Genomic DNA, 288,358 nt, shown 5'->3' with positions numbered 1-288,358 from the left:
TAATAATAAGCAAAAATAAAGAAAGGCAGAAATATTTTTTTTAAAGGAAAGTAAAATAGGAGGACAGGAGGAAAATGCGTGGACAAGGCAGAGGGTTTTCTTATTTTCATCTTTTCAGTCGCTCTGGAATATTCTTGCATCCTTATTGCTCACAAAATTCTTTGTAGACAAGAATTGTATTGATACTCTCAGTTCTCAGCTTCAATCAGCCCTATTCTGCCTTTAATGTTGCTTCCACAGTATCAGAAAAGATCTCAGCAAGCTGAGTGATACAACCAGATCATGAACCCTCAGCAAATGTTTGCATGCCTTTTAGCCATCCTGCAACCAGCTAGTACTTGAGTCAAGCATTTTTGCCACATTCTGCTGGGAATCACAAGGAAATGTTTTCTTTGCTTAATATCATCTCATGAGATGTGCAGTGAGACAAGACATGCGACAGGCTATTGTGCAATTGCAGCCTTACACCAGGATTATTCAGGGCACAGCACAGGAAAAAAGCCTATTTTTTCACTGCAGTGAGAGCTCACACACAGCAGAGATGGGGACAAAACTGCACAGAAGTTAAATCTTTTGTTTCATTGCTGCTTTCCTCAAGTGGATTGCATCAACAGCATCTCTGCTTGGTCACTGTGAAAAGTGCTGTTACAGAAATTTGCCACTCATTTTACTTTAAAGATTGATCTTAGCATTTGTTTTCCATCACAAACAGTTTGAAACTCTCCCCATTCCTTGAACCAAATCTTTATGTAGTTTCTGGTAGAATTAGGTGCCCCTAGGAGCCATTTTTAACAAACAGATCCAGACTGGAAGTACTTGGTGAAGTACAGCCTGGAAGTACCTTTCCACTCCTTCACTTGGTTTTAGACAGTAACCAGCCTGTTCCTCTTCCCTTTGTACCAAGTAGCTCTTGACAAGGAAGAGCTGGTCCTTTGGTGGAGTACAGGGTCTCTGCTTTCTCCAGAAGTCTGGAGATACCAGCAGGTCCTCAAAGGGCATCTGCCACTAGGGCTTCTCTTGAGACCACTCAGGGTTTATGAGACAACACTGCTCCCTTTGCTTCTTACCAGCTGGCCAGGAGTAGGTGAGGGCACAACTCAGATCTAGGTCACTTATGTTCACAGAGATTTGGTTGCAAATATTAAGAGGGATCCTGCACAGAATTTGTACAGTCCCATACAAACTGAGCTGTCAGAGACACCAGCCTGCTCTGAGCTAACAAGGCCTGACAGTCAGTGTGCTCCTCCACAGCATGGCCATGGCTGCAGGACGTCCTCCAGGAGAAAGTACATCACCACCAGCCCTGCACGAGCAACTCTTCAGGCTGCACAGGCACAGCTGGGGAGGAAGGCAGGGTCTCTGAAGGTCTGCTGTCAGAGCTTCACCAGTAATAGCAAATCTCATGATTGTCAGCACATGGGCTTTTGTGTTACAAACACAAATGAGTTTCAAGTTTTTAGCATCATGGTTCTAAAACACATACGTCCCTGCAATAAAATTGTCTAGCTCTAGCACACTAGAAAAATGCTAGGTATAGGTTTACTACTAATAAAAATGCTCTTTTCTGCCAAAAGAAAGATCAGATGTGATGCAAATGGTAAAAGGGGCTTTTGGACAGAAAGGGAGGAGATTTTTTCACTTCTGTCCTTTAAAAAACAAAAACAGGAAAAAAGATAGTCCTAGCTTACTTTCCTTATGTGTTATAGAATCATCTTGTCTTTTTGTCTTTGGGCATAAGTACAAGGCGACTGCCTCACTATACTTGTATATTGTAATTTAAAATTAATTGCATTGTTGATAGTGACTGGAAAAAACCCTCCATCCATTAGAAATATCCTCCAAAGAAAATGCATGTGTGCCTAAAAAAATAGAGATGACTTCTGTAAATAAAAACAACATTCAATTAGTTATGAGAGTCCCATCGCATATGATAAGGAGAAGGCAACTCAGAGGCCACATTGATATTTGATATGTGGTACACCATGCTCTGACTTTAAAAGTAGGCCAGATATGAGAAAAGAAAGAAGCATCTGTTATCAATCCTTGGGAAAAAATCCCAATAAAATTAATTCCAGAATATTTGTCCTACCAAGGTGCTGGACAACTTCAGCTTCCATGGAAAGCTCCCATGTCTTTACTAGCCACTCCCTAGCTGCTGTCAGTTATTTATTGTTGGTCCTACCTCAGAGGCATGAGGACATCTTATTCATCAAAGCTGTCCAGATTTTGCATGCCAGTATAAATCCTGTTTCTCAGTTATGCTAAGTAGGTACTATGTGTCATTTGACCTAAACCAAGGCAGAAAATTGCATTCCTATAAATCACTGTTTGGGAAAAGCATTATTAAAGGTGAAATCATAGTATCTAGCATTGGATACTTAGCAGAATGGCACTAAAATAAGAAACATGAAGTGAGAATGATTACTTAAAGCTGCCTATTAGCTTGGAACATATGGTATTGTCAGCAAGACTCATCTTTACTTTCCCTATCAAGACACCAGTTTTTTTGCCAGTGTCACTCAAGGTGCCTTCAAGCACATAGGTGTGTATTTTGGCATTATATAACTGCATTTGATGCTGTATCTGAGAAAACCCACTCCACTTAAATATCTTGTACACAACCATGACAGACATGTTGATCAATCAAAGCTGCTGCCAGGTGGTAAGAGAGCTCAGAAGGGTAATTAACCAAAACTGAAAGTTAGTAGAAACGCCAACATCTGTCGTGCAGAATAATTCCATTTGGTGGCATCAGTGTGATTACATTCTGTCTCAGATTTTTATTATTTTCTGTATAAGCTTCTGTAGAGAATACTTTCTAGAACTCCTGATGGAGAATCAAGTTAATAAGCTGTGATCATGGGAATTTTTTTAATTAGCTATTAGTTGTTAGGTTCTTTGCCCCATGTTAGGGAAGGAGTCAGCAGTGCAGAGGACATTGTTCTCTGAGGAACTCAAGGCAAATGGAAGAAGGAAGAGTGCCTCTGAGGGTAGGCTCTACTCACCCTGCAGCTTTGAGGATCCAAGAGCTGTAGGAGTCATAGCTGTGAAGCAAATGCTCTCTGAATCACAGTTACTCAACAGAGGCAGCGCATGGTGCACCCTGTCTGTAACACTCTGGTAGGCTGAAACATACCCTGAGGACCAAAATCTCTCTCAGAAAAGGAATCAAAATATTTGTATTAAAAGAAGTAAGGTGACTTCAAAATTCTCAAATGGTCTACAGCAAAATTACCTGCACTTCATTTTAACCCAATGTGGTGGCAACTAAAAGGGATAGTGGCAGACTTGATTAAAACAAATAGGCACAAATATTAGTGACCTAAATACATATCTGAATGTGCCTCTGACTGGGGACATTTACAAAAAAACATATGTCTGAGAGGAATGCTCACAGAGAGGAATGTTACTGTAGCTAATTAATTGGATAATAATTCAGAAGTCCTACTGCCTCCTATTCCTGATATTAAGATAATTTCCTATATGAAGTGGGAGAGGCACAAAAGCTTCCCAAAGTTTTCAAAAGTGCTTGTGAAATTTTGGAAACAAAATTACAGGATTCTTGGAGTTGGAGTCCAGAGCCAGGTTCAGCAGGAGGCACTCCACACTGATTTTCATGAGACCTGGACTCACACAAAAATGCAGGAGACATCAGTACCCACCTAAACCATCTAAACTGCTCTTCCAATACATTTGTACAAGCACTTCCAAGATCCAGCTGATTCCTCATGCTTGGATTGCACTGTGCTGTGCAATCACATAAAGCTTTTATTGCACTCTATATGCATCTTGTAAATATATTACTCAACCAAGCTTAGACATGACTTTGTCATGATGACTTTGTCATCAAATGACTGTCATTTCATTGCAGCCTCTTTGTCACTCTCAATCCTTCTGTACTTCATTCTCACACTTTTTTAAAAAAAAGAGTCCCTGCTTGATCAGTTCTTGCAATATAAAAAGCAATCTACACTGCAACGTTTTCTGTAGCTGCACATCCTACTTTGAAAGGCAATTCTGAGGCAAGGATCTTGTTCTTTGTTTTTGTCAAACACACACAAGTGCTTTTAAAAGTGACCTGGAGCTTATATCAGTTTCAGGACTAGGAAGAAAATTACAGGGGCAAATAACAGCTTCTGGGATTGAACCTGGCAGAGAAGTTCAAATGAGGTTAAATGTGATTTAATGTCTCACTAAGCCCCGGTGTGAAGAAAATGGAAACTGCACTGGCAACAAGGAACAAGAAAGCTGAGTTATCCGATATTTGCATTCTTTCTTACTTCCTGTGAGCACACAACTCCTTATTTGAGGAAAACACTTCCCTCACTAATTGCCTTTGTAGTACTTTCAGCAGGGAAAAATAGAAATAAAAGCACTAGGCAGTTTTATCTCCCTGCAAATCTGCAGAAAAATCCTCAGTCTACAATTACATGCAACTCCACTGGATAGCACAAGCGTGATCATACTGGGTCAGAGCAAAGGTCCATCAGCTCAGAGTCCTGCCTCCCACAGTGATCAAAAGCAGACTCGTGAGAAGATTACAAAAATCTCCAGAACAAGCATATGATGGCATTTCCCACTGATGTTCTCACGGCCTCCTCAGGCATTTCCTCAGCCAGACACGATTGCTGAATGTTTAATCTTGGTAGATCCACTACCCTGTGCAGGTTGCAGGCTCCCTCCGAGTCCTATGAACTTTTACCACCTGCCACACAACGCAGCAAGAAATCCCACAGCCTAATTACAGGCTATGTTCAAGAAACACCTTGCTATTGTTATTGTTGTTGTTGTTGAGAGCTGGTTATCTGCTCTTCACCTCTGCACCTTAGACTGGAAAAGGCTGTGAGCAAACGCTCCTTGTTTATCCCTTCACCTTGACTGACAATTTTACAAGGCTCCCAGTTCTACCTCTTGTTCCACCCAGCAACCTTTCACCATCCATGTGGCTCCTTTGGGAACCTTTCAGAGGTCTCTCTCCTTCCTCAGGTGGGACCAGAACTGTGTAGGCTTGTCAACACAGATTCATCGAGTGGTGGTGCTCCTATTTTTTTTTTTTGTTTTTACCTAAAGGGAATCAACTGATTTTCTTTCTATCAAATTATTTTCTTTCTATCACCACTAAGCTGAAGTTTTGACAGAATTATCTGTTGTAATTCTGAGATTTTGGTATTGCATGGTGAATGCATTGACATGTAATGATCAAGTCAGAGGCTGTAATTTTATATATTGGGATTGGTTTCTATCCCCCCGGGGCATCATTTTACCAACACACTGAACTCTTCCTTTGAAAGAAACTTCAACTTTTTGAAGTATACCTTCTTGTTTTAATAATCTGTTTAATCCTGCTGTTAAGCAACACCAGCATCCTCTCACCCTTTCTTAAGGCTTTCTTCACAGGTGGTATGCATTTCTTGAATGCTTCCAGTATGTCCCCAAAGGGTCTCCAAGCCATCTGCAAGGACTGAATTCCCCCAGCTAAGCCTTCTGATTTTTTTTGAGCAAGTATTCTCCTTCTTAGGTAGTCTCTTATTTTGAAGTTGGTATAAGCAGATAAGTTCTCTATCTGCTTATGAAGCATACTTTGATAGAGAAGATTATAAAATTGGACATAGATCCCACAGAAAAACAAAAATATTAACTCATAAATAAACCTCTGTGGCAGCCACCAACATCCCTGATGTAATAAACTATGAATCAGAACATAAAGGTGATATAATGCTCAGGTAATAGGACACCTGTACTCAACAGGATGTGTAGATTTCCCTCAGTGAGGCATGTAAGGATCTTCAGCACTTTTAATTAATTAATTAATTAAATTAATAAAATTAATGCTTTTAAGTGAAAGAAATATGTCTACACTTACAAGACACATATCATGATCTTGGAACAAACACCATGGACAAAATTTAAATTCAGCTTTCCTACATTTTTTCTTTCTTTGTGAACATCTGAAAAAAGCACCTCTTTATCAAAAAAGGTGCCAGTCCCATCCCCAACAAGTTGTAATTCCTACCATAACTGATTCCTGATTGCTGCATCAAACTGTAGAAAAACCACTTCTCTGTAAATGGCTAACAGCTGGGATACTCTGCTGAAATCCAGTGGATTCTGGAAGCTGTAAGAATTTTCTGTGTGTCTTGAAGTTCAGTCCCTGCAATCTCAAGAAGAGTAAATTTATCAGGTAAGGTGTCAGAAACTGCAGATAAAAATATGTCAGTTTTGTAAACTCATTATCCTTCCAGAGGTTTTGTACTTCAGGACTTTCTCAATTTTTCATTCTCCTCTGTGATGCAAAAGAATCTGTTTAGAACCCTCTCAACATTAGAAAAACAGGTTTTAAGAATAGAGGTTGTGGCAGGTAGAGAATTATGCAGATGCAGTAAAGTCAGGGAGGAAAAGGCATAGTAATGGAAAGTTGCACACAACTCAAAAGAATGGTTCTTTCATTGGCCTTTCCCATTAAAAAGTTAAATATAAAATCCAAGCAAGGATGGTGGTAAATTCTCCTGACTATCATGTTAAGATTAGGTTTGTCAGACACAAGCAGAATCATGTCCAGAGATGGCATTTTGCTTACTCCAAAGACCTAAACTAGATACTGCTTGATTAGGGAAGAGAAGGACAACATTTCCAGCAGTTTTTTAATGAAATACTATTGCAGCTCAATCCTGCAAGCTGCAGAATATTTTCCTACTGAGGCTCTGAAGTTTTTTATTCCCTGTAAGCTTAGGAAAAACTTCTCAAAGCAATGGGTCTCTGCAAGTCATTATCCTTAGAAGAGCACCCGCTCTTACTTGGTGCTCGCAGGAAGTGCGCGCACAGGGCTTGACGGCCTCCCAAGACAGCCCTGGCAGAAGTGATTTAACTCAGAACTACCTGTTACAGAAACCCAATGTTCTCTCTGTCAGACTGAAGGGCCTGCCATCATTCAGGGAACTTAAATTCTCTGATTTGGAGGAGAGGGAAATTATTCCTCAGCAGCAGCAACCAGAACGATCTCTTGGTTATGAGCAATGGAGTAAAACTCTGTACAAAATGTGTTACAGAGACAGCAGAGCACTGCCCATATTTTCTGTTTTAAAAGTGTAGTAGCTAGACACACATTAGATGTATTCCTCCTACATCTGGTTATGTGGTTTCTCACTGATCATTGAGCTCAGCCTTTTTGATTGTTTCAAAGCTCATTACACATGCTAATTTACGTGAGCTTTCTCAGTCACATACAAATGAAGTTACTGATATGCACTCGATTGCACAATGAGCACACACCACAGAACAGGAAGGGCTTTTTGTCAGAGAACATAAACCCACTTCAAACATCAAACATTCATAAGCACAGTAGTAAAATAAAAGCTGTAACAAGTATTTATGATTCACTGACTCCTTTCTTCCTTCCAAAATGAAAATTCAGGAAGATAAATTCAGAACTCATAATAAAAATCTTACTCACGTAAAAAAGAAAAACACATAAAGGATAAAATCTGGAGATATTAAAAGACCAAGCTGATCTTTTATATATTTTAAGCAATTATTGAGGAATTAATTGTTTTTATCAAATTGTTGTGATAAATTTTTCATTTTGTAACAGATGCCAGGACAAAAGGAAAGCTGTGCAGAGAAACTTTTTACTCCTGTGAGCAGCACCAAATGTACAGCTATATGAAGAGGGGCATTTCCTAGTGACAGGAAAACAGTCCAGACACGCAGCACTCACACCCACAGAGAAGATGGTGTGCATAAAATGCCATGTTTTGAAATTCCAGCTCATTATACTGTGAGAATACTTCAGGGGCTGAAAAGCAAAAGGCCAAAAGAGCACTTCAGTACTTGGGACAGGATTATCTGACGTGACCTTGGTTTCCTAATTATCATACATCAAGTTTAATTGGGCTCCTGCAATCTCAGGCACCTCCAAAGGGACTTTCATCTCACTCACAATGAACACCTTTTGGCTGAAGGTGTCTTACTTCATCAGAGTGTCCTGCAGAGGTGTCCAGTGACAGCAGAGGTACCAAACCAGTGGTGAGGTGTGGTAGTTACACACCATCTCCCTGCTAACTGCTAAAGGAAAGGCAGGCAAATCCCAGCCCTGCAGTTGCTTGACTTGAATAGCAAGCCAAAGCTCTTAGGGAAACCAGTCCTATCTGTCTCCATGCAGGATGACACACACCTCAGCTGTTTCACCCTCTGGAAAGGAAAGGAAATGACACATTTACTGTAGCAACCCCAGCCTGCCATTTCAAATCTTCTGGTGAAGAGAAAGTCGTCATAGGCTGATCAGATGGTTTAACAGGTGCTTGCTAAAGGTGGAAGAACAATTATTGGACCATGTTTTCTATTCCCTGCAGGAGCAGACCCCCCAGGCCTGGCGAGTGCATTGCTTTTCTGTGAGATCATGGCAGATCTGTGATGCTGTGGACATGCTCTGGAAACAAAACAGCCTTCCACACGTAAAACTCAGAAGGATACAGAAAATAAAAAGGATGAAATTTCATCTTGACTTTATTCTTCACTTGACATCAATGTCCTCATTTTCCCCCTTTCTCACTATCAGCATTTTACACTCTTTTGCACCTGGAACCATCTGATTAAGCACTCAGTATGGGTCACTTTCCAATCCCCCTGGTCATGCCCCAGGCTGGGGTTAGGGGATCTGGATTTAAGACACAAAAGCAGTCTGGGTAATTTCCTAATTGAGCAAAAGCCAGCATATATGAAACCACATGGTAAAACACATCCACCATTTCTAGGCTCAGGTGGGGAACTCTGAGAGCAGCCTGCAGACAAGACAAAGGCACAAATAAAACCTTTCAGATGACTGCCCCTAAGTAAACCCACCAAAGTAGCAAATACTTTTGCTTCTTGGGCCACAGCTGCCCCCAGAGACCAAATAAGAACCTTGCTGGGATGGAATTGGGGATTCCAGGGCAAATTCAGCCATGGGGTTTTGTTGAGGCTCTGGGTATCACTCCCAGCTGTTCACCATTCCATCTAGTGTCACAGCTTCTGGTTAAGAAACTGCTTCTGGTTAAGAAACAGCTTGTCTTACAACTACTTTCTTCAGTGTTTACCTTTACTGAAACAGACACAGCCAGCCTTCCCCCATAGTCCTTTCCCCCAGCTCCCACATGGCAGGGCCAAGCAGGTACCACATCCCTCCTGTTCCCTGCCTTACATATTTCTGCAGAGATAAGTCAAGAGGTCAAAAAGGGCCTAGCCTAAAATTTCAGTGTGCACAGGGACAGAGAAAATACTATACAATCTGGTAGGCTGGAAAAAATTTAGAAACTCAGAAATATCTGGCTTGGGTTTGGTTAATTACACGTGACATTTAACCTAAAGGACCCTTAGTTTCCATTTACTTTCATTTCTACCTAAAAATCAAGAGGACCAAAGCTTTGTCCCTCCCTTTGTTCCCTCTGCATGGCAGCCTGACCCTGATATTGCCTTTTTCCCAACCTGGAAATGAAACTCAAGATGCTTTTAGTAAGGAGGCAATGTAAGAGCGGATCTTTATTTTAATGCCTTCAGGGGCAGTTATGAAGAGAGGTTCCACAAAAGCCCCTCCTGCAGGGATGAGCACATTTTTATAGGTTGCATGAAATTAACATAATAGATTAAAAGTACCAATTAGAAGGATAAGTGCTGGTGCAATTCCCCCCAGGTCAAGCCCCTTCTCTGGAGTCCCCCCTTTGGCACCAGCCGTCCTTTGTCCATTAAATGTATCTTGTAGAGTTGTTCTCAGCCTTGGCTCCCAGGAGGAGCCAAGACAGCACTGGGGCCTTGTACCCTGTGGCACTTGGAGTTCTGGAATGTATTTTGTCTTTCTGCCTCGGGAAAGGCCATGGAAAATTACTGGGGAAACGAACCACTAATACAATAGGCTACAAAGCTATAAATATATGTGCAAAGAATACAGAGGAAATACAAGAGGAAAAAAAAGAAAAAAAACCCCAAACAGCATCACTGGGACCAGCCATGGCCAGTGAGCTGTGCAAAGCAGCAGCCCCCTGCCCAGCCCCGCTGTTCTGTGACACTGCTTTGGGGTTTTTGTACTTTAGCCTGACGCCCTGTGTCCACCAGGACCCCCAGCTACTTCTGCTTCTGCCACTGATACAACTCAATTCGTGGCCCCCAGGAGTCTGCTCACCTCTGCTGCTCCAGCTGCCGCTCTGAGGTTCCTGCTACAGTCTCTTTAACCCCGTGGAGTGGCACTGAACGCGGCTGCTCCCCAGGAGTTTGCGAAGGGCGGCTCGTTCCCTTTCTCCCCTGTGACTGAGCCGCCATTACCGCCCGGCGTGAGGCGGCGGCGCTCGGCCCACGGCGCCCCCTGCAGGCCCGGGGGAATCATTGCAGCCGTGCTGCCCGGCCGGGAGCCAGCAGCGCCCCTGCTGGCCGCGAGCGGAACTGCAGCGGCGGGGACGCAGCCGCTGGGGCTGGGGCTGGGGTTGTGGCTCTGTGTGTGCTGCTGCTGCTTGTTCCCTTCTTACACACACACACACTAGGAAAGGACTGGTATTCCTTCTCCTATATGTTCAGCTGAAATTCGTAATTGTAATAATTTGGAGGAAAGGGGGCCATATGGTCCATTTCAGGACTGTTCCCACTTTCCTTGGCAGACACCTGTCTTTTAAACCAAGACAGGAGAGAGAAATGTTGGGCTAGCGCCATGCTACCCTTGGTGTGCCTCTTATAGTTCCAGTCTCCCTGAAGGTCTAAGCTTTATGGATTTTTAAACTCTAGCCCTAAGTGGAGCCCTTTGCTAAAGGCCGAGGTGCTTGGCAGCTGGGTGGTTCCACGGAGCAAGGTGTGAAGGGAAAAACACTGGGGCAGTGCCATGCTGACCTTGGCATGCCTTTTGTAGTTCTAGTGTCCCTGGAGCTCTAAGTTTTGTGGTTTTTTCAACCCTTCCCCTAAGCGTAACCCCAACCCTAAGTGAAGCAGCAAAACCAGCCTTTTGCTGAGGCTGAGGTGGTCATTACGTGGCTGGTGCCAAGGATTGCCAGCACAAGGTGTAGAGGGAACAATGTTGGGGCAGTGTTATGCTCTTTCACAGCAGGCAATCTGCTAAATGTGCTGGATCCAAAAATCCAGCTGTTTCCCTCCTTCAAATCCCCACCCATCTCCTTTCACAGATGAGAGCTCTCTAATTCCCTCTCTGTGCTCTGTGCTGACCTTTGTGTCATGCCACCAAGTGTTTAAAATGCTGCTTGATTAAAGCAATAAACTGCAGCAAGGGATATGGCTTGCTAGTGCCTCCTCCATTTCCAAGAGCACAACGATTGTCTGCCTTGGCACTCAGAAGCTCTTAGCAAAGCCACCATCACATACCAAGGAGAGCAGGGATAGGAGCTGGACAGAGCTTCTTGGTCTATTTGATGAGCAATGGTAGACATGTCCTTACCACTGACCAAATGTTTTATGTGCTTGACCCCTTAGTTTCTTTCCCTTGCTTTTAGTTTTGTGTTACTATAAACTTGGAGAGACTGAACTGTGTGGTAAGGCAGGACCAGCAAAGAAGAGACAGACAATCCTGACCCACTTGTAGGTCAAGTGGGGCTCAGGCAATGAGCTGAGACTTTAACCACATTCTGCATGGATGGGGGACAGGAGCAGGGGAAGACAAAGGAAAGTCAAAGTCCTTGGTCCTTGGTCAGCAAATGCAAATACAGTAATTTTGAGAGAGAATGTGTGAAATATCCCTGTCTCAGTGATTCTAGTGCAGGTGTGCTGTGCCCAGCCATGAAAGCCACAGTCAGACAGGCATGAAGAGGAGGTTTTGATAAGTGAAGTTCAGCAGGGGCCCTTGGGGGCTGTCAGGAGGGGAGGTCTGGCAGACGGGAGTGACTCTGGAGGCTCTGCAATGTCACCTCTGTCATGTGGCCCCAGGTGTGGGTCCTGGGAGAGCCCAGACAGTGAAACCTGGCCCTGCCCAGAGAGTTTGTAGCATAGCCCTAGGCATACAGTCACCCACAAATAACATCAACCTTGACATTCTCCAGGAAAATTCTGTATTTTAGAGAAGCATGGCAAGATAATTCCTTTGGCTTAGTCTGCTACTTTTTGCTAGCAAGTTGCTGTATAAAGTGCATAGAGATAAAGTAAAAGCTAAGTATTAAACTTGATTCTAGCTTCAAAAGCTTCTGGAAAGCCCCAAATTCCACATGATCCATGATGTGCAGAAGAAAATTAATGAGGAGATGACTCTAGTGGCATCTGAAAGAGCCAGAGTAGCTCTCCCCTCTGGTCAGGAAAATTAGGATGCCCTGTCTGGAGAATATGGGAGCTCAATAAATTTTCTTGGGAAAAGTAGCCTTGCTGCATAAAGGCAGCAAAGCCTTGTCATGTTTGTCAATGCATTTGCTCTCAGCTCCCCACTGGAGTTTGCAGGCAGGCTGAATTGGACTGATAGAAAATGACTTCTCCTTTGTGTTGGAGTGTTAATATTTTAGGCCTAGCAGAGCAATTTAAATGTCAGAATTTTTAGTATTTTAGGTATGTCATGTTAGTACAATTACTGCACACATGTGGGCCATTTGAGTATTCATGGACACAAATAGTAAAACAAAGAAAAAGAGGAAATAAAAGGTATGAAAAATGTGACCTACTGTCACTCCTTGTGGTTGCAGGAGGCAATCATTAGTGTACATAAATGCTCAGTTCCAAACAAAAGCCATATTCTTTTCTCAATATTTACAGAGAACTCCAATATACAACTGTGGGCCAGGTCATTATTGACAGAACAGGTCTGTAATGAAATTGCATTTTGGCTTTGAAACCAGAATGAATTTGATATTGCTGCTCAACACAGGCTTTGCAATCTGTTTGCAATGACATTTACTTTTTGCTGTAAACGTTTTAGGAAAGCTGAGAAGCACTAAGCTATAAAGCATACCCAGTGTCAAATCCCAGGGATTACTGAAAGATCGATATCTTGTGACAGTGATACCCACTGATGTGTGGTTTTATTCCGGATTTTTTTGTTTGCTTGTTTTGTTTTCTCTCTCTGTCCCCGCAGAGCTCTGGAAACACAAGGTAAAGCAAGAAAATGTCTCAGTTGTATACCCACAGATAGCTGAAACAGTTGTTCAGAGGTCAATGGATAACCACCAAGAATCAGATACAGAGGTAAATACTCTGCATTTCTAGCTAAGCGACAGCTAAATCATGTTTGCAGCTTTATTTCTTAAAGCTCTTGTCAATCAGTGACCTAAAAGAGAAACACATTTCCTAAGATTATGAGCTTAGATGTAGATTATGTTGGTTTGTAATAGCAGCATTGGCAGCAAACTTATTCAGTGCCCAGCTGCCTTCTGACAGGTTTATTTCAGCTCTCAGGACTGTAATAATGTGAGGATGAGTTAGGGCTGGAGGCTTATAGGCAACTGCAATGCAGGGTTGCAGGACTTTATTCAGAGAGTCAGTAGTGGGAACTCTTCTTCCCGAGTCATTGCTAAATCAGGGGTTAGTCATGATGTTAGGAAACAGAATTTGTTTATTTCAGGGAAATCTGAAAAAAAAATTATGAAAATATAACCACTTCTGGTAAAAAGCACAAACCACATTTTTCAGCGAGAGGAGGGATGTTGGGGCCCAGCTGCAATCCAGGCAGTTTCTCTGCTGGTGATTTAATTTCTTTACTGAAAATTCTGTTTTAGCTTTAATTGGAAAAAACAACATTATACAGTTGCAGCTAGAACCTGTCAAAAAAAATGACAAATCTGTTTTCCATTAGTTCAGTGAAACTGTAGGTAGGGCACAAATTTTTACATTGAACAATTTGATTTTGCTTCATTTTGGTATTGCAGAAGCACTTTATTTACAATAAAGTGACCATATTTCATTTTGAGGCATGTTGTATATAGCAACCCTTGTGACTCAGGCCACCCACAGAGTTTCTTATTTTGTTTGACTGGGTTATTTTTAAAAAAGTCATTTACAGCAGTGTTTCACTGAACTGGGCTGTGGCATCACAGCCAGAGAGTGCAGCAACTTTGATCCCCATTCCATGATTTACGAAAATATTCTTTAGCAGCAGCATCATTTACTTTACCAAAATGAAGAAGTATGTTTAGAGCATTGATTTGAGAGCAGGAGAAGGTGGTTTCTCCGGGTGGGAGGCAGTTGCTAAGTAAAAATTAAAGCCAAGCTGTGTGGCTGGGAAGTTGTTGCAGGGGAGCTGGGCTACACAAGCACAGTCACTGTGCATCTCCCTGCTTTGCTGCAGGAGCTGCACGCAGCGGAAGGAGGTGGCAGCCCAAGTGACACAGCTCTGACACAAACTGGGGATGGTGCTCCATTGAGTGGCAGCACTCAGTGGTCCCAGCTGGGACAGTCCCACTGCACAGATACGTGGTGACAGCCTTTGAGAAGGAAGGCACGGAGACTCTGGGGCTGTTGCTCAGTCATGCCAGAAGGACATGATGAAATTATCACCAGCTATCTTTGGCAAAACAAAGATAACCTGGAGGCAGAGGTAGTGGCCTGCTGCTCTATGGCTAATGTGCACAATGGATTTTACTCTGGTAATCTTGTAACTTGAACTTCTACTCCTGGGTCTCTTTTTTCACAAGGCATTTTCCCAGAGCAGTTCAGTTTTATGCACTGACTGAGTCAGAAAGCAGAAATGGGTCAGGCACTGCAGGGTCAGTGTGAGACATTCTGCAATATGGCTGCAGAACCAACTGCTCTGGAGCTGTAAGCTGGACTCTGCAGCTTCAGTTGTGTGTTTTAGGATAGCTACTATGTGTGGGTGGAATTTTGAAAAGAAGTAAACCCAGCCAATAAATCAGAAATGCTGTCTCGTGGAATCGTGACAGCCATGTCATCTGTTAGCTGACTTGGAGGCAGGGCTCCATTTACACAAACTCCACTGCTACAGGCATGCCAGCTTCTACAGAAACTTGCAGGAGGGACAAGACTGCTTGGGTTTCAAGGATGTTTTCACAGCAGAGTTAGAACACCTGCACTTTTAATTTCGTTCCTGGGCTCCTATTCTAATCTGGCCTCATTACTGACTACATGATTTCAATTCTTCTCTGAGATTCTTATCAGGGTTTTGGGCTTTTTTTTTTTGCTGCATTTTCTTATGCTTTTCCTTTCTGTTTTTTTTTTCTCCTATGTCCTTTTCTGTACACTGTTTGTTTGGCAACATTCCTTCTTGCCTGATTTACTGTCCTGTTCCATATGTTTGAAAAGGCTGAACTTAGAGAGAAATGAGAAATGCGTGTGAGGTTTCAGCTGGATGGAAAGATACAGGAGGAGTCATTTGGACTTTCCTGTAGCCTGTGGGCGGTGGAGTCTCCCCCCACTCCTCCCACTTTGCCAGCCCTCCACCACCAAATTTGAGTCACCTGTGTTGTACTCAAAGGAAGTGGCCCAAGGTCACAGGACTCTGCTTCAGCCTCAGAAGAGACATCCCCCTCCCAGTTCCACTCCTCTCTACCCTAAAGCAATCAGCAGAGGCCACTGCAGGGCTTAAGAGCAAGCTCAGATGCTCCAAGAAGCTGTTAGAAGCCACAAGAAATGTTCAGGCATGATCAGCTAAAATGGGATGGCAGATAGTTGAAAAACTAAAAGGTATCTAAAGAACATATATGAACCTCGTGGGTTGATCTGTTTTCTCCAGTAGAGTCTTAGGATTCAACAGGCTTTTTGCTGATTTTGGAAAAAAAGAAATTCAAATAGAGGTAAGCTAGTGCTGCTCTGAATAAAGATCACCAGAATTTTTAAGGAGGACTAGATCTTTTAGTAATGTTCATTGTAATATAGAACAACAGCAACAAAAACAACCAAACAAATAAAACCAACCAAAAAACCCAAATAAAATCAAACAAAAAAACCCCCAACCAACCAAAGAAAAAACCTGCAGAATATTTCAGCAAGAACCCAGTACAGCTATTAGCATTTACTGCTTAGGTCTGGCATGCAGAGGTGCCAGGCAACCTTGAAAGCAGACTGTGCTGTTGGCTGAGCCCACAGTCTGCAGTTGTGCCTCTTTCTTATCTGAGGAGCATAATATGCTAGGAATGACTTCTAGCTTCCCTGCATTGTGCTAATCTTCCTGAGAGTGCTGTTCAGTGGTATGAGAATGACCAAACATTTATACCTAGCAATGACTTACCTATGTGAAATTTCAGTACTGCCATTTCAATCTGTTTAAATTCTATCACATACCTTCCTACTTGTGCTAATCTCTGTGCCCTTTCTGAGGGCAGCTTGATTGCAAAATATCAACAAATGGAACACACAATTGTTTTTATCATATATTAAATGATCTGTATGTACAAGCTTATCATAAAGAGCATATTTGTTCTGGTAAATGCATTACCTCACAGCTTGCTGAAAGAAGCTTGGTCACAGTTATTCTGACTTTCTCTCTGGAGGCAGGGGACATTATGCTATGGGAGGCCAGGCTTACTGATGTAGCAGAACCAGGCACAGGACCTTCTCCAAAAATTGGATTTCCTAATTCTACTCCCGTCTTTCTGCTCCTCTGTCTTTGGCACTCATTTCATTCTGTCAGTTCTCAAACGTACCAGTGAGAAGATCTTTCTTTCCTGATGACCAGAAACAGACATTTTAAGATTATATATGAAACTTACACATTTCACAGAACCACAGAATTACAGAACAGGTGAGGCTGGAAAGAACCACAATGGGTCATCTGGTCCAACCTCCCAGCTCAAGCAGTTGTCACCTTCAAATATTGGTCATGAACTTCCTACTGCTTCCAGGGTGTTGATGTTTCTATTCAAAAAACAGAGAAAAACAAAATGGATTATTTCATATCATCAAAGGATTATTTTCACCAAGCCACTCACTTAGGAAAATATTTTTGCTCTAAATAAACAGGTATCACAGAGCATATTCTGAGCTCCGGATTGTTCACTCCTAGGCTATTGTATTTGCTCATCTCTAGCTTTGCTCATTCACTTTCCCTGCTGTGATAGATTGTGGGGCCGTGCCATGGGATGATTATGGAAATCACTGCTCTCAGAGCCCAGCTCAGTGACTGAGAAAAAGGAAATCTTGGTCTCAAAAAGCAGGTTAGTAAAGTAAAGGATGAATACGAATCTCTAGTGCAGAACCTTTTTGTGACTTGTGTCCATCTAAAAGTACAAAATAAGAGGGGGTACTCAATCAGTGTTTCAGTTCTGCTGTATAACTCACCACAAGTGTAGCACTCAAAGGAATAAATTGCTGCAGCGTACCAGGTGGATGAATGTGTGAATCATTTGTCTCCTGCTGCTAGAAGCATCTTGTAAAAATGTCTGGTGGAAAAATAATGTACCTTCTCTGAGAGAGATGTATTCTCGAAGGAACAGGTACCACATTACAGAGAGTGATGGGAGCTCTTTTTAGTTACAGCAGAGGGAATATTTTGGATATACCTCCGTTTGTAATATTCTGCATTATTTTTCTTGGAAACTTGATGTCTGCTGCATAATTGTATTGCTCACTCTAACAAAGCCTTTGTTTTCAAGTAGTGCACTGATTTCTTTGTGACTGCATATGTTATTACTTTGCAAAAATAAGACATCCCAATGTAGTCTATAAAAGCTGACCTAATTGGAACCATAGAGCATCTACCTGTGTCATATCCTTGGACTTTTGTTTTGATGGTACACAAGCCCATTAATGTCAATAGTGACTCTAGGAATATTGTGATTACTTTTGCAGTCCTAAGAGTGAATCCAGTTTTCACCAGAGAGTCTGATTTTTCACCATGGTGCTGATACTTCCATTAAATACATATATCCCAGTACTGCCAACAGATTGCCTGCAAATGACACAATTAAAATTCCACTTTTTTAGTGCCTGGAGGCAAGAAGAATATCGCTCTGTCTTCCTGATACATTGATTCTAGGAAAATAGTAAAGAAGAAAGACCATCTGGTTGTAGTTGAGAGACTTTTGAAATCTTCTGAACGTCGCTTTCCCATATGTGCACACTCCATCTCTTACAGGTTTGTAATTGCAGGAAAGTCGGATGTCTATTGCCTTAGCACTGAGCAACGAGTGCTTGAAATCAGCAGTGAAGTGAGAAGGGACGAGTCAACAGCATGATTGATCTGAAGGAAAAGCTTGGCTCCACTGAAAATAATGGTGACTTGAAAGAATATTTTTCTAAAGCAAGGAAATCCATCTGTGTGTCAGTAAACAAAGACAAGGATAATGTGCTGGTTGAGCTCGCTGCTGCTGTTACTGCATTCTGCTTGGGACATGGGCTGGGTGAAGAGCTGGAGGTGATCCATTACTGGACTCTGTTAATTTGTGACTTCCTGTGTGTGTTTATGCTCCAAGTGCAAAAATGTTGCACTTAGAATGTGAATAACTACATATATTTGAATTGGATTGGGTCCTAACTTAAAAACTCTGCTTTTGAACTGTTCTGAATGAAACCGCCACCATGTTTTCTACACAGGTGAACATCAGAGAGGTTGAACTTGGATCTGAGGAAGTATAAATGTGAACACACATTCAGTCATAATGTCAATGCTTTCATGTACTGCCATTGTCCCTTTTCTGGGCAGGGAAAGAGTCTGTGGTGTTTCAGTGACACAGACAAATGTGTTGATAGAAGTTTATCTTCCTCTTGTGCAGGCCGGTCACATAAAAGAATGGGGGTTGAATTCTTTTTCACACTAATGGTTGTTTAGAATAAAAAATATATTCAGCTTTGTCTTTTGAAAAAGAGCCCCCAAAACTGATCTTCTGGGAATTATAAACTAAAGCCTGAAAAGTTATTTCCAAGCTGCAACTTCCAGATCAATTTCTTTTATAGTCAAACATATTCCTCCTCAGCAGAGTTCAATTTGTGCTGAAATTATGGTAGTAAGTCAGTGAATACAAATGAGATCAAATGGCTAATGGCAATATACTTCTATCCAAAGCAAATATGTCTGCAGCTCTCCCAAGCAGAGAAGCTTGCAAAGCAGGGCATAACAGCAATGCCATCAGGGTGAGAAGGGCCTTCAGCACCCCAAATGCACCTGGGAGGTGGGCACAGCCAGAAGTAAACCAGGAATCAGTGGCAATGGAAGAGAAGGCTGCAGGGAGACCTTGGTGTCCCCGCTTGGAAGGGACAGTGTGCAGATGCAGTGGACATGAGGAGTGCAGTCAGAGGGCTGTGTTTGAGCAGAGCCAGGGGAGCTTGGTGGGCTGCTGCACACCACGGCCAGGGCTGCTTGCAGGGTGCTTGAGAAGGATCAGCAGGGAAGAAGAGGAGTGAGGATTGTGTTCTGTGTGAGGGGTTCATTCCCTGCACAAAGCTTGTGAGGGAGAGTGGAGAGGCACTACTGCCAGCCTAGGAGTCAAGGTCAGAGGAGGGAGGAATGTTAGAGAAGATTAATGATGATGGTGCTGGGGAGTCTGTGACAGTCTGCCTGGTCAAGAGAACAAATTAGATGGATTTGTCTATAGAGGGACAGGGACAAGTGGTTTCAATTTGATATCTTGGAGTTCATCTGGAAATGTACTGGAAGGGGAAAACAGCATTGTGAAAGCTGAGGCAGTTCCTGGGTCCATTACTGATAATATCTTAAGGGCAAATGCTGGAGGAGCCAACTCTGGTAAATCCCTACTTCTGCTGCTCACAAACAAGGAAAACCATGTGAGGCTGTATTGACTGTGAAATGATTTCAGGATCAGGAGAAAGGTTGCACAATTATGCTGCAGACTTAGGACTTGGGGCTTCAGGAGAATGGACTGTGACTTATTTAGGGAATTGATAGGCAGATTCCCTGAAAAACTGCCAAGAGAGGAAAAGTGCAGAGGAAAACTGGTTGATTTTTAAATAAAACTGAGAAGTTTCATAACCAGCTACCCTGTTATGCAAGAAGACCAGGGAGTTTAGCAGAAATTTGGCCTTGCTTGCCTTAGCAAGGAGCTTCTTGAGGAACTGAAATATAAAAAGGGAGATTGTAAATAGAAACATGGGCAGGTCACAGAGCTGGAGTATTGGAGTTCAGACCCAAAGTGGTGAAATTAAGAAGGCCAAAGCCGAGCTGCAGATAAAATTAACACGGGGCACAAAGGCTAAGAAGATAAGTGGGCACTGAATGGTAGACCCTGTCTGCAGAGACACTTCTGCCAGGAGGGCCAGAACCTCCAGCAGTCCTCCAGCAGCTCTGTAAGAGTTTTCAGCAGGAAATAGTAGAATCATAGAATGTTAAGGGGTTGGAAGGGACCTTGAACACCATCTAGTCCCAGTCCCCCCTGCCATGGGCAGGGACACCCTCCACTAGACCAGGCTGCTCAAGGCCTTATCCAGCCTGGCCTTGAGCACTGCCAGGGATGGGGCATCCACAGCTTCTCTGGGCAAGTCTGTTTGGAACACCGCAGAAGAAAACCTGGTGATTATAATTTTCATGAATCCACTAATTTTGTTTTTCACTGAGGACACTGTAATTAGGGTCGACCAAGTATATGAATATAGCGTGAACCTGAATCTCCATTTGGCATAATTAGTGTTCATAACCATTAAGAGGGCTTCATTTTGGAGGGGTTCATGGTTGCTTTTTGGAATTAAATTTCTTCAATTTTTTCCCATTCACATTTCCTGTTTCCCCGGAGATGCAATAATAGAAATTTATTGCCAAGGCTGCACTGCTTTATACTGCAAAGTTTGAGCATTTGAAAGTTAAAAAGTGATATAAAGAGTTTCATACTTTTGCAATTGTATTTACTTCCAAACCACCTTGCTTCCTGGGGAAATAATCCTTTTGGGTCTACTCTTAACAATGTCTTCTTTAGCAGGAACAGCTGCAACTTGTGCAGGATGAAAATACCAGGCTTAGCAAGCTGGTGTGTAAGCTAAAGGCTCTGAAATGTTGGAACAAAAACCCCTAAGAAGGTACAGCTCTCTGCTAAGCTCAGAAATGCTGAGAAGATACTTCCTTACCATTTCATCTGTTACCATGTCTAATTTTTTGCAAAACTCATAGTCAGGTTGGAGGGGACCATGGAATGATGGTGAACCTATAGGAGATCTTGGTAACTGCAGATTTTAGGTAGAAATTCTAAATTTTTCCCCACTGTCTTATGGTTATAATGGTGGTCTTCAAATGGAATGAATGTGAAACAAATCTCTGATGCTTGCTTGAAGCAACTGTTTAGGAAGTATGTGTAGCCTACAGTATTCCTAATTCTGTCATTGACTCAGAAGATGAATTGTGACACTGCATCACAATTTACTATTTCTTAAGTGACCAGAAGGTATGAAGGGGAAGACAGGCAGACATGAAGTGAAAATGAACTGGATTGTTGTTATGGAAGTGGTGGCATTTGTTTTCTTTGTTAAATTGGTATCTGCTTAAATGAAGCAGAACCCAGCATGAGGTTTATAATTTTAATTAAAGAAATACAAGATTAAGGACAAAAATTACTACATTAAACTGAAGATGGATGAAAAGCAAAGAGCCTCAGTGCTGTAAATGAAGATGATTAGGATTGGAAAACAGGTTATTGATTGTTATAGTGGAAATTAGCTGCACATGTCAAACTAAGGAAAGCAGAATGGATCATATTTGTTAACTTTAAAAGGGTGAAAAAATGGGGTTTTTGTTCTTGTAATTTTAAACCCTAATAAAATGGATGTGCATAGACTTAGTTCAGCTGTATCAGGGAGATGCTAAATCATCAGAATATTTTACTAAATAGTTCAGTCAAAAACTGAATTCTTGTAAATTGGTGTATTTAAATAAAAAATGAGAGCCATATTCACAGGATTTAAAAGGAAAGTCTGAAACTGAGAAAAATTATTGGGAGAATTTGGCTTTTTTAAAATTAGCAACTAGCTCACCTCACCCTGGCAGAGCTTTCTTGTGTTTGAGTTTGGAATGGTAACGAAAATCTCAGAATTTGTATTTCACTGTCCCCCACTCCAAGTGCAGAAGATCCTGGACCCTTCTTTTTCCCGTTCAGATGGCTGGGAAAGGAGAGAGGGCTGCTGAATCTGTGCCTGACATAGTAAGTTGTATATATACACACATTTATGTTTGTGTTTAAAAGAAACAAAAGGACCTTGCCTGGAAGGAAAACAAGCTTCCTCACACTCATTTTTGCTTTAGAGACAATGAAGGGATAAACAGATTAGTAGATGGACAAGTCCTTCTAATGCGTGAGAGATCAAGTTTTTCATTTCTCTGAGCTTATTTGCACACAAGAATTTGAATTGCTGAAATGTAAATATAAGTACAGATGTGCAGTTGTACCCATAGGAAACATCATCCTACATTTTCCCCTTTAGGGGACCCCTCTTGTCCATCTTCTTCCCATCTCTGCTTTATCAAAGGTCCAGCTTTTGTTAGAGGATAGGAACAATTCAATCCCAGTTTACTCAAAACTTTCTGAGAGATTTACCTTTACCAACTCACTTCTCTAAAAAAGAGAGAAAATTACTGCTCTCATATTGTTTCTGTTGTGTGCTTTCTATTTACAGAAAGCTCTTCAACACAAAAAAGAGTGTCTGAATGCTGCTTTGTCTGAGAGGCAGCTCATGTCTGTAAGGAAAGCTCTTGCAAAATCTCAAGCAGACACTGTCAAGTTAAAGAAATGGCTGTGTAAACTGGTGTCTGAATTCTCCTCTCCATCTCACTTGCTTTAATGAGCAATTTGCCTGCTGTTATTCTGTGAGAGAAATTGATTAAAAACTAACTACACAATACAGTTACTGGAGCTGGATGTGCATTTTATGGCATTGAAACAATGCATTTGTCTGGGGTTCTCACCATCCCAGGCAGAGAAAACTAAGGAAAAAAACTGTAGCATCTTGGAAGAAGTTTGAGTCACATACCAAAATGACACCTACAGGCATTACATTTACATCTGTCATCAGCAGGGCTGGATGTATGTTTTAGTCGTGCAAAACACACTACTAATATTTTATTCCACAGATTTAAAAAAAAAATACAGGTCTTGAGGTTATTAGTATTCTACCCAATCATTAGATTTCAAGGGAACATACGGGACATTGCCATTAAAACCAGAATAAATTAATTACATGGTTTTTGGTTGGGTTTTTTTCAATCTGAACACCATCATGGATATATCACTATGCCAGCAAGCTGCCTTTCACTTCTACATGTGGCTGCAGACGCTGAAATGCCCCATTCCTCAAAGCCAGACTGAAAAGCACACCCTTCATTTGCAATATACTTAATGCTAGGCAACATTTCTGTAAAGAAAATAAGCCTTGTCAAACCAACCTCATTTCATTCCGCTGATAAAATTACCAGTTAGATAGATAAACATTATGCTTGAAATGTAATATATATTTGGAAGGGCTGTGTGGGTTAGCCGCACATAAATTTTGTATTTTAAATTTCAGCATTACACCATATCAATAAAAATGCTAAATGGATTGAGAGCTAGATTTTTTTTGACATATAAAAATGCAGCATTTTCATTTAATTTAGTTGGTTTCTGATGGCTTTCTACAAGGGTTGGTAGCAGAGCTATCAGTATACATTTTTGTCAGTGTCTTGGAAATAAATATAAAATTATAGATTATAAAAATAACCAATGACATATTTGGGGAGGCATGTTAGTGAATTTGATAAGGCACATACAGTGAATAATGATGTGAGCAGAGCAGGAGGACACAATCACTCAGGTAACTCAGTAACTTGGTGCTTCCTCTGAGAGGTATTTCAGTGCTTAGATGAAGAATGAGAAGAAAGCAGGACTTGTGCAGAGCTGCGTGACTGCAAGCCTGGACAGGACAGGGAATTTAACAGACAGGTGACTGGAAAAGATGGATGCTGCAACCTCTTAGTTTATAGAAGGGAGAGCAGTGCAGATATAGTGAAAAAGAGTTTGTAGCTCTCTGTACAACATGGAAATACTGCTGCCAGTTCCAGAGTGTACTAGGTAAAACAGATGAGAAAAATAATGAGGGAGTACTACAGCGAAGAGTTCCAAAAATTATTTGAGGGCTGCAGGAAATGCTTTCTAGCAGAGGGCTCAATCTGTTTTGCTCATCTGAAGGAAGAGTGACATGCCTACAATCTACAGATAATTATGTTGAGAGAGAAGATCAGACATTAAAAAGTACTTAGGGAAAGGTGAAGCTTCAAAGTTGAAGCCAGAAAAATTGAAAAAGGGGAAATTAGAAACAATGTTTTCAAAATGTGATTAAGCAATGACAATATGGCTAACGGAGTATCATAGAAAACAAATGTCTTCTTGGGAAACATGGATTAGCCAAACCAACTTACTCATTTCAGTACTCATTTCAGGGTAAAAAAAGGGAAAGGTGATATTAAAAATTCACATCTGGTAGATCGATTGTGCCATTCTGAGCTTATCAGGCTATGAAAGTCCAAACTCAGTAAGGCTGAGAGAGCTCCCCAGTGAAAAATGTTTGGGTTGTGACTGCTTTAAATTCTACATGCTTAGATTTTTCACCAGAATGAAATTAATAAATTTGTTTTCTTCACTGACGAGCTGTCCATTTACTTCCAGAAGACCCACTTCATCCATCATCTTTCTATCAGCAGTTTTTTGTTAGTTTTGTTTTCTTTTGGTTTCTTAACATCAGCTTCTGATTCTTTCCTTTTTTTGGTTAGTTTTGTTTTCTTTTGGTTTCTTAACATCAGCTTCTGATTCTTTCCTTTCTTTCTAATTCCTTTTTCACCATTATGATGATGGAATTTACCAACAGCAAGCTTCCAGCGTTGCCTGTACAGGAGGGTTTATCCTGATATGGGTGGCTTGTGATACCATTGCATTTGATTGAAGTGCAGATTCTAACATGTAGCCATACTGTCTGCCTCTACAAACTATGTACAAACACTAATGTTTGAAAAACCTGTGCGCATTTTTTCCCCTCTTTCCTTTTTTGTACATTGTTTTAAAAACAAGTTTCTGGTGCAGAACTGAGGCTGGTTGCAGAAAGCAAATTACAACAGAATGAGGAAACTGGAAGCAACTGAACTTTTTATTTGCAATTGAATGAGTTCTCCACATGAATGTTGTTTTGAGGCTTCTCTCTCTAACAAGCAATGATATAAATACAGCATTCTGTTTCTAACTCACCCTACCCTTCCCTTTTTCTCCCCATTTTCACAACCCAGATTTTATTTTGGATTTAGGTCTGAATGGGTTTTTTAGTTATTAGAATAATTCAGATTTGTTTACCAACTATTCATTATGTTCAGTACCAATGAAGACAATGTGGGACTGGGTCTCTCTTCATTCAGCTCAGCTGGGCATGACTGAGAGAGTTCAGAAGTGTTTGGACAATGCTCTTGGGCACAAAGTGTGACTCTTGGGGATGGTGCTGTGCAGAGACAGAAGTTGGACTCAAGGAAACTGACGGGTCCCTTCTGACTCTGCTAATCAATATTTTATGATTCAATGGTTGTCTTTCTGCCACTTCTGAGGACCATCCTGTTGACCCCGGGTCAGTATCCTTGCTCTAGAAAATGAGCAGTATTCTCCATACTTAAGAGTTAACCTGCCTAAGAATTTGTGTGAGGTGCTGGTGCAGAGGGAATGGGTGTGCAGTGTCAGACAGAACATGCTGGCAGCCCTGGGCAGACTGAGGGTGGTGTAGCTGAAGGAGGAGCTGGCTGGGTTTGGTGGATCTGGGGGTCTTGGATGTGCCCCAGCCCTCTGCCATAATGGTCATTCTCATCACCAGGCTAAACAAGGAACTTTGGAGCCTCGCTTGGACACTGCCTCCCTGCTGGGGCCATGTTCCTGGTCTGCAGTGCCTGGGACATTTTCCAGGCAGGGCTGTGACACCAGTGCTGCAGAGCTGACAGACTGCTGTCCTTTGGCTTTATCTGCTCTGCACTGGACATGAACTCTCTGCCCTTACCAATGTTTCACATCGTCTCACACTGTCACACATTACAACACTGTTCCCCAAACTCTGGACTGCCAAATTAATGTACTGGGAAGGGAACTGCTTTAATCCAGCCAGACCTCAAAAATGGCATTATTTTTCATCAAACTGATGCCATTGTACTGAACTGATGTATTGTGTCTAAATCTTAGTGCATATTTGCTAATCATTGACTTAGCGTAGCTGAAATCAGATCCACTTTTAAGATTGTCTCCATGTGAAAGGTGCTGTAGAGCTTTAACTGCCTCAATTTAAAAACTGTTTTGGCCAAGTAAATACAATCCCTGTGTTTAGCACAATCTCTGTGTTTAGCTGGTAGAGTAGGCTCTTGGCAGTGAAATGTGCAATGCTTCTTTTGTAGTATAGCCTGCAGAAAAAAAAATACTGTTTGGAAACTATTTGATTGCACTTTAACTAGAAGAATCCATCTACTGACAATTTTGCTGCCTCAAAAGCCTCTTTACCCTTGCTTTCTTGGTCTATTGAGAAAAAAGCTTTCTAAGTGTATCTGAATGTTTCTCCCCTAAACTGAGCGAAATATATTCTGTCTTCAATCTTTTTCAGCATCAAGGTGAAAGCATGAATTGTTTGTTTTCCAGAGTCAGGATGACAAATGCCATTCTGCTGGAAATAATTTCTCAGGCTTCTGGCATGTTTTCTAAACAAAATCATATGAGAGACTTTTACACAGCCACAGCAGTTGGTGCAGACACATGAGGCCACTGATTTCATAGGTGTCTACCTTTGATGGGGCCCTGAACTGTTTTGCTTTGTTTAAAAAATAACCCTTCAAGAGATCAGAGATGTCAACAGCTGTATCAGCCTTTGAGGAGAGCAGAACAGAAAAGGGTAATTGCAGTGCTCATGCTTTTATTGCCACACAACAGTCCTAGCACCTAAGTGGTCATTAGCACTAACAAACCTCAAATATAAATTTACTTAGCAAATTACAATCTATGTGAGAGGTGAGGGAAGAGGTGCTGTTTTTTTCCACACACCTTTGCCCTGAAAATCGATGTAGGGCCTTGTCTAATTAGGGTTACCTGCAGAGTACAGTGAGAAAGAGGCCTCTTTATTGCTTTTATCTTCCTCCAGCAATGCCTGAAACCCAGATGTCCTATTAAACAATAAGAATGCCAATTTGCACTATTCATGCTGTACTTTGCATTCAGAGGGATTATAGGTATGTTTAGCAAAGCTGTAATTATGGATTATTTCAACCAGAGAGAACTCATTCACTTGAGTGCATAAGGCAACATCTTTCCCTTTCAATGTAGGCCCCTGCTTTGAGGCAGAGCTATCAGATGATGGGTTTTTGTTGCTGCCATTAATCCTTTTACCACCTTTAAGACACAGAGTCAGCTAACCCAAGAGTGCAGTTGAAAATGGGAGACAGGTTGATGAACTGCAATGTCAAGCTGACGATCTGGAAGCTGTGGTACCCCAGAGGAATGTGACTGCAGGTAAAATCAGGCTGTGAGTTATGTGTCCATGTCTCTGAACACCTCTTTAACCTTTGAAGGAATGGCCAGCTTAAACCAAACATAAAAGAGGCGACAGCTTGCTCTGTAAGGAAAGCATTTAGGTAGAGGAGAAAGACCAAAACCACCCTTCAGGAAAAGTCAGAAAACTCAAAAGCCATATCTATGCTTTCTGACACCACAGCTGCTGAAGCAGCACAACACACCCATTAATAACTTTAAACCATAACTTGTGTTGTCTTTTGCTTTGTAGGAATATCATGGGAAATAAAGAGAGCTGCATTTAGTGGGGGAGGCAGTTGGAAGACAAAGGATCCCAAGTGGTAGGAAATCAGGCTTCAGCAGTGGTGCTGTTCTTGGAACAGCTTACTTAGAAACCATGTGGGGCAGTCAAACAGTTCTGCACCCTTGCAATTCAGTTAGATACATGTCTATGACTGCAGGAGTTTTTTAGAGGCATTCAAGACAGCAGTGAGAGCATTCTAGCCCTTGACTGAATTAACCTGGAATTTATACCTTTCAATAGAAATCTTTCTTCTCAGCTGTTTATTATGTATCTTTTAAAGATAATGCTTATGTAATTCATGCAGTTTTTAAAGCTTTTTAAGGGATTTCTGCCCCTACCTGTCTGAAGTTTCTGCTTTTTTTCTGTGTTATTAAAATCCTACTGTCAGTCTGACAAATGCATGCAGAAAAATTGATGGACAATACCCAAATTCCTAGTAAGTTAAATACACAGAAAAAACCTCCAACGATCTTTCAAGGTCCATTTCTATGCTATAAAGAGGATAAAGTACAACAAATTTAATTACAGTTTTCTCCTGCAGGAAAATGTTAGCTGTTCCTGCTGCAGGAAACTGAGAAATGCTCATTAGCACACTGCTGAAGACAAGACACAAAGCAAATCTGGGAAAATCAAGAAATGGGAGATACCTTTACTTAATGCACAAATATACTTGGCTTCTCTGGCTTTAAGCCAATCAAGCTCAGGGGAAAAGTTGGTGCAAAACTTGTAAGTCACACTGATGTCACTGAGGACAAGAAGAGCAGCTGTGAGAGGAGATTTTTTCTCCTGCAGTGAGTTACTATTGTTAAGGATGATGCAGAGCTGGAAAAATTGTCTGAGGAGCTTGGATCTCTCTGTGCTCAACACAGGAGTGCCATCAAACTCTAGGCACATAGCCTGAAACGCATCAAAACCCCGCAATGTATTGTAGCTACCTTTTCACCTGTGATATTTTGATTCCTATGTCTCATATTTAATTGATACTGTGACGTTTTGATTTATTTCTATTTCAAAAAGGTAGAAGGAAGTTTGCCCAGCTGTTGTCCCACAGTAAAAACAGTAAAATAAGAAATTTTCCAGATAATAAGCCAAGATTGAATGGCTATTTTTTTAAGCATTAACACTAGTACTTCTGATAAGGTAATCCAGGCTTGCATCATGTAAAGGTTTGTCTTTTCTGTTAAATTGATTGCACTGTGCTACTGAGCTGACTTCAGAGCTGTAGTACTTGGCCAGATCTATCTATATAGGGATGACAGCTCTTATGTGCAATAGCTGTGTTGTGACAGTAAAGGCAAAGGTGTTTTTGAAACACATCATGTCAACTTCAGGAACTGCCCAGGGACTAAAACTTCAGCCAGCTGGTAAGAATAATCTACAGATTAGCAGTCTGAGCTGGTATTTTCTCCAGTCCTTTTCCTTTCACATCTTCCTCTTGTTGTCCTCTGGTGCCTCTGCTCTTCTTCCTGGGCTCATGTGATGTTTGTGTAGGCAGCCCTCTCAAGCCCCTGCTGCAGAATGTGTGGACACCTGAGGCATCTGGCCAGACTGGCTCAGTGTGCACTCTGCCCAGCTGCTCTCCTGCTGCTTCAGCAGAAGGCCAGAAGGCCAGAGTCCCCTGGGCCTGCACCCTGAAATAATGCCAGAAGCAGCTAACCACAGCTAACATCTTGGATCATATCTGAGAAGTGTCTCAATTAATATATTAAGTGCAGGATTACAGACACACTGCAAGAACACCCTCATCTTTTAGCTAAAGTTAGTGGGAGATGCTAACACAGGGTGAGGAGCAGTACAATCACATCACATTGCACACAGATGTTAATCAGGGCTAAATCACATCAAAGATGACAGCCAACAAAGCCTTTGAGTCAGTGGGGATTTTTCTTGGTAGCTGAAGAGTTGGTACTAAGGGGCTGCATCTCTGTTTTTCAGAAATTAAATTGAAGACTGGAATTCACTAGGGAATTTTGTGTCACTGGGAACAGATCTCCACCTTTTAACATATTTCCATACCTTTTAATCTTGGCTTTCAACAGGACCAGAAAAGACACAGTTGTGGGGAAAACGGTCTCATAAAATAAAGTAGATTTGTGACAGCAGGAATCTTCTGCTCCACTGAGATATCTCTTGCTGCAGCAATGAATGCTGATACATTCATTACTATGAATTGAAAAGGTATGTGATGAGCTGTAAAAATTGCAGAAAACTTCAAGTTTTGTGAGTAGTTGCAACTATTTGTAAATTTTTTTTTTCTTACCTTCTGTCAAGATCATCCATGAATTGGTTTTTGCAGACTAAGCAATATGTTATTCAAATACACTATGCTGAATGTTCACAGCTTGGCGTTTTTTTTTTTTCTTTTCCCCTCCACCCTAACACTTTTCTTAGAGGACAGAAAAAACAGCTTTTGCATTTACTCACGCTCTACTTTAACTCTGTGTGAGTAACTCTTCAGGTTTTGCAGCTCAGGTACAAGCTGTCAGCATTATCAGCAATATCCTTTTAATTTTGACCCAAGAAGCAGCAATGACAAAAGAGGAAACACTCTAAGACCAAAGACAGTAAGTAATGATGGCATTGATAATCAGCTGATGTGGTTGCAGAATGAGCAGATTTTTTGCTAGTCTGCAAGCTGTGATTTGTATGCAGACCCAGGCAGGTTTCATGTGGACAGTAAGTCAAAGCCCTTTGAAGATTTATCTTCAAGAGCAAGGTGACAATATGCATTGTTAATAAATGGGGAAAAGAAGTTCCAAAAACTGACTAAGAAAAGGGAGCAGGAAGGAGGTATTTGGTTAGCAATGGTCTAAGAGGTAATTTTTTTGAGTACTGTACCATGATTAATGACACTTTTTATATGTTACTTATGCTTCCAGGTGCCTAGCAGATGGAAGGAGAGAACAGCACATAGGATGTTACTACACCTAAATGAAAAGTCTCTTCCTGCTGTCATCACGTAGCTACAGCAACAAAGGCTGGCCCAGAAGTAAACCTAAATGTATTTTATAATCATTCCATTTTAGAAAATGCCACTGAACTGACATTGAAGTAAGAGAAGAAAAACCCAGACATAAATCAAAGAGAGGCAGTAATACTGCAGTGCTGTGCACATGTACTTCAATGCATCTGGATGCAGTGCTCAATGCCAGCTCCAGTCACTCAGTCTGCTAATCCATTTTAGGCACTGGGTGATACAGAACTCCCTCCTGAGCAGGAGCAGCACTTCATGTCCTCCCTTCACAGACAGTGCAGCACAGTACAGAAAGGCAAGGACATCAGCTGAAACTAAAAGGCTTCCTTTGATTATGGTAGCCTTGGAACCTGGTGGTGCAAAACACAGCTTGGTGCTTACAGAAAAACATTGATGGTCTGGTGTTTTTTTGTTTTTTTTTAAACTGCTTTCCTATTGCAACCCTTGCTTACCACATCCCGCCCAATGCAGTGCTCTCACCCCAGAGGCTGCTGCTGCACACCAAACCTTTCATGTCTGTTTAAGATGACTCATCAAAAGTGTTGCCTTGACCTGCCCCAGCACCTTCTCTGCTCTTCACCTAGAAAGGGGAAGAAGTGCAGCTCCTTCCACAATGCTACACTACCAAAAAGAAAACAGAAACTGTTCATAAGTATATCTGTATTTATCTTGCATTGAAAAAAACTTGCTTTTATAGCCTAGCCAATAAAGGACTCAGAGTATCTTCCAGAGATGCATCAAATTGTATTGCAGCTTCTGATCAGTGACAATACTAATCTATGTGTCTTGGCATCATCCACATGCCTGGATGCTTGTGAACACAAACAATCAAACACTTAAGCACTATTTCATAAGTAACTAAGACCTAGAATTAAATTCAGGCAAAACTTAACAGCATTGCATTGGTTAAACACTGATTAAAAGACCCCAAAGTTGCATTAGAAATGCTGCAGTATGTAGGGATACAGGATTCCTAGAATAGGGCTGAACTTCCTTCACCATTACTGAAGCAAGTTTTAATTCATGCAGGCTTGCTGCTACATTGAAACAAGTAACTTTATTCCCAGAATGCTGTGGAATCAGCTATCAAATAACATCAGTTCTTTTTAAGGTATGCAATAAATGAAGGACAAGGTGAGTGATAACTATCCAAGGTCAGCTGTCACTAGAGAAGCCATCAAATGTGATTTTAGCACACTCCAGAAACCAAATGCCAATTTGGAAGAAGAGCAATAGCATCAGTATGAAGCACTTACATGCCACTGCAGTAGCAAAAAGGGAAGGGCTGTCTTCAGTAATCACAGCTTGTTAAAACACCTGAAGTATTACTCAATATAGCAAAATTCAAGAACTATTTTAGAAAAAATATTATACCTACTGGAGATAGTCTTTAAAGAGCAGCAGTAACACAGACTGGCACTATAGGAATAAACCAATGTACACAGACTTTCAGTGGTGCATTGTAACAAAAACTGAATTCAGCCCTTAACTGCGTGCAGCAGATGGATGATTTTCTGGAAGGCATAGAAATGTTAATAACATCAGGAAGCTCTAGGTTTCCTTCATTCCCATACAGCCTTTCCAGAAGAACTGCAGCTACATTTTTTGCAATTTCTCATCCTATACAACTGAGTCATGTCAGTACACATTCATACTTGATACACTACCCACATAAGCATCAAGGTCATGATGTGAAACTGAGGTTTCTTCCCCCAGAGCTGGTTATCACTTCAGTCAGTCAGCAAGCACAGAACTGCACACCCTCTGTTCTCTTGCTCAAGCATACTGATAAATTCCCTGGCATGTGGGGACTGAGGGAACTGGCAGATGAAGCTGCTGTCCATCATATTTGAGAAGTCATGGTAGTAAGGTTTAGTTCCCACTGACTGGAAAAGAGGAAATATAATCCCATTTTTAAAAACAAAAAGAAAAAAGGCCCAAGGAACTACAGGCTGGTCAGTGTCACCTTGGTGCCTGGCAAGAAGATGGAGCAAATCCTCCCAGAATCTGTGCTAAGGCACACAGAAAATAAAGAGGCAATTGGTGACAGCCAACACAGCCTCATTAAGGACAAATCATGCCAGACCAATCTGGTGCCTTTCCACAATGGGGTTTACAGCATTGGTGGTGAAGGAAGAGTGACAAACATCACTTACCTTTACCTACCTGTGCAAAGTATTTGACATTGTCCTGCATGACATCCTTGTCTCTAAAGTGGAGAGACATGGATTTGACAGACAGACCACTGGGTGGATAAGGAACTGGCTGGATGACCACACTCAGAGCTGCAGTCAATGGCTCCATGTCCAAGGGGAGACCAGTGTAAGCGGTGTCCTCAGGACTTGGTACTGGGACCAGGCTTTGTTTAACATCCTTGTTGGTGACAGGGACATTGGGATCAAGGGCAGCCTCAGCAAGTGTGCCAATGACACCAAGCTGAGTGGTGCAGTGGCCACACTGGAGGGAAGAGATGTCATCCAGAGGGACCTTGGCAGGTTTGAGAGGTGGGACTGTGCAAACCTTGTCATGTTCAACAAGGCCAAGTGCAAGGTCCTGCATCTGGGTCAGTACAATCACAAAAATACAGCTGGGCAGTGCATGGACTGAGAGCAGCCCTGAGCAGAAGGACTTGGATGTTTTGGTCAATGAGCTGGCAATGTGCACTCACATCCCTGAACGACAACTGTGTCCTGGGGTGCATCAAGGGAAGTGTGATCAGCAGGTCATGGAAGGTGATTCTTGCTCTCCACGCTGCTCTTGTGAGAACCCACCTTGAGTACTGCATCCTGCAGACCTGCAGGAGTGAGTCTAGAGGTTGCCCAGAGCAGCTGTAGATATCCCATCCCTGGATATGTTAAAGCTTCATCCAACCTGGCCTTGGAGCAACCTGGTCCAGTGGAAGGTGCTCCTGCCCAGGGCAGGAGAATTGAAACCAGATGATCCTCAAAGTGCCTGCCAACAGCAACCACTCCATAGTTCTATGCAATCAGAAAAGAAATAAGGCTCAGAGCAAGAGCTTTTTCATGAAAATTCTAACAGCCTCTGTGCAAACACAGACACCAGCCCCTCTTCCACCTGACATCCAGTATTACAAACTTTACTTAGAAAGAGGAGTATTAAGCCTCACAGGTTGTTACAGGTGTAACAGTGCATACATTGCTCCTCTTTGGCTCCAAGCAGAAAACAAGAGTTAAGTTAACATGGAAAAACATGACCTGAATAAAAATTCTTTTTGAGATAATTCTAAATCTGAATCAGTACTGTTAAATACAAAGTTAATGCTGTTTTGAGGGGAACTAAGTCTTCAAACCTTGCACTCTTCCTCCTTCCCTCAGTATTTCTCAATTCCCATGGGAAACACCTCATGTCCCAGTCACCAAGCAGACATTCCTCTTGGGGACTGCTCACATTAAAGAAAGTTCACAGGTAAAATTCCATTCAACAGATTTTATTTATCAATTTGGTTTTGCGATTACAACTGCTTCAGTTTTCTTCCACTGAAGACAAGATACAAACTTTTACAGCAACACTTGCAGAGAACATTCTTAAGGTAACAGCTTGATATTTGCACAAGTTGGCTTCAAGAAAAAGCCAGATAACTTGAAGAGTCACTACGATTCAGTGCCTAAAACCGATTTAGGGGCAAGTACAACTACAGATCTATGAGCTACCTTCCACTTCAAAACACAAGGCCAAGAAAAACTGCAAGTTGTTACTTCAGGTTTTTTTGCTAGTACACAGCACACATCAGCTGATACTGCATTTCACAAAGGAGTAATCACTTTCGACAGTGAGGCAGCCAAGCACATGGTGAAGATGTATAACCCAGCCTCCCCTCCCCCCAAACAACTAAAAGGGAAACAATTCAAGCCACAACTCTGAACTGTGGAATTACACCTTGCAGGCGAGGCTAATGAGCAAGAGGTGTGTAGTGCAGGCCTTCCAGAAATACAGCACAAACTTGAGTTTTTCAGAGAGGCATTTCTACATGCCAGAGATCCTGGGTTTCCTAAAGTCTTGGAAAATAGCAATTGCTGGCACCACAACAAATTTAGTAACTAAGGCAAGGTATCCATTCTACCCTTTAAACAAAATTTGAGGCAAACAAGTAAGCAATTTTAAGGCACTTTAAACATTATTTTTAGTTTGCTTTACCAGCATACTTTATCAGCAACCTAAATCAGGATTAGCAAAGCTGATGAATAAGCATTTCAGCAACATTTTACAGAGCAACTTCTTTGTGGCAATGTTTTCCATGCTATGAAGTGTAGGACTTTTCTGCAAGTTTGCCAAAAGAGCCCTTTGAGGACAAAAGTTGTATACTAGGTATAGTTTGCTTTGTTGAGCTGAAGGCAAACCATCATATTTCAAAAGAGTATTTTGTTCACTTCAAAGCACAGAACACAAGCTCATGGATTTTTTTTAACAAATACATGTAGTAAAATAGTTCTTAGGGAAAGGACAGATTTAAGTGATTTCACAATAAGGCCAAGGATATACCATCTAACTCACACACATACTGTTGCTGAAAACTGGCTGCTCACTGCTGTTTTCATAAACCTGAGCTGATTGTCTTATTTTTGTTTAGAAAACCAAAAGCTAATGAACTCAAGATACAGTACTGGTGAGTAACCTCTGCACTCTGTAGCAATTTGAGTTTTCTATGCAGCACAATAGAAACAATGCCATTCAAACTAGAAGAACACAAGAAAGCAACACTGTACACCTCAAGTTTCCAACTGAAATGCACTTAATTTGCTTCATAATTCAAGTCCCACTGCCGTGACTATTATCTGCTATCAATGCTATTTTTGTATTGGGTGCCAAATTCCAGTCAAGTCAGAGCTAGTAAGACAGTACTACAGATTATCCCAAAACTGATGATCAGGGGATATCATCAGAAGCTATGCATCATGTGCTACCTCCACCACTTGATTTTATCTCTACTTCCATTTCTCCTGTGGGTTTATTTTCACAGGTGCTCAAGTCAGCCTGCGTTGGAGATGACGTACCTTTGATACTCAGATCACGTGGCTGACCCAGCCAAGGGAAAAAAAACCAAAAAACCCTGAACTATTTGGCTGAATAGATTTCCTTAACCAGTTCACTGCAGGTGACACGAACCTGAAGCCACGAAGGGGAGAAGGGATAGAAAAAAAAGGTGTAGCCTGTGGTCCCAGGATTACAGCAATCCTGACTAGGATCAAATCAGCAGATCCTCTGAACGACTGAACTGCTCCCTCAGCAAGCAGACATACAGGAGGGTAATAAAGAAAAAAAAAACAACAACCCAAGCTCCTGAAATTAATTGCAATGAATTTTAAGAACCGTTTGAATAACAAAAACATCAGGATTTCCCAAACATCAGTATTTCAAGTATACATGTGAGTTGCTGCCTTTTTATACAGGGAGTGAACTGAATTATATCACTAGTTTTATGGTTGGTCTTTGCAGGCCAGAACAAAAGGCAAGCAAGCCAAAGCTTCAGTTTGTGGCTGAACATCGCTGTACCGTACTCCTCACTCTAAAACAACATCACTAAGGGACAGTTGTTCTAGGGAAATTTACCTTTAAACTGGAATGCTCAAGTCACAGGTATTCTATATTCCTATGTAAAGTAAATAATTAAAAGTTTTATTTATCTTTGATATAGCTGGGACATGCTTACAGCCTACTGAAATTTAGTCTTTTAAGGCACTAATATTTATTCCCCCATTAGAAGGATTATTCCTACATCCACCCTCAACATTAATTGGAAATGGCATAGGAATTCTGTTTGGAATGAAGTATTTCATGAGGCAACTTTTATTCTTGTGGGAAAAAAAAAAGGATATGCTATTCTGTTAAGACATTATCTAATTCTACATTTTTGCCCATCTTCCTAGCAACACACTGTAAGAGCCATAAGCTACTACAAATGGTATTTCACTCCCTGAAATCAGTCACCAATAATTCACATCTTGATAAAACTGAAGGGATACTGTATCAGATGTTGTTTATATTAGCCTTCAGTATAAGTAATTTTAAGATTGTCTACTGGACAGTGTTGTCACTGAATAAGAATCTCTGAACATTCTACATTTGGCGTATCAAGAAAAGTCCCACATCAGCAGCCACTAAAGGAAAATAAAACAGCCATTAGAACCCATGCAGCATATTGCAAGTAATCCTGTTGAAGAGATTCATATCACTTCTTGCCAAGTATAATGTTGCAAAAATATTCATTTGAAGTCTTCTTTTAGAGATTTAAAGGATATTATGAACTGCTGTCTTCCACGAGCAACAGAAAATATTTTGGTTCAGTGAACTACAGGTGTTGTGCTACTAGTCCATTACCAAGGGGCAGGTCCTAAAGCGTGTGGTAATTTCGGTCTTTAGATCTGCAGAATTTGTACAGAAAGAAAATAACAGCCTGCAGACCCAGAACAAGGACAATTCCACCAATGAAACTCGCAGCATCAAACGTAGATTTGCGTGGAACAGGTACAGGAGTCTCAGTAGTATTTGAACCTGTTAAACACCAAATTAGAAACTGTAAGTGCACAATGCTCACAACGGCTCTACAGATTTTAGTGCTGGATTCTTTCTATTAGGATTGGTCAAAAAATCAAAATGCCAATAAGAAAACAAAAAATAATCAAAAGTGAAGCCATGCCAGCATCTGAATTTAGATTACTGGTACTGAAATTCTGATTAAATGTTGTTTGTTCAAGGCTAGAGCTATTTATAGACAAACTGCTCGGGACCTCAAAACTGAGCAATACCCAGCTGGACTTGATTTGTACTTCAAAAAACCAAAGCCTTCCTCCTCTACATAGAATATATTATTGATATGCCCACATTCAAGACATATTTTCCAGTCGTTGCTCCTTACTCCAGTTTTATTTTTTTCTTAAATTTAAGATAAATTGTTATCTTCCATCTACTGTACTTCACCCCAAGAGTTAGGCTTAAAAAAACAGCTGAAGTCACAAATACAAAGCTGGAAATAACAGCCATCTGTTGATGGGTAGTTTTAAAGAGCTTTGCTTTGTGAGACTTTTTCATGACATGGCAGATTTAGGACTGACTTGGAAATAAAATACTTCAGCTTAATCCCATCACCGTAGAGCAATTTCCTTTAACAAAAACAAAAAACAAGCATCCCATTATTATGCTGCAAAAGCAAAGCATCACCTCCCAAAGACAGGGGAGTTAACAAGGGACTTCCAAACACACTATTAAAATCATCCAGCTAATCTCATTTGACCAACATGTTTCTGACTTTTTATATCTCACCAATTACCTGTATTTCTCAGGCTATATAACCTTGCTACTTGCATAGATCACCTTAACAAAATTAATCTTGCCATAAAATTAGAAGTGACAATACCAGATACACCAATACTACTTTAATGGTGTCACTTGGTGAGTCTTTCAAGATAACCCTTTGAGAGCCGATTTCTGAGTAATTCCAGCTTTGATTATGGCAGGTGTAGAGTTACCTGCAGTCGTGGTTGTCGAGGTGGCTGGAGTCACGGTGGTTTTCGGTGGAGGAGCATGAGTAGTTGCATTGGTGACGTTGGCTGTTTGAGAGAAGACAGTACATACACACCATAAACTCCTCGGCAAAGTTTGCGAGCACTGACGTTCCTATACAAATGATTTTTCCTGTTTTGCTTTAACAAGGATAACCTTTGCCCTCAGTCTGCATCTCACACAATTTAGGTGGTGAACTGCATGGCATTAAGCCAAGGTTCTGCAACAAGGATTATTTTCAAACTTGCATACTACTGTTACCCAAATGCTTCAAGGTTCTCCACAGATCAGTGATTCTTTGTTCGGACAAAATGACTTTTTTTTCAAGCACCCCTATAAATGCTGGTATTTGAACAACAATCAAGAGATCTGCTTCAAGACAAGTGAGAATCTGCATCAAGGCAAAAGACTTTCATTAAACTTTCATTAGACTCAGTTAGTATTAATTGTATTTTAAAAGTACCTAATCTAATATCTCTAGGCAGGAGATACACACGCTTTCTTCTCCTGTCCTCAAAACACTAAGTGTGAATGCCATGACTGGAATAAAATCACCCACCTAAAATGAACCTGTCTCCTAAAAACTTTCATAATCAAGCCACATAAGCTGGGTCCCTGACCTCTCCCCCTCCCATAATGATTACTATTACTAAAAATTTATGAGTATTCCACTATGTGCCTGGGACAAGTGTCAACATCTGTGGGTTTACTCAAAGCTAACCATCCTACTGTGGATGTAGGATGTTGGAACATCAGGCTGTTCTGAGCCTAATCAAGCACCAACTTGTTACCTCCCAGCACCCTTGATCAGCAAGTTTTTAAAGATTAGGTGACTTTTTATAAAAGAGATGGCAGAGATGTAGAGAGATGGCAGAGAAATTTTTGGAAAAAAAAACAACCCAAAACAAAAAAAACCACACCAACAAAACAAAAAAAAAAAAAACCAACCAAACAAAAAAACCTCAAACTCCTTAGAATTCATAATTCGCAAGTTTTTAAAGATTAGGTGACTTTTTATAAAAGAGATGGCAGAGATGTAGAGAGATGGCAGAGAAATTTTTGGAAAAAAAAACAACCCAAAACAAAAAAAACCACACCAACAAAACAAAAAAAAAACCAACAAAACAAAAAAAACCCCAAACAAAAAACCTCTAACTCCTTAGAATTCATAATTCATGGCAATTACTAATTCAACTGCCACTGAGCCAATTTTCAACACAGAAAATGCTTCCTGCCAACACAACTAAGAGTTTTCTAAAATCCGCTTCTTCCAAACCTTGGAACCTTTTATGCATTCTGCACATCAGATTTTTAGTAGCCAAGCTACTACAGTGACCTTTGGAAGAAGCCCATCTTTTGTGTTATTCACCAGTTCCTAGTTTCCTGCCATTGTGAGTTCAGTGCCTCTGTATTACCTATAGGAGTATGAGGTGTGGTGGGAGAACTGGCTGTGGTAGCGTTGGAAGACGCCGTGGTCGCGTTGGAAGATGCTGTGGTGGCGTTGGAAGACGCCGTGGTGGCATTGGTGGGTGTTACAGTGGCATTGGAAGTAGGTGCTACAGTGACATTGGATGCAGTAACACTGGTAGGAGGAGAAACTGTGGTACCTATGAAAAAATAAAGTTACATTAGAGAGATTAATGACAGTACTGAACTAAAAAACAACCCAACAAAACAACATCAGCAGGCATAGCTTTAGGAATTTCATACGGCACTGAGTTCTACTGTAGTTTCAGTTTGAAATTACAGAGCTTTTGAATCCACCATACTAACATCAAAAGTTGCATGAGTAAATATGTTAAATATGTGAAAAATCTTGTCACAGGCAGCCCAATCGAGCCAGCGTTCAACTGGCAACTCCAGATTCCTCAGAGCAAACCAGAGTGAGAAGAACCCTACTGTCCAAACAGAAACTGTGCGTGCTTTACACAGGAGAGCACTGGGTATAGAGCACTGCTGTGACTGAGCCTGAGCTTTAGGTAAAGCAGCCAGCTATAAATGCAGTAGAAAGCAATCAAGGTATGGGAAATAAAGACAAGACCTGGAGAAATGCATGCACACATGCATAAAAAGGAGAGCAGAAAAAAAGTCAATGTATTTGTATTTGATCACAGCAGAAGCCAGCAATCTAACCAGTCCAGCTGCTTTTTTATGCCAATCTCAGGTCAAACACTGTTACCTTAAAAACACAACGACACATCCACTAACTGGATCAAGTAAGATCTTCCCATAATCTACAGTTTTACCACATAGGTTTTAATTGAGACTTACTCACACAGCCATCATACTCAGCAAACCCACATACAACCCACAACTCCTTCTGCTGCATGCTCTCCAGCACATTTCACATCATATCCACCCACTCCAGGCACCTAGGGATGACCTTTCACTTTTCTCCACGAAAGGAATGCTGCTATCCACAGATCTTTGGCAGGCAGCACGCTCATTTACCTCTCAAATAACAACTACAAGTACATTAACTAACTTCAGTATTCTGACAATCTGAAGTAAGCCTGAATCCACAGGGCCTTTCTCTTGGTTGTGGCAGGATCAGGTCAGAAAGGCTGGCACTATTTCTTTCCTTTCACACAAGGAGATATGAAAAGACCTTTGTGGGTTTGCATCAGTGAGGTGTGCAAGAGCTGCCCTATTCCCTTCAGGAAGGCAGCACTCACAGCATTTCAAGAGCTTTATTACTGTTTCTCGATAACAGATTCCAGGGGGGGAAAAAAAACAGTCAATTATGATGGAGATACATCTGAGGAACGATCACAGCACACACAGAGGCCTCTGACAAATGAGTAACCTTCAACTTTGCAGATTCCTCACTAGTATGTGGAAAATTTAGCACAGCACATCTGTTAAGACAGGCAGACAGCTGGTAGAGCCAACTCATACCAGGTACACTAGGACTTCTAATTTAGTCTCAAGAACAGCCTTCCTGGACTAACATGGGAAAGATCAGATTTGCAAGAGTAAAGGATGAGGAGATGTTTTTCTCAACGAGCTGTTAATTTCAGAGTCTGTGGCAGGGTCTCAGACGTTATTCCAATGGCACCTCCTGCTGTGAAAGGCTCTGTGGGGTCTTTTACATGGGATACCAGCAAGTTCCCCAACTCTCCCTATCAGCAAAAGCCTGCTCTTCACTGAAGGAAAAAAAAAAAAAGGCTCTAATACCACGAACTCAGCTTTTCAGCCCAGCCAAGATGACGTTTGCTCCCAAGATAAACCCGCTGTACTGGCTCTCGCACAGGGTAAACTCGGATACTCCCCTCACGCTGCAGGAGGAAACCAGGAACCACTGGATGGGTCTGGCCAGCCGGCCCAACAGTGCCCTCTCCCGTCCCGGCGCAGCGGCTGCCAAGCCCCGGCGGAGCGGCCCCGGCTACCGGAGATCCCGGAGGGGTGGAGCAGCCAGCGCCGCTGCGGAGCGCGGCCAGGCAACAGCGAAGCGCCTCCAGACAAAACTTTTTGTTTTGTCTGGTTTTGTTGCCGTCCCCGCGTTTTGGGGCTCGCGTCACGTTTCGCGGTCCAACACTGCGGCCAGCAGCCCCCAGGGCCCGGGCAGCGGGGCAAACCCGCGGGCGAGTAGCGGGGCTCACACCGGGATAAGGAACACGCGGCAGCGGGGCCAGGAGGACGCGGCTGCGCCCAGGCACCGCCGCTCCCAGACCCGTTCCGAGGTTCTGAGCCGCACGGTTCCCCGGCACCAGCTCCCTCCTCCAAGGGGGGACAGCACAGGACAACGGGTCCCAGACCGGCACAAGCAGGAGAGCGGCTCCAAAGCCCGGCGGGCGGCGGCCGGGGGAGCGCAGGGCGGGCCCGGGGGTTCCCGAGGCTTCCGAGGCTCCGGCGGCCGGAGAGCCCAGGCGGACAGCGCGCGGGGCTCGGGGCGCGCCTCGCTGCCCACAGCGGCGGGCGGGGCGGGGCTGCCCCGTCAGCAGCTCCGCGGGGAGAGGAGGGGGAGGGCACGGGTCACTCACCGTTCGCCGCCGCTGCCACCGCGGCCAGCCCGCCGAGGCAGCACGCCACGGAAACGACGGCGAGCGGGAACGTAAATGTGGTAAGCGTCCGGCCCATGGTGGCGATGCGGTGGAACGAGGGGGCTGCGGCTCCCGCTCCTGCTCGGCACTTCCTTTCCTTCCCTTCGCTTCCCTGCCGCGCTCCGCTCCCGCTGCCGCCGCGCGCCGCCGCCCCGCCTCACGTCACGGGAGCGCCCCGAGCTGGCCCCGCCCCCTGCCCGCGCTGTGGTTCCGCCCGCCTGCCTCCTGCCCCCCCCATCGGGCGGGTAATGGAACGGTCCGCGGCGCGGCAGCGCGGGCGCTGCTCCCCCACGTGACCCCGCCGCTCCCCCGGGAGGCGGCTTTTCCCGCGCGTCACGTGCCGTGACGTCACCACAGCGGTCCCGCCCCCCTCCCCGCTGGGTGCGCTCATTGGCCGGGGGCGAGGCGGGGGGCGGGGCCGGGGCGCGCGGGCTGGCGTTTCCCGCGCGCGGCCGGTGCCGGTGCCGTGCTGGGCGGCGGGGAGGGCGCTGCTCCCAGCGGCCCGCGCCCGCTGCTGCTGACCCCTTCCCACGCCGCTCCCCCATTTCTGCCGTGACTAAACAGCGAATTGTGTTTAAGTTGCGCTTAAATTGCACTTAATGCCTCCTGCCCCCCCCATCGGGCGGGTAATGGAACGGTCCGCGGCGCGGCAGCGCGGGCGCTGCTCCCCCACGTGACCCCGCCGCTCCCCCGGGAGGCGGCTTTTCCCGCGCGTCACGTGCCGTGACGTCACCACAGCGGTCCCGCCCCCCTCCCCGCTGGGTGCGCTCATTGGCCGGGGGCGAGGCGGGGGGCGGGGCCGGGGCGCGCGGGCCGGCGTTTCCCGCGCGCGGCCGGTGCCGGTGCCGTGCTGGGCGGCGGGGAGGGCGCTGCTCCCAGCGGCCCGCGCCCGCTGCTGCTGACCCCTTCCCACGCCGCTCCCCCATTTCTGCCGTGACTAAACAGCAAATTGTGCTTAAATTTTACTTAAATTGTGCTTAAATGGTAGTAAAAGCGAGCCGCACGCGGGCCGTAGCAGTCTGCGCGCGGCACTTGCAAAGTGCTGCCCAGCTGTGCTCGCAGCAGCGCTGGTGCCGCCGCAGGAGGAAGCTGCCCGCTCCGCGGGAGGCTGTGTAGGTCCAGGATGCAATGGTTGCAGCAGCAGAAGGGAAACGTGGCACAAGTTAACCCTTATCTTTACAGCCGCGCTGTTGAGAGCACCTGGAGAAGGATCCTTGGTCATCCCACCTCTTCTCTTCGTGGACTTGGCAGCGTCAGGTTTGCAGGTGGACTCGAAGAAAGGATGTATCCAACCCAAGTGATTCTAAGAATCAGGGATTCCCCCAGACTGCTGGGTGGAGTTCCCCATATGCCTATCAGATTTTCTGTGTCCTTTGTTTCTCCCTAAGGCAGCTTGAGTCTCTATAGATCATCATCAGTGCACTGTCTGCAAATAGAAGTTTATTTGTGTAAATCTGCCTCAGTGCCAACACAGGTGAATGTTGGGAAACCAAGGCAAACATTGATGTGTGCTTGTATTCAAGGAGTGCTAAGCTAGAGCTATAAAGCAAATTTTATTATGCTCAAAGGACAAACGGAAGAGAAGAGTTACAATCAGGACAATTCCCCCTTGGTTCTCCAGGTGCAAGCTGGACTTTGGCAGTAAAGAGGAAACTGCCCAATAAATCCCTACCTTAATCTTCCCATTTTACTTTCTTTCCTGAAGGTGTTATATTGCCAAGAGACCAACACAGGTGCAGAAATTTTAAGTCACTGTGCTAGCTGTGGAGGGCCTGTAGGGCTGCTGAATACATCATTTGGGTACAGAGCTTTCTGACGAGGTTCTGTGCTGTCATACATTGGGGTGCTTTCTGCCAGCAGGCAGGATGGCTGAGGCTTTGCCTTCCTGCAAAGAAGCACCAGGGAGAAGACATTAAGAAAAAAAGTCTGCAAATAAACAAAAGAGAATCAATTTTGTGATACGAACTGGAACTTGTAACAGCTGCATTGAAATGACCATTAAAACGTTGTATATAAATGTTGGTAACACCAGAATTTAGTTCTGAAAAGTCAGTCACACACTGACTAGTTATCTCTCATTTGCCATTTTGACTGGAGTGGTAGTGTAAAATAATTTAGTTATTTCTACAGTATGACAAAAGTTTCTGGCCTTGTAATAAGAAATACTTTTCACAAGCATTATTAAAATACGATATTTCTGTTCCACTCTGAATAAACAGTGTAAGTTGAGGAGCAGCATAAGTAAAAATTGCAATGTAACCAAAACTGCAGGGAGCATGGAATAAGGGAGTTTTTATGGATTCCATCATCCCTCCTGGCCATACCTGTAGAGATTTTTATGTCCTTCTGGGACAAGGGTCTTCTGCTTGCATCAGGGCTTGATTCAGAGGGTCTGTTGAGATTTCACTAGACACAATGTATTATTTGAACTCAGGTTTTCTTTTTTGCAGGTCTCGTGGGTTATAATGTTAAATATATCTTCAGCAGGTATCACTGTTTTATGAGGGATTGCAGTGGCAGTTCTGTTGATGTGCTGAACACACAAAGTGTAATGGTTGCTTCAATCTGCATTTCATCAGGAGTGCATACTGAAAATTTCTTCTTTTGAGAAAGTAATAGGACAGTTAAGTTAAATAAGATAAAAGACAATACTCTAATCAGTGTTCATGTGTATGGAAAAAGTGGGAGAAAATGAAGTACATAAAAAAATAGAACTAAGATTACCAGCAAGGGCAAGAACATCTCCACAAGTGAGTGAAAACATGTTTATCATTCTGGGGGCTGGTGGGAATCCAGGGAAAAAATAAATGTGGTTTGTCTGTTTTTTCTTGTAGTCAGCATCTTGGGACTTTGTTGCAGCATACAGTCAGCAGGATCATGGCAGTCTGGGTTGTTGTTGTTGGATTTAAAACACCACATTCATCACTGGATTCAGTCCTCATTGCACTCTTATATACTTAGTGGTTAGTAAGGCATTTACCTCTGCTTTGAATCTGTAAAGAATTCCAAGCACTGCATTACTGGAAAATTATGTAAAATCCTTGACAAAATGGGCAAAACCTAAGAGTCTGCAGATGCCCATTTTAGGGAAGCACATTTGAAAAATGGCAAATGCCCCGGATTTGGAGCAGATTGTGTTCTATCAGTTGCTGCTTGGCAAGATGTGATAATGGATTGAAGAGATTCCATGGGAGTGTGTAGTAGTTTGGGATGACAGCAGTAAGTGAAAAATAAAATTTAGTAGATAAACTGAAGGGAATATATATTTCCTTCAGTTTGTAAACATTGGTTCTCATTTCCATATTGTCATTTCAAGTGCACAGAAAGAGAAGTGCATGTTAAATCTAAATATGTAGGCGGTGTTTTAGCAGGGGAAATACAGCATCTAAGGAGGTTTAGAGGTCTTTGTTAGCATTACATAAGGATGCATTATTGTATCCTGGTGCCATTCACCAGAATGGTGAATTGTTCAGAAATAATGTGTTGAGCTTTGTAACCTTTGTTTGTCCTTGCATCCTGGGGCAGGTATGGCAGTGAGTCCTGCTGTAGGGATGTGTCCAGCCAGGCCTGGATACGGCCCCAGGCACATCCAGGGGGTGCATGCCGTGCTGAATGGCATCAGGGGTGTATTTAAGGTGCCTGTGTGTCTGTCCCCAGCAGGAATTCTGGGTGAGGACATTGGCACCTGCACTGTACCAGCTGCTTGCCTGAGGCAGGCAAGGTGCAGCTGTGTTTGGTACACAGGAATTCTCTGTTACAGGCACTCAGCCCCACCAGGTGGGGTGGAAAGGCTGCTTTTAACATAAGGAACGAATAAAATAATAGAGTGGTTAGTGATAATAAAATAATGTTAAAAACATTTTCTTAACTCTTTTAGAGATAGAGATACAGGCTGATGCTTTTAGCCTAAGGCAAACCAGAGACATGTCTTGAGAAGAAGAATAGAAGGCAACAGGTAGAGGTAAGATGGAGTGGAAAGAATAAACTTTTCACCTGTGCAGCTGCAGCCAACCAGAGAATGAGGACAGGCTGATTTAGGTGACCAAAGGAAAATAAAGCTAACGTTTAGATGGAGTTCTTGCAGCAATCCATCCATTTACTGTATTTTTAACGCGCATTTTTTAGTTGGTGATAGTGTAATACAGTGGTGGGCTTTGGCCTCTGTCAGGGCAGCAACATATTCCCTAGGAGCTTAGCTGTGTCCTCAAAGCTGGCTGATAAAAATGCCTTGGTCAGTCTGGGAGTTTTTCAAGTGAAGGAACTTCAGGAGGGTCTCCACAACTTTTTCTCAGTAGCTGTTTTTGTTCTGAGGCTCTTATATCTGCCCCCTGCCTGGGATGTGGGCTGTCTGTGCCTGGCCTTGGGTCCCACTCACCTGTGCTCTTGCTGTGCCCTGGACCAGTGCTTCTTCCCACACAGCAACTGAGGCACAGGCACAATCAGGCTCTGTTGCTCTGGCCACCCATTACTGCCTCTTAACATCCTAAATCTTATCAGAATTACAGTATCAAGATTTTTTCTATGAAAAAGTTATTTGTAAAATCATTCCACTAACCCATTTCTTTGTGCAATAGCTGTATTACATCATTCTGATCCATTTGATGTGCTGCATAGTTGATATTATCAGTAAAGTTCTTTCAAAACCAGTCTCTCCGAGTACCTTTTTTTCCTCCCTGGACTGATAGCAAGAATTTTTTGTCTGACTTACAGCTGGGGGTCAACAGTGAATTAGTGAAGGGTATCCCAAGCAATAAAGCATGTGAAGGGCAATAGCAGAGAGCTGTAGCCATGACAGTCTAAAAAGGAAGGTGAGGATGGTCTGTAGGAAGGTGGAATATGTTGTCAGAGGTCTGTCTGGTACCATGAAAATGAACACAAACTTCAGAGATCCCAGGGCTTCCCCAGATCCAGGTGGAGTACCTACACAGCTGAGGAGCCATGCTAACAATTTCTGCTGGCTTTAGCAGCCCTCCTGGATCAGATTCAGAAACCCTCTGGCCTCAGATTAGGTTACTTGTAGGTAATGACTTTGGCCTCCAACTTTTGTCTCATCAGTGCTTGAATAAGTCGGGGAGAATGATTGGAGCCAACTGTTTGTGCTGTATTAACACAACGTCCTTGTGTGTTTAACATATAAACCTGTGCAAAGAAAACTGGTGTGTAGTCTGAGGGCTTCTTTCATCACTTTTCATTTAAAGCAGTGTCTAAGAGAGTGTTTTGCTGGAGTAAGAAGCTCATAAACTTAAAAGAAAACCCAATAAAGCACCACTTGAAAGATACCAGTTTTTCTTACAGCGGTGACACATGACATAAATGAAACACTGTAATCCAGTAAGATAATAGTTTTCTCAGAATGCATGTTGCTGCCAGCTGTTCTCTGTAGAAAGGAGTTTTTTTATATAGTTGCTGGGAAGGGAACTTCTCCAAATTCAGCAGCTGACAATGAAAGTCTTAACCTTCCCATTTGCCAACTGCCCCTGAATTTCCTGACTTTGTGGAGACCCTGTGGCTTGCCTCTGGGCTTGCATGTCCTCTGGATGCTTGTGCATGCTGTTTCTCAGGTATGGCACTCTGAGAAGCAGCACTGTATTCCTATGGCTTGACCAGAGATGTAAGTTGTAGCAGAAAATATGTCACGAAACATCATTTTGGATTAAGATGAATATTCCATTTCTGTTTCATTGTTCATAGCCTTGGAGTCCAATTTGCAGGCACTGGGGAACCAGGCTTGAAAGATGCACTTGTTTCTTTAGGTGACCTCTTAATACTGGATGAAAGATTTTACCATGCTTTCTTCTGGCAGAGTGTCCTGCCATGACCAATGCAAATACAGTAATTATGGTTTGCCTGAAGAATTGTTGTGTCTGAAATTCAAAATATTTCCTGGTTGTACCCTTCTCTTCTCGTTATAACTTTTTTCATGTGGTGTGACTTCAGCCAGCTGTCCCCTGCCCAGTTCCCATGCATTGTTGTCCTAGATCCTGTCTGTATGACATCCAGCTGGACATGCAGCCATCATCCTTGTCACAAGGTCTGTGACTTCTGGCACAGGATCAGCTTGCTGGTACTTGATGTGATGAGGCATTTGCCTGCCCTCAGAGTCCCTGAACACTGACTTCTGCCAGAGAATGAGTTTCTGGGCTCTGACATCTGCTCAGATCAGGTCATTTGGACTCAATTCACATGCTATGTTCTGCTTTGATCTCTTGTGGAACACTGGAGGCACTGGGGTGGCAGCCACAGAGCAGACCTGCCATGGGTGGCCAAATCAACAGCAAATAAAAAAAATCAATTAACTGGCCTCCTAACATTGTCCTCTGATAGTCTTCAGAACTAAAATTGCTTTCCCGACTTTAAACATCTGAATATAATTTAAAATTCTTGCAAGAAATAAGAGCCACTAACCTCTGTCTCAATACTGAGTATGCAAAACCATATCTTTTCATAGCAGTAGTCTCTGTTACTTACAAAAAGTCATTTGTCAGGAAATGTGGGGTTTTATGAAGAAAATATCACAGTCTATTTTAATATTTAACCCAGAACTATGAAGTGAAAAAATTATTCTCTAGGCAGATTGATTTGAAATGTTCCTACAGAAGATTTAATTACTACATAATAATCTGTGTATAGTTTGCAGAATGCTTTAGAAAATGGAAGGATGAAATGTGTTACAGGCTTCTTAGCTAGCTGCAGATATACAAAGGTATTTTAGGTTAAATAATCTTCTTGTTTTGTTGCATCACTGAAGAAAAACCTGAATTCCCTTGCTAAAATTAATATGATCTTCATTCTCAGAGCCTCTGGAATGAAGTGTTCCTACAGAAGATTTAATTACTACATAATAATCTGTGTATAGTTTGCAGAATGCTTTAGAAAATGGAAGGATGAAATGTGTTACAGGCTTCTTAGCTAGCTGCAGATATACAAAGGTATTTTAGGTTAAATAATCTTCTTGTTTTGTAGCATTACTGAAGAAAAACCTTGCTAAAATTAACATGATCTTCATTCTCAGAGCCTCTGGAGATCACTCTGGGTCTATGCCCTCCTCAGGCATTCAGTTAAACATTTGCTGATTTGCTAAATTTGTTCCCATTTAGCAAGTAAACTTAAGGTCATTACTTTTCATTAAATCTGTGCACTTAAGCTCGGACAAAATCAGGTCTCTCCAGATACTTCCCTAGTTCAGGCTTCCCCATCTCACCCTGGTGCTGCTGTGTGAGGTTTAGCAGCTCATGCAGTGAGCCCAGCAGCAAAGGGCACCCAGCACAGCACTCTTGGCAGCGCTGGGAATAGGGGTGGGAGAGCTGCACTCTGATGGAGTTCAGCTTGCCCTGGCACAGCAGGGCTGGTTTAGCCTCGTGTTTGCATCCCAGCTCCACAAATGAGTGCTCTTTCCTTTGAACCTCCAGTGCACTTGGTTATGGCCTCTCTTTCCAGCCTGCATTTTGATCTTAGACACACCTTCCCTTCTTTTAATTCTCCCCTGGACCCATCCGTGCACCAGCTCTGCACTGTGTGTCAGAGAGATCTTGCATGCAAGAAATCACTGACACTGGCAGTCATTTTGGATTCTATATTTACATCCAAATATAACCTTAACAGTCTTTCAATATCTTTATAAACAATATTTTTCTCTGTTCCAGTGGCAGTAGTCACTTTTTTTTTTTAAATTGAGACCATCTGCTATAAATAATTACTTAAATCTTCTGCCTGCTTTAGCATTTCCTGGTTTTAGCCTCATGCAGCCCAACCTGATTTCAAGGACATTACTTTTAGTTTGTAGCAGTCAGAGCAGGATCAAATGTTTGGCCTTCACTGAGGCCACAGTCCTACAAACATATTTTTTCTTGTTTTTTGTCTGAGATGTCATTTTATCATATCAGTGCTTGTAACTATATAAGCATATTAATACTATTTCCCATAAATTTTAGGTGCACTGAGATATGTTAATAGGTCTTTTTCTCTTCTCCTGTAAAAATACTTTTTGACACCTTGTGAACATTTCTTTATAAGCCAAAAAAAAAGTTTCCAAGCAATTCATATGTGCAAGATGACATGGTTTTATTTTTGCTGTAAGTGAAAGTCATCATGGTCTGTAAAAAGCTGAGTGGGAAATAATGCTCTGCCTTACAGCAGGCAGGAAAACCATCTGGGAATCATGACTTGAAGGTCCCACAGTTAATTATCTTGCAGGCTGCTGTAGGCCTTTTGTTATATGTAGGTACAGCCTCCAGTGTTTGGAGGATCTCCATGTCCTTGACCACTTGCCCGCAGGAGGGGAAGGTGCCCATGGGATCCATGTCCATCCAAAGCCAAGCTCTGCAGCCTCTGTCTTGTGTGGGGCCATTAAAACCCAGGCACCTGTTTCCCATTGACAGGCTGCTCTCACTACGCTCTTTAGAAAGTTCTTCTTCACAATGAGTGCTGTCAGTTTTTGATTAAGTAGCCTCCAGTTGGCATTTTAGGAGAGGTGAAAATACTATGGCTTTATGCAGCTACATTTATTTAAAGAAGCAAGTGCTGTTCCATGTGCCCCAGCTACAAATGGCCAGTACCTTTGAGATGAAGTCAGGAGACACTGAGTAGTGACAGTATTAGAAGTGACTCCCTGTGAAATATCCTTCATTTCCTTCCTTTGCAGCACTAATCTGAGCCCTGAAAACAGTCCAACATTTTGTGATCTCTGTGATTTTCAGGCTGTCCTTCTCCCACGCTGTGGGAGGACAAGCTGTGCCTCCTGCAGGTGCCGGTACAGCCATGGATGCCAGCAGAGCTCCATAAAGCTTTGGTGTCCCACCCCGCCCCACCCCTTCCAGCAGAGTGGTACCAAGCAAGGAGGATGCTGCAGGCATCCCTTGTCCAAGTGGGGACATCAGAAAATCTGAACAGAGCAGAGCCTGGAAAGTACTTGGCTGTCCTTGTTGTACACTGTGGCTTCTTTTTGATTCCTCAGGATTAAATTCCCATTCAGATCTAGGAGGGCCTGGCTATAAGGTCATGGATACTACACCTTTCAGAATGCACAGAGCCGGTGACAAGGCAGCAATTTGAAGTGAATGTTGCTGGTTATGAATATATCCAGCTTTTGGTTTGTTCTCTGTAGGTTTGAAAGTTATGCTATTTTGCTACTGTTACAGATGCTGTCTTTCTGCGTGGTGTGGTAACATGGAAACTACACTATGAATTGTTCTCTCTGTGTTAATACTTAAATATTTTGTTCTCTTCCATCAAGCAAACTGCTCAAAGCAATATTCTTGTTTATTACATTCCTGAAAATCTAAAAAATTTAAGAGGCTTGTCCTTTATGTTGACCTACTGAGAACAAACTTACAGTCTGCATTTGCTAAAACCATGTTTTTCAGCTTGTGAGGGCAGAGCAGAGCCTGGAGGTTTTGTGAAACACCTCCCTGTCTGTCAGGGCCCACCTTGAGCTGACACAGCTCTGCAGCCACGAGTTTGTAACCTGTGGTCCTGGAGATGCCCTGGCAGCTTTCTTGGTTTTGCCATAGGGTTTTCTTGCTTGAGTAACATATTTCTTGTCTGGGTAGGGAGCTGGCTGGAAGGTGATGTGGAACTGTAAACTGTTCCTGTGGTGACTCTTGTTGGCCATCCTGAGGATTCCTCTTCCTTTGTGATGGATGGAGAAGCTTTCATCCAGGGAAGAAGTTGGGGGATGAAGGGCTGCAGTTGTGGTGCTCCCTTTGCTGCTATTCACTGTACGAGTCCCTTTCACCAGCTCCCTCAAGCTCCCTTTCCTTCTTTCACACTCACCTTTTTCCTTTCCCTCAGAGCTTTCACTGAGTCTTATGCCAGCAAAGCCTGGTTTAAATCCATCTTTTAGCCAGTAAAGAAGCTAATGAAAATGTACCCATAAAAAAGCACTCTGGATCTCTGTTGTTGGTCTGTAATGACTCTCACCAGAGTAGCTCAAGATACTGATCATGGCAATCCCCTATGGCTATTGTGATTACTGGCACCAGACAAGGAAGGTAGGAGGCAGAGGGGGTGCTCAGCTCTGCCTCCCCCCATGCCACTGCCAGTGGCAGAGGACAAGGCTCCTGTGAGCACAGTCAGGGCTGTGAGGGTGGGACATGGCTGGCTGGGGTGGGATACACAGCTGCTCCCAGCCCTTGGCAACTTGCACAGGAGGGCGAGCAGGATACTTCTTTATCTAAACAAAATGACAGAGCTGAATAAATGAAGGGCAGATACTGAGTTAAGGAGGCCAGACTGCTCCCAAAGTAGAAGATTTTTTCCAGGGTGAGGAGAGGAAGCAGGCAATGGGAGTGAGAGCTGTGAGGAGGTGAAGAGGATCCTCCACTCTGGCTGGGAAAGGATTTGTGAGAGAGAGAAGAAATGACTCTCAAGAGTGTTGACTGGGGAGAAGCAAGCATTAGGTGTGCTTGGGTTTGGGGGATTATGGCAAGGACTTGACTTCCTTTTCTGTAGAGAGGAGCCTGGTTTTGGGATGGGGAGCAGGGGATCCACTGATCCTGTCATCTTCCATCACCATCTGACCCGATCACACTGAGCAGTCAAGAGCCCCATCAAGCTCTCAACAAGCTTTAAGGAAAGTGAAGAAATATTTAGATTTTATTTTTCTCCGTTTTTTTTTTTTTTATTATTCTTGCTTTGTTTGAGATCCTTTCTCAGAAAATGATTCATAAAAACAGTAGTTACATTTTAACTGAACAGTTACTCTGACTGCTGCCTTGTGGCTTGCAAAATTACTCCAGCAGACTAATTTTGGAGTGGGATGTTTTGTCCTTTGACACGATGCTCCCGTACGAGCAGTTCTGTGCAATTGCCTCAGTCCTTTCATCTCATTACAGTAAAGTGACGTTGTGTCCCATTAATTCAGCAGGTGCTGGTTGCAGTGCCCAGACACGTGCCAAGCATGGAGTCTCCCAGAACATTATTGGCTGACAGAGGCATCTCCCACCCTTTTCAGATATCAAAGTTATTTGTCCTCTGCCCTCAGGGTAAAGTTGGTTTGCAGGAAGTATCGGGAAAGCAATCTAAGCCTTAAAATAGAAAGGCATACACAAGGGAACACCTTTCTTAAGGGTGGAAAGCAACTTCTAATTAAATAGGGGGAGAGCAAGTAGCAGTCTCCTCCTTTAATGCACCAACACATGGACTATGTGCAATATGGGTAACAAAACTCTTGCAGGGACACATTCAAGGTTGACTGATTCCCAATGAAATCCACCTTAAAATTACTGAACCAGTTTTTGGTATATTGTCCCCTTCCCACACAACATGGCAGCTTCTTTCCTGAGTAGCATAGGGAAAGCACAAGCTCTGCTTGGAGGAAGATGATGGAGCTGGAGTCAAACAGTGCATGTGAGCTCCCACAACTCTCCTGTGCGCAGAGGTGCCTGCGTACATGCAAACTTGTTTCTACCTGATGTGTAAATCAAGTAAATCTATGGGTCATTAAAAATGACAATTTTTACCCAAACAGAAGGTGCAGAAGGTGCAAGATGGGCTCTAGCACAAATACATTGGATAACATTGTTGGAAAAGAGGATTAAGTTTAAGTCCTTGATGCAAGATGGACTCTAGCACAAATACATTGGATAACATTGTTGGAAAAGAGGATTCATAAAAGTTTAAGTCCTTGGTGACACCCACCTTGGAAACAATTCAACAGCCAGTCCTGGTTTTTTCCAATACCAGTTCATGTTATGTTCTCAGAGCTATGTACGCCCTGGGAGCCTGGGCTTGCTCCTGTTCCAGGAGCTCCAGCATCAAAGAAGTGACTTTTGCCTTTTTCTTTCCACTCCAGGAAGCTCATAGCATTTAGTGCCTTAAATCCCACACACCAGGCTTTCACCTCCAGCAGCTTTCCTGCCTGCCAGTGCTACTACATTTTGTTCCATCCAACCTGGGACCTTGAGGTGAGAGCAGATTCTCCTCACAGGCAGACTCTTCAGCACCTTGGGAAAGAAACTTTTCAGCTGCACTTAGCATTTCTGATCTCAGTGTTGGCTGCTGCCCAGCCTGCTCAAATGGTTTGCACCATTGCCAGTGGGAAAGCTTTTATATAAGGGAACATAAATAATTTTCAAAAGTGCTTTAACTGTCATAAAGTGTCTTAATGGGTAGCATTTAATCTAAACAGAAAATCCCAAATGCCTATGTCAATTATATGGGTTGTTTTTCTTAAAGTTAGAAGTCAGAATGTTCTTTTTTTATTTACATTTTATTACTTTATGCCAGTATGAGGGAACATTTTCTGTTAAATTTAGGTCATGTTTGTAATCTCTCGACTTTCAGGGTTTTATATGAGATTCAGAACTCCCCTTCCACCCACAGAGTTGAGGCTGCTGGCAGCAATGCCTAATGCTTGCTCAAGCCTGAGAAGCTGCCTGAGGTCCAGGAAATCTAGAGTTAAAGCTGACTTACTTCAGTTACTTTAAAAGCATTTAAACAAGTGGTAGGGGTGCCTGGAGATCTGTAGCTAATCTACTTCTGCATTTCTAGGGTCCTGTCCACAAAGATGAGTATTTCAAGTTTGTAGTAGGCAGTGGGTGACCATCAGCCCTCATTTAGGCAAGGACAAGGGGCTGGTGGAGCTGAGCCTCAGGTAGGGAACATAAGAGGACAGAGACAAGGTGCCAGATCAAAAAGTGTTTTCACTAAAGCAGTCTGCTTGTGCTAATACAAGCAGATTATAATTCTGACTGAAAACCAAATCTTTTTGCTTTAGGGAGATGAAAAGCAGTTCCCAGGTTATGTGAATAAGACCAGATCAACAACTTGATTTTTGTGGAAATTCACCATTTGCACAGATAGCTGGGGAGACATACCTTCAAAAGTAGGACCATAAACTGACTCTCCTTCATCTCCCTTTCCAGTTATGGTATCTGCAGGGTAGATAAAATAATCATCAGAGACCATGGTTATCACAGGCATTTGTCACAGGGCTCTCAGTGAGCAGCTCAGCTGAGGTCAGAGATGTGGGTTGCCCATCACCCTGGGGGAACAACCGCTTCCATCTCTGTTTCACTGCTGAAATTTTGACAGACCTTTGGGCAGAGCCCTGCTTCCATTCCAGAAGACAATCTCTCTATTAATTATTTCCTGCAGTGTGTTTAATTGCTATGCTCTGAGAAGGTCCAGCATCTCCTGCTGGGAGAGCTATGGCAGTGGCAGCACTGAGCCACGGAAGGAGTGCCCCAAAGAAGGGCATCTGTCAGAGGGAGTGAGGTCAGAAGAAAGAAGGATGAAAATGCAGCTGTGATTTTATGGTAAGTTAAGGCCACTAACTTGTCTAAGAAAGGAGAATTGATAAGAGTGAAATTCGTGCTCAGCTGAACGAGGCACTAAGGAAAACTGATCTTTTCTTTTTTTCTTTTTTTTTTTAACGTCTGGTTTTGCTACATTGTTTAGACATTGTCCAGTTATCACTAGTCCTCTACCGTAGCAAACTTAATATTAGATTGCTTTTATGGACAACGTAGCTTTTATTAATTTGCTTCAAGCCCCCACCACTCCCTGCAGCTTCCAAACTTGCACTGGGGCTGAAGCCCAAGGGGTCACCTCTGCCTTAAACTTGGTCACATGGAAACCCAGGTGCTGGAGCAGCCCCACCACCATCACTGCCACAGGCATCCACCGTGGGGCTGTGGCAGTCTGGCCACCCTGAGTTTGAGTCTGTCAACAGGGCCCAGTTCCACGGCAACACCAGACACCAGCCCACACCCTACCCTGCATTTCCATGCACTTCCCAAGCCTAATGTAAACAGTTTTCAACCCTGTGGGAGGTTAGAAAATGCTCCAATTTCTGTTTTCCCCTGAAGGAACGAAATCCAGGGTACACAGGAAGCATGTGGCAGAGCAGAGGACTGAAGCCAGCTCTTTCCAGAGCTCTTGATAGATGCTGTCAGTAATACTTAAAGGATGAAGAGACTCTTGCTAATAGTAATTGCCCAGCAAAAAGTGGTAAGTAAAAGCAAACATGAGAGAACTGTTTCCCCACTCCACTACCAGCCACCAGTGAGCCTCTGCTCAAAGATTTCCTGGTATCTCTGTGTTTAATTCCCCCGGCAGCCCTTTTCCATTTGAATTTCTTTGCTTTTCAGGGAAATGTGAAAGTCTGGCATCCACAAATTTCTGTGGCAATGAGATTTACAGCTTAATTACACCCTGTGTAAAGTGTGTGCCTCCTTTTGACGCAAAAACTCCTACCCACAGCTGTATTTGCTGGGCACTGCTGAGACATCATTCCCGCCGGCAGCGCGTGCACGGAGCAGTTCCAGAGGGCTCGCGGCTCCCACAGCAAAGCTTTGTGCCACCATGGCAGCTTTGCTCTCTTCTGGCACGTGCAGCATGTGCAAAAGCTGCTTTGTGGGACAGCTGCAGGTTCAGCTCAGGCTGCCATCAGCACAGCGAGGTCAGGTCACTTTTCATCTCCAAACTTGCACATGCCAAAGTCCTGCTGCAGATGAGATGGTTGTGATTTTCAAGCAGAACAAACCTATGTTAAATTTTAAAAAAATCCAAACAAACTGATTTCTCACTCTCCCCCCAACTGTATATCCCAATGGCTTTATAAAGTGATACAATTTTACATAACCACAGAGTGAGAATCACAAAGCCTCTGAGCTAAATGTTGCTAAATTACAGTGTCTATAAAAAACCCAGACTGAGAAAGAAATCACAGGTTGCAGATGGGCCTCCTCCAGGTAGCCCTGAAGTCTCTCTGGTCTGGCTCAGTGGTAGTTTCCTACAGTGAAACACTCAATGCATTTTTAAGAGTTTTGTTGGGATTTGCAGCATTGCTGAATTTGAAGAGCTCCATCCTCACAATATTAGAGCCTGAAGAAGATCAGATTCTCAATGTTTAGCTACCACAGCTATTCCCTTGCCTGAAAGATCCATGCACAAGGTATTATAATTTTATGTGATGATGTTCTCCTGCTGAAAAAATGCAGAAAAATGAGGCAGACAAAACATTTTGGACAAGGAAACATTAAAATGGTAAGACAGGGCAGTTTTAATTCACAGCCAAGTCCTGGTGGCAGCAGGTGAGCTGAGGTGTGACAGCAGGTAACTGCAAGCAGCACATGCAAATGCAGGGATGTTTTGCAGGCTGTGACTGAGTGATGCAAAGGAAAGCCCTTTCCTTCCCCCTCTCAAAGGTCGGCAGCACAGCTGCTGGAGCCTCTGTAGGCTGTAAGCTAAGCAGAATCTAATTTTGGTAGCCAGACCATATGGCTTTTGCTATAGCCAAAAAAAGTCTATAGCAGCCTTATGTAAAGCCCAGAGCAGAAACAGCGTACCCAGAGTCAAATATAAAATCAGCTTCAGAAAACACTGTCTTGGCTATCTATTCTTCCCTACATCCATATTTTTACCTTGATACAGATTAATACAACTGAAGTTGGACTGGCCAGGAGCCAGATCTCTTTTCTCCTTTTTGCAGCACAGCATTTAAGGATTAAACCCAGAGCAATCCACTACATATAATTTTTTAAAAATCCTGAGATTGATGTATTCATTTTGTCAATGTGCTTGAATTTACACACAAGAAATTCTGTTATTGAAATTTAATTCTGCACATACATAGGACTGGCTCCTATTAATCCTTTTTCTTTGAAAAAAATTACTTTTTTTTTTAACTGATAATTTCTAGACATTTTTACTGTCATTGTGGGCAAGAAACATAATAGTCACCTGACAGTCAAAATAAAAAAGAAAAGCAATGATAAGCCTAACAAGCATAAGAGGACTATTTTTCTGAAAATTTATGTTAGGTTTCTTCTACAAAGAGAGCATGCCAAGAACCACCAATTACTTGTTGTCTCAATCTACTCTGCTTTTTATTTCTCCACTTCTTTTCTCACCACTTGGTGATTCAGGTGCATTAAATTCTATTCAGCAGGTTACCAATTATGAAAATGACATTTATTAAAATTCTGAACTGGGTGACTAATATTAATTTTAGACTCTATTTATTACCTCTTTATGACAACATGCTATTGTTCTGCAGGCCTGTTTGTAGTACTCAGATGAGGATAAATGTTCTGTGGGTGGCAATAGTTAGATGTGAATTAGCTTGCCAGCTGTGGCAGATGTGCTGTGCTGCATTCAGTTCAGAGAGGAAAACAATTACCACAAAGGAAAATATGGAAAGCACACGAGGTTGTGCAGCACCTTTAAACAACGATCCTGAAAGCCTTTCAAAGGTTGTGCAGCAATGCTCTTGGAAACTTGAAGTCCTTTGAAAAATGCATACATACCCTGTCACAAGACCCAAGAGTTTTGCTTCTGTGTGATTCTTAGAGGGTTTTCTTGGTCCAAACTTCTCCACCTGGTGCAGCTGCAGCTGTTTCAGTTCCTTCCAGTCCAAAATAGCATGTAAAAAAAAAAGAGAAACAGAAGAGAAAGCAGACAAAATTAATTTAAAAAATTATATATAAGCACATACACATGTATTTGAGAGATTCCTACATGGTGGTACTAAAGCAGAGCTGCTAGGGGGTCACTGAGAGACATCTTGGTGAAGGGCAAGTAAAATCAGAGAATCATGCAATGGGTCAGGTTGGAAGGAGCCACAGTGGTCATCTGGTCCAACCTCCCCGCTCAAGCAGGGTCATCCCAGAACACGGGGCACAGGATTGTGTCCAGACAGTTCTCTCTCCAGTGAGGGATACTCCACAATGTCTCTGGGCAGTATGTTGCAGCACATCCAGTCCCTCACACAGGGAAATTCTTCCTCATGTCAGAAAAATTTGCAGAACAAGGTAGGAAGTTTGCTAACTAAAGCAAAAGTCTGCTTCCTGCTATTCCAAAGACACTTTCAATTAGGCAGGATTAAAATATTAGCCAAAAATGACCAGTAAGCATACTACAGTGAGATGCTGAGAATATGCCTGGATGGGTCTTTCCATTTGGAAGAATTGCTTGGGACAGATAGGATCAGTAGTCCCTCTTGTGGAAAACCATTTATTGTTCACCATGTTTTACAGAGGATCTGAAAAGGGACAGAACATAGAGAACTGTTGTAGCTCCTGGGACTGCAACTCTGCAAGAAGCAGACTCTTTATTTAGTCTCTAATGACTAAGTAAAAGAGGTCCTGAAATCATAGCTCTGGAGAGGACGCATTACTTCTTCCTTCTCTGCTCTCAGTGAGAACCTGCAGTGCAGAAGGACTGGAAAAAGGCCTGCAAGGATGGACTCCTGCCCATGTGAAGATAAGCATGCCCAGGAAGGAGCCTTGGCTGCTCTGCCCGCCGGGGCACGCCTGCTGTGCAAACCGGCCTCCTCCCAGGCACTCCCCGCTCAGACTCCTTCTCTGGGATAACCACACTCACACAGGGAGCCAGGAAACGTACCCAGGGGCTGTGCTCACACAGGCACAGGGTCTGGGATTAGGAATGAATCCCATACTAGCTTCCACAGTTAATGTGAATTAGGAAAAGACTATAAAACCCCACATCCAAGCACAGCAGGATAGGCATTAGCAAACACCAACCATGACCTTCACCACGATGACTAACCAGCTACAACACTGAAATGAGTTTTTCAAACAAAGAAATGCAAGCAAAACTCTTTCCTCAACAACTGGCAAGATCGATGCCAGGCTCAATATGCTTAATTTTAACCAGTGAATAGGCATTCAGTTGGAAAGAGTTTGTGATGAGGCAGAGTGCTCTCCTTTCCCTCTTAGATGCCAAGAGAAAATTGCTGTACAATCCCTAGTAGCACTTTCGTTTCCTACTGGCAGGGTAATTTGCTTTTACAGCCCATATGAAATAAATACTCTGATATTCATTTATCAAAACCCAAGATGCTGGACTGGAAAGCCAAGCAGGGGAATTACACACACAACAGGAAAATACAGGCTCCAGGGTGTTTGCTTTACCTCTCAGGGATTTGTTTCAAATTGCACCTGGAGAACCAACCAAAGTCTCCAGAAAAAGCCAAAATCTGATAAACTTGCATTTGGGGGGAAAAAAAAAGTGAGATCCTATTAGAGTTCAACTACACTGGATAACTTACAAATTGAGCAGAGGTAACACACAATGGTGTTAACTGCTTACAAACCCAGATCTTTCTGTAGTCCTCTTACTGCCCTGCATTTACGTCTAAAACCTTAATCTCATTTTAACATAGAAAGCAGCGAGACGGATTTGTTAGGATTAGTCTATGTGAGAAAAAGAGAAATTAAGGTGTTTACTGGCTAAGGAGTTAAGATATTTAGAGAGCTGTTCTGAAACATAGTTTCTAAGGGATGCATTTTTTTCCTAAATCATTATTAGTGGCAGCTGGACTGAAAAACAAAGCTGAAGTGGTTTCCTTTCTAATTCAAAGCAATCCTAGACTTCAGCTGAAGCCTTAAAAATGCACACACAGAAAAAGGATTAATTTTCATCTTTTAACAGAAAGGCATTCACTAGAAAGAAAGCAAATGGTGTCCAAAAAGCAACATTTGTTGATATGAGAAGCCACGCCAGCTTCTTGAGTGCAAGCTACAATATGTGCTGACAGCTTAAGCAATGCAGGGTGCAAGATTAGTCATTGCCCTGCTATTCACAGCAGCTCGTTTCTTCACTGGTAATCTGCAGAAAAGCAAAACAAAGTTCCAAACACCAAACTTCAGGTTTTTTAGTTACAGGGAAAGCACTGAGAAATCAGTATGTGGAAGTGTCCCGTGTTTAACTGCAGCATGGAACTGAAGCCTGCAAGGATAACTGTATAATGAACAAAACAAAGTTCAAAGAAGAAAAATATTGAACAGTTCCTTTTCTGATAGCCTCAGAATTTAGCTTGTAATTTGTTTTTAAGCATTTCAGGATTCGCAGATACATGGCAGACAATGAATTCTGTGCAGCTTCCTGTAAACTTATGACCACAAAGTAGTCTGGCTGCACTGTACAATGTTTTAGATAAAAGCAGAAGTTTTAGGATTAAACTGCCAGAATGTTTACTATAAGCTTATACAATTAATCAGCAAGATTGTCATAAGTGTTGTAACAGGCTTTACTGTATTTATTTATCTGCTCTTAGAACACCTAGGCTTCTCAGGCAGAACTGCAGAATATGCTGGTGCACTTTGGTGGCAGAATGGATGCAAATTTTATTTCTCCATTCTGAGAGGAAGTGTGAAAAGCCTAAACACCTTTGCTGTGGGATGTTACTTTTTGGATTTGGTTTTTTATTTTTGGGTGGGTTTTTTTTTGCATTGATTTATTCCCACTGTCTACCCTTATCATGATTTATTTATATAAAAGTGATCCAGTATTTTGATGACATGGAGATACTTAGCCAAACTTCTGCAGCATGCAGTCAGGAGCAGGCCAAGTAGTCTGGACTTGGAACAAAGGATTTTATAAAAAATGTGAATAATTTTGCTTTTAAATTCACCACGTTTTTTAGAATTTTTTGTTTGTTGTAACATAAAACATCCATGTAAATCACAAGTATGACATTTTAAAGCTGAAGTGACAATTGAGTATGTTCTTTTAAGTAACAGTGTCATTTTATCTGGATTTTAACACACCAGTGGCATTTTATCTGGATTTTAGCACACTAGTGCAAAGCTGGTACCAGTAGTCAAACCTGAAAACAGAAAGCATGTATTTTGGCAAGGTATTTTATTACGATGTCAAATCTTTTTTGTTAGCAGTCAGTCATTGAAAACAATCTGTACACATCTAATTTAGTCACCAAAAATAGCTGTACAACTTTAAGTGATGTGTAATGTAAAGATTTATGTAATTTGTTACGCTCTGAAGTGATGCTTTTCATTGTTTGAATTCTCACATAAGCAATTACCAGTCGTAACATATATTAAAGTAAGATTACGTTCTTCTCTCAAAAGTACAAAAAATAACACTTTAAATATACAGTGGCTCCTAAGCTTAGACAGAATCCTGTCAGGAAGAGGGTTCTGCACTTCAACAGACAGTGCTTTCAACATCAAGAGCTCTTCAAAGTGCTTGGCAGAGTGTGTGAACACTATCCCCACTTGCTAGATGATGGAAATAAGGCACAGAGGTCAACTACCTTGCCCACAGTCACACAGAGAATGAGTGGCAGAACTAACAGAGCAGAATCGGTGGGGTTTCAGTTCTCCAGTGTAACCATCACATCTCATTGCCACTATTCAAGTGCAATGGCTTAAATGTTTCTGAGGAGCAAGATGTGTACAGCACACAGTAAACAGGAGGGAAGATTTGGGGCTAGTTAAAGGCTGCAAGTTTCAACCCAAACCAAATGAATTTGGTAGTCAGTAACTCATAATGCACTTCAGGGAATGATTACACAGAGAATTATACATTAACCTGCAGAGAGAAAGCTCATTAAACATAAGAAATATGGTGTTAGCTTTGCAAAAAGTACTGGTTGTCTTAAGCTTGACAGTAACTCAGGTATAATGCTAAGTTTGACAGAGAACTGGTAATTTGTGATCTGCAGATGTCCTAAACATTGTTCTCCTACCAGCCAGGTGAACCTCTCTGAAGAGTCACTCAGAAATGCAAATAAGGGCTAAATATCTCCTCAGGAGGCAGAGATGTGTATGAGGCACAAAACCCCACTTTAATTGCTTGTGAGATACTTGTGAGGACTAAGTCTGGTAAAGAAATACCAGTCCAGAAAAACAAAGTAGTCTAAAACAAATATGATTAAGGAAATTGAGTCACTCATCCAAAATCATCAAGAAATGCATCTTTGGATAGCTTATGTTGCAAAAACCCCATATGTGACATGTGTAATCTCTGCTTGGATGAGAAGCACTTTCTGGCCTAGCTCTCTGCTTACAAGCATTTTAGAAAGCCTGATCTTGGACAGGATGCTCATGAGATGACTCATTTACTGACAGAGGCTGCTGCTGGGATTCAGAAACAAGTACACTTTGATTCTGTTCTTCACTGGCTTGATGGGAAGGAACCGTATTGTGGCTAGAGTGAGACTGCTGACTTGATTCCTGAGCCAGCTGCACGTGCTGGGCTGGATGTGAAGATCCCGCCAAGTGGATTTGTTCATTTTGTCCTTGATGAGCATGGAGATGTTCTAGCGCTTCCTTGGAAAGAGTGATGACATGCATTTGTTCAGGTTGGGCAGCCTCTATTTGGTTTGCAATCACATTGATGCTTTGAATTTGTTCTGCTTGCTCCTGCTGAGCTGAAAGCAACAAGTTTTGCAGCTGCTGCGGCGGCTGCGCAAGGAGCGCGAGGTTCGCAGCCTGCTCTGTGGCCATGCCGGGGGCATTTTCTGCAGTCACAATACTGATGCCTTGATTGTGGCTGGGCATGAAGTTGATGTTGTGTACTGCATCTGTAACCAGCAGCTGAATTTCCTGCCCTCCCGAGGTGGCAAGTTGGTACTGCTGCAGCTGGAGAATGTTTCTCACTTCTTCCGGATGAGCGTTGGTGCTCGGGGCAGCGCTGGCTTCCTGAAACTGCTTTTCCTTGCTGTGAATTTTCAAGTGAGACTTCAGGTTGTCCAGACGAGCAAACTGCAAACTACATTCTGGGCAGGCAAAAGGCTTTTTGCCTGTGTGTAAAATACAATGTCTTCTCTTAGCACTGGAGTCAGAGAAGGATTTTCCACATATATCACAAGAATATGGCTTTTCTCCTCTGAAAAAGGAAAGAATGTGATCTCGTTAAAATATTCACTTTGACAATGCTGCTTTCTGAAACTTATTCTGTAATAAAATACTTAAATGATTACATTGTTTTTCTAAATTTTAAGTACTTAAAGGGCAGTGTTAAAAACATCCTCTATTTGACCTCCTGATTATCTCTATTTGACTTCACAAACTGTTATATACTCAGAGTTACAGAGGTAACTGCCTTCCTCTCATAAAACCAGAGGTACAAGCTCCATGCTGCAAGATCTTGACAAGAATGCAACAACTTTGCACAATTCTAAGCACTGACCATTTTAAGAACATTCATTAACAGTGGAGGCTTAAAACCAAAAAGAAGTTTCCAAATCCTAACCTGCTGCCTGCGTTAAAAGGACAGGAAATTTTACTGGAAATGTTTTCTTAGACAACAGCTCTCCAGTGATTTAAAATCTAACATGTCCTTATGCAATGTATTGCACTGACAGGGGTAAAAGACAACTAATGCTGTCAAAGAGACAGGATAGCTCACAGGGCAACAGGACAACCTTGATACACCATGGCTACTGTTCTGCTCTCAAACAAAACCTACAGCAAAATTTTCACAAAAATAGTATACCAGTAAGTACATTGTCAGTGAACAGACACGAAACACCAAAGAAGACTAACAATATCTTGGCACATGAGCATTTAGGACTTCAGTACTTTCCACTACCAATTTTTTCCTTACATAGATTAAACAAAAATGTTACGTTTTTAACAATCATTCAAAATGCAAACAAGTCCTGACCGTTCTATAGTGAAACAAGCACTACTTCTTGTTATAAGAATAGAAGTTACATTTTAAAAGAACGTAATGAAAGTAAGACATACTTTACCTGTGAATTCTAATGTGAGTCTGAAGCGAACTTTTAGCTGTAAATGATTTGCCACAAATCTCACAAGTGAAGGGCTTCTCACCTATCAAAAAGAAATGTGACTTCACTTTTGAAATATCACTTTTCATCAGTTCATTAAAAACATTTTGTATTTTACCATACACAGGATCAAGTGGACACTGTTGGCTCCTCACGCTTCTGGCATGGTTCAGCAGATATCCAAAACTGAATGAACTCACTATTCAAAATGAGGGTATGACATTTCTAGCATTTCTACCCTTTGAAGATGAAGAATTAGGTGATCCAAGCCCCCAAAGCAACAAAAAGCTGTACCTATGGCACAGATGTGAGTGTTCCACATGGAACAGAAATGCTCTGAAAAAGGCTGTCCCTGAACCCTGGCATTAATGCCATGTTCACATGCAGCACCATCCAGGTGAGTAAGCCCAAACTTCCAAAGCTGGAAAATTAATCCATTATCTTAACAACTTGCCTGGCTTTCTATAAGGCTCCATCACACTAGGCCTATGATATTCTGGAAACACCAGTTAGAAAAAATATTAAATTACCGTGAGTTAAATAAAATGTGAGTTTGTTCGGGGATTTTTTGTTTATTTGTTGGGATTTTTTTTAGTGCATTTGGAATTTTGATGTATAATTGAGCAGAAGCAGGGAGGCCAAATTAAATTATAAGGTTCACAAGAAACAGATACTACCCAACCAAAGCAAATCCTAATTCACACCATAACAAATCCTTGTAGCACTGAGGTTCTTTAAGACACCAGACACAAGAATCCAGATCACCACTGTGGTAATTCACACCATCAAAGCACACCAAACCCAGGGATTGGGCAGCAGCCAGTTTCCAAGGAAGCTTCTCATTTAGCACAGAACTGCAATGCTTACCAGCTTTCATGTGGCTTTGGAGGGCATGGATAAAGGATGAGAGAACAAGAAACATTTGTCAGAAGGGACCTCTGATCACCCAGTCCCAGCTTGCTAATGAAAACAGAAGTAATTTCTCCAGTATACTGTATTATTATGACACAGTGTAACCAAACTGCAGCCAAAGGAGAATAGTTGTATCTATGTTAACACCTGTCCCCCAAATGCCTTGGAATTTTACTTTGCTTTTGAGATGGGACAGATTAATTATTATTTCTACATAATTAATACAGGTATCTTGCCTGTCTTTTCTTAGTAGCAAAATATATTGCAAGGCAGTTTCTGCTAAAAATCAGCTTAGCTCATATATTTTTGCAACTTACCTTGCTAGTAAGCTTCCTCTTCTCATTCCCCACCCCAAACTCATTTCCCACTACATTTAGAGAGCTCTATGAGCTTCAGATACAAAACTCTTGCATGTGTCAACACTGAGTTCTCCTCAATACAAAATTATGTAAGTATCACATGCTAGCACTATTCTGGATAACTAAAAGCTCCCAGAAGCACAAGTTTCGACCTCAGCATATCCCAGAAAATTCAAATCTTTTTCACTTAGAAAAGACAAGGAAATGAATGAGATAAAGTATGCTTGAGAATGAGTTATGTATTACAACTGCAAGCAACACACTTAAGAATAATTTGATTTTGTGAGGAAACAATTGCCACTGTTTCTAGTTACTTTAAAAGACAAAATTATTTGCATGTCACCTTATGAACTTACTCTTCAAAGGGAAGTATTTGATGAAGTTTATGCCTTGTTATTATGAGAGGATAGATCAACATTTTTATCTCTGTTATCCAGTGATTCATTACCAGCCTGCCCTCTAAATCTCTTAAAACATCCTCTGACGCACTTGCATTAAATCATCCCTCCCATCCCATCTCCTCTCAATATCTGGTTTATTACGGCACAGTAAAAGCTAAATGGAAATAATTATTTTCCTGGTCACAGCACTTTTCATAAGCACCCATCCTCACAGACAGAGGTATCCAACTCATTTAGGACACACACTTTCTGTTGCTTGTCAGCTCACTGCAAGCCCAATACATACTCGACACAACTCTCCCAACAAACTGAATTCTCAGTTCAGGATTCTATGATGGGACAGCTACTGGCATTTCTGCAGCAGGTTTTACAAAACTGGGGAAAAAAGCCCTCTTCCTGTAATAGGCACTGCTTCTGTGCTGCTGTAACACAAGCTTTTTTGTGCTCCTGCATTCTTGATGTCAAATCTCTTTATTAGCAACACAGGCATCATTATGTACAAGTAGAGCAGAAGTTCATTCCACAGAGACAAGTGTAATTTGCCTAAAATAGTTTTGTCCATGTAACTTCAAGAAAAAACAAACCACAAACCCCACAAAACCCAAGGTACAACATTACCTGTGTGTGTTCTTAGATGTTTCTTTAGCTGAGCTGCATCCATGAATTTACGACGACACTGGTTACATTCCGGCAGTGAACGGCCTTGTCGTAATAACAAAAAAAGTGTCAGTGCATAAGTGATCCCCTGTATCTCTTCAGTGATCTTTGTTAAAGCACTTTCCTGTAAAATAACCACTTTGATATAATATAGAGAGAAAACAAAAGGTGATTCACTGCCTTCTCCCTATCTTAACTGTCACACTCCTATTTCTCAATTTAGTATTACCACAAGAAAAGAGGGGACTGGACACCTGTTCCTGCCCAAAACCACCTTCTCTTGAAGTTTTCTAAATTCTGATTATCTCCACCACTTCCTCTGTGTGTATCTCCATCCCGTTCTAGAAGTGAGAAGAACACTTCCTAAAGCTTGTATGCCCTTAGTAGTCCAAAGCAGTGGGCAACTACAGTGCAATTTGCACACCAGGCAGCAGACACAATTGTTTATACAACTCCCAGCTTCTATGTAGCAAGGGCAGCAGGGCTAAAATAACCAAGCTGTATGTCAGATACAGTGTAACTAATATTTAATCATCATAAGAGCCCTTCTCAATTAAACACTTTTCTACACATTGCATTTACTATACACCATTATGTCTTTTTCACCCTATCCACTGTTATACCTATCCAAGATAGGACACATCAAGGTAGCAGAGACTAAATCTATAACTGAGGAAGAACTTTCAGCCTAAGTGAATCTTTAGAAAGACAAATCAACATGGACTGTAAGCCAGGTCCTCAACCCAAACTTGTTATACCTGTGTGTAGTCGATAGTGGCTCTTGAGCTGTCTCTTTTGGCTGAAGTATTTCCCACACTGATCGCAGGTAAAAGCCTTCTGCCCTGTAGAGAAAATCACTTATTATAATGTAAGCCATGTCCAAAGCAAGCATAAGGAAATAAATAAAACACAGAAGTCAGCTGTGAGGAGCCAATTCAGTTTTGATTTGCCTCAATAGTGGTTGTCAGAGACACATGGGACAAGGGTTGTACATGTGCCACGTCCAGGAAGGACCTAGGAAAAGACGGAGGAAAGCCTTGTCTCTGGGGAGACTTCTCCTGGCAACCAGTTCATGTCTCGCATGGGACAGGCAGTCAGCAGGGGAACACTGAAGACACTGCACCCCAGAGACACTCTCCAGTCAGATGGCAAAAGGTCTCTGCCAATGGACTGCACTGGGATATTGGACTGGGCCAGTGGTCTCCCGCCAGCAGGCGGACTTTGGGAGGAGCAGGCCATGAAATGTAACTGTGTCACAAGCACCGAGGGTTTTCAAACTTGCTTTTTGAGTTGGGTTTTTGGCATGGGGCCTTTTTGAGACTGTGCTTTTGCGGCTTGGTGATTCAAGGGGCTTTTTGAAACTTGCTTTTCAGTCAGGGCTTCTTGAGTTTTATGCTTTTTCCCCGGCCCTAGCCTGCCTTTTGGCTCTCATGCCCTCGCTGGCTCTTGCTCACCCTCAGTCTATCCCGCCTCCCTGTGTCCCTGACCAACAGCCTGCCTGCTTCGTCCCAGCGTCCAACCCCACCCACCCACCTGCCAGCCCACTGCTGTGATCCTTGCCACAACAGTGCCCAGGGTTCTGGCCCAGGGCTCTGGACCTCCTGCCCGAGCACCCCTCACCTTGTGTCTGGCCACCTGTTACCGAAGGAGCCGTGCCCAGCATGCAGTGTGCACACCCCCCACCTCATGGACAAGGATGGCACTCCCCGACCTCCAGTGGTAAAGCCCTCTTTTTCTCCCTGTTTCCCCTCTCTCTCATCCCATTCCTTTCCCATTTTTCTTCCTCTTGTTCTGTCCTTTCTAGTTCTCTTTAGTAGGATAACTTCTTTTCAGTTTGTTTTTTCATTACCAATAGAAGATTATCAGATACAAAGTTTGTCTCATTTGACATTATTTTGTTCCTGACCATCCATTTTTAAAGAAATCCTCGCAGTTTCCCTCAGTGGAACATGACACCAGCACACATAAAGATGGACCAGAAGTACCTTTCTTTCAGAAAGGCAAATTCTTGCAGCAGAGAGCTACATTTGCCTTGAAGTATTTACCTGAATGTAGGCTCATGTGCTCCAGAAGAGAATGCTTTGTTGTCAGAGCCTTACTGCAAATGGTGCACGTGTACGGCCGCTCCCCGGTGTGCATCCGCTCATGGACTTGAAGAGAATGCTTCTGGGAAAAGCCTTTGCCACACTCACTGCATTTAAAAGGGCGCTCCCCTGAAAGAAAAAGATGATGGCATTTTTAGGCATAGATGCAGAATTTCTCACTAGATATTCTAAGCTGATAGTGAGATGCACTGCAGTGTTGCAGCTACTGAAAAAATTAGTCTCGATTAGTGGTAAAGAGGCAAGTTTCACACAGGAATAAAATAATTCTCTAGCTATTGCCATATAGTTCAGTGCTTAAACAATAAAATTGTTAATTACACTGAAATCTAGGTGAGACATAAAGGTTCTGAGATCTGTTGACAAGAATAAAACAACCAACAGAGAACACACCATAATTTGGACCAACATGCTATTTTGGATATTCTTGCTGTAGTCCACAACCAACACTACAAGAGTCACTTGCATTTGACAACACCCCCCTAACCTAACCCAAAAGCAGCAGTCTGTGAAGGCCTACCTGTATGGCTTCGCTGGTGAATAGCCAAGAAGTGATTGTACTTAAATACTTTGCCACAGTCTTTGCAGCGAGCTTCAGAACCCACGCGTTTTTTTTTTCCATCAGTTCTCTTTGCCAGTCCCTTCTCATCCTCATCCCCAAGAAGTTTATAATCTTTTAGTTTGATTGATCTCCTTATTCTACGTTTGCTGTAACGGCTCTGAGTGCTCTGTATTCCTTCAGATTTGGGATCGTAGTTTTCATCTTTCTCAGCTGATAGATCAACAGCAGCCTCTGAGCCACAAGCAGGTTCAGTTTCTTCTCCATCTTTCCTCACTGAAGCCTGTTCACTGGCAACTGTTTCTTCTACTTCAGTGTTTTTCTTCATATAATTTTGCTCATTTTGCATGGAGTTGTTCTCTCTCAGCTGCCCATCTTCGGCGGAATTTGCTACTGATTCTTCTTCTTCATCTTCTTGGACAACCTTGATTTTCCTTGGTCGCCCCCGTTTTCGCTTTGGTGGATCATCATTTCTCCTGTCACTTGCAACAACAGAGGCCACACTTTCAGCTGGAGCTGGCAATGCACTGCCTGGGCTGCGGCTCTCCAGGTAGTCTGTACAGGCCCATACCAAGTCAGTTACTTTCAGCAGCTCTGCAGTGGCCAGGATTTGTTCTGCGCTTTTCTCACTGGCGCAGAGGCAACCAGTGTAAATAAATTCTAGCAGAACTCCAAAGGTGTCTGCAACCATTCCCTCCAACATGTAAACTGACTGCCCTATTTCACCCTCATTTACAAACATCATTGAGAAGTACTCACTACTGGCAGCCAGCAAAGCTTTATGTGCTCTGAATTGCACATTCTCCACTATCAGAGTAATGTCACAAAGAAAATCCTTTTTCCTTTGTTCTTCAAAATTAGCTAGGATGGTATCTTTGTGAGCTTTGGAGTGGATGATCAGTTTCTCAGAAGGATCAGTTGTTTTTGCCATTTTAATTACGAATATTAAAGGAAGTGCCTAGAAAAACAGAATAGCTTTAGCAAATAATTATATTAACAGTTGGCATTATAAGACCCAAATATAATTTGTTACACCAGTAATAGAGTTCAAGAGTTTCTGAAACAATTCTGAATCCTCTGGGCTTTTGAAAAATCAACACTATTGCTGACATGGAATTTCTTAAAAAAGTATTTTAAAATCCTATGAAAAGGCTACAGTTTTTAGTTTTTTAGATCAGAATTACTGCCTATAACTTCTTTATATCTGATGTAGTGTGAACCTTGTATTATCTAAAAAAAATTGCTACCCTAGCTTCTGAAACTAAAACAATCAGACAGAAACAATTCCTTGGTCACAGCTCCTCAGTACAGCACTGGCTTTGCATGGCAAGGCTTTGGTAGCAGGGCAGTTACAGGGGTGGCTTCTGTGAGAAGCTGTGAGAAACTTCCCCAGTGTCCTACAGAGCCAACACCAGCTGGCTCCAGGATGGACACACTGCTGGCCAAGGCTAAGCCATTCAGCTGATGGTGGTATCACCCCTGGGATAACAGATTTAATAGGGGGGGAAAGAAAAGTGCACAACTGCAGCTGAAGAGAGGAGTGAGAGTATGTGGGAACAGCAGCCCTGCAGACACCAAGGTGAGTGGAGAAGGAGGGGCAGGAGGTGCTCCAGCTGCCAGAGCAGAGATTCCCCCACAGCCCCTGGTGCAGACCATGGGGAGGCAGCTGTGCCCCTGCAGCCCATGGAGGTCCATGGTGGAGCACAGATCCACCTGCAGCCCCTGCAGGATCCCACACACCAGAGCAGGCTGATGCCTGAAAGAGGCTGGAAGCCTGTGCTGGAGCAGGCTCCTGGCAGGACCCATGGCCTCTTGGAGAGAGGAGATCACACTGAAATGGGTCTGCTGGCAGGACTGGTGACCCCATGGAGAACCCAAGCTGGAGCAAACTGTTCCTGAAGGAGTGTGCCTGTGGAAGGGATCCAAGCTGGAGCATTTTGTGAAGAACTGCAGCCCATGGGAAGGACTCAGGCTAAAGTAGTTCATGGAAGAAGGACTGTCTCCTGTGGGAGAGATGCCACAATGGAGCAGGTGAAGAGAGTGAGGAGTCAAAGGAGAATCAAAGACAGTGTGAGACGAACTGACTACAGCCCCATTCTCCATCCCCCTGCACTGCTGGAGGGAGGAGGCAGAGAAAACTGGGACTAAAGCTGAGCCTGGAAAGAAGGGAGAGGTGGAGTGAGCAGTTTAAAGATTTGGGTTTATTTCTCATTATCTGACAGTGATCTCATTGACAATAAAGTAATTTCCTCAAGTCAAGTCTGTTCTGCCTGTGCTGGAAACTGGTGAGTGATCTCTCTCTGTTTTATCTCAACTCATGAGCTTCTATTATATCCTCTGTTCCCGTTCCCCTGAGGAGGGGAGTGACAGGAGGCTCTGGTGGGCACTGGTATCCAGCCAGCACCAACACACCACAATGGAAACAAAAAGGTCAACAGCAGTTTGATCAGTGCAGTTTAGTCAGGGATAAGGTAGGAAATCCTGTAATAAATGAAGCCATGGACTCATCAACGGTCAATTTGACTTGCTAGGCTTCTTCAACAGTAAATTTGCAAAAACTCATAATAAACAAAAAAATCCACCCATTTCAAAAGAAGCCACCAAATATTATAGAAGAGATATGGCCAAAATGTCTTTTTTACAAAGCTCAGCTAAACCAAAGATAATACAAGGGTCATATTAAACACACATAAATCTACATATTTGTATTTAGTTAGTGCAACAGTTTCAATGATCTGAACAAATGCTCCATGAAACAGCAGACACTACCTACACATGATACCTAAACGCTACTGAGATGGTGAAAAAGGGATTCTTTAGCCCTAATCAGCTACCAAATAGTTCACAGTGGAGTCAAATTGTTTTATCTGGGAGCTTTAATTTCCAAAGCATGTGAGCCCAATGTTTGTTGCCGGAGCACCTTAAAGCACAGCTGCAGGTGTGACCCAACCTGCCTTACCGTGCAATACAAGAATTCCTGGACAGCCGATGCCAACTCTGCCCGCAGGCATCCCCTAACGTCCACACGTGCTCCAGACAAGGTAATGGGTGTTTTGTGAGCTCTGATTGCATGAAGGACTTCGATGTTTAACCAGGAGGTGACAGCATTAGCATCCTGACTGCAAAATCCAAACCACGCCACTTCCCTAAATCCCGCTCCCCATTACAGAGCGAGGCTGTACTCCAGCAGAAGGCCCCTCGCTGCCGGCAGTGCGGTCGGAACCACACTCCGGGCCAGCCGCGGAAGGACTCAGGAGCTCCCGGGGGGCAGTGCACGGCGCGGGGCTGGGCCTCCACACGGCCAAGGGCACCGTGCGGGTCGCGCCCCGCGCACCGTGTGAGCCCTTCGGGCCGCCCCTCGAGGGAAGGCCGCTCGTCCCTCGTGGGGCTCGAGCAGGGAGCGGGCGCTGCCCCGCGAGAGCCGCGGCCCGGAGCGCCCGGCCCGGCTGCCGCCCGCCCTGCCCCGGCACTCACCGCTCGCCGCCGCCGCCGCACTTCCGGGCCGGGGCTGGCACCGCGCCTGCGCTGCCGCAATGAGCGCAGGCGGGCGGGACTTGGGCCGCGCAGTCACAGCACAGCCGGGCCGTACTAATCGTCCCGTTCCAGCTGCTGGCCCTGCCCGGGACAGCCCCCAGAATCACACCGTGTACCACAGAGCGTTGCCACATGCTTTTCTTGAACTCTGTCAGGCTTGGTGCTGTGACCACTTCCATGGGGAACCTGTTCCAGTGCCCAACGACCCTCTGGGTGAAAAACATTTTTCTAATATTTAAATAAACCCTCCCCTGGCACAACTTCAGCCATTCCCTCAGGCTCTGTCACTGGGTACCACAGAGAAGAGATCAGTGTCTACCCCTGCTCTTCCACTCGCAAGGGAGCTGCAGACTGCAGTGAGGTGTCCCCTCAGTCTCCAGGCTGAACAGACCAAGTGACCTCAGCTGCTCATCATATGGCTTCCCCTCAAGGGCCTTCACTATTGTCATAGCCTTCCTTTGGACGCTCTCTAGTAGCTTGATATCTCTCAACTTCAGACAAAAGATTTTATTTCTAAGATTTCGTGGTTAAAAAACTGGCTCGAGAATGTGTGATGTTCGCAGGCCATGTTGCAGCCATGCTGGTGCCTGACGGCAGCACTCCATGTGTTAATCAGTGGAAATACAGGGTTCACACAAAAGTGGGGCGGGTGCCTTTCAGGGAAAAAAATGTCTGCAGTCTGTCATCAAAGCCACGGGGCCGATCTCTTGGCTCCTTATACGGGCCCATCATGGCAGTCCCCAGGTAGGGGATGAGTTGGCAGTGCTCCACGAACTGCAACAGCTTCTTCCTGTACATCTGCCGCACTGGCGCTGAGCTCCGGGGGTTGTGTGCTGCAAGAATTTAAGCAGCTTGTTAGTGTCTCCTATAAACTCTGTGAAATTACATTACAGACATTTTCAAAGGGACCAAATCTACCTCTGTTAGCATTACCCATGGTACAAATAAGCACCTTGACTGCTGGTGCCAAGCCAAAAAGATCAGAAAGTTCCTGACTCCATATAGTCATGATAATCAGAAGGATCAGGCTTTTCTAAAAGAAGACATAACAAACATGCCCAGCTGCTGTCAACTTCTCATTTCTCAGACCCTGAGATACTGGTGAAACTGCAGGCAATGACAGATTTGGGTAGTGTGGCACACAGCCTCAAGTGGCACATCCTGGGGACAGCCCAGGTCCTTGGCACAGGTGTTCCATGACCTAAATGCTTTGCCTATAAGGTGGGCTACCTTGTCATACAAGGAAGTCAGGTTTGATAAGCAGGATTGTGACCAACATAGCTTCATGAGAGAAAAGTCCTGCTTATCAAACCTGATTTCCTTGTATGACAAAGTAATAATCCACCTAGTTGACCAAGGGACACCAGTTGATGTAATCTTTTTTAATTTCAGTAAAGATTTCAATACTTTCTTTCACAGCATCCTTCTGGACAAAATGTCAGGCACACAGCTGGATAAACACATCATGCCATGGGGTGAGCAACTGGCTCACCAGTCAGGGATGAAGGGTTATAGGGAATGGGGTGACATCGGACTGGTGACCTGTCACTGATAAGCCCTTACAGGTGTCCAGCTCGAAGGACACTCAATCTCTGTAGTGATACAGGTTTACTACTCTCTTTCCAGGAGTAAATAAATCCCTCTGCATTTTTGGCTGATCACCTGTACTTTCTCAGATACTGAAAGCAATCTAGTGTTGTGAGAGAAGCTGAAGGAGCTTTAGTTCCTTAGCAGGAACTAAACTCTTGCTTCTTGTCCCCTATTAAATGTGAGATTAGAGAATGATGTTAATTGAAGATGAGAAGGTCTAACTTCTCAAAGAAATAAGATGAAATAAATTTCCAGGGCACTACAACTTAAGGCACTTCGAACAATTTTTTTAATCAAGAATGGCGTGACTACTCTGAAGAGATGCACAATAATAAAAGATTCTGTATTTGCAACTAATCACAAAAATCACAAGATGGGTCAGACTGGAAGGGACCACATTGGATCATCTGGGACAACCTCCCTGCTTAAGCAGGGTTATCCCAGAGCACACGGCACAGGATTGTGTTCAGATGGCTCTTGAATATTTCCACTGATGAAGACTCCACAACTTCTCTATGAAATCTGTTCCAGCAGATTTCCAGAACATGAAAGAAGTTCTTCCTCATGTTCAAGTGATTTGCCAGTGTATGGGGATGCTATATCTTAAAGCTGGAAGCAGTCCTACCCAGTGCTAGAAGAAGATAACTGGTTTTCCTGGATTCCTATGGTCAATCTATTTGGCACTGCATGAGAAGAAGATATTTCTGCACTTGCATAACCCTTCTGGTTCATCATCCACTACTAATAATGATTTAATGTTGCAATATATGAGCAAAGCATTCCTAGCATGGGCATCCTTATGTTTGCAAAGCCATGCTAACAATAGAATGAAAACAGCCTTTGTGAATGAAGCAAACTGCAGTATAAAAGCAGTTTGGTGGCTTAGGAATTGTACATTTATGCAGGGGCTTACCATGTGCCTGCCCTGTTCAATAGTCTTCATTAACAAAGCTGTGCTAGCAAAAAAAAAAATCTGTGACAGTTCAAGAAAATTCTGGAGGACTCTGGAAACTACATGAGGAAGCACAGGATGTGAAGAGCTTTGAAAAAATAATTAAGATTGGTATTATCTAAAAGAATAATTAAAATGTAAAATACAAATGCCAGGTGAAGTTCACTCAGTGAACAGGTTGGCTTATAAATGACAAAAGTGGTGGGTTGAAAGAAATGTCAGTCTTGCTCCAGAAATCTCCAGCAGTGCTAGAAACCTGCTCAAAGCTATAGCAGAGCTGCAAACAAGGACATTGAAATTGAAAATGCTGGCAATAATTAAGCTGACTGCAAACTATTAAAGATTATTACATGCATCTCCGGCTGAAAAAACCCAAACAGAAAATATTAAAAAAAATGCAAATATGAACACTAATTGGCTATCTATATGGTATCAGAGGACTTATGCCATTTATACAATTAGTTATTTTTATAGCATGCTATTTTATACACTACCTTTTAGATGGAAGGAGACAAAAAGCAGAGCAGTTTCTTTCACACTTAGGAATGGAAACTTTGGCTTAAGGCTGCCAACTTCATGCAGAGCTTTTATTAGAGAAGTTGCTACTCCCTAAAGAAAGAAAATAGGTTTAAAAGACCATTAAAGAAATCTTGAGCAATGTCTTATCCTGTTGTAACGTAGATATTCGAAGTTGGTGAATAGTAGAAGATAACAAATTAGCATAAAATAGGGAGGGCTGTGACCATGAATAATTTTTTTTATTTATTCATGTGTCAAAGTATATCAAAGTACTCTTAAATTTTTCCAAGTAAGCTTGTGTCTATGCTGGTGTTAAAAGTCAAACCAAAATGTACCCTTACAAGATTTGATAAACAACTAAGTCAGAAAATCTATAATATAATACTGCAGCTTATTATCCCCCTCTGATGGTCTTGTATTTTTTCCATTAAAGCTACAAACATCTGTTAGTTTAAAGGTTTAAAAAATTGCTCTTAATTGTAATGAAAAGATTTTCAATTTAATATAATCTCATTAATAAATATAAGACTCAAATGCATTAAAAATTAAAAATAAAAAAACCCAAAAACTGAGTAGGGTATGCTATATATCACAAAATCATGTTTTAAAATAGAAAAGCAAAAACTGGCCTGTTCAAGGTATCCAGGCAAAGGAAGTGTAGTTAGTAGCATTGGCTCTTTTTTTGGAGGGAGTTTATGGGGAAGCTTCAGATTCCAGTACTTCTCTGGTAACCTAACCAGATATAAAGTAAGCACTTTTAAGATGTATAAACAGTGACATGATTGAAGATTAAAATGCAGTTAGTGTATTACCTCATAAACTTCTGTAGTTTTTCTTCACTTTCAAAAATATATACCTTGTCTTGGTATTTTGCTGCATACTCCATGTCACCAGGCACCAAAGCTTCATATCTGAAGAGATGGAGCAAGAATAATTCATTCACAGAAAACATAAAACATAATTTGCGTGGAGTAAATTCATGAGCTGCTGGTAGCCTTCTGGTAATTTAGCAAGTGTAGCAACTACAAAACAATAGCAATTGGATCATCCAAGTTTCCACTACATGATGGACAGTTACAAGGTTAAAAAGCTGATAGAGTCTCTGCCTCAAAATCTGCTTATTAAGGAACTTCTATAGGGCTTCTTTAGAGCTCCTCCATTTAAACTGCCTATTATATTTGTTCAGGAGATTAAAAAGGGATAAAATAGAATTGGCTGTTATGGTTCTCCTCTGATGATAAATTCTTGCACACTGAGGAAATCTGTGTCACTTTATGGTAGAGCTTTATGGATCTCTACAAAAATCACAATAGCTAGTTTTGCATCTACTAGGGATTTATGAGATTTCTTTTAACCTTGGAAGGCTTCTGATAGAGAGAATTCAAACTATATCTGTCCATCTTCATCGTGAAATACACCAGGCCAACACAGATTCTTGTAGAACCTGTAGCCATCTAAGTTTTAAAAGGTGATTTTGTCTTGATTTCCAAAGCCACAAGTGCAGTGTAGAGAATTGTAATTGCTTTTCCTGTCCAAACCCTGAGCAGCATTAAAAAGTACTTTGAAAATATTTTCTCACTAATGCATTAATATAGGACACATATTATGTAATTCACATAATGAAAAATCTAGTGACATACCTCTGTTTTCCATCTAGGTAAGTGACTGGACAGTATCCCTGCATTTCAGGCTTTACAGGGAACAAGGCCTTCACTTCTGCTGCAGTCAATGTCTTTGGTAGCTTATGTGGTGGTGGGAGAGGGCGAGAGGCCAGTGATGATACATAAAACTCAGGTCTGCTCAAGAATTTCTGTATGGAAAAAAACGTTTTTATAATAAAGCAGCACTGTAGGACTGTTAGCCAAACTCCAGAGGACTGGCTCACACAGTTTAGATACCTATTTTTTCTACAATGCAACAGTGTGTTGGCATTGCTGTTGCTCTTGGGTAATTTCTTTCTCACCCTACTCTCAGCTGTAGTAGTCACCATTCACCCACCATCCATCACTATCTACTGTTGTCATAGGCCACTTTCTAACCCGGTCTCTCCACAACAGATAAAGAAAGGAGGAAGTTATTGTTTTCAAATGAATGTTTGATCTGTGACAAATTGTAAGATGAGCTTTAATGGTGTCTGTGCTGTATTTTGTCTGCCTAGACATTTGATAGCAGAAGTATGCAGAACAAAAGCTTGAATGCTAACAACAGTGGTCTGATTCAAGTTGCATATTACCTATTTCTGTATGGAATCAAAGAATCTAAGCAACAATGTTCCCCCTTCCCATAATCCCCTCCTTTTTGACCTGCTTTTTGATACGCACTTCCAGTTCTTCCTGTGAAGCCATTCTGTAATAGCGGCCCTGAAATTCTGCAGCAAACTCCAGAGAGGGGGTTACAGAGCAGTCAACCAGTTCACCTTTCTCTGCAAGGCTGACAGGACAGTACTGTCCACACTCCCCCAGCTGCTCCTGCAACTCCTTGGGAGTGATACACAAACCAGCAATGCTGCTTGCTTTTCCTGTTAATGAAAACAATTAATGATAATGTTTAATTTATGAGAGACACAGAAACATCAAACAATTCTACTCAGGAATGCTACAGTCTAGAAAGTAATAATTTGAAAATGATATGAAATAATGAGAACTAAACCAGCAATTTGATAATAAAATGAAGTTGTAACTCATTTTACCAATTAATTTTAATAACATTTTATAGCATGTAAGAAATATAATAATTATTAATGGTGTGGGATACTCTGCATGCTTAGCTTATTAGTCTGTTCTTCTTTTTTATGATTTATTGTTTCACTCCTTTGTGTTACTAAGGGACATTTCAGCTATTATTTTATGTCTTTACATTGGTGAAAACGAGTACAAGGTGTGATGAAAGCCTCCCCTTTATTCATCCATATCTTGCAAATGCTACAGTCTGTCTGGAGGAAATACATTCAAAATCTTGAATAAAATATCATCTCAAAACCAAGTTACATAAAATCGTGCCTTTTCAAGTTTGATGTGTAAGATTAAGTGTATTTTAACATTTTTGATTATGACTCCAGTTTGTAAGATGGGTACAGTCACAGAGCTGCAAAAATTAAACCCAAAAGGTGGATAAAGATAAGGAAGTATATATGCCCTTCAGAGGAATTCTAGTTAAATAGTACAGACATGTTTAAAAGGCATATTTAATCCTTACCAGTGCTGACAGACAAAAAGACAAGTGGGAACTGTGCCATTTTAGAATAAAGTGGTCTTCTTCCCAAAGCACAGAAATTAACTCAGATAGCATATTTAAGCTTATTTCTAGATTTTAAATTAGCATCTTCCCTATCCCTCCCTTTTCCTTCACTAACACTAAAGTGAAGCTGCAAGTTAGAGCTCCCCTTGTACCTTTGAGGTACTCTTTGTGATTTACCACCCAGTGTTGCCAGATCTACCATGGACCAAGGACTCTGACTTCCTTTAGCAGACTTCTGTTACCCTGTTCTTGGGAGGATGGCCTCAGACTGCCCTGTAGTTTGCTTTGCCTTCACTCTTTTCAAGAGATCTCTTCAAGATCTCTGCAGATGAGACTGAAGAATTTAAAGGTTTGTATGTGGCCAAGAATTAGCCTCATCCACAGAAAGGTGAAGTTGTCACGTACGTAGTACATTGCAGGTTTTTAAAGAAACACATATTCTGGGAAACTTTGTTTTTCTTTTACCTTCTTGTCTTCTTTCCAGGTATGTCTGGATTTGTTTAACAACCACCTGAACTTTCTCCAGAACGGTCCTCCAGACCCTCCATTTGCTATGATTGGCATCAATCACACACCAGTTCTGATGTTCCTTCATATAGTAAGTTCTAATATCATCAATGTGCTGTTTATAGCAGGAATTTTTAATAGATAGAATCTGTGGGCTGTCATGTTCAGGATAGGGAGGTCTAAAGACAATGAAAAATAACAGTGATTTAAATGTGAGGATTAGATAATTTCGTTGAATTTCTAGAATTCACTGTAAGTTGTAAATTCTAGAATTCACTCTAAGTTATTTTTTACAGAATTTTGCTTATTTGACACTGTAGAACATATTTGAAAAATACAAATTTCTTATTAAGAATACTACCAGCTACATGTGAAAAGCAGTGTACATATGATCAAACAGTCCTGTTCAAAAATGAAGAATAAAACTTTTTATATTTATGTCTCAAATACAACTCAGTAATTATTTTGCAAAGGATTTGGAATGTATCAACACATATTACCTGACATACATTACAAATACACAAGTAAATGGTACCCTAACATTGCACACTTGATTTGTACTTAAGCCTATGAAATATAATTAGTTTGATATTTAAAATTAAGTTTAAAGTAGATACTTTCAAAAACACATCATTGATTTAATTTTTTTGCAATGCAAATTGTCTTTAGTCTTTTAGTAAACAATTTAACATTGTACTGATTACTTGATAAAAAGAAAGAGACAAAAAGAAAAGGACAAAATGAAAGAGGCATGCAATAATGCTCCAAGCTATCTGGAACTTCTTAGAAACACTTCCTCTAATGAGAAACAGGTTCTTACACAATTTAATTTTAAGGTGAATGTTCTGTTTCTGTTCTTTTTCATTCTCTGTCTGCTTATAAACTACTTACTGTTCTTCCTCAAAAACAACAATGGCTCTTTAAACAGAATATTTATCTTCTCAGAAGAACACAGAAGGGAATGAGCTGAATTGAAAAGCTTAGCAGTCCTGAATTCTATACACTACTAAATATGCATTATTTTCATATTTTTAAAAGAACTCTAATTAAGTTTTTAAAAGAGAGATTATTAGATGAAGTATTAATATATTTTATAGTAATAATTGATGAAAAATAAATTTCAGCAGTGGAGAGAAGTAGTACCATTTCTGCTGTACAGTTGCATTAAACCAGTTAAACTAAGCAGTGGGTGCACAGCATTGCACATCTCAGCCATGCAATTGAAAGATCTGGCCAGAGCATGCCCCAAACACCTTACATCCTTACGATTTCTGGTCTATGGAAATCAAAGCATTAGAAAGGAGAGGGACTGGTTCCCATGCTTTTCATATGTGGAGTTCAGAGACAGCTGAGTTATGCTCCAGGTTAGATACAACCTCTGGGTATAGCACTGAGGCACATAAATAGAGATATTACAATATTGTGTAGAAAATAAAAAAAATTCTATCAGGGAGTATCACTACCGGTTTGGTTTTTCCTTATCCAGCAGTGCTCTTCTGAACACTTCCTTTGTATCCATATCTAATTCAAAGATTTTCACTGGAATGATCCTAGTTGATTCCAAGAGATTTACATGTGCTCTTGTTAGAGGATATCCATCCATTACAACTCTGCACACAAACAGAAACAGAAAGATAGTTTTGAAGAAACTCACTAAGAAGTGAGTTTCCAATCAACCAGTAAGTCTATGCATGTTTCTAGTACATTTTCCATGGAGAGAAAAGTCTACACCCAAGCCATGATGTTATCACTGCTCTCACTTAACAGGCACATTCTTCATGCCTAAGAATTTATGACCAAATTAAAAAAATAAAGTAGGCAGAAGAAGAAATAGTAATGAGAAAAGGAAATGTACAAAGGGCAAAAGGTAAGTGGATGGCTGGGACTTATAAAAATTGTGTACTTCAATATTTTGACACATCAATCATTCAGAAACATAATTTTAACTATGAGAACTCTCCATGTGGATTGGGAGGAACAGTTTTTAAAACAGTAAGTAAAATTATTTACTACAGTATTTGAAGAGTTTTTATAATCATATTGAAGAAGAAATGCTTTTCACATATTAGGCAATACTGGAACAAAATATACTGAAATAATATTCCAGGATTTAATGTGAAAGAGAAGCTGAAATAATTCTGATCTCAAGCAGAAATAATTTTCAGAGATTATTGCAAAATTGCCTTTCTCTGTAACAGTTCTCCTTTTTGAGGAGAGAAGTTGAATTTCATGAAATATTAATAATAAAGATTTTAAGTCTGCCCAGTTTCAAAGGTGTTTCAGTGGGGGAGAAAGAGCCTAGGATTACATATGAATGAGGTGAAAAGACTCACTGGTTTCAGTTCCTCCTTAATAACTTCAGTTGTTAAGAAAAACAGAAAAAAACCCAAAACCAACAGCTTGAGTACTGAAACAGCCTGCATGATCAAAGAGAATGAGGTGTGTCCAAGTTGGTTCTGGAGCTGGCGTAAGAGAGACCAAGCTCTCAAAGATCCTAGTTCTCAAAGGATAGATCCTAGGTCTCTCAAAGAGAGATCCTAGTTCTCAAAGAATATAGAAGATATTGCCTTATTGACTGAAAAAAGTAACTGTCATAAAGTATATTACTTTGATGTACTGGAATATATTTACTTGAAAATCGCAGAAAATTATGCTTCAGTCTCATTTTCCAGAGCAATTGTTAAAAATAAATCTCCTTTTGTACAGATTATTTTTTTAATGCAGAAACCACTGATGTGTTTTAGTGAAATTGCTCTGCAGCGGCAACATGGGAATCCATGCCTATGAAGAGACTGACATGTCTTGGAGAAACCCCCAAAACCCCAAGAAAACTCTTACCCGGTGGGATTATCCATGTGATTTAGCAGAGCCACATTTAGAGCCTGGATGGCCAATTCATCAGGCACGGTGAGTCCTTGGAGAAGGTGTGACTGTACCTTAAGTGCCAGCTCGCTCTCTGGCTGGCTGTTGATCACAAACCGGATGGCATCTCCTAGGGACAGGCGCAGGAACCCATAAACACTCGCAAGTCTCTGGGCAACTGCAAAATATTTTGATTTCAAGTCACAACTTTTAAGGTAAGTAACATCACAATCTGGCACATGCACAGGGCATGCTAACACTATTCAATTTAGCACAAACCTCAGCAGATATAGTCAAGATTATTAGAGTAGGTTAGAAAATATGCCTCCATTGCTGTTCCTCTTGCAGAACAGCCCATCAGTTACATCATTTATCCAGGAAATGGGAAATATGCTAAAATTTCATCCTAAATATGAGATAATTTGAACCTGTCTCTTCTTCCTAACATCCTATTTTAATCAATAACTATGGTTTAAAATTAATTTCCTCCTCCTCTAGTAAGGCAGAAACGTGTGGACTGACAGAGTCATGGAGGAAGAAAGAGAGGGGAGAGGGATAGAAATCTGGGGAGTTTTTAATCTAGAAACTTGGAAACAGACTGGGGAGTGGGGAGTTTGGGTTCCTCATCCTTGATCCTAGGACTGTTTCTCCATTTTACATTAGCTTATATTGACTCAAAAAAGTAAGAAACAATTAGAAAATAATAATAAATAATACAAGGGGTATAATTGAGTGGGGAGTTTGGGTTCCTCATCCTTGATCCTAGGACTGTTTCTCCATTTTACATTAGCTTATATTGACTCAAAAAAGTAAGAAACAATTAGAAAATAATAATAAATAATACAAGGGGTATAAATTGTGTAAGTCCAGTTTTTCTAAATGCAAGTCCAGGTCACGAACATCTTAAGGATCTGAGATAGAATTCAGATGGACAATGGACTATCAGACTGTCAAATGAGACACTAGAGAATGTAACTAAAAGAATCTGTGCCCAGCAAGAAAAGCAGGAAGACCAACAATATTAATGGCTTATGTTTTTTTTAATAACAGTAAGGACAGATAAAGCTTCAGTCATTAAGTCCAGTGTAAGTCCAGTGTAAGTCCAGTTTTTCTAAATGCAAGCCCAGGTCACAAACATCTTAAGGATCTGAGATAGAATTCAGATGGACAATGGACTATCAGACTGTCAAATGAGACACTAGAGAATGTAACTAAAAGAATCTGTGCCCAGCAAGAAAAGCAGGAAGACCAACAATATTAATGGCTTATGTTTTTTTTAATAACAGTAAGGACAGATAAAGCTTCAGTCATTAAAAAATGAGTTTTTTAAATAGATAACTGCTCATACCTGTAGTCTTTCCAGATTTTGGAAGTCCCACAATTGCAATCTTTACTGGCACAGATTGCTTAGGTTTTGGCTGACAAATATATTTGATGGGATTTGTCATAAACGTTTCTTTATTTTCTTTACTTGAAAAGAAATAAATATATTGTCGATGGATAACTGGAAAAACTGTGCTTTCCTCCCTTTGCTGTGGCTTGATCACATCTCCTTGGCTTAACTGTGTAATATACAAAATGAGAATCAGTTAATTAGGTTTGACAAAGCCTTTTCTTCCTCCATCCCAGAGAAATGGCTTTATAGGCAGATAGAGGAGTATCAACCATATGACAAAAACTATCAAAGCATCCTAAAATTCACACATATGGACATAATATTTTACTCAAATCTGAGAAACTTCTATACCTACACTTCTTGTTCAAAAAGATGAAAGAAACATTGAAGACAGAAAGAATACCTGCTATTTCCAGTAGGTGGTACCGTAACACTTTATGTCTGTCAAGACAGTGTAGTCAGAGAAGATTAACATAATAGTTTTTCTCATTTTCAAAGAACAAAGAGAATAATTTTATTCCTCAGTGAATTAAACTCACCTGCCTGCCTGCCAACAGAAAATACACTGAGAATACTGTATTCACCAGAAGTCATATGCAAATGAAGAAAACGTAAAAAATATATCAATACTTACATTACGGTTAAGTGAAAACCACAAGATAAGCTAAAAAAGTTCTTGGAAAAATACATGCACTGCTGATGAAATCTTTTCAAACACATCAAACAGCCCACTAAAAAGCCTGCAGTGTTGATGGATCATTGACATGTAAGAGATGCAATTGGCAGAAATAGTCATTGAAGTAATACCAGATTAATTCTTTACACTACTCTTCTCTATGGAAAAACTAAGTCATGTCCCTGTTGCAGCTCTTCTTGGAAGAACTGTCTTAAAGTGTCAATAAAAGAGGCTTTAAAACAAAATGTGGAAATGCAGTATGTAGAAAAAATTGCCCAGACCAGATGGCATTCACCTTACTATTCTAAAGGGACTCGGAAGTAATTCTGAGTAACGTGTAACATTGACCTTCCTTCAACAAAAGAAGGAAGGTGGAAAAAATTACCATTTTTAAAAGAGTTTTTTTTTTTTCTCCAGTGTAGAATCTGGCAAAAATAGACCAGTAAATCTAACTCTGTATTAAGCAAACTGAAATAAATTAAGGGAAAAAAAACAGTAGTTACATGCATATATATCAAACAACGGGGAAGAGCCAACTCAGCTTCTTGTCAAGGAAAATCATACCTCACAAATCTATTACAATTCTTTGAAGGAGTCAGTAAGGTTGGTCTGGTTATTACAGCTAGAGCCGGGGCTGTTCTACTGTGTAGCACTGTCCTGTCAGACTGTGCTTATATCCTTAGGTCCCTATTCCTGCATTAAGTCATTTCAGGGTGCGTGCTCTCAATTTATGGGTTTTCATGAGTCTGTTCTGCTGCATATCTGATTCCATTCCTCACTCAGCTCATAATGTTTATTCTCTGCTTCTCTCATAAGTTGCATAACTACTTCCCCTCCCCCCAGATTTAATCTCAAAGTAACTGGTATATAGTCAATCTGCTGTTCTACTCCAAAACTTACAGTCTGTAATCAATGTTATAATTTCTATTATTATCCTAAAATGCCCTCAAAATGATCCTATTTCCCTTTCATTTTTATCAGCTTGTACATTTTCACTGTCAGCACACCACTCTTATTTTATCCAATAACTTCCTATGACTTCTTTCTTCTAACTGCATTGTACTTTTTGGTTGGCACAAAACACTGTATAGAACAAAGGAATGAAGTGGAGAAATGGAATACAAAAATGTAATAAAATCTGACAGAACAAAGTGCAAGGACTAGGGTGTAGAGACTAACTGCAATTAAACACATAAACTGTGGTTCAGTAGTGGGAAATGATGTAAATGTAGACATATCTACTTCTATTAGTATGTATCTAGATTATTAGATGCCAATTGATGCAGCCATGAAAAAGATTGAAGATTCTGATCCTAAGGTTAAAGAGAGACAAATGTGAAACATTTGTTTCCAAATCTGGAACAGGTGAAGACCCAACATGATGTTTTACAAAAGGGAATAAAATGGTTTGATTAATTGGCATAGTAAGATGAAGGCCAAAGTATGTTTCCTTCATGGCCTTTGTACTTTCTGTATGTTGTTCACAGACTTTTTTTTCAGCTAATCTTCTTTTTAATTTTTATTTACTCACAATCCAATCACCTTTTATTTCTATCAGTAAACCAGAAGAATTACCTGAGAACATTTCATTTCCTACATTGGGGATAGTGATGAGTACTTTCTGACCTCAACTTTCCAGATCTCTAGTAAAATACCATGGGAACAGATTTGTTGCTCTTCAAAAATTTTAAATTTTGACAAGAAAGAATGATTGCTAATTAATTAAGTACATCTAACATTTTTAGCCACTACTAGGTTTGGTGCTCAGTTGTGTGTGTGGCTTCTTACAAATTCATACTCCAAATCCTTTCAGTTTTTTCTCACTACTATTGGAAGGTTTTAAGACCTTTTATGTTGTCCTGTGTTTTGTGTATCATTAAGTTAGGTATTTCTTTTTGGTTCAATGCCACCTTTAGTCATCTTAGCAATGATAGTGTAATAAATTTTACTAAACACTTTTCAGCCTTAAATTAGCTGCAAAACTGAAAAGACCAACACCTTCTATTATTAATGCTTGCTGTATTTTGTGTATATTCAGTCATGTAATTTTGATTCAGTAATGTAGTTTTCATTAAATATTTCGGGTATTAGTTGCTAGTGTCTGATAACATCTTGTTAATGTGAGATACATTTTTAAAGAGTGTCAACTCTTGAAAACATTCTTCAGCTATTTAAAAACATTACCTTGACTGGATCCCACTGACCAAAAGAACTTAGTAATTTATATGAGAAAACTAGCATCTTCTGTGCAAGTGGCAGACTTATTGGGTAACATTTCTCAAAAATGCTCCTGCGGTTTTCCACTAGGGATTTCAGCTTTCTGTATATTTGGTAGCACACAACACGAGGCTTCCGTCCTCCATTGATCTCAACTGGTGGTATTAGGAACTTTTCAAATTCTTCCTGGTTAAGGAAACATAATGAAATATTAGAATCACAAATGCAACCAGATTTTTAATAAAGACTGATGGCAAGATTTTCTGTGAACTATCAAGGATCTCCTAAGCATGTTCTCAATCAACATAAATCAGCAAAGTTTGGTGGGAATTGGTCTTCCTGCCCACTGAAGTTTAAACTTCTATATTAGGTGTCACACTGCTACAATATTGTATTATTATCTGGTTTTGTAAACCTTCTCTCTGGTCACTGGATAGAGCTTCTTCTAAATCATTATTAGTTTCTTTCTGAAGTGACATACTTTGTAGATCATAAACAAACATTCCTGATCTACCCACTGCCTTGGATGTGGCATTAGCATTGCAGGTGTCTGGTGTTAGATGAGGTTACCTTGTCACAGGCAGTTGCACTGATTTCAAGAAAATTGTCAGTAAATCTGGGAATGGTGCCAAACACCTGGCATCTTAACCAAGATTAGATTTTGATTTTTTCTTTACATTTGGTTTCATCACCAACAACTGGGATCTACATTACAAAATAGAGGTGTCTAGTAAGAATTTTGCCTCAAAAATTATTTTGAAATACTGTTCATACATTCACAACTCTCTAGGTTGCTTGCCTGTATCAACTGACCTATCAAAAAAGGAAATGACACCAAGACTGAATAGGTCTACCCAAAAGCTTCCCTTTTTTTTTTCCTACTACATTAGTCATACAAATTATACACTCTTTAAAGTTTATACCATCTCAGTACAGTCTTCATCTTGTTTACATACTTAGATCATGAGTACAGCAGCACAGTTATTTAGGCACTATAATTTTTAAATGTGAAAAATAAATATGGATATTCTTCTTCATGTGATCACATAATTTAACAAAATAAGCAGAGGTATCAGTACCTGCACACTTTGTAATCTTTCTACTTCCATTTCAAACTTCTCTGAAATTTCATTTTGCATGCGCTCAACAGCCTCTTCTTCATTTTCTTCTTCTGGTTCTTCCTCGTCTTCTTCTTCTTCTAAAAACTCTTCTGCAAGTATAGCTTCAATATCTTCTTCCTCCTCCTCCTCAGTAGCGTCATCATTATCCTTATCTGCTAAAGCCTATAAAGAGAAAATATTTTGTTGTTTTGTGTATATGATACAGATATTTTGAAGGAACATATGGTATTCTTGTCTCTTATTAAATTAAAAAAAGCCATTAATTCAACAAAACAACATTTTGGGATATCCTTTATCATATGCAAAAAATCTAGTGAATTCTAGAATCTTATTTCAGAAGAAAATACAGCAGCATAGTGCATACAGTGAAGCATCATACCAGTTCCAAGAGTACTTAAAAAACCTGAAGAGCTACACTGCAGTTTTGAAGAGTGTTTTTTTATACGTGGTATTGTAGTTTGACAGGACTTTGTTATAAACAAGCATGTTTGATGAAAGTGTAGCTGACAGAATATCATGAGCAGTAAGTAGTACATGAATGCATTTATAAATATATTATGTAACTGACTTTGGGCAGAAATCCTGGTACAGTCCTATTCTGGATTAACCATGGATTTGACAGTGTACTTAAAGGCACATGCCTAATTTCAGTTAGTGGGGCTACTCTTATGCTTACAAATGAGATGGTTTAAACACATTCATAAGTATTTTCCTGTATTGAAGCATGTATGGGTAATTACTTTAAAATAGTTTCTAGTCTTCATGAATACATAGTTTCTAAAGCAATTCAAACATAATATAAAATTATTTTTGAAAGCTGAAATTTCTTGTAGTCTGTCATAATTTTACTTTTCTACATCGTCTTGAAGTCTGTGACTAAAAGATCTAGAAAATTCTATTGTATGAATGCAAATGCTTCTTTTTAAATCTATCTTATTAGGTTTTCTTACCTCCTGCTTCTTTTTCTGTTGCTCTGCTAAAAGTTCTTCCCTTCTTCTGGCAATATTCTCATTCTGTTAGCGAAAAAAAGATGTAAAAAGACTGATGATACTTCCTAATAAAAACTTGCTTCCGAAAATTGTTAATGTAACCTAGAATTAACACTTTTCTTTCCACCTTAAATTCTGTTCAAGTTGGTTCTAATGTTAAAAAATACTACCTAGAGTTTGAAATGTTGTAGACCAGATATAACTCTCTACTAGGCAAACAGGTAAGCATAATTTAGAAAAACTAATTTGGCAATTTCTGAGATTGATATTAGAGGAAAAAAAAAGACTTGTGATTCTTATCACACTGAAAATATAGTAATAGGTTTATTGGTAAACTACAGAGTTTCTAGATTTATAGGTGGTTTCTATAGATGGTTTTCACCCATTTGACAAAGGGGTGACTGAGTATGGTAGTGTGGTGCTCCCTTTGACTGTTTAGACATATTAATGGTAGTGTATGAGTCTTGTCCTAAATTCCATTGTCCTAACTTCCTGTGTGTCAGCTGCTCTGTAGTAATTATGCTCAGACCTTTTCTGGTATTATATGTGAAGTATTTTCTCACTTTTGTAGAAAGTGAGGAACCTTGAAAATATTACATGTGCCAATTGTAAATGTCTGCATAGAGGCTTCAGGTTACCTCAACCAGTTTGTAACCTGTTTAAGAGTAGGCACAGATTCATCAGAATGGGACACAGAGGAGCTGCAACAGCACTGAGAATGTGGCTTAGAGTTAACTGCATTCCCGTGCAGAGCATCAGAGTTGGGAACACAGACGCACTCCCCATACAGTAGTGAAGTCAGCCTGTGGGAGATGCTGATAACAGCAAATGCTCGGGGAATCTGGGATGCAGCAATACTACAGTGCATGAACTGTCTGTCTGATTTTTTTATTGCCATATTCACTCCCTCCATTGACTTGCCTTTTTTCCTGCACTTTCCAGGACTGCCATTTATCTGGCAGCACAGCTACTTTTTTTTGGTCTTTGAGATGCCCAAACTCCTGCATGCATTAATTGCATAGAAGAGGAAAGGAGCCCTAAATTATTTTTTGTTCCTTCAGTAAGCCTAGGAATGCTTAGGAATGCTGAATGTGTAAGACTGAAGCCTAGGAATGTTGAATGTATAGGACTATTTCTCCTGGCTCCAATACCTGTCATTCTGTGTGCTCTTCACAGCTTTGGGAGTTTTAGAATCTGAATATAAAAATAGCCTAGGGCTGAAAACTTACCCTTTTTTTTGCTTTTAGTTCCTTCAGCTTCTTTTTATATTCCCTTTTTCTAAGCTGTTTGTCTTTCCATTTTTTCAGACGTGGAGGAAAAAGACGGTTAAAAATGTCACCTTCTTCTACTTGAATATATACTGCAACATCAGGACAGAGTCCTCGCTCTGACAAATAGCTGGCTTCATCTGAAGTACGAGGGAAGCCATCCAGGATAAAGCCTGTGGACCTAATTGGAAAATAACATATTTATTATTACACAGTGTAGTTTAAAGTGCAACACAGTGAACATGTAATTATTTTGAAAAAAAAACCACAAATCCTCCCATATTAAATGCATATAATAGGAGCACAATTTAAAAAATACTTTCAGCTAGTGTCTTTTGACAATGTAAAACTGGTATTTTGCTGTGTATTTTGATTAGTGTACTTACAAATTAATTCCTTCTGAGGTTTTAATACTTTTAAATATTTTAAAAGAACTGAAATACCCAAAATTAATTGTGTCCTCAGACTTGCTTGTGTGATTCGAAAAACGGTACATCTGAGGAACTGGTCTCAAAAAATAGAAGGTGCCCCAAACACTTTTCTGGTAACAGCTCTCAAAGAAAGCTTGTGCCTGAAAATTTATGTTTCTTCTGCAGTATAGGATGAGAAATTTGCCATTCAGCATGACTTATATTTCTCTACCTGCATATTTTAAAAACAAGTCAGTTATACCTAGAAAGCTCTATGGCTTATTGGAACTCTTACAATTTTGAATTAGACAAGTAGTTAGGCAAGGATGAATGTTACGTTGATAAGAAACTAATATTTATACCTATTACTTTAGACTTTAATAGGATTCATTGTAAAATTGCAGAAAACCAGACAAGCTAGAAGAAGTGGAAGTGGAGGGAAGAACAGGTAGCCCTGGATGCTGTAGGGAAGAAGAGTACAACACAGTATGGTTTATTAGTGTAATATATTGGATGTGGTATAATACAATACAATATAATTTAATACAATATAATATGACAACATTATGCGTAATGCTGGGTAATTTTCTGTCTTGGTGCATTCATTTTTTTTCTAGAACTGATCTCCCTGTTTTTACATTGTGTAGAGAACCATTGTCCCCTATGTGTAGTCAGGACAAAAATTATATAAAAATATAAAAAGTTTGTGTTTGTATCTATCTTGTAAGACTATGAAAACTACCCAGCTATTTAGGAGATTTAATCCAATTCAGGTGTGCCAAGTACTTTCATCCAATCCTATGTGCAACATATGAAACATGGTCAAAATACCAATTAAAATAATACAACAAAACCAAGACTGACAGGTAGGTCATTACTCATAAAAAGTACAAAAGCATTAAAATAATCTCTGTGATAGTTATTTACAATTGTGGACACAATGGATTACATACTTCCTAAAATTAATTAAAGAAAGAGATAATCTAATTACAGTTACCGGAATGGCTCTTTCTTCCACCAGTCAGGAACAATCTTATCAAGGACTTCTGCAGGCAGTTCTCTATTATCCATGAGATTTGCTTTGATTGCCCGTTCCTCATCAGTTAATTCCACTTCCTTTATGTAAAGAAAGTTCACCAAAAATGAAAAAAAAACCCAAAAGCAAAATAAACTAAAACTAGAAAAAAGTATCTACTGGACACGTTTATTGTATTTTGCTAAGTAGGGTACTTTGTCTTTGCTTGTCTTTGCAAGTCTTCATTTGACTTAAACCTGCAGAAAGAAAACATTATACATTTTAGGCAATGCCCTAAAATTAGGGCAATTGCTGCTGTATGAGTTTTAATGAAACCTAAAATCAAGCAGAACTGTTAAGTATTTAATTATACACATGCTCAATTCAGAGGAACAGAAACTGAAATACGCATAGTATATCCTAATTGCCTACAAGCAGTTTTCCACTTGGCTATACATGTTCCCATGCTGGAAGACTACCTGCACTACATCAGAATGGGGTTTTTTTAGTTTTTGAAAGAAACTATTTTATTTGGATGGATTCCAAAAAAATATGTTGAAGAAGGATATGTAAGGTTATTGAGTAAAGGCAGAAGAACAGATACCAGACAGATAGCATTGTTCTATACAACAGCAGTAGTATTAATGACTAGCCAAATGCAGAGTATTCAAATGCCAAATCAAACTACTAAATTATTGTGGAAAATTATTAGGGCTTTTTCCCAGAATATATAACTCTGTGAGATTGATATGGTTGAGAATGCATTTCTCATAGAATGGCTTCCTGACACAGACTGTGGTAAAAAATATTGAAAAAATGGTATATGCCGATGATTCTGGATTAGTTTACACAATTCATATATCAAGAATCAAAATGTGTCTAGTATCAAAAGGCCACAGGAAAATAAGAATTCCTATGCCTGACATCTATTATGATAATGTAGCCAAAAGAACTTGAGAATATGTTGGAAGTCCCAGCTCTAATATAGTGTGTATGAATAACATTTTCTCTAGTGCCTGACACAGTATATATATTGAAAGATGTTTGTATGACAGAAGATGCCTAAGTAGACTAAGTGGTAGCCAGATTTGCAACACAGAGGCATCTTGAAAGAAATGTGTGAAGTGGGAGGACACAGTAAAACATATGAAAATGTATCACTGACATTACCACTGCTAAAGAGAGGTAGGAATGGTGTTTGTATGAGATAAAAGAGAAGAAGCATGAGATGTATATTCCAGGCAGAAAAAAGAGAACACCCAAGAGAGCAGTGATTTGAAGGACAAGACCTGTCAATGATGTGGCACTAAGACAACCAAGATGATGTCTTTTTGCTGACCTTCCCAGACTGCATGGTATATTTTTGTTTGCCTTTAGTGGTTTTGCTTTGAACATTATAGCTGCCCTTAAGCTTTGACAGATAAACTTCTACTGTCTTGTGCCAAAGTGAAAGAGAATGATACAATGGAATTTAATGAAATTTTGCAGAATTGGAGGGTCAGTGAAAAATAGGATAGTCAGACAGTCCAGTGGTATTCATATTCAGAGAAATGCCTGGGAGCTCTACAGCCTTGGAAACTATCCTCTGGAGTTTTGTGCAGGGACCAGTGAATGGGTTTCTAAACTGAACTGAAATCGTATGAGCTGTGCTTAGGTCACAGCATCAGATTAAGCACCTTAAAAGAAGTATGAGGAAAAAAAAATACTAAGTCAAAGATTGTTTCCAAGCAGATCTAAAGATGACAAGGAAAAAATAATAACAGAAATGCCTTGGTATAAAACATGTATTTATGCCAAAAAAATAAAATTGAGTGAGAGCCAGCCATAACCATCAGTGCCAGGAACACTTGCTATATTTTTGGCTGTGATGACCAAGTTGTAAACTGGATTTTCAAAATAACCCCTTCTTTGATTTTGATGAAAACCTGGATTTTTGTTCTGATATCCATGATTTTGATCTGTACTCTATCTGTGCTGAAGCATTTGCTTCCAATATTATCTGCTCTTGTACTATTTCATTAGAACACTACCTTCCAAATTATCAGGGACCTGCTCTACTTCTCAAGATAGTAGAGTGGCCTTTAATGTACCTTTGGCAGCTATTTCAGCACCTGCAAGTGCACAGCATTGACCTGCATATGTCCAATTTACATAAATTATCCCAAATTTGATCCTATTCTGGTTTTGAGTAGTACCATTTTTTACCCAGGCTTTCCTGTTAAACACAGCACCCTCTAGGCCACAGATTAAACTGTACTTGCAAAGACCATGTTTCAGTGTCAGACTCATATTTTCTAGATTTTTTACTGCTGTAAAAGAGCAGAAATAAAATTAAATTCAGAGCCCTCATTATTTTCCACTTCCATTGGGTGCTCATCTTCCTAATACTGTGCCTGAGTTGTTTCTGTATGCCTCCTGCTCTGTAGCCTGCTGCCTCTCCTGCCTCCTTCCTTAAATCCTGTAGTAGGAAGTGTTTGAAGAGCTTTGATGACTAGTAATTTGAAGGAACTTGGCAGATATCAGGAGCACAAACTAAAAAAAAGGCTCTTCAAATGTGATGCAGAAACACATTTCTTCCTGAATCTTTGAGTGTTGGATAAATCCTTATTTCTTTTGGGTGACAGATAGATTTTCAGTTTTTTACTACACATTTTTGAAAGATTCATATGCTGTGTACCTGTGGTGAGACTTCTCCACATAATGAATGGCTTTTATCATACGCATTGCTATCTAAAGAATTCATTTGCATTAGAACTTTGTGATTTTTTTTCTCCCAACAGATCATTGCCCAATAAAAGAAAATATTCTCCCCAATAAACAGTTATGTTAAACTTTCTTCTTCAGAGAAATTGTATCCTGTAAGAGATAGAGTTTAGAATGTGCATTTATAAGGATTTTAAGGTAGTAGTCAATCTGATTAAGAAAAAGCACTAATTTTCTAAAAATTATAATTCATTAATTATTCTACCAGTATCATGAACATACAGCTATTTGAAACAGTGTTTAAGTTAAGCTACAAGGCATATTTTATGCTACCCAAGAGTTGCTTTATTTTTCTGGTTTGAAACTGCTGCCAATAGGCAAAGAAACACTAAAATCCAAGTTAAGAAACCTATTGCATTAAAAAAATACAAGCTTACCCTGTTACTACTGATGATGATTTCTGATTTTTTATAAGGGATGATCAGATCAAAGAGCTGGTAGAGGCATTCTATTCTTTTGCTCCAAGAGAATGCAAAGAGCACAGCCAGGGAACATTTTTAAAGTCCTGTGCACTTGGAACACATGCACTTGACTTAATCTGCATATTATAAACAGTTAAAGGAAACGATACCTTCCCATTATTATTCTGACCTTGACCCTTTTTTTCCCCTCAGTTGGTCTTCCATTAGGCATTTAGCATCTATCTCTAATATTTAGAAAAAAACTTGTATATAACTCTTGAAAATGTTTTGAGGAATGCTTGTGATATTTATAAAATGTTGTAATGAAATATTACTTCCAAATTTCATCAAGTATTTAATTTAACATAATTTTACAATTTTTACAATTTTATATGAAATTCCTTTTCTGGCCAGAAAATTGTTATTTTGTGTATGAATGTATAAAATATTACCTGTTTGTTTTTTTCTGTTTCAGTTTCAGTTATGGTCTGAGAGAAGTCTTCCAGTTCCTCTGGTATTTTATTGTCATCTTCATGATCTTCATCAAAAGAGGGCCCAACTTTCCTTTTAGTTTTGGGTAAAATCAATTCCTGTAGATATTCTTCAAATTGAATATGGAAAATGCCTAATTTATCTGTTATCTCTCGTGCACAAGTAGTTTTACCTGCTCCATGAATCCCAAGTAAACACACCCGTAAAGGAGGAGCCTGTAGGAAAGAAACAGAATATTCTCTAACATTTTGGAGCACACTCACCCCCTACTGTTTTTCACTTAAAAAATATCATTATTAAGGAATCCATCAGAAACAGTTACATACTTTTGTATTTTAGGATTCCCAGATTTTCTGGTTTTGTTCTAAATAAACTACCTGCTCTCTGGAAACACCAAACAAATTTACTACCCTACTATCAGCAGGTAAAAATGAAACTTCATTAGACAAGTCTGGTAAATCTTCTGTTCATTTGCCCTTTTTCAAGTTACAAAAAACCCCCAATATGTGTCATTTTTTAAACACATTTTAAGATTATTGCAAGCCTTTATAATCTTCCTCTCTTTTCTGCTGTATTTGCATCATTAATTCGATGTATTAATTCAAATTTACATTAAAAATCACTAGGGAAGCCATGGATTTTATTTGCTTCAAGGGCTTGCCTAATATATTGTTACTTAGAAAAAAATCAGCCATAATAAACAAATCTAAATGGAAATATAGAGTAGTTAATCTGCTATTATATGCTTTAAATAAATTTTAAGATTCTCACTTGTAGTGGTTCATTGTGAGCCACATACTCCTCAGGGTTCTTCAAAAATTTATCTTTGTATTCAGAAGTTGAAAAGTAATAAATCTTTTCTTTATATTTAGCTGCATGTTCCTGGAGCCCAGGGTGGAGGACAAAGTTCTCTTTCAGACTGACTGGACAAAAGTGTTTTGTGTCTCCCATATGCCTTTTCTTTTGCTTAATTGTTTCTTCATCCTGAAAATATGAAAATTTTAAAGAACTCTTAGAATTCAGGAGTTTACTTAGATTAAGTAGATCAGATGAAATAATACCAAGTATATCAAGTAACGATTGAATTAGGATGGTATTCTCAGAACATTTTGCATGCCGAAAATAAGTCTATGAAAATACACACTTTTTAGATTCTGAACAATTCATTGTTCAATTCTGAACAATAGATTCAGAAACAAATTGTCCAAGGGAATTACTGAGAAAAGAATTAAATTAAAAATATCAAGAATATCATAGTTAGCCACTGAGGACCAAAATTAAGGTAGAAGTATCTATGATAAAATATTTTCCTACTGTGTTATTGAAACTAATCTGTTTAAATGTAAATCTCTTCAGAAAATACAGTGAGAGCTGGTGTTATGAAGTCAGATTAGTTATCTAGGAAAGTTAATTTCTAAAAAATATATTCAATGCTGCTCTCAGTTTGTGGATATCTTGTACTGTTATATTTGAGGATGGGAATCTTCCAATATAGGATGAAAATAGAAAGGCAAAGCTAGATCTCTAATTTCATTAAAGTGGGTGTGTGAAAATTGTCAATAGCTGAAATGGAACAGGACTCTGCATCTTCTGATGTTTACATGATGGCTCATGGAATCATTGTTAACTGACAGAAGTCAAAGTTCACATTTGTTTTTTTAATAAAACCCCTCCTTGCCATCTGGCAAAACTAACTACAGTCATTCTCTCTATCAGCATGGGGTATTTGAGCTTCTTGCTGTAGTAAAACTACTATTGGCCACAACACAGAAATACAGTGGAAGTGTTCTTGAAGTACATACTAATAATTATTCAGTAAGAAGGCTTCAACTGGATCAAAAAAAACCCATCAGGATCAAGCAAAATCTGTCTTCTTTGAGGTTATGTTCAAACTCAAAATAAAGGAGTTATAATAAAAGCATAAATAGATAAAAACTGGCATGCTTACTTCTTCCTCTTCTTCCCCTTCTTCCCCTTCGTTTTCCTCTTCTTCACCTTCCTCTTCCTCTTCTTCTTCCTCATTTTCTGCTTCAGCAGCCAGATCTTGTTCTTCCTCCTCTAAGTCTTCATCAGAAAATTCCCAGCCATAATATTTAAAAGGTTCTGAAAAGGTTGGGGTTTTTTTTTTTGTTTCAGTAGTTATCCTTTGGCTATACCAGTATATATTCTCTTTGCCCATGAAAGTAAGCACATACATGGAAGAAAATATTGCCAATTGTATCTTGCATTTCTTCTACTCACAGAACAAAATGTTCTCCCTTGATGTGGAAATTAGTATATTGCCTCCTCCAAAAATGGAAATTCTACAGGTTGTTTTTGGTTGAAGTAAAATGTATTTTCAATGAGAACTTGTATTACAAAAGTATTATACAAACATATGCAGATAGTACCATTACTGTTTGCAACATTTTTTTTCCTGTTACTTATTGGGAAGAACAACCACTCAAATTTCAGTTTATTATAGAGCCAGAATGATAGATGTTTTGGTTAATAAAACACTTGATTTGTAGTAATAATAGGAAAAAATGTAGTATTATTTATCCAATGCTCAAAATTCTGCAAGACCACACAAATGAAGAAATTTAATTTGCCAAATAAATATTAATTTTAAAATAAAAAATGTAAAATTCAGTTTTGAAGTCCAGTCTGTGCAGGTGGTTAGGTTAGATTATTACGCACCCTGAAAGTCTCACTAACCCAATGAATATTACACATTAGTGAACCTTCACCGTCTGTCCATTTCTCAAACCAGTATCCTGGCACACACAAATAGAACAAGTAACTGTGGAAATATGCTATCAGAATGTTTAGTGAGCTATTATGCACCTATTTGCATAGCCATATAATATATATATTTCCCCCACTCTTAGATGTCTGAAAGGCTGCTATTATGCTTTTCAGCTGACTCAGAGAACACAGTATGACCCTCTTCATATTAGCAATATCAAACTGAGTATAACCTACTCCCTAATGTGCTTGTCGCTTGAGCTATCCAAAATCCCTCTTGATAGTTCAAGTGATAATAATCACATAAACAATATTACTTACTTTCCATAACCAGCACGGTTTGATTAAGCAGACTTTCTGGTGTTTGCTCAGCAATCTCTAAAACAACCACCTGAACTTGAGATGACTGCTTGATTTCTGATTCCATATTTTCCCAATCATTCATGAAAAGGTCAATCTTCATTTTAAGTGTTTTCATTTCTTCTGTATCTGGAAAACCATCCTCTGCAAACTCAGGCTGCATGATTTCTGAAAATCAAATAATGTAAAATAGGCAATGCTCCAATAAAATTTTCTACATTTAAAAACCATCATTCTTCTTTATGACTATTTTTATATTGCTAACATATGGTGGTATACTTTTTAATGCTTCTTCCTCCCCATAATTATGAATTATATTAGTAGTTTACAAAGACACTTTGCAAACTCATAGTTTAATTATGTTGATACTCTATACACTGAGGCTTCTCCAGGAAAATAAATGAGGTCAAATTGCTGAACTATATTTGCATATGGTTATTTAAATCAGCACTCAAAATAAATATGACTCTTTCTGCAAAGAAATACAATACAGAATACATTAATCTAAAAATTATGGTTCAATAATGAACAGCTTTTGACAGACTCTCCATATAGTCATGCCAGTATGGGAAAAATTTGAATGAACAAATAAACGAAAATAATGTAAATAATCTTATCATGACCTCCCTCTGTAAATACTGGAACTGGGAAACTCTCACAGGAAATTCTGGCTTTAATGAAGCCATGTCTGCATACAATCACTTGTTTAGTAATTAAGAGAGAAACAATACTTTAGTCTCTTAAGGAACATGCAGAAATTTGTAGTGTCTGTTGTTTAAGATCAGTCCAAGCATGTTTCCTAACACTGTCTCACAGAAAGCTGACAGAATTTAGAGACTGAAAGGATGCATTAATATAAATAAGAAAGTCACAGGCAGTACACATTGTAAACAGGACAAAACCATACCAAACGTGTTGTCATACTCTGTGAGCAAATAAACAAGGGGTTAGTTTCTTCCACCACAATTTCTTGCTGAAGAAGACAGATGGAATTAAGAACGTGATATTGACAGCTGATGTTGAATTTAAAACTTGATATTGACAACAGATATGGAATTAAAAACTTGATATTGACACATTAAAAAAGATTTCAATTAGGAGCTAGATAGGACTGCAATTACTATCCATTCTTACATTGTTAGACCCTGAAAATCCTGAGATAAATCCTATCTCAGCTAGAAGATGATACCCAAGTGCCTATATGACACCATAAAGACCTTGTGTCGCTGGCAGCAGCAATGTGGTGTTGTTGCTGCTGTTCCCATTCTCTGCACTCATATAATTTTCAACTCTGATTGTCTTTTTTTCTTGTATTTTTCCTTTTGTATTCTGTTAATAAGTGATGTCAGCTAAAGGCAGAAAAGCAGTTGAGAGCAGTGAGTTAAATGATCTGATATTACTCTAAGTTTGCTGGGACTTACAGCATATGCTGTAAGCTGTATTTTTTTCTTGCCAGAAATGAAGATACAAGAAAAAAATGTAACAGTGAATGAAATTATTCTCTATTTTGGCAAAATTTCCCCCTTCTCTTGTTGTTCCTGTCTTGTTTTTAATTTGAAAGAGCATTAACAGATTTTGACACAGTAACAACATGCTCAGCCTATTCCAATGAACTTCAACTGATTTTTTACATAAAAAGGACCATTACTACTGTTCTTCCTTATGTAACTTCCTACATGAACAAAGCAGAGGTATTATTAAAAATGAAAGTCTTTTGCAATACCTTGTATGTAAAAAGCTTTGACTATTTTCTCAAAAATACAAAACATTAAAACCCCAATGCTTTATGGTCACTCTCTGGCATTAAGCAGGCCAATGCTCACTCTGCCAAATTGCAGCACTGTAACATTCATTTTGATTTTGTCCCTGAAAAATCCAAACAATTTTTCTGGCTTATGAAGGGTTAAATTGCCCTGTTACAACTTTCTTCATTAAGAAAACATATTTCCTCCCAGAACCAATTATCTCTCAATCTCCTCTTGTGGACTGTTGAAGAAATTTGCAAATGACTAATTTAATTTTCCAAAATAGAGCCAAAAGGCAAAAAAGTGTAAAATGTAGCAGGGTTTCAGTGATTAGGTACCAGTAAGATTTGGCAGAAAACAGATCAAAATGTAGTTGTCAGAGTAAAGATGCTGCCAAATTCTTGTGTAATATTCTACCAACTCAAGCATCACCTCCAAGTGCCATATCAGCTGGGATATGTGAATGCCTTCAGAACAAGGACCATATCTAACACTCCTTTTGAAATTCCATCATGGCCCACTAAGATTGGTCCCTTGCTAGTTTGCTACTTGTGCCTATCTCTACAACCCTTTAGTCCATACATGAAATCAGGCCCTTTAGAGGTAGTGTGGGAGTTTTGGGCACTACAATGTCTACATCTTCTTAAGGATCTGTGTCACAAAGCTCTCTAGAAATACGCTAAATGTTGAAATATTTATATGCTTTTAATAATTATATTCTTCTACTTTTGACATTGAAACTTTTATTCTCTCACTACCACCATTTACCTGAACGATATCCATGATTAACTGAGGTTTGAAGCAAGTTGGGCTCTCTATAGCAATTCATGTGCTGGCTCAGGGACCCCCACTTGCCCACAGCCCAGGACCCCCTTGTCAGCCCTCAGGGCTGTCAGGCCCTGCTCCAGCAATACCATTGCACAGCCAAGGTAAACTGCAAAACTATTAACAAATGAGCATTTTGACAAGTACTTTTGTGGTCTTTTATAATGACCAACACTTAATACGTCTCCCGCCTGTTTTTTTGGTTTTGAACACAAGTATTAGACTGACACATCAGTGGCTAACCTTCCTCTTATTTGATTATTAGTCTAAATATAAATCAAAGTGCAAAAGGGAATATCATTACAGAGAGACACCTTGCAGATTTCAAATAGTTTGATCTTGAATTAGAAACAATATTTTCCCTTGAAAAGGCTTACGAACATTTGCATGTTTCTAAACTAGGCATTAATTCTATATATGTCATTATCTATACCCTGCAATGACATTTTTTCCTCTTACCATGATTCTAAATAGGAACATAAATACATCTTTTTATGTACATTAAAAGATATTGTGCAAATGATGCCATTAATTATATTGCATTCTGCAGTGATAAATTCCAAATGAGACAGAGATTTAGCCAGGTAAAACCTGCTTACATGTGGGCAGCTCTAATGCAGTATGTAATGATGACTCCCTTAGGAACACAGATTTTAAGAAAAGAAGGAAAGGATACATTAATAACTGGGTTACACTAACTGCTGCTTGCACATGTTTTCCCTGGCACAGTCACACTGCAGAAATCACATGTGCTGCCTTGTGAACCACAGCCCTATCCACAGCAGTAACACATGGAAGATGGGATGAGGGCTGGCTTTCAACAGATCATCTTACAGTCCAACCCTTTGAAAACCTCTCAGTTCTCAGTAGGTCACGACACTTTGGAAATGTACAAGCAGAACAAGAGATTTAAATGAATCCTTGGCATCATCTGAGACAGAATACTGAACATGGCAATGAATCCACTTAATAGTGCAGTTTCTATGACCTTTATCTCAGATGCACTTACAACTCATGTTACCTTTCCTGACAGGCCATATTTAGCAAAAGATTGACCAGCATGTGTTCCAGCTTTGTTTTGCTACTTTAAACACATAATTCCAACAGAATACCTCTATCCAGAAGGTTTTGTTGCTTAAGGAAACATATCCAGCAGCTACTATTGTATACTTATAAAACCCTTAAATAGATTACCCAGGTCTAAGTGAACTGGAGAAACTTTCGCCTGGAAAGAGGTTTACATTCCCAGTGAAAAGAGACAGACGTAAAATCAGAAAACCCAAACTTAATTTGGTTTTGGTTCAGGTATTTGAACCTTATTATGACAAAAATGTTGTCTCCCTGACATTTAGTTTGTCTCACCAGGGACCAAGTAAGGCAGCTGTACCTTTGCCTTTAGATATAAATTATAATAACTCTGCTTGGCAACGTCATTTATGGTGAGAAGATAGGTTTTAAAAATTAAAAACACAGTCAAGAAAAATACATTAAAAGACAGCAGTGGTTTAAAAATAAATTATATAAAAATGCAAACAACTTTCTCTCCAAGAAGATGGCCTTCTACCTGACAGTACTGTTCTTAATTTAATTTTCTTATCACAGCTGTGATAAGAAACAATCTTCCCCAGCCTTAAATCTTGGGCTTTTGTAGGGAATGCCTATATGCCTATTTCTCATATTCTTTTGTTCTGCATGTTCTGTGCTCTTACTGAGCATCGTTACCATAGTGACAAACAATCCTCGAAGGCTTTCTGCCCCCACATTCTCTACGTGAATTGTTGGGGAAAGAGAGCCTTTAATATCTTAGTATCTGTGACTTTTTCTTCCCTGGGTCCATATGCAACATCAAAAAAGATGAAAAAGTCCTTCTTTTCTCCTCATTGAAACACTGCCAAAGCTGACACAGACACACCAGAAGCCAGCATGTCTTCTTCATTAGAGCTTAATTAACAAAATAAACAGAAAGGCAAAATATACCATAACAGTGACACTTTTCATTTCTTGGAACTGATCTGTATTTCATTACGAATGTATTTTCACATGCCTTTTTGAAACAGACTGTAGCTTGTTTATACTTTTCATTTCTTACTTATAAATATACACAGCCAAATAATCTTCAGCATGTTACAGTGAAATGTGCTCAATAGACAAACTTATATTGTATGTACTGATTTTTTTAATTGGAAAGACAACTTTGGTTTACAGATAAAGTTGATTATTTATAATGCATAAATATACATAAAAATATGTATATTTAACAACTTTTTATTAAAATAAAATGGTTTCTATTTGATTTATTTCTAGTTTGTTCTTTAAAATATTCTAAAAATTCTAGCAGATAAAAGCTAAAATGTATATTTTAAAATCTAAAGCTTTTGTTCTTTTTTCTTCTGCAAAACATTGCATAGTTGCTCTCCACCAATATTCCTTAGTCTTTATTTATCTGAATGAGAGACTAAAATAATTTAAGAACTGAAGGTATTTGGGATTTAATTGAGGAAGTTGTTCTTAATCTTTCTGGTTTTTGAATTTTGAAATTTCACTGCCTAAAATGCTGGGATTACAGGTATTAAAATGCAATTATCACATCTGATTTATGAAGGACAGCAGAAAGTGGCTTTGAAGATAATGCAGCTTTGCTCACACACTGAACAAACTGTGAAGGTAATATGACTAGAGCTTGCTTTGAAGTTTGCAGTACAAGTAATTTGCAATCACTCATCTCCAGTTTAATCAACTGTCCTTGTCCAAGCTTTCTCTCTGAAAAACCTCCAGTTAAAAGTACGGGAAAGCACAAATCAGGATGCAAGTCAGTCAAGAAAAAAAAAGGAAATATATTTAGATGCTGTAGGACTGAGCACACATCATCTGCCTGGTAAATGTTATAACTACAATTGATTCCAAAAAGTATTTATCTTCAAGGACTAAATAGGAAATGCACTAACATGAACAGGTTTAATTATTTTTTGCTGTTGTTGTTTCAAATATCTTACTGAATTTAGCATTATGATAAAAATAAAAAAGCAAGAAAATAGAATAAAAGCCTAAGAGAAGGGTATTGATTCAACGCTCCACCATCTGTAATGAGAAAGAAGATCAATATTAAAGAGTTGGGAATCAATATTAAAGAGTTTATAATTAATACTGATCTTAGCAGCTGTGAAAGCACAAGCATAAGAGGTGACATCTGGAATTATGAGCCCAGCTACTGATTTATTTTTGCCAAGAACTTCTTAGCAAATAGCAAGAGCAGCAGAAGAGACATCAGTGAAGATGGGGTTGTACAAACACACCAGCCTGAGGTACTGATGCATAGGCATGTGTGCTCCAGTTGAGTTTGCTATAGAAAGGAAGTACTCTCTGGCAGAAATGTGGCAGGAAAAGAATATGCCAAGCATTACTTCAGGAAGATTGGAGTGAACCCACAGATGTGCTTGAAGCTGAGAACTCATCTGCAACAGCTGAAATATCGTCTCATTAATTGATATAGCTGTCTCCTATTATAAATACAGTCATACTCATGCAAGGCTTCTGCAAAAATGCTTAAATAAAGTAAGAAATTCCTAAAAAACCCCCTCAGAATAATTGTGTCAAAGGACATGAAAAAAATATATGAGGCTATAATTTTCAGTGAGACATTACAAGCAAGAGTTACCACATAAATTGATTTCTATAGCTTTAGCAGACATTTCAGCATTGAACTTAGCTTCTTAACTCACTTAATTACATTTGTTAGATTTACATGAAGTCTCCTTCTCCAGTTGCTTTTACTCTCATTAAGACATGGGTAAGTACCTTGTTCATTACTGGAACCATTTTTTCCTTTTAAACACAGACAATTATAAACTTGAATATGTTCAGTGCTGAAGTAATCCCAGATTCCACTGACATGACAAAAATTGTGATTATTAAAATGTGCATCTACTTATATACAATGGAATGGAATGGAATGGAATGGAATGGAATAGAATAGAATAGAATAGAATAGAATAGAATAGAATAGAATAGAATAGAATAGAATAGAATAGAACTGAACTATTCCAGTTGGAAGGGACCTACAATGATCATCTACTCCTCATCAACTGAGAAATTGAGGGCTGACCAAAAGTTAAAGCATGTTATTAGTGGCATTTCCTAAATGTTTCTTAAATGTTTGGGGCATCACTCACATCTCTAGGAATCCTGTTCTGGTGTTTTACCACCTTCTCAGTAAAGAAACACTTCCTGATGCCCAATCTAAGCCTCTCCTGGTGCAGATTTGAGCCATTCCCATGGGATACCATATATGAGAGGTCAAAAGAGTAGGATTTAGGCTCTGGAGTATTTTTTCTGAGCTATCTTTTTTTATATTATAAAAACTCAACAAACTGGGAACATGTGAACTGTGAATATTTGTCTATATTGCTGCAAAGACATGTCACATGGGAGAAAAGCTGCAGTCAATGTGCTGATGGTACTACATGTGAAATAAAATGATGTCAGGCTAAGAGCAGCATGACTGAAGTGTTTTGGTGAGTCAGTGTTTGATTATTGAAATAAAATGTAGGTGTAGGAAAACATGATTTCCTCTGAACAAGGACTTAACATGTCTTAAGACCACATGACATTATTACTTCTGTAATCATTAAATGTTGTTTTGTTGTACTCAGATCAACATTAGTTAGAAATTCAAAACTACCATGAACTTTGTTATTTGAGATGAGGATGACAAAGTATCTTTGTAGAAGCCTTTATATTTAATACTAGAGGATTTATTCCCTTTGGAGAAAAGCTATGTGTTTTATTAGAAACTATAAAAGTTATAATGTGGATTTTTTAAAAAGCTTACATGCAATTTAAAGAACCCTAGAAAGCTACAGTACTTTTTTTCACAGAGTAGGTGAAATGTTACTTCATTAAAATTTAAAAGCATGCTATCTTATTCAGTCTATTTTATACTACCTTTACAACTTAGGCCTTGTTAAATATATGTAAAATAAATGCCAGACTAGGTCAAGGAAAAGAGAATACTTTTGAGACATACTGGTAATACAGAACTTAAGCTTGGCCATAGTAATTTTGTATAGAAACCAGTATGTTGTGTTTGAAAGAAAAATGGCAATAGCAGTCTAGATCCTTGATGAGAAAAAATGAAAGTCAGAATTCATCCCCAGGCCTTGGGTGATAATTTAGGCTATGAATAGGAAATCTTGAGACTGTATAGTAGAGGAAGAAAATACTCCAAAGTCCCCAGCCTAGTTCTTGATATAGAGACAGATATTTATGCATGGTAATTTATTGTGACAGCTGATCCAAATCAGACAGAATCATTCTTCTTAGAAACTAGGCAGTGATTAAAGAAGGTTAAGAGGGTTAAGAGAGAAATAAAACCCTGCAGCTTTTTGGACTATTGAGGCTCAAACCACTGGAACTAACTCTAAGCCTCAATGCAACTGACACAATCTGAGGTGCAAAAATCCAGCCTATTTGTGACAGCTGGTCTGCTGCAAAAATCTCACTCCTCACAGACTATTCTGCCCAGGACAATTATATTTACTCTGCAGGAAAGTAAGTATAACATAATTCTGACATAAAATAGGGTCTTTACAGGAAACAAAAAAATATGTGGTTCTGTCAATATAGAAAGCAACAAATAAGAACATCTTTACCCAAAATGTTTTACTGATGTTGTTACCAAAGGGGAAACCTTATGTAATACACAGAATTCCATTAGTTTTTATGGTGCTAAATTATGCTGTTAAAGATTAATCTCCATAAGCAGAAAGGAGGGGAGAAACATCGACAGATAGCTGAACCCCCAAAACTTAATCACAACAAATATAACCTTGACTTGACACTCCTCAGGGCCATTAGAAGATGGTGATGAAGGCATTGTCTGGGTGTGAAATCTGCTGAGATGGGTCACCTCAAGAAGCTCTCTGTCTGAGGTGTATTACTGCCTACAGGGCATGAGATTCATTAGGGGATGCCTAGGGAAAAGCTGTTTGGGATTGTGGGAGATTTATAATATTAGGAAGCTTTTCTGAGAAGGCAAAGGGAAGCAAGGATCAAAGTGGATTGGAGAGGAGCTAGCATGGATAATAGAGTAAGAAGAGGATGAAAGGGGAAATGGGAATACATGCTCAGACTCATTGCGTGGTCCTGGGGACATGGAGCTGCTGCAGCCTCACCCCTGCTGGGCTCTGGATTCAGCAATTCATAATGTGTACTGCTATCAGATGGAGCAATTCCCAATGCATGTTAAGAGGGCCACTGCTGAACTGATTTCCATTCCCTTTTGATTACTTCAGCTTGAGCTTATTGGAGGAAGACCAGAAAAATCAGACAATTTTGTGATTTTCTCATTAACTATTGACTAAGTTCCAGCAATGCTTTGTACCTTTTAAAGAGCTAGAGATTTTTTCATGAGTAGTTTCAAGACAGTTAATAACCCTCTTAGAAAAGTTACTAGAGGAGATAGAATCCCATCCTTTGGATTTATTGAAAACTGCAACAGTGCTGGCTGATTTAATGGAAACCATCTCTACTCTGTAACATCCATGAGGAATGATACAAAGAAATGTGTGAAGAGAGTGACCAGTGAAGAGAGTAACAAAAAGTCATTTTTCTAGATGCTGAATGTAAAAAAGGAAATCAAAACTGGAAAATCAAGCCACTAAATGATTGAAACACACAATTATATCAGAAGTCAAATGATACACACCTTTCTTCTCAGCAGGAGCTGACGACTGATCTTCCTCTTGTGTCAGTGTTTCTTCCATTCCTCCTCTGTAATTAAAAGTTTATCTTAAGACCTTTACAAATATCACTAAAGCAAGTTGCAGATATATTAAATGTAAAGATGTGAATATATAATTTTGGTTGTAAAAATAAAAATCATATATATGTTATTATCTAAAATTTTCTTGTCTCATTCCAATAAAAGGTTGGACTAATGAAAGGCTAATGAAAAAACATTTAGAAAGAGATTTTACTGCCACCATATGTACTGATATAAATGAAATATTCCTCAAAGATAGCAGATATTTGATTATTTCCTATATATGATAACTAGTCTTAGTGTACTGCTTTAGTTAATTTGTGTGATAAATGCACTGATACCTTTAACACAAAGTGAGGCTAGAATTTTCTTGTGCTCATTTTATACATTCAGATATTTGGAATATTTTACCTTGCATCATCTTCTTTCTTTTCTAAGGCTTCATCTGTTGGTCTTTCCAAAATCTCAGAATTATTTTCATTCTTACTTGCTAGGTATGCTCTGTGTAGTATACAGGCTCCTGCAGCACAATTATATAACTAATGACTTTAATGCATCTGTATAAAACTAAAGTGATTGGGTTAGAAATATCAATTAATAAATTATTGACAACCTTCTTTTAAAGTCAACAAAAAGTATATATAACTCTGAATTTCTACAATTGATTTCTACAATTTCAGAACCTTTTTTTTTCAATTTAAAGCACCTAAAAAACTGAATCTGGGATATTGGAAGGTTATGAAGGCTATAAAGGGACGCAGAACTGAAATAATTTATCTTATACTTTCATATATCATGTGTTACTCTGACATTTCTTTTATTTGCAAGTATACAAAGAATTCTAAGAAGAAACAAATGAAAAACATTCAAATAAAAATATAAATAATGTGCATACGTCCACTACTGCAGCTGGTTGGCAGAAATGAAGAATATGCTGCTCCTACTGGGAACTCTACTGATTTGTTTACTTTGACAAAGAGAATTATATATCTGCTGTGGGGCTAAAACCTGTTTTCATCAATGGACTTACGAGAGTTTAGGCTAGGAAACAGCTTACAAAGTAACGACTGAAATGCTGTGAAAATGTAAACTTCACAACTACATGATTACTTAAATGACAGAAACAAGTGGGAATCAAGTAAAGAGTCAATACAATTGTGCAAATAAAAAGAATAAAGTGAAACAAAATAGCTAAATTCAAGGAAATATATGCATAAGCAAAAATCTACATTTTTGAGCTAAATTTTTATACTAGCAAGAGTAGAAAATAGGTTGTTCAGATTAGAGCAAGTAATTCAGAGCTAGGTTTTGAGTACTAGTGGAAATGGCAGAGAGGTGTATACTGCAGGAAGGAAGCACATAATAGGAAGGCTCTAGAGAGGCTTTAATTTGAAAGTCTCTGCTATGAATTCCCATATTCTTCCCTTCACAAAATAAAAAAGAAAAAAGAATAAAAGGAGCAGTTACCGATCAGAAAAGAGACAACCTTTTCTTCTATTCAACTAAATCACTAATTTGTTAAATTCTGAGAAGTGAAGAGAAATTTAATATAATTCTGAAAGCATCTCTCCCACCTCAGTGCTCTCCCTGCAGTACAGACTAGAGGCAGACTCCTGATGTTTATTATTTAGCACACAGTATTGACATTTCATTACCATATGCCAACTACAGGAAGGAGATGCTTTTTGTGGATGTATGAAAGGACAATGCACTGTGTCCCAGAAACTAGGTTCATGAACATTTCAATAAGCTTGGAATGGCTGGAAGCAAAGATGAGGCATGGAAATGCAATTTGCCCCTAGGTTCTTTCCAAAAGTGTCTGAGGTGAAGTCTTAAATGACAGCTTCTGCAAAACACTGGATCTAGAACTTTCTCATAGAAATGTTCAGTCAGTATTTAGTCCATGTATGAGCTCTGGCCACACTGAAACACTTTTAGCTACAAAATTTCACAAAGTTGTGTGACTAAGCAGTTTAGGTACTATTCCTGAGTTGTGAGGATGATTTGCTGACCAGCTGACATACTTCTGAAAAGTTGGGGTTTTTTAAATAAGAAATCTGTTCTGAGTAAACTGTGTAACCTTGATGTTTTCAGGTTGAATTTTTATTTTCAGGGACAAGGGTTTGAAAAGATGTCTGCACTGATTCCAATGCTGGGCACCTAATGAGTTTTCTTGAACTATATGTGAATAGACCCATCATGCCTTTCTTCAGTGGAAGTTTCTGCCACTGAAAGATTTTTTGATAATGGACTGGGTTGAACAGGTAATGATCAAACATTGTCAAAGGTCAATTAAATTTGTGATGTGGTATGAATCAAGCAAATATGATCCATGAAGACATGATTTCACAGACAAACTTTTTAACAGTTCATGAGTGTGTTCAGTTATTGATGCCTGGTGCCAGTCTTCCTTTTGGCTGGAAAGAATAAAGTTTCTAATGGACTGGGTTGAACAGGTAATGATCAAACATTGTCAAAGGTCAATTAAATTTGTGATGTGGTATGAATCAAGCAAATATGATCCATGAAGACATGATTTCACAGACAAACTTTTTAACAGTTCATGAGTGTGTTCAGTTATTGATGCCTGGTGCCAGTCTTCCTTTTGGCTGGAAAGAATAAAGTAACTGAATTCTCTGAATTCATGGATACTAAGCCATTGTATCCATCTGGGTAGGAAGTTACTGGGGTTTATTTTTGATCCCATAATGGAGAAGAGGATACCCCTGCATACAAGAATTTTCCCCCTTGCATTTTCTCTCAAGCTGAGAAATTTCATGCCTCTGATTTTGCAAAAGGGAAAAACAAGGCAGAGCAATTTGACCAACAGCCACACTGCTGGTGGCCAGCCAGCCAGCCAAAGAATACAAAAATTTGATGCTACAAGAGTCTATTGGTATTTCCTGCTGGTTGTAAATAGGAGAAAAATGAAAACTGATTTAAAATGGGGGGAATCTTCTTTGCTGTTAGAGCAAAGTATTTCCGTCTTAAATTCTGTGTAATTCCCTAACTCCAAATTATAAGAAATTGTGGTACTCTTGTTAATTCACTGGATGATTCATTCTCCAGACCCCTGAAGCTTTATAAATGGGACACAACCACTAGTTTTTCTCACAAGTATGTTTTATATGCAAATATCAACACAGAAATAAAGAAAGAAAATATAAAGTTGCATTAGGGTGCATTTACTAACCATCTTTTTGTGTATCCTTCAGACAGACAACAGTGTCAGGTAGAAGTCCTTTCTCTGATAAAGCTGACCAGTGTTCTTCTGAGAGAGGGTAGTTATCCACTACCCACCCTCCTCTTTCTGAAGCACCAGGAAACCTGTCTTTGTTCGTCTTCATAAGCTGTTAGAAAATGTCACATTCAGGAATATAAAAAGACTTAAGTGAGATGTACAAAAAAAAGACTGCACAATACAAAATTACTTTCTAAATGCTATGATTTTTCCTTATTGTCATTCCAGGTCAGTAAAAAGTAAGACATTTATAAATTTATATGTCTGAATGAAATGAAAAACATTTTAAACAAGAAGAGACTAATGTAATAGTGATTTTTTAAGCTTGCCTATAAAGAATTTACACTCCAGTTTCAATAGTTACATACCATTGAACAAATTCAAAACATTTCAAGATTCTTGGATAAATCTTCATAAACAATTTTTTTCAAACTCTTACATCTGGTGTTCAGTTCTTTAATAATGACTACAAATATAAGAATAGAGCAAGCAGACAATGATCTGTCAGATAATTCTCCCAGCCGTTAACAATTTGTAGGTCAGGTAATTTTTAAGTCAGAACTAATTTCTGTGTAAGTGCATGAAATATATACACACATGCACACACATATTTTCATTATATATAAAGGACTATAAAACAGTCCTCATTGGATTTGTCTTTCATGATCTTCCTCAGTATCTCCTCAACCCTATGTAAGCTTTTGAGCTATGTGATATAAATGAAACTGATCTCTCAAATGGAACTACAAAGAACACATATGGATAATGCATAAAGTGTTAGAAGTTCCTCTTAGGAAAAAGTACTTTGCTGTATAGTACTTGCAGTCTCACCTCTGCAATAGCTTCCTCCAGTGCTTCAGCATATATTTCAGATGACATTGTATCTTCAGAGAATGACACACTTTTCATGGCTCCTTCTACCATGGCTTGAACTTCTGGGTGGTCAGCAGTTATCTCTGGTATTCCTAACACCATAGATTTTTAAAATTAACTTCACAGAGAAATTTAAAATTAGGACTTAAATAAAGCATTATAGCGTAACTTCAGCACAGCATACATTTTTAAGCAATACACAATTGCTCTGAGAAAGAAACAAACACCACTTCTGAATGGTAGTGTGTGTCTCATAAACTAAGATGTTGGTTTGCTCTCTCAGTATAAAAATCACAACCTTTTTTAACTGTACAGTATTTTCCACCTCTAAGCTAAATATTGTTTCAATATGAACAGAATGACATTTCTGTACCAGAACAATCAGGCACTTACAGCACACTAGAATTTCCATTGATTTGATTTCCCCTAAATCAAAAAGTTTACCAAAATTATTTTTCAATCAATACAAATTTTAGATCAAGGCAGTGTATTTTAAACAAAAAGTAGCCTGCATTCCCTATGATGTGCAAAACATCAATATTTTTCCACATTTTCTTATTAATCGCTGGCACAACAACTGTAATTATTTTGAAACTTTATAAGGAATACTCACCATTAACTCACAATTAATTTGATAAAATTTGGTGAAGAACTGTTTTAGAACTGCAGTATCTACCATGAGTAAAATTTGGAAAAAATGCCATATTTACTTTCTGTATTTATGTCAAGATTTTTCAATGATTGTATTGATACTTTTTACATGCACAAATGTACACATTTATCAGGTTATTTTTTCCAAGTTACAAGGTGCCTAGAAAAGGGGCAGCATCTTAATAATTTCCATTCTGAAAAAAAAACCTCAATGCAGCCCAAACTAACATCTCCTTATCTATTAAAAAATTCTGAAACAATCTTATGCTACAATAAGTTATGTAAGGGAAAATACATCCTCTGTTTGTACTTCCGTTTTGCAATAAAATTTTTAATTAGGATTAATTTCTCATTAATTCTAATAGGATTAACATCCCTGTCCTCAAAAGTATTTACATAGTCAGGAATCTGGAATGTAACACTGTTTAACTGTTTCAATTTTGGTGTCATAGCTCATCATTATTCTTACTGCAATGCCAATGATTTTTTTATCACTGCCAGCACCAGTTGTGCAGCACTAGAGGAATACACTGACCTCTTGTTAGATGTATCTACCCATGAGAAAGTCAAACACAATTCCTTGCTTAGATACATATGGCAAAATGGCCCCATTGTCCATTGGAACCATAACTTTAGCTAACTATAAAAAGGCAATTCTAATTCAATGGAGTATTTTAATTTCAAAAGAAACAATTTTGAAAAGCCTCCATTGAGCTTCCTTGGAAAAAATACAAACTTTGCTTAAAAGATACTAAATTAACATGTTATTTTCACCTTTGCAATATATTTATTGAGTTTGTCAAGCTGCAGAAAATTAGGCAGCTTAAGAAGTCTGAATGTGACCAGAGCTGGAGCGACTTATGAATATGCCATCTGTGACAGCATAATTGGAAGGCTGCTCCAAAGTGAAAAATCTGTATATTGTGGATTCACATCAGTCCAGCTGACAAGCTACTTTCTGGATGAGAATTTCATTTTTGCAGAGATTTAACTTGTCATAAAATCATTAAAATAGAATGTTTTCAACCAGTGTCAGTCAGAACCAATTTCTTCTTTCAGCTCTGAGTTAGAAAACTCTTTTTTGACATGACCCTCATATTCAAAGGATTTATATATATATATATGAAAGAATACTGAGTTTTACTAAGCTATTCCCTTCACTGCATGTTCTTTTAGTTCATATTTAATGACCAGCAATCATAACAACTTCTGCAACTTTTTCAAGTCAAAGTGACAGCAACTTCAGTTGCTTCAGTTAAATAATGCAAAGCAAATAAAACAGCTTCAAAGACCACAGAACAGCTTATTCACCTGATTCTTCTGATTGTTCTTCTGATTCCAGTTTATTTTTCACTGCTGCTATAGCCTTTTCTACTGCATCCTTTCGCAATTCCTCAGTTTTTTTTTCTCTTGATTCTTTATATTGTTGAATGACTATGTCCATATCAAGAACCTAGTGAAATGATTTGAAAAAAGACAAATATCACAGAAGACAAATATAGCAACTGATCCAACTTCCATAAAATAAAAACTATCTTGGAAAAGCTCTGCAGATTGCAGAAAAATTTACACATAATTCAAGTGCAGGGTTGGGGTTTTTTTGAAAAATAAATTTTTTCAATTTGCATTTATATTTAATTATCTTAGATACAAAAGTTATTTATCGTATTCTAATACTAAGACAACTGCAAGGTAAGAGGGTATATAGAAGTATTCTTGATCTGTAGCTACTTTTATAAAAAACTGAATTTCACTAAAATCCTGTGTTTCCTCTGTAATCCCTATATTTGTAATGTGAATGTTAACAACATGACAAGAATGTGCTTAACTGATTTCCAAGCCCCAGCTGATATCTAAGACATTTATAAACCTACCTTTCCTTTGTAATGGTGTGCAATTACATTACAAATTGTTGTTCTTCCAGAGAATGGAGGACCAAATACGAACACTTTACAAGGAGAAACTGGCATTGGAGGTAAGAGGTAAGGCCGTGGATTCAACACAAATTTTTTCAATGCCTCTTGGCATGACAGAACGTACATTTTACCTAGAAAACTTAAAACAGACGAGAAGCCAGCATATGTAGACATAAAAATAGATATGAAAATTAAGAGTGTCAAATTCCACTAACCTGACAGCAAACTCTGGGTTTCCCATTACAATGTCCCCTTCCTTTAGAGCCACGGGACACACTTGGCCCCACCTGCTCCTACGCCATCGGTATCTGGGTGCTATCAGCTTGTAAGATGACAGAGCCCGGAGAAGTTCATCCTGTTTATTAAAACAGCAATAATTGCAGGTGTAATTTTTGTCTGAAGTTACATATGCCTTTTTATTAGACTTTTTTGAAACTTTTTGATGGAAAATAAGCAAACTTAAAAAGAAAACCACATTACGTTTTTTTTAACATTTAAATAAAAATTACTAATTTCAGAATTGTAGGACAGTTTTAAAGAGAAAGTACTTAATTTTCAGGTCTGTTTAAAATAAATATACAGGAATATAATAGTTCCTGTAGGCTTTATTCATTATTTTTAGAAGATTAAAATGATAAAGAGCCATTTATTGAAGACAAAAGAAAATGGCTAATATTTCTTCTGAAGGGTTTGAAAAAAGGACCATTATCTGCATCAGGAAATAGCAATATTAAAATATCTATTTTAGCCATGCAGAAATATAATATGATAGGAATAAGTTTAATAGCCTTTTTACAGTATGTGAATAGTGAGTGAATCCTAAAGTCATGGTGACTCTAAATTCAGAATAGTATGGACAAGTGCTGGCTGTGAGGAGCTGCAGAAGATTTATGAACCAACAAAGGCAGGCAAAAAAATATCATTTTTACACAGAAAGCTATGAATTTTCACTGTGGCTACTCAGAAATAGCTTCCTCTGTGAAAGCATTTATTCAATATCCAAGAGCAGTCAGAAAACCAGCTTGAATGTTAGGAATGTTGAGCACAGAGAGAATAGATGATAAAGGTTTATGTTTAAATTGTTTAGATATTGCCCTTGCCTTTACTGAAATGTGCCTCCTGCTGTCCTCATCTCAGAAAAGACACAGCAAAATTGGATAAGTTTCAGGAAAAGGTAATATAATTGATCAATCCCACAACCAGCTTGTTGTGTAAGAAGGAATAAAATTATAGACTGGAATTCTTCAGTATAGCTACGTAAGAGCAGGACAGAAATCTGAAATAATGAGTTATTAGAGGGCAGATATAGAAAATCAAACTATTCACTGATTTCTGCATACTGGAGGACACTGAGCTGCAGGTTCAACTCAAACAGAAGCAACTCTGTGCATAATGTTCAGTTACGATGCAGAATTCTTTGCCCTGAATACTGTGGTTACTCAAAGCTTACACACAAACTAAAACACACAAACAAACTAAATAATAAATGCAAATGACCTCTGACACAGAAAGTCTTTCACTTGTGAATTTGTTAAGAACTGAGAAAACAGAAAAGTGAAGGGAGGGGTATTTCTGTGAAAATGGGAGGTCTCCCCATTACACTTCCATTCATATATTCAAAGTTTTGTTTCAGAAATAGGAAAGATGATTGGAACTAAATATAGGTGACAACATTCATGCAAAACTTCTGATTTTCAGGTTTATTTGGAAGGGACTCAAATTATAATTGCCATGATTCAGCAAAATTCAGCAGTAACTTGTCATGTTTCTAATTAACTACAGGAAACTAGAACAACTGTAATCTCAATTAGGCAGAATGTTGCTATATTTGGATTAGCATGTTGATTCTTATTCAGGAAAAGAGTAGACTGAGCTAAGAGTCAGTTGCTGAGATTGTTATCCTTTGGCTAAAGTTTCTTTATTTCCTTGGAAGGAATTAATTTTTCCTCTTTTGCTACAACAAGAATTTTGTTCAAAGTTTTATTCTAATCATTACATGGTTTTTTGGGAATGACAGATTTTTTTTATTTTCATACTTTTTAAGTGGATTTCAGCCCCAGAATGACCTTAAATTTTCATTTCTGAAAGGTCAATGCTTACAAAATGCTCTTACTGCATGGTAAAACAAGCTGGTTGTTGTGAAACAAAGATGCTGCAATATAAGCTTACAGCAGAGAAGTAATTCTAGTTATCACAGTCAGTCACACTTTAGAAAAGCACACTTACATTTTGCTTTCCCTCCAGCGTATTTTCCTCTTGTTCGCTTTGGAGTCTGATTACAGGAGCTGCATTTTGAACTTCCATAGACTCAAGTCGGCCTACCACTGTCTGGAAATAAAATAAGTCTTGGTTTAGTACCAATCAGTGTGGGAATTGAAAAAACACAAAACTTCCACAGACACTGAAGGATTTGATCTGCAGCCTTAGAAGAAACTAAGATTGATGTAAAAATACAATACACAGATATTAAGCAGAAAAATAATGAATTTATATTTCTATAGTTGTAGGTGAGAATATGCCTTAAGCAAGGGAGAAACTGTACTGAAAAAATGGTGAAGGATTTATAATGTAAGGGTGTGGCTGTATAGAGCAAGCTAAGAGTTTAGAAGTTATAATAGAAGCATGTGTGTGCCTGTGAGTTAGAAGTCCATTGGACAAAATTATCCGCAGTGCAGTAGAAGTAAGTAAAGGTGATAGGTTAGAAAAGCAAAATAAATCCTGTGGCAACTGTCTATTAGTTTAAAAAGTTATATATTGTCTTATAATGAAGCAACTTGTGACTACTCTTGAGCTGAGGCTGAATGCTTGTTCCTCTAAAATCTCATGGCCTCTGAGATTTATGTTTATCTGAGCAACAAATTGTTCTTAGCTTAAAAATAGTCCCATCCCTTCATTTCTAGCAGCAACAATGATACATCAGAACTGCTTTTGTCTTCAGAAGAGCCCCTAAAATCTATTTAAAATTGTAACTTATTATTTATATAATGGCTAGGTAAACACTAAGGCCCAGTTTTTAACTCAGACTTATGCTAGTTATTGAGCTGAGTTTTAAGAAGCTATTTGGTAGATACAGGCAGTGCAAAAGGCCAGATCACAGCCCTTCTGTCTCCTCATTACACCGTGAATTCCAAGCCTACTAAAGGACAAGACTGTGAAGGTTCCCCCAAGGCAGGACAAGTACTCAGAGGAGCTCCAATTGGAAAAAGAGGCAAATCTCTTTAGGAAATCAGATTAGGCACACTCAGAAGCAATACAACTTTGGGTAGTTTATTTTGAAAGGTATTTAAACCAAATGTCTACCAATGAGAATCAGATGATATTTAAGTTTATTTGAATGGTTTCCTGAATGTAATATTGATTGAATGCAAATAGTCCTGAAATGAAAAAGCAAATTCTGTCACGTTTGGGCTAGTTTTATTATAGGCCTTTGCCTTACTTGTAGGTAAAATGGTTGGAATCCTAACATAACTTGATTGCATTTACTGTAAATTTTGTGTTGCAACATTCACAAACAGATCATAAATGAGGAAATTGTATGTTCTAATGTTGTAAAATGACTGCTTTTTTTTTCCCCATAAGGCCATTCTTGGTAGAGTTAAGCATACACTGAAATAATTAACTTAGAGAACATAATAATACAATTTATTTCAAACAGAGGAGAAAATGAAGAAGTTTACTTCCTACCTTGTCAAAAACAATCTCCTACTTAACTTTCAACCCCATACTCTAGGTTCTGATTTGAAGCAACTTTTAGTTGTGAGGCAGAGGATAAGATTATTTATCTTCAAAATTTACCAGTGTAGGTTTTTAAACAGGAAGAACAAGTTGCTCTGTTACAAACTAAAAATCTAGACACAAGTACTCACCAGAATTCTTAGAAGAATCAAGGGTCTTCTATTACATTGCAAAATAATATCAAAATTAATAAAAATTATATTCCATTATGCAAAATATATTTTAGACACATCAAATAAACCAGTTTTGTAAATATATAATACAAAAGTGTTTTAATTTCTCATTATATTTTACATTAATACAGATCAGAAAAAGCACTGAAACCAGATGGAATAATACAAAAGTTTGTAGTCTGCCTGAAAATATTCTCATGCAACATATACATAAGCCTGGGAGCAGAGCAGTGAATCTTAAAACTAATACAGGAAGGAAAGCAAGTATTTCAAAAGTCATGTTTTCTAATAGTAAATTAATGTGTTTTAAACACAACTTAAAATTTTGCCATCAGGAAAACAATCTACAGGATTGAGAAATTATTTTCTAGTGGAGGTTAACTTAGCTGGTGCATAGTTTACTTACCTCCAAGACATAATCTGGTTCCTGACTTCCATCCACTTCAATAAGATATCGACAATCCTGGTAAGCCAAGAATCCCTGTTAAAGAACATGTCAATTGAGTATAGTTAACTAGATAATGACACTGAGGCTCATTCTCTTCCTATACATATCAAAGGTTGGACTCCTGGGAACTTCAGCAAAGTCAGGATTCATTGTATTAATTGTTTATAAAATCTTCTGGAGATTAACTTTTATTTGATGTCAGATAAACACAGAGATAATTCCAAAACTGGAGTTACAATGGCTTCAGAAGATAGCTTAGATGTCTTAGCTCAAATGCAAGGGAGCTAAAAAATATCAAGATACAGTAACATTTTGTGTATGAATTCAACTTTTAATTGTCTAACTACCTTAATTCTTTGTTGTAAAATGAAGATAATCTCAATTATTACATTTCACAGAAATGCCAGTCATGAGCCCAATGTTTTAATTTTGGTCCTGACTCTCAATTCTTTTAAAATTTGGACCATATATTTTACTTTTCTTGTTTTAAATTTTCACACTACAAATAATGCCTTAGACTAAAAAAACTAGCCCATGTCAGTTGTTAATGCCTCTCTCTGAGGACTAAGAACACTCACTCCATTCCTGACAAATGATGGTCTAACCTCAAGCCTAAAATGGCCTATTGAAGGTGACTTTACACCTTTGCAGGTAAAATCTTCCAGTTCTTCACTATATTTATGGTCAGAGCTCATTTCCTGGCTCATTTCATCTAGTCTGTCTTCTGTACTGTAAATTAAATCATCTGCTCTATCTTTGGTCGAGATAGATAATAACTAATTAACTTTTTCTAATACCCCTCTAAAGAGAGGATAATAGTTTGTATTTCTGTTATATACAATGGTCTTACAGTCTTACATTCATAAATAGTACATTCATAGTATTTGAGTTTAAACAATAGCATTTCATTTATTGACTTAGTTTTGACTAACTAAATCCCCACAGATGGCAGATTGTCTGAAGTACTAAGGTCTAGCCAATTATTTCACATGTTGCAGTTGTTCATTATGTTTCCTTCCTCACTGCTGAGGAAGGAAACATAATGAACAACTGCAGTATTTCACAATTATTTCAGGTCATTTTAATCCCAACAATTTATCAAGACATCCAAGTGTGTTCTCCAAATTTCGTTCTACCTATCTTCCTATCAGTGCAAACTGCACACCTTATAAGCTTTTTGTTTCAATTTCAATTCCATCATCTCAAACTCTGCCTGGGCCAATTGATAAACCCCTGTGTTCTTTTAATGTATTAGTGGAGCACTAAGCATCTTCACCAATATATTCATCGCTAGTGAACCCTAAGTGAACCCTACCAACTACTGGAATGTGTTGAAACTATTGAAGTGTGGTATACATCCTAAAGTAATTTAATCTGAACAACTTTCCATTAGCTCACATATAAGAAATCCATGTGAGATTGTGTAATAATTAAAGATACCACATTTTTTGTTTTCCCTGTCACAGCAATAACAAGTTTGTTACTCTAGCAAAGACCATTACAGCACTTTTACACAATTTTATCTATAGGTTTAACTAATCCATAGGGAAATTGAAAGGTATAAATTGTAATTGTCAAATGGGCAGCAAACATGAAGATTTTGCAGTTGCTTGTACTAAGAGATTAAAAACAAAAAAGAAAAAACCAAACCAAAACAAAAAACATACAGCAATTCCACTTTCCTGAACACAACAGGGAAAGAAAATGTCATAGCCTCAGAAATAAGTGGTAAAACAAAGTAATGGGCTAATTACTGTGTATATAAATCTGCAGGCAATGAAGCAGGTGAAAAAGGGAATCTATTAGAGTGAAGACAATGGATGCAGATTATTTATGGGATTGCATTCTGGAATGGATTCTGATAATGGCAATGAAACAATGGAGTCTTCAAATGTTTCACTTACTAGATTTAGAAAGCATTTGTAGTGGAGGTATGATTTCACTTTGAGAAGTCAAAGTTGATTACTTTATCATGACTGCAGAGTAGAAACAACACCTACAGATGATACTTTGTATCACTGCTTTCAGAATAAATTTCAGAATTTGGGGATGTGTTGCAGCATGACCACCTCAATACAACAAATCTCAAACTAAAAAGAAACAAAGAAAACAGTGCAAGATACTTTAAAAATCTTTTGTTATGCATAATCATATTACTTTGTTTTTTCTTACTTCTAAATGAGGAAGCATTATATCCTTGTATATTCCAATTCTTTTCTCTGCATTTTCAAGAAAATCTTCAGTCCTCTGCACTAATTGATGAAAAGGGTCTGATTTCTTACGTGGACCTTCTCCAGCCTGCAAAACAAAATTTGAAGACACAGAAATAATGTATTAAAATAATGTTTGTCTTCACTCAAATTTAAAAAAAGTAGCTTTGAAGAGTATTGCAATGAGTATTAGTCCAGTGACTGCTGACCATCATCTATTCTAATGAAGGGTAGTTTCTATAAATGGAGAGCAATGTGCCTAGAACTTGCATTGGTAAGTCTCTGGTCCCTATTATAAAAATTTGACCTGAATTAAAAACTAATACCTTCCTGAAAAAAAAGAAAATTCATTTGTAGTAGTGTAACCAAAACCAGAAAACAAGTTAGTGTCCTACATATATTAGTAAAAAGTTGCTACAATAAGCAAAAATTAAGAACTCTTTTATTTGTCTAGATCAAGAAAAAGGCAGTGTAGAGCCACTCTTCTCCTCCTGATACACTTTTAATTTATGGTAAGAAACAGCCAGTGAATTTTGAGTCAAAGACTGAGCCCAGGTTAAGCTATACAATGATCAATATTTGCTGCCATTTAAACCTACTATTTAAGTATTACCCCACATCTCTTAAAGCAGGACATAAATGGAATTAGGATTGATTTTGAGCAAAATCATAACATAGTACAGTGATATTTTAGAAGATCAGAATTTTTTCTGCTTTGTCTAAAGTACATGGTAATATTTTGCCCTGTTTAGAAATTAGCAATATTTACCTCATCTTCTTCTCCTTCTTCTTCTTCATCCAGCACTTCTTCTTCTTCCTCTTCTTCTTCTTCTTCCTCTTCTTCATCCTGATCTTTCTCTTTCTTACGCTTGTCAGTAACTTTAGGATCCCACTGGCTCCTCTGATATATCTCCCCTGAATCAGGGTTTTGCCTTAGTCCTGATATTCTTTGGCATAACTCATAATCTGGACACTAGCAAGGCAAAGTTAAAAGGAAATTGTGTTTATTGCACTGCTATAACATCTTTTTCGTGGAGAGACAAAATTTCTCTAAATTGGTCTACTAATAACAGTATTTCATGATTACTTAGTTACCTAGAATCTCTCCTTCTTCCTTTGTTTTTGATCTAATGAAAATAGTTACAATTCTGACATATCTGTGAAAACAGCTTAATTCCCTGAAATCAAAAACAAAGTTATTTCTTTGACTTTGGGGCAAGGATTTTTAACGTGTATTTAGTTTCATTCCTTTTCCCAGAGGAGATAGCATTACTACATGAAGTCAAGAATTTAATTTTTCTTTCTGGTTTAGTTAGCATCACTCTTCTATTTGTATTGTTGCATGTGAATCTATGCAACACATATTCTGAACAACAGGATTTCTCACTACATAGCATTAAAACAATGACTGACGTTCTGAAAAAACCAAATCTGTCCAAAAAGAAGGACAAAAATATGCTTTGTTGATGTTTTAGGATCTTTCTGAGACCACAGAAAAAAGGTTTGAAGTAGGCATTCACCAACTTTCATTATGCATGTTCAAGCAAATTAAGTCCTAAAAGTATGGGATTAAAACAAGCACTGAGTTAAACCTGCAAAGTGATTGAGTAGGACCATACCCAGAGGCTTAGCCTCTGACAAAACACATAGATGTACCAACTAGAATCAAAATCCCAGTAAGAATGGAGCACACCACCAGAGCCTGACTATTCAAAACCCATTCTGCACATTCAAAGTAGAAGACAAAACAAATCTTGTTGATTATAAATAGAACGTTGTTAGAGGAAGGGCCATTAAGTGTGTTCATGACTATATATACAGGTATTTTTTTAGATGGGGTCTGGCACAGTTCAGTGTGGGCCAGCTAGAACCCTCCCCAGTGAACAGCTGGGCACAGTCTGGAGAATGGCACAGGCCTAGGGCCTTTCCCTGGGGGCAGTTTGGGCACTACCACGCCATTCTGACTAACAAGACAGCTTAGCAGTGTTTGGCCAAAGCAGTTGGTCTGATGTCTGAAGAGATCCTCTTGCCTTGTTTTGCTTACTAATGTGCAAGCAAATCCATTCTTTTAAGTTACATTGAGAAAGTCCTCTAAAATCCCACACTAACAATGGTTTATGTTTCTCTGGTTATATCAGAGTCACTTGTGTGAAATATCTGGTATGTCACATCACTGCTTATAAAGAAATTGAGATTTGTAAACAAGATTAATTAATAATTAAGCAGTTTCACAATTAGTGACTGAAAAATAAAACTATTTGTAACTACTTTCTAACTTCCATATGTTTCTTTCTGCATTACACAAGTGGCAGACGGCAGATGTACATGTGTCCAAAATCCCATCATAATCATGTAATTCAAAGCTTCCCTTTCTTGAAAACCTCTATCTTCTAATTGGTGGAGGTGCAAAAGCTGCAACTGCTGCTGAAGTTCTAGGACATGTTCATTATTTTACCTCATCAATGCTTATAATGGAACAAACCAGTGAAACTCTATTCCAATATAAAGAGAAGAATTCACCATTCCTCAATAAATTCTCTACTCAAGTATTCTATCTTCTAATTGGTGGAGGTGCAAAAGCTGCAACTGCTGCTGAAGTTCTAGGACATGTTCATTATTTTACCTCATCAATGCTTATAATGGAACAAACCAGTGAAACTCTATTCCAATATAAAGAGAAGAATTCACCATTCCTCAATAAATTCTCTACTCAATATTTTCCAAACAGTGGAAAATATTATATTTGGCATGCATAGCATATGAGTCTACTAATAATTAGGAAAAATACTAGGAAGTTACTGAAGATGACGTTACCTTAATGTTAATCAGGAAATCCGGTTTTAATTTTAGATTCTTTATTTTCTCTATTTGTTGTGGAACAGTCATGTATTCCTCCGAGAGAGAAGGAAATCCAGTAAGAACATAACCTGCCAAATAAATTTAATTGAACATATTTTAAGAAGGTTTGTCAATTATAGAGCTTTTTATACTCATCTGCTTTAAACAATACATGTAGTGGTACAATTTTAAACCATGACACAACACTGCTAAAAATCTCTGCACCCATGTCTCCTTCAGATGAAATACAGACATAAAAAGTGTGTTGTTTTCAGCTTTATGGAGTACTCCCAACATCTTTTAACTGAATTATAAACATGTAGACATTAAAGACTATACTCAGACCACCCGCTTTATGCACCTAGTTCAGACATTTTAGTGCCTAAAAAGTAACAACCTTTCAGTGACCAGTTTTCCCACTAGAAGACTTTACAAAAGGCACTGAAAAGAGTAGCCACTCTATGATTTAAAGCATTTAAACTAGGAGTCTAAGCTCTTGCCACAACCTTTAAATGTTCTGGCTTCTAATGAAGGGAGTCTGAATCATCTCCTGCCTCTCAAACAGAGGCACTATGCACACAGTATGCACATGGATTATTTGGTAAGCACCTGTTCACTCAGGACTCCCAATGCTCAGTCCTGTTTGGCAAACAGATGTTGGCTCGACATGACAAGAGTAGTAATAATATGTTTTCCTAGTATTGCAGTGCTCAGCCCCATGGATCAACTTGTGGCTTCAAGTTCCTAGGAAAGTACTGTAACTGCTGATGGCTGTATGTGTGCAGTAAGAACTACTGAATAGCAAGAAAATCAATGTTCATGAGGCCAGGAAGAGAGACTAAACAAAAATCAGGTGGATGTTTTTAGCCAAATAATGAGAATATTCCCTTAGAGAAATGGTGCATGCTTAGAATTTTATGTGATAACATTTAAATGCAAGTCTGGGCAGCACAAAAATGTGGCAGCAGTCTTTGCAAGAGGTGTTAGGAGTGAAGACTCCTACTTCTATGGAAGCTACTATCCAAAGATGCAAGAGAATAAGAAGATAAGCAAGGAATAGCAAAATATATAGTCATTCCTCTAGGAAATTAAAATTCTGGATTCTAAACTGTTGATACCTTTAGAGAATTCTACCTTGCAGTGAGGTGTGAAGAACCTCACTTATCAACACATCCCTGATAACAACAGCTGATGTGAGGGAAATGGAAGCGTAACGTGGAAAACCATTCTTGGAGAGAGTGTTCCCCCCAAATCAATAACGTGAGGAGGCTAAAAATCATTAAGTATACCCAAGGCAACTAGCAACAACAGTTTCTGAAATCTTGAATGAATAATTTAAAGTGAATTGACTGATTAGTTCCTGTTGAAAACCTACTTAAGCTTCCCAAGCATTCATTAAGATAGTAGTTGATAAACAAAAAGTTACTAGTAATACTAAAACTAAAAACTGGTTTTGGAGGTCAGTTTGAATTGGTAGGAAAAATAGTGAGGATGTTGGTTATTCTATTCCTTGCTGCCTTGGGGGATGTGTAATGCAGAAAGTGACTTGGTTACAAAAAACAAACTTTATTCAACTTTACAGTCATGCTTACAGTCTCCAGGACCTCTGTGCTCCTCTGTGATACAAACATCTTCAGACTGACTCAAGGATGGGAACTCCAGTAACACAGAAGCCTCTTCATGCCTTTACCAAAGTCCTCACATACATATTAAGAGACTGGCATTTCTGCTGTTACCTCTTCCAGCAGTTTTTTGTGTCCTTTAAAAAAAATTTTTTCCCTATTTTCCCTATTTCTCTTTTTTATACTATTTTAAAAGCCTGGTTTCACCGGGTAAGGCTGTATATTTTGCAAAACTGTTGAGTCATGTACTAGAAAAGGAATAAAAACCCATTGCATCTGAAAGCTTAAAAAGCAGGCTAGTTTTTAGAGCAGCAGACATTAACATTGACACTACACCTGTCTCTTTCCTATAATGGAAATTTCAAATAAAAGTCAAAACAAGAAAAAGAAACTACATTTCCTTTTTACCTCCTTTCCTCTTGGCAGTACATCTGTTTCCTCATCAGGGAAGCAGATTCAGACACTAGCAAGATCTGCAGCCCTTGTCCTGACAGCCTCAATTAACAAAATCTTTCCTCAAACAGAAGAATTATAGCCATTACCATTACTATTCTCATCCATCCTACTCTGTCTGACAAAATGCAAAGGGAATAAACAATTTTGTAAGAGAGAAAAAAAGCCAGTAATCTGTTCTCCTTCTTTTATATTGTTTAAAGTGCTTAAAATGTTTTTGCTGAGGGGTTTTTGTTATGTTGTTGATATAGAAGTATTGAAGAATAAAATATCTGTATTTTAAATCCTATCCTGAACAGATAATATTGTCAAATAAGAGTCATATCAACACTTAAAATTTTGGGAAAATTATTTTCTTAAAATCAACACAACACATGACCAGTATGACACTTTCTGATCTCCCATACTGGTAAATTAATCCCTAAACACACTTTCAGTTTATTGATATTCCACAACCTGATGAGCATGAGAAAAAGCTCGAGTTATATTTGAGCACCAATAGATGTAAAATTGATGTAAAATTATAGGTAGCACATTCTAAGAAGTTTAGGCTATAAATATACTTACCATAATGAGCAACTTCTGGTGACTCATCAATCATTTGCAGAATCATTTTTGTCACCAGTTCCTCAGGAATACTTTGACCTTGACAAAGCAATTTTTGACACTAGGGTAAAATACAAAACATAGTCTTTTACAGTAAGTGTTTGTTAAAAATGTGACAAAACTTACTAGAAGATTAGACTTTTACCTGAAGTCCATATTCTGATCCTTGCTGAATATTCATTTGAATTACTTCTGAAGCTAAGGAAGCATATCAAACATAAGAAAAATAATTAACACAAAGTATTTTCTGAACAGACTTGTACCTGTGTATATGTGTATGTACACATACATATGTACATACACATACACACAGAGGAGGATGTATGTATGCTCCAAGCAACCAGACTATTTTGAATGAAAAGCCATTATATTTAGGGCCATTGTTATACTTTGCCCATCCAGAACCTGGTGCCTTATGGCAAGGACTTCGTAGGCGTTTCTTCCTACAATTTAACCCTGCATATACTACACAAAAATGCACAACAGCAGTTTAGCAGGATTATTTGAACTATTTATTTAAATTCAAACAGAATTCCTGTCTTGTAATCCAGAGATGAGTATTTGAGCTCAATCACTTTTTAAATTTAAAACCCAAGATTCAGAAGAACTCTTTAGACACACAAAATCATCTACTTTAGGAAAAGTGACATCCATCAAATTCTAAGACTGCCCTATGTCTCTGTGGATAGTGACATCATACTAAAATGAACCTGGAAGTTTTCACACTTCTGTATGAATTAAATAATCAGACATTTTATAAAAGTTTTCAGGAATGACTCTTACAGCTACATTTATATTACTAATAAACCAGGCCAGGGAAAGGTCCTGAAGCCAGGTGACCCATGCCTGTACAGCCCTAATCTTTCTTCTCAAAATACAGTGGCTGTTTTCCAACTGCTCCTACTAGGAATGATGACTGTTTAACATCTTACCTTTCACACTATAGGTGCTTGGGAGAACAATATTTGTCAGGGGCCAAAACTGAGACAGGGAGTGTACTAATTAACAGTACAGGCAACTGAAAATCAGCAATCTGCATGCACCCTGGCCCTGTTTTATTTATTTATGAGTACTGACCAATCACTGGATAAATTAATAGAAAGTATTGTGTCATTAAAAAGATTGCAAACACCTTTCCAATTCAATAATTTTCTGTCTTGGTTCATTTTTAACCCAGCACAGGACAGATGTTGATATCCCAGAGCAAGTTCAGTGGAGGACACCAAAACCATGAGAAGAATGAACAGCCTAGGAGAGGCTGAAACAACTGGCCTTGTCCAGCCTGGAGGAAACCAGACAGCTCTTACTGCTATCTAAAACTCCTTATTGGGAGGTCACAAAGACAGACCCACGGTCACCACAGAGCGCAGTTAGGACAGGAGGCAACAGACACGAATATGAGAAATTCAAATGGGGGTAATTAGGAAGCAATCTGTCATCAAGAAGGCAATCAAACATTGCAGAGTCTTTCTCTGGGAGAAGGTGGAGTCTCTATCCTTGGAGGTATTCTAGATTGAACTGAGCTGCCCTTTTTAGCTGACCCTTCTTTGAGAGGAATGTTTGACTCAGTCACCTCTGGAGGTCCTTTCTGAACAAAATTATTCATATTTATGTATGCTGAATTTCTTTGTTTCTTCCTTTTTTGATGTACAAAATGAAAAAAATGTACTAGCATAAGAAACAATAAGTGTGTACACACATGTGTGCATTCACTAGCCACAAGAAGACTAAAAGGAATATCATGAACAAAATAAGAGTAATTCCCTGAATTAGAAATAAGGCTTAAAAACACAGTAACTGAGATTTAGATCAGTTGCTAAGAAAAACTTTCTAATGGCAAAAAGAGTGTTACAGAGATGGACTGCCCAGAATTTTTTTAAAACAAATTTGATGAACATTTGTCAGTACTGATTTAAATACATTCAAACAGAATGGACAGCTTAAGTACATTTCTGAAGTCCCTTCTGATTTTGGCCTGAACTATGTTTTGGACCAGGTATTAATTTTTTTTCTTGCTAGACAATACTATGATATAAAAATTCTACATACACCTAAGTCAAAAAAGCACTTTATTAAAAGTGATTTTTACCATATTAGAATTCTAAATATTCAAAAGACATAAAGGTACTTTATTTGATAAATAACTCTGTTTCCTGGAGTATACCCCCTTGTATTGGACACTGCACAACCAGAAGGGAAAGAGCCTCCTATTTTTTCATGGTCTGCACTGGAAAATGTCTGTACTCTTTGGAGCTGAATGAGTTTCCCCCATGTGAACCAAAAGGGTCACAGGAACCCCCTTCCAGAATTGGGAATCAAATTTATGATTAAAAAAAAACTCCCACAGTGATTTTTCTAAGCCTTTCAATAACTAAAAGACCAGTGATCAGTAATTTTACTTCTGGTAAAATGATTACTTGGTATTATCAGAAGTATTTGCTGCGATCAGAAACAGGCCCTTAGAATTACAGGGTACAGTGAGGGTATTCTAAACCAAAAGCTATTGTGGAGCCAAAGCAATGTTCCAAATACAGCATGTGTTTACCTTCTATGAAAATGCAGTTCCATCTCTGTGCTAGTTTACTAGCTAATGTTTTCTTTCCAGAACCCTTAAAATGAAAAATACACTTTTAAAAGAAAAACAGACAGAACAAAACCAAACATATAACACAATGAAGAATATATTTTCACATAATAAAAACACTGAAAATCTACCATTGGGATTAGGCCCTCTCAGTTATGCATTGGACAAACACAAAACACTCTGTTTAATACCATCCTCTACTTCATATTGTCTAGCATTGCTAATATGCAGCTACTTGTAGCTAATTATCTCCAAAATCATTATACTGAGTTTATAGCTGACTAACTCTGTCTAAAACTCAGCCATGATTCGACCACAAATTTCTATAAGAAACTCCTTAGGACTAAAATTTATTATCTTCAGCCTCAAAGCAAATTATGACGGAAACCTACTCAACCCTGTCTGAGTAGGATACATCGGGATAATATTTTTTTTACTAAAACAACAAATGCTTAAAAACTGCCTTGTTAGGCAAATCTTTATTATTTACATGAATCCAGAGGAAAACCAACATAACTGAGAGCTATAAGGCTTCCAAGAGTGATTAACTGAATGGGATTTTGCAAAACTCACCGTCTTCCACCCTTAGGATTGTGCCCTTTTATTAGAAGGGCACATAAGGAGACCTGTTTTGACAGGTTTTTTGTCCTTGATAAATTTTGTGATAAAAAATAGCAAAACCCAACAAATAAATTACATTCCCAGTTAAGAGTGTATCAGCAAATATTCCAGCCTACCAATACCTTACATCTTACAGGTGTGATGAGAATATATGTATTTGGCTTTCCTTTAATGGCACTATGTTTTAAATTTAAAAGATAGATCTTAAATAGGATAGTTCTCTGCACATCAGTCAGATATATAAAAGACATTAGCACAAAAATAAACTATTTGGTTCCCTGCTTTCCCTGTAAGGTCTGTACAATTTCAATACCCTGTTATATTGATGTCAAGCATCTACTGAAGGCAATGGTTGAGAATATGATAATTTTTTGTACTGTCTTTCAATGATTATTTTATGGTGGTTTGGTCTATGAAACATAAAGTTACCTTTTTCATGAAAAGTTAAAATTTTGATGGTCATTTGAAACTAGATTAATTAGTTCACTGTAGTTTTCTGTTGAGCTGAGTGTACTCTTACAAGTGCGTAAGATACATTATAAGGCAAACTTGTATCAACAAAAAGAACACTTCAGCTGTGAGGCAATAATGGAAACTCACATTTGGGGGAAAAAAAGAAATCTTAAAAGTTTAGGTTTACAAAACATCAGATTTTTCTAAGTTAAGGACGCCACTAATTAGTTGAGAAAAAGACAGACATTGAATTATAGTTAAAAGGTAGTACAGATCCTTTTATCAGGACACCTTGGTGGACTTTGAATGTTTCTAAATATATAGGATAGAATTTTGTCAAAGTTTTAATATTAAGCTCTGTAATGTCTCATTGAATGTCTATAAGTCAGTACATTGACGTGAAGGTTCTTTTACACCAAATTATGTCTTTAATATGTCAAGCTTATTTTAAAAAATAAAATATTTTAACAGCATTGCTCTGGTTTTGGCTGGGGTAGAGTTAACTTTTTTCACAGTAGCTAGTGTGCGCTGTGATTTGGATTTGTGCTGAAAAAAGTGTTGGTAATACAGAGATGTTTCTGTTACTGCTGAGCAGGGCTTACACAGAGCCAAGGCCTCTCCTGCTTTCCATACTGCCACACTGGGGAGGAAAATGAGGGTGGAGGGAGGCTGGGAGGGAACACAGCTGGGACAGATGACTCTGACTGACACACAAGGATATTCCAAAGCACATGGTGTCATGCTCAGCATATAAAGCTGGGAAAGAGAAGGAAAGGGAAGTACTTTTGGAGTGACAGCATTTATCTTCCCAAGTCACCATGAAGTGTGATGGAGCCCTGGTTCCTGGGGATGGCTGAACATCTGCCTGCCCATAGGAAGTAGTGAATGAATTCCTTGTTTTGATTTGCTCATGTGCATGGCTTTTGTCAACCCATGCATTTCATCCCTTTTTACCCTTCTGATTCTCTGTCCCACCCCACCAGGGTGAGTGAGTGAGCAAAAGGCTGTGTGGGGCTTGCTTGCTGACTGGGGTTAAACCACTACAAAAATAAAAACGACCCAGTTGCCAATGCCGAAAGAGGAAAAAAAAACATTTTGAGCAATGTGTAACTTTTAAGTACAATAATATTTTTGCTTTCAGTCAATTTTTAACCACAACTGACTGAAGGCAAAATTTGGTCTCATGAAATGAGACCAGAATTTTTGCCATCCTCTGCAGGATTTGAAGAGTGGCAAAATCCAAAAATCAGGTATTTGACCCTTTTGGTAGCACTAGTAAACTAATGTTTTGAAAGGAAAAGTAAAATTGTTAGCAGAATAGCTGACAAAAATCCTTCTATCAGACATCTTACTGGCTTTCCAAAGACAATTAAGCAAGTGGGCTTGGACAACAGAAAAGATCTTTCAGCTTCATCTTCATCAAAGATGTCTGTAAAGGGCTGAGCTTGTTTTTCCTCTTGTGAAGCCATGTGTTTTCTAATGCTAGAAGGAAAAAAAGAATTTGTTATAAAGTCCAGTAGTTACATGTGCATAAAATGACCTTAGAATGGAGGTGAATTACAAGGTAAATGGATTTGTAAAAAAGAAAGTTTTTGTAAGAAGAAAAAGCATTTACAGAACATACACAATGCACCCATCAAATGAGAGAAAAATCCACTTATGAAAAACAAAGGACTGTTGGAACAACCCCTGATCACCAGCTGTTAATGACTTCTTTATGAGTCTCATATTGCTTGTTGCTTTTGTTTAGTTGTTTTGTTGATCATTCCTTCCTGCTCCAATTACTACAAAACTGTGACTTCTCTCTGGTCCCTGAAATGGGCCATGGGCCTGCCAAGACCTTTGGTTTTGTGCTTCAGACACAGAAGGGCCCTGTCAGGGTCAAGGGAACTACTCTCTGTGTCCACACAGGCAGGTACACAAATAAGACTCCGCAGAATTAAATCACAGTTCTTCATCTCTTCCACCATCCTCTTCACAAATCCCAGCTCTTCCAGGAATGCAGGCAGTAGCAAGTCCAGTGCTGCACAACAAATTAAAACCTAAACCAATTTCTAATTAAGATAAGTTGGAGGAAAATTTGTGTGGGCCTTTCAAACAAAAATGGAGGCCAAAACATGAGGAGCTTGCTGAAGTTTGTTTGAAAAAGGCACAGCAAAACCTCACTGTCTTTAAGGGGCCACTTCAGCGTCACAGCCCCAGCAAAACCCACATGGAACCATCCAACCCAGCACAGCCCCACACAACTCCCAGTCAGTTTAACATTAAATAAAAAAAAATTCAACCAAAAGCACCTACTTCAGGAGGAGAATCTGAAAAAGTTTGTCTTGAAATATCAAACACAAATGCTCAGACGCTTTTACATTAAACATTTTAATATTAAAAAAAGAAAAAAGCCCTAGATGCGAACCAACTCCCCGCTGCCCCGACGGAAACTCACCGGCTGAGCTTCACCCGCCGTTCCCAGCGGTCTTGCTCGCTCCCAAACCTTCACAAGGGCCAATCTCCTAATTCACAAAAACCACCACAACCAAAGCAAAGGATTAAACCGGACACACACATACACAGCCCCCTACCCAGGACGAAATCCCGGCGGCAGCCCCGCCGTGCGCGCCCCCGCTGCCGCCACCGCTCTGCGCGCCCCCGCTGCCCGGGCAACGGCCGCGCCCCGCCCCTGAGGGAGGGAGGTACAGAGGCCCCGCCCCCTGAGGGGGGGAGCGGCAGAGGCCCCGCCCCTGAGGGGGGAGGGACAAAGGCCCCGCCCCACGAGGGAGGGGCAGGAAGAGGCCCCGCCCCACACGGGGCAGGGAGCGGCAGAGGCCCCGCCCCACGAGGGAGGGAGGGACAGAGGCCCCGCCCCCTGAGGGAGGGACAGGCAGAGGCCCCGCCCCCTGAGGGAGGGAGGGACAGAGGCCCCGCCCCCTGAGGGGGGGAGCGGCAGAGGCCCCGCCCCACACGGGGCGTGGGCGGGGCTGCGGAGCTGTTCCTGGTGCTGACCGCGCTCACCCCGCGGGGAGAGGTTCCCGGCGGGAGCAGCGAGTGCGGATGCGACACCGCCTCCGTCTCCGCCTCCGCCTCCGCCTCGCCCGCCCCGGTTCCCCCGGTGTCCCACTGCCGCCGCTGCCGCCGCGCCCGGGGCCGCCGTTGCCGAGAGGTCGCGCGTGACGCGGCTCCGCGGCGCAGGCGCTCTCTCGCGGCCCGCGGTGGGCGCGCCTGCGCGTTGGCGTGCCGGCACTTCCGGGTTGCCGCGGTGCCGGCGGAGGCTCCCCGCTCAGCCGCGGAGTGTTCCTCCCCCGGCTCCCGCTGCTCCCGGGCAGCCCCCGGGCAGCCCCCGCCATGCCGGTGGCGGCCGCCGCCCCCCTGATCAGCTCCGTGCAGAAGCTGGTGCTGTACGAGACCAGGGCTGTAAGCAGCGTCCCCCCCGCCGCCGCCGCCGCCGCCGCCCCGCGCGGGGCGATGTCCCGGCACCCCCGGCGTGTTGGCTCGGCTGGGTTGCAGCTTGTCAAAAACTACGCCTTGCCTTTCTTTTCATATGTTGGGATCTGGTTCTTTTTGGTCACACACTCAAAACATGCCAAGAACTGGGGAAAAGAAGGTTTTAAAGTTCTTGTTGTCGCTGTGTCTCTGCCTCGTGGCTTAAGCGGAGCCAAGGCAGGTTGGGGGCAGGTCAGCGCAGGGCCCTGCGGCGGGGATGAAGGCTGGGCCCCTGCTTCTTGTGTCCTGCGGCTGCTGTCACACTGCCAGGAGAACAGGGCACTTCAAACTGGACAGCTGAAGGTGTCCGGAATTAATATTTGAATTAAGAACGGCTGAACTGGTTATCAGCTGCACCGACCTGTTTGCTGTTTATGACACACTTCAGTCTTCGTTGTCTGAATGACTGGTGAAACAGTTCCCAGAGTTTTCAGTCTGACCTCTGGAAGTAAGCTCTTGAAGATTTTCAGCATTCCTTACATCCTGTTGCAGAAACTCTAGGCATGTGTTGTTCACAGTACTTTTTTGTCGTGGGCAAAGTGGATTGGAGGTTGGAGTGGTTATTGCTGCTTTAGCCATGTGATGAGCACAGTGTGAGTCAGAAGCCTGTTCTTGGTGTAAATACCACTGTGTTTACCATTCCTTAGCTCCCAATCAGATTTCTTTGTGTTTCATAGTATGTTGGTTTCTTCGCTTGAGGTAGTTTTTAAAAGGTTTATGTACCATGGCTCTAAATGCAAGTTAGGTTTAGTTTCAAGTTCAGCTGTTACCTGTACTGTTAATACAAAGATAATTTATACACTGAAGCCCCTTGGAAGCTTCCCAAAATGTCACAGATGAAAGAATGATCTCAGTATAAATAGAAATCTGACTTCCAGCTCTGCTTCTGTCTAAAGCAATTTGTGCTTTTGTCATAATTCCCCATTGAACAGCCTATGAAACAAACACAGATTAAAGTATGCAGAGTTATTTTTGCAAGTAAATTTTAAAAATGAAGGTTAAACTCCAGAAAGTCTTTTCAAAGTGTTGCCTTTTACTTATGCCTAAATGAATTTTGAAAGCTACCTTTTTTATCTTTCTCATTGTCGCTGGCAAATGCTACTTTTTGTTCTATTTTCAGCTACATTATTGTTATACATGGGTAGGGCACCGGGCAAATGTGGTTTCTGAATCAGGTCTTGTATTACTCAGTTTAGCTGTTCTTGGCTCACAACTCATGCTACATCTCAGTCAGCTGAGATTTGGCTTCTAGTGACTGGCATGTGTGGATACCTGGCCTGCTTCTCTCTGTTGCTGAGAGACAACATGCTGTGTGCAGGGCAAATATTGTGCTTTGCAGTTCTGTCAGCTATCTGCCATCCTCTGGGCCTCTCCAGCTGCTGCTGGCATTTCAGGAGCCACAGACTTTTACATCTGGGCAGTGGTAGCTCTGCCTGGATGGATGGGTTTGTCCATGCTGTGCTTTGTTCAGAATTCAGTGAGGGGCAGATCCAGCAGTCCTGGTCGCTCCAGGAGGTGAGATGGTTTTCATCAGCTGTGAAAGGCAGTGGTTTGTGGATGAGCATGTGCTGTTTGGAATGTCTCAGCTGAGCAAGGGCATCTCAAAGCTGTTACTTCAATCACTTCTTGTGAGTGATGAAAATGGATTTTTTTTTTCCCCTGAGTAAATTTTTGTTCTTACTAAAAAGTACAAATTTAAACACTTTGTGGTTTGATATTCAAATCCTTTTTGATATTCAAATCAAAATAGCATGTGCTGTTTGGAATGTCTCAGCTGAGCAAGGGCATCTCAAAGCTGTTACTTCAGTCACTTCTTGTGAGTGATGAAGTATTTTTGAAGGATTTTTTTTCCTCTGAGTAAGGTTTTGTTCTTGCTAAAAAGTACAAATTTAAATACTTTGTGGTTTGATATTCGAATTCTAGTAATTTTTTTTCAAAAGAAAAAATCCAGTAGGAGTCATTTTGGTATAATTATTTGAAAAGACTCGCTGGACTTAATAAATGCCTGGACTAAGGGATGTTAGAAGGGACTTCCAGAGAACACCAAGTTGAGACCCCTGCTCAAAGCAGCTTCAGCATGCATAATGCTCAGGGTTGTGTGCAGCTGAGTTTTGAATATTGCTTTTACAGCCTCTGCAGGCCGCTTGCAAGAGTTTGTCTCTCTTAGCTATACTTTCCTGTTACGTGGTTTTAGACAGCAGCAGGATGCTGCCAAAGCTTTCTGAAGGCTGAACAAACCTAAACCCAGTTCTCTCAGCCTCTGCCAGCACACCACGTGCTCTGTCCTGTGGATCATCTGGAGAGCTGTCTGCTGGAATCACTCTGCTATATCAATGTCTGTCTTGTACTGGGGAGCCCAAAATTTGCCTTCTGGTTTGATCAGTCGCTGTTACAGCTCATTCAGTGTCGTGTTGTGCTGCTGACAAACTTCTCCCCGAGGTGTCCCTCATGCCATCTCCTTTGCATGAGATCTCACAATCATGCAGTTGCCAGCTGTGACAGTCACTTGTACAGCATAAGCATCATCCAAAAATAAAAATGAACAGCTTTCTCCTGTTTCAGGTGCTCTTCTGATTTGCCTAAAGCCATAGACTTGCTAGATCCAGCGTGTGGAATTTGGAGTTGTGTCAAATACAGGCTAACATAAGACTGCATCCTAACATTTCTGGTGTAAAGAAGGAATTATTTAAGTTGTCAGCAGTGGGAGAAACAATGATGCTTACACTGGTCATAGAGCTAATTCCTGTAAAATCCTTCTGTGTTGAAGCAGGAAGAGATGAAATGGACAAGGAAGTGGAAAAAGTGGAAATGGTTTAGAGAGGGTTTCTTTTTAGATAAAATACAATAGCGTTATTGAAGTCAAAGAGGAGAGGCTCTGGTACTGTTATTGGAGTCAAATGAGAGACTGCAAGAGGTGAGGAGAACTGAATTCACAGCGTCAATTGAATTAACAGAGAGCAAAATTCTATATTTTCTATTAATGTTTATATTTAGGGTAGTTGCTGAAATCTGCCTTTCCAGCTCATGCTTTGGGTCAATAAATGCCATGGAGATGTTAACTGTATCTCCTGCTTGTCCTAGGAAGTTGAAAGCTTGTTGAGAAATAGTCAGAAAGATGAACTGAAGCTTTTATTCAGATCAATGCCAATTATCTTTCCTTTATACATATATTGATCACTGAAATGCACACCAGAGGGCACTAAAGATATTTGAGCTCTATGACTAATAAAAACCAAAAGATATTTTCCTCTCTTCTTCAGGAGAAGATGGAACTTTTGTGTTTCCCCCAGATGAAGCCCACCTGAAAGCTGTAGGCTAGTTCACTGGAAATTGTCATTCCCCTGAGGCAACGTGGCATTGAACAAGACAATTTGTGTTGTCTTTATAAAGTCATATCGCTTGCCTATCTTTCAGTATATTATGAGGCTTAATTAATAATATTTTATTCTAGTCAGGTTCTTTTACAGTCTCCATCTTCACAATATCCAAATGACTTGCACAAGCTTATTAAGTAAAGTGACTGGCATAATTACCTGTAGATATTTCTGCCCTTTATTCACCAGAGAAAACTATGGGCATTTGTTTTATTTTAAATGTTGTTTATTCTAATAATAACAGTGTAAAGATTTTTGTATTAAAATCTCCAAAGTTTGCATAGTTAATGTTGAAGTTAATCTGTGGTCAATTTGGAGAAACTTTAATATAGAATATGATTTCACAGAAAAAGCTGTAGAATTTTTCCTGAATTATGAAGTGCACTGATTGATATAAATGGGTATCTGACACATTCAAAAATGTTGAAAGTAGTGAACAGCCTACTGGGTGACCACTAGCTATCATCATTTTCTGGCTAGAAGTAGCTATGGAATGTGTTCTCTCTGGAACAGTTTCATTAGCAGAAGACAGCTCCTTTCAGCTGACTCTCCTATTCCCTGTGTATTGGCGTTCCTGGAGTGATGCTGATGTGGCGGAGCAGAGCATGGAACTGGGATGAGAGGAGGAGTTTTGGGCAACTCAAGAAGACACTGTTTCTGTCTTAAATGTCTTGCCATACTGCTGGATTTATGGCTATAAAATAGAGAAAGTTCTGCTGGTGTATGTGGGCTCTGAGAGCATTTATGAAGAGGGCAGATGGCTGGTGGCATAGCGGTGATGAGAACACCACAAGTTTTGAAGGATATGTGCTATTCAGACAGAACAAAACTAGACTTCAAAAGTGGATGCATCCCAATTGATGTGAGGGATGTACCTACAAATGTCTGCCTAAGTTCTGGCAACATGGGTTTTATTTCTTTTGTTCTGTGTTGTCCTGGGTGTCATTATATGATCACTAGAGAAACAGGAGAGAAATACACATACAGATTTGGTTTTGGTATGAATCCACCTTTCTGGATGGGAGGGTTGTGGATAAATGATTACAAATTGGTGTATTTAAAGGTAATGATTCCATAGAAAAAAAACAGTATTTCTTTTAATATAACAGACAGAACAAAACTAGACTTCAAAAGTGGATGCATCCCAATTGATGTGAGGGATGTACCTACAAATGTCTGCCTAAGTTCTGGCAACATGGGTTTTATTTCTTTTGTTCTGTGTTGTCCTGGGTGTGATTATATGATCACTAGAGCAACAGGAGAGAAATACACATACAGATTGGGTTTTGGAATCCACCTTTCTGGATGGGGGGGTTGTGGATAAATGATTACAAACTGGTGTATTTAAAGGTAATGATTCCGTGGAAAAAAATGGTATTTATTTTAATGTACCAAAGGATGAATAAAAATAGGCACTTTCTATTACAAATTTTTATTATTAAAACTGAGTTTGTTATGGCCCTAAAAACGAAATAAATATTATTCTCTGTTTAAAGTAGAAATTTATTTTGAGCATGAATGTACTGAACAAGGAATGAAGAGAAAGTGAGTAACAAGAATAAGGTTATGAAAAAGGGATCAATCAGTGTTGAGGTAAAAATAAAGATACTAACCAGTGAAATTACTCTGAATATTTTCAAGTCACTCAAGTCAAGGGTAGTGCTGTGACTGGAATATGACAAATGGAATATTTAATCCATTCTGAAGTCCTGCATATAGGAAAGTAATTGAAAATTCAGGCAAATGACATAAAACACAGTCTAAGGAAGATGCTGTCAGATTAACCTGGTTGTATTGCACATTTTAATCTAAAAATTAGATGGCCTTATGTATTTAAATCAAATCCTCTATTGAGATGCAGTGCCACAAGGAAAATCTCTGTTAGAGAAGGAAGAAGCTTAGTAGAGAAATTAGTAGATAAATTAGTGTGGAGTGAATGAAGAATCATCTGATAGGGATGATTTTTTTTCAAGTAATGTTTTTAGGACTGATGTACTTAAGCATTTTCATTAACGTTATTAGCTCAAAACGGGGACCAGCTCTGATTAGTCTTTTAAGGTATTGTAAATAATTAGGATAGTCAGAGCACAATAAAGCAAGAAATTGTGATGATCCTCAGGAGTAGATAAAAGAAATAATTTGAAGTATAATGGTGTACTATAAAAGTTCATGCATCTTACAATAGATTACACACCAATGAAAGTTTACTGAGAGTTACTCAATTCAGAAGCAGCAGAGGAGAAGGAGAATCTGGGTGTTTGATCTGAAGGAGTGGAAAGGTTGAGCTGCTGATGAATTACAGCTCTGAAAAAGAGACATGGTTATTTGTGGTATGGTCATTAATGAAAAATACCAATGTATCTCTAGAATAAAATCTTGTATGGTATATTGTGTAGATTTACAGTCCATATTCATCTAGGAAACAAGAATTCACATAGGAATAGTTCCATTGAAGGTCTGGTGAGGTAACATACACGCTGGCAATGTCTTGAGAGGAATAAAGGGACAGCAAGACTTTAGTCTATTAAAGTGACTGCTGAATAGGCATCCAGTTACTTATTTTTATGAGAGCATTGCAGCTAAAGAGCAAATAAGTATTTGGCTAAAGAAAAATGTATAGATAGATAATTAATAGATTTCATTTAGAATTAGAAGGGAGAATCTGGAGGAATCCTTCAATGGACTATCAAGAGAAAAGTCCTGATTGGGACCAAAAACCTTTGGTTGCCTTGGGACAAAAGGAAATTGTGTGGCTTGTAAGATGCAGAATGGGTGCTCATTCCTACATGATCAGGGAGTGGTGCTTGGCAACATATGTTCTTAAAATTTCTCCTTTTGAAGGAACTTGTTTTGAAGAGTTTCAACAGATTACAGGAAGCAGACAGCTTCGCTTTTCCAGGTACCTCTCTTTGTGCCTTTTCATGTCTTCCTTTCTTCTTATCATTCTGCCAGTTTCTACGAGGGAAGAAAGACAGACACTTCCAGACTTACTCTAGGTCCTGTACAAAGAAAGAGCAGAGTAGAGTTTTTACAATGAGGTGTAATTATACCATGATTCTGTTTTAACTGTCAGTAAATAACATATGTTCTCCCCAGGTCAAGTCTGTTTTGCCTGTAATGTGAAGTGTTAAGCAGTCTTTCTGTCCTGACCCCATCACCTTTTCCATCTTATTTTTTGTGCCTGTCCTGTTGAGGAGAAAGCAGCTGGGTAGGGATCTGGAAGATGGCCATGGTGAACCCACTTCTGGGCTTTGTGTTTCTAGACACATCCATGGTCTCAACAGGTATTGTTTGCAAGCTTTTTGTCTAAGATCATTAGTGTTTTCTTAATGCCATTTGAAGATTTGAAAATTGGCTGTATTAGTGCACTGGCTATTTTTCAACTTATAGTGTATTTTTACACTTTTTTTCCCTGCTGATTAAGCTATTTGTAGCTTTTTAACTGAGGATTGAAAAAGTTTTTTGCTGTGCTAGCATTTCTTAATCATAATTAGTCAATTCAAAGAAGTAAATCATAGTTAGAGGCTCGGAGTTCTAAGAAGCAATCTTAAAGAAAAAAAGGAAGAAAAAAGTAAGCAGAATGTTTGATTTCAGAACTATTATTCTGCCATTAAAAACCAACAAATTTCAATAAGTATTTTTAATTTTTTTCAACGTCTTTTAGAAGAAGCTGTTTTGCTTGCTTTAGCTAAATCAAAAGATTGATAGAAGATGGTGTAAAGCCTTTCAATTAGATTGCTTTGGTTAAAACTCAGTCCCAGGTGGAAATGACTAATGCTGTTCCTATCTTGTGGTTGCTTAGTGATAATTGTGCAATAAATTAAGCTTCAGTCCAGCTCCTGTAGCTGCCTGGTGTGTTGCCATAGTTGGCAAAGTGTGCTTGTTAACGAATTTCAGCAAAGGCCAGGGGCACAGTAAACCTGGAAGCAGCATGGGTCACCTCAGGTGTGGTTGGAGGGCTCTGGCCAGAGCAGGGTGAGGGAGCCGGCAGTTTCTGCTGCAGTTCTGTTCTCTGGAAAAAGTACTTTGTTGGTCAAAGTTGCCTGTTTATCTAAATGCACTGGCTGTGCTGTGGAGTGGAATTGTTTGAGACACTTGGGAAATGCTTGAAGTTATTCTGTTCAACATAGTAATAAACAGAATGAAGTAATAAGCATAAACACTCCAGAAAGTTTTCCGTAGCTTTTGCTCTTTTTTTATTGCAATAATTTCTGTTAAGCAAAAGAGTTGTAAACACTTCAGCACATTTTAGCTTTGATTAATTTTACAATTATATTACAACCATAGAAATTTATTTGCTGTTATATGCTCAGTATTGTGCTGATTTGGTGTTTTTCTTTATGATTTCTTAGTATTCATGTGATGAGAAATATAATTGTGGCACATGTCACTGATATGGTTTTATTTCTGCTATGTGTCATCCAGGAAGACAGACTTACTTATTCATTAGATGCATAAATTAGGTAGCAGAAACAGCTAATGTTGAAGTGTCTTTTTTGTGTATTTTTTTGCATCATTAGTTTTCATACAATCTTTGTTTTTCTTTCAGATCATGAAGGTTGAATACGAGTGGGCTTATCAGGCTGTTTTTCAAGTAATTCTGTGGTTGTTAGCCAGTCCTGAAAACTTCCCAAGCAGAGGTTTCGTTTTGGGATCCTAGTTTTGAACACTAACCCAAATTCAGATGTTTTTGCAGAAGTTTCCTTTATTACTTCCACAAGAATATCCTCTGACATGCAGTGGGTAACATGCCCATTTGCTAAATAGAGATTTCTCATTGACTGCCTTACTTTAAGTCCATTGATGCTGAGTTTTGATGCTGCTCTCAAGTGACTTTCCTTAATGCATTACCCAGTCTGGCTCTCCAGCTTAAGCCCCATAAATTAGTCTTTAAATGACTTCAGAGAGCCTGTTAAGTACCATTCATTATGGGGGTTGCTTCCACTGTCTACAGGTACAATTATTCCTCATCTAATCTGATGCTGCTGCTGCTGTTCTAAGCAGCAGCACCTAATGCTGGCCCTGTAGCTGTGCACAGCCCTCTATTGCAGCTGCCAAGGTGATGTGAGTGATGCATTCCTCATAGCACTTCTTTACGTTTTATTGTTTAATTAAAATGATAATGGAGAAGTATCCAGCTGAACTTCCTTAGAAACAGCATTTACAACTCTATATCCATCTCCCTCTCTCTCCCCCTCCCCATGTGTGTTCCAATTTTAAATGTGCTCTATGGTCCAAACTGCCATTAGGACAAGCACCTTTGAGTTTTACTCTTCTATTTTTATTTAGTATTATTTGTTGGTAGCCATAGGTGTCACTTTGGGAAGAAATTGCACTCATTTAGTGAGCTGGACATAGTGGGACATCATGTGCTGTACTGCAGTATTATGGAATATTTAAAATTGTTTACCTTTAATTTACTAAGTTTTCTGCAAATAAAGAAGCTGCACTCCTGAAACACGTACTAACTTATCATCTGAGTATAACAAATGAATATATTTCCCTCTGCCTATTCACCTTTGCTGCATAAGAAAACAATGGTATAATGGCATGGTCAAAGCAAGTGTCTGTCTTGGTGGTGTGGTGTTTCTTGCTGAGGGTGGGTGATAGCAGCAGAGGAGCTGTACCGTTTGGTGCCATGTGCTGTCCCTGTAATTTCCCTCCTGGGAAGCAAAAGCTTGGCACTGAGGGATCACCTGCAGAGGCTGCTCTGAGGAGGCCAGGCTGGGGAGCCTGGGCTGTGCACTGCAGGACATCACTGCTGGAAAAAATGCTGTAGGAAACGCTTTCCTGTGCCAAAGTGCTGCCTCAAAGGCTTCAGTGAGGGAGTGTTGTGATGGCATGTGAATTTGAAGAGCCTTCTTACTGTCATTTGGGAGTGAACAGCAAAATTTATCACTCAGTTACCACAGTAATGTCAGTGTACAAGGTGGAGCCAGAAGTTGGTGCTGTTTCCTTTTGTGGCTTTTAAAGTTAAAGGTTTTTTCCTGTTTAGAGCTTACTGAATATTTATATGCTTTTGTGAATTCAAGGAAACTGAAGAGTTCTGTTCTTTTTTCACCTTAAATATTTTGAGAGTAAAGATGTTTCTTAATATCTAATTGGTGTAAATTATGAAATTGTGGGGTTTGTATGAATATGATTATTGATTTATTTTCCCACATCTTAAATCCATGTGACTCTTAGAGTTAAGGGCTGACTGCATAGATCCATGTGAATTTGCCATGCTTTCCTACTAGGTTGAGCATTATTAATGAGTTCCACCTTGCTGTGATAGCACCACACTGATTAAATGAATTAGAAAAAATGAGAGCTACTTTTAGCAAGTCAGTCCTGCAACCTGTACTTATTGTTAATTCCTCTAAATGTAGAAACTAATTTATAGTTTGATCTCCTTACATGAAAAAATGAACACAATATATGTTTATCTGTGGTCATTCTTTCATAGTTTAAATGTGAATTAAAGCTAGTGTTTTTTTTATCAGTAGTATTGTTAACGAGAACATTTTAGTTTTGTGCAAGAACATTGTTGAGAAGAATAGCATAACAAAGATAAATAAAAATGGAAGAAAACTTGCAGTACTGAAGTACTTAAAATTTTGCAGTGTTTAGTGTGGATCAGGAAATACTAATTGACGTAAATAGCAAAGGAGTACAATATAGCAACAGAAGTTTTAGATCATGTAAAGTGAAAAACTCATGTATAAGCTTCTGATAAATTTTACAGAGCAAGTGAAAACACAGTAATGGCTGGGACAGGGTGTGCTTGGACAGTACCTGGTATAAGTTACAGTTTAGCTTCTCTAAACAGGCTTTAGCCTTTGATTTTAATTTTTTTTCCCTGCTTGTAAAAAGGAGAGAGGTCTTGTAAGTTGTAGAGGTTGGCTGTATACAAATATACCTCCTAAGATACGTGTCTAAAACAGTTCATTAACAGTCCATGTGGAACATTGCATACTTGATGTTAGTAGTAGTGGATCTAGTCTAGGCAAAATGTAATTGGCATTGCTGATGTCTTAAGTTACACTGTTTTGGTTGCTATACTTGTTTAATATTCTGACTGGTTTTGTTGGTTTTTTTTTGTGTAGCGGTATTTTCTGGTTGGAAGTAATCCTGCAGAAACCAAATACCGTGTTTTGAAAATAGATCGCACTGAACCAAAGGATTTGGTTATAATTGATGATAAGGTAGGTGCCTCTGTATTGAGTTGCTGGGCTTTTTTCCCAGTTGTTTCAAATAATGCTGGTTACTTGTTGGCAGCACTGAAATGGGAAAGAAAGAATGTAGAGCAGGCCTTTGGTTTATTGTATATTTCACAAATTAAGCAAATTCTTTTATGCTCTGACATGAAATAACATTTAGCTACCAAAACAGTAACTTCTGTGACTTTTTTTCTTTTAAAGCATGTTTATACACAACAAGAGGTGAGGGAACTTCTTGGTCGTTTAGACCTGGGGAACAGAACAAAGATGGGGCAGAAGGGCTCTTCTGGGTTATCTCGAGCTGTCTCTGCTTTTGGTATAGTAGGTAAGTGTTCTGATTGATTTTATCAAATCTTTTGGTTTCCTGGGAGGTAAGGTGTATTGTGTCATGTTGTATATCTTTCTGTCTCCCCTGATTTTATTTATTTATGAAACTAAAAAGGATTTAGAAATTTGTCATGCTCAAAGATAAGTAAGGTTCTGTGTATTTTTTTTTAAACAGATGGTCAGTACAGGAGTGAAAGCTGTGCTGTAATCAGTCTTTGTCACTAAGGGGACACATGTAGGAAATTGCCAAACTATAGAAACTTTGTTGAAGATTCTACCAAACTCAGCTGATCTTAGAATACAAATCATGTGGAACCTAGCTCCTGAATTCCAGAGCTCACAGAATGCTTTTTAAAAAGAAAATTAAAGTCAACATTCTTTATTAGGCTACATTTCTTTATCACACACTATTCAGAAAGATAACTTTCAGTTAAGTTAACTTTTTGCAGTGACATATTTAAAGATTTATTTTTCATATTTGAGCAAGTGTAACTGACTGGTATGTCAGCTGAATTTTAAAATGCTGCTCAGCTGTCCATAATCCTCAAGCATTGCTTCAAGGATTTAACAACTTCTAACTTCATCTGAAAGTCACTATTTTCCTGCCTATTGTCTGATACTGAGGACAGTATATTGATGGCTGATGTCTCTAAAGTATATATTAATATGTGCTGTGACAGCTCTCAAGAATACTTTGTGGTTTATTAGAGTCAATATACACCTGGACATCTAAAGCCAAAGCTGCAGAGAAAGTGGAGAATGCAATTACTTTAAAGGATGGATGCTTCTAAATTTTGCATATAAGTCAAAACATATTCTATTCTATTTCTATTCTAAAAATTCTATTAATCCAAAGTGGCAAATTAAGCAAACTTTATTCTTCATTCTCTTTGCCTTTGAAGCATTTTGGAACTCATCAGTGCATCCAGCTTTTCAGAAATTCCTCAGATGATGTTTATGTTTCTTACTGATTTAAGAGTATTCATAATATGGGTAAACCTAAAGGAGCTTCTAACAGCCTTGCAGCACTGGGTTGTTTTTTTTTGCACAAGCCATCAGTGCTCACTGTCTAAATATGTGATAAATATTTGAAAAGTGGTTGCAGTCAGTTGAAATTCTGCATCCCAGTTGTATGCCTGTTTATAGATGCTGTTCATAACAGGAGAGTTTCTATTCTTTAGCTGCACAAATGTATTGGTTAACAGATATGGTATATGTATTTCTAGATGACTCTTTGGAAGTAACTGACTCTCTGTCAGATAATATACTTCCAAATTACATGATTCAGACCATAACTGTATAAACATGTAATTTGAAGGAATGCAACTAGTTGTTTATTTCTGCCTCTTGGCTCAGGTCAGGGCTGAGAACGGGGCTATTTTTTTATGAAATTGTAAAGAACAACTTTGTTCTGTCCTCTAGTTATTTCATTAACCAGATGCAGTACATTGAGTGCACTCAGCATGGGGATGGTGATAGGCTGAGTTCTGGTTTATTGTGTAGTGTTTAAAAGTGGAAATCGCTTTTAAAGGGAGGGAACCAGGCCAGGGAGAAAGGCTCAGTTCCTTATCAGGCTTTGGTAAAATGTTTGCTGAAATTCAAAGGACAGAGACGGTTCACATAAGTGATTTTAGTATCTGGAGGATACAGGAAGAACTGTGACTACTATTTAACATCTGAAATTCAATAGTCTGCTTCAAATGGAAGGTTTGTTTCTTATTGTCAGCAGGGCCTCCTGTCTTTGTGCAGGTGAAAGCACTTTTCCAAGGGGGGCTAATAAGGTGGAAGAAAAGATTGCAGTTCATTCGATCACGTTGCAGCCTCCAACAGTGACAGGGAGGAAAATGTATGCTCTCCTCATCCTTCTTTACTTTGTACTGCAAAGCTACAAGAACTGAGTATAAATACAAGTAGAACTATGAATTGTGAGGGTCCATTTGTATCATGTCATCATCATTGTCACCTCCCTCCCCAATTTAATTTATTTATGGTTTATTTATTTGTTATAGTAGTGAGTTTCAAAATCTCAGCAACCTATCAGAGCAGCTATCTCCAGTAGCTAATTAATATAATTTATTCCTTATTAAAGCATATTATTGCTGTATTATACTGTATTTGAGTTCAAGGGTTGTTATGTATTTTTATTTTTCATTTGAACTTCTATGTTTGTGTTGTATTAAAGGTTTGTTACACTTTTCCCCAATCATATATAATAGAAGTATCCAAAGGAGGCACTCCTTGAAGAAGCATGGCTATGGCCTGCAGGGAATGAGAGTGGAGGCTTCAGAAGCCAGCTTTTTTATAGGCAATAAAACCACACACTGCCTGTTTTACCTTCTTAGCCTTCTGTGTTTCAGCAGGGTCAAGTGTTGATATCTGAGAGTGGAAACAGGAAAAAAAGGAGTACCCCTGATACTCTGAATGGCTGATTTGGGGGGAGATGCTGCTCTAGTCAAGGAATTCAGTTCCAGAAATTCAGTTAAGGAGAGAGAGCACAAAGGTGTTGTTTTACCCACAAATCCTTTTGTTGTTCTATGTCCCTTCCCAGCAGAGAGTACACGAACCTGGCAAGAAAATTGGAGTCTGGGATTCTTCCTTACCCTGGAAAATTAACCTTTAGCATCTGAAGTAAATAGAGCATGCCTCACTCTGAGGCATGTGAGAGTCCTTGCAAAAGCAAATACAAGTATGTTAAGTAGACAGAAACATAGTCCAAATTTTCAGTGGCCTGACTCTGCTACCTAGTATTAAAAATACCCACAGTGGGAGGGCAAATAAGTAAAAACTATGTATTTAATTGATTAATAGGAGTGAATTTTAAGACTCTGTGTGTATATATACATATATGCATGTAACATTCAAAACAAATAAAAATTCTTTGAAGGTGTGAGACAATTCTGATACTGTTTTGCTAAATATGTTTTATCAAATAAACACAAATATGCAACTAAAAACATTGTAATGCTGTTTTAACAGGTTTTGTCAGGTTTTTAGAAGGCTATTACATTGTGTTAATAACAAAAAGAAGAAAAATGGCAGATATTGGAGGTCATGCAATATATAAAATAGAAGATACAAATATGATCTACATTCCAAATGACTCTGTAAGAGTCAGTCATCCTGATGAGGCCAGGTAAATAATGCTGGTGTAAATAGTGTGTACTTTTTGAATATTTTCTAAACAATGTTGAACTGCAACTGGGAACTTCAGTCATGGGTTTTTTGTATTAGTATGTCATTCAAGCCATTTTATCTTGTTGGTTGGAAAATAGACTACAAGTTCTGTGGCCTCTAACCTGGAGAATAAATACAACTGTCATAGCTTCTAGAGTTTATTTCCCACATCTCAATGTCACAGCTAAGTTTAGCAAATCTGCACCAAGAAGTGTCTAATATAAGCATTGTTCCTGCAAGGGCAAAGTAATGCTAATATTGGTTGTACAATTTAGGGCACTGTTCTTTATTTAGTAGCTTTTGCATGATGTTAATCTCACCTGAAGAGCTCTTTTGTGCCCTTCAAGAGGTGCTGAATAGATTATTAAATTATTCTGTGCTGTCAGAATCTTGTGAATGTTGCAGTTGGAAAGGGTGGTGAAAAGATTCACTGGTAAGTTTAACAGCTTCTTTCTTTTCAGAGACTTTTTTAGTAAGAGAAAAGTTTGAGCCTTTATGTTTTTATCAGGGTAGGGTGACTTTGCTTCTATGAAATAGAAGGCAGCTGGTATCAGTAAATTGTAAACAGTCTGTACTAAGTGTGAATAGTCAGAAAGTGATGATTTATGATAAATTGATGTCAGGTAATTAACCAAACCAGTAGTAAATATTAAAAAAGCTTCCACTTTGAGGTGGGATTGATCATAGACCTCAGTCTCTCCTCTTAAGGTGCAGCAGACCATGTTATCTAACGTACATATTTATGGTGTCTGCCACTGTATTATCCATAGACAATGTAATGGTTTCTTCTGGGAATTTCCAAGACTATGACAGATTTTACTAGATATTTCTTTTTTTGTTCATTTATTTGGGAGTAATGGAAAAATTTTATTTCTTTTGTAGTATTTTTGAGAGTCTTCTTTTTTAAGTCCTGAAAATGTTGATGTGCATAAGTGGAAAATAGAGCCACAACTTTACAACTGTATAAAGAAACAGAGTATGTGTATGAGTAGACATTAGTTTCAGGTTTTTTTTAAAAAAGGGTATTTGATTTATTTAATCCATATGCTGACATCCTAGTTTAATTACCTGTCAAAACAATTACAGTAAGATAGGAAGGGAACATGGGGCAAGAATCAATACTTGTGTGTAATTTCTTTCCTCTGAATGACCTCTTATAGTCTGTCTCATTAAAATAATAATTTTTCCTACAACTTGAATTATTTTGCCAGGTATCTGAGAATCTTTCAAAATGTGGACCTCTCTAGCAACTTCTATTTTAGGTAGGTATTAGTTACTATTCCTTTTTTAAATATGTACACTTACACTTGCTAGAGGATTATAGATTTTGTTTTTGATACCCAAGACTTTTAGGTTGATATTCTGTAGAAATAAGACGCATGATGGTGCTGCTTGTCCATTTTCATTTGTGTACTTTGAACCTGCTTTCTCCTTTAATCAATTGGCCAGGAATTTAGTCTCTATTAGGTTAAAAATATAGAACTATTAATGGCATGGAAAAAAGTAGACACTGTAACTACTGTTTCTACAGAATGTTCAACCTTGCCAGATTATGCAGAAGTTCTCTCTTTGGAAAAGTATTATGTTTCAGGAGGATTGCTTGTCTTGTTATTTATACTTTATTGATCTCATTTTCCATAAATAAAGCTTTGCCTTGACTAAGGAGCAAAGGTAGAGAAATAGGTCCTCATTTAAGATACACCCTGTGTGGGGTATGTCTTTCATAGGGATTTCTAGGCACTGCAGTTCTCTTGTTTATTGTTTCATGAATGCCATACCTGAGACAAGTTTCTGTGTCCCAGATACTATTAACTGGTATTTTTGGGACAAAAATGGGAGAAGTGTGGTGATAAACCTGGCAGTAGTAGTTAGAAGATTTGAAGACTTTAAAAAAAAAAAAGTCTTTCTTGCAATTACCAAAAGGCTGGAAAATGAAGGCTTTTTCAGCTGGATCTGTGAAGATAAAACTTATCCAAGTTTTATGTGTGTTTCATGCTTTGGCATGTGAAAGATTTTTTGGAGTGTAAAATCTGAGTTTTTCTTCCATGCATTGTCTCCCAGCTCTAATTCTATACAATTTCTCCCCGCTACCTCCTTTGCTTGGAGATGACAAATTTGTACTGTTTCTGTGGTTTTACATAGATGGGAAAGGAGAATATTCTTATGTGACTCTAATAAACACATTTATCATAAATGAATCATAGAATGGTTTGGGCTGGAAGGGACCTTACAGATCATCCAGTTTCAGTCCTACTGCACTCACAGTACAGAATTTCCTCCGAAATCTCTCCAGTTCTAGTTTAAAACCATTCCTCCTTGTCTAATTACCATCTGCTCATGTAAAAAGTTACTCTCCCTCCTTTTTTAAAAGCCCTCTTAAAGTACTGGAAGGCCATAGCGAGGTCTTCCCAAAGACTTATTTTCTCCAAGCTAAAACTGTAGAATTAAGATAAACTACATACATAACATTTCTTTTACAGAAAAAAATGAGTAAGTGAATGACTTATACAAAAGTATGTTTTTGGCACAAATCCTGTGTGGCATAAATGAACTTTCCTACTGACAGATAATTTACTGGTTTCATTTTATTTTTCATTAAAATAATTTTTTTATAAAGTGTTTTTGTGCTCTGTGTTTAAACTGCATATTTAGCCTAACTTTCACTTTCAAAAGGAGAAACATAGGATGATACTAGTATTCTTTCTTATTGTTCAAAATCCTTTTAATCTATCAACTTTATTTAAATTGTTCTTGGCTGAAAACATAACACATTTTTCTGCATGATTTTTATATAAATCCTGAAGAAAATTAGAAATCAATTATAAGAAAACATATGGTCTAAGAGTAGAGTGGGGGAAACAGCCTGAACATGTCTCTAACTGGGATACTGTTTAAAGGTTCTGTTATATGCAAACAGAGCATGTTACAGAAATTTTTTTCCCCTAACAGATGGGTCAGGACATTATTATGGAAATATGTGGATGCATGGGTTATACTTTGTTATCATTAGTGATAAATCTAAAGGTCTAATGTTTAAATAATTCTTTAGATTTTTAATGAATATCTAGAACTTACATGAAGACCAGTAAGCACTGATGCTGTCTTAGACTAAAATGGAAATATAGGAGTATTTGTGATTTTAAGTGTAGTGTACCTTTGGTTTCTCCTTTGGAAGAAGCCTAGTAGCTTAAAAAATTAGCCATTAGTATAGAGTGTTAGTAAAAGAGACACGAGGTGGAAAATTTGTAACAATTATGGAACTAATTAAAAAACCCCTTTTCTTTATTCAGCAGCCAGTGCCTTAATATACATCTGTGCTGCCATCATAAATTTGGGGACAAATACCATTTTTGTGGACCAGTTTTTTGGCTGTTTTGAGTTCAAGTAGCAGTTAGAAAGTAGCATCACTTAAATATCAGAAAAATGAGGTTGTCAATGTATATAGATATTTCTGATGGAATAGCTTTTTAAAAACCTCTGGAATGGTTCTTGGGACATGGTGAATTAAGCTTCTTGATAGGCTTTGTTCAAAAGATATGTTTAGTTTTCAGTTAAAAGAAGACTGTAAACACTTTTTCAGTCCTTGTAAACAGTTTTTAAAGCTTCTTTTGGAAATCGTTTGTATAATTTGCCTTTATAGAATCAGAATCTTTGTTTGTTGTTCAGAAGTCTTTTCTTTAAAATAGTACTGTGTTAAATATAAGTACGGATGAAAAGTAAGGGCTTTCAGAAAATTCCTCTGCATCTACAATTATTAATAAATGTTAACTGTTTATCAGTTACAGCTATGATCTGTCTCACTCCCTTCAGTATAATCTTACTGTCCTGAGAATGCCACTTGAGACACTAAAAACTGAAACAACCCAGACCCGACAAGAGAGTTTTGATATATTTGAAGATGAAGGACTTTCAACACAGGGGGGAAGTGGTAAGAAAACACATCTAATTAAACTGATGTTTTTGGTCATGAGTACATTTAAAATATGTTCCACTTAGGTTTACTTTTGAGAAACATTCATGTCTTCTGTTGTTGGTCAGTAATGTCCTAACAGTTGTGAGTTAATAAAAGATTTTGTGAAGTGCCAAATACATTTCAATGTGAACAATGTGATTTCTAGAGGTGTGTAGTCATTGTTTTAAGTTGCATTGCAACTGGGGAAGATGACTGAGCATGCTGACATTTTTCAGCAATTGATTACTCAACTGACTTTTGAGTCTCCCAACAGGAATGAGTTACAAGGAGAGTGGGATTCAGTAACTGATTAAGTACCAATAATTTTTTTTTGTTTTATATTGGAGAATACTGACAACAGAGGAACTTTATGAAATTAGCATCATCTTACTGTAGTAATCCCTATCAAGAAACATAAGAAAAATTACTCATTTCATTTGGAAACTTCAGCCTTCAGTTTGGGTCTAATGTATTCATAAGAGTATAAAGATGAGCAGCCAGAGAGAAAAACTATTTTCTCTTCCTTTTTCTTCGTGCACACACACACAGAGAAAGTTTCTTCTGAAATTCTTAATTTTATTCTGTTGAATGAAACCCCCATGCCCCCAAGAAAAAGATATTAGTGACATAGTCATATATATCATGATACCAGCAGCTGATTATCAAATACTACAATATCAGAAAGGACCATAAGGAATGAAGAGAGCAATAATTTGTCTTCTGCAAAGACTCTAATCTGGAGGATCCCTCAGGAATTCTTACAAAGGCACCATCTCTACTATGTCATTGTAAAAACAATCAAAGGTGAAGATGTCCTAACCTTGACCCCATCAGCTCTGTGTGCTACTCACCTGTATAATCATAGAATATGTGTAACAAATAGCCACCTGTCATTTAAGAATTAATTCTCACCAAAGTAAGAATGCTAGTAGTATCTTATGCTGCTAGTAGTAAGAAAGAGAAAAAATTGCTGGCTAAGTGCTTGTGACCAGCTTCTCCTGACTGTCTAAACTCCTTGATGAAAATATTTTTGTTACGTCAGTTTTCCCTGGGCTTACAGTAAGTTGGGTCTAGGTTGCAATAGTTTGTTTAACAGCTGCATTTTCATCTGCAGTCTGTAAAAAGAACTCCTTTTTTATCCAGTGGAACACTTGACTGCTGTAGTTGTCTGCTATAATTGGCATTCATAGTGCTACAATATAAATCTTCCTGTCAGAAACTTAATTTGAAAAAAGGGTGAAAAAATACAAGCAGTAGAATTCTTGTCCTATTTCTTCTAAGTTTCAGATTCATTCAATTCCCTCTACCACCTTTCAGTGACAGTTGTCATCTTGGACCTGATATTTGGAATAGAAGACTCTGATTCCAGATATATCAGAAACAGAATTTTAACTTGAGGGTCTACAATAGCTGTGTTTCTTTGTGTTAGTGCAAATAAGGAAAACTGTTGAATCATGTGAAAAAGGATTGATGCTCATGATCTTCCAGAACCTAGTAGGTAATTAGAGGTGATGCAGAATTGAGAAACTTATAAAGTTCTCCTGTATGGAGGAATTCACAACTTTATTTCTCTTGTTATCAAATCCCTTGATACTACTCTGTAAACATCTCTTTTCAATACTGAAGTATATCAGTAACTTCTGCATGAAGGCACTCAGTCACAACAGTGACTGCCAACTCCAGAAAAACTGCAAATCCTCATAAAGGCTGGACTTCAGCATATTCCTGGAATTATCTGTGTTCAGCAAACCTCAAGGATGCAAGTAAATGCTACACTGAGGTGCAGTGAAGGGAAAATCAGAACAAAGATCCAATGTCCTGGATTTTAAAGCAGGTGTGCTTGTTTCTTAATTGCTAATGCATTTTCACTGTAACAACTTCCTAGGTGTATTTGGGATTTGCAGTAAGCCTTACGAGAAGTACGTGTGGAATGCCAAGCTTCTGGAAGCAGTAAGAGATGCTGTTCATCGTGACTGGCTCCTGTATATTATTCATGGATTCTGTGGACAATCAAGTATCCTTCTACTGTTGTAATGAATTTTGGTTTATCAATTTTGAAAAAACCCTGTTTGAACATTGAATTATTTCTTTGTCATATAAGTACCACTTTATTTTATACTTATGATTTGGGTTTTATTTTCATGACTTTCCAAGTAAGAAATATAGTTATTGTAAGAGCACCCTAAGACAGGTAGATTGCATTTTCAGTGAGGTTCTGTTTATAAGTGTGGGGTTTAGTGGTAAAGAACTTGAGAGGATTTTTAGGCTCAGCTGTATTTTTTCGCAGATGTTTGAGGAAAGGGAGAAAAGCAAAGGAGAACTGAACTGCTGACTGATCTGATTAAACCATGACATTGCCATAGAAATGCTCTCCTACTAATCTTCTCTAAAACATTTTTTAGTCACTGAGATTTGCAGAAATTCTTGTGTTTACTGTCTTTATGTTGAAGACAATGATGGAACTTCAGCCCTGTTGTGTGAGGTGCACTAGGATGTGAAAATCTCTTTTCTTGACTATATACTATTTTAAATGGTTAAAAGAGTCTATGTACATTGTAGCAGGAGGAGCAAAGGTCCAAATGCATATCACAGTCCAAAGAAATGTCAGGTGATGTGTTAAGAATTTAGTGTATTACAAAGACACTGTTTTATTCACCAACACTATCATGTTAGCTTAAAATTTCTGGGGAAGCAAATACAATTATGAAGTTAACGTTAGTGGTGTCTGCAAAACTTAATTTTGCTTTTTTATGATTGTAAGACTCTTGATCATTGGCTTAGTCACCAGACAAAAAGCTAGATCTGTTTTTGTATGCCACTATTTCATTTGTGATCTTACTTAATCAAAGGTGGATCTCACCACCAACATTATGCCTGCAGCTGCAGGAGTGAGCAAATATCTTCTTAACTGTTTCTTGTGCCTCCCTAACGCTGAGGAAGCAATGGTAGTCACACTAGGCTCTGATTCTGTTTGGTTTTAGTAAAATGGAAAAAGATTGTAAAAAAGCCACCACTGCATCCATAGTGTGTTTGCCTCTGGCTTTCAGTTATTGTTACTTAAGTGGTTGCAAATTTGTATATTTTTCCAAACAAATAATTAGAGGATGACTAATATACTTCACCTGAAAATGAAGCTCTGAAGTTTTAATCCCAATATTCACAAAGGTAGCATTTGCAGTGCTAGTGTATCTTGTATCTATTTCATCTCCATTGTCATTTCATAAAATAGAAAGGCTGCTTCTCTTCTGTAGGTTCTGAAAAGTGGGTGATTTATTGCAATGTAGACTTGCTTTCCAAATTCTTAAAACAGATTGTTGGAAAGGGCAATGTTCTCTTCCAGCTGCAAAATAAGTCTGGAAATGATACCACTGTTAAGGTGATTTTAGTAAATCAGATATATAGGTTTCATACACTTTTCATACACTTTTTTAGACCTTTCTTTTGCATGCATAAAGTAAGTGAGCAAAAAATTGCACGTGACATGTAAACCTTAACTTCTCTTTCAAGAACTGTTAATATATGGCCGCCCTATATATGTCACTCTGATAGCCAGAAGATCAAGCAAATTTGCTGGAACACGTTTTCTGAAACGAGGATCAAACTCTGAGGTAAATTAAATATGATTTTAGGGGTTGTTTCCTCCTGCCCCTCCCCAGTATGAAAGCTTGAACTTGACTGACTGAAGAGCTGAAATGGTTTGGAGGGTTGTTAAGGGTTTGGCTATAAATTTTGCTATTAGATGATATCACAGATATCATTACAGTTTTTGTTGGCATAATAAACTTGTTCCTAAAATAATAGATTTAATAGTTCTAAATTGTTTTGATTTTTGTCACTTGGTTTTTCAGCACTTGTTTTGATTTTTTACTCTTGGAGATAATGTTTTTTCTCAAACTGAGGGAAAAAATTAAAAAATAGTAATATTCATTTGGGACAAATGGGAATTTAACCTTTGGTGTTGTTCTCAATACTGTGGTTCAGTGTCTCACAGTTTAATTGTGCTCTGTTTGTAATGATCAATTCTCTGTACTGCATGCAGCTTTGAATGTCATGTCTACATCATATGTGTATTTCTGTTTGGTTTAGGGAGATGTTGCTAATGAAGTGGAAACTGAACAAATACTTTATGATGCTTCAGTTATGTCATTTTCTGCGGGGAGTTATTCTTCCTATGTTCAGGTTCGAGGGTCTGTCCCTCTGTACTGGTCTCAAGATATTTCAACTATGATGCCTAAGCCACCCATAACACGTGTGTACAAATTATTCTTTGTGATAGATTATGGTTAGTGCTGTGTCCTAAAGGAACATCTGAGAGAATAAGTGAAAACTGAATTTTCAGAAATGAAACAAATTGTCTCTTCACTTGTGCTTTGTGAAACCATAATTCAAAGTTAAAAATTAAGAAAAAAAAATCTCGATCTTAGACTTTACATTTAGAAATCAAATAGGAAATGTTCCTGTTTGAAGATGTGAGCTTTCTTTGTGGTACTTTGTGAAGTTAGCTACATTGATCTTAGTATTGTGGATAAAATATTAAACCTGTTGAAAATGGTGGAAGATGTCTGGGCTGAGATTAATGGGGCCAGAATAATTGTTCTGTATAAGCATTTCATGAAGATTTAAGAAGTTGCCTACAATTTGGCAAAGGGAATATTTTTTTAACAGCTTTTGCATGAAAAGAGGGGAAAGTATTTAACTGTGTCATTACTACCAGAGAATTAATGCATCTTTTCTGAAGAGTACTATTAAGGGAAAATTCTACAGCTCTACAATTATCATCTTCAATTTATGTTTGTTTCAGTGGACCAAGCAGATCCTTATGCACACGTTGCTGCTCTTCACTTCGACCAAATGCTTCAGAGATTTGGCTCTCCCATTATTATATTGAATCTTGTGAAGGTACAATATTTTGAATATGTTCTATGTGTTTGATTTTTAATATTATGCTTCTTTCTGTAGAGTCGCTGTGTAATTTTGGTTATGTTCTAAACTAATATTAGCTTACAAGTGGAATATTTTCTTCATAAATCCTACAGGATATGGTACATAACTCTGCCTCCACTACAGCTCTTCAAAAACCAAATTTCCCATATTTAGAGATTTCTTACAGTAATCTTTCACTGTTCTATTCAGGTTTTTGCTATTTCCCATTAGATCTAAGTCCAAATAAATTTATCACTAAATTTAATTTAACACTAAAAACTACTGAAATAGTATGCTTCCATTCAAAGTGAAGGTGGAACTAGATGACCTTAAGGTCTGTTCTAACTCAAACCATTCTGTGGTTCTATGAAAACCAATGTTATATTCAGGCAATGACAACACACTTCTAATTTTCAAAAATTTTTGCAAGACTGGGAGATGGAAGCTGTTGTTTGCCATCTCCTGCCCGTAATGGAGAAGAATTTCCTTTTATCCTTCTATATTCCACAATTGAATATATGCCTGTGCTTTTGCTTCTCTTTTGTGGTTCTTCACTTCATCTACATTACAACTTTTATGATGTAAGGTTATTTTCTGTGTTTTCTTCTTTACGCTTACAGCATACCATTTTTCAGCCAATGGTTATGCACAGTTAAAACATGTGACTTTTACTACTAATACAAAATGGTTGTTAAAAACCTAGAGTATTCTGATTTTTCTACCTTTTCTGTTCTTATTTTAATTGTACTATTTATGAAGAACTGCCTGCTGTTGTTACAGCTTCCTCTTTTGATTTCCATTATATATGCATATATGTACGTGTGCATGTGTATGGGTTATATATATTTGTTAATGAAAATTTTGATGTTAAATTCCTTTTCTTTTTGTTAAAGGAACGTGAAAAAAGAAAGCACGAAAGGATTCTCAGTGAAGAACTTGTTGCTGCTGTGACATATCTCAACCAGTTCTTACCCCCAGAGCATGCAATTATATATATACCCTGGGATATGGCCAAATACACTAAAAGGTAGAAAAGGTCTTGTCTGTACTAGTACTTGTAGCTGCAATGCACATATGGAAGCAAATGTTACTGAACAAAGCATCAACTTGCAAACAAAACAAGGGAATGTGATTCAGGATTATCATGCATCCTTTTCTGCCTCATTCATATTTTTGAATCACAGAAGGTTTGGTAGGAAAAAATCTGTGTGATGGAAAAATCAAGGAGCTTTAGGGTTTTTTTATGTCTTTTGCTTCTAGTTTATGTAATATTTTTTATCAAAAAGAAGCAAAATTGCTCAGATACAGTCAGTTTCTCTCTTCTGTAAAATCTAAGAAAACCATAGACATAATTATTGTTGAATTAATAAAGCTGTAATATGGGCCTGTTTTTAAATAATTTTTGTTATGAAAAAACTTTTTATGTAGTGAGATTTTTTTTTTAGTATTAATGTATCTTGTCTGTCTCTTTTTTTTTTCCCCTCTCCTCAGCAAACTTTGCAATGTCCTTGACAGACTGAATGTGATTGCAGAAAGTGTAGTGAAGAAGACTGGATTTTTTGTAAATCGACCTGATTCCTACTGCAGCATCTTGCGTCCAGATGAAAAGTACCTATAATTTATTTGATGCATAATGAATAGCACCTATTCCTTTGAAAGCTGTTTGGAATTTCTATGTTTATTAAATTATTTGTTATTTTAAGACTTATTAATTTGGAAATTACTAAGTGACTTCTTTTGAAGCATATTAATAAGATAATTGTTGTCTAAATGCTACTGAGTTTGTTGTTAACCAGTGGATTTTATGGTTTTATAAATACAAAATTTAAAACTTTTTTTTTTAAATAGAAACTGTATTTGCTTAGGCTGCTGCAGATGAAATCTCTCAAGTAGCTGAAAATCCAGAAGTAACTATTTGTCACTGAGTAGATCAATACATGATACGATCTGATATTTTATGAAATAATTTGAAAGTAATTCTGTTTCTTTTTCAGGTGGAATGAACTGGGAGGTTGTGTTGTTTCCACTGGTCGCTTGCAGGTACTAAAATATACTTTTTTAGTTCATAGTTATAGTGATGTAGGTCAGCATTCCCAAAGAATGGTCAATCATTTCACTTAAATGCCTGATTGGTCACTCACAGACTGCTCTTAAATTAATATTTATAGTATATATTATTATGGCTGTCCTTCCTAACAATCTAATTGGGAATTAGGGCCTTAAGTTCTTGCATGGTACCCCAAAACCTTGTGGTGTTGGAATTGCATCTTTGCTGGACTTAGTCTGAGAAATGTTTGTATTTTAAACTGGTTTCCATTACTGTTCAGTCTGTAATGTTACCAGTGCAGTGAAAGTTAAACCAGCAGCAGTTTAGCAAACTGTGTCATAAAATGTTCTACAGAAGAACATATTTAAGCACATAAGTATAAGATAAGCACATACTTAACCCTGCTAACATATTCATACACATGAACATGGGTTACTGACATTTTCACCAGTGCTGAGTATTCTGTACATTGTTACAGTTTCCATAACTAAAAGAAAGTAAAACTAGAAACATGTCTTCCTTTAAGGTCAGATAAGTACTGGCTAAGCTGCAAACCATCCAGTATCAAATTTATACCTGAATGTTACAGTTACATTCTCTGAACACAGGGCATATTCTTAAGAAGCATTAGTTGCTTTGATTATGCTTGCCATTCATAATTTTGTATTTCTTGCAAGTTAGAGAACATGTGACCATTCCTGTGCTGGCTGATCACTGGAGGTGATTTGTTGAGGTTGGACAAACAGCAGAGCAGATAAAATTTGACATAATTTGAGATTTGATAAGAATTAGCTAGGAGTAAAAAAAGTAATAATCATAAGTGTATTAATTTGTTGATTAAGATAAATCTCTTACTTGGATTGCTTTACCAGACTGGAGTCCTCCGAACCAACTGTGTGGACTGTTTAGATCGCACTAACACAGCCCAGTTTATGGTGGGGAAATGTGCTTTGGCCTACCAGTTGTATTCATTGGGATTGATTGATAAACCAAATTTACAATTTGATACAGATGCTGTAAGGTAAGATAGATTAATAGAGTGTGTCATGGTTTGAATTTTTAACTTTGAGTCAAGAGATTATGGAGAATTATGTCCATGTAGAAGAAGTGTACAGTTATTTCTGCTGGAATGATTTCATGTTTATTCATCCAAGTTTAAAATGTCTTTGATACTTGAAATCTTGAGAAAATCCTGTCATGCTGAAAGTTCGATCTTCCAGGAAAGAATATTAATCAGTCTTATGGTGTAAGTGCTTGACTTCATCCTTTTTATATGCCTAAACTTAGAGATGTGTTTTCCTTTGAAATAAATTTAAGAAAACCTCTGCCCCAGTTTTTTACACTTGTTTCAATTGCTTAAGGCAAAATGCTGACTGAGAGTGAAAACTGAAATACATACTTTCATGGAGAATGCCAAACTGATAATTGTATAGAAGTACATCTTACCTTGCTATTTCCTGCTTTTTCTTTGGGAAGATTTCATGGTTTTTGATTTATTGAAGAAAAGTTTTTTGGCAAGATTGTTCTTTCAGATCAAATGTCGATGGTACTTATACAAGCATCCTCAAACTCTTTATGAAAACCCAGCATTTGTATTGAAATGCTTTGGGGGTCAGGGTGAGCTAAGCTGCTTAATTTGAATACATGGTTCAGAAATTAATGTAAGAGTTTTTAAGGTGCTTTGCTTTATTCCTTTGAGCTGTTGTTGTTACTGTGAAACTTGTGGCTTCATTGCTGATTTTAACTAGTGGTTTAATAGTTTTAGAGTATGGAGACCAAACTTGTATTCAGAAACCACAAGTAGTTGGGCTTCAGTCCCCTTCACTTGAGATATACCTTCAGCTCATTCTCTTTTTTCCCATTAGTTTCCAGCACTTGCCTGAAGCTGGTATGTGCTGCAGAAACCACCTCTCCTGCAGCATGTTGGTTCGCTGTGCAGGGGGGTGCCTCCTGGCCTCTGCCTGGTGGCCAGGGAGAGCACCCACTGGTGGCTTCCTGGGTGTGCTAGCAGTGCCTCTGATCCACCGTGTCCCAGCTGCTGGGAGCTGCTCTATACCTCTGGGAGTAAATAGTTCCTGCTGCCAATACCAGTTGCTGTGCAGCCTCCTGGGGCTGCTGGTCAAACAAAAACAAACCAACCCACCCAGCCCAAAGAAAGAAATGAGATTCTCATACATAGTCCTGTGTTCTCTGAACAATTTCTGTGGAGGCAAGTGGGTTTGGGGTTATTTCTTTGGGGTTTTTTTTTTTGTCTGTTCTTTTAGGGTTTTACTTCTGTTTTTTTAAAGTTACTTAGCAGATGTTTCCTCCTAATTGATCTTATTGTACTTAACCTTGGACTGAAGATTTGCTGGACAGCTATTTAGTTTTTACAGAAATTGATTTGCTTCTCAGATAAGTGTTCATCCAGCTCCTTTCCAGCAGAACTTCAGTCAGATGGTTGCTAGGTTACATATGCAATACTGTCCCTTTTGTTGGAAACTTTATTAGGGGAATGCTCTCGTTGTCTTGTTTTGGTGCTTTAAAAAAAAAAAAGTTTGTTTCTATCTTCCTTTTCACTCCTCAAGGACTTCTTTGCTCTGCAGGTATTACATGCAGATACCTGAGTTACTTTGTCTTGCTATACTGATGTGAAACACATTCCAACAGGTTTAATGATAGGCTTTACTTTTTCATTCCCTTTTTCATTTCATTTCACCTGGGGAGGTGTTGGGGCTTGTTTTGTTCTGGTTTGGGGTTTTTTTGCCTCTTAACTAAACTGCCAGTATTTTGTAGCAAAATGTCATCCTTGTCATAATCTTGCTCAAGCAAGGCCATAGTCTCCATTTCTGAGAAGCACCTTCCAGTCTCTTATCTTTTAGATTGAGCACCATCTCCTTGAGATAGCCTCTTTTTGTCTTGTTTTTGTCATTGATTGGAAGCTTGTTTAATTTTTGCTATTTGGACTAGTCCCAGTTTGGATAGTGTCAACTTCTTGATGCCAGAGGACTTTTTAGCCAGCTCTCCTTGTTCAAGTCAATTCTTAGCCAATTCATTTTGCTTTCTGCTTACATCAAGATTTTCCAGCTCCAGCAAATGTTACCTGACTGCCATACACTTTCCTTACAAGTCATGTTTATTCATTTTGTGTCTTTGTTTCATCATTATTGTAACTAGAGATTTTTGGAAAGTTGTGCTAATTTCATTCCTGGTGTACTTAGCAGAAAATGTAGCTTGAGATATTGATGTGTTCTGTCCTTTTCATGCATTAAAAATGCCTTGATTAGTGAAGATATATAGTTTATTTTCTCCCCATTAAGTAGTAGGACATGTTAATCTTCTTCCTGAATCTACAGAACTGCATGCTCTGTGTGAATCTCTGCTTTTATGTCAAAAAGTAATGAAAATCTCAAAGTCTAAACCTTCTCAGTAATTATTATGTCTGAATAAAATTTTCACATATTTATCTGAATAAAGGTGAAGAAATTGTATTGCACTTGTAGAAAGTTTCTATCTTTTCTTAAAAAATTATATTCAGAAGTTTCATAGATGACACATTTTGCTTTTCCTTCAGATTATTTGAAGAATTGTATGAAGATCATGGGGACACACTTTCTCTGCAGTATGGAGGCTCTCAGCTTGTCCACAGAGTAAAAACTTATAGAAAGATTGCCCCATGGACTCAGCATTCCAAAGATATTATGCAGACACTCTCAAGATACTACAGTAATGCTTTCTCAGGTAAATTTAAGTGCTTTCTTTCAAGCCATTGTTTGCAAAACATCTTACTCATGAGGTTTCAATAATCTACACTATAACCTTATGACAGAGTTCCTCTATACTATAATTTCCAAATAATTTAGTAACATCTCAAATAGGTATTCTGATTTGATGATTTATTTATTTATCCTGTGTTGTTGCATGCAGCCCTTTATTTAGAAAATGCACACATGTAGCACTGCATCTGTCAGTGACATTTGTAGATCAGTAGAGAAGCAGGCAGGTGTTGCAGAGTTTTAAAATGTTGGACAGAATGTCTTCAGCAAATATAAGGAAACTGGTAAATCTAAATACAGGTATAAGGCTTCATGTGGAGTATTTCTTGTGTTGTTTCTGAGAGCTCAAAACAAAGCCAGCTGTAATGCGTGTAATTGTTTTTGTAAATAGGAACTACAAACGGTTAAATCTGTGGTAGAAAAGGCAAAATTAAATTCAAAAACCAAGTAAAAAAGCAAATTTTTTCAGTTAAGCTGTAAAATATTAACTTATTTCTTTATTAGCTCATAACACTGATTAGTTGAATACTGAGTGTTCTACTTTCCTCTGGGCAACATTGCTAAGGGAAAACTTCTTTGAAAAATGCTGAGCCTTATCTTATGAAAAATAAAAAAACAACTGTTTTATGTTTAGAAGTCTTACAAAAGATCTAAAAGAATGATCAAAGGACGGTCTAAGACAAGTCAGAAGTGCAAACACTGAATGCTACCATGTTATAAATATTCTGTCAGTCCTCTATTACTCTTTCTCACAAAAGTTGCATAGCCAAGGGTGGAAGCACCATTTTTTCTTTGTCTTAGCAGACTGCAATTATTTAGAGACTGTGTACTTTAAAACAGTGAGTTGGACAATGGCTAGAAATACTTCCATAATCTCTGTTTTCTTTGGCTGAAATTATTGCTTTTGTGTATATAACAATGTTGAGAGTGCACCATTCAGAGTAACTTTTCTGAATGTAAATCACATAATTTGTGTATCATATTTGTCCAAACTAAATGGGAAATAGAGAAATTGTTATTTCAGTAATGTGGTCTCTTATTGTTTGCATTGGCAATAAAGTCTGGCTTCATCAATTCTTTTGAGCCAAATGTAGCACACTTGCAGTGTCACCTGTACTGTGACATAGAAGATGGAACAAATCTCTGAGCTGTTTATGCCAGCCACTGAAATGGTTGGGTAGAAATCTGAGCAAAGTTCTAGGTTCACGTTTGGGAATGTGGTCTGCTTGCAAGTATAGTCATGATATGCATGTGTTCTAGTAATAAAAGAATGTGCTCTAAAAAAGATGTTAAAAAAGAAGAAAAAATTTAGAAATAAAGTCCATCATGTCATCTCAATGAACTTGTAGGAAAATACACAGACATTAGTCTTTACTGAAGTCAATACTGTCCTTGTATGAAATTTTCTTAAAGGTACTGCACACTTTCCCCAATTTAGTTATGATTTTGGTATTTGATCCCATTTGAGGCAAATATTTTTGGTGCTGTATGCTTTCCTTGTGTTTGAAGATGACATTGTTGAAATGTAACATTCAGTGTCATATTTACTTTGTTGCATTTTTAGTATGGAGTTTTAAAATATTTGTTTCAATGAAATTTAAAGGTTCACTGTCCAACACTGCCTGTTCAGAGGGCAACAACTAGCTTGTTAATGTGGCACATTGAGAGAGATAATTTTATTCTTTAAGTTTTCTAAGAAAGCAGAGAAAAAGGAAACAGTTTTAGAACAAGATGTTGATTTGCTACACTGCATTTATTATTGTTGCTATCAATCATATATCCTTTAAAATGCATATAAAAATCTGAGGGTTAGCTAGTTCATGAATCAGCCTTTCCTTGTGTTTCTGATCTGAGAAACATTTTTTTAATGCTTGTGTATTTTATGTGCCTGAATTGAACAGACTCATAAAATTTTAGTGATTCCCTTGGGGTCATACAGTATATAAGATTCAGAGCAGAGCTGGAAGAGGCCTACTATCACTGCTTCCTAAATATGTCTCTTAGCCACACATTACTTCTTGTCAATCATTAAAATACATGAATCTAAAAATAATCTAGTCTTACGAGAAAGTATTTTCATCTGTTGACCTCAATGCTCTTAGGATAATTACTACTAATTAAGCTGTAAGGATGAGAAAAAGTAAGACACGTATTGAGTGATAATTTGATGTAGCTTAGAATATGACAAGCTAAATTGATTATTTAAACCAACAGGAAACAAGTCCAAATTACTAAAAGATGTTTGTGAAATTTAATCATTTTACTATGTATTGGCAAGAAAATCCCAAAGAATTCATCATTTGTATGTTTTGTTGGAAACTTGTGTTGTATGGATATTGTTTAATTTCATCAAGTCATTTTTCAGTTATTTAGGTTGCAGTAAATTCACTAAGATATGTCAGATTTCCTGAAACATGCCTTACTCCATGCATGTGCTGCATGCACACATGTGGAAGACAGAGTTGCAGTGTGAGGTCCGACTCCTGCCAAGCCTGGGGGAGAAGCCAAAGGAAGAGGCACTGTTGGTACCAGCCCCACGTGCCCTGCTGTGTAGCAGCTCTGCTGTAAATGAAGTTCCATGGTGCTGCTTGAAGCCCAGAGGGCCCTGCAGCAGTCACAGGACACAGACAGAGGAGCAAAGAGAAGCAGTGTCTGAATGGGCTTGAGCTGTGCTGTGCTCCTGGTGTTAACTGTGCCTCTTGTCTAACAGATGCAGACAGGCAAGATTCTATCAATCTCTTTCTGGGAGTGTTCAAGCCTGTAGAAGGAAAGCCACATCTCTGGGAACTTCCCACTGATTTTTATTTGCATCACAAGAACACCCTCAGTCTGTCACAGACCAGGCAAAGGTATTTTGCTGTTTTATTTTTTTGGGGTTTTTTTGTATTGCTCTAATACATTGTAAAAGATATACATTGCTAACCAAATAATTAGGCCAGCCTGTCAATAACTTGCTTACTGTTTTTTTGTTTATACAAAAGCTTAAAAAACACCTGCAAGAGATTACCAAAAAATGCTGACTGTTGGTATTTCAAATGATTTGTTTAGTATATTTTCCTGTAGTACTTAAAAATAAGTTTAATTTCGTATGAAATTCTATCCTTCAGTAAAATGCTTCAGTGTTGTACTGAAATTGTTTATACAAAAGCTTAAAAAACACCTGCAAGAGATTACCAAAAAATGCTGAATGTTGGTATTTCAAATGATTTGTTTAGTATATTTTCCTGTAGTACTTAAAAATAAGTTTAATTTCATATGAAATTCTATCCTTCAGTGTAAAATGCTTCAGTGTTGTACTGAACTACAGTTACTACAGTTTCATTAAGCAATATATAGGTGCATTCTTCATGGTCAGATTTATTAATGGTTGAATTTAAGATTATATGAAAAGAATAACATTTCTTTTTCTATATACTGCACTTAGTCTGCAGCTGTGCATACCAAGAAACCCATGATTTTCTACCTTCCTTCCAGCCTATGTCTAACCTGTTTTGAAGACTATTTTTCTGCATTTGCATTCTGCTGTAGTTGCATGGTAATATACAGAAGTAATAAAGCATAAAATTTTAAAGTAATTCAATTGCTTCACAGAGGGAAATTATTTTTTTAAGACTATGAATACTGTATATTTTAAAAAAAATCCATTTTAACAAAGCAGACAGTACTCAATTTGTCAACTAAACAATCTCTTAGGATTTTGGCTGGTTTTATCTTTATTCATTTTGTGAGCTGTAGAGCCCTTTAGTACAAACGACAGATCTGAATATCTGCATTTAGATTTTTGTCTGGGCAAAACTGCAGCTGTTTAACCAGTGTGATCAGTCCCTGTTGGCTGCTTGTTGTGTTAACCTGTTGCAGCAGCTGGTGCATGATATGGCTCTTTCTGAATTCCACTCCTCTTGTACTGTCCTGAGGCTTCTCTTAAAGGTAGCTTATATGAGCCATACAACCAAGTGCTATTTCAGGCATAAATTAAACATGCAATATTAATTTTCTCAACTACTTGTTCTGAACATTATTGTATGTCTAAAATTAATTCAACTGATATATTGCAAATATGCAAATGTTCTTGTCTCCCTTTCATCTGTTACTCTGTTAAAACAGGCCATCTCTTATTTGTCACACATACTGTTCTCAAATGAGGTGGAATATTAAAAAGAAATATTGTTACGCTTAATTTGCTTGTTAATTATTTTTACCTTTCATTCTAACCAGAATTTCTTCTGAACACTTATAATATACAATCAAGATGTTTCATTATGTGAATAAAATGACACCTTCCTGTAATAACTAGGTGAAATAAATATGTGAAAAAAAAACTCCTCTAAGTGATTTTTTGTTTCTACCAAACATTTGGACAAGTTCTTTGTGTAACTTTTCCCTGCCTGTCTGTGTAGTGCCTCTTTAAGGTTCCTTGGGCACAGCAGCAAAACAAATAACGACACTCGTAACGAAATCAAGGGTATAGGAGAAGGAAGATGATGTCTCCTGTCATGGAAACTCCTTTGACTATCTGTGCTTTTCCTATATTGTAATTGCCTCCTCATCAGGAGGAAGATATTTAATAAGGTTCATATCTTACTTCTATGTAATTAATGATTCACGTGAAAGGAATATGGAAAAGGAGACTTTGTGTTGCCATGTAACTTATCATTTATGCAGGCAACAAAACTGGGTGTGCACATAATTTCTGAAGATAGTGGAGAAAATTGCTTACTAGCATGGTACCTTGAGAAGAGGCAGGGCCATCAGGCATAATTCATTCCTTATTGTCTAGGATATACACAGTTCTTGAAACTGAAGTTTGTTTTCCTGCCTGTACCATCTCCTAAATCCCACTAACAAGCCTATCCCTGGCCATGGGAATACACCCATTGTGTCTGCTGCAGATGGCTACATTGACAGGAGTAGGAGATAACCATATTAATACTGATAACAGCCCTCACAGTATTGTGAATACACAAGTATTTGAAATAAAAATCAATGAAGACAATTGTATTTTCATTCCATGTAATGAAATAGAGGAAACTATCAGAATAAATCAGATAAGAAATTAAAGTATATTTGAGAAGAGACAATAAAAATGTGTAAACATGAATGAAAGCTAAAACATACTTTGTTTTATGAATGTTGCTTGACTTCCTTTGTTGTTTTACAGAAATCCTGAATAAGCTTCCAGCAGGGCTTGAATGTTGCTGTTAGATATGCCAATGGCTCTCACATTTATGACAGCTGTTATATCAAAATGTATTTCTTTGTGTAGAAGTCAGCTGCTTTGACAGTCATCTGATCTTATTATCATTGACCTTCACTTCTTCATACATCTTTCCTAAATTTTGGGATCTGAATAACATCTGGGAAGGGATGCCTTCCCCCCATTCCTCCCACTTTCCAAAGATCAAAACAAGAGAAATACATAAATACTTTTGATATGTACTAAGGCATCAATACATTAATTTTCAGTGCTGTAGAGGTAGGAACCTGAAATGTATTTTTTTAATGAAACAAAACCACTCTTCTGTCCATACCTGTATTGAGTTTCATGTGTTTAAATTTCTTGATTTAAGAGCCAAGTAGTTGGACAGGGGCCTGTTGAAATCCTCCTTCCAATTCAGCAATGTTTGCTGAAATGACACTGTATGGATGGGCTGGGTACAAGATCCAGTCTCCTGTACCAATTGTGTTTCTGTTTTTCCTGTACAGCTATACTTACTGGTGGACCACAGGTGTGCTAAAGCATTTGCCTCTTCCTTTTGATGAAGGTAGGACCTATATTTGCTCCTTGCCTTGCAGAGTATCTTGAAAAAGAAGTTTTAGTCACAAATGCTTTTTAGTTGTTTTAGATCCCAAGTCTGAAAAAAAGAGTGTTTCCATAATGGTTTCTTAAATACTTCTCCATCCCCTCCCCCTCCAAGGAGATACTATTTTTTAGTTGCAGGTGGTTGCAAGAGCTGCCTCAGTGGCTAAAACTTGACCAGTGGCTAAAACTTGACCTTCATGCATTTGTGAGCCAGGGCACACTTGATTATTTTTTTCTTTTTTTCTTGTCTATTAGCATATATTTATAGTCTGTGCTGGTGGTCCTATTCCTGTCACAGATGACACAATATAGCTGGTGTGTCTTATTTCTCCAGGGTGCTGTGGAGCATGTTTTATTAGGAATTGTCATCATGAAGTGAAATCAAATTACAGTGGTTGATAATGCATATTTATTAAAGATGTGCAATGAATCTTCTTCATGTCATATTTCCTTGTCTCAGAGGGGATCTCACTGTAGGAAAAAAAATTGCCTGGTGTGGTGGCTAGGTGAGCAGGCTGCTGTTTGATTGGATTTTTGCAAGAGTCAGTAATTGCTAGTTAAAAGATTATTTTTTTCCCCCTCAGTGACATGTGCTGAAAACAGACGCAAGTTGACAGTGAAGAAATTCCACAAATATGAAGAGGAAATTGATATCCACAATGAGTTTTTTAGGCCATATGAGTTGAGCAGTTTTGATGAGACCTTCTGCTTGGCAATGACCAATTCTACACGGTATATTGGGATGGCTTGTGACTCTAAATGCTTGAATGGATTTAGTGTGATTTGGTGTGAATTAAATATGCGTTTGATTTATTAGGTTAAATATGTGTCATTTCAAATTTAGCAAAGTTCTTGAAACTAAATCACAATGCTACATGGAAATGTTACTCTAAGAAAAAATTGGTTGGAATAGCAATTAGATTTCCAATTATTTTTTGTTATGGAGTGCCTAGTTGTCTGGGCACTTGATGCCTGAGAGATGAACATTTCTCTGTTGATTCAGATCACAGAAGCTACTTTCAAAACTGTTTTCTCATTGTTCTGCTCTCATTTTGCAGTTGTTTTCTTCATCTGCTTCTCACAGCTGGTCAGATATTTTTGGGGATTTTTGTGTGGCAGCAGTCAGCTGGCTATTCGGAGCATAATCTGAATCATGGTTTGACTAAAGATTTCCAGGCAGATTATGTTTCACTTAGCTGTTTGACCCAATTTGTGTGTTGGCAGCATTTTGAAAACAATGTATGAAGCACTGAGTTATCAGGCCTCTTCAGCACAGGAATGGAGCATGATGCTTTAGCATCTTTGGCAAGTGGTGATACTTGTAGATGTTTTATGGAACTAAATAATGCAACTGAAAGCTTTTTAAATACCGAGGTTATGTGTACATCAACTTGAAATTATAAAGTTAGAACTTGATATATCTTTATGATTATACTTTTTCTTTAGTTCCCAGGTAGATGTTAGAGGTGGTTCTTCCAGAAAATTTAAACATTTTATATGTTGCACTGTGTTGATAAACACTTTTTCCTTTCTATTTTGGCAGAGATTTTATGCCTAAGAATGTGGGAATTGATCCAAGTCCATTCACTGTTCGTAAACCTGATGAAACTGGAAAATCTGTGTTAGGGTAAGTGTGAAATCAGAAATTTTGTTCTGGTTTAATAGTAATGAAAATATATAGAATCTTATGTGTATGTCTGTGAAGAATATTCTATGTTACGTGGGAAATAAAAAATTTATTGGTGTTATACTGCAGAATTGTACACTTTGAAAATTATGTCTAATTTGAGATTTTTATTTGACACTAGGAATTCTTAATTCGACTTGTTTAATATTTCCTGTTTTCTGATTCCTCGAAGTGAAATTCATGAGAAGGTTTCATCACTAATATACAGAAGTTATTAAAATTTTATCATCTATTCATCATAACGGCAACTCTGTTCTCTATTGGAGTTGACAGCGTGCATATTTTCTTGTTGTCTTTAAAAAAATGATAAATTTTTCATAAATAGTGCATGTTCTGAAACAGCAATAAATGCCAGTTTCAGCATTGTCTTTGATAAAATATGCTATTAAAATATTTATGGATAAAAATATATAAAACAATCCAGCAACAGTTGCTGGACTAACAAATGCTTCATTTAGCTGCTTTTGCATCCTGGACCTGCTTTGTTACTCTATTTGCTCCACTACTGTGTCCCACAGGGGCTGTGCAGAATCTTCCTGAATTCATTCTCTCTTTGGTAGCTCATATTAAGGAAACCTTTTGTCAGTAGTTACTGTGCTGTCACAGCATTATAAGTTCCTCTGAAAACTTGCTGTTTTGTTAAACGTTAGAACATTTGACTCTCATGTGCTCTTGTCCTGAGGGTCTCATTGTGAATAAATGTTGAGAGTAGACTGTGCTTATCACCAGTAGAACCTCATTTTGTGCTACTGATTCCCTGGGAATAAACAGGAAGACTGTTCAATGTTACATGGTTTATCTCTGCTAAGAATTTGAGTTTATGAGTAGTTTGAGGATAATCTTTACTCTTCCGCTTTGGTAGAATGTCAGATTTTGGACTAATTTGTCTCCAGGTACTCCATTAAATAGTTGACCATTATATAATTTTCTCAGGCACTTTTATTCAAGCTCTTTGCTGTGATTTTTAGGGGTTGATGTGGGACAGAGAATCAGTTCCACCAAAGCCACATTCCAGGACTCCCTGTGTATCACTTGTAAGGTTTCCTCTTCACTGACTGTGTTGTAGGGTAAAACATGGCTTCTCTCTTGCACCTCACCCATATTTAGCCTTACACAAGGCAGTACCTTTGCCTTGCTCATTTGTCACCATCTTTTGATCGAAGACATTTCTGAAGGAAATGTGGTGCTCTCTTTTTGTCTGTAGGTGTCAGGTCCCAAGGACGCTTAGATCTTGGCTGAGTACGTGTTGGGAGTGGGTGAGGGTAACACTCTTACCAGTGTTTGGTTACCTGCTCCATTCCTCAACTTTCAGCAAAGACTGCTTTTCTTGTGACCTTCACCTCATGTAGAAAAGTAGGGAAAAATTCCTTTATTTCCCCTAAAAAGAATGCTTATGTCTTCATAACTTTCTGTACATTTCAGTCCAAGGAAATGTCAGGTTCTGCTGAGTCAAGAAATCAAATTCACCTGTGGTGTTATTTTCCCCAAGGCATTTCTTCCAGCTCTAAGATTTTTTCTGATACAATAATGTCCTTGGGGGTGGGGTATGCTCTCAGATCAGAAGCTTTGAAGGACTCTCCTACTTGTTTATACATGTTCCTTGAGCATATAAAGTGTAGCTAATTCAGTTCAGGCATAAGCTGCTATGTGGATTTCACTTGAAGAGGCAGCCTCTGTAACAGTTCTGGTGTGCTCCACTAGGGCTCAAGTGATGCTGATGAGAGCACTAGACCTGCATCTCCAAATAGCATTTGAGCTATTTATGAGCTCTTTTCACAGCCTTTAGCATGCAGCTGTCTTCCTTTAGAACGAGACACAGTGTCTGTCAGTGATATGTGGGACAGTCACTGCAGCAAGGAAGAGATGTTCCTTCCCTATTTCCAGGGATTTGTCTATAAACTGGCTATTCATTAGTTAATGTATATTCATTACCTGCCTTCCCTGAAAGACTGTGACAGTGGCTGAGAGGAAGTTGCAACTGAATACTCTCCTGTGGCCAGTAGGACAGGATGCAAGGCACATAAGTCTGATATGGTTTCTGATGGGCAAAGTAATATGTACCTTTCAGAGTGCATACAGTTAAATCCAGTGTTAGCCTGCTTACATAGAGATGCTTTATCTTGAGGGCTTCCTATAAATAAAGCACCTCTTTATATTCACTAGAATTTCCTGAGTGAGAAATACATACTGCATCAAGAAATGTTGCTGATTAAAGAATTAAATTGAGGGGAGAGGTATGGAAAATAAAGGAAAAAAGTGACATTGCTATTAAGATTTGGAACCAAGATTAAGGAAGCTATTGGAGTGGGTATTATTATTAATCAGAAAGTGAAACTTTTTCCAAGATCAAAACCAAGGATATTATGTCTCAATTAATTTTTATTCCTTTTTATTTATTCAGTTGTGGAGAGGATTTAAGTAAAGAATCAGAGAATTGGTGGAGAAAAGCTGACAGAATCCTTTGGGCTTTCTTTAAGTGCTCTGGAATAAGAAGAGAAAAGCTGACAGAATCCTTTGGGCTTTCTTTAAATGCTCTGGAGTAAGAAGAGATTAAAGAAGACAAATCAATCACGGGTTTTAAAAGATGAGCAAAAAGTTGCAGCAGAGTTGCAGCAAAAGTTGCAACTTATTACCCTGGAAAGATTATAACCAAGATTAGGAATTCTAAATATTCATTGCTAATATCTTGCTGATTTCATAAATACACACTGCCTTTTCTAATAGGAACAAAAATAATAGAGAAGAAACTGTGCTGCAGCGTAAAACAGCTGCTAGTGCTCCTCCACCCCCAAGTGAGGAAGCAGTGTCAAGTAGTTCTGAAGATGATTCTGGGACAGATAAAGAAGATGAAGGTGCTGTTTCTCAACGTTCAACTCCAGTGAAGGTGACTGATACAGGAGACAATACAAAAATCACAGAGGTAAGAAATTACTGTGTTAGGCAAGAAAGCTTAAAATTCACATTCCCTTAAAAAAGCATTATAAAACAGTCAGAAGTAAAGCATGGAGAAATTTAGTGACAAAGGTCTCCAGTGCAATTTTTTTGTGTAGATATTAGCATAACTGCAGCACAACTGTTTGTTAACCTTTTCTATTCTTCTTGTCGTGTCATAGTGAAACACAAAGGAAAACAATATTAAAAAAAAGGAAAACTACTGTCAGAAACCTTTGGCATTTGGAAGGTGTTTGGGTCATTACATAATTTAAAATGCACCTGTATTAATATGTTAATTCAGAGCAGTAGTGCACGTCTGATTGTTGTCTGTTACTGTGCTCTGGCACACATCATTAGGTGGCCTCAGAGCATGCAAATGATTCCTTTTCTCCAGGAATGTACTTGATCTACCTGCTTAATCAACATCTAGTCCATGGGAGTTAACCTGGAGCAAACCCCCTGAAAGACATGTATGAACCTGAGGTCCTGAGAACCACCTCTTGGAATTACAAGGCAATTCCTTTTGGCCAATGCCTCTTGCTTAGGTTGATTAACTGTAAATTAATGTTCATTCTGTCTAAATTTCAACCTGATTTATGTGAACACTTTTAAACTGCTGTCCCATAATTACGTGGTCTGGCATTTAAAAAAAATTAACTAACTTCAAAAATGTGCATGATAATGTTACTACACAGGTCCTATGCTATTACTGCTACTAAGGTTGCAGATAATGGCAGTGAATAAAATAGTGAAATAAATTGAATTTGCCCAGTCAGGTGGAAAGAATGTATATTTGCAGTTGTGGGCTATTAATCTTTTTTTGCTAGCATAACTCCCATTTTGTTGGAATCCCTTGGGTGCCAATTTAATGAAAATACTGAATTGTATAATGAATTATGGAACTATCTATTTTATTAGTTCATGTAATAGTTCTTCAAATTCCTTCTTTAGGTATCCATTTTGGATACCATTGAAAGTATCGTAGCAAAAGGTTATGCTAATGTACACTACAGAAATTTGGAAAATACTTATGTTTTCTGGCAGGGTTGTTTTTTTTTTTAAAGCCACAGCTAATTTAAATGGTTATAGGATTGTGCATGTTATCACTTCTAAAGAAAATTAAGTATTTATGACCTTAGCATAAAATGTAGCGTCTGATAGGCAACAGAAAATTACACTGCTTTTTTTTTTTGCCTCGAATCAAATTTTGATTCTATTCAGTCTTTACCCTAGGGTTGTGTGTTCTCAGATAATGGATTTTCAGCCTTCAATAGTGCAATAGTGTCTTCTTCCTAAGCAAGTACAAGCACATTTATTTATTTGTGTTTATACAAGGTATTGTATCTGAAAGTTTTCCATTATCTCTGAATAACAGAATACCTGTTCTCCAGCATATTAGATTGTTTCTAGGTTTTTTTAACAAAAATTCAAGTTGAAATTTTATTCTTGATTCCTACTATTTATCTCACATCAGTTTTTCTCTCTGTTTTGAACACACTTCAACACTCAGACCTAAGATTTTTTTTTTTGATTTTTAAGATGCTTAAATGAAAGTTGTATGTAAACGCAGAGTATGATTTGAAATATTGAATTTCATTTATCTCACATCAGTTTTTCTCTCTGTTTTGAACACACTTCAACACTCAGACCTAAGATTTTTTTTAGATTTTTAAGATGCTTAAATGAAAGGTGTATGTATGGCTTAAAAATTGGGTGAGCTAATCTGACTTTTTAGTATTGATATGAAGAAATATATTCCAACTGATTAGCACCTTTTCATGCATTGAATTTTAGTCATAATTTACACTGTTAATTCATTCTGTTCCTTATTACCTGAGGAACTCAAAAAACTGGTTCCTTTCTGTTCACATCTTTGAGAAGTTAATAAAAATGCATTTATTCTTCTGGTCAGGACATACGTTTATGAAGTTCTTTGAATAATTTTGAACTAAGAGAAAGTTGTCTCTATATTTGACCCACATGTCCTGTCAGAAAACCCCCCTCAGTTTAGCACTGAATCACTAGACACAGTTAGTGAACTATTGCATGTGCACTGATTCCTTGTTATAGTTGACTGACATGATTGCATAATGTATAAAATAAAAATAGTTCTTTTCAACCTGAGGTTTGTAATTATTGCAGAATTGACAGCAGGAAATGTGAAAGCAAATGTGGGAGCATGTTCTGAACAAATATGACTTATTCTATATTAAGTTTCAATACAGAACAGAATTTAATAACTACACCATTATGTTCTATGAATATAATTTATTCTCCTAATATGTTGTTTTAGTTGATTATATCTTTCAAAAATTCTTTTGTTGTTGAATAAATGTGTTGATTAATATTTTTAATAAATTATTGTCTTTTAAAAACATGTGTAAGCTATGATTGCTGTGGATGTGAGAAACCTGTTTGTTTTTGTCTGCATTTCTGAAATCATAATTTGGCTTGTAAGGAAGTTTTTTTTTAAGAGCAGTCTTTCTTTGGATGTTGTTACAGTATTCTTTATCTGAATCTTATGTTCCAGAATGTAGTGCAAGCAACAAAAGATGTGTATGGAGTCAATCTTTCAGATATCCCTTCAGAAGATGATCTTGCAATATATGCAAGGTGAGATAAATTTCCAGTGGTAATCAGTAAAGGATAATTTGAGCTAGTTAAGTGCAGTTTGTCAAAGTGCTGCCTTTGATTAAACTTACTTAAAGGAGAAATTTGCCTATGTATGCTATTTCTTTCAAAATCAAACTGTTTTCAGCTGTCTGTGGAAGCTATGCAGATGTCTCTGAAAGCAAAATTTGGAGCTTTCATCAAATGAAAGATGCTTCAAAAGAAATACCTGTCACTTAATATAATCCTAGAAATTTATTAGTAAATTCATGGGAATTCCATATTGCATTGATAAGTAAATTCCACAGAATTATCAATGGAACCAAGAGTGGAACCAAGAATGGCTCCATGGTTCTAAGCTTTATAATCTGTGGGATTTGCATTTTAAAAAAAAGGCAAAAAAAAAAGGCTTTGCATTTTTCAAGTGTTTAATTACTCCAAATCAGTCATAATGAAATAGCTTGTTCTATAAAAATGCATATAAAATAATAGAAGTTGTCTTTTTATTTAATGTGATACCATACAAGAAACTTCATCTCAGGAAAACCCTGGGTATGTATTGAAGTGAATACTTGTGAGACATGCATTGAAATGGCCTTGTGTGCATTTGTTTTTATTTTCTAATGTGTAATAGCAGTAGCTACTTTGTTATATTTGAAAGCTTTTCAATTTTTAAGGGAAATTTTAATTCACTGTGATATCTAATTTGGTGATATGTGATGTTTCATCCTGACTTAGTACCTCAATCCATTCAATGCATTTTTTTCTTTATATTTAAAATTATTTTTCTCTTACTTTTTCTTTAGATGTAGCTATTTCTCTTGCACTCTTTTGTTCTTTAAAATTCCCATTTCAACCTATTTCCTACAAGTCATTTCAAGATCCTACACTTGAATAGGGTTAGGAGGATGTTTCTCATTATATCTGAAATTTTTACCTTCATCTATGCCTCTACCTTTGTTTCTTTTTTATTTTAACCCTAGAAGATGGATGCAAATTTGACAACTATCCTTTGATACAGCAGGTAGTTTTTGTGGTTCAGAAAATGGCCCAGTGTGAGCTTCTATCTACTGTGAGTCTCTGTGCAAACGAACAATTTTGTATTAACATCCGGAATTGCAGCTACTTCCAATTTTATAATTTCTTCAGGCTGGACTAATGTTCAATCTATTGTTAATGTAAAACTGTAAACCCCTTGGATGCTTTGAAGCTCCCTATTTATAGCCTTTTAAAGAAAAAAAACCCAAAAAAACCAACAAACCTTGCATTTATTTTATTTCCTTTGAGCAATGCAGGCTTTAAAAATAGAAAAAATTACAAATTCTTTATCTCTTTCAGCTAACAAGACATGGTGCTATTTCTGGTCTGGTGTGCTGATTTATATAATAAAGGATGTCAGTTAAATCTATACTTTGCAAAATGTACATCGCTTGAGAATAGCAGCAATTTCTTTCACAGTATGATGACAGTTCTCACATCAAGCCTTTTTCTGCTACTGTAATAAGGGAAGTGGGGATGTAAGATCCTGACTTCACGTGACATCACTGGACATGTTACATGTTTTTCATTATGAGGATCAGGATCTCACAGATTCAAAGTACTTCAGGTTAAGTTGCTTTATGTCAGCTGATCTGTATTTCGCCTATTTGCAAATGCAAATTCAAAGTAATTTGGATCTATTCAGCCTGTTTTCACTGATGGCTGAGATAATTCTCGTCAAAACAGAAATCACAGAAGCCCAGATTGGTTGAATTTGGAAGAGACAGGAACTCCCTGTAATAATTTGAGGTTGTGTGCTGCAGATCAACTGTGTGTGGTGTCTTCCTGACCTCAACAAACTTGCTTCTATGCATTTAGGTCTTGTAACTTTTAAAATATTGAATAATTTGAAGCAATTAATGAAAATACATACACAATTGGTTTGCCTTTGTTTTTTTTTAAGAATTGGTTTCAATAGCAAGCTCCTGCAGTAGAAGATGTTAATTATCTTGATTTCCACTTGAAATTCTCTTATTTAGTAATGCAAGCATTTATTCCTTTAAAAGTCAAAATGATGTTTCTTGTCCCTGAGGCATTTGTTTCTACAGTATAGAATCTGAATGGAGCAGAAAGAAAAGCTGCAATAAGTTGCTTAGGTACATGTTGTTCATTTGACTTCTGTACTCTTTCATGCAATTGTTTTGCACTGGTAATAGTTGCTGGTTAAAATGTAGTAAGTATTACTGAAGTAGACCAGTAAGACTTCTTAAGCTAAATGGAAGCTCATTGTTAAGAAAAACTCTCTGCCTCAGAAAATTAAACTAGTAAATCAAAACTGACATTTACTTGTCTTTTCAGTGGCACAGCTGTGTTGGAGAGTGAACAAATTGAGTGCAAGATAGCTACATATATTTACATTTGAATCTGTCTGACTTTTCCTCCTATCCTGAGTGACTAAGATTAGTGATAAACTGCTTTTCGGAAAATTTTGTTCCACTTCATTGCCAAGAAAAAAAAAAAAAAGACAGTATTTTCCATTGGCAGTGTCTTCCAGCAAATATTTGGAGATGGAGAAATTGTCCCAAAAGGTTGTGGTTGTAAATATGGGATCTGAGCTAACAGCATTTCAGATGAATAAGTTAGATTGAATTCAGCAAAGGACTGACTTAAATCTGAAACTTGAGAGACTTTTTGTCTTTTGCTGATTTTTCCATAGGCTGTTCCTCTGACTGATTGCTTTGAGAAAGACATAGGAAATTGACTGCAGAGAGCTGCCTGTTTCTTAGGGGAGGACTGTTTCTTCCCGTGACATACTGGGTGACACCAATTGATAAGCAAATTTTATTTCAAAGGAGGTTCTGAGTTCATGCATACACCCTCTATGAACTTCTAAAAATCTCTTGTTCACAGAGAAGTACATCATGATCAGTGACTTACATAGTAGGACTAAAAATATAATTTCTTAGTGTAATATTTTTGTTTGATGATTTTTGGGGGATAGTTCTTTCATTTATTCTTCAATCTACTGCTTTTCATAGGTTTGTTCAGCTGGGACAGAGTCAGCATAAACAAGACAAGGGCAGCCAGCAATTTTATTCAAAATGCCCCTTGGATAAGGTTATAAATTTGTAAGTATTCTTTTTCTTTTTCCCTTTAGACTGATTTTGCTTTTGTCATTAGATACGAAAAGTGATCAGGTAAATTTGTTGTTAAATTGCTTTAGAGTCACACTTCCATTTTCTTCACTGCATAGGGAGTTTCAATGCATAGCATGAAGAACTGTATTTTTGGTTTTTTGAGGGTTTGGATTTTTTGGGGGTTTGGTTTTTGTGTTATTTTGGGGAGTCTTGTTTTTTGTTTTCTTCTTTAGTTTTTGTAGTATCAAGGGGTTTCTATTTAAAAGTCTTAGCAATCCTGAGTTAACAGAAAATGCTGAATCTACTGAGTTTAGAGGGCAGTTTCTTCTTGCTTACTCTCCACTAGAAAATATTCAAAGTTGCATTAGAATCTTCTTACTACTAGTGTATAAAAAGGGTCATGGTATTATCCAAATGTCATACTAATATTGAACCAGGTCTTACAGTTTAGATGATCAAGTACTACCTTCCCAGTTGACATCTTCCTGTAGTGTAGGCAGCTTAAAGTTTCACCAAGGCAAGGCAGAATTTTATTTACTTCTATCCCTAGTACATGATCCTTTATCCAACAGCATGGCCACTTCTTAGAACTGCAAAAGCTTTTCTGCAGTCTGTTGATTTACAGAAGCCTCAAGTTTGTTTGCTGCACTGCCTCTTGTCCACCCTTGTGTGCTGTGATGTGAGGAAACCTTAAACACATTTATACCTAAGTAGGGAGAGAGACTAGGTGAGTCTCAGCTGGGCTGAGAAAGAATGACATGAAACAGATGTGATGCTGTGTATGAGACAATACTGTCTAATAGCAGTGTTTAGTCACTTGGTATTACCTACATTTAAAGTGCTGATACCACATTTGTAGGTAAATGAGCCTGTAGTTTTATAATAAAACATGCATAATGTGTATTAAAGTAGTAAATTAGATTGGCAAACTGTAAAACTGTTTTCCAGTATGAGGGAGCAAGCCTGAATGTTTTAAATAGACATGTTTATTAAGAAAATATTTTGTAAGAAGAATAATAATTTTGCTATGAATGAAGGCAATTTCTTTTTTGTAATTGCAAAATCTCCCAGCATGTAAGACAGTCTAGGAGATAATCATTCCTTTCTTACCCCTTTAAATGTAAATTTTTTTCCCAATGCTGAGATGCTGTAAAATGAACACAATGAAGAGAGTCTCTACACAGAATTCTGGTGGCCTTGGGATAGTCACATGTTAATTTTTCTCTTTTCCCAAGTGTAATTTCCATGTGTTTCTGAATAGTAGAAGTGTAAAAGTCATAGGGCACACAAATCCGTGCCTCCTGTCACGCCTTCTCTCGAAGTCATGTCAATCATCTCTCCTTGCCAGTTCTACCAAACATGTTCCTCTGTGCAGATGAGAGAGGAAATAGAATATCTTAGAGTTAGTGATTTCTTTTTTAGTACATTATATCCCTAGACTGCTTAAAATTTTTCTTTGGGTTTTGTTCTGTAACATTTTTAAAATGTTTAAATACTGTTAGGATGGTGACAGATCGTTCTTTCAGTTAAAGTCACAAACGTAGCCATTCTTAAAAGGCATGTTGTTCAACTCTGAAACAAGGAAGCTTTCTCTTACTGACTTTGATTTGCTGCTCTGAATCAGGAATTTCCTTGGAGAATACTAACTTTTGAGAAATAGAATAGAATGAACATAAGTGTACTCAAGATTAGGGAGAGAGGGAGGGTTTCAAGTAACAGTAGCTGAGGCACAGCTTGCGCTTGTTTCTCAAGAAGCTCTTGAAGAAATTAAAAAATTATACTAACTTTTATTAATTTGATGTTAGATGCCTTTTAAATTGAAAAAAAAAATCTGACAAATTTAATTCCCATGTGGTTGCTTCATATATGATATAAATGCAATCAAACTCTAGTTCTTTTCATAGTAAAATTAGGTACCCAGTCTAAAACTTTAGGTTCATATCAGCAGTGAGATATAATTTCAGTTTAGGTTAGTTGTCTTTTCCACACTTCTGAAGAAAATCTTTTTTTAATAACCCCACATTTCACAATTTTAAACACTTAACCATTTTAATTAAACAGATGAAGCCATTACAAAAGAAGAAATATTTCTTATTTTTATGTTGCTGCAGTGATATTTCTGAATTCAAATATATATTTTATAAATACTGAAGAGAAGGTTCTTCTTGAATTTTGAAACTGTTAAGTATAGACTATAAATAAAAAATGGGGACTTGAACAGGGATCAAAGTGATGCAATGAAATAATACTGAAGTTGAGTGGAGGATGTGTAAGGATATTGAAGTTCTTCTTTTTGTTCTTAGAAATTCCATGAAAGAAAAAATGATGAAATTTTACTTAGGGCTAAATAGAGCTAAACAGAGCTGGGCTACTTTTAGCACAATCTATTATAATGTGTATGAAGACAGACTCTTAAGTACTGTAGTGTAATTACTGTTGGCTGACACAGTGCACCTGTTCCTAATTCCTTAGTATTCATTCTGGTATGATATAAATAATACTGTTGTAAAAATACACTCTGAAAACCTTTTTAAAGGTACTTCATACATTTATCTAGGAGTACAAGAAACTTTATTCCCTTCTGAAAAGGGAACTGAGTGTTTTGATTCCCTGTAGCACAAAAGAAGAGTGTGGGCATGCTTAAACATCGTCCTACCAAAGAGTGGTTGGTGCATCCATCAGGGTCCAAGCTGTCTTCAGTGCCTGTGCTTCAGGTCAGGTCACAGAATGCTTTGGGCTGGAAGGACTCTTAAAGACCATGCAGTTCTCCAACCCCCTGCCATGGGCAGGGACACTTTCCACTAGACCAGGCTGCTCAGAGCCCCATCCAGCCTGGCCTTGAGCACTGCCAGGGATGGGGCAAAGACGACTTCTCTGGGTGACCTGTGCCAGTGCCTCTCTGCCCTCACAGAGAAGGATTTCCTCCTACTGCCTACTGAAGAAGTTAAACCTTCTTTCAGTTTAAAGCCACTCCCCCTTGGCCTACCACTTCATGCCCTTTAAAAAGTCCCTCTGCAGCTCTCTTGCAGCCCCCTTTAGGCACTGGAAGTTGATACAAGGTCTCCCTGGAGCCTCCTCATCTCTATACTGAGCAACCCCAACTCTATCAGCCTGTCTTCATAGGAGGGTTACTCTAGCCCTCTGATCATCTTCATGAGTGTTTGCTTAGGATTCAAACAAGGTGAAAAAGCCAATTTTGTTTACTTTTTAAATAGACTTCAGAGACTTGAGGAGAACAAATGCAGTGTTGAAACAAATGCAGTGGCTTTCTGGTGACTGCTATATGTCTGAGAGCTAATCTATATCACCATGATCTTTTCCTTGGAAGTATGGGGGACATCCTCATTATAACTGAAGGTTTTAACTGTATCTTTTACTGTAGAGACAATTATATTCTTGGTGAAACCATAACACCAGGAAGCCTGCTCATAAGTGGGATGAAAATAATTGAAAATTGTGTGTCAAGGGTGCTGTCCTTCATGACATAAAGCTTATGTTCCTGTCTACGTAATTTTCACTGGGAGGCCATAAAGCTGCAGGTCTCTAGGGAAACCTGATAGCCAAGTCATAAATAACGTGCTCTCCTTCATGACTATTGTAAGATAATAAACTTATTAAGTAAAATAGATTTTTTACATGAATATGTTAGAGAAATAACTTTTAATTAAATGACTGGATAATGCAAGCACTTTACAAATAGTTACAGCTTAATACAGGGTTATTAATCAAAGTTGGCACTCATGAACATGTGGTTCTTTCAATATATTTTTATCATGTTGATGCAAGTAGGAGGAAAATTGAGATTTGGTTATTAAATGCTCAAAATTAAATGCACTTTGCTACCCAGCTTCCATTGTACCTAAGGAAAGGATTTTTGAGTCATTAGTGCTTCAGAAATGTCGTATCTTTAGAAACCAATCAATAAATAGAGAAGGCATCAATTTAGTGTAATGGCTCTATTTTGCTCTTTACTTAATTGCCCACTTGCTAGTGGACCAGACAGACCAGTTATATTTGATTAAGTGACACCTTTGTTGTTAGATAGTGACATTGATAAGTTAGTACAGTGTGCTAGTGTCAAATGCCATTGCTGGAGTCTCAGCTTGGATGCTTTACACTGGTTAAATAAGTACTGCAGAAACTATGGATGCTTTCAAAAACCATCTACTTTTAAAGCATCTACACTAAGGTTATTTACCAGTTCTGAACAAATAAATTAGAAGTGATAATGAGAAGAAACTATCACATTGTTGAGAAAAAAAAATGTTTTAGAGCATGTGGCCAAACTCTGTGGGGGATCAGTGATTTTATTGTCTCAAGTTCAATAGTATACTTGTATAAGTAATTCTGTCATTGCAATCAAAGAGTAATCAAATTAATGTATGGCTATGCAAAGTTGAAATATAAAATTGAAAAGTATTACTTTAATCTGGAAACCTTTTTGTTTTATATACTGTATTCCAGTTGTACTGGGATATAGGCACACTGTATCCTACATGACACGCTGCAATAATTCTTTAAGACTAATGAACTGTCACATGATGAAACATCCAAAATACAATATATTTGACTAAAATAAAAGGCTGTAAAATGAGGGAGCTAGAGTTTTTTCATGGTTTTAATGGAGATCCTCATTTAGAAACAGTGTTAAACATTAGTTTGTGCCCATAATGCAAGTAGGAGTTTATTAGGGCATTTTATTTATAGAAGGGCTTTCCCTTTGCTTGTGTTCTAGTTCTTACTTGTTTTTTCACTTCAAAAGAAGAGATTCTATGCATAAAAATAACTTTCTTGCCTCCTGAAAAGCACACAGGTAGTGAGTCATGACTCTGGCTTCTGTAGAATATGGCAATGATGCTAATATCTGAATCTTCATTGCATTTGGGCTGGTTGATGTTTGCTTTGATGTTTGCTTAGTGAGCTTTGACAGTAAGTTGCCACTTTACTTTCTTACCTGAGAAACTTCAAGCCCAAAAATGTGTCTATTGGGACTCAAATATGTTATTTGTTGGACGAAGAAGATTTTTAAAATATTTTCATAAAATATCTGAGTGCTGTTGCTTATAATAAATTGTCTGCTTCCTGATAATTAGATGGAAATTTCTTTCCTAATTAATCTTTTCTCTGTGTTGGCTCAGAGTATAATGACTTGTTATAATTGCTACTAAGTAGAAGCTCAATGAAGTCTTTCTTTTATCTGCTATAATGCATGGCACAGATCTACTTTAGCTGGGGTACTTACTTACCATAGCAGATCTGAGGAAGGATGAAGAAATGAGGGCAGGGCAAAGGGAAGTGAGAAGGTATTCTCTAATGGGATTAATGACAACTTACCTAATTACCCTACTTGGAAAGCTGGGTCTTACCGGGTCTGCAGTAGTGATAAAAATCGAGGTAAATGAATTATCTATTGGGAACTTGCCCTCTCATTGACTCTTCTGTATATTTCAAGGAAAATAAATACTCCTCTCTCTCTCAGTGGAAAATTTTTACCTAAAGCTCCAAATATTCTGCATGTTTGGTTTTTTCCAGAATACCCATCTCCTCCTTTTCTCAAGACAATATTTACGAAGTCCAGCCTCCAAGAGCTGATAGGAAATCCATAGAGATTTTCCATGCACACATTCAGGCTGGAAGAGGAAACATGCAGCCCCTGGGAAGAGATGACTTTCTCATGTACAGAGAGTACATTCGAAACAGATACATGTAAACCCAAGCCGGGTTCTCCTGCCAAATCGACTGGACTGATAAGTCACAAAAATTATTTTAGAAAGGAAATCTAGTTTTGTTCTTTTGCAGCAATGAATTTGTTACTAACTTTTCTATTTATTATTCATTATTCTTATCCATTTATTGCATTGTGCTTTAGGGGAAAAGGTGGTTTAATAGCTGATTTAAAAGGTTATTTAATATCTTTTAGCTGAAAGTGTATCCTAAGAGACTAAGTGAATAATCAGAGCACCCAGAGTCGCTAGAGAGTATGTAGCAATTTGTGGCAAAGAAAATATGGCATCTTTAACTTTTTTATATTAATTCCTTACATTGTTGTTTGCTAATAAAACTGAAGTGATTTGTACACAAGAATCAGAAGAGAATAGTTTTCTTCCTCTTTCTTCCCTGACAGAAAACAATCTTCTTTTACAGCGGAATATTTTCTGATATTTCTTGAGGTTTTTAGCAAAGTTAAGTGCTGGAATGACTGCTTGCAATTTTCTGCTTTCTTAAGCAAAAGTGAAAAATATGTGGCTTATGTCAAAATCAAAATTTGCATCAACACCAATAAACTATGTAACCCTAATATGTGTCAAAACTAATGTCACTGGTGCTGGTAGCTGCAGAATCTGTGCCACATGCTGCAGGGTGAGGATGGCTTGTGACTAATTATCCCAGGTTTCTAGTACAAGTCTGTGGAGAACCCATAATGACTGCATCAGCAAATGAGGGAATGCTCTTCACATTACTGGCTTTGGACACCTGGGGAGTGCCAAACCATCCTGTCATTTTTCTGTGTGCACTGTCTTTGAAGCATACTCTTCCCATCCCTGTGTTTGTGCTGCTTTGGACACCTGGGGAGTGCCAAACCATCCTGTCATTTTTCTGTGTGCACTATCTTTTGAAGCATACTCTTCCCATCCCTGTGAGATGCCTCCAGGTTGAAGCCTGGAGCCTCCAGGGAAAGGGACCGGATCAGCTGGGGTGATCATGCAAGAGGAAACAGGAGTTGGGTTAGGCAAGACTGAACATCATGTCCTGTGCTGGGTAAGAGGTGAAGAGGCAGCAGATGTCTAAACAGGTTCTTTTGGGCTTGTAAGTAAAACATTTTTCAAATTAAAATAAAAAGGAAGGGAGGAAGCCTGCTATTTGCAATTGCAAGCTATAATTCCCAGCACTTTGTAGCCCTTTGCCTTGAAGAATACTGACAGTATCAGCAGCATTCTTGACAGAACATTTTGTTCCACGGGCTTGTACAGACCATGTTTCAGAATTTTCTGGAATAGCAGAATAACTGTTTTAGGGATGCAGCCAACTGCATGTAACAGATGCAGAGAACATGATTGTGTTCACAGTAAATTGCTTTTTAGGCAGCTACTGTAGGTTTGTGGCTGCTCTCTGCAAACATGTTTGCATATCTTTGAATATTTTATGCAGTAAGTTGCACCTCTGTCAGTAATTCAATATAAGAAAAGATGTAGTGGGTAAAGGGAAAAAAGGTTTCTTGTGATACACGTTTGTGTATTACAGGGAAGGGAAGAACTTGCATGCAGTCAATGAGAACATGGTACCTTGAGTTACCAAAGCATTTTGGTGTCCATTCTCTTTTCTTAATTGAGCCAAATAGTTGTATTTTAGGAGATGCAAGAATGAATTGTCACTTTAGATAATACTTCATTGCAATTGTCAATGTTTTTTTCCTCTGGAAAAATAAAATATACTGAATTTTTTGCCCAATATGAAAATAATTAGAAGGAATAAATGCTTGCTTTGAAAAAAATGTAGAGCTGGAATTCATGTCTTAGTGAGACAAGCGCACACTTTCCTTACTGCACTTAAACTATTGAAAGGGATGTTTTCTAGACTATCACAGACCTTAGTTTTGTTGTTGATAGATACTGGTAATTTGTAAAAGTTACCCTTGAAAGTGCACCACTTACCCACAGATAACTCAAAAGATGCAACTCCCTTTTCAGCAAACGATGATGTTGCAAAATTTAAGGAGAGTAATGATTTTGCAGCTGAAAGTGCACCACTTACCCACAGATAACTCAAAAGATGCAACTCCCTTTTCAGCAAACAATGATGATGTTGCAAAATTTAGGGAGAGTAATGATTTTGCAGTTCTAGGAGAAAATATGTTAAGCCCTCAGCAATTCAGACACTCCTCAAAGAAGAAGATTAAAGGAGATTGGTTTACAGGTCTGAGAGCTGAATGACACCTCAGTGATGGCCTGTGTGATCTACCATCATCATACTCTTAGCAGCTGTTCAGAATGCTTCCAAGTGCCAGTGTCAGCTTTCAATAGAATTGTTTAGAGAAAAAAAGAGTCCAATGCACAAAGCAAGACTCCCAGCTTAACCCTGAGTAAACTCAACAGTCTAAGTGGACCTGCTGCCTAATGCACATAAATGATTATTTAAAATAGAAATACACTCATCTAACAAGTTCAGCTGGATAAAGGACTCTCAAGGTGCTGCCTCTGCATCCACCTACTTTATCCCATTCTTGTGATAATAAGGTTCAGTTCTCAAGAGTGTTAGAAGTTCTCAATAGATTTGAGATATTTTCCTTTTAGAAGCAGAAGAAAAAGTGTGTGAGATAAGAATAAACATGAAAAGAGTGGGCTGTGTTGGCTCTGAAGAATAACATGGTGTTCTTCTTCGCTCTTTAAACCATATGGACAAAAGAAATATTTGAGAAATTTGTTGATTTTTTTCCTCCACAATATGTTTAGTTTGTTTCAGTGTGTTTAAAGGTTACATTGCAATACCATCCCAAAATGTACACCTGGAAAATTATTTCCTGCAGAATCAGGAAACACAGATATCAAATTAGGACTGATTTGGTAATTTCCGTGCCTCTTCTATGCCAATGGATTTTGATGCCAGTCCAACAGCTTAAGCTTCGTGCTGTGACTGCAGGAGCAGTTTTTTTCCACAATTTTCCTTGGTAGTTTCCCCTCCTTGTGAGTCCTGTGTCCACTTGCAAACCCACTTACTTTTTGTTCTGTTCGTCTCGTTTTCCAGAGGGACTCATCTGTGGTCCTAAAACAGGACCTTTCAATGTTCACACAGCTGCCAGGAGGAAGAAGCTTAAGAGCTGTGTGTAATTCTGGGGTGACACTTGTGGCAGCTCTTTGTTTTGTTACTGACTTCCTGAGCTTTTTCTACATCGTCCAGAAAGGTTCTCTTGGCTTTCACAGACTTCACTTATATAAACTCCAATGCATATGCCCTGTCAAATACTCATGTTTTACAGTCAGAGGAAACACCAGCTTCACTCAGGAGATCATTTCATTCTCCATAGTGGTTTCACCCTATCAGTAACTACATGAACAAGTCCAGTTCACTGAGGGTAAAACAGAGGTATGTACACAGGAGTGTTCCATTTGCTGGCATGGTTTCAATCCAAGTGATTGCCTAGAGGCTGATAGGGAGAAATACAATGTGCTTGGCTTCCAAATACCTCCCTCTGTCTTGTCTATATTTAAAAACCTAATTGAAGTTGTCACTTTTGGTGGTGATTCAGAAGTAATATGAAGCTAGTGCATAAAGTTACAAAATAGGAATAATAAAAAAATCATACACTGAAATTACAACCCTTGCAAATATTGATAATCAGCAATCCCCTTCTGGAGTTCCTAAATCTACCTGCTACAAAAAAAATTGCAGCTGCTGATCTGTCCACTGGAACCAAGCAAGAGAGTGATGAGAAAAGACATGAAAAACAATGTTGGTATAGTATATTAAACAATGTTTAGTTACATAATAACTTATGTATTGCTTCTCCAGAAAGATATGCTCTTTGCATGACCCAGGGTTTGACCAGAACACTTATATTCCTTTTTTTAAAAAACATTTGTCTTTGTAGCATAGAGAGATAATGTGGTCAAGGTAGGACAGCCAACAGCATGGTATCAACCATGCCTGATGATACAGCTGTTGATACAGCTCAGGTACTCTTTTTTTCTTTTTCTTTTTTTTTTTTTTTGCCATAGGGGTTATCTTTTATTTATTTCCCTTCTTTTTCTTCTGACTTTTTGGCAGTATGTTTGATGTTTTCAGCATGTGTGGTTCAGAATCCTTTTTCTCACATGTAGCTGTGCCACAAGTTGTAGTTTTCCCACTATATCCATCTCCCCCTTTTGGAGTTTTCACTTCTTGAAGCAAAACTCCGTAGTTGTAATACACCATCTTGCTTGTTTTATTACTGATGTATTCTGAGTTGCCATCAATGAAATAATGTAACTTTTCTTAACTTGTTTGATTTTCTACCTACTTCCTTGGAAATACAAAAATGTGGTTTTATATAAAGAGGAGAAAATAAAAGGAGAAACTAAAGAAAGTGGTAAGATTTTGACTCTCAATCAAACTTAAACCTTGCATGGAGACATTCTGTGCAGGCCAGAACTTCCGTAATAGCTTCTCCCATAATAAAATTAAATACCCTGTGCCACCCTCTTCCTGGGTTTCCCCCAGATCAGACTATTGGATAATTGACTCAGATGCTCACAAGGCTAAGCTATGAAGCCTGATGCTGGGTTTGAGGTTCTACACTATGTTTTGAGGGATTTTTAAAATTTTTCTCCTCTACAGATTGCAAGGGTATTTTGTAGGCTCATGAACTCCCTTCTTAGCAAGAAAGGGATCATTCAGTTAAAACCTTTCCTAAGAGAGGCAGGATTTTTAGAAAGAGACCAGTTACCTGGTAGAAAATCCTTTTCCCTAGATGCTCTGGTAACTTTTCTGCAGTAAGTCCTACGGGAGGTGTTTAGGTATTTTTCCTTCTGGTCTCCTTCCTTCCCACATAAATCCCACTCCTTTACAGTGGGCTTGATACCAGGAGTGAGCAAGAGCTGAAATGTATCTCAGTGAGGCAAGGGGAAAGCAAAAGGGCGAATAAGGGAAGAGCTGGAGCCGTCTGGGTGAAAAGAGAGGGCTGGACACCAGTGAGGTGTGTTTGAATAAGCAAGCTGATGCACAGGGAAGAGTGGACTGGCAGGGAGGCTGCAGTTTAGTTGCTAGGAAGTGCAGAAGAGCTGTGCACGCACCTGGGCACAGGCACAGCGCTCGCTCTCACGTTGCCGGCCGGGTGGGCAGGTTGAGGGTGCAGATCCAGAGCTCCCAGAGTGGCAGAGCCCAGCTCAGTGTGGAGCACAGCCCAACACACTCAGGGACACGTGGAGCAGGGGGCTTGTGCTGCTGTGGCAGGGAGGAGGCTGGGTCACAGCACGTGGAAAACAAGCGGTGAGCCTGCCATTGAGACATAGCCCGTATCCACATGAGCCCTGACGGGAGTCACAGCAGTCATTTGGAAGACACATGTGCCAAGGCTGATTTGAATTTCCAAAGGTCACATTTCTCATTCTCTGCGTACCGGGATTCTCATTAACAAGGGTCTCCAGCTGGCCCTGTGCAATGTCCTCAGGACATGCTGTTGTAACCAAGTTGTGCACACAGGCTTCCCCCAAGGCTTCAGTCTCATCTCACTGCTTTCCACCTCTGGGGTGTTGTAGGAGAGTCCTGGACACACTATGCAGGGGATCAGATTTTGACCTAGCAGACACGTCCTGCTAAGTGCTGCACGAAATGTATGGAGTTGGTTTGTAGCACCATCTGATTGAATTCCCCCTTACCTGGTGGCAGTGGCATCAAAGCCAGGTAGGCTATAAACAGAAAGGAAGGCTTCCAGTCAGATCACCTCTCCTGGGGGACAAGAAGTTACCCCTCTGCAGGGGTTTATTTCTCCCCATTGTGCCTCCTTGGAGGTACATACACAAATGCTTAGCCAAAACACCTGCACTTGAAAAACTAAAATTAGATGAGTCCCTCAGTAGCCTTTATAAAACCTGGCAGAGCTGTGAGATAAGTAAAGAGCTATATTTTAGGGTCCCTTACAAAAGGATTTTATGGCTTTAGCCTCTGTCTCATCTACTCCAGACAGAGCTAGGTACTCCTCTGGTACAGTGCTTCTCTAAAATAAGGGTGTCTGCCACCTCAGGGCTGCCCTGCGTTGTCAGGAGTAGACAGGACTTCTGACTCACCAGCCAGGCCAGAGAACAGGCTGCTCAGGGTTAGAGAAGCTTGTCAATCATCACTAGCTTTGAACAAAAAAGGATTTTATCTGTCTCCATTGCTGATGGGTCATGGTGACCTCTCTGCCTATGTCAGGAGCCTGATGCAGGGACCAGCTCTCCTTAACTCCCCTGGGTCTCACAAAGCTTAGCTCTGCTTCTCCTCTGCCTGCTGACAGCATGTTCTCCATCTGCTGCCTTGGCTTGAATCTCTGACGAACATTATGTTATGGAATGCTTTCTCCAGTAACATTTATACCATTAGAGACTCCACAGAATTATCCACTTCCCACTCAATAAATGCTTTCCTTTCAAATGCTGGTTTTGGAGAGTGTTTGCCCTGCAGCCTGCTGAGCAAAAGGCATATGGGGAAGTTTCTGAGAGAGCTTCACTCTGCCTGAAGCTCAGGAAAGTGTCATTCACTTGAAGATGAGTTACCTGCCTTTTTGGTCAGAAGTAATTGGTCTCAATTTGGAATCTTCACTGATCTGCCATATGAATACTACCTGACCCTCATATACCTCATGTGTTCTGCTTTGGATGTTCAGTACTAAGACCCCAGATCACTGAATCTGTTGGTCTGTTTAAATCATCACCACTGATCTCCTCTATTTATTAGACGTTGGTGAATTATTATATTCCCATTTATTAAATGCAGAGCATGCAGTGGTAGCACAAATACTGCATTGGTCAGAGGTCTCCTTTAGATTTCTTTTCTTATAACTTAGATGCACAGGGTTTTGCCTGTTTTCACTCTGCATATCGTTGCCATTGTTGATTTTAAGGATTTTTCTGCACATCTTCAGTACCCTGGGTCTGAGCACAGGGTCACAATTCCTGCTTTGAGCAATCACAAAACATCTCTTCACCTTCCAGGTCTATGGCTGCAAATGTGAAGCTGAAAAGTTTAGTCAAGGATGTGTTTCTTGCTAATTCTTCTTCTAGGCATTAGTTTGTTCCTTCATTGTTTTTTCTGGACTGCACGTTTGGGCTGATTCAGAACTAGATGTCTCTGATTATATCCCCTGATATTTTCCTCCTTTTATTTTTTTTTCTTTTTCAGTGATTTAGCTATTAGCTGTGCTTGTAGAAATAGAGGTTGCAGTTCATAAAAGCAGCTAAAATCCTTTCCATGCTTTCAACAGTTTGTCACTGACTGAAACTGCAGCAAGGTCCAAGTGCTGAGGGTGCGGTCCCAAAATACCCTTCTAGGGCCACTTCATCACTTCCTTATAAGAGGAGAGGCTCTTCAGAAAAACCCTGAGGAGACACAAGCACAAAGTGTCTCTTCCCCCCCTTTATCAAAGGCTTGTCTCTCACAATTCTCTCAGTTCTCTCCTATTGTCCCTGAAATCTCCGACAGCTCTTCACCGCCGCGCTCACGCAGGGAGCTGCAGACGGGAAAACATTCCCAGACCCCGCCTGTATTCTCAGTGATAGGAGCATGTTCCAGGCTGAGCATCTCTGCACAGCTGTGTGTCAGCACACAGGGACAGGCAACAGAGATGGGCCAGCTTGTGTTTGGTCACAGCAGGAAGTGGGAGGCATTTTGAAAGAGCATCACTTTTCCCGCAGAATTCCCTGAAGCTGAACTGTTTTATTTTCTTTTACAGCATAAGTTTTCCAGTGCAAAATAAAAATATCATTAAAGCACTGTCAGTATTACAAAGTGTTTGTTACAGTATGAATTTTTTGAAAGGAACTGTTTACCTTGAGCTGATTATTAGCTTAGTCTGTAAATCCCCTGAAAAATATTTATCCTCAGTGTAAGTGCTGTAACTCTGGGAAGGATACAGTTGCATTCCTCATAAGCATAAGGTGTTTTTCAGCTTCTAATTATGGAGCAATCACAACACCCCTACAAGGAAATTAATGAGCTTTGATATTTGTATGTAATGAATGTTTCTCTATTTCTCAGTTCCTTTTTTGTTACTGATTAAAAAAAAATTGTCAATGCCTTTCAGAGCTGTGATTTTAGAACATACATTTGCACTCAGCTTAGTGCATTTTGCATGTTGTCCTGTTTGTAACTCAACAACTCCATGAGCAGGAGCACGAGCAGGAAGTCTCCAGTTCTCATCTGTGCTGAGAACTGCTCCTGGTGTTCTGTATTCTCAGCATTGCCCTACCTCAAGGGGCTGTAGTGCAGACTCATGCCAGCCCCTCGCTCTTTGAATCCTGACTTCAAGACTGTAAACATCCTCTTTGCTGACAGTCTGCTTCTTGCCAACATGGTTGTTAAGCTTCCTCACACTCACGCTCCCTTCTTCACTCCCTCATTGCCTTTTCCCTCCTCTGCTTTGTAGTTTGTTCATGCTGGCATGCTGCACTCCATGGTCTCCCTTTCAGATAGTCTTCCAATAACCTTAAGGGGGGTTTGGAAACTTGCTACTTACTTCGAGGTGCCTAAAAACTGTTGCTCTCTCTTCAGCCTGGGCAGAACATTCTTCATTTCAAATGACAGCAACACAAAGGGAGGTTGCAGCTACAAAGGCTATGATGGAGTTTTAACTCTGGAAACCCAATGGCAGAAGGAAAGTGCAGACGTTGCTTGGTCTCTACGTCACCAGGAAAAACTCACTTGCAAGGACACAGATATCTAGTAGCAAGTCTTTCTCTTTGTGGGAATACTGTTTTGAGTTCAGTGGGAATAACATCAGGCTTAAAATGTTAAAACATTTCTAAAACTCAAGCATAAAAACTTTCTAAAGCCAGTAATACATGGGTAGAATTAGGCCATACTGTATATGCACAGTATTTTCCCCACACTGTACAGCAGCAGCACATTTAACAGCAGCGAGGTTACAGTTTAACCAGGGGCATCATTCCAGTGACACCCTGAACATTCTGCAGACTATAGATGTTTCTTGCTGGCAGTAAAAGTATTATTTTCAACCTATATTAGGCAAGAATAACTGAAAGAATACATTACAAAGCCTATCTTTCATTTACTTAGTTTCCTAGGAAATGCAACCAATAAAATCAATTTCCATCAGAAAGGTATTTTTAGAAGAAGTGGCCTCTTCCCTGGCCAGACTCACAGCTCTCCAGTCATTGCTTTCTGTGCACTTTGCTTTCCTGCTTTGTTCTTCTTCTCTTCCTACCTTGCCATCTGAAAATTATTTCTGTGCTCGTCTGGGCAAAGCCCAGTGGATAGATACCAAAGCCACCATTCCTAGGTGGGGATGTAAGCAGGGACAAAAGTCCATGTGGAAAGCAGAAGGAAGCAAAAGCAATTACTCAGAGTCCTGGTGCTGTGTCTGTGGGCACTGCCTTTCATGGCAGGGTGAAAGAAAGCCTCATCTTCTCCCTCAACTGACAATTGAAAATTTTGTTGGCTTTCAGACTGTAATTTTGAGAGTCTGCTCAGGTGGTCCATGGCCAGCACTAAGTCAGTGGGTCCATGGCCCTGCTCTTTATTGCTTCAGACCACACAGCAACAAACAGTGCTGCAAGGTGTGACCTTCTGCACCAACTAAACACAAGGGGAGTGTGAAATACACGTTTCCCTGACATCCTCTAACACAGGGGCCCCAAGTCTGGGGATTTTTTTGTTTTTCAGATTCCAGCAGGAATGTGATACAATTGTTCCCCCCTGCCTTTTTTCACCGTGGCTTCTTCTCATCTGCCTGGTGTTAGCACCTCCCTTGCTTTCACTCACATATTTACACTCTTTTGTCCTAACATCCCCCTGCTGTTCTCTATCTCCCTGTCAAGCAGTGCTGGCCTGAGATGTGCTGCTGGGGAAGGCAGATTCTGGGACACACTGGAGTATCCCTGTCCTTAATTCATGAGCTCTTTGCTATATTCTCTCTCCCCTGTCCACCTGAGGAAGGGGGTGATAAAGTGGCCCTTGGTGGGCTACTCATGTCCAGGCAGAGTCAACACACCACTGTGGGAAATGTCAGTAGAACCCAGGAGAAACAGCCCAGGTTAAGGATGAATCATCAAGAGTTAATGACAGAAATTGCATCTATTTTTAAGATTACCCAATAGGAAAATACTGACCTGCATTTGGTTTGAATTTGAAGTGGTTTGGCTTGCTTTTCACTTATTTTGAGCTGAAAATGTGCTTATTTTAGAGTATTTATCCTGCAGAATCTGTGACACTTTATCCATCATCCATTGTACACAGTGCACACAGGCATTATAATTACCACAGCATACAACCTGTCACAGTCCCTGTGCATCTTCCTCTGAAATGTATCCCAGGATTGTGCAGATTTATGAAACACTCAGAGACACATGCATCTCAGACTGTGGTTGTGTTTCCAGCTGTCTTCTCAGCAGCAGCGTAGGTGGCAGTGACATCCACTGTGCTTCCCTGACCATTTCCAGAATCCTGATTTTGGTTGCTATGCCTTTGCTGAATTTCACTCTTTGGGCTGAAATTTTTTATGGCAGGACAGAAAATCAAGATATGGCAGCAAGAAATTCAAGAGTTGCTGTTGTTTTCATCTTGTTGCTTCAACGTATGTTACTGTCTGCCAGGAGGAAGACAGGGTCCACCCTTTATTTATACATTAGATATATAATGTCATATACATATTAGATATTATATTTATGCTGTACTACAATAAATACACTATCCTGCACTATGCTGTAATAGAATAAGTTTTTTAATGTTTTTATATCATTATAATCCAAACTAGATAAACCCTTGTTTGCCCTAGCACTTTAGGAGAGGAGCCAGATGGGCAGGCTTTCAATGGGAGAGTTCTGTTTGCTCATTTGGGCGAGTCCTGCATCATTGCTGGAAAAGAAAAGAAAAGCCATTTTAAGATCTCCCACGCGTCAGGGAGCCTTGATTTGGATCCCGAGGGCTCTGTACCATGGGTATTTCTGTCAATGGTGCTGCCTAAATACCTACAAAGAAGCACAACCTTAAGTGCTTTGCTGATGGAGGGCCAGAACTCTTGGCAGCCTCCTGGGCTGAGCCCTCTCCCTCTCCTGCCTGCAAGGCACAGAAAGAACTCAGCTACTTCCTTCAGTCACAAGTATTTCAAAACATTCAGGAGGAAGGAGAGAATGAAACCAAACAAGCAATGGGGGACTTCTGTCTCCTTTACCCTCCTCTGACCACCTTTATGTCCTAGCAATTATACTGATTTCAGTATAATAGGCTGCTCTGTGACCTAAATCCAGCAGACTGGGGCCATGAAATCAGTGTACACACCCACAAAGTGACTGAAAGTAACTTGAAGATGACTAGAGAGAAGGCCAAAATCCATCTGAACTCCAAAGTTCCACACCATGGCAGGCCAGTGAGTATATATTTTTCTTCATGCACTGCTTCAAATTCTGTTCAAATGGAAGAAGGGAATTTGACTATTTTGACCATTAGCAGAAATGTCCAGGCCCCACAACAGCTGCATTTGGCGTGGGTTGGGTTCCCTGAACACCATGCATGTATTTCTGGGGGTGATTTTCCACATAAAGAGGCAGGAGCTCTGCCAGGTGCAGACCTCAAAGGCACTTAATGCAATGCACAGTGTGCAGTGAGAGCTTCAAAGGATGGAAGCATCAAAGAAAACCTCTGCAGCTGCTGCTGACTGCAGCAAATAGATGAAAGGACAATATCATGAGGATTCTCCTTATTTTTTATTTCTTAACAGGGGACCAAGCAACTGATCAAAATTTCACCTGCATTGAAGTGATGGACTAGAGCACAAAAGACTGATATTTTTCCAAGCTGACTGTGTGAATTGGTTTTGAAGCCTGGTTCTTAAAGCACTGCCCTGGCACTGTAAGAGAAGGGGGTGCACTGGCATCCCTGGAAATGAGGCAGGGTTACCCCTGAAGGGCTCTTGGGTGAGGTGCTGTCAGCACTGTTACAGCAGGGAGGGACTAACAGGCTTGCAGCTCTCTAATAGAAGGGAAAAGATGACCAGGATCAGCATTTAATAAGTTCATTCAGCATCTTTTGAACTCACCTGCCCTATTGATGCTTTTTTTTTTTAATATCATAGACTTGGAAATAATAGCCTTTATTTAAGTGCTTATATTGAGCCATATCAGCACTGCATGTTCCAGCATTAAGGCTTTGAAAGGGATATTTGATATGAGATTATTATTTTCTAAGCCATCAGGTTCAAAAGTAGATTTTTTTGGAAATAGGCATGACCAGAGCTGTTTTTTAAAAGTGACCTGCAAACAGCTTTTTAAAACTCAGCAGCTTTGCCTTTTCACAGTATGCTGCCTCATATTCACCAGGAGCTGAGCTTATTTCTGAGTACTGATGTCCTCAATTCTTGATGTCCAGAAACTTAATTTTCTGGGTTTTCAGGTGCCCTGCCTGTGACTTTGTGAGACTCAAACAGATTTAGGAATTGATAATATCATAAACTATATCATGTTGGTTGCAGTTCAGTCTTCCTTTTGAATTTTGTATATTCTAGAAATCAAGAACTCTGAAAGAGTATTTTGTGTGTTTTGGTGCTAAAAATAAATGACTGTGTAATGAAAGGCATTGTTATTTAGCATTAAATTAATGCTAACAATAATTAAAATGCATTCCTTAATTCTTTAGCTTGGATTTTTTGGTGACTCACCCCGTGCCTTTCACTCTGTATCTGGATATTTTTGGAGCATGGATGAATTCCAAGTATGAAATCTCAATTTAGACAGGACAAAAAACATAACAGCAGGTGGGGGAAGTGACCAAAATAAAGGCAAATTTATATCCACTGCTTTGATGAAGAGGGTTCCTTCTTTTCTGCCTCAGTATCTTGACTCCCTGCTCTGAGGAGATGAGGGTGTTGCAGCCATAGCTGGGGCAGCCTGGTTTTTCACACATGCTCTTGAGTGAGGATTTGCAGCTACATGTCATGCAGCAGGACTGAAAAACCTGCCCTGGGACAGCCACGACCCAAGAGCTCTGCTCCACCTCTGTTCCTCTCTGCAGCTGCTGGGATGGGTGACATCCCTGCAAAACTGATGAGCTTGTGTCTGCTTCTGTGTTTAAAAAAAAAAAAAAATAAAATATATATATATATATATAAGGCCATTATTTCCACTCACCCAGAACAAGCAAATAGTTTATGAACCCTTCTGAGTCTGCATTCTGGGGCTTGAAGTTTTGAAACCATAAGTGGTTTAGAAGTTTGGAGTCCACACCTTCACAATGTGGTGGTACCTGTGTGGGACCTACAGGTACAGCAGTTATTTTATGAAGTTCCTTCAGTGTCCAAAGAAATTCCATATCTCTGCTTCCTTCCCCACAATAGGATCTGAAATAACTTTGATTTTTTAAGTGGCCAAACTTTCATATCTTGATTTTCTGCAGAGCTTTGCAAATAGCTGAGGTGTGATCTGTGGGAGCTTGGTGGCACAAAGAAGCCAGGGGAGGTCTGGGAGCAGGCAATGGGAGAGCATGTCTGGAGGTTTGCTATCTCTTGACATCTGCTGCCCAGATGGAAATCAAGTTGTCCCCATGCCAGAATTTCAGGCAAAGCCTTGAAAGGGCAGCACAGCACAGGTTCCCCTCTCACCACAGTGAGGGGAGTGGGGGAGAGCCAGTGCCTCCTGTCGCTCCTTCTGATAAGAACAAGGGCAATGGGCTGTCAGGGAAGGACTAAATCCCTGCACAGGGGTGCACTGGTTGTCCATCTGCAGCAGGCTGTGGAGAAGCAGCTCCTGCATTTGGAGGGTCCAGTGGGGTAAAAAGCCATGTGCCCAAGCAAACAGAAGGTTTTCTGGGCCAGTCACCTTTGCATCACATTCCTCCCCTTGCTCATCAACCATCCTGCACTCCTGCATTCAACAGGATCACCCAGCTGCTCGCTTCCAGGATTTTTTAAAAGTCCATGGTGCTGCCCAGGAAAGGAATAAAAATGAAGTTTTGTGTTAGACATGGAGGCATCTAATGCAACCCAGGAGAGCATCACTGGCCTGGAAACTCTGATAATGTTCAAGTCCGTACTAGAGGCAGATATCCTCACAATTACAGATTAGATCAATCAGATCACTTACTGGTTAGAGTAACAGAATTGTGGCTTAACACTGAGTATTCTTAGAGGAAAGTGAGACATAATCAACAAAGAAAACACCATTAGAAGGTTATCAGTGCACAGAAAAAGGCTTGTGCTTACTTAAAATCAGTAAAAATTATGGCATTACAAATCCACTAAGTGATGCTTCCCTGGAAATCAGCTTCCTGTCTTTTTCAACCCAGACCTGAAATCTTCCCCCACTCACAGAGCAGGGCAGCAGCTGGCTGTGCCATGGGGATGTGTGGGAATGCAGGACTCTCTAAAGTTACACTGGACACTTTCAGATAAATTAACAAAGATTAATTTTTTTTCACCTTGAGAATCCAAATTAATTTAGAGTATTGTCTGATCTTGATGATCTACAAAATATCTTTAACTAGAGTTAACTCTAACCCTTTGGGCATTTAAAAATAAATGTTTCTACACCTTTAGATAATAAACACAAAAGCCATATTAACATTTTAAATGTCAAAAAGATAGCAAGCATCATTTTTGGAGAGCTCTTACAAAGTAACTGGGTTTTTACATCTTTTGACTCCCAGGAGGAATTCACAACAAGGTTTTCTGAAACACTTAGTTTCAATACCAAAGTTACTAAACATTGGAGAATGGTATCTGAGCATAAATGGTGTTGTCCTTTCCCTCAATTAATAGATTTTTGTGAGATACCTTAATGTAAAGTGCCAGTGTTTCGAAATGCAAAGAGGAGTGACGCTCTCCCCGAAGTTTATTTGGCTAATGTGTAACTGCAAATAGCAGAAGGTCAATAAACAAGAAGAGCTTCAGGGCTTACGGAAATCACTGACTCATGTTTGATGATACAGAGGTTGCCCAAAAGCCCCCGGGTCCGGGATGAAGCGGGCAAAACACAGTGAAATTCCGTGTGCAGCATCCTCCCACAGAGCAAAGGACACGTGGATGGGACAGAAATTGCTGCCACCAATCCACTCCTCTGCAGGAAGCACACAGGGAGAGGGGCTCTGCTGCCCTTCTGGTGCCACCTGTCTGGTGAGAGGTGCCTCTGAGGGGTGGACAGCAAAAGGGGGGTCTTCCAGCCTCCACTGGTGGCATCCCCACTCCCAGCTGTATCACTGCTATGAGGCTGGACCCCGTTGTTGTGGGGCTGTGCTGCTGAATTTTTTTTGGCTGGTCAGTCAGCTTTTGGGTTTGTGCCTGTAAAGAGAAAAAACAGGATCTTGCCATCACTCTGGACCTCACATACTGCGTTGACTTCTCATGGGGATCTTTCTGAAGAGTAGGAGTCTCTCATTCTCTTTCTCTCTGTATGCATGGCATGCAGGTGTGTGTGTGCGTGCATGTAAATAAGGCCTAATCATGTCATTAAATTAATTCCTCCTGTTGCTATGGGAACACACACTATTGACTGAAGAGTATGCAGCAGAAGTAGGTGCTATGGCTAATACCAGAGCAGACCTTTGGATTTATCCTCTAAATCTTTGGGGTTTTTTCTCAAAGCAGACTGCAAAAAAATTTGGCTGGAGCTCCTGAGGCTGGGAAGTGCAAATTAGGAATCGTCGATCTTTTCCCAGCTTGCAAATGAGCCAATCTTCACACATAATATTAGCAAGCCCCACCTGGCACATCAGCCTGTGCCTGGGGCTGGTTCCCAAGGAGATGAGCAGTGGGCTGGCAGGGTGGCAGGAGCAGGCAGGGCTCAGCATCATCTCCTTCAACACTTCCTCCCAGTGATCCATTGGCCTGAGGGACAAAAATCAGACCCACCCGAACAGCAAAGGCTTGCAGGGCAGGTAAGAATCCCAAAATCACATTCCTCCATGACAGGCAGGGTTTTCTCCTGAACTGTCTGTGCTCTCAAGTCAGAGTCCCCTCACTGGATGGCCAAGGGGCACAAAGCCAATGGGCACGATTCTGAAGGTGTCATGGTACCAAAGGCCTGGTGCTGAGGAACCCTCTGCTTTGAGCACCACTGGTGTTATTAGAAAATAGCAACAACAACAGTAATAATAGTTAGGAGACATCAGTGAAGGCACAAGCTTTGAATCCCCCCTGCAACCACTTGCTGCAATCTGACAGCCAGTCAGTTTTTCACTCCATACACCTTGTTAATCCCACGTCACAAAAATCCCTGGTGTCACCCAGTACCAAATCACACACTTTGGAGAAATCCAAGTGTATTTCTCTGCATAGAGGTCTTGGTCCCATCCCATAGAGGTGTCTGATCCCATAACAGAAGGAAAGAAAAATTATCTAGAGTAGTGTGTCTTCTGAGAAGCCATGCTAATGACATTGCTTAGGTTTCCAGTGTATGATTCTTAGCTGCTAAGGCTGTCTGCACATCTTTTTTTAACCACGATGGCTTCTCCCCAACAAAGCATGCTGTGGAAGGGGTTTTTTTTTGGATTTGGGTTTTTAGTTTAATTGTTTGGTTTTGAGTTTTAACAATGCTTCTGAAACTGCATCTGCAATGGCTCCCATAGAATGATCTGGATGATATCCATTGGCATCAACATTTCCACCATAAAACTCACAGTCCCAGGCACCACATCACACTTCGGAAAACTGGCCACTCTTAAAGCCCTGAATATACATCTGAGTGCTTGGTACTGCATTCTGTTTGCACAACATAAATGTCAACACAGCCTGACCAAGGGTACCTAGGCAACAGCTAATTTTGAGGTCAGTGATTAACTCTTCTTTGTCAGAGTGTAATTTACCATCAAATTATCTCTAGCTGAATATAGCATTTCTGGATTAAAAAAGGTCTTCTTACTATTTTAAGACGCTGAGAGCCTTTATTAATGGTGGCAAGTAATGTTTGCTGCATTTTCTCCTTTTCCAAGTAGAGATGTTCATGAGAGGAGCAGTCTCTTAGGGGCAGTGATCCCTACTCCATATTCCCAAGAAGAGGAACCGAAGGCTGAGCTCAGCCACTGCACACCATGCTGCAGTGTTTGTGGCCATAGAAGGGAGCAATCAATTTTTATTTTCCGTGGCACATATACACACTTTCTTGATTAGATAAAAGGTGGATGCTACCAATTAGCACATATATCAACAGTGAAATATTGATGCTCAGCTTGGGCTTTGTTCTTTCCCTCCCTCCACAGAGCACACTGCTACCTTCAGCTCTTCAAAGCCCTCATTTCTTCATTAAACTCTAGTTAGGGACCCAACCCATAATTCTGAGGTTAAAGCTCTCCATATCCTAGCACTGTATTTCAAACCCATATTTCTACCTCAGAAGGCTTTTTGGAAACAACTGTGAAAAATCTGACATATTAGAAGGTCCTTTTAGTGCTCATGTCAAGAAGCAGACCCTTCTGCAAGGATTACAGAGGTGAGACAATCGTCCTTCTGCCTGGAAAACTGCTCATTTGTGATCTACATCAGCATGAGCATTTGTGTGGAAGACTCCAGAGCTATGGACATCACACCACGGGGTCCCTGCATTTGGTGCTGCCAAGCTGAGCATGGATTCACCCGTGGGATGAGGAGGAGGAGAGAAAGTTGGATGTATTGCTTTGTCTGTGGATTTTTCCCAGCCTTTCCCAGCCTTGGGAGATGTAATCATCTCTGCCCCTGTGCTCTGCCCTGTAAGCACCCTGCAATGCTAATAACTTCAGCCGTGCCAGCTCTGCCTTTGGTTTTACTATTGCAAAGCTGACATCACCGGGGGGGAAAAAATTCTACAAAAAAAAACTTTCCTGAGAATTTGCAATTCTCTGTTACTGACACAGCTAAATATTCATCAATTTGTTTCTTGCTGGCAGGCACCCAGGCTGTTGAGCAGTAACTGGCTTGTTTTAGACTTGCTTTAATTTGTTCTCTTAGAGGAAATGTCTTCTCTAAGGCTTGCCAAGCTGACAAGTAAAGAAATATGAAACTATATTTGTATCTGAAAGACTCATATAAAATATGTAAAGAACTAAAATTTAAAAAAACAAGGGTATACATATGTAGATGCTGTTGGTTTACACCTAAGTTATTAGTGTCTCTGGGTAATATCTAATTTGATATATAATATATTTGGCTGGGTTGTATGGATTTGTGCCTGTGATTTCAAATTCCCAGGCCAAGCACCCCAGGACAGCATTCCCACTGGCAGGCAGGCACCTTGCTTTCTCCCCATAATGTACCCCACTGCTGAATTTACAGCTTTCCTCTCTGAAGAAGAAAGCAGCAGCCCTTTGTCCACTTTCCTGCCATTAACAGAAAAGATCCCACCTGTTCTACTACATCTTTTTAGGATGCAATCTTCTCAAATGCCTGGGATTTCTTGCAGTTTAGTGACTCAAGGCCACCCAGTGTTTCTTGGCTTCCACCTTGTAATTATGGAAATTGGTTGAGCCCTAGAAGAAATTGCCTAGGGAGATGAGACCAACTCCATCATTATAATTTTAAGGTTGTTTTGTTTTGTTGGGTTTTTTTTGGTTTTTTTTTTTTTTTTTTGACGGCAAATTGGAAAACCAGCTACAGGGGATAGCTTGAGTACAGTTCATTTTGTACTGAGGCTGTGTGCAGATGTACCAGAGCAAGCACAGGAAAGAAAACCTGACTACAGCCTCACAAGGTGAGTGAAGCTGGAGATTTGCTCCTGTCTCAAACTGGATGTTTCTGTATTACATGCAGTGGCTGCTTAATATGGTTGTTGGCACAAATTTTAGGTGGGGCATAATTCATTCCTGTGGGAGATGTGGGGCAGAGAATCAGACTTCCCCTACCATTTCCACAGGGACTTGCTCAGTCATTACATGAGTATGTAAGGGGCTGTGTCTGGGCAAATGTTTTCTCCTGGATTTTATAAAAATGCCCTGCTTGGGACTCTACAAACAAAGACATGAGTACCAACTTTTGGGAAAGCATTCTAGGGCAGATCCTGCTTGGGCAGAAATGCAGAAGTGCTATCTCAACCTATCCCTCTGGTCAGACCCATGGTTGAGCTTATTCTATTCTCCAGCTGGACCCTATTCTGAGCTCTACCTGCTCAACAGATCCTCAGCATTGGGATTCCTGGCTTAGAAATAGACCTTTTCCCATTTTGGGGAGGCATGTACCTTACTGTTTTTCCCCAAGCCCTTTACAGGGACTGGCCCGCAGAGCCACGTCTGTGCTGCAGGCAGGGAAATTGCCCGTGGGTGATGATGGGGCTGTCTTCTTGCAATTTCTAATAAAGCAATTTCAGGGAGGAAGATGGGCATAGTGCTTTTTTCACAATGAAATTTATTTTTAGCTGGCATTCTAGTATCTGGAAAAATTGTTCTCAAATTCACTATTATCTTTAATGAAAAATATCTATCGGCACCCTCCTGTGTAGCCACTGTTCATCAACTTATAGGATCACATGGAACAACAGAAACCAGTGTTTTTAGTTATTTTAGTGACATAAATTTGCAGTTTCTTTTTACAAAGCTGCAAAACAACATTTGTTAGGTGAACTCTGGACTTCCTCTCTTAGATGTGCAATTTAAAGGACAGTTTGAAGCCTTTCAAAAACTTTAGCAAAAAGGTTTTGAAAAAGTTTAAAATAATAAGAACAATAAAAGACCTTGTTCTATTGCACTTGATGACACATCTAGTGATGAATGACCTTTGTTGCTGCTGCTTTCTTTCCATCAACAGAACAAGCGGGGCAAGGAAGGAAAGGTTGCAAAATGTGTGTATTTAGCTTCAGCTGATTCATCACTAATCTCTAGAAATAAATAGAGTGGACCAGAGGCTAACTTTTCCAATAAGGGTAAGCAGTTACCATACAAACCCACGTGCAGCTCTTTCCACATCCAAAGCTGCTGGCCTAAGTTCCTCCTTTGGAAGCTAAGGCAGCTCCTGTGCCTCAGCCTGGCTGGCTGCTGGCAGTGGGCTGGTAGAGGTGGAGATTGCTAAGCACGTGTTGATAGCTCTCAGAGTATCTGTGCCCTTTCTAAATGATGATATGAAAGACCAGGCTTTCAAAAAAGCTCCTCGAAAAATAAACATCTCTGGGTGGTGAGCACTCAGAAAAGGCATCTCTCTCTCACTAAGCTTAAGAGGTCAAAGCTGCATCCAAAACTCATCCTGTCTGGAATGGGGTGGGAGAAGGAGGAGGAATCAGAGTCTGGAACCTTGCCACTGTCAGCCAAGGGCACAACCAGCAGCTGCTGAAACTGTGAGTGGGGCATGGCCAGGGGAGGTTGGGCAGGAATTCTACCTCAAAACCAAGATTTCAACCTAAGGTTCAGCCTGAATCCACTCCTGATGACTGGTATTTGTTACATTATTGAAAGCAGATTTTCACCTGCTTATGTGGAGTTTGTCCCTGTACTTTCTGCTAGCGATTCAGAGACCACATAAGACGCAGTATCATTTTCAAAAGCACCCATAAAATCCTTTGGAGAAATGCAACCTTTTAAATGTAACAGAGTAAACCACGATTTTCAACCCAAGCATGTGCTAGAAAAACTGTGATAGTTGCTTGCATTTATGCAGACCCATGTAGCCTTACTGTGCAAGTGAAACAGATTTTACAGACATGCAGGCTCTTTTATGGAATGTATTTTTATGAGGGGCAGAGCATCCAAGCAGCTGGAGACTTTTCATCAAAGAGTGGTAGCACCATGAGTGCTCCATCAAGAAGCACAGCCAAGGTCCATGTGGGAAACACGACGTGTGGTGGAGAAACGGGACTGTGGGGGATGAGACTGAAATTCTAACTGGTGTTTGAACCCCTCTGAGGTTTATGTCACCAGTAGATTTTGCAAAGTGGCATGTTTGCAGGTGGACACCTTTCCAAATATGAAGGATCAAGCAGAGGCTATCATTAGTAAAATCCTAGAAATTGGTGCCACCAGGCGACTCAGCTGAGTTCACCAAGTCAGGAAAATGATAAACTTGAAGAAGTGCCTAAATGGATTGGTAAAGGCTTAAAACATCTTTTCACACCAGCTGCATAACGCCTTTGAAATGCCAGTGCTGGTTAGCTCACCATCTGTGTTATCCCCCCTCTCTTCCCCTCCTCCCGCCTTTATTTTAAGGTTTCTTTATGTTGCCAGAAGAAAAAAGTCTCTTCAATGTTTTCAGCGTGTTATTGGAAAGATAAATTTTGAAGAGAAATTTTTGTTGGTTCCAACTCTTGCTATGTAAAGCACATTTAATAATACTTAACATTTACTCAACCTACTTATTAATCATTAAAAATACCAGCTAGCAAAATAATCCATAGTTAACCGAAATTAAGTAATCACATATTAAAATTACACGACAATACTGCTCAGCTCTCAGAACAGATGGAGAATTCAAGCAGAGAGGTTTTTAAAACGTTTGTTTCAGCAACTTTTTTATTTTGTTGGCGCTTAATTTTCAGAAACTCACTAAGATAATTACTGAGTTATATCATACACGATGCTTAGGTATGCACTGCTGGAACATAGCTTTTTATATTTATACTCTCCTTTGAGATCTGCAGATCCAGCCTCAGCTAGGAGGGCAGGATGAAAACATCTTGATGACAATGCAAAAGGTCTGACCAGACTTTTCTCTCTGCTGCTCCTTATGGTGCTGTGGGAAATGTGGTGGCTTTTAGGCACCAGCTTGGTATCTACTCTTTGAATCCTCTTTTTTCCCCACAACCAGTTAAAATTAAGAGCAATCCAGATGGTTCACCTTTTGTTGGAATGACTGATGCAAGAATCTCTACTAAGAAGATAAAAGGCCTTTAATGACAGCTCTGGAAATACAAACAGTTCCCAAGGAGGTGTAACCACTTTAATAAGCGTGGAGTTGGTCCCTACCCCTGCCAATTGATAGTTGGCAATGTGAGGGAGATGAGGAAAATGCACAGCACTGCTCCCTGGGCTCTGTAACAACCTGACGAGGAATGTAAGGGCATCCTTCTCTTGAAAGGATAAAAGTCCAGGGAAATGAGGGAACTAAAGAGCTGAAAGAACTCAGAAAAAACCTGACACAAGGAGCAAAGACAAGCTGGACATGTGCACCTGCCGTTCAGAGACACACTACAGTGGTTGAGTAAGTCTTTCTCTGAAATATGTGACCACAGGCACAGGGTGTGAGACTAGCTAAAAACTCTTCTCAGGTTAAAAACTCTTCATACATCTCACTCTGAGATCCCAACACTCTCACAAGGTTTCACCACACATGAAATTACTTCTGCCTTGGCAGCATGGGGTCTTAATGTTTTCAGTTAAGGAAAACTGTTTAAAATCCATAATATAAAAAATACACTGCCCTATGATATACATGCTATTGTAGCCAAGACCTGCCATACACCCTTTTCCCAGCTGTAACAGGTTGGTCAAAGATGTGACAGATTGGCCCCAAACCAAGACTTTCCACACCACATCTCATTACTGAAAACCAAATAAATTACATTTCTCTCTTTGCTTTATAGATGCCATAAAATTGCTGCAGAACTTACAGCTTCATAGTGGACCCCAGCTGGCTCATGTTTGCAAACCTGACTTGCTAAGTTTGAATGGCAGCATTTTTAATCAATTTTGAAAGATGTTTGGAATAATTTATTCTGCCACAGTAATTTTAATTAATGGTAAAATTAACCACCTCTGTTTAAGGGATAGACTGGAGGATTTCCTCTGGGAAAATACAGAATTTTACTTTACCTCTGATTTTACCTTGCCTTCTGTTGCCTTGCTGTGTAGCAGCTCTTTCCACACTGGGATTCTTGTGATTTCAATATTAATCAAATCCAAGTTTACATTGGCCATACCTGTTCTGCAGCTGGCAGAGGGTACAGGGTAACTGCTAAGTTCTAAACTATAGCAGGGGTGCTCAACCAAGTGTTTGAGTTGAGGAGACTTGCAAATCCTTCTTAACTCCGCTTGAAACTGGTTCTACTGCAGTTACTAATGCTGTTGTAATGCCTGGATTGGTAAGGGAAAACATACAAAAAGATAGCAGGATACCCCACAGGGACTGTGGACCCAAGTTGTAGTGAAGGCAATTACAAAATAAAAAGGAGAAATCTTTGCAGCTGAGGGTGAAGCAGAGCCGCAGGTTGCCCAGAGAGGCTGTACAATCTTCCTTGGGGATAATCAGACTTGACTGAATGAGACCCTGAGGAAATTCTCTGCACAGTTGATGCTGCCCCTGCTCTGAGCAGGTGGTGGGACAGGAGAGATGCCTCAGACCTGGCCTCCACTGGTCCCTTCCAAATTAAGCTTTTCTGAGATCTGTGTTTCAGAATTCCTGGGGAGCGATGTCTTCAGTTGTTTACAGAGGTACAGAGTGTCCACAGCTTGTCTTGATGATAGTGTTTAGCCTGCAGGAGGACATTGACAGGGGTGGATGTAATGAGTGCTGACACTAATTCTTTTTGAATGTGCCCACCTTTTACTGTGGCACAGCCTGCATGCTTTCTTTGTTTGGACTGTTCAAGACAGTAAACACATTTTCTTCTAATGTATTTTTCAAAATTGTGTCTAGGTGGTTTACATGCTGTTCTCATAACTGAGAGGTTATCTTATTTCCACATTCTTTTGATTGTCAGTCAGAGTGAACACAGTGTCCCAGACTGAGGTGGGGACACCTTTTGGCTTGTCCCCTAGGAAAGCTGTGTTGCTGCAGAGGGAAGCTGCCCACTGCCCACATTTGTTTGGTGCTGGTTTTGCCAGCAATGGGCACAAGAACATTATCCTTTGACCATATCAATATGTTTAAATATTTTAAAGGAGGGTGTCATGAGGGTGGCGCCAGGCTCTTTTCGGTGCTGCCCAGTGGCAGGATGAGGAGCAATGGCTGTGCACTAAAATGCAAGAAATTCTTCCTCAACCTGAGGAAGAACTTCTTTACATGGAGGGTGGCAGACCACCGAAACAGGCTGCCTGGGAGGTTGTGGAGTCTCTCTCTCTGGAGCCATTCAAACCCACCTGGAGATGTTCCTGTGTCACGGGCTCTGTATTGACCCTGCCTTGGCAGGGGGTGCACTGCGTGTTCTCCAGAGATCCCCTCCAGCTCTTGTGGTTCTGCTCCATCTATTCATGCTTCAGAGAGGAAACGCGCTGGCTGCTGCTTGGTTGTGAGACACAAAGGGTGAGACAGGGAGAGAGCTGGTATGTTATGCCCGTGGGACTGAGTCTTCTATGGTTTGACCTTATCATTTTGGGGACCTCAGAAAGCGGCGCGGACGCTTTCGGTGGCGAACAGACTGTTAGCCCCAGAGCATACAGAGCACACCCTGTCCAGAGAGCGCAGCGGTGGAACGGGCTTTTCCACAGCTGCTTCGGGCGCTGCTCGGGCGCATTCCCATCCGCCGCAGCACCGAGCTCCCGCTGGGCGCGGAGCCCTCACAGCAAGCGCTGCACGGACGCGGAGCGGGGGGACGAGCAGCGGGAGAACCGGCTCCGTGCGCGTGTGTGTCTCTGTGCCCACTTCTCCCTCCCGCTGCCCCCGACCAAACCCTCCCTGTCGCGGAGCCGGGCGGGGCGAGCGGCCCAGCGCCGTCCCCGCTGCCCGTCCCCGCGCAGCCCCGGCCGCCCCGGCGGCGATGGAGGCGGCGGCAGCCCTGAACGAGAGCGGAGCGGCGGCCCCGCGGCTGCCGGCCGGCGGCGGCAACTCCTCGCTGGAGCTCTCGTCGCGGGCCCCCGCGCCCGCCGCCCTGAACCCCTGGGATGTGATGCTCTGCGTGTCCGGCACCGCCATCGCCTGCGAGAACGCCCTGGTGGTTGCCATCATCTGCTACTCGCCCGCGCTGCGCTCGCCCATGTTCGTGCTGGTGGGCAGCCTGGCCACGGCTGACCTCCTGGCCGGCCTCGGCCTCATCCTCAACTTCGTGTTCCAGTACGTGGTTCCCTCGGAGACGGTCAGCCTGCTGACCGTGGGCTTCCTCGTCGCCTCCTTCGCCGCCTCCGTGAGTAGCTTGCTGGCCATCACGGTCGATCGCTACCTGTCCCTGTACAATGCCCTCACCTACTACTCGGAGAGGACGGTGCTCTGCATCCACACCATGCTGGCGGGTGCCTGGGGGGTTTCCCTCTGCCTGGGGCTGCTGCCCGTCCTGGGCTGGAACTGCCTCCACGACCGCACCTCCTGCAGCGTCGTCAGACCCTTGACCAAGAGTAACGTGACGCTGCTGTCTGCCTCTTTCTTTCTCATTTTCCTCATCATGCTCCATCTCTACATCGAGATCTGCAAGATCGTCTGCAGGCATGCCCACCAGATAGCTCTCCAGCAGCACTTTCTGACTGCCTCGCACTATGTCACCACCAAAAAAGGAGTCTCTACCCTGGCTATCATCCTTGGGACCTTCGGAGCCAGCTGGCTGCCTTTTGCCATCTACTGTGTGGTGGGGGATCCTGACTACCCTTCTGTGTACACGTACGCCACGCTCCTACCTGCTACCTACAACTCCATGATCAACCCCATCATTTATGCCTACAGAAACCAGGAAATCCAGAGGTCCATGTGGGTGCTCTTCTGTGGCTGCTTTCAGGCTAAAGTGTCCTTTCGCTCCCGGTCCCCCAGCGATGTCTGAGTGACTTTTCTCTGCCAAGCTGCACCCAGTGACAATCTACCCAGTGAACTTTTACAGTGCCTGTTCTAAACTTCAAACTACGTCGTGAAGTCATTGGAAACATGCTTAAGTATTAGCACTTTATACATATTTGTATCTCGGAGAGTGGTTCGGGGTATGGAGTTTCGGGTTCCCTGAAAAAAAAAAAAAAACAACAATGTGGTTGTATATAAATTTGCACATCACATTTGTAAAGTGAAGACATTCCGGTACTGCTTGACTATAGCACCTTATTTCTAGCTGCTGACCTGCCAAAACAGTGTTGCCTTTCTGAAGGGCAGAGGGAAAGAAAGTTGTGTTCGTGTTGTATTTCTAAGTGTGTGTGTTGGGGAGGGAAGGGGGTGGGGATGTATGTATGTGATGTGTGTGTCTATCTATACTTTGCTGCACAACATTGATAAATTATAACATTTTGTATACAAATAAAAATATTTAAAATGTAATTTAACCTGTGTGTTTAGATGCATTTAGAAAGAAGAGAGATGGCAAATTTGCCAGTTGAGCAAAGTCCCTTTGTTTACTTTTGAAGGCTCCCCATGTAATTCTGCTTAAAGAGATCATCATTCACTATGGAGATGAAATACTGGACCAAGAAAGGCACCTTCCTGCTTGTTTGTTTGTTTTGCTTGTTTGTTCTCTTCTTTAGTCTGGCAAAGAGTAACAAAGAGCATAAACTCTTTTTTTTTTCTTTTTTTACCTCCAACAACCAAGAAAACAAATAGCCTAGTCAAATAGGCTGCTTGTTACAGTTATTCACCAGCTTCCCAGTAGCTTTAATTTTCAAGTTATAAATTAGCCCTTTACAATAATGACCCATTTAAAAATTATTAGACTGTGGGGAAAAGCATTCTCTAAGCTGGGCTCTTTTTTCCTGTTTTAGTCTAATGCCAAAAGGGGAAAAAGGAAAAGGAAAAAAAGGCACAGCATTCTTTCTTAAAAGCCTGTAAAATGTCACACTATGTGGACTTTTCTTATCATCCACAGTTCTGAGGGGAATCTGAATTGTTTCTCTGCCTCCTTGTTCTTGGACTGCACACTGTAGAAAAATCCTTTAAGTGCATCTTTGCTGCCTGCCTGTCTCAGAGCACTATACAGTCTTTTGACAATCCCATGGCTTAGTGGCTTCAGAGAGTCCATCAGAGGTCAATGTTTTTCATAGTTTGGAACACTCCTTCACCCAGGTTCAAATCCACCAGTGACTGATTTACTCAGAACAGCAGTGCTTGCAACACTTCAGGAGCAGTGTTGCTGTTCATTTGTTTATAATTATGCTGTGCTTACATCTTAGTTATGTTATAGTTTATCACTGTGTTTCTCCTTGTATTTAAGGGCTGAAGCAGATTCCTTTTATATGCATGGTACCATATATAAAGTTTGCACTAGTGCTTTTCCCAGTTTATGACTGGCAATGGATCAAACTTCTGCCTGCTTCAGCAGTTGGGTCCACAAGGATCCAACAAGCCTCAGAGAGGCTGTGAATCAGTAATGCTGTATTATGTGCAAGTATTATGAAACCCAGCATCAATTCACTAATAACACAAAGATATTTCATTTAAAAGAAAAATTGGTATTCCAGGCTGCTAGTTCCACTATTTTTATCAATTCTAATAATCCCAAATCTGACATTGTAATTGATGACTACCTTCAGGCATGCAGTTCATCAGGGAACTGTTGCAGAGGTGTTACAAATATAATTCAAACTTGATTTTATTATAGGTCAAAATACTGCTCAAATTAAGAGCTCTCAAGTTGCTGGTAAAAAAGATGGTTTTACCCCTTTTTAAGGCCATGTCTCATATGCTGTGTCTAAGCCAGCATGTGGCTGGGTGGCACACAGAGTGCTCAAGCTCCCTTCCCCTAGCACAGCCAGGGATCAAGCTGCTGGCTGGAGCATCCTCACCGTGCTCTGACCTCACCCTGCAGAGACTCAGCCAAAGGTGCTGCAACACCCACAACAGTGACTGCTGAGGGGAAAGTGAGTGCCTCAGACAGGTGAAATGTGGCAAAGCTTTCTGTTAAAACTAGAAAATGTGCCACCTGATAGGCCTTAGCCTCATAAATCTTTGTCACTCCTGTGTTGACTGGAACGAAATCACGGGAGAGAGTTGCTGAGTGTGGAGCCTCACACCTGGCACTGACCCTGTGAGATTTTGTGAGATTTTGTGTAGGACTTGAGCAGGCTTCTGTGAGCCTTGTACAGGCTCTGAAGACCAGCATTGGCTCTAAAACCCCGAGGAAAAACTTCTTATCTTACTTTTAGTCCTTAGGGGTGGCAGAATCCGTCACAGGTCGCCCCTAATGCAACCTCCCTCCTTTAACCCTGTCTGGCATGGGGGGATTTTCACCATGAATCCATTGCACAGTGACAATCTGTATAAAAATTAGGTAAAGAACTTAACTGAATAGAATCCTCCTTGAGTAACAAACCACGTAATCGAGGAGTGTAAACAACTTAGGTGAGTTACTCTTCCAATTTTTGTTCATGTTGCTTTAAATGAGACACTGTTCCTTTTTTTTTCTGTTATATGATCACATTTTCAGTCACCACTTTCTCCAATGATTCACTGTGTCTAAAAAATAAAGCTGAATCCCTCCTGTTAAAAATGTGACACTTTCAAAGTGTTTCTCCAAGCATTCTTCTCTTCCAGGAAGAAAATTCAGATTACAATGATCTAGACATTCATTTTCCTGAGACAATGCAGATGCTATTTCTATATGCCACATTCAGAAAGATATGTTGACTCATAATTTCTAGGAAAAACTAAGGTAAAAGAGGAGAGAGTATTGTGATACATTTTGTTTAGCCCTGACAATGGAGTTGATATCAACCCACTTGCAGTAAAATACAGCTTTAATTTTCAAAGTGAATTCAGATCTGCAGGAACACCTGAGTGGAATAATGTAAAAGAGGCTACCTAAACTCTTCTCTCCCCAAACAACATCCCATTTCACAGGATGGAGGAAGTCCAGGAGCTGTGTATAGCATGACACCTGTATTTTCCTTTCTGAGTTTTTTTCTTGAAACAGAAGACATTTATTTGAGAAAATGGTGTTACATTTGCAGTATCTGGACCCACAAACTCCTCCTGTTGTCAGATGATGGCACTTTGACCTTGATAATGAAATTATTTGGGAAGACAAAAATTCCTGGAGCCTCATTTCCAGTCACTGGGCGGGGCAGGGCTGTCACTCCTGCATATCCCCAATGGGAAGCCAACCTAGGGGACAACCACATGCCTGCTCAAGGAGGACTGTGTCTGATCTGCTGTTTCCAAAAGTCCATGGGCAACTTTGCCTGCACAGGGACCAGGACTGCAATGGCAGTTGCCATTTCTATTTCCTTGTCCCTACAGACCCATGGGCTCAAAGCTTTTTATGTTCTCATGCCAATGGTGCAGTCTATGAGGAGAGAAAACACACAGAGCTGCAAGCATTAGGCCCAATGTTTTGGTTTTGTGTATCCTTTGCAGTCTGTTCTGGAAATGGAAATGAGATTTCCTGCTCTGCCACTCTTAAAAAATCTTTGCCTCATTCTGATCTAGGTACAATAATGACAGACTTGGTCTAAAGAGCTCCCAGCCTGTTCCCACTGAAACCAGTGATGCTCTATTGCACTTCAGCCAAGATAATGGCAGTATCTCATTAAAAAAAAATGTTACCAGGAGACAGGTCTCAGCTCCAATCTTCATTAGAAACTAATGGTTCATTACCAGCCTTGAAAATCATACTGGACTTGCAATGCCTTGCAAGACCAAATCCCAGTTATGTGGCTTGCTTGAAGTGCTTCTCACTGTGATGAGCTCCCTTGTTTCAGCAGGAGCAATTACAGAATGAAGAGCACAGCTCTGGTGAGAAAGACCTGGTTGGGAGCCAGCAGGGGCTGAAAGCCCCACACACTGCTTGATTTTCTGTGGGGCTTCTGCCTAAATCTGCAGTAAAACAGTGGAAAAGAGACTGACTCTGCAGGCTGCTTTGTATGAGTCACTGTATATTAAAAAGCCAGCTGGATTCAAAATCACAGGTCAAACAAACCCTCTTTATTTAGCTAAGCAAACAAAAGGACAAAACACTTTTAAACCTGAAAAGGGAGTCTGTGCATATTTTTATCAATGTAATGATCCACAGGTACTAAGTAACACCCGACGAAGCACTGGAACCTCTTATCTCCATTCTGCCTCTCTCCCTTTAAAAAGGATAAATTTTTATAATGAGGCAAAAATAATTTCTGATATTGCAGCTGCTCCTCAGTATTTCAGCTAGCTGTTGTAGCAGTCATTATTAAGAAGAAAAAAGGACAAAGGGAAACAAACAAAAATGTTTTCTTTCTTACTGCTTTATGATGAGATGTGTGGCTTGGAAGGAGTGACCAAGGAGGTGAGATTCACCTCTGCATGGAGGATGAGCACATCTGAATCTCACCTTAAAGCTTGCTGGGTTTGCTTGTTTGGGGGACAGTCTGTGTTGTGAGGTGTCTCCTCATCCCCTCATCTCCTTGAGCGAGCTCTTCCCTTGAAAGCTCACAGAAAGCAGCTCCCAAGCTGCTGCATTTTGCTCAGGAGCAGCTCACAAAAATCCCCTGGGTAGAAAACCACTATGCCTTTCCCTGCCCTCTTGATGCTTTAGCTCTTTCTTCTGACTACAGAAAGCTCTCCCAGGGACAGCATTCCCCCAGTGGCAGCTCCATTTATCGAGGGCAGTAACTCCAGTGTCCTGGAAATAACCCAGCTGCTGCTGGGGCAGCTGGAGAGCGGCAGAAGCGCTGACTCAGTGCTGACTGTAGAGGTGGCAGCCGGTTCAGCCGAGGCAGGTCTGCTCGTGTCAGCTCTGTCTGCTGCAAAGAAAGGACAGGAGGCAGCCAGAGGTGAAACTATGGTCAGGTCTCTGTGAAGGCTCCACATGTTGCAGTAAAGGCTCACAGTGAAGGGCAAATTCTCATCATTTTTTTTTTTTAATGAGTTTACTTTGTTGGCATCAGAGTACAAGTGGTGGGAGACAGAGAACAAGAGAAAAGATGAATGTGCTTGTATCTGGTTAGGGAAAGAGTGCAGTGGTTCACTGTGTGACTCATGGCATGGGAGCAGCTTCTCCAGCAGGTACCTCAGATACATCAGATGGCTGTGGGCTGGGGCCACGCACAAGACAAAAGACCAAAAATATTTCTTCATTGCAGCATTGCTTGGGTTATCCTCAAGCCTAGACCTCCTGAGCTGAAAACTGCAAGTGCAGGCAGATCTCTTGGGTTGCCCAAGCTACCATTCAGCCATTGAAGGGAAAAATGCAGTCCAGATTCAACTTTTGTCCTCCTTTCAAACACAATTAAGCTTCAAGCTGCAAACGGTGACTTGGCAGTCACCTACAAGACAACAGCTTTTCCACCCCCTGCTGCTGTCTGTGCCCCTGACACAAGATGCTGGGGTAGAACACCTTTGCACTGTCCCTTGCACCTTCCTCTGTGGCACAGGCTCTCTCTCCACCTGTGCAAGACTGGAGTTCAATCCACAGTAGCACATTTTTAAGGAGGTATCAGCACTTTAAAGTGAGAGTAAGATGCTTAGGATAAGAATTAGGAAAAGGATTTAAGCACCCTTACTCCTAAAGGTGGGCCTGTCAGCAATCTTTCTTGCTGAGTGGACACTCAAATACCAAATCAAGCAGCTGCTCTGTGCCTTTATCCTCTGTGCCCTTTAGCCAGGCAGCAGCACGTCCACAGAGCGCCTTGCCCAGACAACACCAGCAGCCTGGAAGCTGCCTGTTCCCACTACACGGGGTGGGGACTGAGGTGTCTGTACACCTGTGTTGTCCACGTCTTTATTTGCTGGGAAAGCACAGGAATACCACACAGGATAAGAATTATCCAGGTTTTTTGTCTCTGCGCTGTCCAGCATTTCCACAGACTCAGTTCAGTCCAGCAGGGAAAGGGCTGAGCCTGGGACACTGGCAGGTGGGGGAGTTTTAATGCAATGGGGATTGATCAGCACTGTTGGGCACACTTGCTTCTGTGGCAGGGACAAACTGCATGCTATGCTTCAGGCACAGGAGATGGATAGGGTCAGGAGGAGGCAGACTGACTGTTGGGGAAGGAAAGAAATTCTGAACTGGGGAAATATTTTAAAGTTAGGTTCTTTTTTTTTCCATGCTACTCACTGTCTAGCTCCTACTGATTTAAAAACAACAGGTTTTTTTCCAGAGAAGATTTTCTCCAAGCAACCTTCTTGCTGTGCAGTTGTTTCATTTTGTGGTATAATTGAAAGACTGAGATTTTTCAGGAAAGAATTTGAAAAGAGCTTTGAAAATTGAGCTTGAACCTTCTTCTTTTTTGAGGTAAGGCATACTTTGTGTGGATTGGCGCTCATTTCATCACCACCAAGAAGATGCATGGTATGGTATGAATAGTAATAATTATATTTAAAACCAAGGCAGAAGGAGTGGTTCTGGAAATATTCTACAAGTGGTAGATAGTCTAAATAAGGGCTTAGTTTCCTGTGAAATGCAATTAGATCTATGACACTCCTTGAATGACTGAATTATTTTTTTTAATCAGCACCTTTGCATCACAGAGAGATAATGTGATTGTATACCAGATATAATTTGTCACTTCTAGTTGTTGCTGCTTTTTATAGAAAGAAGTAGGTCTACGTAAGGTTATGATGCTGTCAAAAGAAATCTGGTCTGATGGAAAATAAATGTGTCAGTGAATATAGGGATCATGCTACATTCCAATATCAGTCTGACTTTTGATACTGCTGCCAAATTTTGTTAGTAAGTGTGAAGTTGGGTTTTCTTAAAGAGTTTATCTGATTTTCCCAAGGAGGGGTGTATTTTGTTTTAAACTTCATTTTGTAGTTGCAAACAAGGAAAATGGGGCATGAATAAGTTAAGGCTTCCCTCTTTCTGTTCTTGCTGTTCTACAAATGTCCCAAAGAAAATAATAAATTGTATTGAATTCTGCTGCTGAAATAAAACGCATCAGAAAACCTTTTGCAGGGAAAGTTTGGGTATGGAGTGTGATCTGTGCACCTGCAAACAAGGAAAATGGGGCATGAATAAGTTAAGGCTTCCCTCTTTCTGTTCTTGCTGTTCTACAAATGTCCCAAAGAAAATAATAAATTGTATTGAATTCTGCTGCTGAAATAAACGCATCAGAAAACCTTTTGCAGGTAGAGTTTGGGTATGGAGTGTGATCTGTGCACTAAGCATAAACCCAAGACTTTGAGTGGCTCCCTTACTTGGACATGGCTGAAGATGGACTCCTTCATCCCAGGGATGTCAGCTGCCCCGTGGCTGTCTCCCATCACGTGGGAGCAGAGCAGCCCATTGTATGAGGCCTCACTTGTAACACTGGAACAGTGAGCTCTGAGAGTAATCAGATACAGCCTATTCATGCACAAGAACAGCTAATTGCATTATTTTTATTTTGAATGAAGTTGGGAAGATTAGAGCACTTTGCTGTATTTGCTGTCACAGCGTTAGTTCCACATGAGATGTCTTGGGGGGAAATAAAGGCTCTGCAGAGCCCCACAGCTCTCCCAGCCATGCTGAGGTAAATTCCCTGCTGCTATCTCGTCTGCTGAAACCCACAGCTATGTTAGCAGCATGCAGCTCTTATTGTGTCAACCAGGCCACCTCCGTCTTTCATAAGACATTTTTAGAAGTTGGAAAAGGCTGTCTCTGCCTTCATTGCCATTAAAACTGGGACCTTTTGCCAAACAATGATGTTCGTAGTATTGGTCAGACCCGTAAAAGCTTCCTAACAATACCCTCCCATCCTGCCATGCTTGCTCTGAAATGAGCACGTGTTACTTTATCTGAGCAGACAGAAACACTCTGGATGTGTCTGGTTCTTGACCTGGCCATGTCAGTCCAGCTTCTCCATAATGCAGAGAGCAGAACAGGTTTGCTGCCCAGCCATTCCCTTAGCCCATTTGTCTGCCAAGCCACATGGCTGTTCCCAGCTCTCCAGAGATTCCCCAGTGCCTCAGCCAGTGCTGAGTAGGGCACGAGCCCCCTGACACCCCCTCCCCATTTTATCCCTGCCACAAACCAAGGGGTGTGTTGGTAGCACTCAGTGCTGAGGGTTCCCCACCTTTCATGGGTACAGCACACCACAGGAGAGTGCAGGGCAGGGAAGGTGTCTGATACTGCTCTGTGTAGTCATAGGTGACAGCTGGATGCCTGTGGAACCTGTGCTTTGTAATCCTCCTCTTCTGCAGGGCAGAAAATTATGATATAGGAAGATGAGGTGGCAATGAAATTGTCTGAGAGCTATCAAAGAATATGGGAAAAGTATTTTTCCTTCTGGAAAAAGGTATCTGCTTACAACACACAGATAGGATGCCTGCCTTCTCTTCCCATTCTGACAACATCCATATGTTATTCCTATTTATCTGTCTCCTTCCCATTACACTCCCTTCACGTCCCTTTCTTCCCCAAAGGTGGCCTTTCCTTCTCTCTTCCCTGAAGGCCCCGTGACAGTGGAATGTTTCCTGCTCTTGGCATGAGCTGCCTTTCCTCAAACACATCTCCACTTCTTTTTCTTTTCAGAAGGCATTGCTGCAGCTTCCCTTGGAGGGGTTTCACATGTGAGGAGCTGGGTGGATTTTATTTTTCTTTCTACAAGTCCCCTCCCTCAGAGGGGACTACTCCAAGGGGAGAAGTGTTACTTCTGTGCCACTTTTGCTCTTGCTGCATCAGGGGAAATCATAAATAACAAAGATCTGTGGGCCAGTCTGGCAGAGAGGCAAGTGAAAATGACTGCATCTGTCAGAGCTGCAACTCACTTGTCTCACAGTGCTCCTTAGAAGCACTTGTAAGTGACTGGTAGAGTTTATTCCCTGCTTTTGAGGTGAAAAGACACAAGAGGAGTTATATTTTTCAGGATGCCCAGTGTATTACAGGGCTTCACAGTGAACACTGAAGGCTTAGACTGCTTCACCACTATGTGCTGTTTTATGGCCAGGATAATTCTGAAGGGCCTGTCATGCCATTTTGCTTCCTGAAGGATATCTTCAAGTCCTGTATTTGGGGTGCAATAGGCAGGGCATTGCCCTGTGGTTCATTCTTTCATCGCCCCAGGGCAGGACCAGAACAGGTAAATGTGGGTGTAGCAATTTAGTCCCACTGAGAAAGCACAGCCAGTACACGGGCACACTCAGATTGGTTGAAAAACACCCCACAGCTGCTTTTACACATATCAGAGAGGTCAATCAGACCTTTTGGTGGAGGCAAACACTCACCCTGCAGCAGGTGGCCTCATCAGCTTCTGGTGGTGGCTCCCATTTGATATGGACACACAAGCCTGGCTACCCCTGAGAGCAAGAAGCAGAGGGCAGGGATCAAAACAGGCAAGATGGGGAGGACAACAAAGCTCAGGGGATCTGCAGCTGCCAGCTCCACCACAAGCCCCTCTGTGACACCCTCAGGGAAGAGGGTGTCTCTTCTCTCCTTGCTGTGTCACACAAACCCCAAGTCTGGGGCAAGTGATGGTGCAGTGCTGCTTGGAAACCTTCCTCTCCACTCTATTTTGCTGCCTCTCAGAGAGGCTCCAGACATTTTAATCACAAACTGAGACTGAGAAATACACATTTATGTCCTTGAACATATCATCCACAGGCAATAAAAATATCTTTTTAAACAACCTAAGGCAGCTTTTACATCATCTTTCCTTTCACTCCATTCCCAAACGCCTTAATATAATGTTTATAACTTTGTCTGTCCTGGCATCACCTCTCTTTGCTACCACATAGAGGCTGTTCCCGCTTCTTAAGATTACTCTCAGGCGGCCTCCCTCTAAAATGTATAACCCTATATAAATCCAGAGCAGCAATTTCTCGGCTGCTGCAGCTCTTGGGGCCATCGATTGCTGTGATGTGCTGGGTGAGCCAGGGCCATTCCCCTCCTTCACCCCAGCACAGGCACGAGAAAAGAGAGGAGCTATTGCTCCGCTGGCTTTCCACCGAGCTGGCTGTGCCAGGAGCTGTGTGCACACTCCATCCATCACAGAGCTCCTGTCTTTCTGCAAGCTCCTTTATGCTGTGACCCAACAGCAGAGGGTTCTAACTTTTGAAATGTTTCTTTGTAGAGAGAGGAAAACCCTCTGTGGTTTATCTTATTCTTTCTGGCTTTAATTGCCAAGGTCTTACCTGAAGCTGATAGAGGCGGCACGACTGAGGAATGTACAGAGCCTGAGCACTTTATTATTGCTCGTTTGTGCCTTGTTTGTGTTTGTTTTTCTTTCTACAAATATGACAGCTGCTTTGTGAAAATATCTTTCACAGCTACAGTGAAGGAAGGAAGCCTGACACAACCCCCTCTTCTTCCGTGTAACCTCTCAAAAGCAAGGGAGGAGAGCTTCATTTGGGTGAAATTTCTGTGTAAAGCCCCCTGGGAGTGGGGGAAGATGTGAAAGTGCTTACTGGGGGTGTGCTGGCAGAGCAGGAGGATGTACTGAGTCACAGGCGTCTGTCTCACCCAAAGTGTGATTAAATTTTCTCATTAATTACTTGGGTGATGGAGCAGGGACAATACTTACTCAGTGGGCAGCTGTCAGACATAAGGGAGGGGCTGCAGTTACCCCAGAGGATTGACTTGGTATTCAACATGATATTACCAAGTCTGAAAGAGATTCTGGAAAAAAACCCTAAAGACATTTTGTTAGAGGCAAGCACAGCAAGCCAGTGGAAATCAGCAGTGGAAATCCAGATGGGGAGTGAGCAGCCATCTAGCAAACATTCAGAGGAGTATCATGAACTGAACTTGATCAACAGCTTCTCCTCACCACTTCTGAGAGGTCAGGGGAACTCCTCCAGTCTGTGAAAGCTGCTGTAAAAAAGAGAAGGAATCTTGTGCATCTAAAATCCATGGTTTGTAGAACAATGAATGATGAGCTTAAATGGCAGCAAGGAAGAGTCAGGCTTGACACTGAAAAACTGCCAGAAACAAAGGAGCACTGGAACAATCTGTGTAGGGAGATAATTTCTTCATCACTGGAAATCCCCCAAAGCGAGTTGCAAAGATCCACCTGGAACAGCACAGAGAGAATGATCCTGTCTCCAGAGAGTGTGACAGGTTGGGTAAACTTGTGTGGTCTCTATCTGAGATATTCTAGTTTGTCACTGTTACAGTCACGTGTACTTCTTTAATTTGCAGTTTGAGTAGCAGTACTCAGGTGCTACAAATGCCACAGCTCCTCTCCTCTCCTCTCCTCTCCTCTCCTCTCCTCTCCTCTCCTCTCCTCTCCTCTCCTCTCCTCTCCTCTCCTCTCCTCTCCTCTCCTCTCCTCTCCTCTCCTCTCCTCTCCTCTCCTCTCCTCTCCTCTCCTCTCCTCTTCTCTTCTCTTCTTCTCTTCTCCCTTCTCTTTTGTCCAGACTTTGTGATTACTTTCCAATTCATACAATGTTGAGACAGCAGAATGGATCCTATGGAAGCAGAATTGATTATGAATAAATATGGCAGGCTTTCCCCCCAAAATGTTTCCTGCAGAGCATCAGCATCTTATTAATCAAGCACTGAATTAAGCAGCTCTGAGATTACCTCTGTATGTGTATATACATATCTTTTTAAATCAGCATTTATTTTGTTGGACTTTTGTGCAAGCCCAGTGTCAGGAGAGAGTGCTTTGGTACACTTCTCACCACAGGAGGTGCTTTGGTACACTTCCTGTAATTACTGCTCCCAGCTGACCTCCAGGTTTTTAAAGAGAAGTGACTGGAGTCTGAGGACATCTGTACCTGCAGGTACCAGTCAAAGCCTTCTATTTCATCAAGATACCATGCAAAAATATTATGGGGTAAATCACCTTTCCACTTAGCTAAAGCTGAGTTTGGAAACTGATGGCAAAAAAATAACAGTCTAGGAAAAATATCTCAGGTAAAGTGTTTTCTATGGAAATGTTTGTTCCAGGTTACCTACAAAAAGCAGTGTGAGGGAAGGGTTACTGAATCACTGCAAGCTCCTGATACCAGACTGCCAGCCCCAGACCTGAGCCCCTCTCATTTTTGTGGCGTGAGCAGCTGCTCACCAGGCAGAGTGAAAGGCCCACAGTGAGCAGGGGTTGGTGCTACCCAAAATATCAAGGGTGGAATAAAATCTCCTTGAGACCCTCAGGTCTGCAGTATGTGCCCTATAGCACTAGCAAACTAAGTCATAAAAATGTGAGTAAACAAAGGGGGTTAAATTCCAGTCCATGTCATTAGAACAAAGACATTAATTACAATTAATGGTGACTGACAGAATTAGTGGTGTCTGACAGCAGAACTAAGGTAGGTGTGCACGTGCATTTGTGCACAGGTCAGTGTCTGCAGCCTCAGAGGACAGACCTTATGGCTTTGGCAGAAAGGTCAGGATAGGAGGGTTCTTAAGGGATCACCCAGTTTCTGTCCTGCTCAGGCTGCTCAGGGAACCTACAGAAAGTAGCAGAAAATAATGCCATCCCTCTGATAAACTCTGGCCAAATTTTGCTGAGAAAGCTGGAATAGAGCAAAGTGTCTTCTTGAAAGTCACTCCTCATAATTGCCAAACAACTCCACCAACTCCTACAGCTGGTAAATAAAAGCAAATAAGGGAATCAATAAGTAATAATATAGCAGATAAGCTGATGAGTGAGAAGCTGCGTGTGTTCATATAGGAGAGATGACATCAGACAAAATCAAAAATAGCTGCCTTTGTCAAAGATGTAGTCTTGGTGGCAGCAGCTGTCCTGCTCAGGCTGCTCAGGGAACCTACAGAAAGTAGCAGAAAATAATGCCATCCCTCTGATAAACTCTGGCCAAATTTTGCTGAGAAAGCTGGAATAGAGCAAAGTGTCTTCTTGAAAGTCACTCCTCATAATTGCCAAACAACTCCACCAACTCCTACAGCTGGTAAATAAAAGCAAATAAGGGAATCAATAAGTAATAATATAGCAGATAAGCTGATGAGTGAGAAGCTGCGTGTGTTCATATAGGAGAGATGACATCAGACAAAATCAATAGCTGCCTTTGTCAAAGATATAGGCTTGATGGCAGCACTGGACATTTATCTACATCACAGTAACTTTCTGCAAAGAACCATGTGCAAAATGTGGGAGAAGTAATCTGTTCAGGCAATCATGCTGCTGAGTTTGAATTAGACAAACTTGGTTAGATTGAAAAAAAAAAGACAGGAATTCAGTTTTCTAGACTCACTCAGGGATGCTGACAGGACAGAATAAAGATCAGGGCCCAGATGCTGTCCAACACCCATAAAGCTGTACAGTGCACTGATCACCCTGTGCAGAAACCTACTCATTCACTACCTTAAGTAATTGTTGCCTGAAAACCTATATATGGCTTTAAAAATCTGTGTTACAGAGCAAGTTGTCTATCTATTGGTCTTCCATTTTTGGCACTGCACACCTGTAACACTCTGTCTCTCTATTCTCTCCACTGAGCACACCCAGGGTGCTGGTAACCACCTTTAAAATGGTCATAGCAAAACACATAGGAGACATGTAGGATATTCTGCCAAATAAAATGTTACCCTTCTTGATATCCCCTCAGAGCATTTGCTTTTGTGTGAACATCAGGTTAATGCAGACATTTAGCACTGCCATGTGACTGGAATAAGAGTTAATATCATATTATAATTGGTTCTTCATGTCAATTTTGCCCTGAGGAGAAGGGGAGACATGACAGCATTTTCTTTACGTACTATTAAAAAAATCTTCCTGTTAGGAAGGTATGTGACACAGCAATAGGTGCAGTTATCAGCAATAGGAAAACTCTAATCTTCAGATAACTAGCCAAAAGAAAACTAATAGTTTAGCTAACATCACTGGTGTCATTTATTGCAGCCTGTAAAAGGAAAACCTGCTCTTGAACAAGCTGCCAAAATCACAGGCACCCGATACCTCAATATCTGGTCACTAATAAAGGTGCAGCCCCACTGTTTGCACAAAAACCTTTATGAGAGGGGGATCAGTCACTTAATTTAAAGTGACTCAAGGGGCTGTTTGCCTTGCCAACCATGTTTATTTCTGAGCAGTCTGGCCCCTTGGCTGAAGCTGTGCTGGCTCATGCTGCAGCTCAGCTCTGCTCCACTTGTCCAGGGTCACTGAAAGGAGCAGGACAGGCTCAAACCACCCCACGTTATACAGATTCACTGATTTCTTTTAGTGAAATGCTTGTTCTGCTGGCTCCACATGGAGGAGCAGCTCTGTGAGCCATTCTCCATGGACAAAGAGCTTTCCTTGGATGAAGGTCGGGACTTTTGCTGTGAACATGAGACATAGAGATTTTAGTGTCATCCCTGCCTTCTCCTCTTCTTCCCAGCTGTGGAAAGAGCCCCTCTGTGCAGGTTGCTCCCCCCCAGATCTGGGGTGCATTGGGAAGGGATTGCTGCAGCCCAGGGATGCTCCTGCATTGGGCTGCCTGCTGTGAAGGAAGGTGTTCCAGGAACTTTCTGCAAACAACGGGATATATTGTGGAACCAGCTCTGTCCCACTGGCAGAAATGACACACGCACTTCCAAGTGACTTCCTGGGCTCTGAAGGACTGTATTTTTTTGGAAAAGAGGACTCAAGGTTTATCCAAAATCATCCGGGTGCTTTTTCTTTTTAAGAGAGCTCTCAAACTTCCTTGGATCTGCATTGATCTGTGGTCTGCAGGAGCGCAGACCTGGCACAACGAGAGCAAGGAGGTGCTTTGGTGTTTAGGAGCGCCTTGTGCAGCTGACAGGACATGAGCTGGCTGATAAAATCACCCAGAGCAGCAACAGCTCTGCATCAGGGAGGAGCAGAGAGGCATTGCTCCTGCACTGGGCTGCTGCCTTTTGCTGCCTCTTTAATTTCTTCTCTCTCTTAGAATAAAGAAATAAAGAAGGAATTGGGGGAGAGGAAGGAAAGTAAAAAGAAAGAAAAGGGAAGATCAACACAAGCAACAAGCAGCAAATGGAAAATATGCCAAAAGGATAAAAACCTGCTGGTTTTCTCTCAGCAGGGCTCGGTGGCTGGCCAAGGGGCTGTTCTCCCCCCGGCCGGGCTCGGCGCTGCGGTGAAATGCTGCCACCTCCCGATGCGCATCCCCGCGGCCCGCTCCTCCCGGCAGGAGCGCGGGGGCTTTCGGGGTGCGCCTCAAACGCCCACATCCAGGCGGGTTTCGGCACGGCTTGAAGTGGTTTGTGGTTACCCCGGGGGCAGCCAGCTCGGTGATGAAGCAAAACCGCACACACCGCGTCCGGGCACAAACAGCGCAAAACCGAGACGTCAGCTGCATCCTAATTTGTGGTGGTTCATCAGACATTATCTGATCGTGGGTGTCAGTGAAACAACCGAGGAAGAAGCAGCCTTTCCATAGCAAACAGCTAAAAGGAAAATATTTCACTTTAAATAGTATTTCTTTCATTATAATTACCATTTAATTATTATTCTTGCACTGAAATAAGATAAATGAGAGGTAAAGGTGGTGATGAATAGCCCTTACTGGTCAGCATAAAGGGGCATGTATCTTTCTTCTAAAGACACATGACCTGCAAAGAGAGAAGGGAAAGTTCAGCATTCCAAAGGGTGCCCATGCTGCACAGGCAGATCGAAATCTACTGGTGCATCCAGCTGCCCAAAACACAGAGGCTGAAACACACCCCTGGATATTATGGCAGGAATGGGGACCACTTCTGAAGACACTGTCCCTTGCAGAGTGTGGGGCACAGAGTCAGGATGTTTCATCCACTGGGGCACTTGGGAACAGCCAAGGATGCACTTTTGCATTCAGAAAGGGACTCTTTACTAGCAAGGAGGATAATGTGGACTTAGGACAAAGGTGAACAGGCTTTAAAGGCTTTAAAGTGAAAGAGGGTAGACTAGATATAAGGAAGAAATTCTCCACTGTGGGGGTGGTGAGACACTGGCACAAGTTGCCCAGAGAAGCTGTGGGTGCCCCATCCCTGGCAGTGTTCAAGGCCAGGCTGGATGGGACCTTGAGCAGTCTGGTCTAGTGGAAGGTGTCCCTGCCCATGGCAGAGGGATTGGAACTAGATGATCTCTAAGGTTCCTTCCAACCCTAACCACTCCTGTTCTATTATTCTATGAAGGAGCAGTACTGCCCCATATTTGGGCCAGGGGAGCTGTCATGGGGACAGGATGCTTTTTTGGAGGCTCACAAAGAGATGATGGTGGTGCCAACCCTTCATCCCTCAGCCTGGATTTGGCCCTCACCATATCATGATGAGGACAGAGCTCACGGGGGCTGCAAGTGCCATCCAATCTTGATGGATTCAGCTGGTGCTACTGACCCTGCTCCTCTGCACTGACACCCCCAGGGGTGCAGGCAGGCGTGCCTGACACAGAGCTCTGTCTTTTGGGCTGGCAATTACAGTGCTTTCCCTCTTTCTCCCTTTTATGTGTTAAATAAAGTGCTGGCAGCTGAAAGATCCCAGCTGGCACGTGTGCTGAAGCGGCTGCAGCCAAACGCACCCAGACACTCTGGAGCGCCCAGCCGTGCTCCTGAGCCTGCTCTGACACAGGGGGATATTTTTTGATGCAAACTCCAGCACTTGCTTTTCACTTGAGAGGGCACAGCTATGTATTTTAGGAATAAATGCAGTATGCAATCAGCACACTGCCCTGGGCACAATGGGAGTGAAGAAGCTTCCCAGTCAGGGAGGCAGCCAGAGGCAGCGGGAGCAGGGTCTTGCTCCCCATCTCTCCATTGCAGAGAGAACATGGTCTGAAATTTTGCTCCAGCAATGCTAAGAATAATATATGAGATCAAAAGGCTAGTTTCATCCCTGGGGATTGCAAGTCTGCTGAAGGTTTGCTGTAGGAAGTAAGAGAAAAGCTGTTTTGGAAAAGCAGGAGCGTCTGAGAAGCAGTGGTGATGCTCTGCTCTATTTTTGGATAGCTTTCTGTCAAAAGCAGCAGTTTGCTAACCAGCTTCTGATGCCTTAAAGCATAGTGCTAGTTAAAACTGAAGGCTTACAAGGGCCTGGTTGTTTCACTGAATTGGAAGAAATATTTTCAGGTGCATATTGAGCACAAATGAATTGATACAAACTCTTATCTCCACCTGATGAACAGGGGTGAGAGACGAAGGGCACAGACCACCCCCAGCCCTGCTGTTGCCCCAGTAAAACCAGCCCTGAGCACAGGTTAGGGTGGCAGTCTTGGGAACGTGAACTGGGTGCTGAAGAGAGCACAGAAGTGGCTGCAGCTGAGGATGGATGCAATTGAAAGCACAGCTCTCTGCTGGCTCCTTCCCACCGCTGTCCTGGTCTGTGCAGAGCTCTGCTTCCCTTCATGTAATCAACAAATTAGGTTCTGTAATTTGCCTTACAAACAAGACTTTCATATACTCGCTGCCTTCTTTTTTTTTTTTTTAGAGGTTTAGCAAGCAAACAGTGGGAGACCAAAGAATTAAAGCCATAAAGTAATCTGCATATAATCAGTAATTACCATGAATCAAACCCTCCTTCAGTTCAGCTGGTTATTATTTCCCTGATAATGTAATTCCCTGCATTGACAAAACTAGGAAATACTCATTTTCACCAGAACAGCAAATAATTTCCTGCTGTGCCTATAATACTGCAGTTTAGTGACTACATAAATCCAGCTAATGAAATTTATGGAGAATATGAGGACTACTTAAAACAGACTAAAGACCTGAAGAAGTAATTGCTCCCATCTGTGTTGGGAGGGGATGATATTTTGCCAGCAGACCTCTGCTCAACACTCCTTACAGGTGTCACTGACTGGCCAGCCCTGGGAGCTGATGTGGCTGACAGCAGGGTGCTCCAGCAGGAATTTGTGAAGTCTGAATGTGGGATGATGGTCACAGGGGCTGCAGCCATGAGTGCCCCTTCCCCTTGCCCTCGTGGGATCTTCTCAGGTCTCGTGGCAGTGGCCACTGCTGGGGCAGAGCTTCAGCACACATCTTCCCAAAAATGCCTCCTGCTTTCAAGGGATGTGGAGTCAGCATTGTGGGGACACTGTGGGGATAGTGCTGGCTGTACCTCCATTTTCAGATTCTACAGGAGAACATCACATCCTGGGATTTTGCAAGCTGCAAAGATGTGGCAAGTCAGTGGAAAGCTTTGAAGCCCAGGGAGGCAGCAAAGCCTGGCGGCCTTAAAATTTCTGGGATTTAGGGTAGTAACTTTTCCATGTGACCTTAGAGGTCTCCATCAGAGAGATCTACAGAGAGTGAGTTGCAGGAGCTGTCTGGGAAGACCAGAGAGATTTGGCTGCTCCCAGAGCTGGGCTCTCTTTGCTGTGGGAACAGGGTCTGAGTTGCTCTTTCTACCTCTGATTCATCCAAAGATAATCATTGGCACTGCAACTTCCCCTGGAGGGTGATGGGGTGCACAACCATCCTGCAGAGAACAAATTATACAGGAGCAAAGGAGTTATCCTAATGTTTTCTCCTAATTAACCACGGCTGAATTTCTGCCAGGATTCCTACTGACCAGCAAAGGATGCTGGCTTGTGGGGAGCATCTGTCCTGTCTGGGAGCATTGCTAACTTCTTTGTGTTTCAACCCAGATGCATCCTTATCTGGGCTGCAGTGTGGGAGGCAGCCTCTTGCCCAGGCTGCTTGATGGCCCCTACATCCCTGTGTGGGGCTGTGTGTCCTGCTGGTGGTGCTTACAGGCTGGTTTTGGCTTTGCCAAAATGCAGCGGGGAAAAATCCAGCCTCCAGCATTTGCTTGGCATGAAGAGGAATTTCTAAACTACACCAGCATGCCAAGACCCAGGCAGTGAGCTGCTTTCTCACAAGGTTAGAAGTCTCGGGCAGTTTCTGGAGTTATTTCTGGCTGATACTGAAGTGCAAGATCAAGCTGTGATAGTATGACACTGAGCATGGATCTTGCTCCACAGGAGGCACTGGGGTGGGTTGGGAAGGAGACCTGCTCAGAGATTTTAAAATCGTGGTGAAGGAAATGCCTTGCAGAGGAGTAGAAGTGGCTAAAACACAGTGGAAGATCTCATGAAAGGGAGGTATTTTTTCAGCTTTTCTTGGAATGATACTGCAGTGAAACGGTGAGAAGTGTCACAAGTTTTGCAATAAAGAACACTGACATCGAAGGCATTAAAATGGGGGAGGTGGGAAATGAAAACGACCTGTCTGTAGGGGGCACTCAGCTCTCTTGTGTCTGAAAGCGAAGTTACTGAACCATCAGATAAAGAAACGTAAGGAGGGGAATACTCAGCCCCATTTGGTGAGAGATGCCCGATGACTTCTCTGATCCGTACCCAGACACTTCCAGTAAGTGAGGTAGCTGGAGCAATTGCTCAGAGCCCGCAAATATGGTAAAAATAAGAATTTAGACGAAATGGGATGGATGCAATTTTCTTTAGAGGCTGTTACTGATGCTGCTGTCAAGGGTTGCTGGCAGCTGAGGAACATGAGCGATGACTAATGAGGCAGAACCCGCTCTCCAGGCACAGGAATCAGCAGGGGGAAAAAGCCTCGCCGTATCTGCTCTGTGCCCCAGTGCCCATCTCCTGAGGTGTGTCCATGTGTCCTCTTCCAGCAGCAGCTGCGATGGGGATGAGCTCCCGGTACCCTGCCTGCTCCTGCTCCTCCTGCATTCATTCCGCCCTCAGAGCTGCCAGCCAAGCCCCTGCTCCCGGGAGCGCTCTCTGCACGCCCGCTGGCAAAAAGCAAGGCCCGAGTCGCCAGGAACCTGCCTTCAGGGCGCTTAAACCCGACCCAGCTCATCAGGGCTGGGCGAGGGGAGGCAGAGCAGCCCCAAGCAAGCATCCCTGCTCCCAAGGCCGAGGGAGCTCACCGCCACCCAGGGCTCCAGCAGCAGCTCGGGAGTCAGGGAGGCCTCTCCCAGCTGCAGCCACAAAGAGCGTGTGAAAAGCCTCCTGTGGGCAGCCTAGCAGCCCGGGGAATCGTTCAAGGGTGGAAAGCAGTCAGGGGGGAAAGGAGAGGGGAGAATTGGCAGAGGCTCCGGAAAGGGGGATCGCTGTTGCTGCTGCCCCGGTCTCTGGTTGTGATTCCTCTCCTGGTGTTTAATGCCCCCATTTGCAAAAGAGAATGGGGAGAGTAAAACTCCTTCTGGCCTGTAGCTGAGGAGACAAAGCGGACACTTGATGGAGCTCGAGTCGAATTTCTGTCAGATCTTTTGCTGGTGCAGCCCTGGGCGGCAGAGCCTGTGCTGAGGCTTTGCCTGCGTGTCTCCTCTCGGAGCTGCCGTGGTTTGTGGCACTGCTGGGTTTGTGGCACTGCTGGCTCAGGGAGGCCTCTCCCGGCTGCAGCCACAAAGAGCGTGTGAAAAGCCTCCTGTGGGCAGCCTAGCAGCCCGGGGAATCGTTCAAGGGTGGAAAGCAGTCAGGGGGGAAAGGAGAGGGGAGAATTGGCAGAGGCTCCGGAAAGGGGGATCGCTGTTGCTGCTGCCCCGGTCTCTGGTCGTGATTCCTCTCCTGGTGTTTAATGCCCCCATTTGCAAAAGATAATGGGGAGAGTAAAACTCCTTCTGGCCTGCAGCTGAGGAGACAAAGCGGACACTTGATGGAGCTCGAGTCGAATTTCTGTCAGATCTTTTGCTGGTGCAGCCCTGGGCGGCAGAGCCTGTGCTGAGGCTTTGCCTGCCTGTCGGAGCTGCCGTGGTTTGTGGCACCGCTGGGTTTCGGGCACCGCTGGGTTTCGGGCACTGCTGTGGGTGCTGCTGAGAGCTGCACCCCCCTGCCAAGCAGGGCCTCCTGCGCCGTGTCCTGAACCCCTCTCCGTGGGGATCCATGCGCTGGGGACACTGAGACATGGCAGCGAGCCCACGGAGAGTCTGCTCCCATCTGCATCCTCCAAGCAGGCAAAGGCTCACATCTCGTGGGGATGCACTTCAGGGGTGGCAGCTGCATCCAAGCCAAGATGGTTCCATCATCCTGAAGTCTGTTGCAGGGCCTTGGGGACTGCAGGTACCTGTTGGCACCCTCGGGTCCCAGGGCACCTTTTGAGGAACACAGTCTGTGCATCCATCAGACAGGCGATGGTGTGTCAGTGTTCACTAAATCCTGAGGAGTGCACTCCTGTGTAACATGCACAAAAGAGTAATTTTATCAATTAAAGGTCTTTTAATATGCCTCCTGATTTCAAAATCCCAGTTTACTGGGAGATAACATAATCCCTTAATAATATCTAGTATTTAATCGTTACTGCTCATATCACATTGCTACAAAAAAGCCAAACCCCAGAATTACATCTCTTTTTAATTTTTGCTTCTTCAGTCCTTGTTCTCTTCCATTTACTAATTTGTTTTTGGTTTGTCCATGACAGCTGCATCATTACTGTTTTACCTTTTGATAAAACCCCTGAGTGACCAATTCTGCACTTCTGTAGTCATCTGCCACCAAGCACATTTTGTTTCTTCTATGCACTTTATATTGTTCTTCTGCCCTCCCCATCAATTCTCAGTAGGAGAGGTAGATAATTTTTAACTGTCCCAGATTACAGTTTGAGAAAAGGGTGAAGACAAAGGTTTCTCTTCACTTATATGGAACATTACTGCTACATTATTTTTGTGTCAGACTTCAAGCCTTGGTTTTAACCAGCTGCTGCAAATGTACAGAAGTAAACAACAGACTCCGTAAACAGTTCAATACAGAAGTCTTGATTTAGTACCTTACAAGACAAAGCAATCAATAATCTATTACACATCTAATCACAGGCATGAAGAGCCCAGCAGCCCTCTGCACAGCATTCCTCCAAATGAGAAAGGCGGCTGGAGACCACAGTAAGAGGGACACAAATCAGCGAGATTGCAAATGCACGGCTCGGGAGTTGATCTACAAACACAAATATTCAAATTCAACAATCACCTCTTGCTACTAGTGAATCATGCTATTGCTATCTGGAGACCAGTTGCTATGGCAGATAGCTGTAGCAGTGGCAGAAGGCCAAGAATCCTGCCTTTGAAATGTTAACTGAATTTAACTCTTGACTTTTCACAGACAAGGTTCATTATTTTGTGTGACTGTGTCATATTAAATGAGTGCTTTGTCTGCCCTGGGTACTGGCTTGGAAGGGATATTATTAATCAGCAGGACAGCAAAACAGGTCAATAACAACTATTTGTCAATAAGGATTTTTTTTTAAATATCTTCAAGCCTGCTATGTGAGATAGCTGCAGTTATATAAGGATAGGGTTTTTTTGCTTTAATTTCTTCCCCTTTCTTCACTTTATGTAAGTTATATCCAGTTCACAGTTCCTGGACACACTCAGAGCACACCACCAATGCAGGCACGATGGTGAGATGCTCTAATTTGAAGAGTTACAGCATAGGCACAGAAATGCTGCTGCTCCATTTAAGCGACAATGCAGACTGCTTTCTGTGATACCCACCAGAAAATTCAGGAGTTTACAGAGACTTGAGCAAGGAATAGGTATAAACGTCAGTTGAAATTAAATTATGTGAATGGCAGAACTAACTACACACGAAATTCCGGGACAAGCTCTTCTTTCAGCTGCCTGGAGTGCAGATCTGGGTCCCTGGTTGCATACAATGCACTTTATGATTTCAAATCATTACAGCTGCATCAATAGGATCTCACATTTAGTTCCTGGACAAGTTAGTTAGGTTTGGTGAGTTAGGATTACTGAGATCCAAGGAAACACCATCAAATATTCATGCAGCAGTGCCTCTGACATCCTTTCTTTGCCATTGCAATGAGGGGTTAAGAAGGACACACACTTCAGAAGTCGATGGAGAACAACAGAACAAACCAGATGGTGTTACTGTGAAGAAACTGTCGGAGAGAACAGGGCACACAGATCTGCAGCCATAGTTACAAAGATGCAGATTCACAAATTGTGACAATATTTTTTCTTCCACAAAACCAACAAAGGCGTTACTGTTCCAGTTGGAAGTCTTGAGTATAGCAGGCCATGTGCAAAAAAAAAAAAAAAAAAAAAAATCACAGGGGAGGCTGAGATGGTGACAGTGAAGCTGGAAGGGCTGCTGTACACTGTTCCTACCCCAGTGTATCCCTCGGGAGTTTTGTCCAGTTCCAAGAGAAGGCTAACAACTACATGTCCCTGCAAACTGGTTTGTAACACATAGAATATTTAATGTTCCACTCTCAGAAATCTCAATCTGACTTTCAAGACTTGTTTTCCTCTATTACAGGATTCCATCTTCCAGGAATGAGATCACAGGATAAGAGAACTCTTGCACCCTCTCACGCTTCCCTTCTCAACAGGCTTTTGACTATGTGCTCAGACTTGAAGGAGTTATTCCAGGGAAGAGAAACACAAAAGATGTGCAAAACATGCACTGCACTGCTAGACAGCACTTTAAAAAATCATCTTTTGTCAATGATTTTAACTGCTGCATCTCTTCAAGATACACTAACAGTAAAGTATTTTTTGTACACCACAGATTAAATACCTGAAAACCAAGGATCTCTCAGGTATACCAGTGAAAAGCAGGTTTCATTGAAAGAGCAACACCCAGGAACATTTAAAATGAACCATTTATTAAATCAAACTGTTATTTTAACAGTTACATAAGTTACACAGCATGTTTAAGTCAAAAGATTTCACAAGGAAAAAAAAAAAAACTTTAAACTTTTATTATGCAGGCAAAAATAGTACCACACAATATGTACCTGGGAGGGAAGAAGGGAAGGGGAATCTCTAAACATTCAAATAAGGCCATAATTATTTAAAAACAACAATAAAACAATAATAAACCCCCCCAAAGATCCATTTGCTTTTCAGTGTGTTCAGTGCTGCTAACTATATGTACTTTTAGTGTACAGGTGTGATCGAGGCAGTGATATTTTGATAGCTAGGTTTAATGTTTTAAAACACTATCAGAAGTGGAATAAGGCTCATTAGTACATACAGCTGCCCTTGGAATGTCAATCTCAGTTGCCTTCATCAACTTAAAATTCACAAAGTGCACAGTTAAGATATGCCAAAAAATTGAAACTGCTACTCTACCAACAGCTGCCCATGCTTAATACTTAGTGGTCTATTGGAACAAAGTATGTTCTTCCAAAAGAGATGTGTAAGAAAAGCCACTGTAAAACATTTAGTTTTGAAGATGCACTAGGAGCTCTTTGTAAACTGAAAAGTAGAAAAACATGGATTAATTATGTTAAGAAAAGAATACAAAAAACACTAGAAATGACCATCAAACTTCCAAAGAACAAGCACCACAATGGACATTAGCATTCGATTTTGCAGTGTACAGCAATGTAACAAATTTACTCTAGCCAATCTACTTCATCAAATTCTGAATCATCTTCTGAATCACTGTATTCCACAGCGATGCGACGGGAGAGGATGGTGGCAACATCGTTCTCAATGCGCTCGTGCTTGGCTTCTTGCTCCCGCTGCTCTTCGACTTTGCGCAGCTGAATACCTGCAGAAATCAGAGCACAAACATGTCACTCTCCTCCTTCACCACTGCAAGAACTTTTTTTTGTCAAGCTTTCAAAGAGAAGAATGTCAGAATTGCAGCGGCAGACAAGATCTTGAGTTCTTCTACTATAATATCCTGGTTCTGATTTCCCATTAAAATACATTTTTAGTACCACTGTAAGTGATTAAGCCATTTTGCTATTTGCATTTTCTAGACTCTCTATTCATAATTTTAATGAAAGTTTATAGATATTTGAATATCCTAACAAGAAGGACCTCTTGTAACCCTGTTTGGGATAAAGTATTACTTGAAGATGAAACCTGTGGTAATTCAAGCCTTTGTTTTTTGGGTATAACTTGGTCAAAAATGTTTTCAGCAATCACCTAGATTATACCAGCAGGCTCTAGTTTCTCTTTTTTGCTGACATTCTCTACGTATGTTCACACACCTCTTTGTACTCAGTTGTTGTCAACATTTCTTTAGACTTCAATGGTGTTCTCAATTCATGTGCATATAGACATGCAAATATATTTCAAATTAGTGCTATAGCCTATCTGCTGATATTACAGTACCATACAGATTCCGAGCTGTGCTGCAGTGCAGGGGAAGAGAAGAAGAATGTAGGACTTGAAACATTTGAGAGATCTTAGTTACTGAAAGATACCCCACCATCAAACAGCAGCACACACCAATGTGTGTGTTCTGGTGCCAGTGAGGATTTTCCTGGCCATGGGCACCATAAGCTGAAAGGTACAGCTGGCACACACAGCTCCTCATGAGATCATCAGGAAAACACTGCCCTGCAGCTCTGCCCTTCCCTTGCACTCTTGCCATGGGCACCTTGCAATGCAAAGGCTGCTCCACTACAGCACTGAGATCAGATACTTAACAGCTTGAAGTCTTCAGCAATGAACGTCACTTATATCTTGTAATACAGTGATAGATGATCAAAATTCCAATGCCAATTGATCAGTTTCACTTTAATATAATGTGAAAATCTGTCTGTGAAAACCAATGTTTTTGTTTTCTACACAATCTGTAGATGATCAAAACCAGCTACATTTGCAGGTAAACAGAAACAGAAAGATAATCTCCACAGATCATCTACAAACACACGTACTTTTTTCTGTAATCTAACTTCCACAGAGAACCAATTTTGCCATCCAAACTAAACATCTGATAAGTGCAATTACAAATTGAAAAAAACCTGTCTACTTGGCAATGCATACACTGTAGGGGATAGAAAACAGAAACAGACTTAAGATGCTTTTCTCTAACTTCTTACACATGTGAAATATTCCTCTCTCAAAGGTCATACATATTTAGCAGGTTTCTGAGATTGTTCTTTTTGCTGCTTAATAGCCAACGTTACCTTTCCGTATTGCTTCCAGCAGAACGCTTCTAGCATCACTGATCACAGGAAGAGTTGAAGGATGGCGCTTGGGCTCAGGAGCAGGAATCACTTGGGATGGTGGAGATGGAGGCATTATGGGTGCATGAGTGCCAGGGACAATGGTTGTGGGAGGAGGGTGCAGAACAGGAGGAGGGTGGGAAAGGTTTGCAACTGTGACAGGGGAGGAGGGTCGAATGCCAGGAGGTGGCAGGGGAGGAGGTGGGGGTGGTGGAGGAAGTCCCTGTACTTCAGCTTGTGGAGGAACTGGGTGAACGGGCAGAGCTTCGCACACCTGGGCAGCTCTAGTGACCGGGGGAGAGGGCTGTGCTAGGGGAGGAGCAACTGGAGGTGGAGCTGGATGAAGAACTCCTGGAGCTATCTGGAGAGGAGCTGGCGGAGGTGGCACAGCTGGGGCCTGCAGAGCAGGGGGTGGGACTGGGGGTGGAGGGGTGGAAGTCATTGCAGCTCTTAATGATGAAGTCGACAAAGCAGATGGAAGAGGTGGTGGTGGTGGAGGAGGAGGAGTGGGGCTCACAAACACCGGTGTTCTGCCTGTTGCTGGTGACTGAGGACGATTTTCTACCAAGCCAGGAGTAGAACTGCAACATCCAATAACAGAACAAAGTTATTAGAGCTAGGGAGTGGAAAAAATAGTAATAGATTCACTTCTGTAACTTTAGAACATTGAAACCTGGGCATTAAAGAGCATTATGTACTATGGTGATTTCAGGGTGTTGTCCACACCTCATAAATAAGGAAGTCTAATTTTCAGTATGGAGCTTGCAACTGGTTTCCAAAAGACCTCTGCTCAAATTCAGCTGTTAACCAAATAGATGTTCTTATACAGTGTACCTGCATCTTTATCAAAGGTTTCCTGCAGCAGTATAATTTTTCCCTGTTGTCCCTAAGTAAATCCAAATTCCTTTTCTCAAGTCAGGGAAAACTAGCAGTTGATAAACTGTTTTGATTCACAGAACTTTAAAACCAAACCAAACAATGACAATAAGTTAATTTGAAATATATATTTAAGGTGTGATGACAAAATGAGTGAGACTAATATCAAAGGTCATCAATACAGTGTACAGAGAGGTACAGTTATATGCTAGATACTCATTATAGGACAATGAATAGGTGAACTGAAGAACGCAAGAGAGAACAGTACATTTATCTTCATGAAAGACCACCAGAGGATTTCTTTAAACTGTTATGGTAAATTAATCTAAAGAATTATGCATTTTTGTGTATTATCTCCTAATCAGTAAAAATCATTCTTTTCAAGAGACTAACATCTTGCTGATATAACAACCCCATCTGAATTAAGTATCCTCTAGTCTAAGCTGTATGTGCCTGACCATAAAGTAAGACCTTTGGTATAAAAAAATAGGGGAGTGACAAAGAAATTTTCACCCCTAGAAAATGTTCTGAAAAGGTACAAAGATGTAGGGGAAAAAAAGCCACTTTGGGAAAGAGAAGCACTTACAATTTAGCAAATGCAATGAATACATAGTTTTGACAGCTGACTGTCTTGCTGTAATATATTCTTCCTTTCATGTAGGCTGAAACACATCTCAGTTGTACAAATTTCCAAAACTCCAAAGCTACATCCCGAAATGCCAACATATTTCACACAAGCATTTTCCATACAGTTCTTTGTCTTGCCATTTAACTCAGAAGGCACCACGGCTGCAGTATGGATGGCAAGCTGAGGTCTGTCTCCACCAGAGCATCCTATGGGATTTGGATGCCCGCCTTCCCATCCAGCTGCTGGTGTCCCTGTTCCTGCAGGCACGCTGGGGCAGCCAGCCACAGCCCCTGGGATTTCTGGCAGACATAACGCTGACATCTATTGTGGGGGTGGTAGATAACTAACCCAGCCCCAAGAGATCCCTCCACACGTGGCTCTGTGGCTCGTACCTGACGCAGGGGGGCACAGGCTTCCCTTCGGCCGCGCCGTGCATGGGGGGCGGCGGCGGCGGCTCGTGGGGCCTGACCAGCACGCGCTCCTCGGCTCGGCTCAGCAGCTCGGACATCTGGCTGTAGGGCAAGGCAGACAGGGAATAGGACCCGTCGATGTGGTCCACGTATGCTTGGGATCTGTAGAAAAGCAGGGAGAAATGATCCAGCTTCACCTTTTGTAGGAGTCAGTATTAGTGCCCTCAGCCACTGTTCTGTACTTCAGTCTGAATTCTGAACGCAAGTATCTTCTCTCCACTAGTGTTGCATATTAGACAGTGAGGCTTTTCAATAATTTATCCCACTTTCCCTGTTATTACTTCTAGCAGCTCAAGGGTTTGATTTTGATGGGTGTATCAGATAGTTTCTACAGTATGTGTGTGACCTCAGTGTTTATTAGACACATTATTTTGAGTTAAATAAACACAGCAATACAATGAGCTAGCAAGCTACTCTTCTTTTATAGCATTCATGAAATGGATGTTAGAATGGTAGAATTTACAACTGAATAATTTAGCTGAACTTCTGTCAGAGGATCTTTATTCCAATATATACAGAGAACTCGCTGCTTTAATAGACACAGGACTCAATCAATATCTATTATTGAGTAGTAGCACTAAGTAAAGATGATTCAACTTGTTAATGACAACTTTAGACACACCTCAAGGACCTAATGAGTTAGTAAATTTAAATTAACTATTCAATTACGAATTTTATTAAAAAATTCTATTAAATTCAGAACAAAAGTATTTGTAGAACACTTTCCAACAAGTAGAGCAACACTCTACATTTCCACATACTGCTACCACTGTAGTATCTAAGCCTATTAAATTCTTCAGGGGTGAAAGTCTTCCTCATTTATTTCAAAGCATGGTGCTGCTCTGTATCTGAACAACATGTTCTGCACATGCAGTGCTCCCAAGCACTTCAGCATTATTAATAATTGCAATAAGGTACTGAGATAATCAAGGTTTAGGCCAGGGTCCTGGATACAAAACAAGAATGTCGAAAGTGGAACCCAACATACAACATAACAAAAGGACAGCAGGAAAGCAGATGTTTCTGCCAATGACTCGACACAGCAGCTTACAGAGATTCTATAAAGCTGTTCCTAGGAAAATGCTAATCACCATAACTTAACTTGTACCCCACTGAGTGAAACGCACTGAGAGCATTTTCCACTCTGAATTGAGCTAAGTTTTCTACAAGCAGGTTTTTCTACTTTTCAGGCAACAAACACTCTCTCCTAGAGTTGTCATAATTACTCACTGTCACTACTGAGCTTGTTTGAAGGCCTTACAAAGCTAAACAAAATACTCTCTTATGGTGTGCTTTTGACCACAGAAAGATAGGGGAAAAATTTAACCAGTTTTTGAGAGGATAATGAATACTTTTTAATTTAAAAAAACCCAACAACACAAAACAGCCAAAACCCCCAAAGCAAAAATTTATCCCCAAATTGCCTAACATTACTTGTCAGCCCTTTTTGCTATTAGATGTTTCTTGGCTGGTAAAATGGACTTGACTTTGCACCAAGACCAGAAGCATAAGCACAGCAGGTATTTACCATGTGAAATGCTACTTTTAGCCACCAGCAAATACATGCTGTGAAATGAGAATTCAACAGGTTGGATTTTGTAATAGGCTATAACCAGAAATGTCAATCAAATAATGGATTTGTTCAAGAGTAAAGAGAAGCTCAACATTCTCATTTGAGCTCCAAGTGGATGTTTGTTCACATCACACACACGATATAGTCTTGGCAGTGTCTGTTAAGAAAAATCAAGAGGCTGGAACAATGGAGATTTTGTGGGTCAGGACTGGAATGCAATGACACACCTGGGTGCAAGCTTGCAGCAGTGACACTACACCTTCATCAAGCTGCAGAGGACAGCACATCCTCAAGGATACAGTGAGGATACCTGCTACCCTTAAAAACAACAACATAGTAACTACTCATTTAAGGACACACTAAGAATTTCAGAACTGTGTTATGAATAAGCTAAATCAGTGATTTCCAGGGCATTTCAAGGGGAGCAGCAGCACCTCGTCATTGACCATTTCTCATGCATGTTCACTACGCAGTATGAATACACTTCATAAAGGATAGAAAAAACAAAAAGGAACCTTGATTCAAAATGTGAAGCTGGGCCATTAGCAACTTCAATGTGCTTATGTAAGAGGTTAGCATCATCTTCTGCGAGCTCTGGACCTTGGGCTAGCTTCTGCCACTCTCTCCGTCTGTCATGAGGTGCCCTTGGCACTTTCTCTGGTTCGTGAGGGCGATCTAGATTTTTCTGCTGTAGGAAAGTTGTGCAAACAAAACTGACAACTGAGACAATATTTTTTAATTACATGCATATAAACATCAGCAACAAAATTATAAAAAACAATCCTGTTTCAAAAGCAAGAAAAATTTTCTTTCAGGCTAAACATAATATGCAGACCAGACAGACTTGTAAGAGCCAGAAACATCAGACTAGTGGCTAAGAACCTGAATAATATAGAGAAAAATACCTGTTTAAGTTGCTTTTTAGTCTAAGTCTGAAATAAAATTATAAATCTAACAGTCATATGAGCGTTAATTTATAATATATTTATAATAGATTCTCTACTACATATGAGACATACAGAATAATGGTCAAATAAAAAAGTAGCATTACCATTAGCAAAAGTGCTTGTTTAATTTTAAGAAAATATAAGCAAAATGTTTTAGTCCTACTAATTTCTTTCTAGTTTAAACATATCTATTAGAATATCATTCAAGCTTTTTCACCTGTAAGACTGTCAAAATTTTGTCTTACAAATAAATGTTCAAGTGAAATTCTTTACACTTTATTCGTCCTTCTTTTCTGAGTCATTGCTATAATACTTAAAAGCTTTGGCAAAAGTTGTCTATGTTAAGACAACATGAAAGCTTTAGGTCTTTCTATATTATTTTACTACTACTGCTATTATTATTATTATTTAATTGTTAAAGTTGGTGGAACTGAATGAATACAAGTAGCTTTAGTTGAATAGATGTCTCTGTCAAGTCTGGATTGCTATTAAAGTAGCATATTTGCAAGCAAACCCTTTCTAGGAAAAAACAAAGAGAGCCATATAAAGTTAACATATGTACCTTCTGCTTCCTCTTTTCTTTTCTTTTGTCCTCTGTGTCCTGCAACATTTTTTCCTTCCACAGATCAAAGAAATATGAAGGATTGGTATAGAACTTCAAACCCTCTTTTCCATCATCCCTGAAATACAGTGAGACAAACAGGGCATACTATTTATTTGACAAGACATTAATCCATACATTAAGACAAAGCAAGGGCATATTAAGGAAGATATAGTATCTCAGATCCTGCAATGTTTTACCGAGGAACACAAAAGAGATGATCATTGACCTCCTGCACCAACACTTCTTACTATTTTTCCTGGCATTCAAGGTTCTAATTTTAGAAAGATAACTTTAACGCAATCTCCAGGAAAAAAAAAAAGAAAAAAAAGAAAAAAAAAAGAAGAAAAAAAGAGAAAATATCAGAGAATTTCCACTCCAATAACTCAAATCTTGCTATTAAAATATTGAGCAAATTTGTGTGGCTGTGCCTCTGTTTAGCTACTGATTCAAACTGAATCTCTGGCACAGCAAACAATATTCATTTCCATTGAACATCCTTCTTTCTACCCACTGACCTGTTTAATTTCTTCACTTCACATCCAAGTATATTATATGGTTTAATAAATACAAAATTTAAAAACTACTTTTTCCTACCATGTTACACTGAGATAAGATTTGAGTAAAACAGAGTAAAGTTTTAATGCTTATAATGTCTTCTGCTGCTTTCACTCCTCCAGCAGCTTCCCAGTTTTCCAGTCAAGCATAAAATATACTCAAGTCCTACTCCATGTAAGCAAAGTGCCTGGATATATCCTCTCTATTACATAAAATAAGCTAGAAATAGTTTTTGATCAATTTTGTTTTACTAACCTGTAAGGGGTGAGAATGTTAAGTGGAGGAGGCTGCTCACAGATGTCGTAAGTTTCTTGCAAAGGAATTGGCAGAGTTTTGCGGTCAAACAGCTGCTGGTCTTGAATCGTGGAACTCCGGAAAGCTTTTCTCATTGTAATGTCCTGCAGTGACACTGAAAGGGGATATTGCCATTGAAAAAAATCCCACCTGATAAATTTTGTTTGGATTAATCTGGAATTGCGGAATCTTGGTTAAAATATAAAGCAGTACTGCTTGCATGTTGGGCCTTTTACAGCAAATACAGATTCATCTATCGCCATGACAAGATATTGTCAGACTGTGTGACAAACATGGCTGTAATGTTCTAGCACATTATCCTCTATTTAGCTTCACAGGAAATTTTTCTCACCTAAACAGACATCAGAACTCTGTCTCTCCTAAGTAGTTCAACAAATTGTGTACTGTAGCTGTAAAATATCATTCAGTAGTTCAGAAGTACCTAATAACGTTTACCAACTCCATTTCACAATCCTTTTGCTACTAAAAACTGCTCTCTGTCTTGAGGTATAGATTTTATCTTTGTGGCATAACAAGCCAACCTTTGCATTCCTTGCATGTAGGCAGCAGGTGCACTGAGGGCCCACTGAGATGCCAAACCAGCAAATCACTTAAGCTTATGCTACTGAGATCAATGGGCATTATTGGGAGGTGATTCTGTGTTCCAACACATGAAAATAGTCAAATGCTATTTAATCTGTTTAATCAACATGAGCCTTCTCTGTCTAATTCAGAGCCACCCCGACTTTTAAGCACAGTCATTAGGAATAATCAATTACTTTTATGTAAGATCCACAGGAAAACAATACTACATGAACACAACACATTAAACAGGGATTTCAACTATTTTTACCCACTCCTGGTAAAGCCTACATATCTTTCTCGATTTCAAAAGAGTTTTTTACTATTTTATTAAAATTTAGATAAAGATTAATGGAAAAGTGACCACAACTGATAAGCTTTGCACTTTTAATTCTGGAAACAGTATACCTATTTAGTCTCATATTTCTCTCCTTCCCTGCTCTTCAGTTACCACATCTGTGAATTCTAGGCTTCACAGCTCAAAGCTACCTTTGCAACCAGCATGAGACTTCCATTAGATAAAGCAGCAGATCTTTTCATTAGCTTGGGCTCTTTTTTTAAAATCACAAACAATGCTGAAAACAGTTTTCTGACTTAGTAGCAAAGAGTACTTTCAGCACATACATTTTATCTATAAATAATTATGTTTCTTTTATAGAAACAGGTTGGTAGTAATGCCTGTTTATGCAAGATGAGAGGACAACTTTACCCCTGCCCTGCTATCACTAGGGCCTTTGGCAACAGTTTAAAGAAAAACCTGTTTAAGCTGAAAACCGCTTTTTCACTCGAGCTCCTGTAACACACACAAGGTACACATACATAGGTACATACACCAAGCTGGATTTCTGCTGTGGGATCACAAAGGGGCAGAAAGCAGGGTTTTTCCCAGAAGGCTTGCAGTTCCTGGAATGTTCTGTCTTCTTACCTAAGCATATTGGCAACATCCTTTCTGAGGCTAAAGATGGGATTTATTTGATTTTCAGCTTGGCTTTTGAAGTTTATTAAGCTTGGCAAGGTTGTGTATTCCTGGAGAAGTTTCCTCCTTTTTACCCTTAGGTTCTAATTCATCACAGTGTCTTTTATTCTTTTTAATAGCTTTAATTAGCTGCTCAGAAGCCTTTTTAAATGTGTGAAAGAAGTATTATAATGTCTGAATGTCAGCTAGGAGTCTCAATTTCTGTAGGTATTTTTGCAGTCATAACTAACCCTATATATTTTGTACCTGTCATGAAGTACAGGTTGTTATCAGCTGGCAAAAGTTCAGTTAGAATAACTGAGGTTTACCTAATCTAAAAATTTAAGTCTCAGATCTTTTTACACTTCAGCTGCTTTTCCTTTGTGTTGTTGGTTATACAAATAACACCAAATGTACTTGCTCAGAGTTGCTTGGCAATCCTGCAAGATTTCTAACTGTATGTTCTATATTGGAGACATTTCCAACAAAAGTAAAACTTAGTATACTTCTCTTTGAACCTGTGTACATTCTGAGGACAATGAACTTAATCAGTTTATTCTAATAAATAAATACAGTACTTTGGTTTAATATTAAAATGCTCACAGAGTATGTGACACCATATTATTAACACTGTTCTACAAACTCCTTATTAGCATTCTATCTCTTCAATGAGCAAGCACAGCCAGTCTGATCCATAATGTCCATTTCCTTGCTTAAAACTCTACATTTTGTACACATAGCGGGGGATAACACACCAAAGGATAATCAGTCAATCAATCCCCAACAATAAGCATAATAATTTTCTCTTTAAACCTAAGCTACACAGCAGAAAGCTTCATGGAAAAGGTATACTGTAGAATTTCCAGCAGCATTTCCTACGCTGATGACCTGTAACAGGCATTCCCTGAAAAGCACACCATTATCCCAACCAGCAGACCACATTAGGACAGCATTACTCAGGAAACAGAAGGATGTGGCATGCAGCAAGGGAGAATCCTGCCATGGATATAACTTGCCTACACAGAGGGATCAGGTAAATCCCACATCATACACCCAGCGTAATCCTGGGCTGTGCACGGTCTGGCTGACAAAGCCACTTGTTTGGCTTGCCAGCTGGCAAAGGGACAAAAGCCCTGCGTGGTTTACAGCCTCAGCAGGGGTGAAAACCTGGCTGGTCCCACGGCCACCCGGCTCTGATTGACACACTGGCACTGCAAGGGGGTGGGCAGGCAAACAGCATGCATGAGTTCAGGTGGCAGAAGAGATGTGCAGCTGATGGAGGAGCTGGAAAAGCTGCAGGCATTTGACTTGATGCTGGTAAATTTGTGCTTCCAGTTGCTTAATTCTAACTAGCACCAGAACTTTTGGCACAGCCCAAGATCCTAAATTTAATAAGGATTTATTTTTCTGAAAGTCCACCTACTACACCTACTACTTGTGTTCACTGCAATTAAAAAAAAAGGGGTCTTAAATAATTTCCTTAAATGTTGAGATATTCACCATTTAATTTGAAGATTCATTCAACAGTCTAAACAAATGCCTGTTTGTCTTTATTGTGTCCGTTGTTTGGATTGTATGAAAAGACGTATTATATCAGCCAATCTAACCCTCTGTGCACAACAATATTTTCCACATAAGCAAAATTTGTCTGTCAGAAAGCTAAACTGTCAACCTTTTGTACACTTGGTTTTGAAAGAGACGCCAGTCCATTTTTACTTATAATCAACAACACAATGAGGGGGTGGAGGGGAAGGGTATTTAAATTGCACTCTGATGAGATACAATAACTGTATTTCTTTTGGGGTAAAGTAAAAATGAAATTAAAGCACATCTGTAATGTGCATACTAAATAATGTTTTATCTCTTGGCAAGCATCTCATTAAACTTCAATCCCCATCTTGTAGTGTAAGTCAAGTACAGAGCTCACTAAAGCGCTGACAGAAAGTAGCTACCTTTAACTTTTCAAATACATTAAATACTACATTTTACTTCACCAGAAGAAAAAAAAAGTTACTAGATTTATTTTTATTATTTTACAGTCCCTCAACTACACAATTTATGGTTAGGTTCTAGGTCAAAAAAATCCGTTCTCCTAAAGAGAGTTAATAAAGAAATCATATATATTCCTCTTAGAAACTTGTTCTCTTAATTCATTTTGCAGAATTTCATCCTGGCAACTTTCAAAACCATAAACTCCTGAATATTACAGCTGTGACTCCCTGCAGAACTAAATTACTAGGGGAAATTTCATCCAAATCAAGGGACTTGGTTGCCCTATACAATTCCCTTTCTCTGTTCAAAATCTTACCCAGCAACCTGAAAAGTGCAAAGAGGAATGAACGACATTCTCAAACAAATAACTTAGTTGTAAATTTCCCATTAAAGAGAATTAATTGGTAGGGAGTGGCGCTGTTGAAAATTCTCTTAAGGTAAAGATTTGTGCGATTCAGTTCCTAAAGACACTGCAATCTCAAAGTCAGATTTCTACCTTATTTATTTTATACTTTTAATGATTATCCATTTAAACAATGACCAGAATGCACACATATTAGGTTTCTCTGCCATCAGAATACTCTGACTGTGGGTTTAATAGTTAAATAGAGAGATTATTTCTGTAGATCAGACATCACTCTTGGGCTTGTCCCCTACAGAAGAAATAGAAATTTTCTGAAATACTGTTAAAAAAAATTCCAAAACAGCTCAAGAGCTCTTTGGATAGAGAAACTATGTTGCTTAACTACTACAGGTAAACAAAAAGAAGGTGTAAATGCTACAGCAATCATTTGAGGAGGACTCAGAAGGTGCTTCAACTGCAGCATGTACAACAAGCAAGGCCTATTAAGACGTGAATTACCCATGGGCATCAAGCACTGAATCTGCTGGTAAGTCTCAACAAACCACTACATTGTTTAGCAAGTCATATTTTGTCCACATCCCTCTTTTTATACACAAAACATGCACTATCATGGTCCTACCATGGATCTATCAGTCCGTGGACACAGTAATTTAAAACTGATTTACTTCCTAAATAACTCACAGATTTAATCAAGGGCCCAAGAAAATTGGAGAAGGAACATGGAGAGCAGTTGAAGTCCAGCCACTTGCTCAGAATCTTGAGAGGGAGACACACTCAAATCCAACTTTCTTTAAGTAGTGATGTGCAATCCAACTTTCTTTAAGTAGCAAGTAGCAAGAGACCTGCTATATAATCCAAGAGTCTTTATCTGCCTTGGAGGGTAACATTTCTAATGAATGAATTCACAATAGTTTACTCTCCACTTAATAGAGTACATGTGGAGATCACGACCCAATTTTCATGTGCTCCCTGTTCTTAATTTTGATTACATTTATACTCAGCAAAATCTTTTTCAGAGGCTAAAGACAGTGAGCTGCCCCTTAAACTGGGGTTTATTTACTACCCTTTCCTTCTAAGTCCCACAGTGGGCTGAGTATCCAGATTTAAAGCTGACCAAGTCTCCCATTTCCAGCAGTATACAGACCACAATTATCTGTCAAGCTTTTTAGGTTTCTCCCCACCAAATGCTACCTTTCTTTACCCACAGCAAAACAACAAATCTGGTTTTGGCGTTGGTCCAGCGAAACTTCTGAACTACTATTGTTTTAATGACAGGGCAATATTTATAGAATGTTTAGAAAAACAACTAACACATGTATTCAAAGGCAGAAGCCTGTTGAAACACAACTCGCAACACTTTGATTCCTTTCTTGAAATGTGCCAGGCTACTCACCCACAGCACTTCTGCCCATTAGGTTTATTTAAGTTGCTTGTCACAGTTGTAACAAATATACTATGGAAATCAAGAATTTGATACACTGCCTTTGAGATTAAAATCCTAACTGGTCTGAGGTTTAAATAGAATTAGGCAGCTCACAATGAAAGAAGCACCAAATTAATACCAAACAGTCTGATAAATTCTGAATTTATGAATTTTCCTTCTGCCCTGATATTATTTATTTCTGAGGGACACAAAACTATTTTCCAATACCTCATGACACTATACATCAGGGCTCTACCATGTATCATCATCTCAAAAAAGAACCACATAATTGTTAAAATTAATATTCTTTTCAAAATTGTCAGATTTCTACAACTATGCTATTTTTCACTTTTAGCAGTACTTCACACTTAAAAGGCACAATTAAATTCATGAAAATTTGATCAATTAAGAGAAATGTTATTTTAGTGATGCAATTTGCATATATATGGACAGAGTTAGTAATGTTTCCTATAAAGTAAATACTGAAATGAAAAATGGTTGCAAAGAAATTATACTCAGGATTGATTTTCTCACCTATGAGGACACCTTATATTGCAGGGCTAGTGAAGCTGTTGACCTTAGTTCAGCTTTATAGCAAGAATGTGTTTTCTCAGTCCAAAAAGGACCCCAAATATTACTCTTGGATACATATGGGTTTGTTTCCCATACAATTGAAATAAAGCTGAGTTTACTGATGGAAAGCAGAGGATTTCTTTTTGTCTGCATACAAGTTGGGTATGTTCTGAGGGGAAAACCCAAATGTATATGAAAATAATAAAGTATGTTAAAAATCTATTAAAATATGAAATTAATAATACTGAGAAATCAAGAATTTGAAAACAGTGTAATAATTCAAAGCAAACCAAGTTGATAGCAATTCTTCTATGACAGAAAAATTGTGCATGAGGAGTTAGACTCCTAAAGATATAATCTTAACCTTGGTTTTATTCTTTCACAGAGGTGCTGTAATAATTCAAAATGAGAAAACACACAGAGTGTTCAAACAAATTCAGAGCTTTTTATCACTCTGACTCTACCAGAAACGTCTTGCCAAGTATCTGCATCTCGTTTAGTGAATCTGACTTGGGCTGTTTTTGTTCATGCCACTTAGCTTTAAATGAATCTTAATTTCTTTCTCTTGTGTAATAGCATGGGCCCAAAGGAACCCATTAAATCTTCTATTACTGCCTCCTGGCAAAGAGCAGATGAGACTCATTTCACAAAGTATATCCCATTTTACTCATGCTGTTAGCTGAGTAGAAGTACTGAAAGTTCTTAATTCTTGCACAGAGAGTTAAAAAAGGTAAATTCAAATATTCCCCCCCTTCATGCATTAACATCCCTCAGCTATTCTAGTCCATACTAGGACTAAACCTAAACTACTTGTGATGGATTTCTAAAGTCAAGCCCAAAACAATATACTGAAGGAAAAAATGTTTCTTGATCCCTAACTTTTAGGGAAATAGATTTTTAGGGAAATATCAAATGTCTCCTCTTCTCCTTTGTCCTCATCCGGTGACTCATTCCAGGAGATGTTTGTGAATAAGGAGCACTGGCTACAGCTCAGGGACTGGATATTCTTAGGTTAATAAAACCAGTAATTTAATAGCTCCTGACACGGAGGACTGCAAGTGCTCCTCTGAAGTACAAGCAGTCACTGTTACTCTCTGGTGTGAGACACAAATCCAGGGGATCAGGTACAAATCACCCTGAGCCATGCTGGACTTCACTGTGTGGACCTATTCCCTGTTTCCTTAACTGCAGTCTGTACCTTTCTTTGGCTATACAGTTTAGCAAACACTACAGCATGCACACTTCTGTGCAAATGTGTTGGGATGGTGCATTGGGGACTACACACTATTTAAAACTACTTCTAGAAATTCTCTAACATCAAATAGTTACAGATTTTTGGTCCTGAAATGTAGAGCCAAACTACTAAAAGGCCTTTTACATAGCATAGTACAATTTTCTTGCTATTGTGTAATATTCCTGGATGCTTCAACTCAATGGCTTAATATGGTCTCTCCATTCTATGGAAATGTGAATGATTAACTTATTAGATATGATATCATATCAACATACACTGCCCTCTGATTTAAACCAAAACTAGGCTATCAAGAGTAAATGCAGAAATGCCATTAACACTCCAGAGTGTTACAGTTTTTACAAGATTACAACTGCTGACAATTTATTATCATACATGGAAAGGGTTTTTTTATCATTATCCAATCATAGCAAAAATGCCCTAGTTTGGGCAGGAGATTTCATTTTTTCCTAGTATCTGGTATAGTGCTGTGTTTGGGATTTAGGATGAGAATAATGTTGATAACACACTGATGCTTTAGTTGCTGCTGAGCAGTGGTCAAGGACTCTTCAGCTTCTAACTCCACCCTACCAGTGAGCAGGACTGGGGGGCACAAGGAGCTGGGAAGAGACCCAGGCACAACAGCTGACCCAAACTGGCCAAAGAGACCCTCCATACCATATGGTGTCATTGTCAGCACATAAACCCAGGGGAAAGTTGTCTGGGGGCTGGGCTGCTGCTCAGGACCTGGCTGGGCATCATCAGTCAGCAGGTGGTGAGCAACTGCATTGTGTGTCACTAGCTCTGTATATTCTAATATTATTATTGATGTTTTCCCTTCCTTTTCTGTCCTATTAAAATGTCACTATTTCAACCCACAAATTTTACCTTTTTTTCTGCCTGATTATCTCTCTCCTCCCACTGTGGAGCAGGGGTGAGCAAGTGGATGTGTGGTGTTAACCTGCCAGGTTAAACCACAACAACTGGAAAAAAGAGGTGTACGGGGGTGATTTATGCTCAGTTATCAAGAGACTTGGAAAATCCCATTAATGTAAGAATTCCCCTAGGCAAGTCATGATTCTGTGGAAAATCTGCTACTAGCTGTGAGCAGCTGTCTTTCAAAACCTGTTCTAAAATTAATGCCACACGAAATACAGATCCAAAACTTCCCTTTGCTTTATTTTGCTACTAGTGAAATTCTGACATCTATAACCAGAGACAACCTGAAGACTACTCTCACTTCATTATTTCTGTATACACAATTGTAATCACACAATGTAATAATACACAATTATTATATCTAGACATTCAGAACCGAAACAGCATTCTATAGTTTAAAATTGGATCCCACATCCAATCTGAAGTTATTTTTCATTATGGGATGTTCCTCTACTTTCTAGGTCTTAACCACATAGTTTAGAACACCCTAAATTTTTTGGGGTTACAAGATTTTTCACAGTTGACCTGTGGCCAGCAGATACTGACAAAGGCAAAAAAGCTTCATAGCATTTATGCATTAGGTGGCCAAACAAAGCCTAGGCATCCTTTAAAATTCTATACAAATTCTATCTTACAGGCAAGAGTTGATGACTTCTGAGAGTACTTGTTTTCTCAGTGCTAACCAATATTTACAATATTAAGTTATTTAGAAAGAGTCCAAGAAGTTATGCAGCAGTAATAAATGAAGCTATACAACTATAATGTCATTCAGAAAGTAAGATGGTACAAGTTAAATGAAAAAAAACCCCACCTGGACAAATGTTTACATTCTATGAGAATTAATAGAAAGGTTTAAAAAAATCTCCAAGCATTCACATAATATGACATAATGTTATTAATATTCCAAATATGTAACACTACTGAGGTGACAGATACTCCTGTAGCCATTTTTTTGTGAATTCCTTACTATCATTCAGTAACCATGAAAATGCTGAGCTCAGAAAGCTGCTCAAGGCTATAAAAAAACCTGTAGCAGAAATAGAACTGGACCTTTCTTATGATGCTTTGCTGTGGATTCTTATAAATATGATTTAAACTATTAAACTATTATTCCATTTCACCTATCAGTGCTGTCTGAGTGACAAAATAAGAAATCCTCCCTGCAGGAGGTAACTTACATTCCTCTTCCTTTGGATCGAGCTGTGTAACACTGACAGACAAGCGATCTACACGCTCTTGTAAGGAGTTGACTCTAAATGAGAAACTGTGTGCTTCATTGAAAAGTTCACCAAATATATCTTCAGCATATTTACCTGGAACATGGGAAAAAAAAAAATATTCAAGCATACCACAAGACAGACAAATGATTTCTAACCGTTTTAATTAAGTAATTCTAAGATGCACAAATATCATTGTAACAACCTGTACTTACTGAGCCCATTAAGAGTCCTTAAGAAAAGCAAATAGAAGTTAAATACTTAATGCAACTTATTTATCAGAAATTAAATTATTTAATACATTACAGGACAGATATTCAGCTGCCATAAAATGATTTAACTATGGAACTAGACTGCAGTTTCTTGGATATTTCTAAAAGGACAATTTCCAGCATCTGATGCTGCTCCTGTCTGAGTGATAACTAACCTTTAAATTTACCTCAACACTGCTCTCAAAATAAAGCACTGCTTCCACTCCTGCTGTACAGAGAACTTTACAAAAAAAGGAAGATCAGATATTCATATCTAGGTAAATTAGAACCAGCCTATTCAAAAATACACACTAAAATAATCCTACCTTGAAGGATTAAAATTCTAGTAACTGACCCATTTACAGTGAAGTAAAAAAACCCCAAACAACAAAAAAAATCTCCTTTGTTCACATCAATGGACATCATATTTTTAGCACAAAAGAGCAGGAGATTCAAATACTATGAGAAAAGGATCAGTAATGAGTTTCTTTTCTACAGAGTACTCCCCATACTGCTTCTAATGCTCTCAAGACTCCATTTGACAAGTCTGCCAATGTCACTGAAAAAATCCCACCAGACTACACAGCAGAATGTGCAGCCACACTTCTGAAATACAATGTGATAGCTTTCAAAACCTTCTATGGTACTGTGCATATGTAATTCATGTATTGTTTGTGCACTTATGTTGGTTTTGGAAGTATAAATCTCACAAATTTCTAACTACCTGCTTTGCACTCAAGTTCTGACAGGTATAAAAGAAAAGGATAGCTGTGGAAATTCTGTCTTTAGTGAGCAATACATCTGGAAGTATACATAAAAACAAGGACATTTTTATATAAACACATCAAAAGAACAAAAATTAAATCCCTACAGGTACTGTGGAAACTACTTTAAGATGCTGTGTAGTAAGCACAAGGCCAGCACATACCATTTATTAAGACTCAGGTAACAGCAAGAGAAAACCAGCATGACTGTACCCAATGGAATATAAAATATGATATCAGAAGAAATGTACAGAAGAAGAAAATAGAAGAAGAACAACTAGCAAACTAACAATAAATAGTCCTTCAAAGACATGAGGAATAATAAACCTGCTAGGGAGTCTGCAGAGCAGACTGGCAATGAAACTATGAAGGAATACAGAGAAGGCAAGAATCCTGTGAACAAACTAATGTAACATCTTCCATTGGTGTCCACCAAAGGGAACTGGAGAGAACCTGGTGCCAGAACTCACTGTGGGAAGCTCAGAGAAACTGAAGGGACTGTGAATCTACACAAGAATTACAAAACTAAAGGAACATAATGACCAGCAAATATTAGGAATAATTGTACTTATACACATTGAAATACACAACAACAAGGTTCAAATTTTTTTTCATGGAACACCTTGGGAGCATGAGAGCTACAGACCCATAAGGCTGACATCCACACAAATTAGTATAGATCATTATGAAGAACTGAATTAGCAGACATCTGGATGACTCATGACAGAAGAGACAGCACAGCTTTTGTAAAAGGAAATTCTGAGTGCTTTAGAAGTGCACAGAGAGCTATGATCTACTGAGATTTCCAAGAGAGTTTAGAAAGTCCCTAATCAAACGGTTTGGGGAAAACCTAACAGATGGGGCATACAAAATAAGTGGCACAGATAAATAATTCCTCAAAAGGTAGAAAACAGGGCATAGGAGTAAGTCACCAGTATTCACAGTCGAGAAAGGTGAGTTTTGCTAAGTTTCTATGCTGGGATCCATGTTAATTATGTGCAAAATTACTTGAAAAAAAAATGAGATCAAGGTTTGCCAATGATACAAAGTCATGAAAAAGAAACACACTGATCATTAGCAAATACAGACAAACCTCAGCTGGCTGGAGAGGCTTCCAGGCTGAAAAATGCTGGAAGCAGGGAGATTGGTAGGAATATCCTACATGCTGTCTTGCTCTCATGCTTGGAGCAACTGCTGATATCCACAGCGAGAAGCAGATCAAAGGCACTCCCACTCTGAGAACCTTTGTCTCACAGCACAAGTCCACAGAAAAATATAGATGGGAAGTTAGTAAAAGTCTTCCCAGCTGGCAACTCACCTAACATAAGACCTTCTAATATGTGTCTTGAAACTCTGAAAAGTTTATGTTCTTTAACCTGTACCTGAAGCAAGAGAAATTACTTAAAAATGTGATCCACTAAAAACAAGACTGTTGAAGTTTTAATACACAGATACTAAAAATTTAATGCATTTCAGATAATATGTTCAGAAATATTAATTTTAATTAGATAACTCACATAACATTCAGAGATATACATGCAAAAATTAAAATAAAATATAAAATCTCAGGTGTAGAATTGAAAATTAATTTAGGAGCTGGGCTTTAAAATCCAGTAACTTCCCTTTTATAGGTGTATTTTGAGGCTAAATTTTTATCTGTATCATTTCATCAGGCTTAAAATTCATCTACCTCATTAATGAGCTCCAATTGCAAATAATCTGTCTTGGAAATCTTTTCATTACATTGCATACAGCCACAAACATACTGCAAGGAATAATTTGCCTATGCTTATGAACACTAATCCTCAAATGGGAAATACATTAAAAACAACCTGTCGTGTTTGAAGTGGTCTGCCAACCATGATGTCTCCACCTACCTGTGTGTTGGTGGTCTCTTTATTTAGCCAGAGGTATATTTAACCAAATGCTTCCTCTAGCAAAGCAAAATGTTTGCTTTTTGTGAAATGTACAACTGCCATTCCAAAGAATACTGTATGTGAATGCATAAATACGTACACAACACACATAACCCAGTATTCATCTTGCCATCTCTGTGTACTGTACAGGAGTCTATCTTCAGTTTTGAATGGATTACAAAGGACACAATTACAGGTGATAATACTGAGCAAAGTGGCACAAACTCAAATAAGTAAAAGAAAGTGTGAGAAAAAACCACTCCAGTAAACAAAGCTGAACTCATTCCACATAATTTTTAGGTAATACGTCGGAAGAGTGAGAATGCAAAATTAATTCCATTATACACAATGAATATTCCAAAGTATCATTAACGCTTCAGAAAATTTACAATATTATGGGCCTACTGAAAAACTCTACTCTTGTTTCACACAGCACAATAAAGAGAATTACAGTTTCCCATGGCAATTATAATATTAACACCTTAGTATCCTGCTCACAGTTGGATACATAATACCAGATCAGAAAGATCACTGGTCTTGTTTGCCTACCAAATTAAATGACAATATAAACTTCTGCAATTAAATTAATTCAATGTCTGTGAAAAGACTTATTTTACTGTATTTGCAAAACCTGCTTGGCATTTATTTTTATTAACAGAGCACTTAAAAAATTTAAATAAGAGGATACATTATTATTCAGTTTTAATTAAGGAATTTATTATTCACCTGATTATTCTTTTCATAACTTTTCCTCACGTATCTAAGGGCTCTGATCACAATTAAACCTTCAGTAAGAAAGGGATACAGGAATGCAGCTCTCTCTGGTGTCAGCCAACATCCTTTTTTGTGACAGACAAAATGCCTTGGAAACAATGTTTCGTCCTTCCTCCCCTCAATAATATGCATGTACTTTGATGGGTTTTTGAACAATTATTTTTCTGACTTTTAAAACAGACCTATGAGCTGAAAACAGAACAGTAGCTAGTAGCTACTAACTGAAAATAGAGTAAAAATTATACTGATTACTGCCTTCCTAATTTTTTTTAAATTAAAACCACCAAAATATGTATCACCTACTCCATTTCCATTCATTACCATGGCAATAAGTTTACACTGGCTTATAAAATGTAAAAAAAATACTGATCAGTTTTACAGTGCTTTGCTTTCACCAAATGTTCCTTCTAATTTGTTTTATCTCCTAATTTCCCCCCATAATTTCTTAACCATTTGTTCAACCTCCTTGGCTTTTATCCACAAATGAGTAATTGCTAATTATCCAACACACTAAAATGAAAACATACTAAGGTAAAAGAAATGGGGTTTTTATCTTGTTCTAGGGGACTGGGCACATATCAGATGAACTGAAGTCAACCACAATGTCCATAGCAGGTTCTGGACAGTATTTCAGTGTAATTAAATAAAGCTTGACAAAGAAATGTCTTCAAAGACTTTATTACTGTGTTGTTCAATCTTAGAACCACACCAAGGATCAGGGCATGCACTAGCAGTCCTCTCAAGCCTCCAGTCCTTCAATCCACCTGAACTCTGGCATTCTCAATGCTGTATCTGTTGGCAAACCCTAAGGAAAGGCCATTTAAATTAATCATTTTGCAACACTAGATCAGTTACCAAGAGATTTAGTTACAGGCTCTCAGACAACAAGTGGGACATCAGTCCTGAACCAGGACTTGTGGAAGAAGTCACTTCTTTACTATTCTGCTGCATTGTTAAAGAAAAAGAGCTCCAAACCCTTCAACTGCAGCCCAGCCTGAAGCAGCACCCTGCAGATCAGCTGTGGCATTGGCAGCCTTTGTGAAACGTGGTCTGCATTTGATGTGGGTACCTGGATAAACACATCCACCACACACAGCTCAGTGCCATAAAACAGCATCTTTCTGTGAAATTCAAGAGGATGACTGGCAAAACTCAGGCCAATGCAAGATGCAGCAAGCAGGACACTCAAAATAAGACAATTGTTCAATCTTGCCAGAAGTATTGATCTTAATTAACTTAGCCTTAATTGATCTGTCAGACTTCTGCGGCTCAGTGGTGTGTGTGTGTGTGTATTTGCATATTTTAACATTTACAAACCTAAAATTGCCTTAATTGATCTGTCAGACTTCTGCGGCTCAGTGGTGTGTGTGTGTGTGTGTGTATTTGGATATTTTAACATTTACAAACCTAAAATCTAACCCAACACATTTATCATTGAACTAAATTATAAAAATACATAATACATTAAATATGTGGTGACATTATTAAGTACAAAGTATAATAAAGAGTTATGTCACTAAAATGATATTTGATATTAAAATAGTAAATATATTGATATATTGAATTATACAAAACCCAAAATAATATTAGCTTAAAAATATGAATTTGTCAATTAAAAAAATTGTATAAATTGGTAAAATATCTCAAAGAACAAGCTTAGAATTTAGTCTGTCACCCACCTATACACTATCATTCCTTGATTTCTATTATTTTGTTCCTGTTCACACACTGCACACTATTTCTATCCACTACATTTTCTAAAAATAAAGGTACAGAACAAGAGTAGCTGTAAAACCTGTCATGTCCCACTGCCCAATCTCTTCCCAATATACCTATACTATGCAAAATTACATTATTCACTACTGAATAGTTCCTTTCTACACAATAGATCCTTTCTACACTTTTCTACACAATAATAGAAAATATTCTCTCAGGATAATTAGTTACCACATAAGCCACTCACAATATATAACCAAGGCTCCTTTATACAGCCAAACAGGAAAGATATTCTAAGTCTATTAATACACTTTTCCTCCTTCATTATTTCTGACATATAATTTAACATATCCATAGCCTGTTGATTCAACTCCAGATCTTCACTACATAATTTACTTTTTTGAGAAAAATGAGATGTATCTGAGTTTGAAAGTCTGGGCTTATTTCTCATCAGGATAATTTCACTCTCACAGCTAAGTGATTAGGAAACAGACTAAAAGCTAGGAGATGGAACATGGAGTTAAGAACCTTGGTAGGTCCTTGAGAACATTGGTTATGGTTGAGCAAGCTCTGTAAAATGACATACTAAATACATAGCACTGATGCTAATTAGGAACGTTCATTATGAAAATGTGAGGGCAGTCCACAAGCATTATAGTAGGAGTATCAGAGTACTGAGGAGACAACTTGATTCCTTTAGCCAGGAAAATTGAACCAGATGTTTATCAGACAACCTGACCAGGGCATCAAAAGTATCAAATAAACTTTGTTAAAGGCCTTATCAAGGGCAGGTCTGATGCTTCTTGTTGACATCCAAAAAGAAGAAGTCAAAAATCTTCAGCCATGGAAGTCTGAGATACCATTTGTTACCACCCACTGAGGACCTTATAAGTAAACTAGCTGAGATTACCATTATGTATTCAGAAATCTGTGGAAGAGACTGCTGAGAGCTGAACTTATGTGAAAAGTAGCAGTGCTAATGATCATTTCACAGGGAAGTCTTGCTCTTCCTTTCATTTCTAACATAACCTGAATTCACTGCTTTATGTAGGCAAAGAATTAATGACAGGTGGGACTTTTTTCTGCTAACACAGTTGCTTTCAATGAAACTTTACTGACCCCTCGCTCATCGTCTCATTACCATTTGGGATGGACACAAAACAGCATTGCCACTGCTCCAAAGACAACATCAAGAAATCAGATGGAAGATTTTGAGAGGTTGTGGCTCTCTCAAGCCGAGTTAGCCTTTAGTCTTCAAGTGCATCAGTTTCCTTACCCCCTTGTGCACAAGGACACTTGTGTTCCCTGGCAATTGTAGCAATAATGAATAAAGAGGAGTGACTAATGAAGAAAATTCACAATGAATGTCTTCCTGAACACACTGAGAAGGAGGATGGGCAGGGCAAGATGCAACACAGGGGTTCTGGAATACTGACTGAAGCTCTAGCTGCAGATCTGCAGAGATTTACTTCCAGTCACGCAGCATGCAGGAACCTTAACAAGTGCTGAAGATGTTGTTCACTCAGGGTGAAGAGAGAGGTTGGTCTTTGAGCTCAAGAGGCCTGGTTCCAAAAATTAGTTGCAGTCCCAACACCTTGCAGCTAGGTATTTCTGGAGAAATATTTCCCACTTACTGAATGTTAATGTCTTAAGTCATGACAAACTGAAGGTTTTCCTGAGCTGAAAAAGTGTTTCTCACAACATAAGAGAAAAGTGCCTCTCACAAGATGAACACTTTCGGGGAAGGCATGGTAAGCAAAAAATAAGAAAGAAAACTTAAGCACCTCTGAGAAGAAAAAATAAGGGGGAGAAATTATTTGCTCCGAAGTCAGGCTTTCACTCCTGAAAACTAACAAATAGGAGGTAAGGAAAAGAAAGAATTAGACAAACACATTAAAAATCTATATATGACACAGAAAATACAGAAAGAGGGAAAAGGCTACAAAAGCTTCAGTGTTAAGTGAAAGTTGTTTTCACTAACATGTAAGGCACTCCAGCAGAATTATTCAGCATTCTCTTTGGTTATGCAGAGGTAAATGAAAAAAATGAGGAATGACATCTTGCTATGATTGAATAAAAGGCCTAGTCTTAATGCCTGCAATACAAATATTCATTAAAGGCACATATGCAAAAAGAGAAATGTTCTCCTCCCTAGATGGAGGTGTCAGAGACTGGGGCTGAGAACAAACCCCATCAGTTAGGTTTCTTCTGTGGTACTGAGATTCTGTTTCCATGGAACAGCTGAATAAAAGGAGAAACAAGATTGGTCAATAGCTGTGTACAAAATGAGGAGGCTACATGCACACAAGAGAACTATTTATCTGCCTTCTAACAATGGCACAGCTGCACAATGCCATCAGTTGTGTTCCATGTATGCGGGAATGTTATAGCCTGACATACAGCGACGTATAGAGAGCACTGATGTATGTGCAATATTGCTGCAAACATGAGGTAAGCACTTCCTCAAAGCAGATACTGTTAGAAAGAAAGAAATACAGAGAAGAATGGCTAGGAAACTAAGACAGCTGTTGCTGTTGTCCAGAGAGTTTCTGTTCTGCCACAGTGCTAAGAAAAGCTGTCAGAAACCAGATCCTTTTATGAAGTAAGAGAAGACTGGGAATAGATGGGGGAAAAAATTACCTGCTGGCAATTTTGTATGTTGTATCATGACAGACTGACATGTTTTCATGCTTCAGGGATAAAGGCAAGGACTATCACTCAAAGCAGAAATAAATATTTCGTCCTTTGATCTCTACTTCTTTTAAAGGTCAAAAAATTTCTCAAACTGAACAATTAGAAGCAGCACATCAAATAAGCTATGAAAGGTTTGATAATTTTTATAGACACACATGGTAGTTATTACTGACATAGTGATGTAAAGCTCTTTAAATTTTATACTGAAACACAGGAAAACCAAATTCCTGTCATTTCATAGGTATTGTTTCTGCTTGTATATGCTATTTAAATGTAGTATCCAAGATTATAGAAACACAATCCTATTTAGGTTAAAAGACCTCCAAAAGTCATCTAGTCCAACACCCTGTGCAAAGCAGATCCAATTAGATCCAGCTACTTGACTAATCCAGCTGAGTTGTTAATATCTCCAAAAATGGAGATCCAATTACTTACATGACAAAATTCTATGCTTACTTTTTCTCAATAGTGACTTTTGGTATTGTTTATTGTTATTGTTTATTGGTGGCTCCAATTCCAGGACAGCATTCTTCATATCATGTCAGAAGAAAGGTTAAGATGGTCTGGTTTTGAGAATCATAACCATAATGGCAGAAGATTGATCCTCTGTTTGAGGGTAAGTAAATGAAAAGTCTTAGAGGCAGAGATGACTGATTGTTAATCAGGTCAAAGACCATTCATTTAAATTTGCATAACTTTACCAGCAAAAGCAAAAGCAGTTTTAGTTTAAAGGAAACTAAACCCTACCAGAGCTTTCAGTTTCCACCCTCAGAGTAAAGCTCATTTTATCTACAACTTAAAGGCTGATTGTCAAAGATACACATTATCCATGGAAAACAAAAAGGGAAGGACTGCAGAGAAGCTGGTTGCCAGGGGATTGCTGCAAAACCATGCCTGCTGGCTGTGACTCACAGGCAACTCCTAAAATTCATCTGCATGTCAGCAGACCTTGCTGTACACCCCTAACAGTGACACACCAAGTGAAGACTGGTTATTTGGGTTTAAGCATAAGACACAACATTTCTATTCCAGAACTCCTGAGTATTTTCGGATTTGTATTGCTCCTAGCATAAATAGGCAGAAAAGCTAAAAGAATTCTGGAACAAAATACTTTCACAAGTACCCAAACCTTTGTAACATGATCCCCATTTTTAAAGAAAAGTCTTTAGCACTGCTGAGAAATAAGGACTAGTTTGCAAAACACGTTCCATTTCAATTGTAGGAAAAAAGTTTGGGTTTTTGTTTTTGTTGAAAACACACAGAGTATCAGATAAAAACTTGGTATAAACACATGAATGCATGTTTCAGGGAAGAACCACATTGCTTTTACAATGAGGAGTTACACACAGATATGGTTACATTCCCTTGCAAGTGTTTCTCTGTGCTATATGTTAGGCAAACCATGTAATAAACGTGTGAGCATTCAATGGATATTCTTAATTTATGTTTTTCTCCCTTGAGTTCTTTCTGTTCTAGTATTGCTTCACCCTGACCTCCTCACAATCAGCAGCATATACAACATCAGATATAAGGTCTGTATGCCAAGATAACATAGCAAAGGCAGCTGAATCTCAACAGGTGAATCTGAGACCATGTTGTTGAGTTAGAAGTTACTGTTGGGTTTTTTAGGGTCAAGTAATACTTCCAAATGAAAATGCCAAATATATATGTGGCATACCACCTACAAAAGCAAATTCCTCAGATGAAGCTTATAATCAAGTAAGAATTTTTAAAATAAGCAAACTAAAATGAACTAATACAACATTAATAACAACTAATACAACATTAATAAGTGACTTGGAAGGGAAGGCTAGTACATGAGCAACTAGTTTGGGAAGGGCTTTTGGCAGAATGAAGCAAAACCACAGATGGTGATCTGAATGTATCCATGGATATACTGCATCCTGATATGATATGCTCCTGGTTCACTGAAAAGTATTCAAATAGTTATTTTCCTTTGTTGCTGTAGCTATATTAATAATGCTCATATTTGTGTGCTGTAAGCATTCCTGTCTCAATTCCATAATTCAGTGTCCTCAATTAAGTCTTCCACATAATGGCACCCTAACAGCTTTGAAAGGCTGCCACAACAGACACCATACAGGGTATTATCAAACCAAAAATTAAATCAATCTAATCAACAAGTTAGGCTACATCACCTGTGACTCTAAGAAAAAGACTTTTCACGTTTTAGATGTATATACATGCACATTTAAATATTTAATATGTTGGTAGTTTTAGTAGTGTCCTAGTGGTTAAAAAGCACTTGCAGTATTGGAAATTCAAAATGTGATCATGCTGCTCCATCTAACAACTTATTAAGATGCTGTAACTTAAAGAAAAAACAAGCCAGATATCAGCCTTTTCAGCAAAACTCCTTCAGAGTTTCACAGCTTGAAAAGTATTCACTCCTCTGAAGTGCACCAAGGGTACAATTGTTGACAGAGAGAGAAGAAGGAAGAAAAATCTACAACTATTTTAAATACCATATAATAATTACAGTTTTGGGTATATTTCAAAAGGTAACTCCTCTTTTTTCCTGAATGACCAAAACATGGCCAGGGGTTTAAGTGGAGAGAATTAAGCAACCAGTGATATATTACTCATTAAGTCATATTCCCTACTCAAGAATTGCTCTAAGGTTAGCAATTACTGACTTCATTAATTACCATTAATTAATTTTCTTGTCATATTCCTCTGGTAACAGAAATATATGGATGAAGTGTTTTAAGATGTGCTGCTAGAAAAGGCCCTAGTTTTCTTTCACAGACATCCATGCTAGACACCACCCACAAAGCACTACATTCCAGACCTAGTGACAATTTTCTACTGAGAAATTGAAAAGTTGTTCGTACTTCAAACACAGTGACTGTAAAATATATTAGTTCTGAAAACAGCTATTAAGACAATGTACTTACTTAGGCTACTCAGTTGTCTGATTATATTTGCCAAGGAAATATTGGTGACACATTCCAACTCATTCTTGATACCTCGGGGCAGAGCTGTGTGGCACAAGTGCCTGGGGTCTATGTTCCTCTTTACCAGCGGCATTCTGAAATGTATCAGAGGACCAGCAAACCTGCAAAGAAAACAGACACAGTTATAACTCCAATTGTAAATATTTTAAATTCAGGTTAAGTCTGAAGTTAAATTGACTAATCCTAACAGATAAAAATAGCTCCATTGTACTGACAGAATTCCTTGCTCTGTAAGTACCTAAATATTTTCTTCTTTTCCCGAAGAAAGATTATTTCACTCTCTCTCTTTAAATCTTTACCCAATTCAGATTCCTGAAGTGACTGAAGTGACAAATAATTTTTACGGCTTTTGTTTTTTCCTAAGCCCCCCACCCCCTTAAAAAAGACAGGAAAATATCTGCAGTCCAAAACCATTAGAGAAAGATTGTGTTCTTGATGGACTACTTCCTTATTCAGTGCAAGCAAAGTCCAACAAAAAGTCCTTTTGTTATGAGGTCAAAGTTGAACTAGTTGTCATCTATTATAGTCAAAAGGTAGGTATGACTCATTCATTGTGTCATGCTACCAGCAGGAGTCACCCTTCTAATCTGAACATCACTTCTAAATCATACACAGTCAAGGTAGGAAAGGAGAAGATGTTGTCCTTTCCCCTGCACTGCTACTGACAATTAATTCAGCTAACAGTGCATCTTCCAAATATAAAAGTCTCCACAGTAGACTTGTAGTGCAATACCCTCCAGGACTCAGAAATCCTACCCCTTCACAACTTTCAAATCCAAGTGGTAAATACAGCAAGAATCTTTACTAGTTCTACAGACAGCATAAGAATTGTCTCAGGCTGTGAATCCCAGGCTGGTAATTTTCTGCACCCATGACACTGACTGGAAGGAGTTTCCCAGAGGGCAAGTTACATCCCTCATCTTATTAGTGCTGCTTATTAAGACCCGTTTACTAAAATTCTTCTTCACAAAAAGCTGATTCCCTAAAATTCTGTATTTTTCCATTTGTCATGTAACACTCTGACAAGACTCCCACTTGATATACAGAGAATGGATACATTTAATGTTGGTGTAACTTATTCTCCTTTCCCACTGCAGAAGAGATCACACTTTCTCCAGACCAAAGGAAAACAGGTTTTCCACAACGCAACCCATATGCAGCTCCTCAACCATCCAGCTTACCTGTTTCATATGTTCTCTGCTTAGAAGTTTTACCCCAAAATGTTCCCAAGATGCAGCCAGGGCTTTGTGTTGAGCCACAGAATGCACTTTCCCTACAGTATATATTTAGCCACTGTTATTCTTACTTGGTCAAAACTGAGAGGGTTTTTTTGCATAACAGGATAAGATAGAGCTGAAATTTTGCTGACCTAGAATGGCACAGTGAATTAGAAGACGCAAAGGTGACTGTAAAGGAGTATTTTCACCTCGCAGACTGCTTAGATTTCTCCTTGCCTGCTTTCCTGGGAGTATATTCTTTCACTGAAGCCAGGGCTCATAGCTGAGGGACCCAGGTGGGATCCTTAAGTGCACCTGAGAAACAGCTCTGTGTTTCCAGGATCCGATTGCATCTCATTCATTGCATTCTAACATCATGTCTACCATCCTTATTTTCTTGACAGAACAATCAAAATACTCTATGCTTTTTTATTTACTTTTATTTTCTAGACATCCCAAAACTTTCTAGCTAAGTCCTGAAAAGCTAAACTTTACACACAAACCAAATAAAATAAAAAGTGCAAATCCGAACACTGTCTCAGATAGAAGCAATGAAAAAGTGTTCATGAACGCTTAACAACAGGTTGGTTATCATGGTTCCCCAACAGAAAATAAAGTTCTGTTCCTGTCAAACAAACACAACAAATGATACATGAGCAATGTTCTACAGAAGCAATTAAATATTAATTCCAAAGTTGAGCCCTTTCTTGATTACTGCTTTAATGACAGTATTGTATAAATACCAAGTAGACAAGTCTTTTAAAGATGTCCAAACACGTAAATAAACATTTTCACAGAAAAATTTCACACTTTCAACATTTTCTAATATTTGAATAATGCTGTTGTGGCTGTCCTACGCAAACTCATAGTATAACAAGAAAAGGTAGCAGTAGGAGCAGTAAGTATGCTAAAAGGTGTAGTTTTTATAGAGGAATAAATTTGGAAGGGAAACAAACAACAGAAGATATAACTGACACCTTCAAAAATATTCCTAATGTTTGAAAGCTATGCAAAGCCTAAAGAGAGGATATTTACCAGATTCCCACAGAAACAAAACAAGGGAGGCAACAAAGGAAAATACCACTTAATCATGCTTCAAACAAAGGAAAAGGCATTTCACACAATGTTTAATAAATTCTGAAAGGAATTGCCACAGGATGCTCTATACAACAAAAGTACCTGCTGGTAATTTGTCCACTACGGACCTCATATTCTTTGCAGTTTGTTGTAACCTCTAGAAGGTCTTGATGATTCCTTCCCCAATTGTAACTAGTGATCCCAACACAGGGAGTAACAGGTGTGCAACAGCAAATGCAACTTTACTGTGCTCACGCAATTTCTTCACTCCTATAAAAGATAGTTTCCCTAAAGTCGTTCATAACAAGAAAGCTGAAAAAAATCTGAAATCAATATGTTTATTATATAGCTTTAGAGCTGTGAAAGAGGAAAAAAAAGAGGCATTGTTACAATCTTTTATATCTTTTAGGGAAAATGAAAAAAAAAAAAAAGCATATACACTCGCCCCGCGCTCTTCCCCCCCACCCCAGCTCCCAAACCATGCATTATCCAAGCCACTGAGGCAGCAAAGGAAAAATTCATTCCTAGATCATGAAATCCTGTTACCATGTCACTCCCAAGTAAGCCCTGGAAAGTGTTCATAACCCAGCCAGGCAGAAGAGCGAAGCAGCTTGTCAGTGCCACGGAGCATCCCTGGCTGAGAGGTTACATGACACCTCCTCAGAGGTTTCCAGCTCTCCTGTCACACAGGGCTCCCTCCCCTCAGCTCCGCTGCTTCCCCGCTCAGAAGGAAGGCAGGCAAGGCAATCCTCAAACCTCCTCTTCCCTGCAATTCCATGCAAATCTTTGGAGGCAGCTCTTCTGAAGTGAAGTGGCACTAGTTTGCTCTCAGTTAACTGGAAGTACTTTACTCCATAGTGATCTTAAAATGAAACTCCTCTTTACAAAGAGATGCCGATGTCTTTTGGAGAGCCACTATTGAAAAAACTCTTCTGCCCCACTTCCCATACATCCTTTGAAGCACTCTGAATCCACTTGAGAAGCCAACTCTAATCTTCTTTGCAAAACCCTTTGCTGCTTCAGTTGCACAATGGCTGGCACAAACTCATCCCCCTCACATATGCTTGGAGTGTGAGTACAGAATACAACTGTGTGTACATAACAGTTATGCCGAATGTTTTTGTTAAGCTACTATGCTTTCATATGTGGTTTTTCATGAATTAGGTAAAATGCTCGAGTTGCTTTTCAATTAGTTCCCATTACTTAAAAAACTAGCAGAACAACGGCACTAAAAGACAGCTAATTAAAATGTTTTCAGAAGAGCAGCCTTAATGAGATGTGACCACACTTTTTATCAAAAAAACCAAGTTGCTGAGTGTGTTGCACAGTCCTCTTCAGCTGTTAGGGGTCTTAGGGGGTGAGTGAGACCTCTCTGTGTCACAGCTCTCAAGGCCTGCTGGCAGAACCTGCTCTCAGGGTACCTGCCCATGCCCCCAGCCCTGGCTCCAAGCAGGACAGTGTCCCCGGCTGCGGTGCCCAGAGAAGGCCCTGGGGAGCAGCGGGGGAGGAAACGAGGTACCACTTTCCCTTATCACCCTCCCCGAGAAATATTTGGAATTGCAAGATGTGTGGAAAAATGTTACGTGACTTACTAGAAGCTTGTGAAAAATCTGAGATCCCTGGCTCCAAGCAGGACAGTGTCCCCGGCTGCGGTGCCCAGAGAAGGCACTGGGGAGCAGCGGGGGAGGAAACAAGGTACCACTTTCCCTTATCACCCTCCCGGAGAAATATTTGGAATTGCAAGGTGTGTGGAAAAATGTTACGTGACTTACTAGAAGCTTGTGAAAAATCTGAGATGTCAGTGGTCACAGTAACGATTCAGGTTTTCTAACGAGTACAGGAAGATGAGGAGAATGAAATCATAACAATAAAGTGGGGAAAGTGAACTGACCTGCCCCACAGTTTAACTAAAAATTAAATTGTGCTTCAGTTTCATTTTCAGATGACTCATGAAATTTCATGATCACATGGCTTTTATTAATGGGAGTTTACTTCTGACTAGGTTACATTTCATCCTTACTAAAAATGTCATTATTTTCTTAGCATTAGTGAAAGATATCAATCCATTATTTTTTCAATAATATGTTAATAATCCAGCACTGAATGCCCTTGCTTTGATGGAGCCAAATTTATTTCCAGCCATTTCTAGAGTATATCTTTGGGCCTCAGTATTACAATATTACTTGTAATTTTCCTTTAACAATATGGAACAGCAACGCCTTTCATGTGCCCCATTTAATTGATCACGTTCCAGCTGCTGGCAGAACAGACCACAGTTTCAAATGCAACAATCAATTTAACACTTCCCCCACCCACCCTAGGAAACACAAATAGAACATATAATATTTTTATATTTGCTTACATAATCACGTGCTAACTGCATCTACGCTATACACAAGATAATAAAAAAACCTTAAATGTGTTAACAAATCTGATAAAATTAGAATTGCATAAGTTAAAAAAACAAGCTCATTCTCCTGGCAAATTTTCTTTTAACTGCATTACAAGACATCATAAATCTACCAGTTGCAGAAAATCCAAAGATGAAGTTCTTAAAATGCACTCCTCTAACATGAAAGGCAAATGTGCAAAGAATTTGTATTCCCTGTTTTTCTGCAGCTCTCACTGCAAGATCAAGATCAGGTACAAGTTTAAGAAGAAACAGACACCTACAGTGTGGTGTCCTTCAACAAAGTAGGCCACAACCACCTACTGCTGAGTCAACACAACAATTTTAAAATTCTAAAGGCAATTAACATCCCTTAAAGCATACATCTCAGATCTGACAAGATGACAACTGACATCTTAAATTGGCAATTCAACAGAAATGTGTTAAAATTACAGTTTTGAAATCCTTTCTGTTTGTGAGCCATGTCACAGAATGGAAAACCTTCTCCTTGGAATATTTCCCTCAAATCTCAGTGTTCTGCAACTCACTTTCAAAATTTTTTTCTAACTTCAACTAAGTAGGAAAAGACTTTATTGCAACTAAAAAAACATGTGAAAGAAAATAAGTGTGGAATATATTACTGGAAGGTGATGTTGACATCACTGCTCTTTAAGAACGAGCATAAAATGAATCACTGGCATCTTACGACCACCTATACTAGATTGTCTACTCAAAAAAGTTGTTACACATTTATAGAATCATTGAATATCCTGAGCTGGAAGAAATCCAATATGATCATCAAGTCCCACTCCTGGCCCTGCGCAGGACATTCCAAGAATCACACCTTGTGCCTGTGAGTGTTGTCCAAACACTTGAAATCAGACAGGTTTGGTGCTGTGACCACTTCCCTGGGGAGCCTGTTCCTGTGCCCAGCCATGCTCTGTGTGAAGAACCTTTTCCTGACATCCAATCTAAACCTCCCCTGTTTCATGCTGTTTCCTCCAGTGCTGTCTCTACTCACAAGAGTGTGGTGGACCTAAGGAGCAGTGCTATAAAGACCATAGAATGGAAGTTGATAACTTCTTTTTTCATTAAACCACAGAGTCACCACTAAAATATTTCATATTTCCTTTGTAGTTACAAATATGAAAAATACTGTAATAACAACAACAATCTCTCAAAACATTCTCTAAATATTCTATTGCTGAACTGATGAAAAGATTATTTGGGGATAGATTAATATGCCAATGGGTCACTGAAGGCTCTAGCTCAATAACATTGTATAGGAAAGCATTTTATTAGCAAGACAGTAATTAACAGATTGTGAAAAACAACATACCTCATATAGCTATAAAATATGTTTAAAATTAATATGCAATATTTATTCTGTATTTAATATTGAGTGACTTCTGTATTGTATTAATTGTCTGGGGCAATCAGTATTTTCCTCCTATTGAACAAGTTGTTCTCAGCACATCTGTCACATCAGATAAGCAGAAAAGAGAGCACAGTCACAAGTACAGGTAGGACTTGAGTACAACTTAATCTCTAAGGCATAATTACAGTGTTTAAAAATTATTTTTCAGCTACTATCATCCAGCCAATTTTCTCTCAGATGTGTATCATAAGACTACAGTCTCTCCCCAGGCCTGTATGCACATCTGCACACACACCCGCACACACATCTTTAAAGCACACAAAAAATATTTGAAAATCAATTTGGATTTGACCACAGACACAAACTACAACCGCATGTACTTTCTTGTCAAAATTTAAAAGTTTGATATTTATTTAGCTAAACAAATGAAAAAAAGGGCAATAATTTTTTTTTAGACTGGAAAAGAAAAAGCTGTATTTTAAACCCTGTGCAGCTTGTGACTACCATGAATTAGTATCATCAAAGTGAAGGCAATTTTGGCAAGCTATGGGTCAAAAGAAATTGAGAGATTAATAATTTGTATGCTGACTTTTAAGAGCTTTATCTGTGATAAATTAGCTTTTCAAGAAAATCTTAAATATCCACTGTCACCAAGATGGCTCTGGTGAGGCAGTGTCACCAGAGTTCTCAGTATGGGCAACAGTGCAAAATACGACTCTCCAGCAGCAATGCACCAAGTACAACCTCATCAACAGAAACAGCAGTGGCATTTCAGAGGAGAAAGTTGACATATCTGTTCATAATTACAGGGGCTACCTCAATTTGAGAGGAAACACCAGCATATTTTCAGCGAGTGAAGCTGCAATCCGGGTCAAGTCAATGAGCTCTGTGTAACAAAATACACCATCATAGCAGGCAGCAACCACTCCCCACCCCGTGAGTCCAGCCCTCAGGGCTTGCACACCATTCCCATTCTGCTGGGGAAAATCATTTACCTTTCCACACTGGCTACAACCTGCTCTTTAACTCTGGGCTTTCCTCAGCGTTCCCACTGACTTGTCTGGAATTCCTCCCACCTGTGTTTTGTTCAGGCTGCCTCTGGCCCCTTTTGTCCCAGTATGCAGGTGGGAGGGCTTGTCACCATCATTTATACATTCCTCCCCTCCCCTTCTCTCTTCAAACCCTCATGAAAAATTTCACTCTGATGACATGTACAGAGCAAAAGCTTAAGGTATCCTAAATACAAAGTGAGAATATTCAGGTCAATATTGGTTTCTTTTCCCCAATACGAGTGCAAAATGCAATAGGGTGAAATAAACAGCATGTGCATTTTGCAAATCTCATCCCTATTGTTAAGCAGAATTCCTATTAATGAAATGGAATTCACAAACAATTCAGAATGAACCAGCTTACTAATTGTGGCTTTTCAAGACAGGTCCTTTATACAAGGGTAAACTCAGCTTCATTTCACATAACTGAAGTTTTTTCCTTTGTTTTCAACTATGATTTTCCAGAATATAAACAAGTACCTACTGATTTGTCAATTTATTAAGCATCAAATGTTACTTCCTTTATTTCCCACTACCTTCCCAACAGCTTCCATCTTACAATGGTGTCTTTTGAGTCATTCATGTCAACTTTATCAAATCTATAGCAAAAGAAAAAAAAAATCCAGCTATCATTACTGCAGTTATCTTGCCAATAACTGTAAAAATATCTCTGTTCACCTTAATAAAGAAGTTATTTACATCAAAATGCTCTTAGAAAAATTAAAAAATAAATTAAAGACAAATCAAGTCCAACACTACCTACTCTGAACAGCAGGACTGCTGGGGGCAATAAGGCACTAAGCCAGTTACACTTCTGGCTTACAAAGAAAATTCAAGGAACAAACTTAGATGTTTAGCAGGTCTACTGCAAGAAACATTTAGACTGACAAATTCCCTTCACATTAGGTATGTTAAGCAAAAATAGAAATAAGAAAATTATATTAAATTTTTTTGTATAACAGCTTCCTTCCAAAATACATATAACATAAAAAGCATAGAATACACAAAGACTAAAATTTCTGATGAAAAAAACTCTCCTAGGTCTATTAAAAATTAAAATACACCACTAAGGATTTCCAGATGTTAGATGTGAATTAATTGGTATTTAAGCTTAATTTTCCTTATAATTTTACTTCTCAGTATCTTGAAACTAAAACTTTTCTTACAGGTATGATGACCCAATCCATTAATGACCTGTTATATTTTAAAGTTACAAAACAGTAAATAACCAGAAACTGGATAGAATAGAATTGCATTCTTCAAATCCAAACCCTAAAGGCACAAAATACTAATTACCAATTTCTTTCCTTCCAACATAGCACTAAATTACAGAGAAGACTTATAAAATCAATCTTGTGAATTGTTCCCAGAAAAGATGTGAATCATTAGACCCCAACTGGCAAAAGTTGCAATGATAGTTAACAAAAAAATTTTAAAAAAAGATTAAACAAATGTGTCCATATATTAATGGAGAAATATCTAAGTCATATGGAACCACATCACCACGTCACACTTCATTGTTAAGATATTAATCAGAAAAAATAGTGACTTCTTGGACCTGTATTTCTATTAAGCTTTCTGAAGAAGTTAATTTAAAAAATAAAGAGCATATGTACAATATATTTGCATAACATACATGTACATACACTTATGGCTACCTCAAAGTAGAAATATTTTAAAAATTGTTATATGTAAGATTAGAAAAAGAGCTGCAAAATTTCTTATCAGCATTACTAGAAATTATTCAGAATAGCCTGTATTCATTAATTTTCTCCTAGTGAGCTCCTGTCAGGTCATTTGATTAATAAGAATTTTGGAAGTATCCTGGGTTCTAATTTAGGTACAGCCAAGAATGCTTAAATTAATTCTTGATTACAAGTTTTTCTCTTTTCCCCAAAAGCTAAAAATGTATTAATGCATAACATAGTATGGAACTTGAAATTGCTTTTTGAGACCTGTGTTTTATCTGATGACATTTTTTCTCTCTGCATTAATCTAGTCTCCCTGTTAACAGTTTCTAGGTATAGTGTATAACACAAAAGCCCTATGATGGATTGCAACAAAAGATCTTTATTATAGTCTTGACAGAGACAGATAGCTAATCCAGCGTTAATTTAAAATCACAACCTTAGTACCAGAACTAAAGGTACCTTCTCTGTGGTTTAAGTATATTTTATCATAACATGCTACCTTTGAAAATTTTCTACAATTTTCCTCAAAAATAAGTTTTCCATACATAGTTACCCCTGTTACATAGTCCTCTGTCAATCCGGGATAAGACCTACTACAAGCAGGGGTGAATTTTAAACATTCTTACAAAATGCACGCAAAAATCAATGCCAATGCACTTCTGTTGCACGGACACAACCACCCGCTTGCAAATCCTAAATACTGAATGTGTACAGGAGGGTACGTGAGGCGGCTGGCTGCTGGGCCGAGCAGCCCGGGGGATGAGGCGCTCCCCGGGCACGGCGCGGGGCTGCCACAGCTCCGCGCCCAGCCCGGGGGATGAGGCCCAGCCCGGGGATGAGGCGCTCCCCGGGCACGGCGCGGAGCCGCCACAGCTCCGAGCCGCCGCCAGCACCGCCCCTCCGAACACGCTGCCTCCGGCATTAGAATTCAGCACACAGCGCCCTGCCCTAACAACGGGGCTGGCCTTACAAAGGAGACACAGACACGCTCCCAAAGTGCCCTGTTTCCCCAGACACAAGTGGAGAACCCCCCGAAGGCAAGTGATTAGGAAATAATTGTTCCTTTGGTAGCAAGCTACCGTGGGTAAATATTAAATTATGATGTGCGAAAAATGAAAGAAATGAGTTGCTGTGCATTGGTGAGGAAAGGAAGGAAGGGGAATACAAGAGTCTGGGTGTTGTGTTGATATTACTGACAAATCTGAGAAATAAATTACATATTAATCAAATAATAATGATGTTGGGAATCTACAGTAGTAATTAGACCAATGTACAGAGGGCTCTGACTAAGAAGCATCACACAATGAAGGCACTACTTAGGCAGTTCCTGTATATTAATTCTGCAGTGATATTATTTCTACATTAACTAGTACTCCCTTACTAAACTAAGTTACAGATGTCAACAATGACTACTGGCAGTTTTCCGTGCCTCAAAACGTTATTAGAGATTTGGAGAAGTGATGGTAGCACTGCAAGAGCCACGAAGGAGTCATGTATTTAAGAACAAAATCTTCCCTGCACTTTATGCAATGATACCAAGCGCCTAAATGCATTTTATGCTTAGATACCAAACCCACAAATGACAGATTATTGGGTTTGATTTTCTTTTTCACAGTTTTAAAGAAAGAATTAAGATATACCAACTATCAAGTGGGATATAAAGATGTGTAATAATCATCTTATTACAACTAGCTGAGCTTCTTTGTAGATTAATTTTCCCCCCTTGTGAACAATGAAATTCCTGAGAAGAGGATTTGTTGCAAAAAAATGTCAATGCAGAAAAACAACATTTTTCCCTGTCTACTGCCACTTATGTTACTTAACATATTTGAAGAGCCATGCTGCTCAGAAAAAAGGTATTAACATCTACAGAGAAGTTGTTTACTTTTGAACTGAAATGTTATTAAATATTCCACAGTCCAGTAACACTGATGATGATTTAATAATGTTTATATTATTATAATATATAAAATACAAAAAGAAATACTATTTTAATAGTTATTTATACTGTGGCAGGCTAGAAACAGATCATTACATCCTTCACTTCCTGTAACAACAAAACTCCCTTCTGAAGTGAGTTAAAGGCTTGCTGAGTAAAGACTGGAGGACTCAGACATGCCAGATTTCTATGCAGTGAAGTGTCATTTGGGGCAATAATTTTTCCATTCAAATATCATCATTTTAAACAGGGTATTTCCTGAAATTTCTTGGGTAACTTCTTACACCAACTACACACTACACATACAAAAATGTGTCAATTCCTTCTTTCCTCTGAGCTTCGTTTGCCTGTACTTTCAGATTACATACATTATTATTTCTCATTGTAACATTCAGATATTTGTAGATGCCACACACTTTCTGAGCTAGCAATTCTACTAAGTTATAAATTTCTGTTCTTACTTAGCAGAAAAAAAATAAAATTGAGGGGTCCAGATGAGGGCCACAGAGATGGATTAGAGGGCTGGAGCACCTCTCCTATGGAGACAGGCTGAGAGTTGGGGCTGTTCACTCTGGAGAGACAGCTCCAGGGAGATCCTACAACACCTTCCAGCACCCAAAGGTGGCTGTGAGAGAGCTGGAGAGGGACTTTTTACAAGGGCACATAGTGACAGAAGTAGGGAGAATGGCTTTAAAAGGAAAGACTTATAGTTAAATAGATATTTCATGTTTAGATTAGATATCAGGAAGAAATTTGTCACTGTGAGGGTGGTGAGGCACTGGGACAGGTTGCCCAGAGAAGCTGTGGATGCCCCATCCCTGTAAGTGTTCAAGAGCAGGCTGGATGTGACTCCAAGAAACATGGCCTAGAAGAAGGTGTGGAACTAGGTAATCTTTAGAGATCCTCTCCAGTACAAATAATCTTATGTTCTCTGAATACTTTTAATTATGATACCATTTCTTGCTATTGCTTACTCTAAATTTGCAACTGCATAAATTCAATCTTGCAAATTCTTTTTTTCCCCCAATTAAGTTTCCTGTTTGGATGCTCTTTGCAAGTTGAGGTCTGAGTTCCAGACTCCCAAACTCCTGGTTGTTTAAGTAGCTGTTCTGGAATGAAATGAGATTCTTTACAGGATGACATTTAGAACTTGCAATAGAAAGTTTTTTTCCTATTAGCCTGATTTATATGGCTTCCAGTGAATAAATAATTTTTTACACAAAATCAAGGAAACTAGTAATGTGAATATTTATGAAGAAGAAATGTGAGCTATTTTCCCTTCTGTCATAACACCGATGAAAGATTATATAAAAGAATCAGTATACATTCAGCAAATTTATGTAGCAAGTAGGGATTACATACTTGAAGGTTTTTAAATGTGCTGTATTTTAATAAATTAATTTTAATATTCCATAGTTTCTGCAAGCCATAATTTAAACACCTTAAAATATCTCATAAGGAAAAACTCATTTTCCAGACAAAATTAGATTTCTTTGTAATTCTGTAAGCAGCATTTGAAGTCCTCATATTTACATAAGTATTTTCCCCTAAATTTAAATACTCAAGTTAATTATAGCCAGCATTTATTTTTACTGTCCATGCCTCAGTTTGAGTAGTATTCTTGCCATGAAATGAATAAATATTGATGAGAAAACTAATCTTTTTCGTGAAGATTAGAACTAATTAAAGATAGTCCTCTCAAGGCGTTTGTGTCATGGCTGATTGTGAGCTTTAACTAAAGCTGTTCCCACAATTGGGATATCTGTAGAATGCCTTCCCTCTCTGGTTTCCTCTAGCTATTTACATGTAAACTAACACTGTCACCTTTCCACTGCCTGTAACATTTCCAAAGACATACATTTTAACAATACGTACAGGAACTCAACAATGTTTCAAATATCTGTTCCTATGATGCTTCCCTTAAATTTGACAGTCACTTAAAAATATTGGGATGAAACAGGAACAGACAAAGAATGACCACATTCACCTCCTTTTCTTGGCTCCAGGTTTGGAAACTTGATTTTGAAAAATTTTCGAGTTGGTTTTGTGCTACATCAAATAATCATTATTTGAAGCTACCAGCTTAAATAACTGAAGGCACAAACATGAAAGAAGAACATTTTGAAATTCACACATCCTTGTACTTCATGATTTGGCCTTGGAAATACAAAATCCATACAAATGAAAACTACAGTCGGCAAACTGGAGATGCCATCTCAGTTTCAAGCAGAGAGAAACTAGTCCCATGTGGAAGCTGTTCAAGGGAACTTCACTGGCTCAGAAGAGAGTGTTCAGTTGTGCATTCACCTTACATCAAAAAGACAGTAAAGGTCCACCATCATGGCTTATGGCATCAGCAGGATCAGAGAGAAACTAGTCCCATGTGGAAGCTGGTCAAGGGAACTTCACTGGCTCAGAAGAGAGTGTTCAGTTGTGCATTCACCTTACATCAAAACTTAGACAGTAAAGGTCCACCTTCATGGCTTATGGCATCAGCAGGATTAAGTCACTATGAGCAAAGAACCTGCAGGTATATATTTATCAAGGAAAAGAAGGAATTCTCAGTCTGCAGGGAAAACATCCTCAGGCCCATTGCATGTGACAACATAGCAGCTTCTATCATAAGGGAAACACTGACTTTACACAGGTCTCTGTTGGCTCCTCCAAGGGAGTCAAGGGACCACATACAGGAAAAGAAGGTTTATTCTTGATACAATACAGCAAAAAGATTAGCCCATCCAGCTATGAGGAAGGGCAGATCAAGTAAGGGAGTTAATAAAGTTGGTTCTTTCTCTCTTAACAAATATTTAGCAGAGAGTAGATAGTGAAAGAATGGGGATGTAAAAGTGTAATTATCTTTAGCTGTCTCTACAGGGAGCTCTGAAAAGATAGCTTGGAATTGTTAGACTTTGAACTAGTACATATAATTGTCAAGTAATAAAGATGCCTCAAAGGTAGATAATGTAAGAACTCAATAATTTCACTAATTCCTTTTGCAATTAAGATATGCTAACTGTAGAAATCCAGAGAATTTAGGACACAGTATTAGACCAGAACTGTATAAAATGCGACTTATCAAATACTGGTGCTGTCATCAAAATACTGGTTTCAAGCATAGGAAAAGATAGGCAATGGATGTGTCTGTGAAGACACCAACACAGTCGCTTCAGCTTCCAGCTGCTCTGAGGACAGCAGCTGGAAATCATCATAGCCAGCTCAGTGCTGGAGTTTCCACAGAACACCCAGGAATCACAAGTGCCTAAAAAGAGCTATCCATTTCATTCACTTTTTTCTCTTTTTTTAACCAAGGGTATATGGAACAAACAGGAAATCAAAAAGGCCTCCATGGGCTTCAGGTTAACCCTGTCTACCCTTTTTGAAGCACAGGCACCAAAGGTAGGACAATTCTTGCCTCCTGAACAACAGCCTGATGTTTGAAGAACTCACTCAAGAAATGGAAAGACTGATTAAAGGCTGGACACAAGATTAAGAGGAATCAATTCATGCATCCCTTACTGCAGTAATCAAAAGCATTAAGCCACAGAACACTTTTGTGTAAAGGCATTTGAAACCAAGCAAACAAACAAGGAAGTAAAATCTTATCCAGAAGCTGAGATATTAGCCGCAAGTGGCAGAACTTAGTTCCCAGATCTTAATCCCAGCAAATAATTATGCACTTAAAACATATATATATATATAGTCATTAGATAAAACCAGTTTCAGAATTATTGAATATTAGACATGTGTCCTTACAGTTGAATGTCCTGGTCACTTGAAAGGTACTTCTCCATTTTTCCTCTGTTACTTAACTCTTTCTCCCCTAGAAAGGGGAAGACACGTTTCAATCACCTATCTTGAGTGCTGTACCCATATTTTTCAGTGCTCTAATACAGCACAACCAACCAAACGTTTTCAGTCAGAGACAGTAATGACCACTATCAGATGAGATAAAATTGGTCACACATCTGATTCCCAAGCCCATCTTTTCAAGCTTCTCCTGGGAATAATAGAGAATTCAGGAGGCTACCCACATATCTAGACAAATTAAGCACCTCTAAGAATGTGTGGGTACTTAAGTTAAATGTCTCAATTAGGCAAGGAGGAGCTTAATATATTTATAAACATAGCATTAAGCAATCTTGGAAAATAAACAGATTTTACTGTCTGTGATGTATATATTTTGGGTAGGATATATCATGCTTAAATCACAAATCTAATCCTATGTAATGCAAAAGACAATACTGTACAATCCTCTTTATTAACTAAACTAATCAAGCTCCACCTTAAATCTAGTTACAAACTTGATCCTAACATTAAAGGAAGTACAATTCACTCCTTTGATGACAAGAGACAATACACCAATTCCATTCTAGATTAATAATATTAATTTTAAAAATCCTGTCTCTCCAACTGTACTTTTATACCTTATTATCCTTCCCGTTTTACATAACTAAAACTTATTATAACTGAATTTAAATTAATTAAAACTCAGTATGTTTCTCTGAGGGAAGACAAGTTGTGCAGTCAAGGAAGTTCAGAATACTTTGATTAACATGTGAACTTTGTTTCAAGTCAGGAGGTGTTCTTCGGATATTGATTCAGGTTATTTTATTAACTTACAGATGAGACCACTGTCCAGGAGTCTGGAATTAGTACATTGAAACACCAGCCAGGAACCCACACAATTTGAAGACATCCCAGAAAAAGAATGGACGTGGAATCTCACATGGGATTCAGCATAAGGATGGGCTGTTATACGGCACAGAATACCTGAGTCAGTGCATGGGAAGAGGATGTAGGCTTGGAGGTGTTCAAAAGACATGTACATGTGGCACTTGAGGACATGGTTTAGTGATGCCCTTGGCAGTATAAGGCTATTGATTGGACTCCATGATCTTAAAGGTATTTTGAATCTAAATTATTCTATGATTCATACAAAAATTCATAGAAATATTAATCCAACAAATTGAGACAGTCTTATTCTATGAAAACTAGCAAAATTAATTAATAAAATAATTTTTCTATGTAGTAAAATCCAAAATATTTGTATACCACTAAAATTCTTAGCAACAAATTTGAAATTAAAAAAGCAAAATTTCTATTTTTCCCAAAAAATGTTATAAATAAAAATTGTAAATAAAATCCTTGCCTTACCCTATATAGCATATACAGATGCAATCAAATAATAACAGTCTATTTGGTTACTCTCGGTTATTCTGCAAGATCTTCAATCAAAATCTTTATAAAAGAGCAGAAAGTAGGAAAGTAACAAGCTTGTTCAAAAATATACTACCTTTAATTAAATCTGAAATTAATGCTTCTGAATGCAACAAGTAAAAGCTAAAGCAGCCACCAAATGCCATTTATATTACTTGTAGATCAGTGCTACAAGAGACATGGCTATGCACGTAATAGAGTAGATAATGAGTCCCTACAATAGTCTGGAGATGCCCTGCATCAGTAAGCAGGAGAGAATACCACACTGGTGAGAAACTGATGCTGATGTTTATTCACTAAGAGAAGACAGTTTTATATTTATATATAGATGCAATGAAAGGTCCCAAAGACAAGATTTAAAAAAGAAAACCTAACTTGAATTGACATAATACAATTTCTGCACATTTCTGAAAAAAAACACAGCAAATTTATCTGTTTTTATATCCATAACCTCAGTATTGTAGCCTTTCCAAGGAGCTAGATTCTCCTGTGGTGAAAAATACTACCAGAACTCCCTGCTGAACCCGGACTGAAAAGGCTAACAAAATTACCAGCGTTGATAATTTATATTTAACTCACATGGCAACTCCTACATGCTGGGAGTTCTATAAGAACTCAGATGATTATTGCCATGTACATGTTTAGATGAACCCAGATTGATCTTGCATGGCAACTCCTACGTGCTTGAAGTTATTCTATGAGTATTCAGGTGATCATTCCAATGTACATGAGCTGGGGGAGGGAGCAGCACAGTAATCTGAGTATTAGAGCAACAAGAAAGGAGGTTCCAAAATTTATATCTTGATCATACACTGAACCTACTTTCCTCTAAAGAACTAATCTGAAAGAAACTAACCAGGTTCCAAAATTTATATCTTGATCATACACTGAACCTACTTTCCTCTAAAGAACTAATCCAAAAGAAACTAACCAAAAACCACACAAAAATAACAAAAAAAAAAACAAACAAAAAAAACCCCAACAATGAAAACCATACACTGAACCTACTTTCCTCTAAAGAACTAATCTGAAAGAAACTAACCAAAAACCACCCAAAAATAACAAAAAAAAAGAAAAAAAAAACCAAAAAACCAACAATGAAAACAAAAAAATAAAACAACTAACCAAACAAAACCAAAAACAACAGAAAGAAGACAACTCCTCTCTTTTACAATTTAAGGTACATCACAAGTGTAAAACATCTTCTTCCAATACCCAGTTTATATCAGGTATCACCACTGGATAATATTTTGCTAATATAAAAGAAAAGGAAGAAAAAAGTAACAAATAGTGACCTTGTACAAGACTTTACATTTATACCATTAAATTATCATTGTATAAATATTTGGACAACCTCGTCCATAAATAAAAAGGATTAAAGTAATTGTCCAGCCCTTGTAGTCATTCCTAATGAAGGCTGCCAGTTTACCTAGCCACAATTATTCCCCACTACTGATATCACTCAAAAATATTACTGCTTACTGAAGAAAGAGTAGCATCTTGTCACCTAATTAAACAAAATAACAAAATGATCATGCAACACTCTGAGCAAAACTGTTGAGGATGACGAGATGGAGATTCTTGTTCCTTGTAGACCTAGTCAATGTAACAACAGTAACAGTTAAACTGATAAAAAAGCTTTAGGAACAGGCTTTTCTCACTACAAAAGTAAATAATTTCACTGTGAAGGTGCTTTGCTGAGAATGTTTAATTTAAATAGTTTTCAATCACCACAGTGTTTTTTGTAAAATTGAATGAGCAGAAAAAAAGTTCCCACACTTCTCAGAAGTCTGCTTGAAACCAATATTTTTTGTCTTCAGTTTCTTCACTGCTACTTCCAACTTTCTTGAAGATCAGCTGTTTTTCTAAAAATAACTGCAGACAAGAACATCAATTCTAAAAAAAAATCTTTCAGCTTCTGGTCAGGATCACTGAAACAGTACTGAACATGTGATGGTGGGCACCCCTGGACATCAGGCAACGAAAAAGGGTGTAAAGCCTGCTGAAGTGGCTCCACAGAGTGAGTTCCTCAGCATGAAAGCACTCTTACCCAGAGACTTCACCTTCACTTCAGGAAGCCCTGACATTTCCTTCAAGACAAAGTCACTCCACTCTGTACTTTTGTGCAAAAACCCACAAGAGCTCTGCCAGGACTTCTCAAAGAAAAATCGCCTAGGGACAGCTGGCAGAATTTCTTGCTGGTTTGAGTCACTTTGGAGAGACCACAGCTTGACAGATGAACTCTTCAATGAGCCATGTTCAACAGAGCACATTTTGAATCCCTGTTTGCTTTCCTAACCCCTCCAGACTTTCTGAGGTGAAAAGAGGCAGCAGCAAAGGCAGCTTCTGCTACCTTCAGCCTGCTACCCTGCAGAGGTCACTCAGCGAGATCTGTCTCTGTGTTGAACACATCCAGATGCTCAGGAGACTGAAGACTGCAAGAACCACAGTGTGCAAACCATGAGTGCTCCTGTGAGAGCTTTAAAAGACTCGAAGAACCACAGACTCCAGAGTAAAAGTGAGGGAAAGTTTCAAGTCATCTACAGTCCATTCTTCTACTACAAGGGAGGATCAATTATGTTCAAGTTATTCCTGGCAAATGCTCAGCTAGCTCATCCTTAGAAACATCCATAGGTGTCTTAAAAAGTTTGGCAAGCTTTCCCAAAGAAAGTTGTTGCAACATCTCACTAAAACTACAGGACATCTGCATACTTGAGAATGAGTATATTTCATTATACCTTTGAATAAATACTATTGCCACAAATTAAAAAACACAGGAGAAAAGATGGAGGTGCGGTGAGGGAGCAGGAGAGAGTTATCACAACAAAAATAGCTCATCTAGGGAAACAATCTAACCCCCAGAAAAATGTGCCTGACTCAAAGCTTCGATCACACAAGCTCTGGCAAATTTAGCTTAAACTGTCAGTGTCTGCTGATGTACTGAGCTGACAATAAATATCTACTACCTGTGAGGCAAATTCCAATTGTTACAAATATTGTACAGACAGAAATTAAATTATTAACTGGTAATGCTACTGGACTTTTCACTTAAGTTTTCCTATTGAAAATAGAAAGTTAACATTATATTCAGTATTCAACAAGTATTAAATTATCATATTTGGCTTGGTGCATACCATGTGTGAAAGAAAGCCTGATACTTCTTTTAGTATTAAAAGACACTCTTTAGAGATGCTATACAAATTAAGCATGAAGCTACTGCTTGCTCCTCTGTACTACAGATTTCCTCATTTCTTAATGGAACTATGTATAAAATAAGATAATTAGAAAGTGACAATACAAAAATATAAAGGAAAGGGAAGGACTTTATCCTAGAGCTCTGAAGAGCAGGCTGAATTTCAAACAAAGAACTTAGTGGGTGGGGGAGGGAACACAGAGAGTACTTATGTTATTCACATTATTTAAGCTACAAGCTTCCTGGAGCTTGTTCACTGAAACGAGGATGGTTAATCTTAAGTATTCCATAAATTCCACAGATCAGCTGAAAAGTCTTCTGAGGCATGGATTAAAGAACTTTCACAAGGCATCCCTAGATCATGCCTGGGCTAACTGCTTCAAAAGACCATGCTCTAAGTCTGCATAGGTAGAGACCACACTATAAATCCCTCTAGGATAATTCTAAAGTGTTCAGGGTGTTAAAATTGGATAAAATTAATCCAAAGAAGGCCAAATTATTTGAGCTTCTAGTAGAACACACAGAACAAAGGGTAAAGAAGCAGTGTTGAAAATTGTGAAGGTTCTCTTTTTGTGCTTATTATTATTTTTACTGCAGTATCATGTTGAGATGCTATTTAGTGCTAGATGGGGAATTACACAACTCCTGCCCTGAAAATCTCATTTAGTTTTAGAGGTCAATCTCAAATAACTGTGGAATCCTGACCTACTGGCACTGGACTCACTTAATACTGGAGATCAGAAGGAGGAGATGTTTCTTATGCATTTGGTTGGTTTTTCAGGTTTTTTCCTAATTAAGGTAAAATGCCATTTCCTTTTTTTGAACCAAAAAATTATTTTCCCATTATAATGACAGGGAATACATTTCAAACAAAAATGTTCTGTCAAGTATATTATTCTAATGTTACTATTCTGGCTGATCTGTTCAGCTATTTGTTCCATTTTACTATTCTGGGCTTTCAACAGAAGAGCTGGAAAAAGTACACATTTGCATATTTCTACATTACCAGTGTTTCTACATTAACAGCATGTACTATACAGCTCATACTTCCAGTGCATAGCACTGAAGACATATAATTTTGTACTTTTCCTTGCCATTTTTTTATTTTCTTTCATTTTATATACAATTACATTTTAAAATGTGTTTTAAATGCTTAATTTTATCAAATTATTAATGCCTCTGTTTCAATATTTATGGATGCATGAATAATTTAGAATACATTATTTATACTTTCAGCATTAGAACAGGAATTGAAAATTCAACGGACCATTTTACATCAATTTTTTGTCCTAAATAAAAACATGAATATACCAGGCACATTGGAAACTCTGTGGAAGGAAGCCTGGGAACAAAAAAATATACAGTGATAATAGAATTGTGTAAGAGCGTTTGAAATCAAATCTATGTAACTAGCATTTCAATGACTAGCAAACAAGCTGAATTGAAATAACAGACAGGAATAAAAGGTTTTGCTGCATATTGCTACCTGCCAACCATGATAGTGACACCAATTATAACAGAAGCATCACTCGCTAACAGACCTCAGAGATGTAGCAACTGTAGAGCATTCAGTTGCATTAAACAATTATGTAGATGGAAAAAAAACAAACAAACATGACATTTTTTAGGTCTCTCAGAATAGAGGTTGTTTCATGGTTAGCATGGCAAAACAAGCAACCATTGGCACGTGACCTCACAAGTGCTGATTATACATGGACAACCACTGCCCTGGTCCTGCTGGCCACACTATTTCTGACACAGGCCAGAGTGGCCATCTGAGCACAGCAGGCTCCTGTTCAGCCCCTGCTGAGCAGCACCCCTAGGTCTTCTTCCACTGGGCAGCTTTCCAGCCACTCTGCCCCAGCCTGAAGTGCTGTGACCCAAGGGCAGGAGTGAGCACTTCACCTTGTGGAACCCTGTACAATCGGCCTCAGCCTCCACATCCAGCTTGTCCAGATCCTGCTGCAGAGCCTTCCTGCCCCCAGCAGATCAACACTCGTGCCCCAGTTGGTGTCATCTGCAAACTGACTCGAGAGAGCCTTGTCCAGACCTTCAATATAGAACTTACACTCATACACAAGGGTGAGCTGGCTCATGCAGCCTACTCACCTTTTAAAAAAGGCTGCAAACAAAATTCCTCACTGAAGTTTTTTCAGCAAAGCAAGTACTGAGACATGAAAGCAAAGGTTGGGGAAAAATAACTAATTAGAATAGAGGAATCAGAAGATCAGAGTCCACACTCAGCTCTCACAATGGAGGGAAGTCACTCGCCCAGGGGGCTGTACTGGGAATTGTCCTGTTTAACACATTCCTAAGTAACATGGCAAGGAGAAAGGGGTGGCAGCTCTTCAGCGAGGTGAGAAAATCTACCGATGGTACATACCACCAGGTAGTAAAGAGGAATGCCTTAAAGACCAGCAAAAATGCTTATCAGTCTGAGGCAGCAGGCAATAAAGAAGCTGGTGAAATTCAATTTAGATTAACGTAAAATGATACATGTATGGAAAACTAATCCTGCCTTCATATATAAAACAAGAAGCTCTGAGTAGTAACACTAAGGAGCAGAAGAGATAATTCCATTAAAGCACCAGTTTGGTGCTTGGCCATACTAAAAAAGCAGATTAGAAAATTCAAGAAACATTATGCAAATTAAGGAATATTAAGAAAGAGTATCAAACAGAAATAAAATATTCTATATAATTCTATAAAATTACACTTGTTCCACAGTTTAAATATTGCAAGAAGCTTCTGCCTGCTCCTCTCAATAGAAGGTGGAAAATTTTCCAAGAGGGCAAGAAGGATCTATGGTATGAACTGTCTCCATACCTGGAAAGCTCAAATGCATGTAATGCTTCTGTGTGCAAAAAAAGTGAGTTTGGGAGCTACTATAAGAGAGACCTTAAAAATCTTTAGTGGAAACATCTTACATAAAGATTAGGTATTCATGTTTTCTTCCAAAAAAGTGAACAAATGGATAGCACAAAAAGGTAAGAGGAGAGAGGTTCAAAGCAAACATGGCTGGACTTCAAACAATGAGCAGCAGCACCATGGACTTCGTGCAGGGGACACAATGCAAGCTCACATGACAAAGTCAAGGGAAGAACAGACAAGCATCTATGAGAGTTCATGGCACGTTCCTAAAAAGACTAATTCCCAAGAGTTCAAAAAACGTTCAAGATGAATATACTCAGAAGCTGAAAGAATATTAACAAGAATCATATGCCTAATCCTATTCTTACTCTTCTCCAAGCATCTGCTGGTGGTGACTGGTGGAGTATGAATATTGAGCAAGATAGATTGGTGCAGAATTCATTTTCTGGTTAGATATTTGGAGGCAATTTTCCTGCAAACTAACACAAAATCACATTACAAAGGCTGAAGTAAGGGAGTACAATCATAGCTAATAACTTTGCAATAGCTTAAGTATTTAAAAGACAGGCACTCAAATTGCATTCCACTGTCCTTGAACTCATGCTCAGGTGGAAGCCCCTTCTCTAAAAGTTCAAACCCTTCTTGCAACTTAGTTATTGAACCTATGAAAGCTAGGATTACTCCTACAGTAAATAGTTTATGCATAATCCTTTACTTGAAGTAATATTTTCTCTGAATTTTAGGTATATTCCTGCATTTCTTAGCCAGCAACACACAGCCAGACTTAGGCAGAAAGTCCAATACGGCCCATGCTGTCCTGTGATTCTTCTGTAACCAAGTCCCAGTTGATATCTACAGCAGGGCAATAAAACTTAAATGCAAAACTATTTCAGAACCACAAAACTCTGTGTGGTTAAACACTCCTTCCAGTTTCCAACTTAAGCATATTCATGCCCATTCTTATGGATACTTGTTATTTTGCCAAAACCATAATTTATCTTAAGCAACTCTTCTTCCTTCAGTGTTTACCCTCTGATGTATTTAACATGGGGGGTGTGTCACAACTCCTTCAAACGTCTGTACATCAAATAAATCAAAATCCTATTCCTTAGCTGCATGTGTTACATTTATATAACCAAAAAGATATAATTATATATATAATGATAATATATCATAAATAATAAGATATTGTAATATATTTCTGAATACAAAATTTTACATTAGACCTTTCCACTGTTTTGTAAAATGACATTATTTTATTTCTAGCTATTTCAGAAATACTTAATCTGATACAGAGTAATAGCAAATTTGCCTTTACAAAATTCAGATTCTGTTTTGCTTGGCAATTATTATCTAGATCAGTCAGGGCTTCTCAGATTTTCTCATGCACTCTTCTATGGATAAAGATAAAAATGCTTCTTTTGACATTTGCACTTTCTATTACATTTCACCCTAATCAATTCAGTCTTCAGTCTTTCACCGTTTAATGAGGCTTTTCAATTTCTCATCTACAGGTGAGAACATCAACAGCTTCCCACTTTCTGTCTGCTCATTAACACTGGTATCTCCAAGAGACTTACAACAGCAGAGGAGAAAATAATACAAAAAAAGAGAGGCACAAATTTTAGCATTAGTATTGCTGGTGTATGTTCAGGTAGGTATTTGACAACAAGTTACAAGAAGAGTTTTGATGGATGATAATGAAGTAATTTTACAGATTAATTAATATCATTAACAGCAACGTGAAAAGCAACATAGTTCTGTATGACTGTGCATGCAAATTACACTTGGAAAGTTTTCTTTATACATGCACTGCACATACTGTAATATACTGTGCACTGAAAACCTTTAAAAAGGTTTTGTTTTTTCTTTGCTTGTGTTTCTTTTTCATTAAAAATACACTCATTAGGAATCAAAGATAGGGCTGCTTTCAGAATGTTTATATGAATTTTTTATAAAACTGAAAAATGGAATATTTTATTCACTACGTACAGAACTATCAAAAATAACAAATGTGCCTTAAGTATCTCACTGAATTAACTGTACCAGTTTTTAACTGCTCTCATTAAAGTGTATCCAAGGGTCATATACAAAATAAAAAGCCCTACACTAAAGGACATAGCACAAGAAAATAGCTGGCCAGTTCTAGAGATCAAACTCACAGGCTGCAGCAGGTACCTTAATTGTATAGATACTGTACGTACAGCTTTAGGCATAGAAAAACAGTATTCACAACACTCAGTATCCTGAGAAGAGGAAATACCTTCAACTAAAAGAAAGAAAAATGTGTTTCTGAAATTGCTCCTCTTATCTTTTTGGATACCCAAGCTACACTAGAAGTAAGCACCTCAAATTATGTTAAACATTTTCAACATGTAGTTTTTTCAGGCACATTGCCTGTGTTCAGACAATTGGATTAATTGATGCTATTGCCCATATCTCACATAACATCTGAGCACTGATGCACTATCAGCAAACAAAGATTCACTAATCAGAAATCCCCATCTGCTCAGATCCATCCTTCCAGGAGATCCTCCTTTCTAGGACATTGTGTTAAGCACCTGGAGAAAAGAATTGTTTTTTATATTTGTCAAAGAAAAAAGAGCTGTGGTTTGGGCTTAACACCCTGCTGTCTCCTTGCATCAGATGTGCTCACTTAATTCCTCCTGGTTTATATTCCTGGAAGAGTGAAGGAGCACAAGTGTCCAGCCATGATTTCTAAACAGCCTTTGCTGGAAGCTGGACACCTGAGCACCATGGTGGCTCTATCTCCACGCCTGGAACTGGCACAGATTTCACAGATGATGGAAGTTTTTACTAGAAACTTTTAGACACTAGCGGCAGCTAATTAGATTTTTCAGATTTTTCAGTTGTTCAGATCACTCTCTTGACTTCGGAAATCTGACTCCCATGCAAAGTCAAAGCTGGGAAGGTGTTTCTGAGTAGAATAACTGTGTACAATACATGCCTTCCCTGTTCTTACTCTTACCCAGCTACACAGACAGAGTATGAGATTTTTTTTTCCTCCATTTTGGCGTGACTCTGCACAGCTCTTAAGCAGCACTTCACATATCTATTTTTCTGGGAAATTTGCGCTTTGGTTCTCTTAATTTTATTAAGTTGGATATTTTATATGTATTTTTCCTAACATTAGTGATTTTTTTCCCCTTAACATTAATGTTACTCTGCATTAACAACTGGAAAATTAATGCATGGTGTGGAAAGTTATGTTCTAGTCCAGAAAACATTTCCAGTATAAAACATAAATCTATCACCTCAAAAACTGTCATTTGTAATGATAACTAATTTTATGTGTAATGCAGTGATGACAGGAAATGTCAATAATAATTTCTTTAACGCCATACTTTTTAAACAAATGATGAACAAAAAGATCATATATACACATGCTCAATCAGTCTCTAAAATGTTAAAGTTCCATTTGTTTTTAATACACTTACTCTAATCTCCACTGCCCTAGTGGATTATCCCACAGCAAAGCACATCTCAACAAAATCATATGCTTTCAAGACTTCTGACAATTTCTGTGCTTCTGACTTCTACCTTAAGTCAGGGTTATATATACACTGTATGTAGAATTGTATATAAAGAGATTTCTACTACCTCTTTCTCCTCACAAAGAGAAACATATGGAGCTTACTATCACAGGCAAAAGCAACTTTTCACCATAAATGAATTTTTAAAGCCTATGAAAACAAAACAATGCAGGATAATAAAAGCTGTACTGTTACAACTATAGGGCATTCTCCAGTTCTACAACACAGAAAATACACACAGAAATGCAAGTGTACACACACAGACACACACACACACAAGAAAAACCAGCTGCAAGACAGATTGCATGTCACAACACAGGGAGATGCTTGTGAATTGAAACCATTAATACACAAGATAGGTTTGAGAATCTTGTGGTCAGCTTTCTGCCACTCACACTTTTCCAGAATTCTAGAGCTTTGTCTATACTTGAATTATTAAAAAAAAAAAAAAAAAAACCCAAACAAACCAAACAAGACCACACACCCAAAACAAGCAACCCTAAACTATTATTCACTTTACTTCCCAAAGTTCAATTCTGTTAGTGTTTAGGTTTTTTTACAGGTGAGTGCCAACACACTTTGCTAGTAGGAAGTAAAAACAGCTTCAATCATTCACTTTTATCACTCCATCTATTAACACCT

General features: G+C 39.4%; 6 protein-coding genes and 1 long non-coding RNA gene across 16 annotated transcripts in view; 3 read left to right on the top strand and 4 right to left on the bottom strand.

Annotated features, from left to right (window-relative positions):
- Window positions 1–34,027: 34,027 nt before the first annotated feature.
- On the bottom strand, window positions 34,028–42,324 carry CD164 (CD164 molecule). Its single transcript, XM_039727864.1, has 4 exons — window positions 42,097–42,324; window positions 39,529–39,720; window positions 38,080–38,160; window positions 34,028–37,105 (listed from the first exon to the last, which is right to left on the bottom strand). Exons 1-4 carry the CDS (start codon window positions 42,191–42,193, stop codon window positions 36,945–36,947), a joined length of 531 nt encoding a protein of 176 aa, XP_039583798.1. The 5' UTR covers window positions 42,194–42,324; the 3' UTR covers window positions 34,028–36,944.
- On the top strand, window positions 38,172–39,229 carry LOC120511164. Its single transcript, XR_005629680.1, has 2 exons — window positions 38,172–38,942; window positions 39,120–39,229. It is a non-coding gene; the product is annotated as an uncharacterized LOC120511164 (long non-coding RNA).
- A 13,192-nt stretch (window positions 42,325–55,516) lies between the features above and the next one.
- On the bottom strand, window positions 55,517–76,240 carry ZBTB24 (zinc finger and BTB domain containing 24). Of its 6 annotated transcripts, none has more exons than XM_039725902.1 (8): window positions 76,221–76,240; window positions 69,612–70,608; window positions 69,035–69,202; window positions 67,748–67,831; window positions 66,951–67,034; window positions 64,622–64,703; window positions 58,407–63,753; window positions 55,517–56,602 (listed from the first exon to the last, which is right to left on the bottom strand). In XM_039725902.1, the coding sequence occupies exons 2-7, from the start codon at window positions 70,579–70,581 to the stop codon at window positions 62,940–62,942; spliced, it is 2,202 nt and encodes a 733-aa protein (XP_039581836.1). In that variant the 5' UTR covers window positions 70,582–70,608; window positions 76,221–76,240; the 3' UTR covers window positions 55,517–56,602; window positions 58,407–62,939. The 6 variants fall into 6 exon arrangements, with proteins under 6 accessions (XP_039581836.1, XP_039581828.1, XP_039581857.1 ...); XM_039725894.1 differs by lacking the exon at window positions 76,221–76,240 and adding an exon at window positions 73,125–73,259; XM_039725923.1 differs by lacking the exon at window positions 76,221–76,240 and adding an exon at window positions 73,125–73,259 and having other exon boundaries at window positions 55,517–56,599.
- AK9 (adenylate kinase 9) lies at window positions 73,677–133,053 on the bottom strand. Of its 3 annotated transcripts, none has more exons than XM_039725858.1 (36): window positions 133,017–133,053; window positions 131,793–131,922; window positions 129,328–129,391; window positions 126,928–126,980; window positions 126,744–126,843; window positions 124,078–124,190; window positions 122,033–122,236; window positions 121,226–121,351; window positions 119,012–119,086; window positions 116,924–117,025; window positions 114,913–115,052; window positions 114,656–114,836; window positions 114,093–114,234; window positions 112,089–112,222; window positions 111,210–111,366; window positions 108,428–108,536; window positions 107,960–108,024; window positions 98,648–98,854; window positions 97,548–97,702; window positions 96,371–96,583; window positions 95,560–95,814; window positions 91,926–92,044; window positions 90,480–90,699; window positions 89,212–89,274; window positions 88,220–88,423; window positions 87,108–87,326; window positions 84,200–84,413; window positions 82,828–83,029; window positions 81,453–81,599; window positions 79,948–80,168; window positions 78,567–78,763; window positions 77,886–78,055; window positions 77,058–77,156; window positions 76,875–76,977; window positions 76,221–76,335; window positions 73,677–74,017 (listed from the first exon to the last, which is right to left on the bottom strand). In XM_039725858.1, the coding sequence occupies exons 2-36, from the start codon at window positions 131,907–131,909 to the stop codon at window positions 73,815–73,817; spliced, it is 5,208 nt and encodes a 1,735-aa protein (XP_039581792.1). In that variant the 5' UTR covers window positions 131,910–131,922; window positions 133,017–133,053; the 3' UTR covers window positions 73,677–73,814. The 3 variants fall into 3 exon arrangements, with proteins under 3 accessions (XP_039581792.1, XP_039581786.1, XP_039581801.1); XM_039725852.1 differs by having other exon boundaries at window positions 132,881–133,049; XM_039725867.1 differs by lacking the exons at window positions 129,328–129,391; window positions 133,017–133,053 and having other exon boundaries at window positions 131,793–131,896.
- A 537-nt stretch (window positions 133,054–133,590) lies between these two features.
- FIG4 (FIG4 phosphoinositide 5-phosphatase) lies at window positions 133,591–185,113 on the top strand. Its single transcript, XM_039725878.1, has 23 exons — window positions 133,591–133,845; window positions 144,377–144,475; window positions 144,692–144,815; window positions 147,794–147,950; window positions 149,203–149,253; window positions 151,771–151,919; window positions 153,829–153,957; window positions 155,451–155,551; window positions 156,030–156,192; window positions 156,745–156,842; window positions 157,760–157,893; window positions 158,358–158,474; window positions 158,861–158,906; window positions 159,786–159,934; window positions 162,467–162,633; window positions 165,379–165,517; window positions 168,372–168,430; window positions 169,053–169,200; window positions 170,012–170,095; window positions 172,880–173,075; window positions 175,620–175,702; window positions 178,717–178,806; window positions 184,348–185,113. Exons 1-23 carry the CDS (start codon window positions 133,777–133,779, stop codon window positions 184,523–184,525), a joined length of 2,730 nt encoding a protein of 909 aa, XP_039581812.1. The 5' UTR covers window positions 133,591–133,776; the 3' UTR covers window positions 184,526–185,113.
- Window positions 185,114–209,069: 23,956 nt separating this feature from the next.
- GPR6 (G protein-coupled receptor 6) lies at window positions 209,070–210,410 on the top strand. Its single transcript, XM_039728899.1, has one exon. The coding sequence runs from the start codon at window positions 209,070–209,072 to the stop codon at window positions 210,054–210,056; it is 987 nt and encodes a 328-aa protein (XP_039584833.1). The 3' UTR covers window positions 210,057–210,410.
- Window positions 210,411–233,500: 23,090 nt separating this feature from the next.
- Window positions 233,501–288,358, bottom strand: part of WASF1 (WASP family member 1) — an 89,080-nt gene continuing 34,222 nt past the window's right edge. For all 3 annotated transcript variants that reach the window (XM_039727955.1, XM_039727962.1, XM_039727946.1), the window contains exons 2-9: window positions 262,082–262,242; window positions 251,010–251,144; window positions 241,734–241,887; window positions 240,882–240,999; window positions 239,888–240,060; window positions 237,722–237,901; window positions 235,787–236,406; window positions 233,501–234,414 (exon numbers count right to left, since the gene is read on the bottom strand). In XM_039727955.1, the coding sequence (XP_039583889.1) occupies window positions 234,257–234,414; window positions 235,787–236,406; window positions 237,722–237,901; window positions 239,888–240,060; window positions 240,882–240,999; window positions 241,734–241,887; window positions 251,010–251,144; window positions 262,082–262,214 (1,671 nt within the window). In that variant the 5' untranslated portion in view covers window positions 262,215–262,242 and the 3' untranslated portion in view covers window positions 233,501–234,256. The remainder of the gene's footprint in view (window positions 234,415–235,786; window positions 236,407–237,721; window positions 237,902–239,887; window positions 240,061–240,881; window positions 241,000–241,733; window positions 241,888–251,009; window positions 251,145–262,081; window positions 262,243–288,358) is intronic.

Source organism: Passer montanus, unplaced genomic scaffold, assembly GCF_014805655.1.
Source record: "Passer montanus isolate IOZ18808 unplaced genomic scaffold, ASM1480565v1 scaffold11, whole genome shotgun sequence".
Classification (NCBI taxonomy): Eukaryota; Metazoa; Chordata; class Aves; order Passeriformes; family Passeridae; genus Passer; species Passer montanus.
The sequence above is the reverse complement of the archived record's forward strand: the minus strand, read 5'-3'. Positions and strand labels throughout refer to the sequence as shown.

What these genes read in the sequence shown, in the direction of transcription:
- CD164 (XM_039727864.1), bottom strand. Translation starts at nt 42,193, where the DNA reads ATGGGCCGGACGCTTACCACATTTACGTTCCCGCTCGCCGTCGTTTCC. An exon ending in GGTGGCAGCGGCGGCGAACG is followed by an intron (nt 39,721 to 42,096) that starts GTGAGTGACCCG and finishes ATTTTTTCATAG; the next exon opens with GTACCACAGTTTCTCCTCCT. An exon ending in CTCGACAACCACGACTGCAG is followed by an intron (nt 37,106 to 38,079) that starts GTAACTCTACAC and finishes GGTGTTTAACAG; the next exon opens with GTTCAAATACTACTGAGACT.
- ZBTB24 (XM_039725902.1), bottom strand. Translation starts at nt 70,581, where the DNA reads ATGGCAAAAACAACTGATCCTTCTGAGAAACTGATCATCCACTCCAAA. An exon ending in TCACCAGCGAAGCCATACAG is followed by an intron (nt 69,203 to 69,611) that starts GTAGGCCTTCAC and finishes TTTTTCTTTCAG; the next exon opens with GGGAGCGCCCTTTTAAATGC. An exon ending in CCACTATCGACTACACACAG is followed by an intron (nt 67,035 to 67,747) that starts GTATAACAAGTT and finishes TATTACGACAAG; the next exon opens with GCCGTTCACTGCCGGAATGT.
- AK9 (XM_039725858.1), bottom strand. Translation starts at nt 131,909, where the DNA reads ATGGCTTCACAAGAGGAAAAACAAGCTCAGCCCTTTACAGACATCTTT. An exon ending in GAACTGCATTTTCATAGAAG is followed by an intron (nt 126,981 to 129,327) that starts GTAAACACATGC and finishes ATGCTTCCTTAG; the next exon opens with CTTCAGAAGTAATTCAAATG. An exon ending in TGCCTGGATACCTTGAACAG is followed by an intron (nt 76,336 to 76,874) that starts GCCAGTTTTTGC and finishes TTCTTTCTTTAG; the next exon opens with GGAGTAGCAACTTCTCTAAT.
- FIG4 (XM_039725878.1), top strand. Translation starts at nt 133,777, where the DNA reads ATGCCGGTGGCGGCCGCCGCCCCCCTGATCAGCTCCGTGCAGAAGCTG. An exon ending in TGCTGTACGAGACCAGGGCT is followed by an intron (nt 133,846 to 144,376) that starts GTAAGCAGCGTC and finishes TTTTTTGTGTAG; the next exon opens with CGGTATTTTCTGGTTGGAAG. An exon ending in CTCTGCTTTTGGTATAGTAG is followed by an intron (nt 144,816 to 147,793) that starts GTAAGTGTTCTG and finishes CTGTTTTAACAG; the next exon opens with GTTTTGTCAGGTTTTTAGAA.
- GPR6 (XM_039728899.1), top strand. Translation starts at nt 209,070, where the DNA reads ATGGAGGCGGCGGCAGCCCTGAACGAGAGCGGAGCGGCGGCCCCGCGG.